At 42.7% G+C, this 288358-nt stretch overlaps 1 protein-coding gene across 1 annotated transcript; it reads right to left on the reverse strand.

The window, feature by feature from the left end:
- Positions 1–5395: 5395 nt before the first annotated feature.
- On the reverse strand, positions 5396–154052 carry LOC126188732 (lipase 3-like). Its single transcript, XM_049930340.1, has 8 exons — positions 153906–154052; positions 93197–93389; positions 68523–68637; positions 48066–48384; positions 29107–29265; positions 22131–22215; positions 14976–15121; positions 5396–5927 (listed from the first exon to the last, which is right to left on the reverse strand). Exons 1-8 carry the CDS (start codon positions 154050–154052, stop codon positions 5778–5780), a joined length of 1314 nt encoding a protein of 437 aa, XP_049786297.1. The 3' UTR covers positions 5396–5777.
- Between the last annotated feature and the right edge of the window lie 134306 nt (positions 154053–288358).

Here is a 288358-nt window from a genome sequence, read left to right on the forward strand (position 1 = left end):
GCCGTCGAATGGCGCTAGCTGCGCAGCATTTGTGCACCGCCGCCGTCAGTGTCAGCCAGTTTGCCGTGGCATACGGAGCTCCATCGCAGTCTTTAACACTGGTAGCATGCCGCGACAGCGTGGACGTGAACCGTATGTGCAGTTGACGGACTTTGAGCGAGGGCGTATAGTGGGCATGCGGGAGGCCGGGTGGACGTACCGCCGAATTGCTCAACACATGGGGCGTGAGGTCTCCACAGTACATCGATGTTGTCGCCAGTGGTCGGCGGAAGGTGCACGTGCCCGTCGACCTGGGACCGGACCGCAGCGACGCACGGATGCACGCCAAGACCGTAGGATCCTACGCAGTGCCGTAGGGGACCGCACCGCCACTTCCCAGCAAATTAGGGACACTGTTGCTCCTGGGGTATCGGCGAGGACCATTCGCAACCGTCTCCATGAAGCTGGGCTACGGTCCCGCACACCGTTAGGCCGTCTTCCGCTCACGCCCCAACATCGTGCAGCCCGCCTCCAGTGGTGTCGCGACAGGCGTGAATGGAGGGACGAATGGAGACGTGTCGTCTTCAGCGATGAGAGTCGCTTCTGCCTTGGTGCCAATGAAGGTCGTATGCGTGTTCGGCGCCGTGCAGGTGAGCGCCACAAACAGGACTGCATACGACCGAGGCACACAGGGCCAACACCCGGCATCAGGGTGTGGGGAGCAATCTCCTACACTGGCCGTACACCACTGGTGATCGTCGAGGGGACACTGAATAGTGCACGGTACATCCAAACCGTCATCGAACCCATCGTTCTACCATTCCTAGACCGGCAAGGGAACTTGCTGTTCCAACAGGACAATGCACGTCCGCATGTATCCCGTGCCACCCAACGTGCTCTAGAAGGTGTAAGTCAACTACCCTGGCCAGTAAGATCTCCGGATCTGTCCCCCATTGAGCATGTTTGGGACTGGATGAAGCGTCGTCTCACGCGGTCTGCACGTCCAGCACGAACGCTGGTCCAACTGAGGCGCCAGGTGGAAATGGCATGGCAAGCCGTTCCACAGGACTACATCCAGCATCTCTACGATCGTCTCCATGGGAGAATAGCAGCCCGCATTGCTGCGAAAGGTGGATATACACTGTACTAATGCCGACATTGTGCATGCTCTGTTGCCTGTGTCTATGTGCCTGTGGTTCTGTCAGTGTGATATTGTGATGTATCGGACCCCAGGAATGTGTCAATAAAGTTTCCCCTTCCTGGGACAATGAATTCACGGTGTTCTTATTTCAATTTCCAGGAGTGTATCATGGAGAACTTAGTATGTGACTCAGGCAGACATCCAAGATTGTGCAATAGTCTTACTTGTTCCACGGTATTGCAAGCACATCTGGAGTTTCTCCATTCACTCTGCAATGGATTAGTTCACTCAAAGATGTTTGAAGGGAAGACACAGAAATGGTCATTCAGAAAATCTCACAAAAAGTGACATGAGATCAGATGATCTTTTGCAGTGCACATTGGTTAATAACTAGCTGCATAAGATTGATTCCTACCAGCAACCATACGAACTGGCAACATACAACTGCCTCCAAGCTAAACTTTTAGTTTTGATCCATAAGCTAGAATTTTTCCCAATCATCTGTTTTATTTCTTGTAGGTGACACACTGTGTTATCTGAGTTTTAAGTTGTTGACAAAAACGTTACTGACTTTTAGGAAAAAGGACTGATGTGTAGTTCTGTAGATAAGGTCACAGTTCATGAAAGCAGAAAACATTTATCAGCTGGTGCAGTGCAACCAAGATAACCAAATATAGTAGAATTCCTCATTATGATAATTATCTATTTCTCTTTTACATTTTGCTGCAGTTTTCAGCAAGTAATCAAAATTGCATCACCCTTAAAAATTGAGTTGGCATTTTATCCTGAAAATGATGTTCCTCTGTATCTACAAGTTGAGCACAGTGATCAGAGCAATCATCAGTTTTTCTGTGGTGAATATTTCAGAGATTTTCGTGCATTTATCTAAGGACGTATTTTAAACATCCTTGAAACATGGAGTATGGTGAATGTGTTCAATTTCTAGTGTCTAACGAAAATGGAAATTAGAAAGGACAGTAGTATACAGGCAGTATTTCTGTTCATAAATAATATAAAATGTTTCTGTAAAACATTTGGAGCAAATTAAAAATGTATGAATACATACAGATAGCTCAATGGAGAAGCATTAGTGTTGTTCACTCAGAAGTACTGATTTTAAATAAATGAAAGTTTTTGTATAAAAAATGAGATCATTTTATTGAAATAAATTAATAACCAAACTGCTACAACACAGTTTTCAGGTCTGACAAGGATACATAATATTTCACTGCTGGCGATGACATTCAACAAAAGATACAACATATACACTGTTTACAATTTAGAAATATGATAACAATACAAACAAATAGTTTTTTCTGTATACATCACAATAAATAGGAGAGTGGGCTGACAATTACACAGTGTGGAGAGATTGACAGCTAGGCTATCTCAGGCTGATTTTTGTAGGTAATGGGGCTATAATGTGAACAGCAGCACACAAAAAAGTAATAATTTTTATATGTTTATTCCTTGTAATTTGAATAATAACCTTTTCTATTACTTCAGGGAATTTCTGCTATTGAGAGTAGACATTGTGTTGCTAATACTGTTTAGATATGCAGTACATTTTCTTTTGGGATTCTTAGTTCATAATGAGACATTATCTTACAGACATGAAAAACACATTAACCACCTACAAAAGGCAATGTTGACAATGACGTATATTGCTAACTATGTAGTAAGTGGTTACATTAAAAAGTCTACTTTTTACCTTTATTTGTGTAAGTGTAAACACACAGTCCAATATGTCTTCCCTTTCTGAAGCCTTGTTGAATTTGTGCATCAACAATAGCACTGATCTTTATTAATTACTTTTGCATCTATTTTACAATAGGATTTCAGGAGTGTCATTCTCTTTAATTTTTACACAGTGACTTATAACTTTTCTTACAGTGGATATATTAAGGCTCCATTCCATTCTTCTGGTACTTATCCTGTCTGCCTACGTATTCATGAAGTCTGGAAGCCTCTGTAACAGACTGTAATAAATGGAGTCCTTGAACTTACGAGTGAGTATAAATATCTAGAGAATCATCATGAGTATAAGAAAATCAAATACTGCTGAATACAAGCTTTCAAGATTTAGGAATTTCTGTGGTACAATGCTATAAACATTGAATCATGATGTTCAAAATGTATAGTTTCTCAAATTATGCAGAGTTATAGATCTCCTGTTACTGTTAACCAAGTAAGGTGAACTGAATCATCTAAAATGAGGTTTCTCTGCTGTGCAGGAGGATAGTCATTACTAGAAAATGGAGGAAGTACTCACATTAGATGGAAATTAAATGTGTGTATTAAAAATACACAATGAAATGAGGGAATCATGTTCAGCACATGGAAGGTAGTAGACTCACTAAACTCGCTTTGCAATACAGTCCCAGAGGAAAACAAAATATTAGCCATCCTTTAAAAAGCTTGCGTGAACAATTTAGAGGTAGTACAGGATAATAACTCCAACCTTTGACGTACATGAAACTATATAGGTGCTGAAACTTTCTTGCAGATTAAAACTGAGTGCTGGACCCAGATTCGAACTTTGAACCTTCGCCTTCCACGGGCAAGTTCCCCATAGGTGCTTTTCGTTTAATCTGTTTGGATGTGGGAGCTGGAAGCAGAATCTCTATGTTTAGTGCTTTGTAATGATGGGGTACGAAGATGGGCCACAGTTAAGGCAGAGAGTATCAAGTACTCAGAACGAGATGTAAGCATCTCCCTTGTCGCATGTATAACTATTTCCTAAATTTTCATTTTTCAAAGTACAGCACGAAAAAATGAAACACACCATTCATTGGTCACAGCAACTGGTAGATTTCTGCTGCATAGATTATTCTTTGACTGCTAATGTTGAGATGTCAGCCAACAAAAACACTAGTGAACTAGGCCTCCATAAAGTACTTCTTCCGATTCAGAAGTAGGGAGTGGCTGTACGTAGGGATGTCATAAAATAACTTACACATGCCATCCTGCTGATGCACAGCAAGAGTGGTACATTGTCAGAAGAGAGAACATGTTTCCAGTTTCCTGTAGACACAGTTCTACTGAGGTGTGGATAACAAGTGCATCACTGTGTGCGATTGGAATGGTGCGGTAACAAGAATCATACTCCAAAGTTAAATTATGTGGACAAAATGTTTAAATTGCATATAGATTCAGAATGAAGTTCTGGCAATATATGGACCATATGCATTTTGTGTCCAGCAGTAGTGAAATGGTGCCAACAATTTCACCAAGGCTGCACAGATGTGAGTGTTGGTGATTGGGAAGTCCGGATGTTCCGCCATGCGACGTCCGTTTTGCCATACCTGTTTCGTTGAGGAACTGAACGATTGATAGTGATTTACAGAGACTTGGTGACCTTGATGAAAGTATTGTCATGTATACGTGACACTTTGAAGTGTAATGCAGCATCCAGTAATAGTTACTTGCCATAGTAGTGTGTAATTCACTTTCCATAGTCATTCATACGAAGAAAAAGTGTTCGTATAATACTTGTACGAGGTGTAGTTAAAGTTTCAACTGTCACCTCGAAAAATTAAAATCACATAAATAATTTTCTGCTTGCTTGTAGATACATGTCTGCAGTCGTGGTACACATCAAAAACCCCACGTCACAGAACCGCAGCGTGATGCCAGAAGACGCAAAACGTAATGGTACAGCTAACGTGGACTATAATGGTGTACAATATTCCAGTGACTGTGTTGTCAGAAGTACAATAATATATTCCTTCGGACATGCATGCGTGTCTGAAGGAACACTCACAGTGACGATTACAGCCATTATAAAATACATGAAACATATTTTCAGTTGCGAATAGGGACAACCATCAGCTGTGTAACGGAATGACGACAGTCAAAATTTGTGTCGAATCCGGATTTCTTTCAATTGAAATGTGTCCCCTTTATGGGAATATGCATAATGGATGTTCTAGTGCAGGCTGTAGATACACGATTGATGACATGACGAAGTTTGAGACTGGCCGTGAATCGTATTCGGATAGCCTTATGGTAAGGTGGCCACTCGGGATAAATGAGAAATCCGGGTTCGGGTCCCCGTCCAGCACAAATTTGCATTGTTGTCATTTCATTATAAAGCTGATGGTTGTCCATATTGGCAACTGCGAACACATTTCATTTGTAATGGTATACGTCCTTATAGGCAGCATGGGAAATGTTTCAGTGTGTGTGTGTGTGTATGTGTGTGTTGGGGTTTACGGGCGCTCAACATCGAGGTCATCAGCGCCCTGACACACATTAAAAGGAACGAATGAAATGTTTCAGCTAAGTCAGACCAATCCAGGTGGAACTACCTCATGACACGCCACTTAGTCAATGGGTTCTTCTCAGGCATGCTACGCTGATGCTGGGATTTCAGTCCGTACAACGACATGGACATGTTCCTACAAACAAATAAAAAATGTTTTATGCTCTTTATGTTTCCGATGTGGTGATAAGAGCTTTATGGTTGTAAAAGCTTTATGACTATGGTAATATGAACGTTTACTTCACGATGTTGTCGGACAAAGCAGCGTACACGACGGCTGCACACAGATGGAATGAACTAATTGGTATACTTCCATAACTAGACGGCTGAATAGCCTGTTGGCAGCGAAACGACGAAGTGATCCAGCGAGGCCGGTACTGATCGGCAGTCGTGTCAGTAGCGCTTCAGAATGTCGACGACACGGTCGTTGAGGAGCCTGCGCTGGTCCCTGGCGATGAGGAAGTCGATGTGGGTGAAGTTGTCGTAGGGCACGCGGAACATCCCGATGCGCCGCGGCAGCAGCTCGTAGAAGCGCTGCACCTCCTGCAGACAAGCACACAGGAATGAGCATTTTACGCTACCAACAAAGACCTGATCACTTAACGCCCAGAGACACGCCAAGAAACGTCTACTGTACCGCTCGCTGACTTCTTCCCACGTATGTGGGCATGAACATCCGTAGAAGTTTATCCTAGAAGGAGTAATGCTAAAACTGACATTTTTTACATTGCTCATCCGATGAACTCGAAGACATCATGTGTCAAGAACTATAGGGTGTTTATAAAGTCACGTATTATTTTCCAACTAACCACATTATTATGGACTACAAACAACATGAACATACATTGATACACTACTGGCCATTAAAATTGTTACACCACGAAGATGACCTGCTACAGACGTGAAATTTAACCGACACGAAGAAGATGCTGTGATATGCAAAGGATTAGCTTTTCAGAGCATTCACACAAGGTTGGCACCGGTGGTGACACCTACAACGTTCTGACATAAGGAAAGTTTCCAACCGATTTGTCATACACAAACAGCAGTTGACCGGCGTTGCCTGGTGAAACGTTGTTGTGATGCCTCGTGTAAGGAGGAGAAATGGATACCATCACGTTCCCGACTTTGATAAACGTCGGATTGTAGCCTATCGCGAATGCGGTTTAACGTATCGCGACATTGCTGCTGGCGTTGGTCGAGATCCAATGACTGTTAGTAGAATGTGGAATCGGTGGGTTCAGGAGGGTAAAACGGAACGCCTTGCTGGATCCCAACGGCCTAGTATCACTAGCAATCGAGATTACAGGCATCTTACCCGCATGGATCTAACGGATCGTACAGCCACGTCTCGATCCCTGAGTAAACAGAAGGGGATGTTTGCAGAACAACAACCACTACACGAACAATTCGACGACGTTTGCAGCAGCATGGACTATCAGCTCGGAGACCATGGCTGCAGTTACCCTTGACGCTGCATCACAGACAGGAGCGCCTGCGATGGTGTACTCAACGACGAACCTGGGTGCACGAATGGCAAAACTCAGTTTTTTCGGATGAATCCAGGTTCTGTTTACAGCATCATGATAGTCGCATCCGTGTTTGGCGACATCGCGGCGAACGCACATTGGAAGCGTATATTCGTCATCGCCATACTGGCGTATCACCTGGCGTGATGGTATGGGGTGCTATTGGTTACACGTCTCGGTCATCTCTTGCTCACATTGACGGCACTTTGAACAGTGGACGTTACATTTCAGATGTGTTACGACCAGTGGGTCTACCCTTCAATCGATCTCTGCAAAACCCTACATTTCAGCAGGATAATGCACGACCGCGTGTTGCAGGTCCTGTACGGGCCTTTCTGGATACAGAAAATGTTCGACTGCTGTGCTGGTCAGCACATTCTCCAGATCTCTCACCAATTGAAAACGTCTGGTCAATGGTCGCCGAGCAACTGGCTTGTCACAATACGCCAGTCACTACTCTTGATGAACTGTGGTATCGTGTTGAAGCTGCATGGGCAACTGCGCCTGTACACGCCATCCAAGCTCTGTGTGACTCAATGCCCAGGCGTATCAAGGCCGTTATTACGGCCAGAGGTGGTTGTTCTAGGTACTGATTTCTCAGAATCTACACACCCAAATTGCCTGAAAATGTAATCACATGTCAGTTCTAGTATAATATATTTGTCCAATGAATACCCGTTTATCATCTGCATTTCTTCTTGGTGTAATAATTGTAATGGCCAGTAGCGTATATTTTAAATACATATTTAGTGCATTTGAGTCTGATGACCCTGCAAGTTCCATCGCTCGTGTATATCTGGAAAAATCCTTGCTAACATAGCTGGCGTTATTTGTTTCACAGCTGCAAAATGTGATTTTCCAATTGTTGAAGATTATTGATTTTACGTTTACGTCAATACCCCGCAAGCTAATTGACAGTGGGTGGCGGATGGTACTTCTGGTACATACATGTTTCGAGTAGCCATTCGCCTGGATGACGGTGTGTCGGGACTTTACTGTTGACCTAGCGTAATAAATAAACGTGGTTCAGCCGACCACGCATCACGTTTCCGTTGATCTACGGTCCAGTCTTGGTGCTTCAGAGCCCACTGCAATCGTAATTGTCGATGTTTAAGTCAACACGGAAGATTTAGGGTCGCCGATTGTGAAGCCATATGTTCAACAATGTGCACTAGACGGTGTGCTCCGATGCTTATAACAGTTTCCACAACGAAACTTTGTCTCTAAACCTGGCAGAAAAACCAAAGAGATTCTGGTCATATGTGAAGTATGTTAGCGGCAAGAAACAATCAATGCCTTCTCTACGCGATAGCACTGGAGATACTATCGAAGACAGTGCTGCCAAAGCAGAGTTACTAAACACAGCCTTCCGAAATGCCTTCACAAAAGAAGACGAAGTAAACATTCCAGAATTCGAATTGAGAACGGCTGCCAACATGAGTAACGTAGAATAAAAGCAAGTCTTCTGGTCCAGACTGTATACCAGTTAGGTTCCTTTCGGAGTATGCTGATGCATTAGCTCGATATTTAACAATCATATACAACCGTTCGCTCGACGAAAGATCCGTACCCAAAGACTGGAAAATTGCAGAGGTCACACCAATATTCAAGAAAGATAGCAGGAGTAATCCACTAAATTACAGGCCCATATCGTTAACGTCGATATGCAACAGGATTTTAGAACATATGTTGTGATCGAACATTATGTATTACCTCGAAGAAAACTGTCTATTGACACACAGTCAACATGGGTTTAGAAAACATCGTTCCTGTGAAACACAACTAGCTCTTTATTCACATGAAGTCTTGAGTGCTATTGACAAGGGATTTCAGATCGATTTCGTATTTCTGGACTTCAGGAGTGCTTTTGACACTGTACCACACAAGCGGCTTGTAGTGAAATTGAGTGCTTATGGAATATCGTCTCAGTTGTGTGACCGGTTTTGTGATTTCCTGTCTGAGAGGTCACAGTTCGTGGTAATTGACGGAAAGTCCTAGAGTAAAACGAAAGTGATTTCTGGCGTTCGCCAAGGTAGTTTCATAGGCCCTTTGCTGATACTTATCTATATAAACGATTTGGAAGACCATCTGAGCAGCCGTCTTAGGTTGTTTGCAGATGACACTGTCGTTTATCGACTAATAAAGTCATCAGAAGCTCAAAACAAATTTGGTTCAAATGGTTCAAATGGCTCTGGGCACTATGGGACTCAACATCTTAGGTCATAAGTCCCCTAGAACTTAGAACTACCTAAACCTAACTAACCTAAGGACATCACACACACCCATGCCCGAGGCAGGATTCGAACCTGCGACCGTAGCAGTCCCGCGGTTCCGGACTGCAGCGCCAGAACCGCTAGACCACCGCGGCCGGCTCAAAACAAATTTCAAAACGATTCAGAAAAGATATGTGAATGGTGCGAAAATTGGCAGTTGACACTACATCACGAAAAGTGTGAGGTCGTGTTTTTTGTTTTTTTGTTTTTGTTTTTTGTTTTTGGTTTTAGGGCGCAAAACTTCTATGGTAATTAGCGCCCAAAGTGTGAGGTCATCCATATGAGTGCTAAAAGGAATTCTCTTAAACTTCGGTTACACGATAAATCAGTCTAATCTAAAATCCGTAAATACAACTAAATATCTAGGTATTACAATTACGAATAACTTAAATTGGAAGGAACACATAGAAAATGTTGTAGGTTAGGCTAACCAAAGACTGCGTTTTATTAGCAGGACACTTAGAAAATGTAACAGACCTACTAAGGAGACTGCCTACACTACGCTTGTCCGTCCTCTTTTAGAATACTGCTGCGCGGTGTGGGATCCTTACCAGATAGGACTGACGGAGTACATCGAAAAAGTTCAAAGAAGGGCAGCACGTTTTGTATTATCGCAAAATATAGGAGAGAGTGTCACAGAAATGATACAGGACTTGATCTGGACATCATTAAAAGAAAGGCGTTTTTCGTTGCGACGGAATCTTTTCACGGAATTCCAATCACCAACTTTCTCCTCCGAATGCGAAAATATGTTGTTGACACCGACTTACATAGGGAGAAACTATCACCACGATAAAATACGGGAAATCAGAGCTCTTACGGAAAGATATAGGTTTTCGTTCTTTCCGAGCGCTATACGAGATTGGAATAATAGATAATTGTGAAGGTGTTTCAATGAACCCTCTGCCAGGCATTTAAATGTGATTTGCAGAGTATCCATGTAGAGGTAGATGTAGATGTAGAAATACTATGCCTGTTCCAGCATTGTCAGATTTCCTGCAGATCGGCGCCTATCCTCATTTACAGAGCGGGAAAGCCAACAACCTCAACGTTGCGTTATTACGGGTGGACGTCCAGCAACTTGTGGCCAACTCGTGGTTTCACCGTCCTTCGATTATTTTCAGCTCACGACAGTAGCACGCAAATAGTTGACCAGCTTCGCATTTTCCGAAATGATTGCTACAAGACGCTTGGCCATAAAATTTGACCTTTGTCAAAGTCGTGTTTGTCAGTGGATTTTCCCGTCTGGGATCCGTATCGTCAGTAGAATAATTCCCCATTCATCTCTGCTCTGTTCGATTCTTTTCTTACCACGCCAAGTGTTCGCTATACTACCAGGCGGCTTTAAGTATTGTGATAGTATTTTGGCTCCACGCCAAGTGTTCACTATACTACCAGGCGGCTTTCAGTATTGTGATAGTATTTTGGCTCATCAGTGTATTCCGGAAGTAAATTAATTTGATTTCTAAAAGATAAACATGTTTCATTAACGTATGAAAAGTACGAGGGCTGTTCAGAAAGTAAGCTCCAATTTATCGCGAAATGGGAACCACAGTGAAAATTAGAAATGTTTTATTTTTAACAGTTAGCTACACCATCCAGCTACTTCTCTACGTAGTTGCCGTTCTGACTAAGACATTTGTCGTAGCGTTGTACCAACTTTCCAATACCCTCATCATAAAAGACAGCCGTCAGTGCTTTCCGCCAATTCTCTACGCTGGCCTACAGCTCGTTTTCTGTGCCAAAATGTTGTATTCACAGCCAGCGGTTCATGTGAGCAGAAATGAAACGCAGGGGGAGTCAATTACGGGCTGTATTGTGGGTAGTCAAACATTTCCAATTGAAAACGATGCAGGAGCATCTTCATTGCCCCTTCAGAATGCGGCTGAGAATATTGCCTTGTAGAAGAAACTGCACGACAGTTATGTAATGTTGGCTGTACAGCTTCAGGCGAAATTTCTCACCAGGTCCTCGTACTTGGCGGGAGACACTATTCTCTAGACAACTTTACGCGATCACTGTGAGCTCAGAAATGAGTGGAGTGACGTGATGCTGTCTAGGGTCATACTAGAGACACTGCCCAACACATCTGTGCAAAGCTTTATCGGATTATCATAGTCGTTTCCATTTCGCGATCAATCGGAGCTTACTTTCTGAACAGCCCTCGTACATCTTTACGTTATTCTTATGGATGTGGTTTCCACCATTTTTGAGTTAAATGATCTGATATTGCATCCTCATACGATTAAACCAAACGTATCCAACAAGAAAAGGTAGAGAACATTCACAAAAAATACTTCGATTCATGTATCACTGAAAGTGAGTTAGACCGACAAAGATACAAAATCAAATCTGTTAATTAATACTCTTCGAAGTGAACAAAAGAGAAATAAACTTTAAAAGGCCACCTATACAGCTTCGATGCAATGTACAATCCATTGTTTGCTTCCAAAAAGTCACATCGGATCACGCTAACGGATATATTGGATTAATTTCATGCCTCGTCTTTCTTTATTTTGAGTGGCACAACTCAAGTTAAACAAAATGTTATATAAAAGCTGTATTCTTGGGTTGTTTGCGTGAAGTGAATCACAGAGCCGGCATTCAATTAACTGGATGCGAGAAACCTTCCAAGACGACTTTCATTTACTCATTAGAACTGTTTTTAGCAGCCTAGAGCTGAATCAAGATGGCCTTTGTCTCCCCAATCATTTTGAGAAGCTATTGCGCAACCCTCCCAAACAGGTTGCAAAATTCGTAACAGTGTGACTACATGTTCCGCTGTCTTGAACTTCAAAGAATTCCGGTTTATACTAGCTCCTGGAGTGGACCATCAAATTTTACACTTCTTTTTTCTAGCGAAGGAACTACTTTTTTTCTTTCTTACTTTTTGATCCACAAATGAAACACAGATGAGTACAATTACAGTATTAACACTAGAGCGCCAAATGCGCCAAATGTTATGTTGTTACTAAACCATCATAAATTTTACTACTTCATATTTTATTCGAAGGAAGTTGTGGTGTCACCGCCAGACACCACACTTGCTAGGTGGTAGCCTTTAAATCGGCCGCGGTCCGTTAGTATACGACGGACCCGCGTGTCGCCACTGTCAGTGATTGCAGACCGAGCGCCGCCACACGGCAGGTCTAGAGACACTTCCTAGCACTCGCCCCAGTTGTACAGCCGACTTTGCTAGAGATGGTTCACTGACAAATTACGCTCTCATTTGCCGAGACGATAGTTAGCATAGCCTTCAGCTACGTCATTTGCTACGACCTAGCAAGGCGCCATTATCATTTGCTATTTATCTTGTCATGCATGTACCATCAGACCGATGTTCGCCAATTATGGATTAAAGTTAAGTATTCCAGAAGCTCCGTACTTTTTTTACTAGACTTAACTCCTTTAACTGTTCCAGACCTCACGCCAGCCTGCGTGAGCTTAAACGTGTGCCTTTCGGCTTCCTCATAGTGGCTTGTCTGTCTTGCCAAGTCACAACAGAAGTCATAACTTCTAATTTATGCGCTCATTAATGACAACTATAATGTCCCCTGTGGTACGTCACATACAAAATAAGTACATAATTTCCGGTTTTACACCCTGAACAGACAATGCCCAGCTGGAGAGAACTTCGAATTGGTACCAGTGAGCCGTGTGCGGCTCGCTTTCAGGCCGTTTGTTCTTTGGCATTTTGTCACATCGAGTGGCGTCTTGTTTCTTCCTTACTTACTGGCATAACGAAGTTGCTGGTTTGCCTCCTTGAGTGGCAGTAGCAGCGTTTATCGATACTAGTACTGTCGTCCTATCTGAGTGGTGGTGGTGTGTGTGGTGGTCAGGCAGTTGGGATGGAGCAGCGAGGAAGTCTGTGCGCCGCGAAGCCAGGCTGCGACTGCTCGCGGCGTGCACGCGCCGTCGGGTCACGAGGCGCTAGCTGCGAGAGCGACGAAGTTCGTTGCCCACGAAACCTGGATGCTGAAGCTGAGTGATCAGTTAACCTGTTATGAAACCTCAACTGTTGTGAGATCTCTTCATTCATTTGCGTGTTGTTGCTCCCTAGGCTGTTTGGGCTAGCAGCAACATATGGCGTTTTGGAGTTGGTGAAATCTTCCAGTCGTCTTCCTATAATGCGATTAATTGTTAAATTGACTGTTAGTTGCCAGTGAAGTGCACCAGCGGTATTTTCTGCCCTGTGGCCGTTAATGCCCATTACCTGCGCTGGTCATTAGCATAGTTTTCCGGCAGTGTACCTTTCCTCGTCGTGTTGATGCTGTCCGGCTCAGCGTGTAGTTCGACAGCCTTTTTTAAGTTGTTTGGTTCATACTTTGCTTAGAGTGGTTATTGTTCCCTTGGCTGTTTTTAGACGCCAGTTTCTGAAAACGTAGTGCTGTTCATATCCTCGTCCTCGGCCCATATTTTCCACTGTTGTGCCATTGGTCGGACAGAAGGGAATTAGTTAAACTGTTGGTCTGTCCTTGGGCCGTCCCTAGTTTGGGTTGCCATCCGATTATTTAACTTCAACTCTTGTCTGCCTGTCTCACATCACCTTACATTAGAACTACCTCCTCAAGCCGACCCTTGGAACACTTATGAGCACCACTTGTTCTGTTGGTTTTAGATTGTGATTTTCATTTTAGTTTGAAGTATTGTACAAGGCCTTCGGCTGTTTATTAATTCAGTTCTTTTTAAATTTTACATACAAGCTTTCAGTGATGTTAAATTAAAATTTTGAAGATTGAGTTTATTTTTAAAAAATTCCTTAAAATTTTTGCTATCTGAAATTGTTTGTCATCCAGGCCCTAAGTCGTTGGTTCTTCGCTGTGTTATGTGTGGCTTCAGCCGAGGATTTACGTGAACTCCTTTTAATAAGGCCTTCAAATGGTTCAAATGGGTCTGGGCACTATGGGACTTAACTGCTGTGGTCATCAGTCCCCTAGAACTTAGAACTACTTAAACCTAACTAACCTAAAGACATCACGCAGATCCGTGCCCGAGGCAGGATTCGAACCTGCGACCGTAGCGGTCTCGCGGTTCCAGACTGTAGCGCCTAGAACCGCTCGGCCAATCCGGCCGGCAATAAGGCCTTCAGCTGTGTGTATTTGATAAAGGAAAATTTTTTATGAGAAGGAAGGGGTTTATTTTAAATTGTTTGTCTGACTTGTTCAGGCCTTCAGCCTTTGTTTCAAATTTGTTTGTGGCTTTCAGCCGTGCAATAAGTCAATATTTCTTTAATTAGGCTTTCAGTTGTTCTGTTGTAAGTTCAAAAGAAATTTCTTGATTAGAAAAATTGTTTATTAATGGTTTCAATTATAGTTGTCCTTCAGACGTGTGGTGCAGGCCTTCAGACGCAAATTGTTTTCAATTGCATGTTTTTTTATCTTCTGTTTTTAATTGCTTTTGATTTCTAAGCCTAGCCTTCTGCCGTTCTTGTCTTTGGTGTGGTTTTGGGCTTTCAGCCCAGAAAACATCTCAAGTTTTCTTTAACTAGGCGTTCAGCCGTATTGTCTAATTGTGATCTTTTGAAGCAATGTTTAAATAAGTGGTTCTTGGAAAAATAAAGTTGTGTGTTTGATTGTGCAACTCACAGTAACTGTTTACGGCCCCATCCACAATCGTAACCTTATCTCTGAGTACCTACCAACCAGGTTTCAACCAGCTGCAGTAGTAAATTTTACGTGGGTTAGCGTTAAATGTCAGTGTGCTTCAGGGTCTACAACAAGCGATCTGCCGTGTCAGCTGCTGTTGTCTCTAGGGTGTGCAGCAGGGAGAGGTTCGGTGCGCAGACTGACCTTGAAGGTGACAGCGTAGTCGTTGTCGGCGTAGAAGACGGCTACGGGCGTGGCGTCGTAGTGGCGTAGGTCGAAGCGGGGCGGTGTGCTCTGGTTGTAGAAGCGCACGTTGCCCTCTGGTCCGTGGTCGAACGCGCGGAATTCGTCTGCAAAGCGAAAGGCTGTCTGCAGGTTCTGCATAAACCAGGCTGCAGTTAAAAGAGCCAAAGCACGTAGAAGGGCGGGCGCAAGTTGTGAAGGGAGTGAAACAGGGTCGCATTCAGTCTGTACATTGAGCAAGCATTAAAGGAAATCGACAAATTAAAGTGCAGGTAGAAGCTTCGGAATAAAATATATAGGAAGTGCAGGGAAGTTAAGGTGAAATGGCTGCAAGAAAAATGTGAAGAAATCGAGAAAGAAATAGTTGTCGAAAGGCCTGCTAAGCATATAGAAAAGTAAAAACGACCTTCCGTCAAATTAAAAGCAAGGATGGTAACATAAAGACTGCAATGTCAACTCCTCTGTTAAATGCAGAGGAGAGAGCGGGTAGCTGGGAAGAGAAAAATTTAGGCCTCTGTGAGGGGGAAGACATGCCTGGTGAAATGATTGAAATAGCTCTGAGCACTAGACTTATCATCTGAGGTCATCAGTCCCCTAGAACTTAGAACTACTTAAACCCAACTAACGTAAGGACATCACACACATCCATGCCCGAGGCAGGATTCAAATCTGCGACCGTAGCGGTCGCGCGGTTCCAGGCTGAAGCGTCTAGAACAGCTCGGCCACAACGGCCGGCCCTTGTGTCTGATGGCGTGACAGAGAAGAAACAGCAGTCGGTATAAAAGAGATAGGGGAACCAGTATTAAAATCAGAATTTAAAAGAGCTTTGGAAGACTTACTATCAAATAAGGCTGAACGGATAGGTAACATTCCATCGCAATTTCTAAAATCACAGGGGGAAATGGCAACAAAACGGCTATTACGTTGGTGTCTAGAATGTATGAGTCTGGCTATAAACCATCTGACTTTCGAAAAATATCATCCACACAATTCCGAAAACTGTAAGAGCTGACAAGTACGAGAATTTTCGCACAATCAGTTTAAGAGCTCATGCATCCAAGACGCCGACAATAATAATACGCAGAAGAATTGAAAGGAAAACTGAGGTTATATTAGATGATGATCAGTTTGGGTTTAGGAAAGATAAAGGCACCAGAGAGGCAGTACTGACATTGCTGTTGATAATGGAAGCAAGACTTAAGAAAAATGAAGATACATTCACGAACCAGGTGTTTTTTCTTCAGGCCGCGGCTGGCAGTGATTGAAGGAACTCTGACGACAGAAAGGTATGTCACGTACATCACAGGTCCTCATGCGTTGACCCTCATGCGTCAGTATCGTGGTGCCATATTTCAACAGGACAATGCTCATCCACACACGGCACGCGTCTCTATGTATTGTCTGAATGATGATGAGGTATTCCCATGGCCAGCAGGATCCCCAGTTTTGTCGCCGATGGAACATGTGTGGAACCCCTTCGGACGTCAACTCCGTATCAGTTCCAGTGTGCATAACATCGAGGATTAGAGGCAATATTTGTGGGCCAGCTTCTAGGATACAGTGGAGCAGAGGGACTGCAACGTAATAGCGATTAGTGGTCCCATACTGCCAAGTTCTTTGAAAATCGGACTCGATTTCGTTATCACTGGAATAACGTCACATACCCTCCCAATCAGTTTCATTCATTTTCTCCTCCCATTCAGAGTGTTTGACATTTTTGTCGGATATTGTATTTTCACCGTAAAACTGTTTACATTTTTAGTGTAAATAAAAGCATCTATGAGGAGTGAGAGACATTTCAATTTCCGGGGGAAGTAGTAAATTCCGTCAATTTAGACAGTCAGAACTGATAGAGTTGGATACCGTCCTCCTAGAGAATAGCGGAATTAGGACAAGGCTTCGATGTCTACAACTCTGTGGAGATAGGTTAGTATGCGAGCTGGTTCCAACAGAGATCTACGATGACATCCAGTGGTAGGCGTCGCAAAGCCTGCTAATCGACAAAAGAGTGCACCTGCAAATCGTATGCTGAATCACAGCAATAAAAAGTCGCCACCTCAATCTACAATCCCACTCAGACTGATAACACGACTGAGAATGAGGTTCTTTTACGGTTTTGTGGCTCCTACGTTAAGTTGTAGTACAGAGAATATTGTGTATTATAGTTAGTTACATGTTCCATAGATTACTTGAGTGTTTCTTCTATGGAAATAATGTAAAACGAGTCAATTTACATGATATGTGTACGTGATTAATTTCAACATTAATGAACATATTTTTTTAGTCCTAGCCACGCAACTCCACTTGAAAACTAGGATGTTTTATACCTGGTGCCAGTCTGTAAATGAAAAGTCGTCCATGAAATAGAAGGAATGTCGAGAACAAATGATTTTAGGTTAGATTTAAAAGGTAGTAACGGCCATTTTTTTCTCTACCATAGTAGGCATGGACCTCATTATTCTTCTCAGATTGTGATGGATTATTTACGACGAATTTCATTACCGAATGTTGCTGTTGTGATGGTGCAGATAAAACGCCTGATTCCTTGAGGAGATGCCTACATGAAGATAGTGGATGAACACCACATATTGCTCTTACTGCTCACTTTTGTGTAAACAATACTTTCCTTCTAAGTGATAAGGTACCCAACAAAATTATTGCGTAAGACATTATTAAGTGAAAATCTGAAAAAACCTGAGGAGGGTAGATTCGTTGGTTTCCAATATTAGTAATTATACGAAGAGAAAAGTGGCTGATCTAATTGTTTCAGCAGCTCAAAAATATTCGTCTTTCAGTTCAGGTTTTCATCAATATGTACACACAAACAGTAGGAGCATTCTACCCGGTTTACTGATTCCTGCTCATCATCCTGCTCATCATCAACTTTTGGCAGTTGTTGTACAGAACTGAATATGGTATGTGTTCTCAAAATTAAGGAGAGTCCTTTTTCAGGGAGCTACTTAATAATTCTTTAAAAACATCGTTAACTATCTGTTCTGTTGTGTTTTCTCTAAAGGGATTTATTGTAACACTAGTATCATCTGCAAAAATTACCAGTTACGTGTGACGAATGTTAAGTGGAAGGTCGCTCACACATATATACTGATGAGCCAAAACATTATGACCACCTGCGTAATAGCTTGTTTGTCCATCTTTGGAACGAAATAGATCACTGATTTTGCGTACCAGGGATCCGACTGTTTGTTGCTACGTTTATGGATGTATGTGGCATTAAATGTCTAAGCACAGGTCGTGTAATTCGCGTAAGTAACGGGTCGCTCATTTGGGTAAGCGATGCGGCGCCCGATAGCGACCCAGATGAGTTGCATAGGATTTACATCAGAGGAATTTCGTCGCCGAGACATAAACTTGAGTTCACTATAATGCTCCTCAAACCAATACAGCACGGTTCTGGCTCCGAGACACGGGCAGTTATACTGCTGAAAGATGACATAGCCAGCCGGCCGCTGTGACCGAGCGGTTCTAGGGGCTTCAGTCCGGAATCGCGCTGCTGCTACGGTCGCAGGTTCGAATCCTGCGTCGGGCATGAATGTGTGTGATTCTTTAGGTTATTTAGGTTCTAAGTCTAGGGGACTGACGACCTCCGACGTTTTCAAGAAGGGACGTCGAACAGATGTGCAGAACTATAGACCTATATCTCTAACGTCGATCAGTTGTAGAATTTTGGAACACGTATTGTGTTCGAGTATAATGACTTTTCTGGAGACTAGAAATCTACTCTGTAGGAATCAGCATGGGTTTCGAAAAAGACGGTCATGTGAAACCCAGGTCGCGCTATTCGTCCACGAGACTCAGAACACGGGTTCCCAGGTAGATGCCGTGTTTCTTGACTTCCGCAAGGCGTTCGATACAGTTCCGCACAGTCGTTTAATGAACAAAGTAAGAGCATATGGACTATCAGACCAATGTGATTGGATTGAGGAGTTCCTAGATAACAGGACGCAGCATGTCATTCTCAATGGAGAGAAGTCCTCCGAAGTAAGAAGGGGAGTGTCAAAAAATGGTTCAAATGGCTCTGAGCACTATGGGACTTAACTGCTGAGGTCATCAGTCTCCTAGAACTTAGAAATATTTAAACCTAACTAACCTAAGGACATCACACACATCCATGCCTGAGGCAGGATTCGAACCTGCGACCGTAGAGGTCGCGCGGTTTCAGACTGTAGCGCCTAGAACCGCTCAGCCACTCCGGCCGGCAGGGGGAGTGTCATAGGACCGTTTCTATTCACAATATACATAAATGACCTGGTGGATGACATCGGAAGTTCACTGAGGCTTTTTGCAGATGATGCTGTGGTGTATCGAGAGCTTGTAACAATGGAAAATTGTACTGAAATGCAGGAGGATCTGCAGCGAATTGACGCATGGTGCAGGGAACGGCAACTGAATCTCAATGTAGACAAGTGTAATGTGCTGCGAATACTCAGAAAGATAGATCCTTTATCATTTAGCTACAAAATAGCAGGTCAGCAACTGGAAGCAGTTAATACCATAAATTATCTGGAGTACGCATTAGGAGTGATTTAAAATGGAATGATCATATAACGTTGATCGTCGGTAAAGCAGATGCCAGACTGAGATTCATTGGAAGAATCCTAAGGAAATGCAATCCGAAAACAAAGGAAGTAGGTTACAGTACGCTTGTTCGCCCACTGCTTGAATACTGCTCAGCAGTGTGGGATCCGTACCAGATACGGTTGATAGAATATATAGAGAAGATCCAACGGAGAGCAGCGCGCTTCGTTACAGGATCATTTAGTAATCGCGAAAGCGTTACGGAGATGATAGATAAACTCCAGTGGAAGACTCTGCAGGAGAGACGCTCAGTAGCTCGGTACGGGCTTTTGTCAAAATTTCGTGAACATACCTTCACCGAAGAGTCAAGCAGTATATTGCTCCCTCCTACGTATATCTCGCGAAGAGACCATGAGGATAAAATCAGAGAGATTAGAGCCCACACAGAGGCATACCGACAATCCTTCTTTCCACGAACAATACGAGACTGGAATAGAAGGGAGAACCTCCGCCACACACCGTCAGGTGGCTTGCGGAGTATGGATGTAGATGTAGATGTAGATGTAAGTCCCATAGTGCTCAGAGCCATTTGAGCCATTTTGATGACATAGCCGTCGGGGAAGACATCACGCATGAAGGGATGCAGATGGCTCGCAACTGTCAGCGCCTATCACAGATTCCACGCAAGTGCAGGAGAATGTCTCCTTCAGCGTAATAGTGCTCCCACTAGCCTGCTTCACTGGCGTGCTGCACGTCTCGAGCCGCCGTTCACCTCTATGACGGCGTTTGTGCAGACGACCATCGTCGTAGTGTTGAAAAAATGTGATTCACCCCAAGAGCCGATGCGTTTCCATTGATCGACGGCGAATCCCGATGGTCCCTTGCCCACTCCAATCGTAACTGATTCAACATAATGGTGGTCTGCTGTGGAGCTCCATGTTCAACAAAGTACAATGAACTGTGTGCTACTGCACACTTGTACGTGCACCAGTGCTGTGCTCTTTCGGGAGAGATGCCACAGATCATCATCTATCCTACTTTGCAGAGCAGACAAGCCTTCGAACACCACGTTCTGTGAAGAATCGTGGACGTCCAACCATTTAGCGCCTAGTGAGTTTCAGTGCCCTACCTCATTCTGTAGATGCTCACGACAGTGGCACGTCAACATTCGACCAGGTTCTCTGTTTTCAAGATACTCATTCAGAGGCTGTGCATAATAACAATCTGGCCTTTGTTAATGTCGCTTATCTCAATGAATTTCCCCATTTGCAGCCCATATCGTCGCTATAGTGATCTCCTGTATGCCTCTGTTCCGCTTGCATACTTCTGTTACGGCATCCAACGTCGTGGTAGGCAGTGGTCATAATGTCATGGCTCATCAATGTATGTGAATAGTAGTGAGCCAGAAATTCAGTTCCCTCCTTGATTTCTCTGTAGATATTAAAATTTTCTCCTCTTCCACTGCTTTCCAAGAAAAAAACTAATTATTCTTTACAGTTGATAATTCTGCTTCCCTTGATATGGCTTAAACGTTACGAACTGAAAATTTCTTGCTGAAGAGGCTGCAGCATGTTGTACGTGCTTGGAAAGTTGATAGATGTAGGAGTGACTTCAGGCCTGTCCCAGCGGAGTGTTACGGGACCCTTGATGTTTGTGTTATATTTTAATAACCCGGAGGGCATTATCAATAGTAATCTTATGCTTTCTGGAGATCATATAGGTATTTAAAATAAAGTAGTGTGTGAAAAAATCTGCACGAGGACACAGTGAAATTTTGATGAGATTTTCAAATGGTGCAAAGATTCACAAATCGCTATAAATGATCAGAAATATAAAAAATTTTCAGCAAAATCGTAGTATCCTATAGCCAAAATCTCAATGTGTCGCGCGAACCGTGGCAATGCGCCTATGACCGCACGACCCCTAGAGTATTGCCAGAGTATGTTCCAGCCATGCCAACTAGGTCCAACACGGCATATGGAACGTGTACAAAGAAAGGCAGCGCGAATGCTCACTTTTTTGACTGAATAATGGAAAGTGTCACGTAATGCTCAAAAATCTAAACAGGCAGATACTTGGACACCAGTACACAGCAAGAGGTACCTTTAAAGTCCCAGGAATCAGATGAAGTGAGGAATTTATAAAAATACTACAGCCTCCTTTTTTTTCGCTTGTATAGGGACCGCAGAGACGGCGTAACATCGGTTACCGCTCACACAAAGATGTTCAAGCGCTCTCTTTTCCTAAGATGTATACCCGAATGGTACAGGATGGAACTCTGAGACACGCTTCATTGAGAAGTACACTCCCCCATGCAGTTCCTAGTGGTTTGAAAATTTTTTATCCATCGACAAGGTCATTAAGTAACTGTTTCTGTTTGAAAACACATATCTTGAATAAGTGGTGCAACATTTAACATTTTATGTACTGAAGATGATCTGTAACAACATGAAATCACTCCGTGATTGTATTGGCGCATTTAATTTGTGTGGAGGGAGGGGGGGGTACTGGTGAGGGGTGTGATTTGATTTGAGTGTGACAGCTGTTGTATGAACTCTGCTTAGCAAGTACATAACTCACCGGCCTTGTGATTCTGCACGAAGTGGATGAGAGTACGAGTCGACGTGCCCGACAAGATGTGCGTCAGTATGGACGGCAGTCGATCCTGTAGGAACAGAGAAATTGTTAGGTAAAGCATCATATGAACTTCTTAACTACTCAACCATGTAACCCATTTACTTTCCTTTTGAACACATTTCAGTCTTACACGTTGTACACGAACTGTAATTCGGGTTGCCACAATTCTCTTCTACAAAACCGGGACAAACGCTTATTAGCAATTAAATATAGCGCACTCTCCATAAAATAAGTAACACAAATATATTTGGCATAGTTTTAATGCGAAATGCTTTACAATGCATTAAAATTATTTTTCTGTTTTGCCAGTAATAACTGTACTTTCGTGATAACTGTACAGAGTCAAGATATTAATATATGGAACATGCAGCATTCAGAACAACCCACAATTGACACACTATATAGGATGTCAAGAATAGCCCAAACTGAAGCCAAATGTAACTTATTTCTGTCTTCAGTCCAGTTAGTGAAAAGACTCTTTCTACGTTAGCATTGTCAACAGGACGGGAGAAATAAACGTGGACTGTTTTCAGCAGTGTTCTTTTGACATACAGCTTCTGAATAACAGTACCCACTTTTTGATTTCGATAATTATTAATCGTAGTTTGAAGAGATCTGGCGGGCCTTTAAATTGCGATTCCTTGAGAGCTATGTAAAGGGATTGCTTTATAAAAAACTGGGATGTTTACCCAGCCGGAAAGGATATTATTTATACCACTTAACAGTCAGGGAGAAATCCGGATTTCCGGGACGTATGGCCACCTTAATTGTAATAATTTAGCCTGCGTTGCAGAAACGTCACTGCCTACAGAAGCGATGTGATTTTTATATAAGAAATGAAACAAAACATCCGAAAAAATTACAGAGGAATCTTACTTTTTACAGTGATTTATAAAATTATCTATAAAGCTTTGTCGAACCGACTTGAGCCGCAAGCACTCCCTCAGACTGGTGAGCAACAGATGGAGTTCAGAAAAGGGAGATCGTGTATTGAACAAATGTGGCACATTGAAACAATACTACACGTCAGACGATGCCGGAACAATATAGTCACGTTTGTGGATTTCAGAAATGCTTACGATTCTACTGAGTGACAAAAGCTGTTCAATAGCCTAGAAGAATTAGAAGTTCCAAAGAAAGACCAAAGTCATCGTCAAGGAGACCTTATCTGGAAGTACTTAAAAAGTGAAATTCATTGGAGACATCTCAGACTCATTCGAAATTCACACGTGAGTTTGATAAGGAGACGGCTTATCGCCTTGTTCAACATGGTTCAAATGGCTCTGAGCACTATGGGACTTAACTTCTCTGGTCATCAGTCCCCTAGAACTTAGAACTACTTAAACCTAACTAAGCTAAGGACATCACACATATCCATGACCGAGGCAGGATTCGAACCTGCGACCGTAGCGGTCCCGCGGTTCCACACTGTAGCGCCTAGAACCGCTCGGCCACTCCGGCCGGCTGTTCAACATGGTACTGGAAAAATTAGAGAACGGAGAAAACATATCAAATGTGTCTAGATAGGAAAAGAGAAAGGAGAAAGTAATGGTGAAATGCTTGACCTCTGCAGATACCTGGCTATATTAATGAAGGACGGAGATGAAATCAAACCAGCACTAGATAAACTACATAAAAATCTGCAAATACCCTGTAAAACCGTGTTCCAAATTTCCTACGAAGAAACTCAGTTTGTTGAACCAAATCAGCCGGAAATCTCCGACTGAAAACACACTGTGGATAAACATAGCACGTCACTCGCTTCAGGTACTTAGGAGAAACCATCTAACCTACGCGACTGAATAAAATCCCCAAGACAGAAATAGTATTCAAACTGCCAAATGCGCAGAAACTAATAGGACACTCTACAACAAAAAACCAACATCATGTAATACTAAAGCACGAGACTGCAGCTCAGCCGTTTTACCACAAACGTTGTATACAGGAGATACCACAAAAACTAGAGGGATGACAAAAATTCATGACAACGGAAACAAGAGTGCAAAATTCTTAGAAAAATCTACAGTGCTGTCCTCCGAGATTTAACTTAAGAATTCTGTGGACACGTATACAACATCACATAAGAATTTAGGAAAAGAAGCCTACAGTTTTACGGAGATCTAAGTAGGCTGGATGAAAACGGACTTACTAACAAGCTTTTGAACAACGTTAATGCAAGAAAATTAAAGACCAGTTGGATAAAGAAACACAACAAGACCTGCAACAACTGAAAATCTCGGAAGAAGAAACTGAGGACAGAAAACAGTTGAGAAGCAAAACAAAAAACAAGGAAGTAGAAAAAGGCTCAGCGAAAGAAATAGAAGACGAAAGGAAGGAAAAACGCGGTGAATTAATGAAGAGGTTTTGGGAAGAAAGAAAAAGCAGAAAAAGAAATCAAGCTGTAATTGGTTCAAGATCACATGCTCTCCTAAAGGGGAATAACCAAGATGTATGGGATACAGAAAATCAAATTGTGTCTTAGATCTTTCTATTGTTTTCTCGATTTGTCTACATATGATGTCAATTGATATATCTGCTAAATCTCCATGAAAGAGGGGAAATTCTGGAATCACACGATTCAAGGAACACTGAATAGTGCAACGAGTAGTTATTGGTTCGCAGTCATCTGAGATAGTTAGTAGGACGTGTAGCGTTGAAAATAGAAGAACTATGTTTCGAGTTGCTTTGAATACTTGTAGCTGGAAGTTTAGACCGCTACGCACATGAGACTGGAACCGAAAACATCGTCTCTGGATAACCGAGAACACGTATTTGTTGCTCTGTATAGCAACACTTTCCAAATGCGTAAAAATGCAAGATAATGTCTGCAACAAAGAGAAATATCCAGATGTAACCCGATTATACCGTTAGTGCTAAGCTCCTACAGATTATCATGTCATATAACCATCTGCGGGTAATATTGGCAAAAGATGCGATACGTGATGAACTGGTAAAACAAATTTGTAGGTAAGGCTAATGGGAAACATAAATTTCTTCGAAAAGTTTTTGAAAACGATTCAATTTGCAAACAAGGCGTATTATCCCACAAAGTGCTGATGTGAGAAATTGTAGATTAGCTACCCTGCGTTTGGAATCCTTATCACGAAGATATGATAGCATCCATCGAACGAATTCAGAGACGCTTTGCTAGAGTCACAGCAGGACAGTAGACCTTAGATGGAGGTGTAGTGGAGAATTGCTAATTTAAATTGGAAATTATACAAGAAAACTGACGGTATACAAACTCTCTAGAGCAAATTTAGAGAAGAAACAGAATGTGTAACACCTGCATTGGGTCCATCGTATTCCTCGCTTATGACCCACGAGGATGACGTATGGAATACAGGCGCACGACGAGGAATGAAGGCAGTCTGTTGCAGCTCTCTATACATGCGAATGGAACAGGACAGTCATGTTAATGTTGGCGTGAAGTGGCTAGCAAAATACGTATGTGGAGGTAAATGTAAGCTCAGAACAGATAGTAAGAACAATTCGTTTTTAGGATTATATTTTTGAACATGCCCTCGCATGCACTACTGAAAGGTGCACATCAAACATCGTTTCAGTACTTCGTCGAGCTTATATGAAACACGAATTGTTCACTTAACAATAATAACAAGGAACTCTTTGCTTCGATTATGGTGAAGAACATTCTGTTGACTACTAAATATCAACAATAACTATATTGATTCTTTTATGTTTGTGCATGTAAACTGTACTTGCATCAAAAGTAATGACTTTGGTTGCATAAAAGCGAAGGAGTTATGCGATCAACAAAGCTCTATTACATATAAGTGCAATTTACTTTTTGTAAGGATATAAAATACACAACGGACTAACACTGAACGATGTGCGGTTCTAACTATGCAGAAAACAGACAAACAAAAAACAACTAGAAGTCGTTGGCTCCCAGTATCGTTCTCACACATGCGTTAATGTTTCTTTCCCTACCGATGCTACCTGTGCTAACGAATCGTTGTTTTGGTAGGGCGTAACTATGCTCGGGATATATGCCTGAACACCCCCAGAAATTTTGTCAGTGTAGTTCACGTCCATACTGAGTTACTGCTTGCGTGTGTAACTAAAGTGAAAAACGAAGATGTGCCAAATAACATCTTCAGAAGCAGCGAAACAATATCGTGCCTATTAGCGAAAACTGACGTTTAAATACATTTACATCTACATCTACATCCATACTCCGCAAGCCACCTGACGGTGTGTGGCGGAGTACCTCTATCGGTTCTCCCTTCTATTCCAGTCTCGTATTGTTCGTGGAAAGACGGATTGTCGGTATGCCTCTGTGTGGGCTCTAATCTCTCTGATTTTATCCTCATGGTCTCTTAGCGAGATATACGTAGGAGGGAGCAATATACTGCTTGACTCTTCGGTGAAGGTATGTTCACGAAATTTTGACAAAAGCCCGTACCGAGCTACTGAGCGTCTCTCCTGCAGAGTCTTCCACTGGAGTTTATCTATCATCTCCGTAACGCTTTCGCGATTACGAAATGATCCTGTAACGAAGCGCGCTGCTCTCCGCTGGATCCTCTCTATATCTTCTATCAACCCTATCTGGTACGGATCCCACACCGCTGAGCAGTATTCCAGCAGTGGTCGAACAAGCGTACTGTAACCTACTTCCTTTGTTTTCGGATTGCATTTCCTTAGGATTCTTCCAATTAATCTCAGTCTGGCATCTGCTTTACCGACGATCAACTTTATATGATCATTCCATTTTAAATCACTCCTAATGCGTACTCCCAGATAATTTATGGAATTAACTGCTTCCAGTCGCTGACGTGCTATTTTGTAGCTAAATGATAAGGGATCTATCTTTCTATGTATTCGCAGCACATTACACTTGTCTACATTGAGATTCAATTGCCATTCACTGCACCATGCGTCAATTCGCTGCAGATCCTCCTGCATTTCAGTACAATTTTCCATTGTTACAACCTCTCGATACACCACAGCATCATCTGCAAAAAGCCTCAGTGAACTTCCGATGCCATCCACAAGGTCATTTATGTATATTGTGAATAGCAACGGTCCTACGACACTCCCCTGCGGCACACCTGAAATCACTCTTACTTCGGAAGACTTCTCTCCATTGAGAATGACATGCTGCGTCCTGTTATCTAGGAACTCCTCAATCCAATCACACAATTGGTCTGATAGTCCATATGCTCTTACTTTGTTCATTAAACGACTGTGGGGAACTGTATCGAACGCCTTGCGGAAGTCAAGAAACGCGGCATCTACCAGTGAACCCGTGTCTATGGCCCTCTGAGTCTCGTGGACGAACAGCGCGAGCTGGGTTTCAAACGACCGTCTTTTTCGAAACCTACACTCCTGGAAATGGAAAAAAGAACACATTGACACCGGTGTGTCAGACCCACCATACTTGCTCCGGACACTGCGAGAGGGCTGTACAAGCAATGATCACACGCACGGCACAGCGGACACACCAGGAACCGCGGTGTTGGCCGTCGAATGGCGCTAGCTGCGCAGCATTTGTGCACCGCCGCCGTCAGTGTCAGCCAGTTTGCCGTGGCATACGGAGCTCCATCGCAGTCTTTAACACTGGTAGCATGCCGCGACAGCGTGGACGTGAACCGTATGTGCAGTTGACGGACTTTGAGCGAGGGCGTATAGTGGGCATGCAGGAGGCCGGGTGGACGTACCGCCGAATTGCTCAACACGTGGGGCGTGAGGTCTCCACAGTACATCGATGTTGTCGCCAGTGGTCGGCGGAAGGTGCACGTGCCCGTCGACCTGGGACCGGACCGCAGCGACGCACGGATGCACGCCAAGACCGTAGGATCCTACGCAGTGCCGTAGGGGACCGCACCGCCACTTCCCAGCAAATTAGGGACACTGTTGCTCCTGGGGTATCGGCGGGGACCATTCGCAACCGTCTCCATGAAGCTGGGCTACGGTCCCGCACACCGTTAGGCCGTCTTCCGCTCACGCCCCAACATCGTGCAGCCCGCCTCCAGTGGTGTCGCGGCAGGCGTGAATGGAGGGACGAATGGAGACGTGTCGTCTTCAGCGATGAGAGTCGCTTCTGCCTTGGTGCCAATGATGGTCGTATGCGTGTTTGGCGCCGTGCAGGTGAGCGCCACAATCAGGACTGCATACGACCGAGGCACACAGGGCCAACACCTGGCATCATGGTGTGGGGAGCGATCTCCTACACTGGCCGTACACCACTGGTGATCGTCGAGGGGACACTGAATAGTGCACGGTACATCCAAACCGTCATCGAACCCATCGTTTTACCATTCCTAGACCGGCAAGGGAACTTGCTGTTCCAACAGGACAATGCACGTCCGCATGTATCCCGTGCCACCCAACGTGCTCTAGAAAGTGTAAGTCAACTACCCTGGCCAGCAAGATCTCCGGATCTGTCCCCCATTGAGCATGTTTGGGACTGGATGAAGCGTCGTCTCACGCGGTCTGCACGTCCAGCACGAACGCTGGTCCAACTGAGGCGCCAGGTGGAAATGGCATGGCAAGCCGTTCCACAGGACTACATCCAGCATCTCTACGATCGTCTCCATGGGAGAATAGCAGCCTGCATTGCTGCGAAAGGTGGATATACACTGTACTAGTGCCGACATTGTGCATGATCTGTTGCCTGTATTTATGTGCCTGTGGTTCTGTCAGTGTGATCATGTGATGTATCTGACCCCAGGAATGTGTCAATAAAGTTTCCCCTTCCTGGGACAATGAATTCACGGTGTTCTTATTTCAATTTCCAGGAGTGTATGTTGATTCCTACAGAGTAGATTTCTAGTCTCCAGAAAAGTCATTATACTCGAACATAATACGTGTTCCAAAATTCTACAACTGATCGACGTCAGAGACAGTGTGAATACTATCGCTTATAGAGAACTTAGATACTGAGGGCGGCGGTCACCTGGTCCAGTTGCGGCAGGTCGTGTCCCATGATGTAGGAGAAGAGGGCGACGCAGTAGCTGTGCGTGGCGGCACGTGGCGAACAAAAAGACTCGAACAGGCGCCCCATGCTAGGCGTGCGGGGGAGCAGCTCGAACTTGTTCACTCTCTCCATCGCCATCTGGAACAGACACGACACAGGATAGCACACTCGCTAATACCGCAAATAGTACTCCAATTCTAAATGGACGAGCGAAATTTTGAGAAAAGGAAAAGTGAAGGAAGGAATTAAGTTTAGGGTTTAACGTCCCGCCAACTACGATATCGTTACGTTCGTAATTCAGGCTTACATATGGAGGACTATATCGGCTGTGTCCTTCAGCAAACAGTTTTTAATCGGTTAACAGTGTGCTTTCAGGTGTTTTGCCGAGCTATGGTTTCCATTGAACCCCAAGGAGCACACCTTTAATCGGTCACAAATAGAACACCAGAGAGATCACAACCTTTAATTCATTCATGCAAGGCATGGAAAACCGAGATCTGGGCGGAAGACGGTGCTTCGAACCCCAATACACCCGTTAGTCAAGGAGTGACTCACCGAAGTGTGATACGGCCTCTCCAATTCTCTGTACATATAAACTACCTGACGGATAGGATGACCAGCAACTTTTTGACAGTTAGCTGGTGACGCTGTAGTGTGAGAATAAGTGTCGTCGTTGAGAGACTGTAGGAGGATATATGATTTCTCTTTGCAGTAATGATTGGCAGCTTGCTCCAAATATAGAAAAATGTAAGTTGATTCGGTTTGTTAGGAAAAACAGTCGTGCAGTGTTCGAATATAGGATAAGTGGTATGCTGCTTAAGTATCTTGGCGCAACGATGTAAAGCGATATGAAATGGGACGAGCACGTAAGGTCCGTTGTAGAGAAGGCGAATGCTCGACCTCAGTTTAATGGGAGAATTTTAGGAAAGTGGACATCGTCTGTCAAGGTTACCGCGTGCAGCACACCTGTGCGATGCATTATTGAGTACTGCTTGAGTGTTTGTGATCCCCAGCAAGTCGGATTAAAGGAAGCCATCGAAGAAAATCAGAGGTATGCTACTACATTTATTACTGGTAGGTTCGATCAAAACACAAATAACACTTAATGAACACTTAATGAAACAATCAAGTGATAATTTGCAGTAGATTGCTGTTCCATCTAGAAACAAGTTATCTAAAATAATTATTGCGAAATCGCTCCGGAAACTCAAATGGGAATCCTTCCACACAAGAAGCCGATCTTTTCGCGAAACAGCTCAGTAGTGATTCTCCGACAGATAGAGGTTCCTACTCAATGGTCTGAAGATGACCACAGTAGTGGTCGAAACCGGTCACATTGATAAATAAATCGTGATCAAGACTGTTTTAAATAATAAATATTTGTAAGACATTGATCACTGCCTTTCCTGTAATGTATTCAAAAGTAACTTTTAAGGGAATTAACAGAAATTTTGGAAGAGCTTAGAAACGAACACTATTATTTATTGGATTGGTTATTAGCTTTCAAAAAGAAAGAGAATATAAAAAAGAATGTAATTCAATAGTAAACAACGATCATTCTGTTGGAAAAGACCGTTTAACTTGGATTAATTGTAATTCTAAAGTAAAAATATACACTAAATTTATTTGCCAATTATCGAGTTCTGGAGTTAACAAAAAACTTGCCACTTATCCAGTCCTGGAGTTCACAAACAATTTGGTAACCATATTACAAATTTCTCAAATTGTCCAGACAGTAGGTTGAAGAAAATATTTGCTTCAAAAATAGTGAAAGAAAATTGAATTACAAGGCTAGAAGCAACAATCTGTAACCATATTAAGCCATATTTCCAAAAAGAACATGAATTCGATCCATTAACAGATTGGCATTTAGAACCAATAACAAATAACTGCAAATATTTCGAGAAAGCTCCTTATTATTCTCTTCCATTATCTAAAATGTGGCAACAATTAACAGACACACTACAAAATAGTTATGGTCTTATTTACAATAAAGTCTTGCAATATGTCTATTGGGGTAGTAAAAATATGAAAAACTTAACAGGAGTCCAAATAAAAACTATAACAGACAACGAAAAAGAAGGAAAAATATTAGTTAAATTTGTTTGATCTGCTTTTGGTTTTAACTAGTTACCTATTAACTGTATAAAAAGCTCTTCCAAAATTTCTGGTAATTCTATTAAAAGTGTAGTTAATTTAATATCTCCTAATTCTGTTTTATAAGAAATAGCAACAGGTTTTTATATTTTTATTTTATAATTTTTATGTCCTTATTAATAATTTGTTTAGTATCTTTAACTGTTTGTGTATTGGACTTTAATAAATATGGAATTTTTGCTTTAACTCTAGGTCTTGCGAAATTAAATTTAGAAAATCTAGATATTTAAATACGGTTAAAACCACCTTATGTTTCCTTTTTTACAAGAAATTTTCCATTTTTAATTACTCCTTTACAATCTATAAAATCTGTTATCTTTATAACATCATTGCAAAATGGTTCTGTAATAGACTTAAATTCTTTTAATTTATTATCTCCCTTTGTATAGATAATATCTCCAATATTTGTAACAAAATTGTTATTATTCAAATTTTCTGTAAGTAACTATAATCTCTCATTGGTTTGTTTTGCTTTATTTCCAAACAGTTCTCTTACAGAATATTTTGTTTGTTTGTAGCACACAATTTAATTTCAGCTTCCATTTATGGAGGAAAAAATTTACTATATCTGTGCAAAAGTAGCTAGAATTTAAAAAGGAAAAAAGTAGACAAAATAAAAAGTACCCGAAACTCGGTAGCTGAAAGTAAAGTGAAGTGATTTTCTTACCTATAAGAGATTTCATGGGTCATACTGATAAACAGTAAAATTGATTAGATTTGTAAATTTTTTAATTAGAAAATGAGAATTTGTTTTTTCAGTATAGGCAGATGAGGTTTCATGATTCTTACTTAAAAAGAATATAATTTATTGAGTTTGTAAATTTTCTAATGAAAAAATTCGAATTTAGTTTTTTCAGTGTAGGCAGATGAGGTTTGGTTGGTGGATACTGCGAAATTAAAATCTTGGTTTGCATTCTGGAATTTTTAATCCAATATGCCCTTTGGTCCAGAACTCTCATCAATATACTACTAATGGGCGACTAGTTGTAAATCCTTTGGTAATAGGGAGACCATCATAACACTTTTTGAATTACAAGCCACATGTTGTGTGGACACACATCATGTGGTTGACCATTGCTGATTCCTTAGACTTTTAGGGGCAAGGCCATTGGGAGAATGAGGGTAACTTCGAATGCCGGAAGTCTTAGCCTGCTGTTGCTGATTTTCTGTATGCAAAATTTAAGCAGTGGCGGGTTTCTAACCCTTTCCACCCTGAACATCTTTCTTTTCTTTTCTTGAAAATTGTGAATAAAGTTGAATTCTCTGTACACTTGTGCATAGTAGACACTGGGGAAAATAATAAAAAACTCTTCCATAAAAAATGTTGTGGGGAAACAACTAGCACCATCGTGAGGTTCAAAATGGCTCTCAGCATTATGAGACTTAACATCTGAGGTCATCAGTCCCCTAGAACTTAGAACTAACTTAAACCTAACTAACCTAAGAACATCACACACAACCATGCCCGAGGCAGAATTCGAACCTGCGACCGTAGCAGTCGCGCGGTTCCCGACTGAAGCGCCTAGAACCGCTCGGTCACCGCGGCCGGCACAATCGTGAGGGTCACGTTTTATTTCACCAAAATTATTCTCTGACTTCATGCTATTTGTTTGATATTATAAGTTACCTGAGGAACACTTATGAATAAAAAATTATTCTTTCATTACTTTTATTTATTAGTTATTATAAAAAATGTTACATAGATTGCAAATCATATTCTGTGGCAAATAAATTAATAATAATTTTTTTACTTATTTTGTAACACGAAGTCATGGTTCAGACTGCTTCACTTTTCGTGCAATAATTTGAAACAATCCTTTCCTTTTGCAAGACATAAGTACTGATTGCATTTTATGCACTTTGTCTTTCTTCTGGAACTGCAGCGCTCATACTGACATGTTTGTGGTGACAAAATATAATCCACTGTCGGTTAGTAATCATACCCATCATATCGCTTGTCCAAACCTGGTTTCGGATGGGTTTTGTAAAATTTTGCCTTTGTGGAGGTACTTAACGTATTATCTAACGGTGTTTCAAACTCTTCAGCTCTCCTCTTTCTGTCTGGACATGACAGAAGAGCCTCAGCTAGAGACATTCTAAATTTCAACACATCCATAATGTTCTTTTTAGCAGTTTGGTTTTCACGACAGTGATCTCTGTAGAGAAACCAGCAGTTCACAACTGAGAGGTCTATGAAATGCAGCAAGCACTTTAGTGTCCATTTTCTGGTTCTGAACCACGTTCGGTAACATTCAACCTGCTGGTCATGAATATCTACGCCACCCATATTGGTATTGTACTGCTTACACCACCTTTGAACTTTACATTTTGGCTCAATGCCAGTACAAGTGGATGCTATCACGACCCTCTGACTGTCCTGCCACTCAGTAATTACTACAGCTTCATCTGCTCTAACATATGAATGACACTCTCCTCTTTTCATTCTTCCCTCTTTCAAATTAACATTCTTAATTCTGTTTACCATTATTGTGCCAGTAGCCTTAATTCCTTTCTCCTTAAGCTTTTGCTAAGAGAGGAATTGTGGAAAAGTACCTACCAAAATAAACAAAACTGTGTTAGTCGTAAAATAACAGAAGGGCCTAATCCTAATGACTTATCACCCAGAGGTGTAGTAGCCCCATGATAAATTTCAAAATCCAACACTATACCAGATGCTGTGGTCATGATAAAGCTTTTAAGACCAACAGGCCTTTTAACATATTGCTTCAGTTTGCAACGCCCAGTAAAAGGGATCATTTGCTCATCAATACTGTAGTAGTTAAAGCTACGAGGCAAACTGTGACATCTTCCTCTTACTGTGTCAATCAATGGCTGAACTTTACACAGTCTATTAGTTTTAGCCTCTTCAGGTGGTTTTATAGTATCAACAAAGTGCACATTATTCCTGAGTGCAAGGAACCGGTCTCTAGACATGGTGTCACTAATAGCTGATAAAGAAATAGATTTCTTCCAGTACATGGGTAGCCTAGGATACCTTATGCACCCTATCTTTAAATTTATCCCAAAAAACACCTTCAGTTCATGAGCTGCAGTCCGTGGGGATTTCCCTATCTTTGCAACACTATACATATTTGTATATTTCGCTGCCTCTTCAAAAAACTTTTCGCTGAAATATTCACCGAACTATTCATCAGGAGTTTCAGTTGGTGAAGGACTCTAGAATTAAAAACAAGATATTTTAGTAAGAAAATGGGAATGATACACGAAATAGGTATCTCAGATCGCACCTCTTTGTCAGTGACCTCAACAGCACTGTAATTAATGTTTGGTGGATGAAACTTCTGAACAAAATTTGATCTCCGAAAAAGCAGTGGCCTGACACCTTCTGTGACACTGTGTGAACTCCTGCGCTCTTCAGGAACTTCCTCGGCACTCAAATCATCATCAGACGAGTCGTCTGCCTGCGGAATATTTGAAGGAGAAGGAACAAACTCGTCGTCTTCATCTGACGAAATGCCACTCAAATCCGAATCCTCTAATAGAGAACGGATTTGATTGTCTGATAAACCTGCTTACAATAACAAGAATGCCCATAAAAACTTTTCCATTCAAAACTGTATGAAAAACAGAGATGTAGAGAGGCCAATGACACAATCAACAACACCCACTCGAGGATGAGTTACACAGTCAACACCTAACCCGCACAATCGTGCTAGCAAATCGGCGAAACAATTCAATTTAACTTAATCATGAGCTAATAACCAGGCGCCGACATAATGCTCACTTCTCGATCAACTTAAACAACATGTGCTGCAATCTGTTGGCGCCGAATGGCATGAGAAATGCGTAGCGCAAAACCTGCACGATCGTCGCAGATCGGTTGGAAGCAAGGCAAGAGTTTCAGTTTGTAATGAAAAAATAAAAACCGAACCTGCACGATCGTGTGGGTTCGGGTGGAAACGGCTAACCTGAGACCGTGGATGATTTGATTACTAGTCAAAGATGGGTAGCATCATTTTTCTCGTCATTTGGCCTGCACGGGCATCACAGGACACCCCTTCAAGCTCATCGTTGAATACTTCACTCAGTTTTTGTACTACAGGGGGCTGCCAGCCTTCTGACCAAATACGCTGAGCCACCATACTAGTGGTGTAGATCACACGTGATCCACAAAAAATTAATATTGGATTAATTGACTCTTCTTTGGTTCTTAATGGAATGTTTCATACATTATGAATGAAAAAACGCATGGTACTCATGTGATGATCAACAATATTTATTAAGAATTTTCTGCGCCGTTGTCCATGGAAAATTGTGATCGATAAAACTATAGTAAAATTATTTCAATAAAAACGTGTAAGTAGGCTGTCTATGTTTTCTTATTGGCAACGTTACGTAGCGCTCTGTATTAAAATCACTGTCTGTGCTGTGTGCAGTCTGTGGCTAGTTTGCATTGTTGTCTGCCATTGTAGTGTTGGGCAGCTGGATGTTAACAGCGCGTAGCGTTGCGCAGTTGGAGGTGAGCCGCCAGCAGTGGTGGATGTGGTGAGAGAGATGGCGGAATTTTGAAATTTGTAAGACTGGATGGCATGAACTGCTATGTATATTATGATTATTAAGGTAAATACATTGTTTGTTCTCTATTAAAATCTTTCATTTGCTAACTATGCCTATCAGTAGTTAGTGCCTTCCGTAGTTTGAATCTTTTATTTAGCTGGCAGTAGTGGCGCTCGCTGTATTGCAGTAGTTCGAGTAATGAAGATTTTTGTGAGGTAAGTGATTTGTGAAAGGTATAGGTTAATGTTAGTCTGGGCCATTCTTTTGTAGGGATTTTTGAAAGTCAGATTGCGTTGCGCTAAAAATATTGTGTGTTAGTTTAAGCTCAGTCCTGTACAATGTTCTAAGGGGACGTTTCATTTGTCAACCCTTAGCCGAGGATACCTCACTGGTAAGCTCAGTCCTGTACAATGTTCTAAGGGGACGTTTCATTTGTCAACCCTTAGCCGAGGATACCTCACTGGAATCTTCTGATTTTTTTCTTGTAGTTTGTGTAATTAGTGTAGCTATTGTTTATTGCTAGCGCGTTGTTGTAGAGAGAATTTCCTTTGTAGTTGTAGTTTTTCATTCTTGTACGGTAAAACAGTTGTGGCATGCATGTAGATTTGCACCAAGTATTTCGCAGCTGCGCTTGCAATTAACTAGATATTATTTTCAGTGCTATGTTAATGTGTTCCCCTATTTTTGCTCTTCAAATTGTGTTTTTCTGTGTTATCGTGTGAAATATTGTGACAATAATGGCGTGTGAAAAACGTAATACTAGGCTCCAAAGTAAACTGAGAAATAACAGTGAAGACGAAAGCAGTGTGTTAACGCCACCATGTAATGAATTAACAAATATTCAAAGTAGTAATTTGGTAATTGTACATAGGGAAATGGAGCAGGCTGCAAACAATGGTGTAGACAGTGAAACAATTAGTGAACAGGGAAGCATTATCGATCGATCGGTCGGCAACAGCTTGCCTCAGGAATCCGAAATGACAGGACACAATCTTGCAAATACTGTAGATTCAGGTTTTGCGTCCTCACCCTTTTCTCAAATAAGTCAAGACACATTTTCTGCTTTTCAAACTGCGAATATTGCCGGTTCAAATGCATTGCCGAATAGCACTGAGGAACATGTTTCAGACACCAGTGCATTGTTATTACAATTAATGCAACAAATGGGACAAAAGCTTCAAATGTTAGACACAATGGAACAAAATCAGAGACAAACACAGCAAAAGCTTCAAAAGTTAGACACAATGGAACAAAATCTTCAAAAGTTAGAGACAATGGAACAACACCAGAGACAAACACAGCAACAGTTAGAGACAATGGAACAAAATCTTCAAAAGTTAGACATAGTGGAACAAAATCTTAAAAAGTTAGACACAATGGAACAAAATCTTCAAAAGTTAGACACCACGCTTGAACAAACACGTGAAGATTTAACTACTGAGTTACATAACATCGAATTGAAATGTCAAAAAGTCTGTAATGACGTAAAAACACAAATTTGTGAGCATTTCCAACCTATTTTTTTGCGTCATGAAAATGCATTACAGAATCATGAAGCAGCCATAAAAGAACTGCAAACTATTGTTCATGAAAATCACGACACCTTGCAAGCTAAAATTGACTTAGTTGCATCTACCGATTCGGTTACGCAACTTGCAAAAACTCAAGAAAACTTAAAGGCCACAGTAGATACGATTTCAACACAAATGGACACTCTGAAACTTGGTTCAGAAAAACACACTGAGGAAATAAGTACACTATCGGAGAAAGTAGCCGAACTTTCGGATCAGTTCACTAACTTATCTGCAAAGGTAGATGATGATATGAATGACACAAGACCTGTAGCCATCACTGACACAGAAGAGTATGAACAAATTAAGAAATTTAAACAAAATCAGAATCAAATTAATACGTAATACAAAAGAGAAATCCGGGAAGTACAAGATCAGTTGGCACAAGTAATACAAAAATTTCATATTTCAGAGGACACTCGCGCTCCAACACGGGAAGAGGAACTTAGAAATACGGAAAAGCCACAAAATAATAACACAGGGCATTTCGGAAATTATGAAAGAAATTGGCAAGGTGCACCGAATTTTGAGATGGAACCGCCGACACGACGTAACAATGACCGATATGCTACTCGCCGACACTATGATTTTGACTATAAGCTGTTCATTACTACACGTAAATTGAAAACGTTTAAGAATTCTGCCAACGACATTCATCCACAAGCGTGGCTCCATCAATTCTCTCATTGTTTTCCTCCCAACTGGTCATTAGAACACAGATTAGAATTCATGTGTGGCTACTTAGAGAATGAACCAGCTGTAAGAATACGACCTGTCATTCACGATTACCACAGTGAAGGAGAATTTTACCATGCCTTCCTCTCAGCATATTGATCTCAAGCCACACAAGACCGAGTAAAACATAGCATCATAATGATGAAACATTTCGAACAATCTGAATTTTCCAGTCTTGTGAAATATTTTGAAGACATGTTGCACAAGAATCAGTACCTGTCAAACCCATACAGCCCCTCAGAACTCATCCGCATTTGCTTAATCAAATTACCTGAACATTTATGGCATATTATTTTGGCAGGACGTTGCAAAGACGACATTGAAGCTTTTCAGGGGCTCTTACAAGAACTGGAAATTGACACTGACAATCGCGGAACGCGAAAACAGGAACACAACAATTACAGGTCACATCCGTCGCAATTCCGCGATGAAAGAAACAATAACTGGACACGACAAGTCTATTCTTACAACAGAAATCGTGACCGAAACAGACACCACCCGTATGACAACCACTGCCAGAGTGATAGTTACAGAGAAAGATCACATTTCCGTAATAATGAATATGACAGAGACAATCACAGAAACAGACAATTTGGCAACCAGAACTATTATTATCACGGGAGACAGAATAACTTCAGACGCAACGGTCCACCGTGCAGTGATAATTCAGAGAGAAATTCTCCACCACTTAACCGACAAGAAAGAAACTACAGGAACTACCGACATGACGACAGACGACATGATCGTAATGACAGAGCTGAATTTCGCATCAGAACTGGCGGGATTTAAACAGGGCTGGGCCCTCTGGGCAAGGTGAATTTGTAGTAGTTAGACCTCCAAATCCCAATAACGACGTGTGCCAACAAAGAAACAGACAATGACTCGCACCTCAAGGCAGCCATGTGTGCCGGCTGGCTCAGAGAAAAATAACATAGACGCTAACATTGAGAAAAATTCCAGTATTCTTTACCGATGTATACCACATGATAATTGCGTTGAAGCTGAAACACTGCGTACTAGGAAGAGTAAAGGTTTACACCACATTTGACATGTAAAATCATTTATTGAGAGATAATCTGCTTTTTGAGTTAGTCTTTGCTATAAAATTTTTCACTTTACATTACTAGTATGCTTTGTCAGACTTAGAATCTGTTAACATGCAACAATGTCTGAAGTTAAATATCCAGTCAAGAACCAAGAGAACTTATTTAAACAGAAATTACCACTGCATTGTGATAGTGAACGGATGTCACAATGTTATTGTGTGTGTATATTCTTGCTTGTTAGTTGCATGATTACGTAACGACTATAAGGCTTACATTTAGAACATATACTGGTACTGCTAATGAGATTTTCATGCAACATTTTGGTTTGGTTCAGAGTGGATTCTGGATTTGAGGTGCTTTCTGTGAAATGCCAGATGACACAGTGGTTGGTTTGTGTGACAGCTACACGATTTTATCACGACGCTGCTAATGAGTGACAATTTACAATGTTGCTTTTGCGGTGTATCTGTTTTATATCTGCACAGTTTTTTCTGAATTCTTCTGTAAAGTAAAACATGTTTTGGAGTAACTTTTGTGCTATTGCTACAAGGAGACAGCCTTTTCCGTAGGACAACAATACGTTACAGCACAGTACTTTCCTCATCACGGCAATAAGCGTAATAACTAAGATATCTATACGCAAAGCATTTCACTTTTGTGTATCATGAGGTAAGTACATTGACTTCTGCAGAACTTAGCTTTCAGAGGACGATACCTACGACACTTCCACAGAGATTATCTTACAACAAGATGCACAGTTTAGCGCTACAGTACACGTATTTGAGTGATTAATTTTGTACTTAAATCATTTATTTTTAAAGATATTTGAAGTACAATGATACAAAGGTTTTCTGTGATACATTTCATTCCATTACTGTAATTTGTAACACCTGAGGGTATAATTACATTAATCCTCAGGGGGGTGCACGCTTACTTTGTGTACCATGTGTGTGGCAAGCACAAGGAGCCCTAGCTAATATGGTATTTGTTTATACAACTTTACACATCGGTACCATATTTGTCTAACACATAAATTACACAGCTAGCTGATCATTTAACTTAGAGAGACAAACATTTTTTTACTACATCAGTGACACATGTTTACGCAATTACACAGTTGGGTAACTTCACACTTACGAAATTGTATTTTGTCTGTACTTTGTGAACTGTTCATATTTTTTCGGACCCATTGTGATATTATGAGAGCTTTGAATGATATATTTGGTATGGGATCACGATTTTTAAAGTACGTTTGAGGCAGATGACACTTTTGACATGATCAGAGAATTTTTTTAGGTTTTGAAATTATTGGAGGAAGCTACAACGATTTTGAGAGTTGACTGAGGTGTTATGATGTTATTATTACGATGACTATGTGTATTACGTTGTTGCGGTATGTTTATGATCAATAAGCTGATGCTATATGAGTTATTTGAGTATGCTACGTATCTGTTATGATGAAATATTGAAGAAGTGTCGACGACTAAGGTAAGGAATAATGAGTAGTGGTTAGGGACTCTGGTTTGTGAAAAAGGTTGTTAGAAACCAAGAATCGTACTTTAAGAGTTACGAAATGTATGTAAATGCGTGAATGTATTACAATGCCAATGAAAATTTTTTGGACATTGTTATATCAATAGCATTTTGTTTCTACAGATTTGTAACGCAAATTATTGACCTGTGAAATATTTTTATATGAGACTATCGCTGTAGCGGAAAGTGGTGTCGTAAATATTTTGGCAAGAAAGTTAAGTGACCTTCACGTAATCCGTCGTGGGCACGACGCATTACGTGGGCAGCTGCGTGACAGTCGCCTGGAAAAAAGCCATTAGTGTGTGCCTTTCCAAGGCACAGGTAGAAAAAAAAAAGGGGGGCCATTATCCTCGCTATTGACATTCCTTTGTAGAAAGCATCGTAAATACGACACCCTCAAACTTGAAAACATGATAACACTGTGGAGCTCTTAATTTATGATATTTCCTAAAATGCCTAATGAAATGATGGGAGGCATTTTACATCTATTGTCTTTCTAGTTGAGAGATTGCGCATTTTGTTTGATATCTAGTTTCTAGCTGCACTGCAGCATTGGTTGAAATAAAATTTTATAGATGTACTAATATAAATATTTTATGCCTAGAGACCCAGTAAAGAATAACTTTGATGTACTTCAAAAAAAACGAAGGAGCACAAAAACACATTTCCCTTCACAGGAATTGCATACAGAATTTTCTTTACAACTACTTGGTAATTTGTTTTGTAGAATAACTTCTTGTGGCGCACCACTTTAATTACATAGACATTAATATGTGAATATACATTTCCCTTATCGGCATTGTTGTCTTTAGTGTAATATTTTTTTTTTTGCTTGAGCTTTGTCATGTTTAGATATAAGTTATTACATTTGCTGCGGCTGTGTGCCAGGCATAGTGCTACTAAATTTCACTTTGTATTACTCTGTTAAGCCAGTTTACTACTGATTTATTTTTCTTGTTTGCTGCACAGTGCCTTATATTAGTTGTAATATTGCAATTGCTTTGCCTATTTAAATTTTTTGTCATTGATGTTTGTGTTAATTGTTTTGTGCTGCTGCATTGCCTTGTCCCTTAGTTTAGCATCTGAGCTCAGTAGATTTCAGTTAGCTTAAGAGGGGGTAGCCTATAAGAGAATGAGTTGCGATGAATTTGAAGAAATGCACTGAGAGGTTATACGAGAAAAATACAGAAAGCATGCTTGGATAGGATTTTTTTTGGTGGAAGCAAAGGTTGAAATAAGACGAAAGATCTATGGAATGAAGTTTTGGGTTGGACTGCAGTACCAAATGTTACCCTGAAAACGAACCCTGTCTTTCCTTTCGTATTATTCCGCTATGTATCCTTGTGTATTTGTCTTTTTCCTGTCTTTATGTGTTTAGCTAATAAGAGTTATGTTGTAGAATTTTTCTGATAATATGTTATTTTCTTTGTAAAGATGGTTAGACATTATTTATTCTGTTTTATTTTAATGCTCATGTGTAAAGTTGATGTTTCAAAAGTTATTCTGATTTTATGTATTTACTTATGTCATAATTCCTGTAACACTGATGTATATGTTTATTTCTGTTCTGTTGTAAAGCTTGTACTACAAATGTTATCTGTATTGTTATGTTCTTTAATGATGTTTTCTGTATTTCTGTAATTCTCATGTTATAAAATTGTAATTGACACCAGTTTATCACATTAAGTAACTTGTAAGCATTCATTTCACTGCACACATTTCTGTTGGTCATAGTATATGGACAATATGTGAGAAGTAGGGAGTGATAGTGTTTTCACGTGTGTTAGTAATTCAGCAAGGGACTGGATAACAGCATTGCTGGTCCTAAGGACAATTCCAAAAACTTAGTGAGTGCACAAGTGGTGGTTCATGGACTTGCTATATTCTCCGCAAGACTCTTTGATGGTGAATGTGCACCTGCACAGTCGCAACAGATGGCTGCTGGCCGTCTCTACGTGGACTACAGTGGGTCTGCATCTTTGATGACTCACCAATATCATTATTTCTATAAGGACTGCAGTGGGTCTGCAGCTCTGGTGGCCCACCAATACCATAATCTCTACTAGGACTACAGTGGGTCTGCTCTGTGATGACCTACCTACCAATATTCTTCAAAACTTCGAATGACTCTGCTATGGGTTTGCTCAGTTGTGGCCCATTACCTGTCAGCATGTCAAGAGTCAGCACTGTCTTTCTGTTAGAAGGACAACACTACTTCTTCAAGACTGCATGGAAATCCACTACTTCCGTGTGGATTGTCTTTTACTGCTCAGACTTTGAGAAAAGAAACGGCAGTTTTACTGTGATGAATGGTCAGGACTGTCTTTATGGACTGTGATAAAATTTCAGCTTTTGACCAACATTGTATCAATAAGTGTGTGCATTTGATTTCTTTGTTATTGTAATGGTGAAAAAATTTTAACAAATATGTATTGACCAGTGCCCAAAACAGTTTGTAAAATTTTTTGTGGGGAGCATGGGGGCTATGTAAGTAGGCTGTTTATGTTTTCTTATTGGCAACGTTACGTAGCGTTCTGTATGAAAATCACTGGTTGTGCTGTGTGCAATCTGTGGCTAGTTTGCATTGTTGTCTGCCATTGTAGTGTTGGGCAGCTGGATGTTAACAGCGCGTAGCGTTGCGCAGTTGGAGGTGAGCCGCCAGCAGTGGTGGATGTGGGGAGAGAGATGGCGGAGTTTTGAAATTTGTAAGAATGGATGGCATGAACTGCTATATATATTATGATTATTAAGGTAAATACATTGTTTGTTCTCTATTAAAATCTTTCACTTGCTAACTATGTCTATCAGTAGTTAGTGCCTTCCGTAGTTTGAATCTTTTATTTAGCTGGCAGTAGTGGCGCTCGCTGTATTGCAGTAGTTCGAGTAATGAAGATTTTTGTGAGGTAAGTGATTTGTGAAAGGTATAGGTTAATGTTAGTCTGGGCCATTCTTTTGTAGGGATTTTTGAAAGTCAGATTGCGTTGCGCTAAAAATATTGTGTGTTAGTTTAAGCTCAGTCCTGTACAATTTTTCTAAGGGGACGTTTCAAACGGTCTTGATCACATGTAAGTTGTTTATTTGGTGACTGGTTTCAGTTTCTATATAAGACCACCATCAGATCCTTTTTTCTCTGCGAAAAAGAGTAATAAACATTATTATAGGTCAAAGGACTTGAATACAATACGAAGATTAAAATAATGTTAATGTGCCCTTGGTGACAGCAGAAGACTACTACTGCCGACACCAAGTGTATATCAGTCACACATTAGTATTATTTTAGTCTGGGTATTGTATTCAAGACCTTTGACCCCTAAGAATGTTTTACTCTTTTTTACCAAGAAAACTGATCCGATGATGGTCTTATAAAACTGGATTTGTTGGAATAATTTTATTACAGTATTTGTTATTTTACAAACAAGTTTTCCTTTCGGCTTTTATACCACCATCAGGTCAAAGATAAATACGTGTGACTGTAAGAGTTTTCTGGTACTGAAGATTTTAAACTAGTGAATGTAAGCAGTATTATTTTACAGAGATAATAGCTGTCAATATTTTATTTAGTGCTGATCTAGAGAAATTGTTTCACATGGTGACTATAAGGTGTGTTAATTACAGACTTTGATGAGTCTTTGGTATGCTGTAGAGGGACATGTCCTGAGTACCTGGCTAGTGGCTTTTCATGCGGAGCCCCGTGGTTTCCGAGAAAATCTGTGTTGAAGTTTTATGTGTACCTCCTCCACCTGTAACGTTGGTTACATTTTGGCCGAGCGAGAGCAGTGCAGAGCCTAAGGTTCATTGCTAACCTGCAGGCAATATGGATTCAAGCTCAGCCCATGTACTTTTTCCAATTTCATGCTACAGAATATATTAAATAATATATATCACGCAAAATTATTCCAAAATAGTCATTTTCATATTAGTAATTTCATTAATAAATCAATGATTATAGAACACTTCTTCAAATCTCTGTGTCATTTGTGTTTAGTAGTTAAAATACAAAATATTTGGACAGTTTCAGAATGTTCTCAATGACGGAAGAAGTATTTGCAACTGCTGAAGGATTCCAGATGCTGGCGAATGACTCATCCATAATTTTGATCTCGGCTATATAATTAATTCCGATCAAAGCAGCCGCCAATACTAAACGCCGGACAATAAATCCCTCGTGGAACGAGGAGCAGAAACCTATTTGAACGCGATTAATCATTCCTTCACAGCACATAATACTATAACTGCGTCAGGGAAGATATTCCCTTAAGTTTTCTTATGTATGCAAGAACCATTCGGGATATTTGACAGGATTGTTCAAAGAATGTTGATCAATTGAGTCATAAATTAAGAAAATGTAATTATGGCGTACATGAAGTCAGGAAAATTCATAAAACTGCTGCAAGAAGAGTTTTAAAAATTGTTCATTCTTCTGTACATGGGACAATGTCTTTACATTACTGATTCATGGGAAGATCAGACTTACCACATACTTTACAATCTACTCTTTGTAGGGAAAGGACAAGCATCCACCTGCAGCATAAAAATTATCCCATCCAATAGTACTCCGCGTTGCCAACCGTGTGATGTTTATTTTTACAGGGAGGTTACAACTTTCACAAATTAAATTCAAAATGCTCCCGATACGTTAAAGACTGACAGAGAAATCACTTCAACGGAAGATTCTATAAAAATACAATCTTTATTCCTGTATGGATTTAGTGCACCTGCTTTTACAGGATTGATCAGATATACGTGATTGGAATCGAAGCTAATCAAAGAAAGAACAATCTTTTTGAATTTAAACGAACTGTCTTTCCCGGCATCGCATCTAAAAAATCCGTGTGGCTGCAAGGCACTAGTTATCATTAAATGTGCTTGGTGCTCCACAGACTTGTGTTTCCGTGGTTTCTGCGACAAATACCATCCAGAGTTCTGTTGTAGCATGGCAAGCGATGCAAGTGTTAGCGAGTAAGACGATTCTGTAATCTATGTAACACACGGAACACACATTTGATGGGAGGGTGCTGTAATGACTGACATATTTTTTAATTAAGTTACTAAAGCGTAAATGACTATTTCTGATTAATTTTGCACAGCGTATACTTTTTTATGATATTCTATTTGGCCAAATTGGAAAAAGAGTACATGAGCGGAATTTAAATCCATTCATCCAGTAAACTATGACAGGTCGTTCTACAAAGTCCTAACACTCACCTGACGCTCATCCGTGTTTAAGAGGTCTGAAGGCAGTCTTCCTGTCAATAAAAATCAATGTAATCCCATTTGTTTAGATAAAATAGTTGACGCATTTGTACTATCAGAACGGTTGTAATTTGTCAAGTAATTTATTATTTAAAGTATCGCATAGTTTATCTAAGTTAAACAGAAGTATATCGCATTTTACTGAAATAATTTCTTCCCTTTTAGTCCTAAATCAAATATTAACGAATGTAATGTTCGAAAACCAATTGAGATAACTTTTACGTGTACCTAGATCAAAATTTCTGATTCGACAAAAATTTGAAGCCACGCGTCTTTAACTTTGTACCTGACAACGGAGTAACAACTGCAAAACAGTTTGTAAAATAATAACTATTGCAGAATATTACAACTATCGTCATCAATCAACTGTGGATGAAGGCCGTGCAACAGAGAATTACATGCACTGAGCGAAAATAATAGTGCATTGAGAACGGCTAGCTTCCAGCCGAAATCTAGATCTGCACAATAAAATTGAAAAAGGACGACTGATGGCTGCAATCTATAATTTACCAATATTACAACTATATCATGTGGTTTTTCATTCATAAAAACTTATATAATTGAACATTGTTTTACCGATGATAAGCTACGATTGTTGTAATACACTACTGGCCATTAAAATTTCTACACCACGAAGGTGACGTGCTGCAGACGCGAAATTTAACCAACAGGAAGAAGATGCTGTGATATGCAAATGATTAGCTTTTCAGAGCATTCACACAAGGTTGGCGCCGATGGCGACACCTACAACGTGCTGACATGAGGAAAGTTTCCAACCGATTTCTCATACACAAATAGCAGTTGACCGGCGTTGCCTGGTGAAACATTGTTGTGATGCCTCATATAATGATGAGAAATGCGTACCATCACGTTTCCGACTTTGATAAAGTCGGATTGAAGCCTATCGCGAATGCGGTTTATCGTACGCGACATTGCTGCTCGCGTTGGTCGAGATCCAATGACTGTTAGTAGAATGTGGAATCGGTGGGTTCAGGAGGGTAATACGGAACGCCTTGCTGGATCCCGATGGCCAGTCGAGATGACAGGCATTTTATCCGCATGGCTGTAACGGATCGTGCAGCCACGTATCTATCCCTGAGTCAACAGATGGGGACGTTTGCAAGACAACAACCATCTGCACGAACAGTTCGACGACGTTTGCAGCAGCATGGACTATCAGCTCGGAGACCATGGCTACGGTTACACTTGACGCTGCATGAGAGAAAGGAGCGTCTGTGATGGTGTACTCAACGACGAACCTGGGTGCACGAAAGGCAAAACGTCATTTTTTCGGATGAATCCAGGTTCTGTTTACAGCATCATGATGGTCGCATCTGTGTTTGGTGACATCGCGGTGAACGCACGTTGGAAGCGTGTATTCGTCATCGCCATACTGGCGTATCACCCGGCGTGAAGGTATGGGGTGCCATTGGTTACACGTCTCGGTCACCTCTTGTTCGCATTGACGGCACTTTGAACAGTGGACGTTACATTTTAGATGTGTTACGACCCATGGCTCTACCCTTCATTCGATCCCTGCGAAACCCTACATTTCAGCAGGATAATCATGACCGCATGTTGCAGGTCCTGTACGGGCCTTTCTGGATACAGAAAATGTTCGACTGCTGCCCTGGCCAGCACATTCTCCAGATCTATCGCCAATTGAGCGAGCAACTGGCTCGTTACAATATGACAGTCACTACTCCTGATGAACTGTGGTATCGTGTTGAAGCTACAGCAGAGGTGGTTGTTCTGGGTACTGATTTCTCAGGATCTATGCACCTAAATTGCGTTAAAAATGTAATCACATGTCAGTTCTAGTATAATATATTTGTCCAATGAATACCCATTTATCATCTGCATTTCTTCTTGGTGTAGCAATTTTAATGGCCAGTAGTGTATAAGAACCAAAATACTTTCTAATACGCCAGTATGTTCTGTCGGAACGGAAAGCTACCTGATTTTGCCACTGTACGTCAGTACAGCTTCAATCCGTGTAGAGAGGCAGAAATAAATTGTCGTGTTTCTTTGAGATTGCATCCAATATTTCTGAAACCCCCACTTGTTGATACACTGTTGGTGACGCTGCTGCTCAGCGGAGATGGCAGCTGCAGCTGCGACTCACCGCCACGCCCGGATAGTACTCTAGCAGCAGGTGGCCGAAGGGTCGGCGCGGCGGAGCCAGGAAGACGGCGGGCGCCAGGCAGACCGCGGCGCGTACCGCCGTCGGGGAGTCCCCTCGGGCGAGGCCGTGTCCCGGCGGGGGAGCCCCGCGGCTGTGGCCAGGGCCTGGCGGGGAAGCCCCGCGCGGGCCCGACATGAGCACGGAGAGCGCCGCCGCGCCCATCGAGTGCGACACCACTAGCGGCGCGCTGGACCAGCGCGACAGGCGGCGCGCCGCGTCCAGCATAGCGGGCAGGTCGTGCTCGCCCATCTCCTGCCAGCTGACGGCACAAGTGACAGCACTTCAGGATTAAGATATCGTGGGTTCTTGTTTAGCGAGAACAGGCTAAAGTCACTCAGGGGCAATAGAAAATAGAACTCTGCTTGGCTTAAGTGGCTTTATATCACTTCAGAAATTGTTCATCTAATGTGGCCATAGGTGATTCCAAGTAAGTTTTTTTTTCCTATATTGGATTTCGATTCTCCCCTAAGGTGGCGGGCTGGCAGCAGCTTAGTACGCCACTCTTCAGCCTACAGAATTGTTAAAACATAAGAAGATAAGAAATAATAAAAACAGGTGATAAAATGTAAAACGGCAGAAAATTGTGGAAAGTTAAAACATAGAACTAATGGTGGGCGATGATAATAAAATGCACAGTTAGCAGACAGGGAAAAAGGAGACAGATAATTAAAAAATTACGGCGACAGTCTGGATTCTGTTCGCAAGAGATATAAAAAAATCACACCCTGCGACAGCATGATGTCCATTAGCAACGCTTCAGAAAAGACGCACAACACTTGACAATCACTGGGAACACTGCACTAAAAGGTTGGCACGAAGATGATACACGACAGGGAAGGGCAGTTGGTAGGGGGGAACTGGACAGATGAGGGGAAAGAAAAAGGGTGGAGAGAGGAAAAATGAAAAGCGGGGGGGGGGGGCAATGAAGAAAGAGGACTCAGAAGGGGTGAGCAGGGCAGACGCGAGAGGGACTGGGAAGGACAGAGGAAGGAAAATGCAAAACGACTCAAGGGAGAGAAGGGAGGCAGAGAGAGAGGGTAGGCAGGGAAAAAACAGGATGGAGTGGGGGAGGGGGCAGGGGAAGAGGGAAAAGGGAGCCCAGGAAAAGGACAAAGGAAAGGAGGGGGTGAGGATCAGAGTTGATAGGAGGTATAAATGGAGGGAGAGAGGGCATCATCCAGGAGGGGGAGTTGACAGAAGCCACCTTGGGAAAGGAGATGAAGGGTGTAGAGATGGGGGGCAGGGGGGACACAACAGTAAAGGCGCAGCAAATGGCGGGGGTTGTAGACGAGAGGAGCTACCAGGGGCTTAAGGGGATCAAGGCGGCAGGAGGTGTAGAGTATGCGGATACGTTTGAGGAGTAGGAGCGGATGGGGGAAAGGAATGAGGTTGTAGAGGATCTGTGTGGGGGACGGTAGGTGTACATGGAAGGCGAGGCAGAGTGCATGGCGCTCAAAGTAAGTCCTCAAACTTCGTTTTTCTTTCTTAGTAAACACGATGATGTATGGTCTTGAAAATAATCAGGAGGTGATTATGGTACATACATATCAAATGCATGTTCTTTCAGACATGTCCAAAAGAGCAGACACCACATATACAGATTGAACATTAATAAGACAGACAAACTGCAGGGGGAGGATTCCTGACTAGAAATGGAGGAAAAAGGTCCTGTAAACATGCGTCCAGAAATGCATCGTTGCCACGGTAGATGGCATTGAGGAATGAAAGTTCCTCTGACCACGTGGCGTGTAAGTATCCCACAGGTGATGGACGATTATGAAGCATGATGATGCCAGGTCCCATAATGGTTGCTTCGTTGGTAAAGAGGTCTGATGACAGAAATATCATAATTATGATAATCTAGCGCAAAAACCATAGAAAAGACCTTCCCATTGAGAGAAACCCGCTGCTGACAGTCCTTGCACTCGTTGCAGGATGCACATAGCCGCACTTTGGCTTACACCACGTTGGCAGTCCACTTGCCTGGAGCTTCTACTAGGGGTCATCTCAGTATCCTGTAGAACCCGATCTTCCAAATCTGGTGTATGCACAGTCTGCCGCCTCCCTGGACGTTCATCTTTCTGAAAGAACCCATGATCACAAAAAGGCCCTAAAAGGTCTCGAAGTGTTATGTGATGTGGTTGGTGTCTGTGAGGGTTCTTGTTTTGATATAACTGTGCTGCCTCGCGACCGTTTCCATTTGCTTGGCCATACACAAACACTATTTCCGCTTGAATACTGGACGATTCTGCTGCTTACAGTACACTGCGTCAGTCACACAGCCAGCAACACAAGGAAAACGCGGCACGTGGTCGAGGAGCCTTCCTTCGTTGGCGCCATCTACCTTGGCAACGATGTATTTCTGGGCACATGTTCATGGGACCTTTTCCCCTCCATTTCCATTAAGGAATCTGTCCCTGTAGTTTGTCAGTTTTATTGGCGTTCATCCTGGCGACGGCCAATAATCTCTTCAGTGCAGATGAACACCAGCCTCCAACTCTTATGGAAATGGGTGACATGCCGCGAGTAATGAGGATAATGGACAAGGGTCACTAAATCAGCCTTGTGTGGATAAGTTGAGAATTTGCGTCTGACGGAAGGCGAACTAGGGTGGTCCGTGCAGTTGCAATAACCACTGTGTCCAGATGGTGGGCAGAGCATCTGCCTAGTAAGCAGGAGACCTTGGTTCGAATCCCGGTCCGGCAGAAATGTTCAACTTCCTCCTTGATTTCAATTAAAGCTCTCACGCAGCCAACGTCTGTAGTTGCTTTGTGTGTTGAGTATGGTAAATCCGAAAGTTGTTTTGAACACTAAGTACTTCGTAAGGTCCCAGGATAGTGGAGATGGCATGCTCTTACCTTCCTCCAATCTTTGGACTGCCTCACAGAGATGGTTTTAGGGAAGCCTACTTTAAAGTCTGGAGTACAGCATTGTATGGTAGTGAAACGTGGACTGTTGGAAAACCGGAACAGAAGAGAATCGAAGCATTTGAGATGGGGTGCTACGGGCGAATGTTGAAAATTAGGTGGACTGATAAGGAATCAGGAAGTTTTCCGCAGAATCAGAAAGAAAATGAATATGTAGGAAACACTGACAAGGAGAAAGGACAGGATGACAGGACATCTGTTAAGACATCACGGAAAAATTTTCATGGTACTAAAGAGAGCCGTAGAGGGCAAAAACTGAAGAGCAAGACAGATATTGGAACACATCCAGGACGTAGGTTGCAAGTGGTACTCTATGATGAAGGGGTTGGCACAGGAGAGGAATTTGGGGCGGACCGTATCAAACCAGTCAGAAGACTGACGACCCAAAAAAAAAGAAAAAGAAAAGGTGTACTCCGAAGCACGGCGCAAATCGACGAACAACCGTGCATACAGGCATGTTTCACTGTTTCACATTAACCAACTTTGCGAGATATGAAAGAAGTGATGAGTGGCTGCTAAAAATCCTAGGATTTACTGGGTATCGATCTCAGGATCTTCGGCTGTTCAGTCTGGCACCTGGTTATTGTGCCATAATTTGGAGTTCATCACTAATTCATGGAAGTCCTTGGGATAAAGACGACTTAGTTGTGGTGAATTCCTGTTAGCAAAATTTAGAGGAGATTTATTAGACGAAGACAATGTATTATTGTGCCATCAGCATGTATACTGATGTGACAAAAGCCTTGGCATACATCTTAATATCCTGTCGGACCTCCTTTCGCTTGGCATAGTGCAGCAGCTCGACGTGGAATGGATTCAACAAGTCGTTGCAAGGATCCTGTAGATATGTTGACCCATACTGCCTCTATAGCCATCCATAACTACGACAGTGTTACCGGTGCGGGATTTTGTGTACGAACTGACCTCTAGATTATGTCCCATAAACGTGCGGTGGGATTCATGTTGGGCAATCTGGGCGGTCAGACCATTCGCTCGAACTTTGCGGAACGTTCCTCAAACAAATCAAGAACAATTGTGGCTCGGTGACATTACATCGATGTTTGGGAACATGAAACCTATGAATGGTTCCCAAGTAGATGAATATAACCGCTGGCCTGTGTGGCCGTGCGGTTCTAGGCGGTTCAGTCTGGAACCCCATGACCGCTACGGTCGCAGGTTAGAATCCTGCCCCGGGCATGAATGTGTGTGATGTCCTTAGGTTAGTTAGGTTTAAATAGTTCTAAGTTCTAGGGGACTGATGACCACAGATGTTAAGTCCCATAGTGCTCAGAGCCATTTGAACCATTTTTGAATATAACCATTTTAAGTCAATGATGGTTCAGTTGGACCAGAGAACCCAGTCAGTTCCATGGAAACACAGCCTACATCATTATGAAGCCACCGCCGGTTTGCACAGTACCTTGTTGACAATTTGGGTCTAAAGCTTTGTGGGGTCTGCGTCACACTGGAATCCTACCGCCATCTCTTACTAACTGAAATCGGGACTCATCTGACCAGGCCACGGTTTTCCAGTCGTCTAATGTCCAACCGATATTGTCAAGAACCTAGGTGAGGCTCCACAGGCTACTTCGTAATTTTAGCAAAGGCACGCGCGTCTGTCGCTCGCTGCCATAGCCCATTAAAGCCGAATTTCGCCGCACTGTCCGAACAGATACGTTAGTCGTACGTCTCACATTGATTTCTGCGGTTATTTCAGGCAGTGTTGCTTGTCTATTAGCACTGACGACTCTACGCAAACGCCGCTGCACCTCGGTCCTTAAGTGAAGGCCGTCGGCCACTGCGTTGTCTGTCGTTAGAGATATAGGCCGAATTTTGGTATTCTCGGCACACTCTTGTCACTGTGGATTTTGGACTTTTGAATTTCTTAACGAATTCCGAAGTGGAATGTCCCATGCGTCTAGCTCCAACCACTAATCCCCGTTCAAAGTCTCTTAGTTCCCGTTGTGCGGCCATAATCACGTCAGAAACCTTTTCACATGAAAAGTTCCGCCAATGCACTGTTCTTTTATACCTTGAGCACGCGATACTACCGGCATCTGTTTATCTGAATACAGCTATGACTTTTACCACCTCATTGTATACCTCACGTAGTGATGATGAGAAACAGATGAGAGAAAAAAGAGCACCTACCGAGTCGTGCCAACAGTCAATTTTCACTCACTCAGTGCAGGAATGTAACAGCAACGGAAATCGGTGACATATTACGACATACTCTCCATCATACACTAATTTGCAGTGTATGTATGAAGGCGTGTTGAAAAATAATGCCACCGAATTTTTGATTCTCTTTTCAACATCAGTTATACATATCGTGTGTTTTTCCGCAAATAAATGCTGCTGAAGTTAAGCCGAACGGTAATTTGGAAAATTGATAACAATCACCAAAACAGAGAAATGCTGTGTATTTTCTGCAATTCGGATGGAGCTGAATTTGCCAAAATCCCGATTTTAAATCTAATGTGGAATAAATAGCAGTACCATGAAATTTTTGTAAAAGTTCTTCTAGTGTCTGTGGGCGATCTGTTTCATTAATAATAATGTCATTGACATGGCGCGAATCAAGTACGAGGCGAAGTGAGCCATCCTTTTTCTTAACAATATTGAGCGGGTTTATGTACGGACTAACTGCCGGTTCAATACTTCCTTGGTCAAGCATAGCTTGCAATTCTTTCTTACCTTGTTCTCTGTGGATATATGGAATGGGATAATGTTTAGCTTTAAATGTGTCATGCTGTTTAACTTGAAATTCATTCATGAAACCGGACATAGTTGTCAAAAACTGGAGCTTGCTGTAAAAGAATTTTGCATAGCTGAGTACGTTCGTCATCTGTACTTGCATTGCTCTGTTTTACCTTCTCAGAAATCATTTGCATAACGTCATAGTTGGCTTCGTCTGGAGTATTATAGTTGTGTACGTACGTATCTGTGAACAATGTGGAGTGACAGTTCATGTTACATGATGTAAAAATGACCTCTGTCCGATTAATTGCTTGTTCTTCTGCAGATAAAGTGTGCTGAAATTCTAATGCCAGTTGTACTTTTTCATCCTTTAACATTAAATAGGAATTTTGAAAGTCAATAATTGCATCATGTTGCACCAAAAGATTCGTACCTAAAATAACGTCTGTTGTAAATAAGGGAACATTCCAAAAAATTGAGTGGAACGTATGACCTGCAGTACAAAATAATAAGTGCGTCTGTAACTTTACATCTACTCATTTACCAGATACTGCTCCTTTTACTTTAGTTTTGCCTAATGGTAACGTAGGATAGGTATTCTCTTTGTTACATTCGTTGAAAGTTTCCTCATTTATAACTGACATAGGTGATTCAGAATTGATTACTGCTGAAAATGTGGATGATACAGTCTTTACTTCAGTAACAGGGTGGGAAATGGTTCTTTGTATAACTGGTTTTTCATGCAAAAGTGTGTCTCGGATGTCGTCAAAAGTAATAACATTTTCGTAAACAAGATTCTGTGTGTCAAAAGTATTGCTTATGTTGCTGGAAGATGCAACGTGTACTGTATCTAGTCAAATTCTTTCTGACGTGCGGATATTTGCAGGAGGATGCTGTGGCATTTGAAGTATTTCTACTGTTCTGTTACTTCGTCCTGACGTATTAGGTTCGGGATGCAAAGCTGAGATTATCAGCACCGTTATTACATGTCATGCATATTTCTCAGTCGACTTTTCTGCTTCGCTGGCGCAAGCTGCAGCCCTCTGCCGGTAGAGGGCTCCGGATTGTAGCATGTAACAAAGCGTTGTGTAACGTAACTGTAACGACGCATGATAGGCAGCTCAGAAAACTGAAAGTTCGAATTCGAAGAGTTCGTGTCCGCACGCGGAACACCCTCTCCTTCAAGATAACAATGCCAGACCGCAAAAGAACGCTGCCATATCTGCAACAATCCGACACCTTCGTTTCACTGTCATCGACCATCCAATGCAGTCCTGACTCGGCACCATCGGATTTTCATATGTTACAGGACTTCTTCAGGGATTTCAGTTTCATAGTGATGAAGCGGTGTAAGCAGAGATGAGGTTGTCGCTACGTCAATAAAGTAAAACATTCTATAGTGACGGTATTAACGACTGGTCTCTCGTTGGGAGAAATGTGTTCGTCGCCAGAGTGATTATGGCGCGAAATAAATATGTAAACACGAGGAATAAATATGTAGAATGTTAATAAAGTTTGTTTTATTCACAAAGTTTTGAGAATTTTCGCATAAAGAATTTAGCGGCATTACTTTTCAACACGATCTCGTATATGTAGGCACAGTATTTAACATACTTCATTAGGGTTTCTGGGACTACATCGTGTGTAGGTTAACTTCGGAATATGTTAGTATATGAAAACATCCCGATACTGAAGCGGTAGTGAATAGAGCCATATGTCTTAAGTTCTGTGCAGTCATCTAGTATGGAAAATGATAAGAGTTCATTTTCCAGTTCTTAGGGAAAACCCAGGTCTGAGCCGACAACGACCATATCTGGCTGTGTCCTCGACGATATGTTTTCTGAGGCATCCCACCATAGGGATAGGGTGACAGCGATAAGGCCGGCAGAAGCCATTGTACAGTAGATAACGCATGGACCAACACAATGGACCCTCAAGGGAATACTCTCGCCACGCAGCAACAATCCAGAAATTCGCATACAATCTGTCAGTAGAGAATGTACGACACTGAGAACATTTCCCCAAGTAGACTGAAAAATCTGATCCCAACGAGGTCATAATTTACATGATACAGACATTTAGTTGAAAAAAAAATAAAAACTTGGATATGCCGGCATTTCTGGTATTAGCGTACATAGCCAGTGTGTTGCGACACGGCTGTATCTGTCCAGTAGCATGTGTAGCACCAGCATAGGGTTAGGAGCAACTGCACAAAAAAGGAGCTCACATTCAAGGACTGCTTATTCGAACACTCAAAATATCATAAGAATAGAGTAAGAATAGAGTAAGAAGAAGGGATCGGTTGGTAGGACATGTTTTGAGGCATCAAGGGATCACAAATTTAGCATTGGAGGGCAGTGTGGAGGGTAAAAATCGTAGAGGGAGACCAAGAGATGAATACACTAAGCAGATTCAGAAGGATGTAGGTTGCAGTAGATACTGGGAGATGAAGAAGCTTGCACAGGATAGAGTAGCATGGAGAGCTGCATCAAACCAGTCTCAGGACTGAAGACCACAACAACAACAGAGTAACTTTCTGGAACAGGGCCCTTCCGGCATAAGTCCAACACTGACAGACTTAAACAGTCTGAATGGTCCCATGTCATGGCCGTAGCTACCACGCAGACTTCCCAGCAGACGTCCTGAAGTTGCTCGGCGGTGACTCTCGCTGTAACTACCGCCGCTGCCTCACTGAAGACCTCCGCATCGGCGTGCCGACTGGTTGCAGTATCACTCGTAACTGACTGTCGCCAGACGCGATGACGAGCTGCTCGCTAATTGGCTCGCCCAGCGAGATGATATCATCTAAGGTTTGACTGGCGCCTGAGAAGGACTTGACAAAAGGAGTTTCGCTCGCTTGGAATGCCCTCTTGACACGGTCGTCGATGTCTGCCTTGCTGAATGGCCGCGCCTGGGAGATAGGCTGCTGGTGGCACAGTAACGTGTGGAGGGATGTCGTCCGGCAGGGGTCGGGGAACGTAACGCCATGTAGTACCGTATTTAGCGCCTGACGCAGAAACTGCACAGTCTTAGAGCCTCGAAAAAGGTAAAAAAAATGGTTGACAGGCACCGTTGTTTTCCTATCGCCCTCTAATCGCTTGCTTAAATCAGTGATATCAACTACTCTTTTCATTTTCAGAGGAATGAGATAATTCTCATTAGATGTAGTACGTTTTCTGACAAAGATTATAAATCACATCGTCTGGCAGTCTGTGCACCATCCTTTGATCCGCTAAAAACTTTTCAGGTAACGCAGTACTTCTGTTATGACTGTCAAACAATGATATCATCCGTAAACACATTATAATTTACTTTATTTACTAATTAACGGGTGCACTATGGCCTCACACTCTGTTACAAACTGGAATCTTCCAGGTTTTCGATAAGTTACCTTCTAACGTATGTGGTTGTTGTTGTTGTGGTCTTCAGTCCTGAGACTGGATTGATGCAGCTCTCCATGCTACTCTATCCTGTGCAAGCTTCTTCATCTCCCAGTACCTACTGCAACCTACATCTTTCTGAATCTGCTTAGTGTATCCATATCTTGGTCTCCCCCTACGATTTTTACCCTCCACGCTGCCCTCCAATACTAAATTGGTGATCCCTTGACGCCTCAACTCATGTTCTACTAACCGATCCCTTCTTCTAGTCAAGTTGTGCCACAAACTTCTCTTCTCCCCAATCCTATTCAATACGTACTTCCTCATTAGTTACGTGATCTACCCCCTCCAATCTTCAGCATTCTTCTGTAGCACCACATTTCGAAAGCTTCTATTCTTGTCCAAACTATTTATTGTCTATGTTTCACTTCCATACATGGCTACACTCCATACAAATACTTTCAGAAACGACTTCCTGACACTCAAATCTATACTCGCTGTTAACGAAGTTCTCTTCTTCGGAAACGCTTTCCTTGCCATTGTCAGTCTACATTTTATATCCTCTCTACTTCGACCATCATCAGTTATTTTGCTCCCCAAATAGCAAAACTCCTTTAAGTGTCTCATTTCCTAATCTAATTCCCTCAGCATCACCCGACTTAATTCGACTACATTCCATTATCCTCGTTTTGCTTTTGTTGATGTTCATCTTATACCCGCCTTTCAAGACACTATCCACTCAATTCAACTGCTCTTCCAAGTCCTTTGCTGTCTCTGACAGAATTACAATGCCATCGGCGAACCTCAAAGTTTTTATTTCTTCTCCATGGATTTTAATACCTACTCCGAATTTTTCTTTTGTTTCCTTCACTGCTTGCTCAGTATACAGATTGAATAACATCGGGGAGAGACTACAACCCTGTCTCACTCCCTTCCCAACCACTGGTTCCCTTTCATGCCCCTTGACTCTTATAGCTGCCATCTGGTTTCTGTACAAATTGTAAATAGCCTTTCGCTCCCTGTATTTTACCCCTGCCACCTTCAGAATTTGAAAGAGCGTATTCCAGTCAACATTGTCAAAAGCTTTCTCTAAGTCTACAAATGCTAGAAACGTAGGTTTGCCTTTTCTTAATCTAGCTTCTAAGATAAGTCGTAGGGTCAGTATTGCCTCACGTCTTCCAACATTTCTACGGAATCCAAACTGATCTTCCCCTAGATCGGCTTCTACTAGTTTTTCCATTCGTCCGTAAATAATTCGTGTTAGTATTTTGCAGCCGTGACTTACTAAACTGATAGTTCGGTAATTTTCACATTTGTCAACACCTGCTTTCTTTGGAATTGGGATTATTATATTCTTCTTGAAGTCTGAGGGTATTTAGCCTGTTTCATACATCTTGCTCACCAGATGGTAGAGTTTCGTCAGGACATATCCATCCATACATATTATAAAGTCCAACGCGGCGTTTTTTTCTGTTTGTATGTGAAGGCTAATCTCAGGAACTACTGTAGAAATTTTGATACAGTTTCCACAAACAGAAACACTGAGTCACGAGAAAGGTTTGTGTGTATAACGTAAAAGCTTTTCGGTATATACTAACGGCTACCCAGGTCGTTAGGTTCAGCCTGAAGCGGAGTAATCATGGAGAGTTGATTTCAGCGCCTTAATGGCTCAAGAGGTAGGACTAATATTGCAAGTTTTATAGTAACGACTGCCTGTAGTGTATGAGTGGTCTCATCATGCCATTTATGACAGCAAGAATTACCGGTTTTACGTAAAATTAGATTCACGCTGCGGCTTGGTCAAAGGTTAATAACAGTATGCTAGAAAATAGGACGCTGATTACTTGGTTTTTGACTCAGTGACGATGGTCTTTATTCTGTTGGAACGCCGACTCGTTAATGCATAAAATGTCTGCCAGAACGGTTGCTGTACTATAGCTACTCCAAATGTCCTTATGACCCTAGAGGTTCATGAAACTCAACTGGAAAGATTTGTCTTCATACACACACTCACTGGGCACATTTCATTGCGAAATTCGTGTATTGTGCATTAAGTGTCAATATTTCAAGTGTACGACTGATGAGTGCATGTAGAGTATAGTGTCGTGATTAGCTTTTTGCAAACGATGATTCAGAAGAAGGGGGAGCGGGTAACCCGAATAACACCAACAGGCAATTGAGCAAAGTTGCACAGTGGCACAGAACTGGTCTCGTAATTGTTATCCTCTATGTTTTTCCCTAGAAGTTTTCGTTTTTCACGCAATGTTTTGTCCCGTATTGAATACAAATGCAGTAGCTTTTAATCCCTGTTATTAGAATGAGAAAGAAAACTTGCGCATGATACTAGAGAATTACTAGAATAAGTCTATGTAACTATAAGTAAACCTGCAGGTCACGAAAAATAGCACTATCATTCAACACGTTGAAAAAACAAACTCGGAGATCAATTTATGTTTTATCATGATGAATGCCTCTGTAAAAGACGTCACACACTCTCTATACGATGGTGTTCAACCTTTTGGCAACCGAGTATTGAAACAGAATTTCACCACTGCTTATCAGGCAAGGTGAGGAGGATTGTAATAGTTATTAGATTTTGGATGCGTGGCTGCACGGTATTCACACTCTTCGTTCGCTAATCAATGTAGTTCAACTGGAGAACCGAGTCTGTTAAAAATGCGGGATCGTCTAGAACACGGGTTTCCAGACTTTGCCACTGCGCACCTCTTCACAGTTTTAGAAATTTTGGGTACCATTATAGCTTGTCCATTTTTTTAACGGACCCGAAAAGGGGATGTGATGCTTTATTTCCTTTACAATTCCTAAACTAGCCAAGTTTGAGGCTTCTGTCAATTAAGCATTAGTGTTAGTAAAATTTGCCATGCATTTCCAATCCGTATTACGAAATGCAGATTTCCTTGGAAAAAAGTCAGTAGGTTTAACAACTAACTCAGAGTGCTTAGAACTTGGATGAGGTTTTAATAAAGAAGGCTTCATGCCTTTATTTGAAAGTGTTTATAGGCGTATAAAGCATTGGGGAATTGAGTTTTCACTGGTTTCTTTACTGGCCGTTACTGTAAAGCCAAACTGTAAGTACATTTCATCATACTCGCCGTTTTGTGTTTGTTTCGATTTTTTAACTTCATCTTTGGAGGTAGAAGGGGTTTCCTTGCTGAACAGTCGCTTCACGATTAACTTAAAACAGAATCACTTATAAGCCATACAATCAAGTTGAACTTCACATCGGAATTATATTAGTCAAGAATCAGGTCGTTGATCAGGTCGTTGTAACATGCAGACTTCTGTTCGAGACCCATCCTTTCTTCATATCACGATGCCATTTAATGTAATGCCTAACAAAGCAACAGTAATGACAATAAACCATTCACTGCATAATGAATTCAGAAGCGCTACACATTGGTACACCTCATACATTGGCAGCAGTTGCAAAGCGGCACGAAAACTTTCGAATAACCATCGTCAAGACCCAACCCAAATATCACCAACTACAAAACAAGATTAATCATTCCCAGTGAAGGCAGAGGAATGCAAAAAAACCACCTGGGGTAAATCGATTTCCTTTGACAATACATACATCGAGCAATTCGAGCGAATATAAACGTCAGATGAAGCCCTTCTCTGGAAGATACGGGACACAGCCTACATAGAATAGCGCTGAGTTGCCTACAAGCCAGGCGCAATATTCTTAAGGTTATAGACTCCAGATAGGGCGCCTAGGAGAAGGGTTATGTTACGCATCCGTCTTACGTCATACAAATAGTTCCCAAGTGGGCAACCTGAATATAAGCAGACACACGGATACACTCAACATATGTCTCAAGACTCATCTACAGCTGCCACCAAGAAGAACCAACCTGGTCATAAGTGATGTTAGCCTTCGTTCACTGGTTTTGGAGCTATAGCAGCGTTCGACGACAGATCAGTACAAGTGAACAGTGAAATATATTTCCACGCACAAGCTTTACATTCCACTTAAGCATTGTAAGACATCTATCAATAAATTATTGTGAATTATTGCACATCTGTGGTGTCATCTAGTGACCATCTATTTTTACCATAGTTTTCGGTTAATCTTATTTGGTCCTGTGACACCACGAACCTACTATGCTGTCATAGTAGGAGGAGAGGTGATACTCCTACGTGGCGCGTCCCAGGTGGCGGATACGGAAGTTCTCACCGGTTCACTGGCGGACTTGAGTGAAATAAAATAGCTCTCGCGGACCAAACACACCCTCTGCGGTTAACAACCGTAGTTGTAAATCGGAGCTTGCTCCAACTAAGGTTGACAACCTTCGAAAGTCAAAAATGGAAAGGTATTTTAGGAAAAAAATTCCACCGTCCTGCTCAAAAAGGCAGGAAAAGGCTACATCGGATTCGGTGGGTAGTCAACTAGAAGACAGCAACGAATCGGAGCGTTTGCCACCATCCAAATGCACACTAAAACACAAAAATAAGATTAAACATGAGCAAATAAATTATATAGCAACACACAGCATAAACTCACTACTTCAGACCGGAAAACTCAAGGAGCTCACTGATGAACTAAATAAACAAAAACAAAAAATTTTAATAAAAGGGATCCAAGAAATGAGAAACACCACAGAGGACCCATTCGAATCACAAGGATACAGAATTTATAATGGGAAACCAGGACCGAGGGCAATGAAACAATGTCTCCAGTTTGGAACAGGGTTTTTAGTAAACATAAAAATAACAGATTCAGTAACGGATTTCCAAGCAGTATCACCAAGAATTGCGACTCTAAGCTTTAAAACAATGAATAAAACCTATACAATAATAAATGCTCATGCCCCAACAAATGAAAAAAATTGTCTAACAAAAACAAAGGAAGAGATAGATAAATTTTGGGACCTTCTAGAACAAACTGTGAACAGAGTAAATAAAAAGAATGTAAAAATCTTATTGGGAGATTTCAATGCTCAGTTGGGAAAAGAAAGGAAATATAAAGATATAACTGGAAAATGGAGTCCACATAAATTTACAAAAAAAAAACGGTCAAAGACTTGTAGAACTGTGCAGAGAACACAACCTTATATCTAAATCAACATACTTTAAGAGGAAGCCAAGTAAACTTAAAACATGGAAACATCCAGACTGGAGGAAGGGCGAGTGGCAGCTAGACCATGTCTGTATGGCCAAAAATTTTCATAAGGAAATCCACAATGTTAAAGTACTGAGAGGAGTAGACACAGGCTCAGACCATTATATGGTTAAAATTAAAATCAAATTCACTCCGTTAAGGAAGAGGACCGGAAAAACTAATAAAATAAAAAGGGGGTTTGACCCACATCAGCTAATTAAAAATAATAAGTACCAACAAATAACACAAACCATCAAATTAACAGATGATCTAGAACAACTAGTGCCTAATCTTAAAAAAGAAGCAGAGTATCTAGCTCCCTTGAACCTACGAAAGAAACATGCATGGTGGACATCAGAATGTGACAAATTCCATGAAGATAGACACCGAGCATGGTTAAAGTTTCAAACACATAAAACTGAAGAAAATGCCATCAACCTAAAAAATGAAAGAAAAAAATTCACTCAAAATATTAGAAGAATCAAGAGAGGATTTCATAAAGATATTATAAACTCTATAGAAGGTAATTATCATAAAACCAACTCCAGGAACTACTACAAAATCTTTGGGAAACAACTACAACAGTATGAGGTCCCTACACTAACACTGAAAGATGAAGATGGAAGAATGACTCACAGTAACAAGGAAAATGCAGAAATCATGGCAAAAGCATTTAACAAACTTCTGAATTGCGAGGAACCCAAAGAACCCTTACAAATGAACATAAATACCCCAATAAAAACCAAACCTCCAACTTTCCAAGAAGTAGAAAAAATTCTTAAAGAACAAAAAAAATATAAGGCATGTGGAGAAGATCAGGTTTTTGTTGAAATGTGGAAATATGCAAGTGACACAGTCAAGACCTCCTTACACATGGCTCTAACAAAAACTTGGGTAACAGAACGATTCCCCAAACATTGGACCACAGCTATCATCCACCCACTACACAAAAATGGAGATAAGAGCAACCCAGACAACTACAGAGGAATCTCTCTCCTAGATTGCACATACAAAATTCTATCCAAGATCCTATATGAAAGAATCAAGGAGCAATTAGAACAGGAGTTAGGGGTATATCAGGGAGGTTTCAGGCCATGGAGAAGCTGTGCAGAGCAGATAATTAGTTAAAAAATTGATCATAGCGTACTACAAGGAACGGAACAAACCTCTGGCAATAACATTTGTAGATTTTAAGAAGGCATATGACTGTCTCCACAGACCTTCGGTATTAAAAATTTTAAGAAATCTAGGACTCCATCCAAAACTAATTAAAAAATACAACTCACTCTAACCAACACCAAATCAAAAGTGAAGTTTAGAGGAGAAATTTCGGAACCATTCCTCATAAAAACAGGCTTAAGACAAGGTGACTGCCTATCACCATTACTGTTCAACTGTACACTGGAATACATAATGAGAGAATGGTACAAGGACAATCCAAAGAGGATAAGAATTGGAAATGCAAAAGATGATATGAGCTTAAACTACTTGAGATTCGCTGATGATCTTGCTCTCCTAGCCAACACCGTTCAAGAAGCCAGGCAACAAGTGAAATCACTACAAGAAATAGCAGAGAAAGTAGGCCTTAAAATATCATTTGAAAAAAACGGAGATTATGCTAACTGATCCACCACTTGCAAACAAAATTACAATAGGAGAACAGGAAATCAAAATTGTTGATAAATTTAAATATTTAGGCGAAATAATAACATATAATCTAAATGAGAAGCCATCATGGCAGAATAGAATAAAAAAAGTGAACTATGCAAATTACATTACCAAAACTACATACAACAAAAAAAGCCTATCTATACATGGAAATTTAAAACACTATAAAACAGTTACACAACCAGAAATAACGTATGCAGCTGAAACTATCTTCAAAACAACTAATACAGCAAAAATTGACAGAATACTAAAAATAGAAAGAAGAATAATTAGGACATGTATAAATAAACAGTATAAAATAAATGGACATTGGAGAGTAGCATCAAATTAAACAGTATATAAGGAAATAGCACCAGTCATGAGCACAATCAGGAAGAAACGCATCTCATTCTTCGGACATCTGATGAGAACTCCAGAAAACAGAATTAGTAAACAAATGATACAAAAATTGTGGAATGGCAAGAGTGACATTAAATGGATTACAGAAATTAAGGAAGATATAAAAGAACTTCAAATTATAGTAGATGACCTAAAAAACAAGACAGAGAAAACCAGAATACTGCAAGACCCGCAAACCAGACTACAAATAAAATCAATAAAAGGGGTACAGGAAGAGTTGTCTCAGGTGAAGAAAGAAAGAAAATATCTGGAAGAATGAAGAAATATTGGGCAGACAGAAGAGCAAAACACCTTTCATATAAGAATAGACTCTAATAATTATATTACCTAAATATCATATTAAGTTATTGTTGAACCAAATTGTATCCCTGTGCAACAACTTGTTTAGAACTTCGTGTTTTTTACTAGAGTGGTCCAATGAAGGCCATAAAATAAATAATAATAATAATAATAATAATAATAATAAATGGTCCTGTGACAAATATGTACAGCTTATGTCCGAAGAGCATTCAGTAAGTAATACGAAAAACTTTTTTTATCAAAACAGATTGGTTTTAAGAATGAAATTTTCACTCTATAGTGGAATGTGCGCTGATTTGAAACTTCCTGGCACATTAAAACTGTGTGCCTGACCGAGACTCGAACTCGGGACCTTTGCCATTCGCGGGCAAGTGCTCTACCATCTGAGTTACCCAAGCACGACTCACGCCCCATCCTCACAACATTCTAGAAACATCCCCCAAGCTGTGGCTAAACCATGTCTCCGCAATATCCTTTCTTCCAGGAGTGCTAGTTCTGCAAGGTTCGCAGGAGAGCTTCTGTGAAGTTTGGAAGGTAGGAGACGAGTTACTGGCGGAATTAAAACTGTGAGGACTGGGCGTGAGTCGTGCTTGGGTACCTCAGTTGGTAGAGTACTTGCCCACGAAAGGTAAAAGTCCCGAGTTCGAGTCTCGATCCGGCACACAGTTTTAATCTGCCAGGAAGTTTCAGATTGGTTTTATTGAGAGTTCCAATACAGTACGCTATTCACACTGGACTCGCATTCGGGAGGACGACGGTTCAATCCCGCGTCCGGCCATCCTGATTTAGGTTTTACGTGATTTCCCTAAACCGCTCCAGGCAAATGCCGGGATGGTTCCTTTGAAAGGGCACGGCCGACATCCTTCCCCATCGTTCCCTAATCCGATGAGACCGATGTGCTCACTGTCTGGTCTTCTCCCCCAAACAACCCAACCCAACCCAACTACGCTCCTCCCGACTCTTTTGGCAACAACATCCAATTTTTAACATAATACCCGTTCAATATGACGCCTTACGCCCCGTTACTGTGAGGGCTGTGTGCTCACATGGTACCATTCTGCAGGTCGACGTTGGTGCCAACGTCTTGCAGTACCAATAGCCAACTCGTCACCCACTTACTGCTCCCAAGGAGTGCGTCCTTCATTGGTCCAAATATATGGAAGTGGGAACGTGCGATATTGGGGATTAGGGCGGATGAGGGAGAACAGTTCAGTAAAGTTTTGTGAGCTCTTCTCGAGAGCGCAGACTTGTCTCAGGCCTAGCGTTGCCACGAAGAAGTTCGTACGCATACTTGCGGCGACGAACGCTCTGAAGTCGTTTCTTTAATTTCCTGAGCGTAGCATAACGCACTTCAGATTTGATCGTTGCACCATGGAGGACATCAACAGAATAAAACCTTCAGAGTTCCAGAAGACTGTCATCATGCACTTGACGTCTGAGGCTGCGTCGTTGAACTTTTTCTTCGGAGGAGAGTTGGTGTGGCGCTACTCCTTGTGTTGCCGTTCGGTTTCCGGTTCGAGGTGATGAACCAGTGTTTCATCTTTTGTGACAATGTTCGACAAAAAATTGTGCTGATCAGCCCTGCAACGTGGAAGCAATTCTGCACAGGTGGTCCGTCGTTGCTGTTTATGGTATCCTGTTAGTCAGCGAGGAAACCAGCGTGGTCGGCCGCTGTAGCCGAGCGGTTCTTGGCGCTTCAGTTCGGAATCACTGCTACGGTCGCAGGTTCGAATCCTGCCTCGGGCATGGGGGTGTGTGTGATGTCCTTAGGTTTAAGTAGATCTAAGTCAAGGGGACAGATGACCTCAGATGTTAAGTCCCATAGTGCTTAGAGCCATTTGAACCATTTTGAACCCAGCAGGCACACACGTTTGATTACTGCATCTGGTGGACGAGTGTATTAGCGCTACCAACAGAAACGTCCAGTTGAGCAGCGAGGTGTTTGATTGTGATCCGTCGATCACCTCCAGTGAGAGTGTCTCCACAGTCCAACCTTGCAGGAGTCAGAGCTGTGTGCGGCCGGCCGGCACGCGGGAAGTCGGACAGGTTTGCGTGACGTTGTTCCTACGATGCCAGACGCGTCGCTCAACGACTCAGCCTGCTTTTGTTCACTGCCAGGCCTCCGTAGACATTCCGCAAGCGCCTATGAATAGCTGAAACGTTCTGATTTTCGCCAAAAGAAACGCAATGCCCATTCTTTGCTTGGAATCCACCTACATTACAAATGCCACTGTGAGTATCTATAAGACCGCGACCTATATGGGCTTCATGAAGATTGTAAGCGTATTGTCACGTCGCTGGCTTAGTTGTGGAGTATCTGTAGTGAGTCTGTAGTGAGTCGAGCGCGGGACACGGTACTGTTACGTTGTGTAGTGTGTAGCCCTGCGTTTGAGAGGTTTTTTTAGTATTCAGGTTGAAGTGTTTGCTACAAGTACTGTTACTGTAAAGTGATGAAATATGGAAGTGATTCAGAGGAAAGTGCGTCAAGAAGTAATGAAAAAATGAGCAGTGCCGTCGATAACGTATTTGTGTATCCTGTCGTTGCGTGTCGCACAGTATCGATCATCCGCGCCGTGTTCGGTCTTCCAGAATGAACTGATGTGAATCAGTAGAAATTAGTTACCATAAAAGAGTGCAGTCAAGTGCCAGTGTCTTGTAGCGAGCGTGAGGGCGTGCGTTCGATCATCGCGTTTCCGCGTTATCAACAATCAGCCGCGCCGCGACGGTTACGCGCACGCTCGTACGAGTGAGAACTGAGAACTGAAAACTTAACTTTACGAACAGTGTTATATCATTACAAGGAGGACTATTCCCAGGTATCTGTATGTGTGACGAGCGTAAGAACTTTCGTTCGATCATTCGGCTTCCGCATCATCGACAATCACCCGCGTCGTGTCGGTTACGCGTAGGCTCGTCTAAATGATATTTTGTGGGCTGTTAATCATCCATTAATTGGGAGAACACTTCTGAATTGGAATGTAAACAGTGCAACCTGCGATTTTCCTTTAATCGTCTCAGAATATAGTTGTTCATGGTTCAAAATGGCTCTGAGCACTATGGGACTCAACATCTTAGGTCATAAGTCCCCTAGAACTTAGAACTACTTAAACCTAACTAACCTAAGGACATCACACACACCCATGCCCGAGGCAGGATTCGAACCTGCGACCGTAGCAGTCCCGCGGTTCCGGACTGCAGCGCCAGAGCCGCTAGACCACCGCGGCCGGCATAGTTGTTCATACCAGACTTCGAACAGTGTTGTGTTTTAGCGTTGAGTGGCTCCCCTAAACCCGCTTGCATATTTCGATAGATAATTTCAGGCAAGCCAGCAGCAGTGTGGAGCAGAACAGTACGACCGCCGCGGGATTACCAGGTACGTGGTGTGGACAGGGCGCACGGTCAAGAAAAGCAACCGTCATAAAACGAGAAGTCAGCTTAAAAGGTACCACCCCACCCATTCGTACTCCCGGGCGTGTTACAAGATGTAGTGGCTGAAGCGGAAATAATGGAAATCAGCATTCTGTCAAGCGAAATTAGGAGAGATAAAAATGTGTTGTTGTAGTTACTGAATGACCCTCGTGGGCAGTAACAAAGCCATAACAGCAACCACTTTGGTGATAGGCGGTTCTCTTCCTGATGCATTTATATGTTTGACGCTAATGGCATTGGATGAATACAGCAAAAAACAATGAAACAATAAATGTGAGTTTGGTGCACCAAAACCAGAACACTTCATAATTGGAACAGCAACAGCAACCATCACCGCAACTACCTAGACCAGTGCAAAAATTCGTGATTTCTGTGTTACTTCAACACTCACTGCCTGACTGGTACTGACTTGAAGTTGTTTTCCACCACCGTAAGTATTCGTTATGTTCGTATTGGAGACAGTGGTCGTTACCTGAACCTCCAGAAGGCAGGCTCGTCGGGAGACAGCGATTCGTGTCTTCTTGAGTAGAAGTTCCCTCTGAAGTTTGCCATGAAGACGTCGAAGCCTTCGTCCGCCAGGAGGTATCCTGTGAAGCATAAACGACGGTATTTTATATTACTAGTCGTTGCAATAAAAAATTAAATTACATAACTATATTTGAATTATTCCCTATTTCGTATTACTCCTTCCTCCTCATTTTGAGTCTTCACAGAAATATCTTTCCCATTGTGTTTTATAATGTTCTCAACATGAATTCTTGAAGTCTGTAGGTATAATAGGCAACTAACCATTTACAATAAATGATTGTCTTCAAATATCCTTTGGCATGGTTTCGACGCATTTAAACCCGTCTTCCTCAGTAGGACAACAAACGTCACATTAGATATCAGTCAGTAAAGCTATTTCCACATGACCAGTGTCGGCAACGGTCTGTACGTCCATGTGTAAATGTTAAGGCCCCGAGAATCAATGGCTTGCCACATCAATAAGACAAATCTCTTAAAATAACAGACCATGTTAATAGCCACGTGCCGACTGAGAGAGAGTGGAGAGCGTGGATACCAGGAAATCCTGTGGTTAGCTTTTACGTATGGACATACAGACCGTTATCGACACATGTCATGTGGAGATAGATTCACTGACCGGTGGCTTACGTGAAGTTTGTTGTCATTCTGGGGAATATGGATTCAAATCCGTCGAAACCATGGTAAAGGTTAACCGAGCGAGGTGGCGCAGTGGTTAGCACACTGCACTCGCATTCGGGAGGACGACGGTTCAATCCCGTCTCCGGCCATCCTGATTTAGGTTTTCCGTTATTTCCCTAAATCGCTTCAGGCAAATGCCGGGATGGATCCTTTGAAAGGGCACGGCCGATTTCCTTCCCAATCCTTCCCTAACCCGAGCTTGCGCTCCGTCTCTAATGACCTCGTTGTCGACGGGACGTTAAACACTACCCACCACCACCATGGTAAAGGTTACTTGAAAACCACCAATTATTGCACCTGATTGGCTGTCTGTTACACCTGCTGTTCTGTAACAGTTGCTGTAGTGCAGCCATGTTCAAAATCTTAAAGACTGCTAAATTTCTTAGTCTGTGACTTTGGACGAGCTGTACATTTTACAGTAATCCGTGACGCTATGAATTCATCGATTGCAATTTTTCTATGTTTGTAGAGAATGCGGCTCTCCTTTATTATCTGCAACAAATTTCAGGACTAACAGTGATTTTAAATACGGACTACCATGCCCTATATTACACCTTTATGCCAGAGATGTGAAACTGCTGCTGTTGCTGATGACGTTAGGTGTTTTATAGCGATAAAAGACGTGGTCATCTACGAAACAACGAAAATAAAACAATAACATTTAAATCCAAGTGGTATCCTTACGCAAGTACTAAGAACACAACTCTGATATTGTCAGAAATAGAAAACAATGCAGAATAACCAGATAAAATTAAGGAAAAAATATCAGGGCAGACACAATTAAAAGGTGACAGCTGACTGCGGCTGGGTGACTCCTTAGAAATAATGGGTGACCGAGCCATTCTGTGACACATTAAAATCTAGCTGTTGTTGTTGCTGTCTCCATGCTGATCTACTCTGTACAATCCTCTTCATATACGAATAACTGTTGCGACTTATATCCTTCTAAATCTGCTTACCACATTCATCTCTTTATCTTCCTCTACGATTTTGACCCCCACACTTCCCTTCAATATAATGCCTCCTCTTAACCGATGCCCTCTTCTAGTCAGGCTGTGCCACAAATTTCGGTTCAGTACCTTCTCGTTAGTTATGTGAGCTACCCATCTAACCTTCCACATTTTTCTAAATCACCACATGTCAAAATCTTCTATTCTGTTCCTGTGTAAACTGTTTATCTTCCATGTTTCACTTCCATAAACGGCTACACTCAATACAAATACTTTCAAAAACGACTTCCTAACACTTCAATCTACATTTCTAAGGATTCGCCCAGCCACAGTCGGCTGACCCCTTTTAACTGTGTCGGTCCTGATAATTTTTCCTTGATTTTATCTGGTTATTCTGCACTGTTTTGTGTGACTTGGTATTTCTATTTCTCGTGCTTTCAGGGTTGTTTTCTGGCTGATCAGTAACGGTTCTGTAATCTTTCATTAGAAGCTGCACAGATAAGGATATCATGGCACTGTAGCTTCCCACAGTCCTAACCTCACAATTTTGTTAACTTAATTCTAGATTCAATTGATTTTATTTCACTGCTAAATTTTGTTTGATATATGCGTCAGCAGTCAGTAGTCGGCGGTCAGTAGTGAAAAAAGACATCAGGACCATAAGATACGCCTGTAAGATTCTACAGAGATTATGCGCAAGAATTTGCTAGCAGCTGTTTATCGTCGGTCTCCGAAGCAACGAAGATTACCTAGTGACTATAAAAAAGCGCAGGTCATCGCCATTTTCAAAATGGTTCGTGGGACTGATGCACATAATCTTACGCCTATATGCTGACGTAATCTGTTGTTTACGTTTATGGAGAAGGAAAAGCTCCTCCATAAAAATCAAGCTCGATCCCGCAGACAGAGAAAGTGCAGGGACTGGCAGTTGACCACGAACGTAAATACACTCCAGGAAATTGAAATAAGAACACCGTGAATGCATTGTCCCAGGAAGGGGAAACTTTATTGACACATTCCTGGGGTCAGATAAATCACATGATCACACTGACAGAACCACAGGCACATAGACACAGGCAACAGAGCATGCACAATGTCGGCACTAGTACAGTGTATATCCACCTTTCGCAGCAATGCAGGCTGCTATTCTCCCATGGAGACGATCGTAGAGATGCTGGATGTAGTCCTGTGGAACGGCTTGCCATGCCATTTCCACCTGGCGCCTCAGTTGGACCAGCGTTCGTGCTGGACGTGCAGACCGCGTGAGACGACGCTTCATCCAGTCCCAAACATGCTCAATGGGGGACAGATCCGGAGATCTTGCTGGCCAGGGTAGTTGACTTACACCTTCTAGAGCACGTTGGGTGGCACGGGATACATGCGGACGTGCATTGTCCTGTTGGAACAGCAAGTTCCCTTGCCGGTCTAGGAATGGTAGAACGATGGGTTCGATGACGGTTTGGATGTACCGTGCACTATTCAGTGTCACCTCGACGATCACCAGTGGTGTACGGCCAGTGTAGGAGATCGCTCCCCACACCATGATGCCGGGTGTTGGCCCTGTGTGCCTCGGTCGTATGCAGTCCTGATTGTGGCGCTCACCTGCACGGCGCCAAACACGCATACGACCATCATTGGCACCAAGGCAGAAGCGACTCTCATCGCTGAAGACGACACGTCTGCATTCGTCCCTCCATTCACGCCTGTCGCGACACCACTGGAGGCGGGCTGCACGATGTTGGGGCGTGAGCGGAAGACGGCCTAACGGTGTGCGGGACCGTAGCCCAGCTTCATGGAGACGGTTGCGAATGGTCCTCGCCGATACCCCAGGAGCAACAGTGTCCCTAATTTGCTGGGAAGTGGCGGTGCGGTCCCCTACGGCACTGCGTAGGATCCTACGGTCTTGGCGTGCATCCGTGCGTCGCTGCGGTCCGGTCCCAGGTCGACGGGCACGTGCACCTTCCGCCGACCACTGGCGACAACATCGATGTACTGTGGAGACCTCACGCCCCACGTGTTGAGCAATTCGGCGGTACGTCCACCCGGCCTCCCGCATGCCCACTATACGCCCTCGCTCAAAGTCCGTCAACTGCACATACGGTTCACGTCCACGCTGTCGCGGCATGCTACCAGTGTTAAAGACTGCGATGGAGCTCCGTATGCCACGGCAAACTGGCTGACACTGACGGCGACGGTGCACAAATGCTGCGCAGCTAGCGCCATTCGACGGCCAACACCGCGGTTCCTGGTGTGTCCGCTGTGCCGTGCGTGTGATCATTGCTTGTACAGCCCTCTCGCAGTGTCCGGAGCAAGTATGGTGGGTCTGACACACCGGTGTCAATGTGTTCTTTTTTCCATTTCCAGGAGTGTAAATGTAACATATTGCGAGTATGCGGCTGGTTCCGGCGGAGGTTCGAGTCCTCCCTTGTGCATGGGTGTGTGTGTTTGTCCTTAGGATAATTTAGGTTAAGTAGTGTGTAAGGTTAGGGACTGATGACCTTAGCAGTTCAGTCCCATAAGATTTCACACATTTTTGAACATTGCGAGTATACGGATGCCAAAACATTATAACCACCTGCTTAATAGCTTGTTTGTCTGTCTTTGGAACGAAATTCATCACTGATTCTGTGTATCTGGGATCCGACAGTTTGTTGGTTGGTATGTGGAGGTATGTAGTATTATATGTCCATGCACAGGTCATGTAATTCGTGTAAATAAAGGGCCGCTGATCTGCATAAGCGGTGATGGCGCCCGATAGAGACCCAGATGGGCTCCACAGAATTTACATCATCCGAATTTGGTCGTCGAAACGTCAGCGTGAGATCACTATAATGCTCTTCAAACTACTGTATCAGTGTTCTGGCTCCGAGACACGGACAGTTACACTGCTGAAAGGTGATATCGCTGTTTGGGAAGACATCAAGAACAAAGAGATGCCGGTGGTTCGCAGCTGGTAGCGCATCTTGGATTTCTACCACAGATCCCATGCTAGCACAGGAGAATGTTTCCTGTAGCATGTTACTGCTCTCACCAGCCCGCGCTGCTCGTTTCAAGCCGCCATTCACCTCGATGACGGCGTTTGTGGAGACGACCATCGTATTGATCGACAGACGAATCTTGATGCTCGTGCGCTAATTGCAATAGCAACTGACGATGTCGTTAGGTCAACATGTGAAGCGGAGCTCCATATCACAACAATGTACGATGAACGCTGTGTCCCGAAATTCTTGTGCGTGCACCGGGACTGTGCCCTTTCAGCAGAAATGCCACAGATCACCACCACTTATCCTTCTTTACAGGGCAGACAAGTCTCCGAAACCTCACATTCTGTGAAGAGTCGTGGACGTCCAACCATTTAGCGCCTAGTGGTAGTTGTACCTCTTTCCGTAGATGCTCACGACAGTAGCACGTGAACATTCGACCGGCCTCGGCGTTTTCGAGAGACTCGTTCAGAGGCTCTGCATTATAATAATCTGCCCTTTGTCACAGTTGCTAATTTCAATGGATTTCCCCATTTGCAGCCCATATTTTCGTTAGGGTGATTGCCAGTCCGTGTCTGCTCCACATACATACTTTTGTTACCACGTCACGTGCCGCAATGGCACCGTGTGACATCGAATGTTGCGATGGGTAGTAGTCATAATGTTTTGGCTTATCAGTGTATATTCGATGTTAACAAATTTCCCTTCTTCAGAAACGATTTTCCTGACGTTACCAGCCTACATTTTATGTTCTTTCTACTACGGCCAACATCAGTTATTTTACTGCTCAAATACCGAAACACATGTCCTACATTAAGTGTCTCGTTTACTAACCTAATTCCCTTGGCAATACCTGATTTAATTTGACTACATTCCATTATTCTTATATAGTTTTTGTCGATATTCATTTTGCATCCTTCTTTCAAGATACTGTCCTTTCCGTTCAGCTCCTCCTTTGTTGTCTCTGAGAGAATTACAATGTCATTGGCAAACCTCAGTTTTTATTTCTTCCCCCGGAACCGCAATTCCTTCCCAAGCTTTTCTTTGGTTTTCTTTAGCGTTTGCTCAATGTACAGATCGAATAACATCGGGGATAGACCATAACCCTGTCTCACTCCCTTTTCAACCACTGCTTACCTGTCATGCCCCTCTACTCTCATAACAGCTGTCTGGTTTCTGTACAACTTGTAAATAACCTTTAGCTCCCTGTATTTTACCTCTGCTACCATCAGAATCTCAAAGAGTGTACTCCAGTCAACATCGTCAAAAGCTTTCTGTCAGTCTACAAATGCTATAAACGTAGGTTTGCATGTCCTTAACCTATCGCCTAAGATAAGTCATACAGTCAGCATTGCCTCGTGTGTGCATACACTTCCCCGGAATCCAAGCCGATTAAAATATTACGCCCAGTATTTTGGGAAGAAGTCCAGACTTTACACAAAATCTTAAAACAGGAAAAACAGTCCGCATTACCAGTTAAAATAGAGAGGAGTCCTTTAGAAGACCAATAGCTGCCCTCAGGTCATCACATAAAGCATTCTCAGTTAATATACGTCGGATCGACTGCTGTATTTTACAGCTGTAACACACAGGGGGCTTCTCGTGACCTCAGAGAAAACCACGTGTCAATGGGGAACATCCCACTCTAAGCTATGGAAGGGCGATTTATTCAGCTTGTCGTGGTCGAAAGGAAGTAACCCACGGTAGCAGTAAATCTTTTGGGGAACGTAGCTTATCATTTCTCACATCCAGCCACTGAGACTCTCAGCAACACATGGTCTTCTGGGTCACAAAAGTTGTAACAGCCTGCAGAGGGACTAGACAGCGAACAGGAGGTGGAAGGAAGCAAACCTCCCTAGCGGCCGCATGAGTGAGTTCGTTTTCCCGTATGTCTATATGCCCTGGAACCCAGTAGAAAATTGCTTTCCTCTCCTGCCTTTGCAACAGATGGAGAGTGTCCTACACTTCTTGTACCATCCAATCTGCTGGGTACACCTGACCAATAGCGAGGATGGCTCTTTGAAAATCTAAGCAGATAGGGATTTTCTTGCCATGACTCCGACTCATCTGCGCCAGTGCCCTCAGGGTAACAAACACTTCAGAGTGATGTACTGAAAACTGCTCTGGGAGCCCTATCCTGAGGACAATGTAGAGGAACCCGACAGAGCAGCTGATAAAACCTAACTATTTACACTCATCACATCCGTATAAACACTAGCAATATCTGGATGGCGATGTAAAAATTCGATAAAGTTAATTTTAAAAATATAGTCTGGAGTATAATTCTTCCTGTAAGCAGTCAATTAGGAAAGTAACCTGGACCTCTTACGTATCCAGCGAGATCCCCTACTCCACCCCAGACTTTGGACCGTAATGCTCCTGACATATAGTAATTCAAGGCTCCCCGCGCACGGATCCCATTTGGCAATGTTGTCCATGGATGGTAACGGAACAGACTTAACAGTGGCGGCTGTGGAACAGAGATGACTGCTAGCGATTTAGGAACGGACAAAGCCCTATATGTTTGGTGTACCACGAGGAGAAAACGTCGAATAGACAGCCAAGGTTCATCAGCCCCTGCACACAGGCTAGCAACAGGACTCGTGCGACAGGCCCCTGTTGACAGGCGAATCCAGTCGTGGTGAACCGCATCCTGATATTTGAGGCAAGGAGGCCTTGCTGATCCATAGGTCTGGCATCCGTATTCAAGCTGGGGTCGCACAAAGGCTTTTAAAAGTTGGAACAGACGTGTCCTGTCGGCTCACAAAGATCTATGACTGACGCAAGGTTATTTAAAGCCTTGAGTCGTCTCAGTTTTATTTCTTTAAGGTGTGGCAGCCATTTTAGCCTCTCATCAAAAGAGAGGACCAGATATTTCACCCTTTCCTTAACAGTGAGAGCAGTATTCCCCGGTTTTAAACCAGGTAAATTAGAAAGAGGGCGATTAAAATCAGCACAAATATTTCTCTCCAAACAGAATTTAATCCTGAGGTGTTCGATCTTTCCTCCAACCACCTAACTGTCAAATGCAATTGCCGAGTGGTCGTTGCAAAGTTGGAGGAGGAGGAGGAGGAGATTAGTGTTTAACGTCCCGTCGACAACAAGGTCATTAGAGACGGAGCACAAGCTCGGATTAGGGAAGGATGGGGAAGGAAATCGGCTGTGCCCTTTCGAAGGAACCATCCCGGCATTTGCCTGAAGTGATCTAGGCAAATCACGGGAAACCTAAATCAGGATGGCCGGACGCGGGATTGAACCGTCGTCCTCCCGAATGCGAGTGCAGGGTGCTAACCACTGCGCCACCTCGCTCGGTGCAAAGTTGGAATATGCGGAGAAGATGAAGAAGTCGTCGACAAACAACGAACACAGTAGGGGACGCCGTACCGTGGACGTAATAATATCGATCGCATGCGCGAACGCTGCGACACTTAAAACACTCCCTAGAGATGAGAGCGTTACTTCACTGGTAGACGCTTTGCTTGCTATTTACAGTCGCATTCACGGTTTTGTCTTGGAAGCATCAACATCTACCACTCATCTCAGGGATTTTACTTCATGGGTGTTACAATCTGATTTACATTTGTAGCTGTGGCTACGCAAAGGGGAAAGAACTGTACGGTTGCTTGTGCCTAAGGTTTCTTCTCCGTCTTAAAGGATTTATAATAAGTGGATCTACCTACTTGTCTCACGAGAAGAGAAATATATCAACAGTTGAAACAACTTTGAGTAACGTAGTTAGAGGCACCTACCCGGTTGTGTAACGCCGACTTTCGTCCTGAAAAGAGCAACGATTAGCCGTTTTGACATTGCGAGATAACGAAATCGTTTGGGGAGGCATTATGATACATGATGCAACGTATCCGAGGTTTCCCAGTTATGAATCGGAATTTTGATTATGCTAACATCTTTAGTGTGATAAATAAACATGCTACAGAAAGTATCGACAATAAAACTGATACCACTGTATTTTATCTTAAGTAAAAAGCGGATTTATTACTGTACTAAAGGAAACATCCGACGTGATTTGAGAGGATGTATAATAAATCATATTCTTTAATTGATGCTGAGGGTGCCATACTACATTCATACGCGTGCATACTTCACTAACATTCCGCGTGCACTTAAAACAAAAAAAAAACAAGAAGTACAACAACAATAATAAAATTCAGAAGCACTATAATATAAAGATATAAGTGTGGTGGTTTTCTCACTAAAGTTAAATAAATAATCATTTATAACAAAATAATATAGAGCCTTGCTAAAAGTTATTTTTGTGCAAGAAGTTTAATTTTACCAAACGACGTAAGATTAGGGCCACGTAATTGCTAACAGAATACTTCATCATTCAGACTAAATTATTTCACAGATTATCAACAGTTATTTTTGCATAATGAACACACACCTGACAACCATATCATTTCAGGAAACTTCTCACGAAAAATTCTGTTAACCATCTGTAGCCAACTTTGCTTGAAGTGTATTTCATGGTAAAAACGCAGTTGTTCATGTGTCACGATTCCGCTGCAGTGACATGGAAAACATTGCTGATACTGGCAAAGTTATCTCTCAACCTCGAGCACAACATTGAGATAAAAGAACAGTTTATATTTAGCTGGTTGTATATCAGTCGCAATAATTGTTATGTTCCAGTGTATTATCAAATTATATCACAGCAAATAAGTGAAGAAATAACCTCTTTTTAGTTATGAAATTAACATTTTTCATTACGGAAGGGTAATGCTGCTGAAACAAGCTGTAGGTTCTTATAAGCAGTCGGGAAAACTACTATAAATTTTACGAGAAGTTTAATAGCCACAAAAGAATGAAGAGAGGTAACTTTACAATCTATGAAGAATTTAGCTGTGGTTCTGAATATGACTGTTGCCGGAGATTCTCAGTTTGAGGCAAATTAAGTATGAATTGACATACAGAGAGTTGCGCCTTTATATGTGTAGTAAAAATAAAAATAACAATACTTCGGATGAATAGTATTAAATTTTTCAGTCAATACTTCTTCTGATCTACAACGGACGCAGATGGACGCCAGCACAGAGCGGGAGTAGGGTGTGTGGTTGTGCCAAAGCATGTATCGGCTAAACTGGAACGAAAATAAACTTCATATAATCATCTATGTTGTTCATTACTTCCCAGACTGTCTGTTCCTACATATTCCCTTTTTGCTGTATCCATTAACTTCTTTTGTTTTATCGAAGTTGTCTGTGTATTCCATATAGACTGTAGTTTCAATTGTTAAGGCTTTCTTTTAACTGTTACTTGTATATCTGTCCGTGTTTAACACGTCTTGTAATTGTCTCATCAAGTATTGTTTATATTTTACTTGGTTCATTTATTTAATGCAAACTGATACATAGTAACAGTTTTTAATATGATGTTAATGTTAAAATTCGGTACCGCCACACTCTCAAAAATTGCATTTACTGTATGTTCCCTCAAATTCCTCCATTTTCCCGCATTTATTTATTTCTGTTGATCTTATTGATATTGCTTAAGTTCCTTGCATATTCTGTAGTTACATTGATAATTGTTTCTTCTTTTAATTGCTTTGTGTATCACTCTCCATGTTTTATACCTCCTGATGTAGCCTTGTCAAGTACTTATTTTACTAGTTTCGTTTATTAATAGAAACTGTTATGTAGGCATGCTGTTCCTATCTTTTGTGTTAGAGGTTTTCCTGTCTACTCCATTTTTATTTACTTACTGTTCAATTTTTTACTTTTTCATTGCATTACCACCACACTGTCAAAGATGTTACTTACTGCATGTGTCTGCTTCATTCTAAATATATTACTTCTCTTCCGATTGTAACTTCTTTGGTGACAGTACTAAGTAAATGTCTGAAGATGGCATTGTAAGTCGAAAACCAGTTAACACAATAAAAGTAATATTGTAGAACAAAAGCAAACTGATGCTTTTGATTTATTAAAATAAAATAATGCAGAAAGAGCATAAACTTTGCACAGGTTTCAGAAAAAAATGTAAAATAAAAGGTAATGGAACATGGAAAATGAAGCAGTCTAAATATGTAAGAATGAGTACAATTTCAGTAGAGATGACGACTATAGGCTTCCGTTTCCATGGCTACCCTCTATCAAGGAAGTAAACACACAGCCGCGGCAAGCGACAAAATGAACAACTACCAGGAAAAAACCAAAGTTGGACAATAGCAATTATATTTTATTGTCTCCTTCTGGCAGTATCTGCCTTCAGTATTTACCCAATGATGACGCCTAACCATAGAGGGTGAAGATTTTTACCCACTAACTTGACTTCTCCGAAAAAGTTCAGTAAATAGGCTTTTGTAAGTCAGTGTGACACTATCTTTCGACAGTATTCAGCCATCTAGGGCCAGCAATAGAACACTGAGGAAATTTCCAGCGAAGGAAACGAAACGTGGAGCGCTGACGAAGTTTGAAGAGTAATACACTACTGGCCATTAAAATTGCTGAACCACGAAGATGAGGTGCTACAAACGCGAAATTTAACCAACAGGAAGAAGATGCTGTGATGTGCAAATGATAAGCTTTTCAGAGCATTCACACAAGGTTGGCGCCGATTTCTCATACACAAATAGCAGATGACCGGCGTTGCCTGGTGAAACGTTGTTGTGATGCCTCGTGTAAGGAGGAGAAATGCGCACCATCACGTTTCCGACTTTGATAAAGTTCGGATTGTAGCATATCGCGATTGCGGTTTATCGTATCGCGAAATTTATGCTCGCGTTGGTCGAGATCCAATGACTGTTAGCAGAATATGGAATCGGTGGGTTCACTAGGGTAATACGGAACGCCCTGCTGGATCCCAACGGCCTCGTATCACTAGCAGTCGAGATGACAGGCATCTTATCCGCATGGCTGTAACGGATAGTGCATCCAGTCTCAATCCCTGAGTCAACAGGTGGGGACGTTTGCAAGACAACAACCATCTGCCCGAACAGTTAGACGACGTTTGCAGCAGCATGGACTATCAGCTCGGAGACCATGGCTGCGGTTACCCTTGACGCTGCATTACAGACAGGAGCGCCTGCGATGGTGTACTCAACGACGAACCTGGGTGCACGAATGGCAAAACGTCATTTTTTCGGATGAATGCGGGTTCTGTTTACAGCATCATGATGGTCTCATCCGTGTGTGGCGACATCGCGGTGAACGCACACTGGAAGCGTGTATTCGTCATCGCCATACTGGCGTATCACCCGGCGTGATGGTATGGAGTGCCATTGGTTACACGTCTCGGTCACCTCTTGTTCGCATTGACGGCACTTTGAACAGTGGATGTTACATTTCATGTGTGTTACAACCCTTGGCTCTAACCTTCATTCAGTCCCTGCGAAACCCTACATTTCAGCATGATAATGCACGACCGCATGTTGCAGGTCCTGTACGGGCCTTTCTGGATACAGAAAACGTTCAACTGCTGCCCTGGCCAGCACATTCTCTAGATCTCTCACCAATTGAAAACGTCTGGTCAATGGTGGCCGAGCAACTGGCTCGTCACAGTACGCCAGTCACTACTCTTGATGAACTGTGGTATCGTGTTGAAGCTGCATGGGCAGCTGCACCTATACGCGCCATTCAAGCTCTGTTTGACTCAATGCCCAGGTGTATCAAGGCCGTTATTACGGCCAGAGGTGGTTGTTCTGGGTACTGATTTTTCAGGATCTATGCACCCAAATTGCGTGAAAATGTAGTCACCTGTCAGTTCTAGTATAATACATTTGTCCAATGAATACCCGTTTATCATCTGCATTTCTTCTTGGTGTAGCAATTTTAATGGCCAGTAGTTTATAGCGGGGCCTTATGATTTTACAACAATCTGTTCTCTTACACGTGTGGTTGAAAATGTCGAGCACCTTGATTTCGGCAAAGTGTACAGTGACGAACCATCAACTGTCTTAAACGCTCAAGAACCCAAGGGGAATGGCGTACTACTGCCGCGGCTGGTATAATTCTAGCAACGAAGTCCAACCTAGTATCCATCAAAATTTCGTGAACTGGACTCTTTACGTGATCTCAGGAGAAGCAGTCCATTAACGTCAAGTGTGGTGACCAATATGGGCATAAACAGGACAACTGCGGCCAATCCATCGTTGTCCAAATCGTACACACGTCGAGTGCAAATTGCGTTGGCGCCCTGTTGTTTTGCAATCATATAAGCTGACGAATTCTTAGCGGCACATCTTCTACGACCTGAACCGCATTGTACAAGATTTCGTTCAGTTTATCCGGAAGTACGCAAGTCGAATTACATAATCATTGAAAATACCGCCCCAGACATTCACAGTAAAATGTTGTCGAACCAAGACACTACTGCGTGTACTTTTCGTCATCCCATACAACATTATTAACACTTTTCAACACGACCTCTCTTGAAAACGTGCCCTCGCCCGAAAAAAAACAGCACATCACCACCCTTCCAAGGACTAAGTTTTATAGTAGCGTGTTCCAGTCTCTGCCATCCTTCCATCTCTTACAAAGTTTTCCTAATTCTCTCTATACAGTCGGCCGATAATTGATTATTCTTTTGCCAATAAATCTTTTGTAATTTAATAAATATGACCCTTCTGTTTCATTCTGTTCTCTTCTATCGTGACATTAACTGAAAAGATTTTTAAATCTCATCTCATTGTTTCATTCAGTATAATATCCGTTTTATTACAGTTCCTTACATACCTCATGAACTTGATATCTGATGCTTTTATACGTAAATTTCCTTTTTTGTTACTTCCTATTCATCGGAACCATATGCAAGTGTAGCTACAGCCATAACTTTATAGAATTTCATCTGTGTCTCCCTTTTTTTTTTCTTCCCAAAGTTCTTCCAATTAAACATGGAGAGGTTAAGTTGCAGATAAAATTTTATTCGAACCCTCGACCTAATTTCTAAAATAATATTCTTCATAAGATGTAATGGCCGTTGATACATCATATGCTGATGAATAAACATTGAATAAAGCAAAACGGCTATTATCATATGAGACTTCCATCTTAAGAACAAAAAAATCACAAGCCATAGCTTAAGACTGTAGTAACAGTCTTCAGATGTGAAGATTAAATGCCAAGTGTAGTAGTCCATTGGCTTACGACTCTTGTCACCATAAAAGTTGACTTACAGACGATAAAGCACAGTGATTGCAGCAGTATGCATATGGCAAGTAGCAGAAGTAACTTTTCCATAGATAGCTTGGAATTCATGAACCTCCATCCCAATGTCTTTGTGACAGTCAAAACTAATATCACATCCTAGATAACTGAAGTGGGATATTTGTTCTAAAAGTTTCTAATTTATCTTTGTATTATTTGCAGATATAGTTAAATTGTGGTATACTGCGTTATGGCTTAATATATATAAAGCGCTTTCTAAATTATATTATGTTTCCTGTGTCATTATCAGGTCGTCAGCATATAACAGGGTATTTAATGGTATGCTAGATCCTATTTTAATTCCTAACTGTTTTTAACGTTTTCACTTCATAACTAGGTCGTTAACATATAAATTAAATAAATTTGGTGATAGACCCCAGCCTTGTTGAACACCTTGGTTTATTAAAACCAAACTTACAGAATCTATGATACTGGTATTAATGAGGGGTTTAGGAAAACATTTAATTTCTAATATTTTCCGCAAAAGGGGTTTATAAAAGGCCTGCTCGTTATCAATAAATGCTAAATCCCGCATTTTTTCAATAATTTGTTTTTTACGTAGTACCACATAAGCTTTTTATTTTAATTGTTGATTTTACTCTTTCCAAATCTTCCCCAGTATCGTGGGAAATAGGTAATGAGGTACCAGGGAAAAGGAAGCTACAGCTTCACTTTTGCCAGCACCTTGCTCCTAGTTTACAGACATCACGTATTTTACTGTACCACCAGTCCTGAGAGGCTGGATATTTCGGAGATGTGGTTTAGCCACAGCCTAGAGAATGGTTTCCAGAATGAACTTTTCTCCCATCTGTGGAGTGTGCACTGTTTTGAAACTTCCTTATAGATTACCACTGTATGCCGGAGCGGGACACCATAAGTATATCGTGCCTGGATTGTAAGGGCATTGCCATTGAAAGGCAAGGTTCTGGGTTTAAGCTGCACGAAATTTCAAGAGGTATTGGATATAGTAGGGAGAGAATAATTTTATACAACTTGACTAAAGGAACGGATAGGTGGATAGGTAAGATTCAGAGACATAAACAAATGCTAATATCAATAATTCAGGAGAGTACAGGAGATAAAAATTGTCCAGGGAATCCAAGACTAGAATTCAGTGAGCAAGTTCTAGTGGGCGTAAGTTGCAATAGTTACACAGAGATGAAGATACTGGTAATAATTAGTCAACATGGTGGACAAAGAATGACATGTAATTCGAAGGTTGAAAACTGTAGTAGTAGTAGTAGTAGTAGTAAACGAAGGTCCTACACTATGCCCGTCTTTGGAATGGACAGCAGTGGAGACTTTCAACATCACAGTTGGCATCTGATGTCGCCGGGCACAAGGTAACAGATGACGCCGAAAAAGACGACGGTGTTACATGCTTGAACTGCTAATATGATGCTTGCGATGATCTCAGCGACGAGGGAACAAATGTAGTGGGGATCCCGTGCGGCCAGTGTGCGTCGTCTCCCGTACTGCACAGACGAAACATGCCATTCTGAGGCACACTTTCCCTGCTGTCGAAATGCGGGCCAAGGCACGATGCGGCGACTAGCGTGTTTTCAAGGAAACGACACATTTCTTCCACTGTACTTCATACACAATTTTTCTCGCATAATATGGACGCTCCTAATAAATTATAACCGTTTAAGATGTAAAAGCACATTTTTCAACATACGGTAGTGCAACTGTGTGCTTAAAAATTCGATCGTTTACATGTTCAGATGTTGTTCATGTTCTTGTTGTCGGCTTTAGAACAAGGCCACCTGACCACTGGCGTGCATCCGATGACAGTTGACGCACTACAGTTGATCAAGTGACAAGGAAGCAATTACGTTTTCTTAATGAATCGAAATACAATCTTTGCAACATTTGGAAGCTACAGATAATGAGAGAGAAGTGATCAGAATGAGATTTTCACTCTGCAGCGGACTGTGCGCTGATATGAAACTTCCTGGCAGATTAAAACTGTGTGCAGGACCGAGACTCGAACTCGGGACCTTCGCCTTTCGCGGGCAAGTGCTCTACCATCTGAGCTACCCAAGCACGACTCACCCCCCGTCCTCACAGCTTTACTTCCGCCAGTACCTCGTCTCCTGCCTTCCAAACTTTACAGAAGCTCTCCTGCGAACCTTGCAGGACTAGCACTCCTGAAAGAAAGGATATTGCGGAGACATGGCTTAGCCACAGCTTGGGGAATGTTTCGTGAATGAGATATTCACTCTACAGCGGAGTGTGCGCTGATATGAAACTTTCTGGCAGATTAAAACTGTGCACACAGTTTTAATCTGCCAGGAAGTTTCAGAGAGAAGTGATATTTGAGACTGGGAATGTGTTTCATGTCAAGCTCAAAACTAGTACAAATTTATTTCATGACGTAACTAATTTCAGTACCATTTTTCTTATGACGCAAAATGGAAGAAAGCACAGAATGAGTTAAGCAGGGCCACAAACTATGCATGGAAATAATGACCATTGTTCTGGTACAGCAAAAATGGGCGCGAGTTTTAGTCTTCTCGTCACATTAGATTAGAAAAATCTACACAATTCACAAACAAACAAAAAATCATTAACAGACACTGGAGAGAACTTTCACGCTTTGCCAGCCTGGGTGGCCGAGCGGTTCTAGGCGCTACAGACTGGAACCGCGTGACCGCTACGGTCGCAGGTGCGAATCCTGCCTCGGGCATGGATGTGTGTGATGTCCATAGTTAGTTAGATTTAAGTAGTTCTAAGTTCTAGGGGACTGATGACCTCATAAATTAAGTTCCATAGTGCTCAGAGCCTTTTTTTTCACGCTTTACATCCTGATACAGAACTACATCTTTGCTGGCTCAATCTATGGGTATGTAACCCAGAAATAACTCCCGATTTACTACAGCTGAATGCTTCTCACGTGTTGATAGGACCCTTGTCCCTGCCAGGACAGTGTCCTGCTGAAGTTACTGTGCCTTTTGCCAGATTTTGCACAGTGAAAGCAGAGCAACGATGTGCTCCTCAGTTTGTTATCGAAGTCAGTTCTGTCATGTTCGTTCGTGCGCTTAAAAAAGGGGAAACATCGCCTGAAATTAAGATATAACTCAAAAGATCTAAGATAACACTTTTTTAATCTCTTCTTAAGAGGATCATGGAAAATTTGATTGCAATCTGTTTTACCTTCTTTCTTCTTTTTAAAATAAATGTATGCAGATATTTTCTCCAAACAAGAAAAATTATCATGAAAACGAGTTGAAATTCATGTACGATTTTGTAATACTTTTCATTTATACTAGGCGATTAATGGGTAGCGCTAAGAGAAAAAAAAATACCCATTCCATATAGCCATAAGTGACGGAATTCTTTAGGAAGGCAGTCATGACGTAAGCAGTGGATTAGGCGGAGTACACATTTCATCCAAGGAAAGACAGTGACAGTTTAATTTTGTAGCATCTGACGAACGAAACTTCCTGGCTCATTCTGGATCTGATTAACGATAAATTAATAGTGCCTTTTGCTTATGGTTTTGTCATATAGAAAAATTTTAGTATTTGACTAGCGTATGTAAGGGCTCTGATATTAAATTTTACCCTCTCTTTAACGAGATGTTGAATGTGTAAAGTCTGTAACTGAATTTTTTTCTTGTTTTATTTCCGAAAATATTTTCAGTAATTTTATCTTGTAACTATAAATACTCAGAAATTATTTAATGAAATAAGATTTTATTTTCGTAAAAAGAGGCGCACTTTCCTCATTAAACTGTTCCAATAAAGCTTAAATACCTGATATGTTTGTTAATACTGAGTTTTCTGTGTAGTTGTAATTCTGTGGAAAGTGCGTGAAAATTGTGTTACCAAGCAAGAGGAATTAATTATGACTACGATTTTGCTGTCATCTAGAAAATAATTTTGAATATATTACTGCTCTACAAACAATGGAATTTTATTTTAGGAGAATAGTTTTCAATCCTCCCATTTTCAAACTGTTTCAATTTTTAACCAACTATTCTCTGCGCTCATGTACAGAATTTAACTGTCGTAACTGGAAGTTGTGTAGCTCAAAAATGAAAATTTCCTGAGGAATCGATCTGAAAGCTCTCGTGCAACGAGTGTCGCACAACTACACTGCGCAAACATGGCTACGATCCAACGGTTTCCAATTACAAGATATAGTTTTTTTATTGTTCCAATGATAGCGTAATATCCTTCCACAGTTTCATACAAATGTACCTGTTTGGTGTTTCTTGCCACAACAGTAATTCCCACGCTTTCCTGATATGTGATTAGTAATAGAAATGCTCGGAGACGATGGAGGGAATGTCATTTGAATTTAATTGTCCATTCGAAGTCTGTGGCGGAAGAATTGTTTCTCGACTAAACCACCATTCTTCTCTAAAATGTGGCGACTGGAGAGGAAAAAACAAAAAATAAATAAAAATAAAAGCCACCTGCAATCAGACAAGCCAGAAGGGATATATAACACTCTTTCGAAATACCTCAAATCGCTGGGAGAAGTGCCTAGTTAGAGAGCAGAACATATGAATTTGGAGAAAGGCCACCGGACTTTCGGATGACTATTAATCACCCAAAAACTAAAATCAAGACACTCTCATAGGAGTTCGGAAAAATTTCAAGACCAATTGACGAGCACAGAATTTTGTTTTGAGAACAGCCAGAGAAAGAGAAATATCTTGAGGAGTAGATGAAATAAGATAAGCGATAAACATAACATCAAAATTAATATCAAAAATTGATAATTACTTAGCAGACGAAGTGAAAGATCGAGGAGAAAGAGGTTTGCACTGAATAGAAACTACAAACACATTAACGCAAAATTGACGAAGCAAGGTGTACGTAAGGACCATAGACAAAAGATGTGCGGTTGTATCAGAAATTGACCGTTTAAAAAGAATTCATGTCTGAGACTATACATCTGTAAGTGGATCATGGAGTGTGAGAAAATTAGGAAACAGTAGAATCGAAATCTTTCAAGTGCAGCGTGGTTTGAATGAACATTAAGCGGACGTTTCGCCATTATCATCGTTTCCCTTCCAGGTATTTGGCGTCTTGACATGTCACGGTTTCGTCGAGAAGTTCTCCTGCCGTCTTTTCATTGGTCGACACAGCGATCTAACACTTTTAGGGTGTTAGTGTAGCATGAGATTTGGGTTCCTCCTTGATCTCATTCGTTATGGACCTTTTCTGCAGTTGTTTTGGCAGTTTTGAATATAATGTGTGACGGGTTTCATTTGAAGTTCTTTTAACATATCTCCATTGCTTTTGTGATCACGTTTGTCGTAACCAGGTGTTCGTCTCAAGAATTTCCTTTCACAGGCTGATAGTCTTTTCGCGTCAGTTACCTTTATTGTCCAGGGTTCAATTCCATAGTACAGCACTGGTGTGTTTCTGTACCAGGGAAGGTTTCATTACATTATTAATGACTCCCATTGTTTTCGCATACCTGGTAGATTTTTCATCTAGTTCTGTTTCTTACAGATAGGATAGTTTATAGTTCAAATACACTCCTGGAAATTGAAATAAGAACACCGTGAATTCATTGTCCCAGGAAGGGGAAACTTTATTGACACATTCCTGGGGTCAGATACATCACATGATCACACTGACAGAACCACAGGCACATAGACACAGGCAACAGAGCATGCACAATGTCGGCAATAGTACAGTGTATATCCACCTTTCGCAGCAATGCAGGCTGCTACTCTCCCATGGAGACGATCGTAGAGATGCTGGATGTAGTCCTGTGGAACGGCTTGCCATGCCATTTCCACCTGGCGCCTCAGTTGGACCAGCGTTCGTGCTGGTCGTGCAGACCGCGTGAGACGACGCTTCATCCAGTCCCAAACATGCTCAATGGGGGACAGATCCGGAGATCTTGCTGGCCAGGGTAGTTGACTTACACCTTCTAGAGCACGTTGGGTGGCACGGGATACATGCGGACGTGCATTGTCCTGTTGGAACAGCAAGTTCCCTTGCCGGTCTAGGAATGGTAGAACGATGGGTTCGATGACGGTTTGGATGTACCGTGCACTATTCAGTGTCCCCTCGACGATCACCATTGGTGTACGGCCAGTGTAGGAGACCGCTCCCCACACCATGATGCCGGGTGTTGGCCCTGTGTGCCTCGGTCGTATGCAGTCCTGATTGTGGCGCTCACCTGCACGGCGCCAAACACGCATACGACCATCATTGGCACCAAGGCAGAAGCGACTCTCATCGCTGAAGACGACACGTCTCCATTCGTCCCTCCATTCACGCCTGTCGCGACACCACTAGAGGCGGGCTGCACGATGTTGGGGCGTGAGCGGAAGACGGCCTAACGGTGTGCGGGACCGTAGCCCAGCTTCATGGAGACGGTTGCGAATGGTCCTCGCCGATACCCCAGGAGCAACAGTGTCCCTAATTTGCTGGGAAGTGGCGGTGCGGTCCCCTACGGCCCTGCGTAGGATCCTACGGTCTTGGCGTGCATCCGTGCGTCGCTGCGGTCCGGTCCCAGGTCGACGGGCACGTGCACCTTCCGCCGACCACTGGCGACAACATCGATGTACTGTGGAGACCTCACGCCCCACGTGTTGAGCAATTCGGCGGTACGTCCACCCGGCCTCCCGCATGCCCACTATACGCCCTCGCTCAAAGTCCGTCAACTGCACATACGGTTCACGTCCACGCTGTCGCGGCATGCTACCAGTGTTAAAGACTGCGATGGAGCTCCGTATGCCACGGCAAACTGGCTGACACTGACGGCGGCGGTGCATAAATGCTGCGCAGCTAGCGCCATTCGACGGCCAACACCGCGGTTCCTGGTGTGTCCGCTGTGCCGTGCGTGTGATCATTGCTTGTACAGCCCTCTCGCAGTGTCCGGAGCAAGTATGGTGGGTCTGACACACCGGTGTCAATGTGTTCTTTTTTCCATTTCCAGGAGTGTATGTGAATGTGTTAACTCCTTCTAGAATTTTATATTTTAAACAGATCGTGCTTTGCACCGGGTAATTTCCGCATACAGCCATAACTTTAGTCCTTTCGGTGTTAGTTTCCATGCTGTATTTCTCGGATATTGTCTGTAAATCTTGTACAGAAAGCTCAAAGTCATCCTCTGAAGGTGCTACGAGAACTAAATCACCTACAAAAATTAAAATATCTAGCTTTGTGTTTCCACTGATTTTAATGAAGCCGTGTGGCATTTGTGTCCACTCTTGGATGATTTTATTCATATAAATAATAGACCAGAGTGGTGAAATTGTGCATCCTTGTCGTACTCCTCCATGTATTCTGCCTCGCTTTGATAAATTGATAAGACACGAAGAGTTTCTCGTCAGAATCGGTGAGGAAAAGTACGTATGGAAAACGCTATGGAGCAGTAGTGATAGGGTGATGGGACATCAGTGAAGACATCGGGGAAGAGCTTCCGTGATACTCCAGGGAGCCGTAGAGTGCAAATTTGAAAAAAAAAAATTGTGATGTATCCGACATACGACGTACAGGGTGTAACTAAATTCCCTTCACAGACATCGAGGACTTGAAGGGGAGGGGGCAAAACAATTATGTTTAACATAGGAACTAATAAGACTAAAAACAGCCGACCAGTTGCAATGGATAAAGTAATCTTTACCTAAGTTTCGACAGATTTAAATCTGTCTTCTTCATATTAATGTAATACTGCCGCCTTCTGAAGAAGAGAGATTTAAATCGGTCGAAACCTAGGTAAAGATTACTTTATCCATTGCAACTGGTCGGCTGTTTTTAGTCTTATTACGTGGAACCGTTGCTGTTGCGCAGCTATGTTTAAAATAGGAACTAATGTCAGAAAATGTACTGTTTTCCCGCTACACGCAAATGCCACAACAAATCTGACTCTCCGACGTCCATTCTTCGTCTGGGTCCACTCAGAGCTTGATATCATGACCACCGACATTATCCAAGGTACTGTACCTCCGTTTGTAATCATGAATCTTTGGTCCACCAGCATCCGCCGCAGCAATAACGCGCGACAGTACATCTTTCTCGGAAGCCACAGGGCTCTCGTACTTCAACGATTTCATGTGACTCCAAAGGCAATAGTCTAGCTGAGGAAACGTGCAGGCCGAACAATCGGGGCACCACTACCTGTCTACTGTTGCCAAAATCGTCCAAATAGTTTCGGACAGGCCGTGAAAAATGAGGTGGTGCTTGAACCGCATGCTTTGATGGAGATGTAGCGACACGTCTTCCAAGAGCCCTTGCAGTACGCGTTCAAAGAATCGCAATAACGTGGCACCCATGAGTTCTGGCCCAACCAAACGTCCATCTATGAATCCTGTCCAAACTTCCAGACCATATCTGTTCTGAAACCCATGGGTCGCGCAGCGTGCAGGTTTGGATTAGCCCGAAATGATTGTTGTGGAAATTGAGAATACCTTCCCTTATGAACTTGGATTCATTCGTGAAAAGATCCGCCTTGTGAAGCATCTTCAGAAGTGGGCACGTGACGCAAAATTCTGTGGTTGCATTGTCTGGACCTTGTGGGGGGGGGGGGGGGGGGGGTACAGCGTAGCTGCTGCTCGTACACAAAACGCTACAGTTTGGCGATCCACATTCGGTGTGTTTCTGGTACTCTTCGTCCCGTCCTGTTCCACTGGATGGAGTACAGTCTCTTCAAATTCGAGTTTGCTGTGCTGCCGTGGCGAATTTACATACTCGCCTCTCCGTGGCCTGCTGATACACCGTAGCAAAAAGGGAGTGCGAAGTAGTCCGGCGGTGTGGAAACCGGTCCGCATACAACTAACGAGCAGTAGTCCCACTGCACTGAGCTCCGGCGTACGAGTCCTCGACGTCTGTAAAGGGAATTCAGTTACTCGCTGTGTAAAGGATGGTGTTGTGTGTGTGTGTGTATGTACACTACTGGCCATTAAAATTGCTACACCAAGAAGAAATGCAGATGATAAACGGGTATTCATTGGACAAATGTATTATACTAGAACTGACAGGTGACTACATTTTCACGCAATTTGGGTGCATAGATCCTGAGAAATCAGTACCCAGAACAACCACCTCTGGCCGTAATAACGGCCTTGATACACCTGGGCATTGAGTCAAACAGAGCTTGGATGGCGCGTATAGGTGCAGCTGCCCTTGCAGCTTCAACACGATACCACAGTTCATCAAGAGTCGTGACTGGCGTACTGTGACGAGCCAGTTGCTCGGCCACCATTGACCAGACGTTTCCAATTGGTGAGAGATCTAGAGAATGTGCTGGCCAGGGCAGCAGTCGAACATTTTGTGTATCCAGAAATGCCCGTACAGGACCTGCAACATGCAATCGTGCATTATCCTGCTGAAATGTAGGGTTTCGCAGGGATCGAATGAAGGGTAGAGCCACGGGTCGTAACACATCTGAAATGTAACGTCCACTGTTCAGAGTGCCGTCAATGCGAACAAGAAGTGACCGAGACGTGTAACCAATGGCACGCCATACCATCACGCCGGGTGATACGCCAGTATGGCGATGACGAATACACGCTTCCAATGTGCGTTCACTGCGATGTCGCCAAACACGGATGCGACCATCATGATGCTGTAAACAGAACCCGGATACATCAGAAAAAATGACGTTTTGCCATTAGTACACCCATGGTCGTCGTTGAGTACACCATCGCAGGCGCTCCTGTCTGTGATGCAGCGTCAAGGGTAACCGCAGCCGTGGTCTCCGAGCTGATAGTCCATGCTGCTGCAAACGTCGTCGAACTGTTCGTGCAGATGATTGTCGCAAACGTCCCCATCTGTTGACTCAGGGATCGAGACGTGGCTGCACGATCCGTTACAGCCATGCGGATCAGATGCGTGTCATCTCGACTGCTAGTAATACGAGGCCGTTGGGATCCAGAACGGTGTTCCGTATTACCCTCCTGAACTCGCCGATTCCACATTCTGCTAACAGTTATTGGATCTCGAACAACGCGAGCAGCAATGTGGCGATACGATAAACCTCAATCGCGATAGGCTACAATCCGACCTTTATCTAAGTCGGAAACGTGATGGTACGCATTTCTCCTCCTTACACGATGCATCACAACATCGTTTCACCAGGCAACGCCGGTCCACTGCTGTTTGTGTTTGAGAAGTCGGTTGGAAACTTTCCTCATGTCAGCACGTTGTAGGTGTCGCCACCGGCGCCAACCTTGTGTGAATGCTCTGAAAAGCTAATCATTTGCATATCACAGAATCTTCATCTGTCGGTTAAATTTCGCGTCTGTAGCACGTCATCTTCGTGGTGTGGCAATTTTAATGGCCATTAGTGTATGTGTGTGTGTTGTGGACTGACAAGACAGCCAGTCCACAGTGACGGGTAACCGAAAGGCACGCGTTTACACACGCCGGCTGGCGTTAGGTCTGAAACAGGATACGTAATGAATCCTATAAAGAAAAGTACGTAGCTGCTGGAATACTTAACTTTAATCCATCAATTGTATACAGCATTCTGGATGATACAAGTGAGACTCTCTCTAGAAATGGTTAATGGCGCCTTGCTAGGTCGTAGCCATGGACTTAGCTGAAGGCTATTCTAACTGTCTCTCGGCAAATGAGAGAAAGGCTTTGTCAGTGTAGTAGCTAGCAAAGTCGTCCGTACAACTGGGCCGAGTCCTAGTACGTCTCTCTAGACCTGCCGTGTGGTGGCGCTCGGTCTGCGATCACTGACAGTGGCGACACGCGGGTCCGACATGTACTAATGGACCGCGGCCGATTTAAAGCTACCACCTAGCAAGTGTGGTGTCTGGCGGTGACACCACAGTGTGTATGTGTGTGTGTGTGTGTGTGTGTGTGTGTTACTGTGACGTGGGATGCAGGGACTGGGAGTCGCGGCGTGGCGGCAGTGACTGACCGAGCGCTTCGCCGCGTCCTGCTAGGATCCAGTTGTCGGAGGCGCCCAGGATGCCGTGCACCAGCAACACCGGCCCGCGGCGCGCGCCGGCCGACGCCTTGGGGGGCAGGCGGTGCAGCGCCAGCAGGTAGCCGTCACGCGTGCGCACCACGTGCTCCTCGCAGCGGTAGCCCGCCGTGGCCGCCAGTTCGCACTGCCAACACACCACCGCGCTTCACTCCTCTGCCACACTACATATGTTAATACATACGGTTTATTCCTTTATTGCACAGCGTCACTGTAGCAAAGTCAAGTCTTTACAATGCATGTAATTACATCACCAGATATGTTTTAATCCACTAGAAATGTTTTGTGAAAGCCTTTGACTGTGAAAACAGTAGGTTTATTGTCGCGTCCCGGCACAGCCTCACTATACCAGAATGAAGTAAGTGCGAACTGCGTAGCGGAATCGTGACGATAACGACAATGGGTTCGTTATAAATTGCTGTCAATCCTTATATCGGAGCTGAGAGGGAGAGAATCTCCTTGGTTTGAAGCAAATAAGTTTCCTGAAAATAGGTTACAGAATTGCAATAGGCAGAAAAGATTGGTTAGTTTCCGTCAAGTTTATTCTCACATATACCGAGTGATCAGAAAGTCAGTTGAAAACTGAATAAATCAAGGAATAATGTAGATAGAGAGGTACAAAATGACACACATGCTTGGAATGACATGGGGTTTTATTAGAACCAAAAATATACAAAAGTTCAAAAAATGTCCGACAGATGGCGCTTCATCTGATCAGAATAGCAATAATTAGAATAACAAAGTAAGACAAAGCAAAGATGATGTTCTTTACAGGAAATGCTCAACATGTCCACCATCATTCCTCAACAATAGCTGTAGTCGAGGAATAATGTTGTGAACAGCATTGTAAAGCATGTCCGGAGTTATGGTGAGGCATTGGCGACGGATGTTGTCTTTCAGCATCCCTCGAGACGTCGGTCGATCACGATAAACTTGCGACTTCGGGTAACCCTAAAGCCAATAATCGCACGGACTGAGGTCTGGGGACCTGGGAGGCCAAGCATGACGAAAGTGGCGGCTGAGCACACGATCATCACCAAACGACGCGCGAAAGAGATCCTTCACGCGTCTAGCAATATCGGGTGGACAGCCATCCTGCATAAACATCGTACGTTCCAGCAGGTGTTTATCAGCCAGGCTGGGGATGATGCGATTCTGTAACATATCGGCGTACCTCTCACCCATCTCAGTAGCTGTCACTGACGTTTTGCTGCCCAGCGCCATCTGTCGGACATTTTGTGAACTTTGTTTTTTTTCGTTCTAGTAAAACCCCATGTCATTCCAAGCATGTGTGTCAATTTTTACCTCTCTATCTACATTATTCTTTGGTGTATTAAGTTTTCAAATTTATACAGACTTTTCGATCACCCGGTACTTATGTGAGGTGTTGGACCATAAACCCCTTAGTAAGATTCAGTCTATTTATTCGGACTTGCTACTTCAAAGCTAATTGCCGGTACATATAAGAAACAAATACAAAGCAATCACTTGTTCTTGGTTAGCTCTGAAATCTCTCTAAGTAATTGAGACAAAGACTGACCTCCTCTGTTCAACACCATTCCAATGAAACTCTAAAAATCCTACTTGACCTGCAGTTCCTGAGTGTCCACCAGAGTCTATCACCGTCTTCTCGTAGTTTAAGTCTTTATCATCTGTATCGGCTACTATGGGCCTACTCGGCCCCGCTGGCGTCTCGCTGCGGTATCTCCAAACTGCCCGCACTGGCTCTGAGTCTGAATCTCTATTCCGGTGCCTGGCCTTTTATTTCGTTTCTCATGTAGTTGGGTCCACACAAGTTAATTTGTTTCACACGACCCTTTGATTTCTAAGTGATCGGATTGCATAAGAATGTCTACGGTTCCACACGACACTCTCGTTTCTAATTGGTCGGCTTGCGCAAGAATGCCTTCGGTTCCACACGACACTTTCGTTTCTAGCAGCACACAACTTAATTTGGTTCCACACGAGTCTTTTCCGCACGTGACACGTGATACTCTCTCTTGCTGTATTATCGCCCTGGTGTTTGCGTCTTCCATTGCGCAAGTTTGATTCACGCTGCTTCCTCTGGCAGGAAGTCAAACACTAAGTTATTTGATCAACAAGCCATACTTGGCAGCCTCCGCCGCTTATCTTGTCCCTACGTCCTGGTGGACTATTTCTTAATGTTGGCTGGCTGTTTGCCCATGGAGTCTGGACTCTTACTATGGTCACAAAAGCAAGAATAAAAATTAAAATTTTCTACGGTCACAACATTATTTATAAATAACTTTTCCCCTACCAGTCACGATTCTCTTTCATTTATAAACAGCCGGAAATGAAATTTAGTACCCTCCCAAAGGCGACGTTCATTTTAATCCGATGACGGCATATGTCAGCTGTGGACGTTCCAAAGTCGTCCGTCGACAGTGGCATGGACACCAGAGAGCCACGTGTGTCTAGCCTGTGTCACAGCCAGAAAGCTTAGTGTGGTGCAAATGTGTGAAGCATTTGCGCCACCATAACACAGAGACGCACTCATGCTGCCACCAGTGAACAGAGCGAATCTGAAAGGGGTCAGATTGTGGCCTTCCAAATGGCGGAATGGCCCTTTAGGAGGATTTCCGCACTTTTTGGATATGGCGAGTCAGTAGTGCAACGATGCTGGTATCAGTGGACACGTGAACATTCTCACAACCGTAGACGAGATTCAGGACAGCCATGGAGTAGAGATACCCAGCACAGACGTGTTTATACGAACTGTTGCGAACAGGTGATTAGCAGTGAGACTACGGGCACGCATTCCCCTAGCCCGTCTTCCACTAACACCACAGCATCGACGTCACGGATCGACTGCAGCCGTCAGCAGCATCTGGCCGAGAAACAAGCAGCTGCATGGAAGTAACCGATTTTGTGGCATTACACGAGTTCCTGTGCAGGAGCGAATCGTATAGTTTCATCTGTGTGCTTTAGTGGTTTAGTTCCCTGAGTTTCTGCGTGTTAAGTTAATATCTGATATACACAGTTCATGCATATTCGTTTGCGTAGGAAAGTAAACCGATTTTAATACACATTACAAGTTCCTAATCAGCAGCGAATTTTTTAGCCTCACCTGTGTGGTTTGGTAGCTCAAATTTTGAATTTCTGCGTTTTAATCTAATTTATTGAACTCAGTTTTCGCATTTTCTTCCATGTCTACAGTACAGTTCCGTAGTGCGTGTCAATCGTCCTTGTTTGTCTGTGTAGTGCAGTTTTCCACCGTCTTTAGTACGGATAGGGACTGTGATGGCTGTGTGGGGATGCGAGCTGAGTTGATCACACTTCACTCTCAGCTCCAGACTGTGATGGCTCCGGTTACACAGCTTTAAGCTGCAGTGGATGAGCGTCACTGTAGGGGGCCGGCCATACAGATCCAACGGACGTCCAGCACGTCTCAGTCAGCCGATTCGCTTGCACCAGTGACCAGTCCAGTTACTGCTCGCACTGAGGTTACCCACTCACCTGTGGTCGAGTGGAAGGTCGCCTTGGGGAGTGGATGCCGGCGAAAGACTTCCCAGGGGGCCACACGTAAGACCTCCCAAGTTAGTCTGACAAACAGGTTCCAGGTGCTGTCTGTGGCTGACACTGCCCCTCAGCCAGATTCAGTCGCTTGTCCTGTTTCAGAGGGAACCTCTCAGCCTGCAAAATCCAGGCAATCGCAGAGGGTGAGATAAGCTGGAAGCTCCATTATTAGGCACGTTATGGGGCCCCTTATGGACACAGCTGCCAAGAAGGGGAAGAAGGCCAATGTTTGAGTGCATACTTGGTGGAGCCATTCCAGACGTGGAAAGGGTCCTTCCGGATGCCATGTAGAGAACAGGGTACTGCCAACTGCAAGTGGTGGCTCACGTCGGTACCAATAATGTTTGTTGCTTTGGATCGAAAGAGATTATCTCTGGTTTCAAGCGGCTGACAGAAGTGGTAAAAGCTGCCAGTCTTGCTTGCGAGATGAAAGCAGTGCTCACCATTTGCAGCACAGTCGACATGACCGATTTTGGGGGTTTGGTACAGAGCCGACTGGATGGTCAGACTCAGAGGCTCAGACGGTTCTGCGATCGTGTATGCTGCAGGTTCCTGGACCTGCACCATAGGGTGAGGAGTTCACTACATGCAGGAGGCGGCTACACGGGAATTAGGGGCCGTGTGGCGTGAATTGGACGGGTTTTTAGGTTAGAGGGTCTCGGTGAAATACAAAAAGGCCTTCAGTCTCAAAGGGTGCAGGTAGTTCATAGGAAGAACGTAGACACAGAAACCATCGATATAACAATTGTAAATTGTCGTAACCGTCTTGGTAGAGTACCAGAGCTCCAAGTGCTAATAGAAAGCACTAATACTGAAATCGTTATAGGCACTGAAAGCTGGCTACAGCGGGAGACTAGTTCAGTAGAAAGCTTTTGCGAAGAACCTTACGATGTTCCGAAAAGATAGGCTAAACAAAGTTGGGGGTGGCGTGTTTGTTGTTATTAGAAGTAGCTTATCTTGTAGCGAATTTGAAGAAGGTAATTCCTTGGCAATCGGAATTAAATAATAATTAGATCGTTTCACCGACCTCCAACTCAGATGATATAATTCCTGACAGGTCTAAATAAAACTTGATTTTAATTTCAAACATGTACCCGACTCATACTACATATATAAAAAAAAATTCATCAACCCGGTTCCCAAAATTCTGAAAATAGACATTGACTGCGGATATTGTATCACAGACACAGCCCCTTTGACTGTTCAGAGGTGTCACTAACCCACCAAAAGATGTAAACGACCATGCATGAGCAGTGCCTATTAGACGGAAGGGGTCCTACAGCCGATCAGTTCCAGTCATTCCACCAGAAAGGAGGAACACGGCTCGTATTGTCTGTAGTTCAACCATGCGTATACGGTCAATACCGCGTCAGCATTGTTACTTTGTGCCAGGAAGGGCTCTCAACAAGGGATGTGACCAGGCGTCTCGGAGTGAACCGAAGCGATGTTGTTCGGACATGGAGGAGATACAGAGAGACAGGTACTGTCGACGAGATGCCTCGCTCAGACCGTCCAAGAGCTACTACTGCAGTGGATGATGGCTATCTACGGATTATGGCTCGGAGGAACCCTGACAGCAGCACCAGCATGTTGAATAATGCTTTTCGGTCAAGCTGAACGCCTTAGAAGCACCATCCAGCGAGTGCAGCAAAGTGGAGGTTCCCTGTTGTTTTGGGGTGGCATTATGTGGAGCCGACGTACAACGCTGATGGTCATGGAAGGCGCCGTAACGGCTGTACGATACGTGAATGCCATCCTCCGACCGATAGTGCAACCATATTGGCAGTATATTGGCGAGGCATTCGTCTTCATGGATGACAATTCGCGACCCCATCGTAGTCATCTTGTGAATTACTTCCTTCGGGATAATGACATCGCTAGACAAGAGTGGCCAGCATGTTCTCCAGACATGAACCCTATCGAACATGCCTAGGATAGATTGAAAAGGGCTGATTATGGCCGGCCGGTGTGGCCGTGCGGTTCTAAGCGCGTCAGTTTGAAACCGCGTGACCGCTACGGTCGCAGGTTCGAATCCTGCCTCGGGCATGGATGTGTGTGATGTCCTTAGGTTAGTTAGGTTTAAGTAGTTCTAAGTTCTAGGGGACTGATGACCTCAGTAGTTAAGTCCCATAGTGCTCAGAGCCATTTGAACCATTTTTTTGGCTGATTATGGACCACAGGCCCACCAACCACTGTGAGGGTCTACGCTGAATCGCCGTTGAGGAGTGGGACAATCTGGACCAACAGTGCCTTGATGATCTTGTGAATAGTATACCACAACGAATACAGGCACGCATCAATGCAAGAGGACATCCTACTGGGTATTAGAGGTACCGGTGTGTACAACAATCTGTACCACCACCTCTGAAGTTGTCGCTGCATGGTGGTGCAACATGCAATTTGTGGTTTTCATGAACAGTAAAAAGGGCGGAAATGATGTTTATGTTTATCTCTATTCCAATTTTCTGTACAGGTTCCGGAACTCTCGGAACCAAGGTGATGCAAAACTTTTTTTGATGTGTGTTTTATAGTGGGTGATGACTTTTATTTACCTTCGATGTGTTGGCGAAAATACATGTTTAAACCCAGAGGTACGCATAAAACATCATCCGAAATTGTGCTAAACGCATACTCTGGAAATTATTTCGAGCGGTTAGTTCATGAGCTCACGCGAATGGTACATGATTGTGAAAACACACTTGACCTCTTAGAGAAAAATAATCTTGAGCTAATAATGAGCATCAAAATGGATACAGGGACTAGCGTACACAGGGTTGCCGTAGCGAGATTGAATATTCTAACCCCCAAATTCTATATACACTCCTGGAAATTGAAATAAGAACACCGTGAATTCATTGTCCCAGGAAGGGGAAACTTTATTGACACATTCCTGGGGTCAGATACATCACGTGATCACACTGACAGAACCACAGGCACATAGACACAGGCAACAGAGCATGCACAATGTCGGCACTAGTACAGTGTATATCCACCTTTCGCAGCAATGCAGGCTGCTATTCTCCTATGGAGACGATCGTAGAGATGCTGGATGTAGTCCTGTGGAACGGCTTGCCATGCCATTTCGACCTGGCGCCTCAGTTGGACCAGCGTTCGTGCTGGACGTGCAGACCGTGTGAGACGACGCTTCATCCAGTCCCAAACATGCTCAATGGGGGACAGATCCGGAGATCTTGCTGGCCAGTGTAGTTGACTTACACCTTCTAGAGCACGTTGGGTGGCACGGGATACATGCGGACGTGCATTGTCCTGTTGGAACAGCAAGTTCCCTTGCCGGTCTAGGAATGGTAGAACGATGGGTTCGATGACGGTTTGGATGTACCGTGCACTATTCAGTGTCCCCTCCACGATCACCAGTGGTGTACGGCCAGTGTAGGAGATCGCTCCCCACACCATGATGCCGGGTGTTGGCCCTGTGTGCCTCGGTCGTATGCAGTCCTGATTGTGGCGCTCACCTGCACGGCGCCAAACACGCATACGACCATCATTGGCACCAAGGCAGAAGCGACTCTCATCGCTGAAGACGACACGTCTCCATTCGTCCCTCCATTCACGCCTGTCGCGACACCACTGGAGGCGGGCTGCACGATGTTGGGGCGTGAGCGGAAGACGGCCTAACGGTGTGCGGGACCGTAGCCCAGCTTCATGGAGACGGTTGCGAATGGTCCTCGCCGATACCCCAGGAGCAACAGTGTCCCTAATTTGCTGGGAAGTGGCGGTGCGGTCCCCTACGGCACTGCGTAGGATCCTACGGTCTTGGCGTGCATCCGTGCGTCGCTGCGGTCCGGTCCCAGGTCGACGGGCACGTGCACCTTCCGCCGACCACTGGCGACAACATCGAGGTACTGTGGAGACCTCACGCCCCACGTGTTGAGCAATTCGGCGGTACGTCCACCCGGCCTCCCGCATGCCCACTATACGCCCTCGCTCAAAGTCCGTCAACTGCACATACGGTTCACGTCCACGCTGTCGCGGCATGCTACCAGTGTTAAAGACTGCGATGGAGCTCCGTATGCCACGGCAAACTGGCTGACACTGACGGCGGCGGTGCACAAATGCTGCGCAGCTAGCGCCATTCGACGGCCAACACCGCGGTTCCTGGTGTGTCCGCTGTGCCGTGCGTGTGATCATTGCTTGTACAGCCCTCTCGCAGTGTCCGGAGCAAGTATGGTGGGTCTGACACACCGGTGTCAATGTGTTCTTTTTTCCATTTCCAGGAGTATATATATATATATATATATATATATATATATATATTTAAAAAAGCACATAAAAAATTCACTTGACGCCTTCGTGAGAGACAATCTCCACTCCTTCCAGATTAATAATGTAAGTGTAGACCAGATGTGGCTTGAATCCAAAGCAATAGTATCGACAGCAATCTAGAGATTTATACCAAATAGATTAACAAACAACGAAGCTGGTCCCCCTTGGTATACAAAACGGGTCAGAACACTGTTGCAGAACCAACGAAAAAAGCATGTCACTGGTGATCTTTTACAGAAGATAGAAATTTAGCGCTGACATCAAAGCGAGATGGTTATAATAGTTTCCACGTCGAAGCTTTATCTCGAAGCATGGCACAAAATCCGAAGAGATTCTGATCGTATGTAAAGTATCCTAGCGGCAAGACACACTCATTACGTTCTCCACGCGATAACAATGGAAATACTATCAACGACAGTGCTGTGAAAGCAGAGTTACTAAACACAGACTTTCGAAATTCCTTGACATATACAACAGCTCGTTCTACGAAAGAGCCTTACCCAAAGACTGGAAAGTTGCACAGATCACACCAATGTACAAAAAAGGTAGTAGGAGTAATCCGCTAAGTTACAGGCCCATATCATTAACGTCGATATGCAGCACGATTTTGGAACATACATTGTGTTCGAACATTATGAATTACATCGAAGAGAACGGTCTATTGACACAAAGTCAACATGGATTTAGAAACATCGTTCATTTGAAACGCAACTACCGCTTTACACACATGAAGTGTTGTGTGCTGTTGTCAAGGGAGTTCATATTGATTCCGTATTTTTAGATTTCCAAAAGGCTTTTGACACTGTACGACACAAGCGAAAATGGTTCAAATGGCTCTAAGCACTATGGGACTTAACTTCTGAGGTCATCAGCTCTCTAGACGTAGAGCTACTTAAACCTAACTAACCTAAGGATATGACACAAATCCATGCCCGAGGCAGGATTCGAACCTGCGACCTGTGCAGCCGCGTGGTTCCGGACTGAAGCGCCTAGAACCGTTCGGCTACACGGCCGGCTACGACACAAGCGGCTTGTAGTGAAATTGCGTGCTTACGGAATATCGTCTTAGTTCTGTGAGTGGATTCGTGATTTCCTGTCAGAGAGGTCACAGTTCGTAGTAACTGGTGGAAAGTCATCGAGTAAAACAGAAGTGATTTCTGGCGTTCCCCAAAGTAGTGTTATAATCCCTCTGCTGTCCCTTATCTACATAAACAATTTAGGAGACAATCTGAGCAGCCATCTTAGTTTGATTGCAGATGATCCTGTCATTTATCGTGTAGTAAACTCATCAGAAGATCAAAACAAATTGCAAAACGATTTCGAAAAGATATCAGAATGGTGCGAAATTTGGCAGTTGGCCCTAAATTATGAAACGTGTAAGGTCATCCACATGAGAGCTAAAAAGAATCCGTTAAACTTCGGTTACACAATAAATTAGGCTAATTTAGAAGCCGTAAATTCATCTTAACACCTATAAATTACAATGAAGAACAATTTAAATAGGAAGGAACACATAGAGAATGCTTTAGGGAAGGCAAACAATGAGACTGCGTTTTATTGACGGAATACTTAGAAGATGCAACAGATGTACCAGACTACCTACACTACGCTTGTCCGTCCTGTTTTGGAGTACTGCTGCGCGGTCTATGATCCTTACCAGATAGGAATAACGGAGAGAAAGTTCGACGAAGAGCAGCACGTTTTCTATTATCGCGAAATAGGGGAGACAGTGTCAAGTACGTGATACAGTATTTGGAATTGACACAATTAAAACAGAGGCGTTTATCGTTGCGGCGAAATCTTCTCACGAAATCACAATCAGCAGCTTTCTCCTCCAGAGCCAAAATATTTTGTTCACGCCGGCCTACATAGGGAGAAATGATCATCATAATAAAATAAGGGGAATCAGAGTACGCACGGAAGGATATATGTGTTCGTTTTTTCCGCGCGCTGTTCGAGAGTGGAGTAACAGAGAATTATTGTGAATTTGGTTCGATGAGGCCTCTGCCAGGCACTTAAGTGTGATTTGCAGAGTACCCATGTAGATTTAGATGTAGATGAAATGCGCGCCGTGGTTTTCAGCGATGAAAGCAGATTCTGCCCGTATGTAAGCGATGGTCGTTTACGCGTTCAACGTTGATCTGGAGAGCACTGACTCGTAGAGTGCCTTCGTCCAAGACACGCTGAGCCCACCCCAATCCTTACTGTCTGGGGTACGATAAGTTAAACTCTCTTTCACCTTTGGTGTTTCTGGAGGAGACGCAAACCAACTTTCGGGACGGGCAGAATGTTGTTAGACCCGTTCTTTTGCCGTTCTTGCAACAGGAAAGTGATGAGTTTTTCCAACAGGTTAACGCTCGCCCAACTCAACATGCTCTACAAGACGTGCAGTAACTTCCCTCGCCAGCACGATCTCCGTGATTGTCTCCAATGGAGCAAGTGTGGGGCATGGCGGCAGGAGAAGTGACTCGTGCTACTCGTCAACCAACAACGCTTACAGAACTCTGTGGCACTCTCTCCCCCGTTTCACGATAAACAAAACGAGCTGCCCTTCTTCGACCTTTTTCTGTGTCCTCCGTTAATCCTACCTAATGCGGATCACGCACCACACAGCAATATACCAGAAAAGAACGGACAAGCGTAGTGTAAAAAAATGGTTCAAATGGCTCTGAGCACTATGGGACTTAACATCTATGGTCATCAGTCCCCTAGAACTTAGAACTACTTAAACCTAACTAACCTAAGGACAGCACACAACACCCAGCCATCACGAGGCAGAGAAAATCCCTGACCCCGCCGGGAATCGAACCCGGGAACCCGGGCGTGGGAAGCGAGAACGCTACCGCACGACCACGAGATGCGGGCAAGCGTAGCGTAAGCAGTCTCTTTAGTACACCTGTTACATTTTCTAAGTGTTCTGCCAATAAGTCGCAGTCTTTGGTTCTCTTTCCCCACAACATTATCGATGAGATCGCACCAATTTAAGTTATTCGTAATTGTAATCCCTAAGGATTCAGTTGAGTTTACAGCCTTTAGATTTGTGTGATTCATCGTGTAACAGAATTTTAGCGGATTCCTTATAGTACTCATGGGGATGACTTCACACTTTTCATTGTTTAGAGTAAATTGCTATTTTTTTGCACCATGCAGATGTCTTGCCTAAATCATTTTACAATTAGTATTGCATCATCTGATGACTCTACAAGACCGTGAATGCCAGCGTCATCTGGATACAGTCACCTAAATCACCATGTAGATCAGGAACAGTAGAGGGCATATAATGCTTCCTTGGGGAACGCCAGATATTACTTCCGTTTTACTTTATGACTTTATGTCAGTTACTACGAACAGCGACCTTTCTGATAGGAAATCATGAATCCAGTCACACAACTTAGTCGATACTACACAGGCATGCAATTTGATTAGAAGTCGCTTGTGAGGAACGGTGACAAAAGCCTTCTGGAAATCTAAAAATATGGAATCAATTTAACGTTGCCTGTCTATAGCACCCATTACGTGGTGAAAATAAAGAGCTGAATCCATGTTGGCTACTTATCAATAAATATTTGCCTTCGAGGCGATTCATCAAGTTCGACCGCAGTTGTTGTTGTTGTGGTCTTCAGTCCTGAGACTGGTTTGATGCACCTCTCCATGCTACTCTATCCTGTGCAAGCTTCTTCATCTCCCAGTACCTACTGCAGCCTACATCCTTCTGAATCTGCTTAGTGTATTCTTCTCTTGGTCTCCCTCTACGATTTTTACCCTCCACGCTGCCCTCCAATACTAAATTGGTGTTCCCTTGATGCCTCAGAACGTGTCCTACCAACCGATCCCTTCTTCTAGTCAAGTTGTACCACAAACTCCTCTTCTCTCCAATCCTATTCAATACCTCCTCATTAGTTATGTGATCTACCCATTTAATCTTCAGCATTCTTCTGTAGCACCACATTTCAAAAGCTTCTATTCTCTTCTTGTCCAAACTGTTTCTCGTCCATGTTTCACTTCCATACATGGCTACACTCCATACGAAAACTTTCAGAAACGACTTCCTGACACTTAAATCTATACTCGATGTTAACAAATTTCTCTTCTTCAGAAACGCTTTCCTTGCCGTTGCCAGTCTAAATTTTATATCCTCTCTACTTCTACGATCATCAGTTATTTTGCTCCCCAAATAGCAAAACTCCTTTACTACTTTAAGTGTCTCATTTCCTAATCTAATTCCCTCAGAATCTCCGACTTAATTCGACTACATTCCGCTATCGACCGCAGTATATGTTCCAAAATCCTAGTGTTAATCGACGTTAGTGATACGAGTCTGTAGGTCAGCGGATTACTCCGATTTCCTTTCTTCGGTATTGGTGTGACCTGTGCAACTTCCCAGTCTTTGGGTACGGATCTTTCTACGAGTGAACGATTGTATATGATTCCTAAGTGTAGAGCTGCTGCAAAACAATCAATCATGTAAAGAGGTTCAGTCAAACTGCCTTAACACCTGTTTTAAATTTATCCGAATACGACTTTAACAAAACGCACTTTGTGTACAGTTGTTGCCATTCGTTTTCAGAGTCATAGACATCTCATTCACACAGCTCGTTTACTACTCGCTGAAAACATTTACCTCCATGAGTCAAAACAGAAAACGAAACTATTACTCAGTGTGGGTCCTATCATTCTTTAACGGTTGTCGGTGAATGATTTGCTTTTCATTAAGGAATATTTTATCGTAGTTGCATTGCTCCAAATTCTAATGCAGTGGTAAACAGAGTGAAAATATACAGAATAAGGCAAGAGCGGAGTTTTCAACTCAACCTAGTGAGACATAGTCCCAACTAAGAAGCATGTGAAACTGCGTTTCTTGTTTAGTTTACGTGTTCCTCGATTTTATCTTGTCATCTCGCCGGTTCCCAACGAACGTAACACAAAATATTTAATTTATTATGCGGTCATGAAGGTCTGTCTGGAACTGCGTAATAAGAGTCTTTGTGAGATGAAAATCTAAAATGTTTGATAGAGCTGTTCCCCTACTATGTAGGCTGTGTCAATGATTAGTATGCTCATCAGCGCAAATTCTGAGCAGTTCTTTCAAGTCACTGGCAGGTCATTTATGTAGGCAGAAACAAGAGTAGGCCCAATACCAAACCTGGTAGGACTCTCCATCTTATACCTCCCTATTGTGAGTTTTGTTTTATTACAGTAATGCAGTTCGACATTGAGACCTTCTATTAAGAAGGTAGATTCCAACCACTGATGAGGATGCTGTTAAATGCATAACATCGATCCACGTAGGGTATGAAACCGCTCACAGCGTGTAGTGGTGTCATTAGAGGTTGCGAGAAAGTCAGACCCAGAGGAGGAATTTATGAACTTACTTCTGTACTTAGGACATTTGCTGTTTTTATGTGTTCGTAATCTGTCCTGCGAATAACTGGCTACACAGTATTGAGTATTTTGTGAACTCTGTACCGAGCGACGTTGCTCGGTGGGTGAGACACTGAATTCACATTCGGGAGGAGTACGGCTCAAATCCCCGCCAGGTCATCTCGATTTAGATTTTCCCTGACATCCAAAAATCCTTTAAGACACTCTGTGACCAAAATGGTACTGAAACAGAGGATGACAGACTAAAGGCCGAAATACTAATGTCTTTTTCCAAAGCTGTTTCGCAGAGGAAGACTGCACTGAGGCTTTTTGCGGATGATGCTGTGGTATATCGAGAGGTTGTAACAATGGAAAATTGTACTGAAATGCAGGAGGATCTGCAGCGAATTGACGCATGGTGCAGGAAATGGCAATTGAATCTCAATGTAGACAAGTGTAATGTGCTGCGAATACATAGAAAGAAAGATCCCTTATCATTTAGCTACAATATAGCAGGTCAGCAACTGGAAGCAGTTAATTCCATGAATTATCTGGGAGTACGCATTAGGAGTGATTTAAAATGGAATGATCATATAAAGTTGATCATCGGTAAAGCAGATGCCAGACTGAGATTCAATGGAAGAATCCCAAGGAAATGCAATCCGAAAACAAAGGAAGTAGGTTACAGTACGCTTGTTCGCCCACTGCTTGAATACTGCTCAGCAGTGTGGGATCCGTACCAGATAGGGTAGATAGAAGACATAGAGAAGATCCAACGGAGAGCAGCGCGCTTCGTTACAGGATCATTTAGTAATCGCGAAAGCGTTACGGAGATGATAGATAAACTCCAGTGGAAGACTGCAAGAGAGACGCTCCGTAGCTAGGTACGGGCTTTTGTTGAAGTTTCGAAAACATACCTTCACCGAGGAGTCAAGCAGTATATTGCTCCCTCCTACGTATATCTCGCAAAGAGACCATGAGGATAAAATCAGAGAGATTAGAGCCCACGCAGAGTCATACCGACAATCCTTCTTTCCACGAACAATACGAGACTGGAGTAGATGGGAGAACCGATAGAGGTACTCATGGTACCCTCCGCCACACACCGTCAGGTGGCTTGCTGAGTACGGATGCAGATGTAGATGCTGGGATGGTCCCTTTTAAAGAGCATAGTTTATTTCTTTCCCCAATTCGAGCTTGTGCTAATAACCTAGTCTTCGACGGGGCGTTAAAACCTAATCTTCTTTCATCCGTTCCGAGCTCTGTCACAAATTGCACGCAGACGAAGAGCTGTTCAGTAAGTTTGCCACTACGAGGCTTTGTAGTAGATTGACTTTTACAGCGAAGCACAGCTTTGCGGCTGTTCAGTGGCTCTCGCTGCCACTGGCTGCGCGCTTGCAGCATCCGCTGGAGCCTACGCAAGCGGAGCCTCCAGGTAAATTGGCAGCTGCGGTAAGACTCTGGTGGAGGCCGCCGTCCGGCTGTAAGAGACACGAGGCGAGCGAGCCGGAGTAGCAGGTGCAGTATCGGCGCTGCGGTCAAGGCCGGCCGCTTTGCTGAACATTCCGGCGGGCTGCTTTCTGTAAACCTCGGAGAAAACGACAAGGGCAGGCGCGCGCCGAATCTCTCTGTCAGAGCCGTGTCCGCATCTCGTGGTCGTGCGGTAGCGTTCTCGTTTCCCACGCCCGGGTTCCCGGGTTCGATTCCCGGCGGGGTCAGGGATTTTCTCTGCCTCGTGATGACTGGGTGTTGTGTGATGTCCTTAGATTAGTTAGGTTTAAGTAGTTCTAAGTTCTGGGGGACTGATGACCATAGATGTTAAGTCCCATAGTGCTCAGAGCCATTTGTCAGAGCCGTGTGGTACAAGTTCAAACAAGGTGGCCGGTGCAGTGGACTCGCTTTCTGAACATCCACCTCAAAGCTCTCATTTAATTGCTGTGGATTTATGTTTCTATGGCAAACCGTATAAATACGAGGCGTGTTTTTTAAGTACCGTTGTGAAATTAAAAAAAGACGTGCTAAGATATCTCAATAATTTTATCTTTACATGAAAGCCTGTACCTTAATCTACGCACTGACACCATTACAGTGTGATTCTTCCTTGTTTACGTTGTGTGCTGAGTGTTTAAGTTGCCTCCGATAACCGTGAGTCCCGCCGACTGTGAAGTACGGGCTGTTATAAGATTTCTTAGTGCTAAAGGCCTAAAAGCGATCGATATTCATCGTCAGATCTGTGCAGTTTACGGAGAAAACATTATGAGTTATGGAATGGTAAGAATGTGGGTGAGAGCATTTAAAGATGACCGCACAAATATGCATGATTAACAACGGAGTGGGCGTCCTTCGGTCGTTAATGAAAGTTTGGTGCAGGAAGTGGACAATAAGGTGAGAGAAAACAGACGCTTTACGATTTCCTCCTTGCAGGATGACTTTCCTAATGTTTCTCGTGGTGTTTTCATGGCATTGTGACCGAGCACTTGAATTACCGAAAATTGTGCGCGCGTTGGGTACCGAATATGTTGACGGATGTGCACAAAACCAAACGTTTAGACAGTGCATTGACTTTCCTTGACCGGCACCACAACGACAGTGATGATTTATTAAGCCAAATTGTTACGGGCGATGAAACATGGGTGAGCCAACGTCACACCAGAATCAAAGCAACAGTCCATGGAAGTTGAGCAAGGGCATCGTTTTGCTGCAAGACAATGCCCGTCCGCATGTGGAGAATCAGACCAAAGATCTCATCACATCTTTTCGATGGGAAACTCTAGATCATCCCCCGTACAGCCCCGATCTTGCGCCCACTGACTACTATCTGTTCCTGCACTTGAAGAAACACCTGGGCGGTCAGCGTCCTCAAGACGATGACGAAGGCAAAACAGTGGTGATGCAGTGGTTAACAAGTCAGGCGGCAGACTTCTAGGAGGAGGGTATTCAAAAACTGGTATAACGTTATGATAAGTGCCTCAATACTGACGGAAATTATGTAGAAAAGTAGATTAAGGTAAAGGCTTTCATGTAAAAACAAAATTATTGAGATATCTTAGACGTCCTTTTTTATCAAAACGGTACTTACTTAAAAAACGCGCCTCGTATTCTAGGCGCATCTGTCTCCTGAAAAACCGGTATCAACACATGGCTGTCGCACTCGAAGCCATTCGAATATTCATTTAGCCATGATCTGCACAATTTTGGTTCTTGTCAGTAGTTGACCAATATGACGGGGGTGGGGGAGGGCATTTCTTTATTTTCCATCAATCCAAGATGCTGGCAAGAACAGTACAATAAGGAATGTAACAGAAGGTTGAGGGTATCTTAGGAGACGATCAGTTTGGCTTTAGCAAAGGTGATCAAATGTATCCGGACACTCCAAAAAATATGCGTTTTTCATATTAGGTGCTTCGTGCTGCCACCTGCTGTCAGGTACTCCACGTCAGCGACCTTAGTATTCATTAGACATCGTGAGAAACGAGAATGGGGCGCTCCACGAAACTCAGGGACCTCGAACGTGGTCAGTTGATTGGGTGTCACTTGTGTCATACATCTGTATGCGAAATTTCCGCATTCCTAAACATCCCTAGGTCCACTGTTGCCGATGTGATAGTGAAGTGGGAACGTTAAGGGTCTCGTACAGCACAAAAGCGTACAGGCCGACCTCGTCTGTTGACTGACAGAGACCACCGACAGTTGAAGAGGGCCGTAATGCGTAATAGGCAGACATCTATCCAGACCATCACACAGGAATTGCAAACTGCATCAGGATCCACTGCAAGTACTACGACAGTTAGGTGGGAGGTAAGAAAACTTGGATTTCATGATCGAGCGGCTACTCATAAACAACACATCACGCCCGTAAATGCCAAACGACGCCTCGCGTAAACATTGGACGATTGAACAGTGGAAAAACATAGTATGGAGTGACGAATCACGGTACACAATGTGGCGATCCGACGGCAGGGTGTGAGCATGACGAATGCCCGCTGAACGTCATCTGCCAACGTGTGTAGTGCCAATAGTAAAATTCAGAGACTATGGTGTTATGATGTGGTCGTGTTTTTCATGGAGGGGTCTTGCATCCCTTGTTGTTTCGCGTGGTACTATCGCAGCACTGGCTTACATTGATGTTTTAAGCATCTTCTTGCTTCCCACTGTTGAAGAGCAATTCGAGGATGGCGATTGTATCTTTCAACACGATCGAGCGCCTGTTCATAATGCACGGCCTGTGGTGGAGTGCTTAAACGACAATAACATCCCTGTAATGGACTGGCCTGCACAGAGTCCTGATCTGAATCCTATAGAACACTTTTGGACTTTTTGGAACGCCGACATCGTGCCAGGCCTCACTGACCGACATCGATACCTCTCCTCAGTGCAGCACTCTCTGAAGAATGGGCTGCCGTTCCCCAAGAAACCTTCTAGCATCTGATTGAACGTATGCCTGCGAGCGTGGAAGTTGTCATCAAGGCTAAGGGTGGGCCAACACCTTATCGAATTACGGCATTACCGATGGGTGGCGCGACGAAGTTGTAAGTCATTTTGAGCCAGGTGTCCGGGTACTTTTGATCACATAGTGTAGTTCTGATGTTGTGCCTGATAATATAAGCAATACTTAAGTAAAATCGAGACTCCTTCATAACAGAGAAACCTAACACAGGTGGTCACGGTACTGAAGTCGGCAGGGCTCCACATATCTGTCGGTACCTTTCAGGACCTCAGTGACTCTCTTCCTGCACGTCTCACAATAGTCCGCACTGCTAAAGGTAGTTAGTTATTCAGGCTTCTGACGGATATCCACATTAATCTCGCTGGACACTGTATGAGAACCAAGAAGGAACGATGAGAATGCAAGAGCAAGAGTGGAAAACTCTTATTCAAAAAGGTGTAAGATGGGGATTCAATGTTTCTCCCCCAATGATTTTTCTGACGTTCCGCCACCACGAGTGGCTGGCATTGTCATAAATCAGGATCTGTAAGAAGCAATGGAGAGTGAAACTTTGACAATGCCAGCCACTCGTGCTCGCGAAACGTCAGAAAAATCATCAGACGAACGTCGGCCGAAGAACACGAGACAGAAGCCAAGAGGCAGTTTGTCAACAAGTGGCCACGAAAGCCTTAACAAATTTGTATTTCTCCCCTAATGTTCAATCTGTACATCGAAGAAGGAATGGCGGTAGGAAATGGTAAGTTCAAGAGTGTGATATGGATTGAGAGTAAATCGAAGGAAGACAAAAGTAATAAGGAGTAGCAGAAATCAGATTATCTATCTAAAGTGGGAACCGCGAAGTAGACGAAAGAGTTCTGCTACCTAGGAAATAAAATAACCCATGACGGCCGAAGGAAGGACATAAAAAGCAGATTATCACTGGCAAAGAAAACGTTCCTGGCCTAAGGAAGTCTGATAGCATCAAACACCGGTCTTAGTCTGAGGAATAAATTTCTGGGAATGTTTCTTTGGAGCACAGCACTATATGGTAGTGACTCATTGACAATGGGAGCCCCGGAACAGAAGACAATCGAAGCCTTTGAGAAGTGATGTTACAGAAGAATATTGAAAATTAGGTGGAGTTATAAGATAAGGAATGAGAAGGTTCTGTACAGAATAGACGAGAAAGGGTGTATGTGGAAAACACTGACAAGAAGAAGGGATAGACTGATAAGATTGTGATAAGATGCGGGAGTAACTTCCATGGTACTAGAGGGAGCTATAGAGCGAACAACCTGCAGGGAAGAAGAAGACTGGGACACATCCAGCAAATAATTGAGGACGTAGAGTGAAATGCTATTCTGAGATGAATTAGTGGTGGACGTCATTGAATCAGTAGACTGATGACTCTACCAGTAAGATTAAAAAGCTATAGTATTCGCGTACATTATGGCGATCAGGAACTGTAGGCCACCATTTCTCCTTTCATTCACGTGCAAATTCTTCTGGTTTCATCCACCACCGAATCGACCAGCTTACGGCAAAGCTCCAAAATTTTAAGCTATTAGTGACCTCGAGGACGTTGAAGAAGATACAGCATACGGAAGAAATAGTTCTGGGAGATGTCACAGACTGTAATAAAAATCATTAAGATGGGATAGAAATACTGCGGCAAATGTGATCGCATAAAAGAACTGTAAAAAACATTCGGCACAAGTGAGAAACACAACAGAAATTTGATGAAGTCTGAAGAGCGGAAATAAACAGACTTCTAATAGCAAAGTAAAGCGCGACGATGGCAAAAAACACAAAACACGAGCAGCGACGGAAGAGAAAGGAAAAATGGGATATGCATCATTTTCTCTGTAGTTCCATGACTTGCATAGGCTCGTTTATGGATGAAAGGAACGAGCTCTACGGTGCTGATTCTTAATTTGAAGAAACCGACGGCGATTCCAACACACTATGATTCTTTTGTTTCTTCATCCACATGGCAGGTTTGACGCCTTCACTGGGAAGCTACGCCACTTAAGAATTTTACAGATTAGGAGGAGATGGTGACTCTCCTCACATTCGTCTCGGACACGAAATGGTCACGCTCACGCTCACGCTATAATACACAATGTTAAACATTACAGGCTGTTTACATTGGGAACTGTCTGAAAGGTAATTAAACTGGTGAATAATGCCCAATATACGAAGGGAGGAAACCGAAATTTTGTTTCTGTTTCAAAATTTTGTTGACAGCGAACCAGCACCTTTATTAAATTTCATAAAGCGATTATTAGTGAATCTGTCAACAGTTGCAATAGTTAAATTTGGCGACTAATTTCAAAACTTACAGGTTTGCAACAAATTGCAAAACAATATAGAAAAGACATCTGTATGGTACTAAAATTGGCAATTGACCCTAAATAATGAAAAGTTTGAGGTCACTCAAATGAGTGCTACATGTAATCCGCTAAACTTCAGTTACACGATAAATCAATCAAATCTAAAGGCTGTAAATTCCACTAAATACCTAGAAATTACAACTACGAACAACTGAATCTGGAAAGAACACACTGAAAATGTTGGGAAGGCGAACCAAAACTGTGATTTATTGGCAGAACACTTAGAAGATGCAACAGATCTACTAAAGAGACTGCCCACACTACGCTTTTCCGTCCTTTTTTTTGGAGTACTGCTGCCCGGTGTGGGATCCTTGCCAGATAGGATTAACGGAGTACATCGAGAAAGTTCACAAAAGAGTATTTTTTTTTTTAAGTTTAGAAACGGGAGAGAGAGTATCACGTACATGATACAGGATTTGAGGCAGACACCACTGAAACAAAGGCGTTGCTCCGGGATCCTCTCACGAAATTTCAATCACCAACTTTCTCTTCCGCATCCGAAAATATTTTTTTGACTTGAACCTACATAGGGAGAAAGGATCATCATTATAAAATAAGTGAAATCAGAGCTCGTACCGAAAAATATACGAGCGTTTTGACACATGAACTTCGAATGTGTACCCCTGTCTATAATTCTGTTAAAAAAATCTAACTCATAATTTCGCAGCTGCAAACATTGACAGTTCTTGCGTTCATCAGAGGATTCGCCAAATTGCTAGCGAGCAATGTAACTGAGCGAAAACCGCACATCGATTTACTCTATCTGAATATACCAATATTTACGCCCTTAGTTGGCTCAGCATGTATAGTTCACTTTTTTGGCGTACTGCCATATACAAGGCTGCCTAAATACAGATTTCGAAACAAAGCAATTACCGCAAGCTACCGTAACTAACTGGCTAGCCTTCCCGCGACATTAACTGGACGAGACAGGCCAGATACGCTAGAGCAGGCTGCTGCTGCGTTCGCCCACACGCGGAGCTCCGTGTTTCAGAATGCAGCTGCGGGTACCAGCTTGTCCCGCTTCTTCGGGTCAATGCCGGACGTTGGCGCGTAACTTATCCTGTAACTGGACGTCAACGCTCGCAGCTCGCATGTAAAACGTCTGCCGGCCGATATTACAAAACAAATAAAAGAGGATGGAAACAGAAACAGTACTATTGCATTCCGAAGCAACCATTGCTAGACACATTCTACATTTGGTGACGTTTATAAGGCCGCTGGAAACTGTTGGGTAAGAACTTCGTTCAGAAACAATCGAATCACAGGTCTCGGGTCGTCCGTTAAACTTTATGCAGGCGCATGTGTATTGCCATTATGATAGGCGCCGCGTGGATTGGCACATCACTATTTGCAATACATACACTACTGGCCATTAAAATTATCAAAATCTGTAAAGATTTGTTCTGTAAGAGTATAAGTACATGTGACTACCTTATTGGCGTCATTGATGTAACTTACCGTTTAAGATACACTTAATGATGAGTATACGTAGCTAGATATTTGTACCAAAGTAAAATAGCACTTTGAATAATCCAAAAAATGCCTATTATTTCCGTCACAATACAAGACACATGTCAGTCTCTTTTTGGTATTACTGGTCTAACTTACAGGTTGAGGTACTCTTAGTGAGGACTAACGTATGCTCTTGCACAGTGGAAACTACATGACACTTCAACGAAATACACTACTGGCCATTAAAATTGCTACACCAAGAAGAACTGCAGATGATAAACGCGTACCCATTGGACAAATATATTATACCAGAACTGACATGTGATTATATTTTCACGCAATTTGGGTACATGCATCCTGAGAAATCAGTACCCGCCAGGGTGGCCGAGAGCGCTAACGCGCTGCTTCCTCGACTCGGGTTGGCGCGCCGGTCCCGGATCGAATCCGCCCGGCGGATTAACGACGAGGGTCGGTGTGCCGGCCAGCCTGGATGTGGTTTTAGGCGGTTTTTCACATCCTGCTGGTCCCCACATTCCGCCTCAGTTACATGCGTCGCAGACATTTGAAACACATTCGCACTATATCACGATTTACACTAGATGCAGACAACTGGGGTACACTGAGTCCATCCCTGGGGATACGGGGTAGCGGCAGGAAGGTCATCCGGCCACCCCTAAAATTAACCTTGTCAAATCCGTGGTTGGGAAGGGAGTAAGACAGGGTTGTAGCCTCTCCCCGATGTTATTCAATCTGTATATCGAGCAAGCAGTAAAGGAAACAAAAGAAAAATTCGGAGTAGGTATTAAAATCCATGGAGAAGAAATAAAAACCTTGAGGTTTGCCGATGACATTGTAATTCTGTCAGAGACAGCAAAGGACCTGGAAGTACAGTTGAACGGAATGGACAGTGTCTTGAAAGGAGGATATAAGATGAACATCAACAAAAGCAAAACGAGGATAATGGAATGTAGTCGAATTAAGTCGGGTGATGCTGAGGGAATTACATTAGGAAAAGAGACACTTAAAGTAGTAAAGGAGTTTTGCTGTTTGGGGAGCAAAATAACTGATGATGGTCGAAGTAGAGAGGATATAAAATGTAGACTGGCAATGGCAAGGAAAGCGTTTCTGAAGAAGAGAAATTTGTTAACATCGAGTATAGATTTGTCAGGAAGTCATTTCTGAAAGTATTTGTATGGAGTGTAGCCATGTATGGAAGTGAAACATGGACGGTAAATAGTTTGGACAAGAAGAGAATACAAGCTTTCGAAATGTGGTGCTACAGAAGAATGCTGAAGATTAGATGGGTAGATCACATAACTAATGAGGAAGTATTGAATAGGATTGGGGAGAAGAGAAGTTTGTGGCACAACTTGACCAGAAGAAGGGATCGGTTAGTAGGACATGTTCTGAGGCATCAACGGATCACCAATTTAGTATTGGAGGGCAGCGTGGAGGGTAAAAATTGTAGGGGGAGACCAAGAGATGAATACACTAAGCAGATTCAGAAGGATGTAGGTTGCAGTAGGTATTGGGAGATGAAGAAGCTTGCACAGGATAGAGTAGCATGGAGAGCTGCATCAAACCAGTCTCAGGACTGAAGACCACAACAACAACAAATCCGTTCTAATCATGCTGACCCTGCGATCGCTGCGGCACGATGGCGTAAGCAAAAGAAAAAAAGAAAAGAAAGATTCTGAGAAATCAGTACCCAGAACAACCAACTCTAGTCGTAATAACGGCTTTGATACGCCTGGGCATTGAGTCAAACAGAGCTTGGACGGCGCGTACAGGTACAGTTGCCCATGCAGCTTCAACACGATACCACAGTTCATCAAGAGTAGTGGCTGGCATATTGTGACGAGCCAGTTGCTCCGCCACCATTGACTAGACGTTTTAGATTGGTGAGAGATCTGGAGAATGTGCTGGCCAGGGCAGCAGTCGAACATTTTCTGTATCCAGAAAAGCCCGTACAGGACCTGCAACATGCGGTCGTGCATTGTCCTGCTGAAATGTAGGGTTTCGCAGGGATCGAATGAAGAGTAGAACCACGGGTCGTAACACATCTGAAATGTGACGTCCACTGTTCAAAGTGTCGTCAATGCGAACAAGAGGTGACCCAGACGTGTAACCAATGGCACCCCATACCATCACGCCGGGTGATACGCCAGTATGGCGATGACGAATACACGTTTCCAATGTGCGTTCATCGCGATGTCGCCAAACACGGATGCGACCATCATGATCCTGTAAACAGAACCTGGATTCATCCAAAAAAATGACGTTTTGCCATTCGTGCACCCCGTTTCGTCGTTGAGTACACCATCGCAGGCGCTCCTGTCTGTGATGCAGTGTCAAGGGTAACCGAAGCCATGTTTTCCGAGCTGATAGTCCATGCTGCTGCAAACGTCGTCGAACTGTTCGTGCAGATGGTTGTTGTCTTGCAAACGTACCCATCTGTTGACTCAGGGATCGATACGTGGCTGCACGATCCGTTACAGCCATGCGGATAAGATGCCTGTTATCCCGACTGCTAGTGATACAAGGCCGTTGGGATCCAGCACGGCGTTCCGTATTACCCTCCTGAACTCACCGATTCCATATTCTGCTAACAGTCATCGGATGTCGACCAACGCGAGCAGCAATGTCGCGATACGATAAACCTCAATCGCGATAGGATACAATCCAACCTCTATCAAAGTCGGAAACATGATGGTACGCATTTCTCCTCCTTACACGAGGCATCACAACAACGTTTCACCAGGCAACGCCGGTCAATTGCTGTTTGTGTATGAGAAATCGGTTGGAAACTTTCCTCATGTCAGCACGTTGTAGGTGTCGCCACCTGCGCCAGCCTTGTGTGAATGCTCTGAAAATCTAATCATTTGCATATCACAGCATCTTCTTCCTGTCGGTTAGATCTCGCGTCTGTAGCATGTCATCTAAGTGGTGTAGCAATTTTAATGGCCAGTAGTGTATTAGGACCTGAAAAAAGTAATAGAATGGCTGACGCACATTAGCGGGATGAATGCAGCTACACTCCTGGAAATGGAAAAAAGAACACATTGACACCGGTGTGTCAGACCCACCATACTTGCTCCGGACACTGCGAGAGGGCTGTACAAGCAATGATCACACGCACGGCACAGCGGACACACCAGGAACCGCGGTGTTGGCCGTCGAATGGCGCTAGCTGCGCAGCATTTGTGCACCGCTGCCGTCAGTGTCAGCCAGTTTGCCGTGGCATACGGAGCTCCATCGCAGTCTTTAACACTGGTAGCATGCCGCGACAGCGTGGACGTAAACCGTATGTGCAGTTGACGGACTTTGAGCGAGGGCGTATAGTGGGCATGCGGGAGGCCGGGTGGACGTACCGCCGAATTGCTCAACACGTGGGGCGTGAGGTCTCCACAGTACTTCGATGTTCTCGCCAGTGGTCGGCGGAAGGTGCACGTGCCCGTCGACCTGGGACCGGACCGCAGCGACGCACGGATGCACGCCAAGACCGTAGGATCCTACGCAGTGCCGTAGGGGACCGCACCGCCACTTCCCAGCAAATTAGGGACACTGTTGCTCCTGGGGTATCGTCGAGGACCATTCGCAACCGTCTCCATGAAGCTGGGCTACGGTCCCGCACACCGTTAGGCCGTCTTCCGCTCACGCCCCAACATCGTGCAGCCCGCCTCCAGTGGTGTCGCGACAGGCGTGAATGGAGGGACGAATGGAGACGTGTCGTCTTCAGCGATGAGAGTCGCTTCTGCCTTGGTGCCAATGATGGTCGTATGCGTGTTTGGCGCCGTGCAGGTGAGCGCCACAATCAGGACTGCATACGACCGAGGCACACAGGGCCAACACCCGGCATCATGGTGTGGGGAGCGATCTCCTACACTGGCCGTACACCACTGGTGATCGTCGAGGGGACACTGAATAGTGCACGGTACATCCAAACCGTCATCGAACCCATCGTTCTACCATTCCTAGACCGGCAAGGGAACTTGCTGTTCCAACAGGACAATGCAAGTCCGCATGTATCCCGTGCCACCCAACGTGCTCTAGAAGGTGTAAGTCAACTACCCTGGCCGGCAAGATCTCCGGATCTGTCCCCCTTTGAGCATGTTTGGGACTGGATGAAGCGTCGTCTCACGCGGTCTGCACGTCCAGCACGAACGCTGGTCCAACTGAGGCGCCAGGTGGAAATGGCATGGCAAGCCGTTCCACAGGACTACATCCAGCATCTCTACGATCGTCTCCATGGGAGAATAGCAGCCTGCATTGCTGCGAAAGGTGGATATACACTGTACTAGTGCCGACATTGTGCATGCTCTGTTGCCTGTGTCTATGTGCCTGTGGTTCTGTCAGTGTGATCATGTGATGTATCTGCCCCCAGGAATGTGTCAATAAAGTTTCCCCTTCCTGGGACAATGAATTCACGGTGTTCTTATTTCAATTTCCAGGAGTGTATTACGATACAGATGGTTTACTGCTAAGGTCATCAGTCCCTAAGCTTACACACTACTTAACCTAAATTATCCTAAGGACGAACACACACATCCATGCCCGAGGGAGGACTCGAAACTCCGCCGGGAGCAGCCGCACAGTCCATAACTGCAGCGCCTAAGACCGCTCGGCTAATCCCGCGCGACAAAAGCGGTTATTGCGTTACGTATTTGACAGCTAGTAAATCGAAACAAATGAACGTTGTTTAATATTGAACACGTGTTTAGATACATCTTATGAGCATGATGTAGTACAACAGCTATAAAAGTGGTCTTACAAAACGGCTGTATAACATTGGATTCATGAGAATATTATAAACGGTGGATGTACAATGTCCAGTACTCTTTGCCTACTGAACATGCGTCAAATTATGTCTAATAGATCAGTGGCAGATGCTCCTCTTATAAAATGTCTCTAATTTGTGCCATAGACAATGTTCATACTGCTACTCAAATCCTCAGAGCTCAATTACATACGGTACGAATATCTATTAAATGAGCATTCAGATGTTCAAAAGAGAATTTTTGTCAACAGTGATCAATATCTCAAACGATCCGTAACTTCCGTGAGACGTAATATTCCCTCACAATCGCTTTGCAGATTTTTGAGTGATATTGCATCGTTAGTACAGTCAGGCCCCGTTAAAAAGTGCCGTGGATTTTATACAAGCGTTTCATGGGAATCTTAGCAATTTGCATTCGATTTCTATAATCAAAGTGACGTAATACTCTGAAGAAATAAACCAATTTTGAATGCCACAGATCAGATATCATTACTTTTCCTATTTATTATTTGCTAAGGGAAATAAGGGACTGCCACATATATTTTCCAGGTTTTGTACTGCGCTTGATCATATTCCAGCGTCTTTTAATAATATCTGCTGCGGCGACGTTGCGAAATGGCTGTCTGCACTGCACAACACAGTTAAAGAGTCACTTTTTCGAAACTGTAATAATCTCCCGTTACGACGTGTAAGTACGAAATTTAGGTGAAATGTGACTGTAGCCTTCCGCCGTAGTGATACAAAAGCGTGGCGCCCAGCGACATCAGCCTCGGGCACGGCGGCGCTTCAAACAGAAAGGTGTCGACAAATACGACAAAAACGCCAGAGCTCAGTTCATGTGAAGTGTAAGGTGGGTTAATGATGACGCGTTGGCATCAAATTTCGTCACAATTCTGCCCAACGCCACCATGGGAGTGTCACACGATGGGAAGGTCGCCACAGCCCCTATTACCAACATTTCGTATCTTCTTTTCATACCTCTGTGATGGAGATCAGAACCACCTCGCCCAACGTTGAAATCACTCTATCGTCTTATGGGTGGCCGAGTAAAGCATCTCAGACCTACCGCCGCTCAGAATCTGCATGAAAATGCCTTATGGGATGACACAAAGTGCATCAATGAAATAACCCCTTTCCTTGCGGCGTTCGGTCCCACCCATTTTAGGGTCGAAAAAGACAGACTAATGTTCTTGGTAACTTTGGACACAGCTAACAGCCACCCCCGCCCCCAATCTCTAAGGAAGTCGTGGACCAGCAACCCCAACGAACATGATCATATCTGTTTGGAGTGCAGTGCGACCAAAACTTTTTGCTCTGGTGTGCTAGGGACCGATCAAAACCATTCGACGAAATCTGAACGCTGTCTAATGCTGCAACGAATGCTTACAGTTTTTCAGCCTTCCAGTGATCCAGGACATTGAGAAACATGTGAATAAAATGCAAAATTGTCCCTATAAGACCACCCAGTTTGGCAACACTATTGCCGCCACCTGCCCACCTTTGTTGAACTTAAAAAGTGTGCCTGTACAATGACAACTGTGACAGAGTCCAATGCGCCTGGAGGCAGGCAACGCGTTGACACCCTGTGATTCCACATGCTTGCTGCAGGCGCCCATACACATCATGGATTGTCTCTGAGTAGGTACATTTTTAAAGTGCTCAGCAAAGGTGGGCAGTTAGCTCAGAGGGTGTTACCAAACAAGGTAGTCTTAGATGGGCACTTTGCCATTTAATTCACACATGTGTCATTGCTGCACCATCTCATTATCACGCCACATCAGAACGCAAAACTGGGTAGCTGAAAAAGCAGATCACGTTCAAATTTTGTCGAATGGTCTTGAGCGGTTCCTAGCGGTTACACCCTGTACGCTAGAACAAAAATTGTTGCCGCACTACACTCCAAAGCGGTCAGATCACTTTCAATGGGTTTGTAGGCCATGATGTTTGTAGAGAATGGTTGAATCATCCGGGAAGACGAGGGGGGGGGGGGGGGGTGTCGGCGGGGGAGACTGTCAAGAATGTCGTCCTGTTGCTCATTGTACTGTGAACTGTTGTTTTCGACCGTGAAATGTGTGGGAATCAACGCCCGAAGGAAAGGGGTAGTTTTACTGAAGCACTTTACGCCGTGCCCTGAGGCCTTTTCGTGTTGATTATGAGTGGCCGTGGGTCTGAACTGTGTTCCTCGGGCAGCTATAACAAAACCTGTGAGTTCAACGCTGGGCGTCGTGGTCCTGACTTCCATCGTAGAGGCTTCAAAAGAAAGAGTGAAATGTGGGTAGGAGCAGGTTCAAGGACCTTCGCATCGCATGGTACGTCCACCGTGGCGTTGGGAAGAATTGTTATGAAATCTGATGCCAATATACCTTCAATAACTTGTTTACACCTCACATGATCTTCTGAGTTATGGCCTTTATTTCGTATGTGTCGACACATAACTGAAGCGACATAGAGCCCAAGTGTGGGGTCACAGGGCACTACCTTTTGCACCATTACAGAGGAAGTTTATAGGCATCTTTGAGCCAAATTTAAAACTTCTACTTCACAATGGCACACAAATAAGGGGTTTCGCAAAAGTAACCCTCAGTTGTATTGCACAGTATAGTAAGCCAGTGTAAAAGTGTTCCAAAAATCATCGAATTTGGTTCACTAATTTATTATTGTTCATTATTTCTACCATTTTCATTCATTTCCTCTTTGTAATTGGCAGACCCACAACAATACTTTCCCTTCCAAGGCTTTACTTTGGCGTTACAGGAAAAAGTAGTGAGACTAAAATATTATTCGCATATAAGAAGTTTGTAGTTTTGCTGTTGTTTTTGGGGTGCACGGATGCTCAACGTCAAGGTTGCCAGCGCGTCGTCAGAGGTCACCGTGGGTGACTTGCTATTGTGGCTACTTTAAAATCGGTACAATGGTTCGAAAAACGTGCAATGCGCAGGAAATAATTCAGACCGTCACATCCGCAATGTGAGCAAAATAAATCTGCCCGGAAAATATTTGCGCTCTTAAGGAACACTGCAGAAGATGCTTAAACAGCTACCATTCACATTGTTGAGCAAACTATAAAACACGTGTAGCAGCTCTGCCTCAGGGATAGAAGCAACGCCATTTCCAGTGTCCTCTTTTTTTAGCTCTTACGGTGTGTGAGGATTTTTTCAGTACACCTGACCATTTAAGTTCCCACACAGGTAAAAATCGCAGTGAGAACAGGCGGTCAGTGTGGCCACAGTGTTGCACTCTCTCGGCTGCTTGTACTTTGCTCACTGAAAACCTCATGCATTCGTGACAAGACTGCCATGGAAGTGTATGCTATGGAAGTCTGCAGGCTTTCGTGGCAGTTGTCACTAAAGTTAAAATCATCTGGAATGTTAAGCCGCGTCATACACTCCTGGAAATTGAAATAAGAACACCGTGAATTCATTGCCCCAGGAAGGGGAAACTTTATTGACACATTCCTGGGGTCAGATACATCACATGATCACACTGACAGAACCACAGGCACATAGACACAGGCAACAGAGCATGCACAATGTCGGCACTAGTACAGTGTATATCCACCTTTCGCAGCAATGCAGGCTGCTATTCTCCCATGGAGACGATCGTAGAGATGCTGGATGTAGTCCTGTGGAACGGCTTGCCATGCCATTTCCACCTGGCGCCTCAGTTGGACCAGCGTTCGTGCTGGACGTGCAGACCGCGTGAGACGACGCTTCATCCAGTCCCAAACATGCTCAATGGGGGACAGATCCGGAGATCTTGCTGGCCAGGGTAGTTGACTTACACCTTCTAGAGCACGTTGGGTGGCACGGGATACATGCGGACGTGCATTGTCCTGTTGGAACAGCAAGTTCCCTTGCCGGTCTAGGAATGGTAGAACGATGGGTTCGATGACGGTTTGGATGTACCGTGCACTATTCAGTGTCCCCTCGACGATCACCAGTGCTGTACGGCCAGTGTAGGAGATCGCTCCCCACACCATGATGCCGGGTGTTGGCCCTGTGTGCCTCGGTCATACGCAGTCCTGATTGTGGCGCTCACCTGCACGGCGCCAAACACACATACGACCATCATTGGCACCAAGGCAGAAGCGACTCTCATCGCTGAAGACGACACGTCTCCATTCGTCCCTCCATTCACGCCTGTCGCGACACCACTGGAGGCGGGCTGCACGATGTTGGGGCGTGAGCGGAAGACGGCCTAACGGTGTGCGGGACCGTAGCCCAGCTTCATGGAGACGGTTGCGAATGGTCCTCGCCGATACCCCAGGAGCAACAGTGTCCCTAATTTGCTGGGAAGTGGCGGTGCGGTCCCCTACGGCACTGCGTAGGATCCTACGGTATTGGCGTGCATCCGTGCGTCGCTGCGGTCCGGTCCCAGGTCGACGGGCACGTGCACCTTCCGCCGACCACTGGCGACAACATCGATGTACTGTGGAGACCTCACGCCCCACGTGCTGAGCAATTCGGCGGTACGTCCACCCGGCCTCCCGCATGCCCACTATACGCCCTCGCTCAAAGTCCGTCAACTGCACATACGGTTCACGTCCACGCTGTCGCGGCATGCTACCAGTGTTAAAGACTGCGATGGAGCTCCGTATGCCACGGCAAACTGGCTGACACTGACGGCGGCGGTGCACAAATGCTGCGCAGCTAGCGCCATTCGACGGCCAACACCGCGGTTCCTGGTGTGTCCGCTGTGCCGTGCGTGTGATCATTGCTTGTACAGCCCTCTCGCAGTGTCCGGAGCAAGTATGGTTGGTCTGACACACCGGTGTCAATGTGTTCTTTTTTCCATTTCCAGGAGTGTATTTCCTTCTAAGATAATCGACGTTTCGACCCCTCTGCTGGGATCTTCTTCAGGGTGTTTCGGTGTCCATTGTTGCTAGAACACTGAATAAGATCCCAGCAGCGGGATCGAAACGTCGATTATTTCAGAAGGAAATATGACGCGGCCTAACAACACAGAAGATTTTAACAGAAGTGTATGCTGTTACCCCACCATGCTGAAAATATCCACACAGTCGTTTGTCTTCTGTGAGATGATCCACATACGTATTAAACGGTTTATGGACATGTTGCTGTAGTTGTTGCTGTTGTTGTCGTCGTCGTGGTCTTCAGCTGGAAGAGTCGTTTTACACAGCTCTCCATGCTAGACTCTCCTGAGCAAACCTCTTCATCTCTGCGTAACTACCCCAACTCACATTCATCTCGAACTGCTTGCTGTTTCAACTCTTTATACCCCCTCTATAATTTTTACCGCCCACACTCCCTTCCTTTACCAAATTGACGATTCCTTTATGTCTCATGGTGTGTCCTATCAACTGATCCCGTTTGTTATTTGAGTTGAGCCATTCATTTCATTTTTCCTCCGCAGTTCGATTAAACACCTCCTCGTCTATTATATTATTTGCTCTTCCCATCTTTCTTATACACCGGCACATTACAAGATGTTGTATTCGCTCCCTGTCTGATCTCTTATCATCCGCGTTTCACTTTTGCACAAGACTACTCTCCAGACAAATAACTTACCCTCAGAAAAGACTTCCTGAACCTTAGTTGTATATTAGAAGTTAACAAATTTCTTTTCTTCAGATATGCATTTCTTGCTATTACCAGTCTGCATTTTACATCTTCCCTAATTCGGCCATCATCAGTAATTCTGCTGCCCAAACAGCAAAACTCGTATACTATTTTTAGTGTCTCATTTCCTAATCTAATTCCCTCGGCAATGCCGATTTAATTTGACTAAATTCCTTTACCCTTGTTCTATATTTTTTTTTATTCGTCTCATAACCCCTTTTCAAGACACAGCTGCTCTTCCATTTCCCTTGTGGTCTCTGACAGAATTACTATTCATCGGTCAATCTCAAAGTTTTTATTTCTTCTACCTGAACTTTAATTCTTGTTTCGAATTTTTCCTTGCTTTCCATCAAAGCTTGGTCAGTGTAAAGAGTGACGAAATCAAATGATCGGTTGGCACTGATTGCCGGGAGTCCCTACTTGGGGAAGTCCTTCCAGTTGACGCGATCTCCCTGCCGATGATAATGAAATAATGACGACCACAATACATCACTCAGTCCCGAAGCGGAGAAAATCTCTAACCCGGTCGAGAATGGAACCGGTACCGCTGCATGGCAGTCAGACTCACTGTCTACTCAGCTAAGGTGGGTGACTACAGAATAATTAACATCTGAGATAGGTTACAGTCCTGTCGCATTCCTTTCCCAACTATGCCTTCCGTTTCGTTTCCATCGACTCTTTACAACTGCGCTCTGGTTTCTGTACACGTTGTAAATAACCTTTTGCTCCCTGTATTTTATCACTATTACCTTCAAAATTTCAAGCCAGTCGACATTATACAAAAGCTTTTTCTAGCTCTATAAACGCTATAAACTTATTTTTGCCTTTCCTCAACCCATGTTCTATGATAAGTCGTAGCGTCAGTATTGCATTGCGTGTTCCTATATATCTATTGAAAGCCAACTGATGCATGGTCGGACTCTATCAGTTTTATCCACAGTTTCTGTAAACAATTTACTTTCAACCATGACTTGTTAAAATGATGATCAGTACTAAAATACCTATCAGCGCCTGACGTTTTTGGAATTGGAATAATTACATTCTTCCTAAGGTCTCAGACTATTTCCCCTGTCTCGTACTTTTATCACATCAAGTTGGATAACTCTTTTTTTTATCTTATGGTACTTAACTGCTAAGGTCATCAGTCCCTAAGCTTACGCACTACTTAATCTAAATTATCCTAAGGACAAACACGCACACCCATGCCCGAGGGAGGACTCGAACATCCACCGGAACCAGCCGCACAGTCCATGACTACAGCGCCTCAGACCGCTCGGCTAATCCCGCGCGGCAGGATAACTCTGTCAATAACTCTGGGGCATTACCGCCTACTTCAGCGGCATAATTTCCACTTTAGTTCTTCAGTGCTCTGTGCTTTGTGAAGGAGGAATGTTGCTTTCAAACAAGCCTTGATGTCACAGCCTCCTTCGTAATTTTTTTCTAGGCTTTTATAGAGTTTCGTGTAGGTTATTTTCTTTTGTTTGCCTTCCATACACAACTCTGACCCCATTAATGCTCACGCTGAGTTCTCTGCTTCTGTCTTCATACATTCTTTAATTTTATAGTTCGCTTTTCCAAACACATTATTAATTTTGTTGTGCTAGCTTTCTACAGCGCTGGTGAAACAATGATATCGTCTGTAGCAGCTCCAAAGATTGATTGGAACTTCATTATTTTCCATCCATTTACAAAATAGAAAACTGAGAACGCTTGACAGTATCCGGTCCTTGTGAAAGTTTATTGAGTCAGCCGTCACAAACAGTTTCAGGTCGAGGAAACGTCAATGGGGCACACATGCGATTTGCAAAATTCCTTCATAATTTTCCCTGTCTTTGTGAGTATGTCTCCAATCTTGCGCATTCTTCCAGAGAAATTTCTTCACGTGAAATGGCAGTCATGCTCTTCAACAGATGAGAGTACAACTTTTACAACAAAAATCTCTGCTGATTCGACACCAACGTTGACATTTTTAGGGTCCATTTGTGCTATATTACTGATCGTACTGTGGAAGAGACGGTTATATACATGATATATTTTGTTTGGTAATAACACAAAGACCATCGAATAGATGTTTGTTTCATTTTTTGAACGTCTAAAATCTACATTAATATTATATATTTGCGAAAATTGCTTGTTACAACGTTTGAAGGTCCCATCCATAAGGTCTCTTTTACTGTTTAGAACCTTCTGTCCTGCTTCCCAGTAGTCACTAAAAATGAAACTGATGCTTCCATTCATATTTAGTACCCCCGCCCGAATAGCAACCTCTTGTCGTGGTTGTGGTACTTTCTGATTTCAGTACGCTTTGACACGGCGGTTGTGGAACGTCCTGTTCGTTGCTTGCTCTTCTGGCATTTCAGCGACATAGTAATATCCTCGATCGTACAGTTCACTTGATTTAAAGGAATACATTTTAGAAACCTCTCATCGTCTTGTGCCTCTCCTTCGCCTGATTCCGTCTTCTAGGCAAGCGTCATACGGAGGTGCTCATTATTGCTCGTTGGAACAAGCACCTTACGGCCTTTGGTCTTAAAAAATCTTCGCCAGAACGTTAATTTCAGTGTTCAACAATACAGTCTCGTCTACTTTACTTCTTTTCATAATATTCAGTATACCTGCACAATATACCTTCGTAGTGGCTAGATGGCTTACCGTGAACGATCGTCGACACTTCCATATCTAGCTTATAAGAACACACACAAGTCGCACGAACTGAAGACCACGAAAGTTACAGTCGAATTAATGGTGATTGTTCAAGTGGTCATTCACTGGGGTGGACGTGGGAGTGCAGTTACACCGTGACTCAGAGGCGACATTTCCGATGGACAATGACTCTCGGGGTACATGAAGGTCGTGACTTTGCGAGCATGTAGTTTCCTGGAATCCTGGACGCAGGTTTCACATATTTTTGAATGGGTGCTAATCTCAATGTAGGTAGTTTTATTTATCCTCAAGAGTCTAGTTCTTTTCAGTCACCAAGCGAGGTGGCGCTGTGGCTACCACACTAGACTTGCATTCTGCAGCAGATAGGTCCAAACCCCCCTCCGGCCACCCAGATTTCTTTCACCTGCCCAGCGGGAAATTAGTCTCCCAGCGGTGAAAAAGTCTAACGAAAACCCGTCTTTCCGTAGGATGCCCCACCACGAAACATTTCCGAAAAAATAGATAAACAGTTAAAAGCAAAAGACATTCCACATCATTTTATACTACGAGGTGTTTTGTATTCAAATTGATTCATAGAGAACAGTCCAATTTCAATAAATTTCATTCTGTGCGTATCTACTCCAATTTTTGTAATGACTGTCCAGTCCGCTACATTAAGCAAACGGGTCGTAGTTTCTTAATTCGGTTTAAGGGACATTTGAGCCTCAAGGGTTCTAAATCTGCGCTTACCACTCATCTGCGTGAAACTGGATATACTGTTCCCGATGCAGCCACTAATTTGAGGATCTTACGTAATTGTAACAAATCCAGTATCCTTAACGTTCTGGAGGAGGTCCATATTTTTCATTCCTTAAAACGATTTCCCGAACATATCCTGAATGGCCAGTTGGAACTGAAGACATCGTGGCATTCTCTCAAATTTCGATTGCCTGTGCCATTCCGTCTCCCCCCCCCCCCCCAACCTCCTTGGTATCGTTTTTCTCTTTTTTTTTTTTTTGCTTTCATACTGATCCTCGCAGTTTATGAACTCTTTGTCAGATCACCACTGTATGTATTTGCACTTCCTATGTCTAGTATTAATTTATGACTACGAAGCGGTTACGTGTTTCCATTTAATTGTTCCTTATTACAGTTTTACCCATTTTAGGGTCACTCTGCAATCTTTTTGTAGTACTACTGTTTTACAAAAGAAAGTTTTTGTACGATACTTTTTTAATTTTATCGTAGCGGCTTTTACAATGCGCCCTGCAATTCCCCTTTACGTATTTGTTTTGTTACTCAACGTTTCTGTCCTCTTTAATTTATTTTGTAGTGATTCCTAGCCTTCGGTTGGTTGGTAGTTGAGTTTCTTCCATCATTACACCATCTAGTGGTGTATTTCCATACTTTCTGTTCGACGCTTCTGTCGGCCAGTTCCAATAACACTACGTCAGCTGGGCTATTTGGTGGCCTTGGCTTCCTCCTTCAGGCGCAATCACGTCTCCACCACGTGAGTTTTGCAGTCACTAGTTGAGTTTTTATCACTGCGGTGTACCTCCTTCCTGGTGGAATGAGTGGAACTGATCGGCTGTCGGACCCCCTCCATCTAATAGGCGGTGCTCATGCATGGTTGTTTACATCTTTGGATGGGTTTAGTGACATCTCTGAATAGTCAAAGGGATTGTGTCTGTGATACAATATCCACAATCAACAGCTATCTTCAGTAGTTCTGGGAACCGGCGTGATGAAAACTTTTTTTGATGTGTGTATCTCGGAGTGGTTACCATACAGGAAAGTTCTGTCCCGTAGTACACCATCCCCACATCCTTAACTGTTTGCCAAATATATATCCCAATGTAATGGTAATGTCGCTTGGCTCCTATCCTCGCGCTTGGTTTTCAACTTAAAGCAACTTCAACGCCTTGCGCATTATTGTCACTTAGTTTCACAGCTGGGCTCACTCCCGACTGGAACTTTCCAAACTATTCTTACACAAAAAATTTGATTTGGCCACCTGATATCGAAATGCGCATAATAATTTACAGCAGTATACCTTTCTGTTCATCTCACTAGAAGCACGTAGCTTTTACTCTTAAATAGCCATTGTTTTACTATCGATTTCATATATTCTTCTTTCATTGTGTAATTTTGAACACGTGCTACTTAATGCATGCAACAGGGCGGAAAGATTAAAAGTCCCACTAATGAGTATGGCACAAAGAGTGACGCCATGGTAAATATCACGGACAATTTATATGCTTTTACTTAGTTCATCTTCTGACGACGACAAAACAGGCGACGTACACACATATAAAATCCTGTGTTATGCATCCTTGTACCAGACACGAACGTCACAAGAATAAATGAATACAGATCGTATCCCGTAAACAATGCGTATTCATTTATTTCCCGACTTGGGGTGCAATTAGGAAGATGTTGTGCGACTCAGTTATTTGGAAACATGGTAAAACCTTTTAACTCCTTCCTGGACGTTAAGTAGGTACTTGTTTGCTGGTCCCCGTTTAATGAATAAAAGAATCAAGTTGGAACATTTGTGAAAGAAAAGAACATGGAGACGTACTAGAGTCCCGGTGTTAACACCTGGCATTAAAGATAATTACACTACTGGCCATTCAAACTGCTACACCAAGACGAAATGCAGATGATAAACGGGTATTCATTGGGCAAATATATTATACTAAAACTGACATGTGATTACAGTTTCACGCAATTTGGGTGCATACATCCTGAGAAATCAATACGCAGAACAACCACCTCTGGCCGTAATAACGGCCTTGATACGCCTGGGCATTGAGTCAGAGTTTGGATGGCGTGTACAGGTACAGCTGCCCATGCAGCTTCAACACGATACCGCAGTTCATCAAGAGTAGTGACTGGCGTACTGTGACGAGCCAGTTGCTCGGCCACAATTGACCAGACGTTTTCAATTGGTGAGAGATCTGGAGAATGTGCTGGCCAGGGCAGCAGTCGAACATTTTCTGCATCCAGAAAGGCCCGTACAGGACCTGCAACATGCGGTCGTGCATTATCCTGCTGAAATGTAGGGTTTCACAGGGATCGAATGAAGGGTAGAGCCACGGGTCGTAACACATCTGGAATGTAACGTCCACTGTTCAAAGTGCCGTCAATGCGAACAAGAGGTGACCGAGACGTGTAACCAATGGAACCCCCATCACGCCAGGTGATACGCCAGTATGGCGATGACGAATATACGCTTCCAATGTGCATTCACTGCGATGTCGTCAAACACGGATGCGACCATCACGATGCTGTAAACAGAACATGGACTCATCCGAAAAAATGACGTTTTGCCATTCGTGCACCCAGGTTCGTCGTTGAGTTCACCATCGCAGGCGCCCCTGTCTGTCATGTAGCGTCAAGGGTAACCGCAGCCATGGTCTCCGAGCTGATAGTCCATGCTGCTGCAAACGTTGTCGAACTGTTCGTGCAGATGGTTGTCGTCTTGCAAACGTCCTCATCTGTTGACTCAGCGATCGAGGCGTGGCTGCACGATCCGTAGCAGCCATGCGGATCAGATGCGTGTCATCTCGACTACTAGTGATACGAGGCCGTTGGGATCCAGCACGGCGTTCCGTATTACCCTCCTGAACCCACCGATTCCACATTCTGCTAACAGTTATTGGATCTCGACCAACGCGAGCAGCAATGTCGCGATACGATAAACCTCAATCACGATAGGCTACAATCCGACCTTTAATAAAGTCGGTGTCACCACCTGCGCCAACCTTGTGTGAATGCTCTGAAAATCTAATCATTTGCATATCACAGCATCTTCTTCCTGTCGATTAGATTTTGCGTCTGTAGCATGTCATCTATGTGGTGTAGCTATTTTAATGGCCAGTAGTGTATTAGGACCTGAAAAAAGTAATAGAATGGCTGACGCACATTATCGAGATGAATGCAGCTATTACGATACAGATGCTCGTTTGGTGGAACTCATTTTGTAATACCAGAAGAGGATATGGAACATTAGTTTTGCTTGCATCGGAAAGGAAATGTACATTTTCCGTCTGCGTGAGATCAGTCTCAAGTACAACATTTAACAAACACAAGGAAAATGCTAAACTTACTGCAGGTATTTGAAATCAACAAGTAGCTGAGATACAATTCTGACTGACGTTACGAGGTCAAACACAACTCTCCTCTTTTCTGCTAAACGTGACCAAACTGTCGAAAGATCTCTCCACAATTTGCACACAATCTCGGTATCCTCATCCAGTATCTGTCTTCCTCTCTGTTTATATTTACTTGTTTTTTCGTGAAACTTCGGTTTTCAACGACTTATTGCATTATAGCACTTTTGTACAGAAGATCATAACTGAGACATATCTTCTGGCGACTGTAGTAACGTTTTCTGTGCTCACTTTTCACTCTTATGCCGTGAAGTAACTCACGTACATGCTGTGGCACTAACGATGCTTGCGATCGAAAAATGAGTCTGATCACACATTCTGCATAGCGCCGGTACTCGCAAATTCGACATACGGATTTCATCAACGCATGATGATGAGTTTAATAGTGGTAGTGGATCCCAGGGCCGGCCGGTGTGGCCGTGGGGTTCTAGGCACTTCAGTCTGGAACCGCGTGACCGCTACGGTCGCAGGTTCGAATCCTGCCTCGGGCATGGATGTGTGTGACGTCCTTAGGTTAGTTAGGTTTAAGTAGTTCTCAGTTTTAGGGGACTGATGACCATAGATGTTAAGTCCCGTAGTGCTCAGAGCCATTTGAACCATTTTTTTTTAATCCCAGGTCTCGGGTCCCAGAGCTCAAATAGTGCAGTTACTCATAGAGGTCCGGTATGAGCTGTAATTATCGTATGGCAGCGCAACATGGTAGACATTGAAGTGCGTCAATGTGGAACCGAACTAAGTTGGAAAAAAGTTAGTTCCAATTTTGGCCACCAGGTGCAAATCTGACGCTGTGAATGCACGAAAGACAAATGCAAATGTTTCCATATGAAATGGGTTAGGAATGGGACGTGGGCAGAGAAGGTCAAACAAGTGAGAAGCATAATGTTGATTATAATATTAACCGGAGTTTAGACAATTTGTTCAATATGAGCGCTGCAGACGTAGAAAAGTGCTGCATAGTGCCAGATTTGGACCCGGCGGCCAAAATTGTAACTAATGTTTTTCCAGCCGTAATCGGTTCCTCGATAACACATTAGCACACCAAGTTTCGCCGCCATACGATTATTGTAGCTCACAGTGGACCTCACCTGAATTACAACCACTCGGTATGTGCAACGTAAATACTGATAAACAAAACGTTTTCCTAGCTCAAAAACTATTTCGTAAACATTTGATAGAGGTCGTTTATGACTGTCATCAGACACTGTACCCAAGCTGCTTTTGGATATAATTCACAAAAATTAGAGAGTAGGGAACATTTTTTTTTTTTTTTTGGAATAGGAAGGCTATTTACGTTTTACGACTACTTGACGAATCGCATGAAGCACGTGATGATTGACACATTGCAGTAATGAAATCTGCCGAAACACCAACAGTTTCCGATAAGCCGCCACACCAGCTAGGGCCGCCTCCTCAACATGGGTCAAGAATCACCCCTCCATTAGTCCAATGCTGAAGGGCACAGATATACTCTTGAATAGAGGAATACCGTCATTAGAAGCAAGAAGCATGGGGGAAGGTAGCTTTGGGACAGAATGGAGGGGATGAAAAGTCGACGCCGGCACACAGCCTACTCGTCTCGAATAGCACCAACGGGGCCGAAGAGTTTAACGTCTGCATCCCACGGCCGGATCATCGTTAATAGTGTTATATACGGTGCGAGGGGATTTTATATGGGATCGAACGGTGTCCTTGATGTGTCTGGCATTATCTCCCACCAGTGAACGGTGCAGTGGGCTACTGTCAGGCAATTTGCATCCCTATATTGGCTTACATCACCACGGAAACACCTTACACTGGCCAATCGCTATGAACACTACGACAGTTATGTTTCACAAGCTGCGACATTGTTGCGAATAAAACAGTGACCCGTATATACAATAAATTTCCTTTAATTTACGTCTATGGTCACAAACGTTTTGTTAACAGATTACCGGTTTCGGTCTATAATGACCATCATCAGATCTGTAGCAAAAAATGGGAAAAACATAAATACACTCGCAGACTGTCTACAGCTTAAAAACAATACATAGACCATAATGAAAAGTACTACTGACAAATATATGCATTTTTGCGCTTTAAGTATGAAGAGGCATACCTGTTTTATAAAAAAAAAGTTTTAGTTGTTTTTATAAAACAGGTATGCCTCTTCATACTTAAAGCGCAAAAATGCTTATATTTGTCACTAGTACTTTTCACTATCGTCTATGTATTGTTTTTAAGCTGTAGACAGTCTGCGAGTGTATTTATCTCTCTCCCATTTTTTTGCTACAGATCTGATGATGGTCATTATAGACCGAAACCGGTAATCTGTTAACAAAAAGTTTGTGACCATAGACGTAAATTAAAGGAAACTTATCGACAGTCATGTGATGAACACTCCAGGGACATGAGATAGCTTGTGGTATGGTTTCATTATGTTATGGAATCCATGCCTTGGCTTATCGTTGCTGTTATCAGGCCGAAAGAGGGTGCTCATGGTGCTGCGTTAGTATCCCTGCATTACTTTCACCTTTGCCTTAAGTGTTTTACAAGGAAAGGTGGTCTATTACAATCACAACTGACGTCCTAGTAGGTGGAAAAAGTTGTTGCAAGGCGCATGAAGAAGGACCAAACACAGATACACTTACGGAAAAAGTCGCAGCACCAAAAAGCAGTTGTGCTACATTAACTGAAGTTGGTAGGCGTGTTTCTACATGTGAAAGATGATGTCGGTATAAGTAAGCTGTTTATATTTTCTTATTGGCAACGTTACGTAGCGCTCTGTATGAAAATCACTGGCTGTGCTGTGTGCAGTCTGTGGCTAGTTTGCATTGTTGTCTGCCATTGTAGTGTTGGGCAGCTGGATGTGAACAGCGCGTAGCGTTGCGCAGTTGGAGGTGAGCCGCCAGCAGTGGTGGATGTGGGGAGACAGATGGCGGAGTTTTGAAATTTTTAAGACTGGATGTCATGAACTGCTATATACATTATGACTTTTGAACACTATTGAGGTAAATACGTTGTTTGTTCTCTATTAAAATCTTTCATTTGCTAACTATGCCTATCAGTAGTTAGTGCCTTCAGTAGTTTGAATCTTTTATTTAGCTGGCAGTAGTGGCGCTCGCCGTATTGCAGTAGTTCGAGTAACGAAGATTTTTGTGAGGTAAGTGATTTGTGAAAGGTATAGGTTAATGTTAGTCAGGGCCATTCTTTTGTAGGGATTTTTGAAAGTCAGATTGCGTTACGCTAAAAATATTGTGTGTCAGTTTAAGCACATTCTTGTATAATTTTTCTAAGGGGACGTTTCATATGTCGACCCTTAGCCTAGGATACCTCACTGGAATCTTCTGATTTTTTTCTTGTAGTTTGTGTAATTAGTGTAGCTATTGCTTATTGCTAGCCCGTAATTATAGAGAGAATTTCCTTTGTAGTTGCAGTCTTTCATTGTTGTACAGTAAAACAGTTGTGGCATGCATGTAGATTTGCACCAAGTATTTCGCAGCTGCGCTTGCAATTAACTAGATATTATTTTCAGTGCTATGTTAATGTGTTCCCCTATTTTTGCTCTTCAAATTGTGTTTTTCTGTGTTGTCGTGTGAAATATTGTGACAATAATGGCGTGTGAAAAACGTAATACTAGGCTCCAAAGTAAACTGAGAAATGACAGTGAAGACGAAAGCAGTGTGTTAGCGCCACCGAGTAATGAATTAACTAATGTTGAAAGTAGTAATTTGGTAACTGTGCATAGGGAAATGGAGCGGGCGTCAAATAATGGTGTAGACAGTGAAACAGGTAGTAAACAGGGAAGCATTATCGATCGATCGGCCGGCAACAGCTCGCCTCAGGAATCGGGAATGACACAACACAATATCTTTAGCGCAACGCAATCTGACTTTCAAAAATCCTTACAAAAGAATGGCCCTGACTAACATTAACCTATACCTTTCACAAATCACTTACCTCACAAAAATCTTCGTTACTCGAACTACTGCAATACGGCGAGCGCCACTACTGCCAGCTAAATAAAAGATTCAAACTACTGAAGGCACTAACTACTGATAGACATACACTCCTGGAAATTGAAATAAGAACACCGTGAATTCGTTGTCCCAGGAAGGGGAAACTTTATTGACACATTCCTGGGGTCAGATACATCACATGATCACACTGACAGAACCACAGGCACATAGACACAGGCAACAGAGCATGCACAATGTCGGCACTAGTACAGTGTATATCCACCTTTCGCAGCAATGCAGGCTGCTATTCTCCCATGGAGACGATCGTAGAGATGCTGGATGTAGTCCTGTGGAACGGCTTGCCATGCCATTTCCACCTGGCGCCTCAGTTGGACCAGCGTTCGTGCTGGACGTGCAGACCGCGTGAGACGACGCTTCATCCAGTCCCAAACATGCTCAATGGGGGACAGATCCGGAGATCTTGCTGGCCAGGGTAGTTGACTTACACCTTCTAGAGCACGTTGGGTGGCACGGGATACATGCGGACGTGCATTGTCCTGTTGGAACAGCAAGTTCCCTTGCCGGTCTAGGAATGGTAGAACGATGGGTTCGATGACGGTTTGGATGTACCGTGCACTATTCAGTGTCCCCTCGACGATCACCAGTGCTGTACGGCCAGTGTAGGAGATCGCTCCCCACACCATGATGCCGGGTGTTGGCCCTGTGTGCCTCGGTCGTATGCAGTCCTGATTGTGGCGCTCACCTGCACGGCGCCAAACACGCATACGACCATCATTGGCACCAAGGCAGAAGCGACTCTCATCGCTGAAGACGACACGTCTCCATTCGTCCCGGTGTGCGGGACCGTAGCCCAGCTTCATGGAGACGGTTGCGAATGGTCCTCGCCGATACCCCAGGAGCAACAGTGTCCCTAATTTGCTGGGAAGTGGCGGTGCGGTCCCCTACGGCACTGCGTAGGATCCTACGGTCTTGGCGTGCGTCGCTGCGGTCCGGTCCCAGGTCGACGGGCACGTGCACCTTCCGCCGACCACTGGCGACAACATCGATGTACTGTGGAGACCTCACGCCCCACGTGTTGAGCAATTCGGCGGTACGTCCACCCGGCCTCCCGCATGCCCACTATACGCCCTCACTCAAAGTCCGTCAACTGCACATACGGTTCACGTCCACGCTGTCGCGGCATGCTACCAGTGTTAAAGACTGCGATGGAGCTCCGTACGCCACGGCAAACTGGCTGACACTGACGGCGGCGGTGCACAAATGCTGCGCAGCTAGCGCCATTCGACGGCCAACACCGCGGTTCCTGGTGTGTCCGCTGTGCCGTGCGTGTGATCGTTGCTTGTACAGCCCTCTCGCAGTGTCCGGAGCAAGTATGGTGGGTCTGACACACCGGTGTCAATGTGTTCTTTTTTCCATTTCCAGGAGTGTAGTTAGCAAATGAAAGATTTTAATAGAGAACAAACAATGTATTTACCTCAATAGTGTTCAAAAGTCATAATGTATATAGCAGTTCATGACATCCAGTCTTAAAAATTTCAAAACTCCGCCATCTCTCTCCCCACATCCACCACTGCTGGCGGCTCACCTCCAACTGCGCAACGCTACGCGCTGTTCACATCCAGCTGCCCAACACTACAATGGCAGACAACAATGCAAACTAGCCACAGACTGCACACAGCACAGCCAGTGATTTTCATACAGAGCGCTACGTAACGTTGCCAATAAGAAAACATAAACAGCTTACTTACATCGGTTCCAATTTCGCGTCAGGCGCACAAGAGTAACGCTATGAGAATGCAAATCAGGTTTACTTTAAACACGCGCAGTAACGGTCGTGCGTGTTATTTGACTTTGAAATTGGACTTGGAGTGTTGATGTTATTCATGAATGCCTTTAGGCGACAAAGATGCCATTATCAACACCTAACGGAGTTTGAACGACGTCGTGTGGCAGAGCTACGAGAAGCTGGATGTTCCTTCTGCGATACTGCAGAAAGACTTGGCAGAAATGCAGCCACTGTACATGACCGCTGGCAGCGGTACGGGCGCGAGAAGACCGGGTTCAGGACTGTCACACGGCGTTACCGAGAGGCCGTGGCGCATCTTACTGCATTAGCAGCAGCTATGTAATCAGCAGTTGGCACCACAGTGGCACAGCGAACTGCTACAAATCGGTTACTTCAAGGACAGTTCCGACCCAGACGCCCTGCAGCGCACATTCCACTGACCTCAAACGAACGCCAATTGCAACGTCAGTGGTGTCGAATGGCAGCTAGTTGGAGGGCGTGGTTGAGGCCTTTTATGATGAAGGCTGGTTCTGCCTCTATGCCAGTGAATGGCCATGTATTGGTTAGAAGGAGGCCAGCTGAGAGCCTCCAATCAGACTGCCTGCCTGCTAGACACGCTGGATCTATACCTGGAGTTACGGTCTGGGGTACGATTTCGTATGACACCAGGAGCACTCTCGGCGTTATCCGACGCACCCTGACTGCAAATTTTTGCGTGAATCTGGTGATTAGACCTGCCATTCGTGAACAGCATTATAGGTGGTGTTTTCCAACAGGACAACGCTCACCCACATACCGCTCTTCTAACCCAAACCGCTCTACAGGGTGTCGACATGTTGCGTCGGCCTGCTCGACCACCAGACAACTCCAGCGTCATCCACAAACAGCATTAACCGACTCTGTATTAACCAACCGAGTGCAACAGGCATGGCACTCCATCCCACAAGCTGACATCCGGCACATGCACGGTTGCATGGTTGCATTCAATATTCTGGCCGTTACACCGGTTATTAATGTACCGGCATTACATATTTGGAATGGCTTATCTCGCGCTTACATTAACCTGTGATCTCGCAATGTTAATCACTTAAATATGTTACCTAGATAAATGTATGCACGAAATTTCATTACTACGTATTAATTACTTTTTGGTACGGCGGTTGTTTTTCCGCCAGTATACTTGCAGGGAGTGGCGAATAACTCAGCCTCACGGCCGCACGCCTAGGTCGAGGCTCTCGGAGACCTTCAAGGGCAAGGCCGATGGCAACAAAAAATTCGAATTCGCGTAAGACCTTGGCGAGTAAGGAGAGGACGGTGGAATCAAGTGCTGCATTTGGAAGAGATCAAGTTAAATGTGCCCGTCTCCGACGGACGACCACGAGACCAAGCTAAACGTGTCGCCATCCGAAGGACGGTCGTACAAGGGAATGAAACGCTGTCAAACTGGTGATGAAACTTTTGTAGTTAGCATTGGTATATCGGTGTTCAAACACCAGAGATTGCGGCTAACTTCAGGTTTGTTGGAGAAATTAATTCTGAAAGCTTATCTCGACTTTATAACGCATCTGAAGGTGCGTTTAGATGTACCATATTTTACTGCAATATTTGACTGCAATATTGCAGCAATGTGGCTGGAATATACGGCAATTACACAGCAACCGTGTAAATATAAAACATCTATTGTATGAACTGTCAAAAAATTACAATAAATATTCACAGTATCATACGAAAATATTACGCCGTACTGTACGGCTCTGAGCACGATGGGACTTAACTTCTGAGGTCATCGGTCCCCTAGAACTTAGAACTACTTAAACCTAACTAACCTAAGGACAACACACACACACCCATGCCCGAGGCAGGATTCGAACCTGCGACCGTAGCGGTTGCGCGGTTCCAGACTGTAGCGCCTAGAACCGCTCGGACACCCCGGCCGGCGCCATACTGTATACAACAGCACAAAATCGATGGGAAATGGATGTTTTAGAATTTCGCTTGAAATATAACGAGAACAGTCACCAAATACAATAACACCAGATGTTATATATATGTCAGGACAATTCGCAGACGTAATTGAAAATGGAAATCTCTCGTAACAGCTGTTGTAATAATCAATAAATGTTTTAAACAATAATACAAGAACGTTACATACAAGGTGTTCCGTTTTCTTTACAGTCCCACACAGTGGAATTGTGTTTTGTTCTAGAAAATATTTAAAAATGAAAAAACAACTTCTGATATTCTACTGTATTTTTGATACTGTTAATCTGTTTTCGCTGAGCGAGGTCACCGCCACACAAACGACTATGGGCTATGGTTACCAAAGATAATATGACATTAGAAAACATGTACGGAATACGTGCAGGGAAGAAGCTATAGTTGTTTATGATAACAGTAACAAAGAACCACAAACTAACACAGAATTATACGTACGGAATTCTCAGGTGGCACAAATCATATTATACTTACAAGTCACAAACTAGTCACAGTGTAAAAATATAGTTCAGGTTACAAATATCACGAGTGTTTCATGAAGAGTGACACACACACAGCTATACTCGTAGAACCTTTAAACAGCACGGTATTTCGAAATTTAATACAGTTATAGCAGAAGCCTGAAGTGTTACGTGATGTTTAGTGAACTCAAGTTTGAACCCATGGCGGGAAGACGACTATCATTTCGCGGAACACTATTGAGAAAATTTAGAGAACCGACATTTGAAGCTGACTGCAGAACGATTCTATTGCCACCAACGTAAATTTCGCGTAAGGGTCACGAATAAAAGAGAAATTAGAGTTCGTACGGAGTCCTATAGTCAGTCGCTCTTCCCTCGCTCTGTTTGCGAGTGGAACAGCGAAGCAAATGATTATTAGTGGTAGAAGGTACGATCAGCCACGCACCGTACTATTGCAGATGCAGGCGTAAATTTAGATGTAGAAGGTAAATGCAAGGCTGTGGTTTGGGCAGTACATTGTGTTACTGAAGGTACAGGTTTCTAGCGTGCTGCTGTAGGCAGATATACGTATGCGAATGGTCGGACAATAGACACCTGTAGTTCGGCGGTGAGAGACGATGACAGACGCTTGAATGGGGAAAGATAGATGCGGCGCATGGGAAAATTAAAGAGACCTTTGGGGAAACAGAAGCATCTGTATCAATATTAAGAGCACATATGACAAGCCTGCACTAAGCAAAGAAAAGAAGTATGAAGGTTGCAAGGAATGTATAGAGGTGAAAGATTTCAAGAAAATGTTACAGAAATAGATGAAGAAATTGCTAACGACAGATGCAAGATATGATACTACGAAGGGCATTTGACAGAGCTGTGAAACAAGTCCCTCAAAGTAGATTAATTATTCCAATCTTTGGAAGAGCCAGTCATAACATCATAACAAAGCTATTTCACTTGGTATGCATGCCATGTCAGACTGGAGAAACCCGCTCAGGCTTCAAGCAGAATGGAAGAGTTCTTACTCCAAGGAAGGTAGGTGTGGACAGGTGTGAATACTACCGAACATTCAGTTTCATAAGTCATGCTTGCAAAATAGTGAAAGGAATTATTCGCAGGAGAATGGAAAAACTGGTGGAAGCCGATCTCGGGGAAAATCAGCTTGAATTATGGAGAAATGTGGGGCCGGCCGCTGTGGACGAGTGGTTTTAGGCGCTTCAGTTCGGAACCGCGCGACTGCTACGGTCGCAGGTTCGAATTCTGCCTCGGACATGGATGTATGTGATGTCCTTAGCTTAGTTAGCTTTAAGTAGTTCTAAGTCTAGGGAACTGATGACTTCAGATATTAAGTCCCATAGTGCTTAGAGCCATTTGAACCATTAGAAAATGCAGGAGAACGCGAAGCCGTACTGACACTACGACTCATCTTAGAAGATATACCGAACTAAAGTTGACTATAATTACAGAATTTTTTCACTTACAGGAGGCTTCTGACAATGCTGACTGGATTATACTAAATTCGTCAGGCAGCAGAGGTAAAATACAGGGAGCGAAAAGGTATCTACAACTTTTATAGAAACCAGACTGCAGTTATAAGAGTCGATGGATATGAAGATTAGCAGCTGTTGATAAGGGAGTGAGACAGGGCTGAAATCTATCTCTGATATTTAATCTGTAACTTGAGAAGGCAGTAAACGCAAACCAGGAAGACATTTGGAAACGGAATTAGAGTTCAAGGAGAAGAAATAAAAGTTTCTCTGTTTGCCAATAATATTGAAATTGCGCAGGAGACATGGAAGGACGTGGAAGAGTAGTTGAATTTAATAGATAGCGTCTTGAGGCTGTAAAATGAGTAGCAAAGAAAGCAAATGGTAATGAAATGCAACCGAATTAAATTAGTTGCTGACGGAATTAGATTAGGAAATGATAAACTAAAAGTAATGGATGAGTTTCGCTTTTTGGGTAGAAAAATACCTGATGATGGACGCAGAGGAAATGTATGAGGCATAAGTCTTCTGACAGGTTTGATACGGCCCGTGACGAATTCCTCTTCATTTCAGAGTAGCACTTGCTCCTTTCGTCCTCAGTTACGGATGTATTCCCATCTCTGTCTTCCCCTATGAGTTTTTAAACTCTACAGTTCCACTTAGTATCACAGAGGCTATACCCTGATGCGTTAATTCATGTCCTTTCATCATATCCCTTCTTCTTGTCACTGTTTTCCACAAGTTCCTTTCTTCTCCTCATTCCTTACCTTAACAGTCTACTTAATTTTCTACATTCTTCTGTAGCACCACATCTTAAAGGCTTCGATTCTGTTCTGCTTTTTGCTACAGAATAATGTTGAAAATTATCTGCGTCGAATAACTACACTACTGGCCATTAAAATTGCTACACCACGAAGATGACGTGCTACAGATGAGAAATTTAACCGACAGGATGAAGACGCTGTGATATGCAAATGATTAGCTTTTCAGAGCATTCACACAAGGTTGGCGCCGGTGGCGACACCTACAACGTGCTGACATAAGGAAAGTTTCCAACCGATTTCTCATACACAAACAGCAGTTGACCGGCGTTGCCTGGTGAAACGTTGTTGTAATGCCTCGTGTAAGGAAGAGAAATGCGTACCATCATGTTTCCGACTTTGATAAAGGTCGGATTGTATCCTATCGCGATTCCGGATTATCCTATCGCGACATTGCTGCTCGATTTGGTCGAGATCCAATGACTGTTAGCAGAATATGGAATCGGTAGGTTCAGGAGCATAATACGGAACGCCGTGCTGGATCCCAACGGCCTCGTATTACTAACAGTCGAGATGACAGGCTTCTTATCCGCATGGCTGTAACGGATCGTGCAGCTACGTCTCGATCCGTGAGTCATCAGATGGGGACGTTTGCAAGACAACAACCATCTGCACGAACAGTTCGACGACGTTTGCAACAGCATGGACTATCAGATCGGAGACCATGGCTGCGGTTACCCTTGACGCTGCTTCACAGACAGGAGCGCCTGGGTGCACGAATGGCAAAACGTAATTTTTCCGGATGAATCCAGGTTCTGTTTACAGCATCGCGATGGTCGCATCCGTGTTTGGCGACATTGCAGGAAAGCACATTGGGAGCGTGTATTCGTCATAGCCATACTGGCGTATCACCCAACGTGATGGTATGGGATGCAACTGGTTACACGTCTCGGTCACCTCTTTTCGCATCCACGGCACTTTGAACAGTGGACGTTACATTTCAGATGTGTTACGACCCGTGGTTCTACCCTTCATTCGACCCCTGCGAAACCCTACATTTCAGCAGGATAATGCACGACCGCATTTTGCAGGTCCTGTACGGGCATTTGTGGATACAGACAATATTCGACTGCTACCCTGGCCAGCACGTCTGGTCAATGGTGGCCGAGCAACTAGCTCGTCATAATACGCCAGTCACTACTCTTGAAGAACTATGGAATCTTGTTGAAGCTGCATGGGCAGCTGTACCTGTACACGCCAGCCAAGCTCTGACTCAATGCCGAGGCGCATCAAGGCCGTTATTACGGCCAGAGGTGGTTGTTCTGGGTAATGATTTCTCAGGATCTATGCACCTAAATTGCGAGAAAATGTAATCACATGTCAGTTCTAGTATAATATATTTGTCCAATGAATACCCGTTTATCATCTGCGTTTCTTCTTGGTGTAGTAATTTTAATGGCCAGTAGCGTAATAAGGACGTATTGAATCGATTGGTGAAAAAAGAAAGCTCAGTTTGACTAAAGGTAGGGGCAGATTGATAGAACAACCCCAAGGCATCTAGGAGTCGTTATTCCGGTAATGGAAGGAAGTGTTTGCGGCTGGATGGGGGGAGGTCCGGATTAAAACTATGTCGGGAATTTGTCCTGCATACAGTAATCCGATTCTATTTTACGTAGGTTGTTCTCGTTATACAAGATGAAAAGGCTTGCACAGGATAGGCTAGGATGGATATCACAGCGGTTTTCGGGTTGAAGACCACAGCAAGCAATAAATGAAACTGAGTAAGTGGATTTTACGGGTGTATGGGAATTGTGGAGAGATGGCTGAAGTGTCAGGTTACGTTTTTGCGATAAGAGGAGAGTTATATTTTATCTATAGTGTTAGCTCTTTATTAGTTTCACTTCATTCCTATACGTTCTGCTGTTTCCAGTTGTTTACCGGGTGTTGTAGATGAGGTTCATCAAGCAAATCCATCACGCACTTCGTGCCCTACTTATGTGAACATATTTTGCATTCGTTTTCAATAACATCTTTTTCAATTTCTCCTACACTGTGCGCCATTTTTCGCCTGGAGTAGCTCAATATAACTGTAATTACGTGCCAGTGTAATTCATGATAGAAGCCGGCGTAGTGCTCGTGTCAGCTCCGTGTCAACAGATTTTTTTTATCAAATAAATGTTTTTGATAATGATGTAGATATAAGTTGATGACGTCCTACGGAAAAGACCTTTACAATTCGCCTGCGATGCTCTTTAAATGCAAGGGAACGAGAAGACGATTTTAATGCGGCCCAGGTTTCTCCGGTGAAACATTTTCCACGATCTGTTATTTAAATCGCATACTTCTTTAGACGTCATATGCCAGACAACAGCAGACCGTTGCCTTCGCAACGGGGCTACTAAGAATGTCCCTCTTTTCTGTAAACGAGCCTCTAGTCTCAAAAGCGCGTGCGTTACTCGAACAGTTGACAACGGACATTCGAGTGTTTTATTGTACATATTAATTGTTGAAACCTAATGCCTGTCCACTTTATGCAACAGCAAAGCACCACAAAGCACCATACATTTTTCTAGCAATAGTTCTTTTTTTTCTCAACTTATGTAACAACAAAAAGCAGAAAGATCATTCGCTCCTTTAATTTAGCTCCGAAAGCTGTATATTTAAACGTATAATGCTCACAAGTTAACCTGCTTACTAGAGCAGGAGTTCATTCATAATGGTTTGAGTCTATGTGATGCAGTGGCTGTGGGAGAGACTTAAAATGTATTACTTGCAGAATGTTACATGCTGTATACAAGGGAGTATATAGAACAATTAAATATGTTTTTTATGAATAAAAGTTCGTCAACTGTGTGTATCGCGTTTCTTCTTTACTGTCATACATGTTTAGGAGTGAAAACTCCATTTTCTGAGATTTTAAGTTTCAGCTGAAGATTTTCGTTACTACCTGGTGAAGGACTCACAGACGTGGAACGTTATGTAGTTAAATAAAAGGGAAAAAAGAAATGGTTCCGCCGCGCGTGATTAGCCGAGCGTTCTAGGGGGTTTCGGTCATGGACTGTGCGGCTGGTGCCGGCGGAGGTTCGAGTCCTCCATTGGGGATGGGTGTGTGTGTGTGTGTGTGTGTTTGTCCTTAGAGTAGTTTAGGTTAAGTAGTGTGTAAGCGTATGGACTCATGACCTTAGCAGTGAAGTCCCATAAGATTTCACACACATTTGAACGTATTTTGAAATGGTTCCTGATGAACAATAAACTAGAACACTATCCGTAGGTTATAAATACATAGATTTTGCAAAAATCTTAGACTATGGCGAAACTCATCCATATCTCTAGAACTTCATTACAGTGTGCACAGTTCACCACATTTAGGCCAAAGAGACAGGAACACTGCGGTGAAATTTAGTAAACACATTTAGTCTTCAGGAATAGATTAAAATATCCGTAGATGCCAGTTTGCTTGTAACTAGACACACTGCTGACATTGTTAAAAATCTACACAAGGATATTACATAACACTACACTGAGTAGACGAAAGTCATGGGACAGCGATACGCACATGGCGGTAGTAACCTGCAAACAAGGTATAAAAGGACAGTGCAATGCCGGACCTGTCATTTGCTCTCAGGTGATTCAAATGAAAAGGTTATCGATCTGATTATGGTCGCACGACGGAAATTAACAGACTTTGAACATGAAATTGTATGGTTCAAATGGCTCTGAGCACTATGGGACTTAACATCTGAGGTCATCGGTCCTCTAGACATAGAACGACTTAAAACTAACTAACCTAAGGACATCACACACACCCATGCCCTAGGCAGGATTCGAACCTGCGATAGTAGCAACAGCGGGGTTCTGGACTGAAGCGCCTAGAACCGCTCGGCCACAACGGCCGGCCGTGAAATTGTAGTTTGAGCTAGAAGCATGAGACATTGCATTTCGGAAATCGTTAGGGAATTCAATATTCCAAGATTCACAGTGTCAAGAGTGTAACGAGAGGACCAAATTTCAACTATAACCTCTCACCATGGACAACGCAGTGGCCGACGGGCTTCGCTTAACGACCGCGAGCAGTGGCGTTTCCATTTAGTTGTCAGTGTTAACAGACAAGCAACAGTATGTGAAATAGCCGCCAAAGTCGATGCGGAACTTACGATGAACGTATCCGTTAGGACCGTGGGACTAAATTTGGCATTAATGGCCTATGGCACCAGAGGACTGACACGAGTGCCTTTACTAACAGCATGACATCGCATGCAGCGCCTTTCCTGGGCCCGTGACCATATCGGTTGGATCCTAGACGACTGGGAAACCTTGGTGTGGTTCGTGTGAGGTACAGACCCCAAGACGCCATGGACCCAAACTGGTTATATTTGGCTGCTGGGAGACCATTTGCAGCCGTTCATGGACATCGTATATCCGAACAACGATGGAATTTTTATGGATGAAAATGAGCCATGTCACCCGGCCAAAACGTTCTCGATTGGTTTGAAGAACATTGTGGACAATTCGAGTCAATGATTTGGCTACCCAAACCGCCCGACATGAACCCCACGGAACGTTTATGAGACTCAATCTAGAGGTCAATCTAGAGAGTCGTGCTTGGGTAGCTCAGTTGATAGAGCACTTGCCCGCGAAAGGCAAAGGTCCCGAGTTCGAGTCTCGGTCAGGCACACAGTTTTAATCTGCCAGGAAGTTTCATATCAGCGCACACTCTGCTGCAGAGTGAAAATCTCATTCTGGAAACATCCCCCAGGATGGGGCTAAGCCATGTCTCCGCAATATCCTTCCTTTCAGGAGTGCTAGTCCTGCAAGGTTAGCAGGAGAGCTTCTGTAAAGTTTGGACGGTAGGAGACGAGGTACTGGCAGAAGTAAAGCTGTGAGGACCGGGCCGTGAGTCGTGCCTGGGCAGCTCAGTTGGCAGAGCACTTGCCCGCGAAAGGCAAAGGTCCCGAGTTCGTGTCTCGGTCCGGCACACAGTTTTAATCTGCCAGGAAGTTTCATATCAGCGCACACTCCGCTGCAGAGTGAAAATCTCTCTCTGGAATGTAGAGGTCAGCTCGCGCACCGGCAACACTTCCGCAAGTATGGGCGACCTTAGAGGCAGCATGGCTCAGTACTACTGCAGGGCACTTCCAACGACTTGTCGAGTCAATGCCACTTCGAGTTGTTGCACTATGTCGGGAAAAAGGAGGTCCGACACGATATTAGAAGGCATCCCACGACTATTGTCACCTCAGTGGAAATCCACTGGATCGGTCATTCAGGAACACCTAGAATTTTTTTTTTCACAAAATTGCACAACCGCATCGCGTGCTGAATGAAAAGAGAGAAAACTGAAGCTCTCAATAGTTCTAAGAATTTTTGGCTTAAAGAATTCTACCTACAGAAGGCTCCTCTTCCATAATTTTCTTAACTTACTTCCAAAAATCAACTCTTTGCCATTTTTTGTAGACACTTTCGTAAGAAACCTTCATTACGTCGTTTCTTTATGATTACTCATAGCCATAAGAAAATTTTACGAGTTTGTTCAGAAATCGTGAATCCAGAGTTTGGTATATCTTTATACAATTACTTTGAGTTAATGTCTTTGAATTTAAAAAACCTATGTGGCCAATGTTTGGACATATCATTCTATTGTCGCGACAATGTCAAATAACACAATGAAATTTAATCGTGGTGTATCAGTGAAGCAGATTATCACCAAATCCTCGTATTTTACAGCGTTGTAGTTTGACTTCCATTTGGACTCACGCCCCATTTATTTAACAATATAACCAGATGGCAGTTATAAGAGTTGAGGGACAAGAAAGGGAAGCAATGGTTGGGAAGGGAGTGAGACAGGGTTGTAGCCTGTCCCCGATGTTATTCAATCTGTATATTGAGTAAGCAGTGAAGGAAACAAAAGAAAAATTTGTAGTAGGAATTAAAATCCATGGAGAAGAAATTAAAACTTTGAGGTTCGCCGATGACATTGTAATTCTGTCAGAGACAGCAAAGAACCTGGAAGACCAGCTGAACGGAATGGACTGTATCTTGAAAGGAGGATATAAGATGAGCACCAACAGAAGCAAAACGAGGATAATAGAATGTAGTCGAATTAAATCGGGTGATTCTGTGGGAATTAGATTAGGAAATGAGACACTTAAAGTACTAAATGAGTTTTTCTATTTGGGGAGAAAAATAACTAAAGTAGAGAGGATATAAAATGTAGACTGGCGATGGCAAGGAAGAGAAATTTGTTAACATCGAGTATGGATTTCAGTGTCAGGAAGACGTTTCTGAAAGTATTTGTATGGAGTGTAGCCATGTATGGAAGTGAAACGTGGACGATAAATAGTTTAGACAAGAAGAGAATAGAAGCTTTCGAAATGTGGTGCTACAGAAGAATGCTGAAGATTAGATGCATACATCACATAACTAATGAGGAGGTACTGAATAGGATTGGGGAGAAGAGGAGTTTGTGGCACAACTTGACTAGAAGAAGGGATCGGTTGGTAGGACATGTTCTGAGGCTTCAAGGGATCACCAATTTAGTATTGGAGGGCCACGTGGAGGGTAAAAATCGTAGAGGGAGACCAAGAGATGAATACACTAAGCAGATTCAGAAGGATGTAGGCTGCAGTACGTACTGGGAGATGAAGCAGCTTGCACAGGATAAGAGTAGCATGGAGAGCTGCATCAAACCAGTCTCAGGACTGAAGACCACAACAACAACAACATAACCTCCCTCATGTATGACTCATACCACGCCATGACGAAAACCCTGTAATGAAACTAGAATATTTATATAACTGACACAATTAGTTTTAGAACGTGTATTGGCTCGACAGCTAAATTTGAGACGAACTATATAGAAAGTATTGTACCTTAATCGATTAATAGATATCCATTCAGTGTCTTTTTGGATAGCATATGTCACTGGTGCAAGCTAAGTATATATTTCAAAATCATTAGTATGAATGTGAGAGTCACAATTTTAATTTAACAATGTGAAATTTCAGAAATTTTATAATTAATTCCAGGATATTCAACAAGTTATTCAGAAGAAGTATTTTTATTATTAATAATTCAACAATGGTGTTACGTTGACAATGAAAATGAAAATTCTGAAACAGGAAAAAAACGAATCAAAAGTAGGAAGAAAATCTTGAGTGCAACAGAATACCAAATTACTGCTTCTCAAAGTGGAGAAACGGAAATAAATTTCAAAAAGACCACGATATTCGCTTTCGCGAGAATGCTCAATCTGTTATTTAGTCTGATAACAGCCAGTCAATGCTAAAATTATACAACAATGCTGTTGTGGGGCTGAACAATTTCAGCAATGAAAACTGACGTACTTTAACAAGTAAATCAGCGAATAAGAAATACGATACAAAGTGAAGAAAAAATATTTAAATCTGTCGATATAATGATGTACCAAGACAGAAACGGTAGACTTCAGAACATAATTCCTATACAAGCTCAATTTCCCCATTACATCTTCGCAGAAAGCTTCTAGGCAACATAATAAAAGCGAATATATTAACCGGAAGAAAGGCAAGTCACTACTCATACCAAAAACTCCATTCGTATCAATTAGTTTACCATTTTAGGCTCCGATTTCCGTAAGATTTGTGTACAGTACGGCTATCAGTAAATCAGAACGGGAAACATTCCGAGGTGTAATATAAATTCTATATCCCAGAAGGGGCAACTGCTCCTTCTTGCCAACCTTGCGGACGTCTATATCCATGTCGATATCGAGTACTGTGTTTATGTTTCTCCTCATACGCTACCAGTATTACTGTCAATATGATGACGTGCTGCCAGCACTTTGATGGTAAAAAGGTCACTGAAGACCCTCCCTGAACCGAGAATATTTTGATCCTTTGGAAGGAAAACAGGAAGAACTTTTACCGAAATCACCTCGGATTGTTGCTTCTGTACTCTCCTATAATGACTAGGCAGACACAACAGTATGTGGTGTTGCAAAGCTTTAAAATATGGAAAGGACTTTTCGTACAGTTCTTTACTTAGCGTTAGGCGTTTCAAAATTTCATCAGACTGAAGGTATAGAATAAAGCGTACAAGGAGATTAACGATATCCAGTATGCACATAATAACATAAGTACCTATATTAATAATCCATACAGAGAATTTTCAGTATAACATCGAACTTACATTTAAATCAAACTTTAGTAAAAAGAAGCTCATCAAAGTAAGAACATTGGCTGAATTTAATACAGATCTCATCTCATATAGACGGGTTTGACAGTGGCGTTATCTATTCGAACAGAACCGGTGAGAAACTGACGGCAGCGATTGAGGTATCTGAGAAGTAAAGAAAGACTGGTAGGTGGCACTGTCATTGTCCATAGAAATGAAGAATAACTTTACAAAGAACTATAAATAGCAATGAGCTATACGTCAGAACACCGTTAACAGCTTGACAAAGAAACATTTATGCTACTTTTATGGAATAGAAACTCAGATATTGAAAGTAGGTGAAATTTACATAGCATGAAATATGCGTCGTTAGGTGGCATCGTGAACAACGTTACAATTATCAAAACTGGTTAGTTCAATGCAAAGAAACAAAATGTAAGCTGTGAAAGGGAAAGGTTACAGTCATCATAAAATAAAATTTTATTCAAATATCACCGAATGTACTCATATTACAAACGTAGAGCACGTAATAAAAGACATACATCATGATCATCTTGGTGAACCTAGATTAGTGGCAACAACTTGGTACAAAAGGAAGCCGATTCTACAGTTAAAACGATTTTTGTTTTTGAAAAGAACTTCTACATCTAAATCTACAACAATACTCTGCAAACCACATTTTAGTGCCTGGCAGAGGGTTCATCGAATCACTTTCACAATAATTCTCTATTATTCCAATCTCGTACAGAGCGCGGAAAAAACGAACTCTTATATCTTTCCGTGCGAGCTTTGATTTCCCATATTTTATTATGATGATCGTTTCTCTTGGTGTAGTATCGTTTCTTCATGGTACAGTATTAGATTGTAATAACAGGCCAACCGTTATCACTTTACAACTTTCATTAAGATAAATGTTGCTAGAGCATGACCAACAGTAGTCATACTACAACAGTCAAATATACAATGAATTGCATGCAAAAGAACTTTTTAAGCAAGCCTAAATAAGTGGTAACAATTTGAAATGAAATAATAGACAACGGAAGTATCAAATATGCTTACATGCGATGAAATCCGTATTATATTCCGCCTATGAGCTCAGTTTCGTGAGCATTTTACTAATGTTTGATGCAAATGCAAGTACGATATTAACTGAAAATTCTGGGTATGGATTACTAAGATGGGTACTTCCGTTATTTTGTACATATCGCTAATTTCATTACGCGCTTTATTCCACAGCTTCCGTCTGGTGATGATGATGTTTGGTATGCGGGGCGCTCAACTGCGCCGGCATCAGCGCCCGTACAATGTCCCAATTTTTACGCAGTCTAATTTTTTTACAATCCAATCTAGCCACTGTCACGAATGATAATGATGAAATGATGAGGACAACACAAACACCCAGTCCCCGGGTAGAGAAAATCCATAACCCTGCCGGGAATCTAACCCGGGACCACGTGATCTCGAGGCAGTAACGCTATCCACTAGACCACGAGCTGCGGACCTTCCATCCGGTGATGAAATTTTTAAACGAGTGAGTTTCTAAAGAATTGTCCTGTTAAGATCTTTCCATATTTCAAAGTTGTGCCAAATCTGAATGGTCGCCTTTAGATTAGATTAGATTAATTATTCATTCCATAGACCCATAAAAGAGGGAATCCTCCTGGGTGTGGAACATGTCAGATAAACATATTACAAAAATGTAATTAGAAAAACTTGAGTTTCATTAATTTTAATGATCGTCAGTCAATAAACAGTAAAATTATGTACATGAATTAAATTTAAACTTCTAATATTTACAGGTTTAATACTTACATCTGCTTTCGTTAAATCCATCATTCAGACATTTGCTAGTTTCTTGGCTATTACAACCAAGTATTGTTAAAAATTAAAGTAAATTATTCATTTCAGTGATCCTCAGTTAAGAACAGTCAGATTATGTACAAGATTTAAAATTAAACTTCCCCTATATACAGACTTGAGACTAACATCTGCCTTCCAAACATCCAATGTTCACACAGTAGGTAGTTACATGGCTGTTACAACCAAGTATTGTCAAAAATTAAAGTATAATAAATTTTCATTAAAATGGTCTACTGTACTTGTTGAGAAACTCATGGATGGAGTAGAAGGAGTTGACCACCAAAAATTCTTTTAATTTATGTTTAAATTGTGCCTTGTCTGAAACTAAACTCTTAATGGTTGCTGGTAACTTATTGAAAATATGCGTTGCGGAATACTGGACTCCTTTCTGGGCAAGATTAAGTGATTTTAAATCTTTATGTATAGTGTTCTTATTCCTAGTATTGATACTGTGTACTAAGCAGTTAGTTGGAAAAGAGATGTATTATTTAAAACAAACTTCATTAAGGAATAAATATACTGAGAAGCTGTGGTTAATAGGCCCAATTCTTTGAATAGGTTTCGACATGATATTCTTGGATTTACACTACTCATTACTCTCATTATGCGCTTCTGTACTCTAAACATTTTTTCTCTGTTTGTGGAGTTAGCCCAAAATATGATACTATATGACATAATGGAGTGAAAATAAGCAAAATATGTCAGTTTTTTTATATTTGTATCTCCTATATCTCACATCATTCGCATTGCAAACACAGACTTGTTTAGGCGCTTTAGCAGTTCGTTAGTATGTTGCTCCCAACTGAATTTATTATCAAGTTGTAATCCCAAGAATTTTACACTCTCGACTTCTCCTATTTCCATGTTATCATATTTTATACACACACCAGAAGGAAAGCTCTTGGAAGTTCTGAACTGCATATAGTGGGTCTTTTCAAAGTTTAATAAGAGTGAATTGGCTAGGAACCACTTATTAATGTCAGTAAAAATTTGATTACCTGCCCTTTCTAAATAAATATTTGATTTACTATTTATTGCAATGTTTGTATCATTTGCAAATAAGACAAACTTGGCATCTGGTAATGTAACAGATGACAGGTCATTAATATACACAAGAAACAGTAGTGGACCTAGTATGGAACCTTGGGGAACACCACATGTAATTTCTTTCCAGTCAGATGATGCCTACTGCTGAAGTGTTACGTAATGACACCCTATGTTTTCTATTAGTAAGATATGACTGAAACCACTTTGCAGATCTACCAGTGACGCCATAATATTTTAATTTACTTAAAAGAACGCTGTGATTCACACAGCCAAACGCCTTTGACAGGTCACAGAATGTGCCACTTGCCTCTAATTTGTTGTCCAATGAATGAAGGACATTTTCGCTGTAAGTGTAAATAGATTTCTCAATAACAGAACCCTTAAGGAACCCAAACTGCGACTTTGACAGTATGTTATTTTCACTGAGGTGTTTAAGTAGACGCTTGAACATAACCTTTCCCTACAATGGATGCATCTCCATCAAGTAATGGGGTACGGAGTGTGGCGTGCCTCACCGTCGTCATGAAGATGTCCGCGTCGTACGAGAAGACGTAGGCGCTGGCAGCCGCCGCTATCATGACCAGCGACAACGCGGCGCCGGCGGTCGCACTGCGCGGGCTTTCCATTGCTACTCGCGCCGCGCCGTCCGGCGGCCCACACATATAGCGGGCTGTCTCCTGGTCCAGTAGCGACTTAGTGGGGGGCGGGGGGGGGGGGGGGGCTGAAGGCCGCACGCAGCCGTGGCCCAGTGCTTCGGCCCGCAAGGTCGCGAGCGACGACCCGTCTGTGTGGGGAGGGAGGGGGGGGGGGCGCCCCGACAGTGCCACCCGCTCCAGTTATGACACAACACGTCGTTTATCCATGGAGTTCGCTGCTGCTGGGGGAAGAGGAACGGTTTGGCCGACCTCACACTGGACAAGTTAGCTGACGTCGACGTGGAGCTGTACGAGTTTTATGACGTCACTGCCTGTCATTTCACACTGAGGAGGCATTGCCTAGCATGAAACTGTAATATTATTGGATTTCAGTTACTTTGCATGTGAGATATTTGTCATTAAAGGAAAGGACAGCCAACGAGCTGTAGTTCGTAAAGATGCTAACAAGGGAATCTCCCCATCGCACCCTCTCAGATTTAGTTGTAAGTTGACACAGTGGATAGGCCTTGAAAAACTGAACACAGATCAATCGAGAAAACAGGAAGAAGTAGTGTGGAAGTATGAAAAAAATAAGCAAAATATACAAACTGAGTAGTCCATGTGCAAGATAGGCAACATCAAAGAGCGTCTGAGCTCAGGAGCGCTGTGGTTCCGTGGTTAGCGTGAGCAGCTGCGGGACGAGACGTCCTTGGTTCAAGTCTTCCCTCGAGTGACAAGTTTAATTTTTTATTTTCAGACAATATTATCAGTCCGTCCGTCCGTCCGATGCGAGGTAAAAACATGTTTTGACAGATCACAGGGAAAGCTGTTCGACTGTGAAACTGTTGCATTTGTTGCAGTTTGTGTGACAAACTCTTATGTTTTCATCACTTTTTTCGGAGTGATTATCACTTCCACAAGAAAACCTAAATCGGGCAATGTAGGAGGATCTTTTTAAAACCATTCGCCAAGTGTACAACATATTCCTGTCATGTGACGCACATGCCGTCACCAGTGTCGTATAGAATATATCAGACGTATTTTCCTGTGGAGGAATCGGTTGACCTATGACCTTGCGATCAAATTTTTTCGGTTCCCATTGGAGAGGCACGTCCTTTCGTCTACTAATCGCACGGTTTTGCGGTGAGGTCCCAAAAGACAGACACTAAATTTTTTACAGTGAACAGAGACGTCAATGAACGAACTGACAGATCATAACCTTACCTTGCGAAAATAGAGAAAGTAAACTTTCCAGTCCAGGGAAGACCTGAACTAAGGACCTCTCTTTCCGCAGCTGCTCACGCTAACCTCGGGACCAGGGCGTTCCTGAGCACAGACGCTCCTTGATGTTGCCTATCTTGCGCATGGACTACTCAGTTTGTATATTTTGTTTATTTTTTTCATACTTCCACACAACTTCTTCCTGTTTTCTCGATTGATCTGTGTTCAGTTTTTCAAGGCCTATCCACTGTGCCAACTTATAACTAAATCTGAGGGGGGTGCGATGGGGAAGTTCCCTTGTAAGCATCACATCGCGGGAGTAGAAAGATGAAATATTTTTGTTTAATTCGCGCATATACCAAAACGCGCGTCCAGCGTACAAATACTCTAAATAAACACTATGACCCACTGGGCCCAGATATTTAAAATCACTGCCGTAGCGCTTGACAGCAAGAAGCTGCGAAACAGAAGAAAGAACAATCTATCTTTTCTTAAGAAATATTCTAGAGACTTCATTGTCCCTTGTACTTTTGGTCGCCGACATGTTAAGACGTACTACATAGCATTGCTAAATGTTGTATTTTTATTTTGTGTAAAAACTACGTGAAACGACGAACAAATATTTCTGTAACTCGGGTGTGGATACAATGTACTTACGCACACGCAAGGACATTTAATTTTAAGAAGGAACGGACTGACAAAGCAGCGATTATTGAACTGCGCCATTTACAAAAGAAATATAAGATGTAAGTCATGCATTTATTGTGTATTTGTCAATGTGTAGAAGTTTAAAGCCATTTTATTCAAAATATATTAATATTTTACGTTGCAGTAATTTTCTTCTTATTCTTTTCTTTCACTAACCAAGAATGAAATTGTATATCAGCTTTGTTACAGGTTCGCTCTTGATCGCGTTGTCTCGATTGTATTTGGGAGACCACTAATGTGTTCAACTTCCGATCTGTTGATCTTTCTCTTACGAAATTCCACTAATTTGCTTTCATTTCCATTGTTATATTCAATTAGGTCCCTTAGATATTTTCATCGAAGATTCTGATTGCGTGAAAGCAATCCGCGTCAATAGGTCAAATATTCGCGTAATTAATCCGTACGTCTCCTGAACACAATCGAGAACCGACGCATCGGTGATCAATTAATAATCTCTCTCTCTCTTTTAAAGTCGTACTAAAAAACGGCCACACAGGATAGCCGTAAGTACACAATCTAGCATTAGGTTGCATTTTGTCAGTAAATATTACCAACCAACAGTTACAGCTACACTATAATTAATAAGCAAGTTCCTAACGCCAGGGTCTCAAAGAGAAATTTGGAGACTTCATACCGGATTTTATCATTTTCAACTAAATCCTGTCTGTCCACCTCAACTGCCTGCTCCCCAATCTCTCTCATTCTTCATCTTCCCTCCTTCTCTGTCCATATCCTCCACCCCTGTCTCTGACCATATCTTCCTCCCTGTCCCTCTGACCATATTCTACTTACCCTCTCTCTTTCCATCTGCACCTCCCCTCTTCCTCCACCTGCCCACCATCACTTTACACAATCCACCTGCCTCAGGCATGCCCCCTCCTCCCCTCTCTCTGTCCATTTCCCCCTCCCCCTTACTCTTCTTTTTCATCTCTTCCTCTATACATCTCAATCTGTCCACAGCCATGATCATTGGCATATGCAGCCCCTGCAGCACAATTCAATACAGCAAGCTACTACTACTCCCACAATATCTCTGTCATGCAGGGCAAGCTACCTTCGAGAGGCTTGAAAACCATTCATTTGTCCTTGATGTACAGGCTGCCATGCAAAACAGACCGATAAAGGAGGCTAATACTACTGCAACAAAACACCCCTGTCATGCAGAGCAGCCTACATGTCATGGTCTGGAAAAACGTTTTTTGCCCCTGACATGTAGGCCGTCCTGCAAAGTACATTGAGCTGGCAAGCCAATAACGTTTCTACACAACACACCTGCTGTGCATGGCAGCCTGCACCAAGGGCTGGGAAAAACCCATTTTAGCCCATATCTCTGCTCATATTGGAGTTGGGATGTTCAAACTCCGTCCACAGGTGGGTGACAAATGTTGAAGATGTGATGTCATCAGATGACATACCTCACTGCAGGTGCAGCTGTTGGGCTTGTTGATCCTATCCTCGCTGGTAGGGGACAGTTCTACACATTGCTCACCTAATCTAGTATTATTACTACCACAAGAACTACCATATCACATGCGATAATACAAGAATAAAAACTGAGTACCCTGGGCTGTACAATTACTAAACATGCAGTGAGGTAAGACGTCTGGTGAAATGACATATTCAACATTTGTCTTCCTCTTTTTAGGTATTTCCTGGTGTTTGCAGCTCCATGTGACTTATATTAAATTACTTGTCTCAGGGTCACCTATATTACTTTGGAAATTTTTAACCTTAATATGACTCACATTGTATAAAAACTTTAGAGACAGAACTGTCTGAGTGAGGTCCAGCTTCACACGAGGTCATAAACTGAAATCTCGAATTCATAATGCTCAAATTTTAAATTCTATTCCTTACAGATATTTTTGAATTACATCCATTTGTGTTTCTCAAACTTCACCCTGTAAAAGATATGTTCGTAATAACGCTTCGCACAATTTGTTAAATAAAATTAACCGATTTTCCTCAGTGATGTGCTATGTACGTATTTTGTGCCTGGCATCTAACTACTACCAGTTCCTCGCTTGCTAGCGAGTTCAAGTACTGCTAGTATCCGTAGTTTTATTAATCCACAATTTACTGGAGACTTCCGGCATAAGATGTCACCCTCATTCAGTCAACGGCCTTGTCAAAGAGGGCGGAGGAACAGATAGAGGTTCAGGACAGTCTCTTGCCCTTGAGGTGGGAAACTACGCCCAAAGAAGTAAGATTCAGCAACTATCAACAGCACGTGGTTGCAGAAGGCAATGGAAACCAGTGCATTAAAGACACGTAAAGTATATCGACAGGACATGTGTCCTTTAATTAAAAAAGTGTCTGATGATACCCCATTGGCAAAATGTTCTGGACTAGTTCCCCATTAGGATTTCTGGGAGGGGACTGCCAAGGGGCAGGTGACCGTGAGAAAAAGAATGAATAAGCAACGAAAGGATAAAGTTGTACGAGTCGGGACGAGCAATATCAGAAGTTTGAAAGTGGTAGGAATTCTAGAAAATCTGAAACTGGATATGCCAAGGCTCAATCTAGCTGTAGTGGGGTCAGTGGAGTGAAATGGAAAGAAGACCAGAATTTCAGGTGAGACGAGTGTAGGATAATATCAACAGCAGCAGAAAATGGTATAGCCAGAGTGAGATTCGTTATGAGTAAGAAGGTAGGGCAGAAAGTTAGTTACTGTAAAGAGTTCACTGATAGATTAGTTCCCATCAGATTCGACGGAAAACCAACACTGACAACGATAGTTCAGGTATACACGCTGAAGTCGCAACCAGAAGATGAAAAGATAGAAAAACTATAAGAGGATATTAAATGAATAATTGAGTACGTAAAGGGAGATGAAAATCTGATAGTCATTGGGGATTGGATAGCGGTTGAACGAGAAGGAGTAGAGAAAAGGGTTCTGGGAGGATATCGGCTTGGTAATAGAAACGAGAGAGGAGAAAGACTAAGTTCTGCAATGAAAATTAGTAAGTAATAACGAATATTAAGTTCAAGAATCACAAGATTGGAAGGCACACTTGGAAGTGGCCGGAAGATATGGGAAGATTTCAATTATATTACATCATGGTCAGGCAGTGATTCCTAAATAAGTTATTGGATTGTAAGACACACATAAGAGCAGATACAGAATTAGATCACATTTTGGTAATAGTGAAAAGTAGGCTGAAATTTAAGACACTAGCCAGAAAGAATCAGTGCGCAAAGAAGTGGGATACGAAAGTACCAAGAAATGAAGAGATATGTTTGCAGTTCTCTAAGGCTAGAGAAAGTGCGATAATAAATAGCTCAGTAAGCAGCATAGCAGAAAATGAATGGACATCTCTAAATAGGCAAATGGAAAAAGTTGTAAAGAAAACCGTAGGTACAAGGAAAACAACTGCGAATAAACCATGGATATCAGAATGAATATTTCAGCTGATCGACGAAAGAAGAAAGTAAAAAACTTCAGGGAAATTCAGGAACAGAGAAATACAAGTCGCTTAGGAACGAAATAAATACGAAGTGTAGGAAAGCTAAAAAGAAATCGAAAAAGAAATTATTGTCTCAAGGACGGCTTCAGCATACAGGGAAGTGAAAACAACACTCAGTGAAATTAAAAGCAAGAGCGGTAACATTAAGTTCAGTGACAATTGCACTGTTAAATGCAGAGGAGAGAGTGGATAGGCGGAAAAAATGCACTGAAGGCCTCTAACAGAGAGAAGACTTGTCTGATGACATGATAGAAGAAGAAACAGGAGTCGATATAGAAGAGGTAGGGGATCCAGTAATAGAATAAGAATTTAAAAGAGCTTTGGAAGACTTAAGATCGAATAAGGCAGAAGGAACAGATTATATACCATCGGAATTTCTAAATCATTGGGGGAAGCGGCGACGTAACGACTATTCGCGTTGGTGTGTAGAATAGATGATCTGGCGATATACCAGGTGACTTTCGGAAAAACATCATCCACACAATTGTAAAGATTTCAGGAGTACAAGTACGAGAATTATCGCACAATCGCAATCACAAATGAAAGAAAGGTTCAAGAGTGGAATTAAAATTGAAGGTGGAAGGATATCAATGATAAGATTCACTGATGGCATTGCTACTCTTAGTGGCAGTGAAGAATTACGGGACCTGCTGAATGGAATAAACAGTCTAGTGAGTACAGAGTACGGATTTAGAATAAATTGAAGAAAGACGAAAGTAATCAGAAGTAGCAGAAATGAGAACAGAGACAAACTGAACATCAGGACTGACGATCACGAACTGGACGAACTTTTGGAATTCTGCTATCTGGGCAGCAAAACCAACCATGAAGGACGGAACATGGAGGACATAAAAAGTAGACTAGCACTGGCAAAAGGGGCATTCCTGGAAAAGAGAAGTCTACTAGCATCAAACATGGGCCTTGATTTGAAAAACAAATTTCTGAGAATGTACGTTTGGAGCGCAGAGTTGTAAGGTAATGAGCCGGCCGCTGTGGCCGATCGGTTCTTGGTGCTTCAGTCCGGAACCACTCTGCTGCTACGGTCGCAGGTTCGAATCCTGCCTCGGGCATGGATGTGTGTGATGTCCTTAGGTTAGTTAGGTTTAAGTAGTTCTAAGTCTAGGGGTCTGATGACCTCAGATGTTACGTCTCATAGTGCTTGGAGCCATTTGAACCATTTGAATTTTTGTACGGTAATGAAACATGGACTGCGGGAAAATCGGAAAAGAATTTAATCGGAGCACTTGAGACATGGTGCTACAGAAGAATGTTGAAAATTAGGTGGAGTGATAAGGTAAGGAATGAGGAGGTTCTCCAAAGAATAAACGAGGAAAGGAATATATGGAAAACAGTGACAAGAAGAAGAGACTGTGAGGTAGCTTATCTGTTAAGACAACATGGAATAGCTTCCATGCTATTAGAGGATCTGTAGAGGGTAAAAATTGTAGAGGAAGACATACATTGGAATACATTCCAGTAACTAATTGAGGACGCATTTTGCAAGTGCTACTGTGGGGTGAAGAGATGGACACATGACAGGAATACACGATGGCCCGAATCAAACCTGTCAGAAGACTAATGAAAGAAAAAAAGAAAAAAGTTGAAAGAAATACGTAGTGAGACGAACAGAAATGACACTTTTATGCATCATCATCATTAGTATTCTGCCAAAAGGCGGATTTTCACATGCTAGTTCTCCAGGCTGTTCGTTCTTCTGCCATCCTCTTTAGCTCTGCATAATTTGCTCTTCTCTTTATGTTGTCTGTCATCTTGTATCTCCTTCTTCCTCTCAGTCTTCTCCCACAAACCAGTCCTTCCAAAGCATCTACTACAAGCACTCCCTTCTCAATGAATGTCCCAACTAGTTCTTTTTCCTTTCTCTTATAACCTCAGCAGACATCTTCTCTCACCAACCCTTTCCAAATCTCTTTCATTACTCACTCTATCCATCCAGCTTATCCTCTCCATTCTCCTCCACACCTCAAATGCTTCGAACCTTTTTTCATCCTCTCGTCTCAGCGTCCATGTTTCTGCCCCATATAGTGCCACACTCCAGACAAAACATTTACGAAGCCTTTTCCTTTGACCTTTATCTAATTTGCCACATGACAGTCTCCTCTTTTTGTTGAATGCCTCCTTCGCTATTGCAACTCGAGTTTTCACTTCCTGGTGACATCTCAAGTCTTCAGTTATTGTGCTTCCAAGATATTTAAATGCACTTACTTGGCTAATGGTAGCTTGTCCTATTTTAATATTGGACAGTCTGCGTCTAGTACTGATGACCATAGTCTTTGTTTTTGCTGTCTATATTTGCATCCCATATTCCACACAAGCTTCATTCAGATCTTTCAGCATTTTATTCACTGTCCGCTCAATTTCTGCCACTAATACCACGTCATCAGCAAATCTTCTACATTCTACTCTCTTTCCACAAATACATATTCCTCTTTTCCCATCTAAACCTTTCACAATAATCTCTTCAAGGTATGCATTAAACAACAGTGGGGAAGGCAACAACCTTGTCTAACAGCTTGTCCAACGCTGCTTCCTTCTGACATTTCATTTCCAATTCTTATCCTTACTTTCTGGTATAAATATAGATTCTGCATCAGTCGCCTCTTTTTCCAATCTACTCCTTTCCTCTTCAAAATAACCATCAGCTTTTTCAACTGAACTTTGTCAAAAGCCTTTTCTAAATCTATAAAAACAGCAAAGATTTCTCTACGTTATTCCATATATATTTCCCCTATAGTTCTTAACGGGCGAATAGCAGCTCTTGTCCCTTCTCCTCTTCTAAACAACTGCTCTGTTGCTATCCCTATATCCAACTTGCCATATAGCCTTCTATTCAAACTCTCAGCAACACTTTAGCTGCATCAGAAATTAGACTACTGGTCCTATGCTCTTCACATTTTTTAGTGTTTCTCTTTTTCTATATTGGTATCATAACTGTTGCAAGGAAGTCCTCAGGCCATTACCCTTTGTCATATCTCATTATAGAGGCAGACTATTTCTTTTCTTGCCTTGTTTCCCAGATTCTTCAACAGTTCTGCTGGCAAATCATCAATTCCACATGCCTTCCTATTCTTCATCTCCTTCAGCACCTTTTCTACTTCTGCTTCCAAGATATTGAATCCCTTTCCATCTTCCGGCACATTTGCTCCTCTTCAGCCTTAATTTCGCTTTGTATTTCGTTCCCCTTATACAGACATTCAATATATTCTTTCCATCTGTTCAAAACCTCCTCTGGTTCTACTGCTAGAGTACCATCTGCTCTTTTGTTTCCATGTTATTCCTCTTTCCTTTACATTCAAAAACTATCTCACTAGCCAGTCTGTACACCATTTCATACCTTCCTTCTTTCTCCATTTTCTCTATTTCGTCGCATTCCTGTTTCATCCCTTTTTCCCTTCCTTCTTCAGTTTCTCTTCTTAATTCATTATTCAGTTTCCTGTACCTCTTTTTGCCTTCTCCAGTTTCTACATTTTTTTCACTTTCTCCATCTTTTTCAACTTGTTTCTGATATACATTATTTCCTGGTACTTTGGGGTACTCTAATTTCTAGTACTCCTTTGGCAGAGTCCATGCGTCCTTCCCTCATTTTTATCAATTTGTCGCTAACACTTTCATCAACACTACCTCTTTCCCATTTTTCCATAAATCTGTTCTCAAAATCTGATGCCTTTCCTACCTCTTTGAGGTTTTCTATGTTTAGTCTTTCTTTTGCTTTACCTCTCGACACTGTTTTCAATTTCACTTGTATTTCTCCCATTACTATTTTATGGTCTGAATTTATATCCACTCCTGGATAAGCTCTGGCATTCTTCAAACAGTTCCTAAACCTTTTTTGAATCAGGATGTCCAACTATTCAAATTTGATATCTATGTGTAACGTCTCCTTTTATAGAGTTCAAATAATGTGTTACCCACTGCTAATGAATTTACTTTACAGAAACTAATTAATCATTCACCTCTTTCATTTCTTATTCCTAATCGAAATTTTCCTATTGTATCTGTGGTGTCACCGCCAGACACCGCACTTGCCAGGTGGTAGCCTTTAAATCGGCCGCGGTCCGTTAGTATACGTCGCCACTATCAGTGATTGCAGACCGAGCGCCGCCACACGGCAGGTCTAGAGAGACTTCCTAGCACTCGCCCAGTTGTACAACCGACTTTGCTAGCGATGGTCACTGACAAAATACGCTATCTGTTGCCGAGACGATAGTTAGCATAGTCTTCAGCTACGTCATTTGCTATGACCTAGCAAGGCGCCATTACCAGTTACTATTGAGATTATGAATAATGTACCGTCAAGAGCGATGTTCACCATTTATGGATTAAAGTTAAGTATTCCACCAGCTACGTCCGTTTTTCTAAAGTCTAAATTCCTTGTCCTGTTCCAGACCTCATGCCAGCCTGCGTGAGCTAAAATGCGTGCCTTTCGGCTTCCTCTAGTACCCGGTGTTGGCTCTCCTGCCAACCCACAACAGTATCTTCATCTCTTCCTTTACCCACAACTGCATTCCAGTCCCCCATGATGATAATGCAGGTATTTCTATCTTTTTTCTCGATGATCTGTTGTATTTTCTCATAATATTCTTCCACTTCCTCGTCTCTATGCTGGCTGGTTGGCATATATACCTGTATTAACATCAAATCTTTTGAACTACCCTTCAGTGGTATCATCATCAGTCTTCCATCAATATATTGTACCTTCATTACCTTATTTTTAAGCTTTTTCACTATCACTATTCCTACTCCCTTTCCACCACTCATGATTTCCCCTGAGTAAAAGAGCTTATAATCTCCACTTTCTATCCCCCCATTCTCTCCCCATCTCATTTCACACAAACCAAGGGCATCTGGTCTCTCCTTTTCATCTCCTGTTTAGCATTCTGTAGCTTTTCTGCTTGTAGCACATTCCATGTTCCAATCCTTATCTTTCCTTCCTTCGTTGTCCCTTTCTTCGTTTCAACTATATATCTACTCTCATCGTGTTACTGTTCCAGAGATCCGAATGAGGGGAGGTTTTAACTCTGGAATCTATCACATGGAAATATATTGTCTTTTATTTAAAGGCAATAATCACAACAACAATAATTCAAGACGGTCCCCGAGACATTACAAGACGCAGGCCATGGTTCCCCACGGACGGTAGTGCATGCTCTATAATGTGCTCTCATGCAGGCTGCGAGATTGGTAAGGAATTCTTCTGAGAGGGCGTTGGATTCATCCATCGGCACGGTTGAGAACAGATGGATGGTGTTTGGTGCATATGGGCGTGTTGCAGTGTATCTCCCCAACGCATCCACCACGTGGTCGATGGGATTTAAGTCGTTGGAACGAATAGGCGAGCCTAATATCGTCTCGTTCCAAGAGCTCATCATCATCATCATCATTTAAGACTGATTATGCCTTTCAGCGTTCAGTCTGGTGCATAGCCCCCCTTATACAGTTCCTCCATGATCCCCTATTCAGTGCTAACATTGGTGCCTCTTCTGATGTTAAACCTATTACTTCAAAATCATTCTTAACCGAATCCAAGTACCTTCTCCTCGGTCTGCCCCGACTCCTCCTACCCTCTACTGCTGAACCCATGAGTCTCTTGGGTAACCTTGCTTCTCTCATGCGTGTAACATGACCCCACCATCTAAGCCTGTTCGCCCTGACTGCTACATCTATAGAGTTCATTCCCAGTTTTTCTTTGAATTCCTCATTGTGGACACCCTCCTGCCATTGTTCCCATCTACTAGTACCTGCAATCATCCTAGCTACTTTCATATCCGTAACCTCAACCTTGTTGATAAGGTAACCTGAATCCACCCAGCTTTCGCTCCCATACGACAAAGTTGGTCGAAAGATTGAACGGTGCACAGATAACTTAGTCTTGGTACTGACTTCCTTCTTGCAGAAGAGAGTAGATCGTAGCTGAGCGCTCACTGCATTAGCTTTGCTACACCTCGCTTCCAGTTCTTTCACTATGTTGCCGTCCTGTGAGAATATGCATCCTAAGTACTTGAAACCGTCCACCTGTTCTAACTTTGTTCCTCCTATTTGGCATTCAATCCGTTTATATTTCTTTCCCACTGACATTACTTTCGTTTTGGAGATGCTAATCTTCATACCATAGTCCTTACATTTCTGATCTAGCTCTGAAATATTACTTTGCAAACTTTCAATCGAATCTGCCATCACAACTAAGTCATCCGCATATGCATGACTACTTATTTTGTGTTCACATATCTTAATCTCACCCAGCCAGTCTATTGTTTTCAACATATGATCCATAAATAATATGAGAGCTCCTGTCAATTATCATCCAAAAAAATGATGTCAGGGTCGAATGCACCACTGAAAAGATCCACATGTGAAGGAGTACAGTGTCATAATAACATTGACCAGTGAGAGCACCATATTCAAAGATTTGGAGTTCAGTGTGCCCATGAAACATTACGCCTCCACACACCATAGCAACTCGTCCACCAAAACGATCACGTTCGACAATGTTCCTGGGTGCATCAGGTGTTCCCACCTATCGCCGTATCAGTATACTTAGAGCACTGTCGAACACGACCGTTTTGGTGGTCCAGGTGTTACGGTGTACGGAGGCGAAAGGTTGCGTGACCTCCGGTACACTCACCGGTCAGCGTTATCGTACATCTTGCAAAGTTTGTCTTTTCAGTGGTGCATTCGGCCATGACTTCATTTTTCTGGATGGCAATTGATAGGAGCTCTTGGAACGAGAAGATATTCGGCGAATGAGCTGACCTGCACGTTCCCACGACTTACAAAATCCCATCGAGTACGTGTGGCGTGCTTTGGGGAGACGATTTCAGCACTTCCTCATGCTTTAACGACCACCGTGCTAGTGGAAGAACGGCACACACTACCACAATAACCCCTTATCACGCTTGTGGTCAGCACGGGAGGGTGTTGCTCAACATGCAATGCCGTCCGTGGTGATCACACACCCTATTAAGACCCACGTTCCACCTTTTATAATGTTCAGGTTACCATCATGAATCGCGTTGACTTCAGCGTAATTATTGTTTTTGACTAAGTCATTTCTTTTCGTCTCATAGCATAGTCCTTTCAGTTACTTTCTGTACTACACTGTACCAGTTTCCTAGAGCTGTGCTATTTGGCAGTGAAAATTACTTTCGTCTGTAAGTTTTGCGCACCAATGTATGTTAATGTGTTCACATCACTTCAGTTGACAATTACTCATTCCCTTAACTTTTGTGTTTGTTGCGCAGTGCATGGAGTTACCATATAAACTGTAGTCGAAAATTAAGGCAATAAACCGCTATTTCATCGTGTTGTGTCTAATTCACGGTAGAATCCTACAATATGTCAACAGATGTTCGTACAATCGTGTTCTGCACAGAAGATGCCATTCCGATCAATGGACAACCACGTCAGCGATCAAACGGGGTAATGTTGGTCAGGTAGAAACACATCCTGAAAACCAGGGCAGGACTGACCACGTCAAAAAGAGAGGCCCGTTATTTGGTGTAAGGGCACGACGGTGCCGCCTTGGTACTGGCATCTGAGAAGGAAACGTCTAGAGAGGAGTCGTTACCGTGCTACCTGGACGGTCGAACAATGGGACAATTCATTTCGCAGATGAGTCCCTATTTGGGCTGGAGAGTGATTGTCGAGGCAGTCGCATCGGGATGGAACGTGAACACGACTTCGGAATCCAAACATTGTGGAAAGAGAGCGATATCGAGGAGGATCCCTAATGGTGTTGGCAGGTATTACATGACCACTTGAACATCTCTTCATGAAATTGTACGAGTGAATCGGCAAGTTGGAGAAAACGAAGAACTTGTTCGTCTATCGTCATGCATGTTGCAGTTGTTTACGTTCGGTGTTCTTTACATAGTTTCTACTTTACTATCACCTGTTTACACTGTTTTGTGCCAAAATAAACGCAAATTTCCGTTTTCTGTTTTAATTTAGAACACCTGTGTACATATAACAGTGTCATTTACACTGCGCGGTGAAGAGACATTAGTGTTAGTATGCTGCAGGAAAGTATTAAATACATTGTACACTGTGTAGCTGTAGTTACTGCTTTTCTAGAAGAATGCATTTGCTGTATGTCGCCACAGCGCACCAAGCGTGTCTGTCACATTTCAAGATCATAATATTTTTTAAAGGTCACAAATTACGATTTACTTCGCGGAGACTCCCGTGTGGAGGACGTAGGAATAGACATTCGGGCTCTGAGAAGCAACTGAAAGAACTGAAAGCAAATAAATCACCAGGTCCGGATGGATCCAAATTCGGTTTTATACAGAATACTCTTCGGCATTGGACCCTTACTTAGTTTGCATTTCTCGCGACTCTCTATCAGCTATTGAGAAGAAAGCACACACGACTCCCGTATGTAAGGAGGGTAAAAGGACAGACCCGCAATATACGGAAAAATATCCTTAACACCAGTCTGCTGCAGAATTCTTAAAGATATCAAAAATTCTCGGGAATTTTAAAATTGTTTCTTTCGTAATTTTTTGGTGCAGTTTTCCAGTTTGTAGTTAATAGACTAAATTGTTTTATAAAGACGAAACGTAACTACACCTGGACTATCCTTGATTTGTGTCCAAAAGAAGAGCTACCAGGAAACCGCTAAGTATCTTACGCCAGTGGAAAGAGTGCACAAGAAATATCTAAATGGTGTCCGCAGCTCGTGGTCTAGCGGTAGCGTTCTCGTTTCCTACGCATGGGGTCCCGGGTTCGATTCCCGGCGGGGTTACGTTTTCTTTGCCTCGTGATGACTGGGTGTTGTGTGTCCGTCATCATTTCATCGTCACTGACTCGCAAGTCGCCGAAGTGGCGTCAACTAAAAAGGACTTGCAATACGGCGGGCGAACTTCCCTGTATGGGACCTCCCGGCCAACAATGCCATACGATCATTTCATTTCACCTAAATGGTAAACAAAAAAATCTGATTTGCAGGGTGGACAAAACGGTCAAAATGTGCGTAGAAGTCTCTGAGTCGATGTGGAGTGTTGTCAGCTGTGATTCAAGTGGACGGATATGACATTAATTGTTAACTATCGTTGTAAACGAAACGACCGTGACACTTTTTTCCAATGGAAATATGAAACTGTGTCAGGTGCGCATGATATTTTGCATGCGGGTGATGCGCTGTCAGTGATGGGGCGTACACATTCGCACTGAAAGTAAGACAGCACTAGAAACAGCATGTCTACACAGTGATGAACCAGTTACGACCACCAGCTTGATAGCGTGCCGCTCCAGCCCTGCGTGGCACAGATTTGACAAGTACTTGGTTGGTACCCGGATTTATGTGGCACCAGATGTCTCCGCTCGGGCCATTAATTCGCGCAAGTTACGGGCAGGTGGTTTGTGAGTGCGGAGCTGTTGATTAATAGCGGCCAAAAAGTCGTCAATCAGCTTTATATCAGGTGGACTTAGCGGTCAAGACGTCAACGTGAGATCACTATGTTCCTCCTGGAAGATGGCATCGCTACCGAGGGATTCATTAAACACGCATGTGATCCGCAGTACTGTTCGCGTAATTCACAGCCCACTGCTTGAATACTGCTCAGCAGTGTGGGATCCGTACCAGATAGGGTTGACAGAAGATATAGAGAAGATCCAACGGAGAGCAGCGCGCTTCGTTACAGGATCATTTAGTAATCGCGAAAGCGTTACGGAGATGATAGATAAATTCCAGTGGAAGACTCTTCAGGAGAGACGCTCAGTAGCTCGGTACGGGCTTTTGTCAAAGTTTCGAGAACATACCTTCACCGAAGAGTCAAGCAGTATATTGCTCCCTCCTACGTATATCTCGCGAAGAGACCATGAGGATAAAATCAGAGAGGTTAGAGCCCACACAGAGACATACCGACAATCCTTCTTTCCACGAACAATACGAGACTGGAATAGAAGGGAGAACCGATAGAGGTACTCAAGGTACCCTCCGCCACACACCGTCAGGTGGCTTGCGGAGTATGGATGTAGATGTAGATGTAGATGTGTCTTCGATTCCATTCGAAGGAAGCCGTGGAGGCGTATGTCAAACAATGTGCACTGAACACAGTGCTCAGAAGCACTTTTTCCCGTACCAGAAGTGTCCATCCTACTGTAATACTGCCTTCTCCGCCCTGCGGGTGTGGTGCGGTGCATGTTTTCAGGAGCCGTTGGCCTGGATGACAGGGTACCTGGACACGACATTCGACCTAGTGTAACAAGAAACTTGATCCATCCGACCAGGAGACACCTTTCCAATGATCCACCAATCTCGGTGATCCCGTGCCCACTGTCGTCGTAATTGACCATTTTGTTGGGTCAATACGGGAACATGAAGGGATCGTCTGCTACGGAGCCTCATGTTCAGCAGTGTGCGCTGCACAATGTTATTCGAAAAACTTGTACCTGTACCATCTCTGTCATCAAATATGCCAGATATAGACGTCTGTACTACCTTACAGAGCAGGCAAGCCTCTACGCCTTAGGATGTAGCATGGATCTCCAATACCTTGGCATTTACTTGTGCTATTACTTACTGTCCTTCAACCACTTTCCACTGACGCTCGTAAAAGCCATGTGTGAACAGTCAACCAACGTCGACGACTCGGGTTGCATTTCCTAGGCTAGGTGTTGGACCACAGCAATGTACCCTTTGTCAAAGTCGTTTATATCTGTGTATTTGCCCGTCTGCAGCACGTATTGCCGCTAGAATGACTATCCGTTACGTCTCTGCTCTGCTCTGCTTTCCTTGCCGCGTCACGTAGCCACCTCGCCACCAGGCTAAGGGTGGGCATCGGCCATGATGTTTTGGCTCCTCTGTTTATAAACATATCGGGCTGTACCAGATTAACTTGAAAAAGAGTGCAAATATATAAAACTTATCATAGAATACTATGTTGGCTCACTGTATTATACACTACTGGCCATTAAAACTGCTACACCACGAAGAAGACGTGCTACAGACGCGAAATTTAACCGACAGGAAGAAGATGCCGTGATATGCAAATGATGAGCTTTTCAGAGCAATCACACAAGGTTGGCACCGGTGGCGACACCTATAACGTGCTGACGTGAGGAAAGTTTCCAACCGATTTCTCATACACAAACAGCAGTTGACCGGCGTTGCCTGGTGAAACGTTGTTGTGATGCCTCGTGTAAGGAGGAGAAATGCGTACCATCACGTTTCCGACTTCGATAAAGGTCGGATTGTAGCCTATCGCGATTCCGGTTTATCGTATCGCGACATTGCTGCTCACGTTGGTCGAGATCCAATGACTATTAGCAGAAAATGGAATCAGTGGGTTCAGGAGGGTAATACGGGACGCCGTGCTGGATCCCAACGGTTTCGTATCACTAGCAGTCGAGATAGCAGGCATCCGCATGGCTGTAACGGATCGTGCAGCCACTTCTCGATCCCTGAGTCAACAGATGGGGACGTTTGCAAGACAACAACCATCTGCACGAATAGTTCGACGACGTTTGCAGCAGCATGGACCATCAGCTTGGAGACCATGGCTGCGGTTACCCTTGACGCTGCACCGCAGACAGGAGCGCCTGCGATGGTGAGCTCAACGACGAACCTGGGTGCACGAATGGCAAAACGTCATTTTTTCGGATGAATCCAGGTTCTGTTTACAGCATCATGATGGTTGCACCCGTGTTTGGCGACATCGCGATGAACGTACATTGGGAGCGTGTATTCGTCATCGTCATACTGGCGTTTCACCCGGCTGATTGTATGGGATGCCATTGGTTACACGTCTCGGTCACCTCTTGTTCGCATTGACGGCACTTTGAACAGTGGACGTTACATTTCAGATGTGTTATGACCCGTAGCTCTACCCTTCATTCGATCCCTGCGAAACCCTACATTTCAGCAGGATAATGCACGACCGCATGTTGCAAGTACTGTTTGGGCCTCTCTGGATACAGAAATTTTCGACTGCTGCCCTGGCCAGCACATTCTGCAGATCTCTCACCAGAAAACGTCTGGTCAATGGCGGCCGAGCAACTGGATCGTCACAATACACCAGTCACTACTCTTGATGAACTGTGGTATCGTGTTGAAGCTGCATGGGCAGCTGTACCTGTACACGCCAGCCAAGCTTTGTTTGACTCAACGCCCAGGCGTATCAAGGCCGTTATTACGGCCAGAGGTGGTTGCTCTGGGTACTGATTTCTCAGGATCTATGCACCCAAATTGCGTGAAAATGTAATCATATGTCAGTTCTAGTATAATATATTTGTCCAATAAATACCCGTTTATCACTGCATTTCTTGTTGGTGTAGCAATTTTAATGGCCAGTAGTGTATTATATTCTAATAAGTCCTACCTTCGAGTTAAAACATATGTTACTTTATTTTGTGTATTCTTACTGTCAAGACCATTCGTCCTCTGGCAAAATTGACTTGTTTTCCGGATCTTAAAACCTGGCTTTCAAAATCAGAGTTCTGCAAAACGGAAAGAATTTCCTTTTCATGTTGACCCAGATATGTTTCGATGACTATGTGTCATCTTCTGTGGATTTAAGTATATTGTACAGAGTCCGTAGTTGTTTTTCTGTCTCAAGCCTAAAAACCATAAAAATCCTTTTTATTTTGTTTTGGTTGCTCACCTGAAATTACATTAATGTGAAAGTGGATTTGACGGGCCTGCTTACACTTAGCCTTTTTGTGGTTTTAGGGTATATCATCTGCTGAGTAGTCAGGATAATTTGCTTAGAGAGTTATTAATTTCGAAAACTTTTTCTGAGCATTGTAGTGTTGTATGTCTTGTACTTACTTTTTCCATCCTGTGTTGCATCATTCGTGTGTGTCGCTGTTTGTAATCACCTACACATATTTTTTACACATTTCACGTGGTAAAACACATTTTAATACATGCAACGAGATTTATGAGTAAACTTCTGTCGATTTTTCACTGAGAGATACGATGTTATGGCAGCCACCTGTCCACCTCGCTAGCTAACTGGTCAGCGCGGCAGAGTCCCCTGCGAGCGGCCCGGGTTGCATTTCCCACCGGCTCTGAGATTTTCTCCGCTCGGGGACGGTATTTTGTGTTGTTTTTATCATCACTTCGTCTTCATCGGCACGCAAGTCGTGGCGTCAGCTGAAAAGGCTTCCATCTGGTGGCCGGACTCCCCGCAGGTGGAGCTTCTTCCGGCTTAGCAGCACGCACTATCTTTTTGTAGCCGCCCACTTGTTGCTTAGTTGTTTTTGTCCACTGTGACGCTGATTTTGCTTTTTCGTGCAAATTTTCGTGGTACGTCTGCTATGGCACAAAATTTATGATTTGTGTATGTATGTATGTGTGTGTGTGTGTGAGAGAGAGAGAGAGAGAGAGAGAGAGAGAGAGAGAGAGAGAGCGGGGAGGGGGGAGGGGGGGGGGAGGAATTGAGAACAGGTGTTCTACACTAACGAAAATGTGATATACTTGTTTGCTTTAAGGAAGTGTCTTTGTACAGTTCATTAGGAATTGCAAACTGTATTTCGTTGCGCAGTGCTTTGTATTCACTCAAAACTATCTTTCCTCGTGTTTTCATCTGAGATGATCTGCATAACGCTCCGAGGTTCTTAGTATTATATTTTATTTTTTTTAGTATTTTGACTGGTTTCTCTCCTGTGCCAACCTCTTTATTTCAGAATAGCACTTGCAACCAACGCCCCAATTATTTGTTCAATGATTTCCAATCTCAGTCTTCCTCTCCCGTTTTTACCTTGTACGGCTCTCTCTAGTAGCATGAAAGTTATTCCGTGATATCTTAACAGATGTTCTCCTTCTTAGTGTTTTCCATACATTCTTTTCCTCGCCGATTCTCCGGAGAAACTCCTCATTCCTCATCAGTCCACCTAAACTCTTCTGTAGCCCACATTCCAAACGTTTCGATTCTCTTGTTTTCCGGTATTCCCGCAGTCCATGTTTTATTACCACATAAACCTGCGCTCCAAACGTACTTTTCTTCCTAAAATTAAGGCCTGTGTTTGATATTTCGCTTTGCCAGAAATGTCGTTTTTGCCAGTGTTAGTCGGCTTCTTTTGTCCTCCTCGCTCCGTGTGTCATGGCTTATTATTTCACTGCCGCGGCACCAATTTTGATGTTAAGTTTCTCGCTGTTCCCATTTCTGCTACTTCTCATTACTCTCGTCTTTCCTCGATTTACTCTCAGTCCTTATTCTGTATTCATTAGACTGCTAATTCCATTCAACACGTCCTGTAATTTGAGCAGAAATTCCTAATCCTGAAGAAGATCCAATGTTGTTCGATATTGTGACGAAAAACGTGATGTATGTACCATGCGGAAATGTGTGTGAAATCTTATGGGACTGAACTGCTAAGGTCATCAGTCCCTAAGCTTACACACTACTTAACCTAAATTATCCTAAGGACAAACACACACACCCATGCCCGAGGGAGGACTCGCACCTCCGCCGGGACCAGCCGCACAGTCCATGACTGCAGCGCCTGAGACCGCTCGGCTAATCCCGCGCGGTGCACCATGCGGAGCGATAAATCCACTATGTCCTTGCATGGTAGGTAACAAATGCACAAAAAAGTATCCCAGAGTCTTAGCACATGAAACATGCACTGGTGATGACGGATGGCCGGAATGCAAAAGCCGAAATCCAGAAGACGGAGGCCAGACACGAATAATCAGAACGAAAAATGTTGATGTTGAAACAGACAACATATAAATTGTGCCATGTTCTCCTCCGTTATCGAAAACGTTTAAAGTTCATATCAACGTCGAATATTGCCATTCCATCAATCCGATCGAACAGACATGCAAATAAGTCAAGAAAGGCAACGATATAGCAGTCGTATCGATGGACATGATGCGCGCAACGATTAAGTGAGTCAGATTCAAACTGGTCGATATATTAGCAGCAACGAGGCTGTTTGACGTATTTTGAGTTTCCCAATTCACTGTTGCCATCCCAATATTGTTCCTCTTAGTATTCATATTGAAAATTGACGAAGAGTCTATTTCACGGCAGACACTGCACAAAATGTTGTTGCTAAACCAGCACGCACAACACTTTCAGCATTTTTTGTGCTTTTGCCAAGACATTATTGTAGGCAGAAGTTCCATAGCACTGTATATGGAAGGCTACATCTAAGAAATTCAAACGATGTAAGCAAGGCACACGCGTTGAAGGCTACCAAAATCCCTATTGGTCTGACGCATAGGTCCTCATTTATACATTACATCCAAATAATGTTGAGTGTTATTATTTGAGAAAGCTGTTGGTTAATGTCAAAGGACCTGTTTCATTTGCAAATTTGAGAACAATTGATGGCGTAGAACGCCAGACGTACAGAAAAGCTTGCCAGAATCTTCATTTGCTTGAAAATGAACGACACTGGGAAACAAAATTGATGGGCGCATGTAGTAGCTGTCATACGTGACAAATTATTCAGTATCACACACACATGTTCGCCATCCAACACGACAGATTTGCGAGAAAAATTCAGAGAGGATTTGAGTGAAGATATTCTGCACCATGTTCGTACCGTTAGGAATGACAATTACATCGATTTTTCAGACAATATCTTCAATCAAGCTCTGATCGAAAACTAGGACATCTGCTTAACCATGAACAACAAAGAACTGATTTATCTTGCAGTGAACCAGAACGTTCTGCACTTGATCTTTTATGATCGCGATTTAGTGGGAGAACGGCAGTACAATGCTAATGATTTGCGTGCATTTGTAGAAGAAAACGAACAACTTTTGTTTACGGAAGCAAAATTTTCCTACGATACAATTAAAAGTGCCTTGTCGAACGGCAGAGGTGATCTGTTCTTCCTTGATCCGCCTGACGGCGCTGGAAAAACGTTCCTCATAAGTGTACTGCTGCCTCACATTCGATTTCAAAATGTGTAAGTGGGCTCATCTGTGCTGGCAGCTTTGCATTGGATCTGACTCGCTTTCTCTCTAAGAGACTCTGTGGCTGGTCGGACTCATTGTTGAATGATAATCGCCAGTACTGTTGGGCAGCTGGAAGTTAGTCGCCATCAGTGATGGAAGTACTGTTGGGCAGTTGGGGGTGAACAGCCAGCAGTGATGGATGTTAGATGTGAGAAGCTAGCATTGATGGAGGGTAGAGGTCTGAAGCGTTAGCGTAGGCTAACGATCTGTAAATGTTCGACTTGGAGACTGAATATTATTCATGACTATACACCTTTTTACTATATGTCAATGACGATTTATATTCGTGTTTGAACTGGATGTCACACTATTAAGGTAAAAAATACATTATTTGGTTTGCAACAAAATCTTTCCTTTGATAACAACATGCCTATTAGGAGTTAGTGGCTTTAGTAGTTAGAATCTTTTATTTAGCTAGCAGTATTGACGCTCGCTGTATTGCAGTAGTTCTCGTAATGAAGATTTCTGTGAGGTAAGAGCTTAATGAAATGTATAGGTGATTGTTAAGATTTCTTTTTAGTCAGGGCCATTCTTTTGAATTAATTATTTGAAGTCAGGATGTAATTTTTTTGAGCAGTCATACTGCGTTGCGCTAGAATATTGTGGGTCAGTGTTGACATGATAAGAAAAAAAAAGAGAAAGTAGGCTCCGTACGTTCAGTTTTACTCAGCTGCTTCAGAATCAAATAACGTAGAAGCTTCATCTTCTCAGTCATTCTGCAAATTAAGTACAGACACACTCATTTAAATAAAGAAGTTTCAGTGCTCTTGCTTCATCAGGTATTGCGGCTACATTATTAGATGGTGGACGAACAGCGCATTCGGCTTTCAAATTGCCATTGGACATGCATTTCTCGGAATCTCTAACATGTAAAAAGGATCATTGCAAAAGAATATGGCACGGCTAAAGTTATGAAACTTTACAAGCTCGTTGTCTGGGACGAACGAACCACGGCTCATAAGAAATCTCTTGAAAAGCTTGATGGAACTCATAATGATTTACGATCAAATGCACAACCGTTCGGTGGTGCTCTCATACTTATTATCTGGTGACTTTATAAACACTCTCCCGGTGATAGCTACATCAACACCAGCTGATGAGCTCGATGCTTGCCTCAAACCATGGCATCTTTGGAGACATGTGCGAAAAAGTTACATTAAAGACCGATATGCGCGTGCATTTGCAGCTCTATGCGTCGGCAGCCGCATTTTCAAAACAGCTGTTGAACACTGGTGAAGGAAAAGTCCGAGTCGATGCTATCACAAAATGTATTTCATTTCCATTGAACTTTTGCGTCACTGTGCCATCCATCGAACAACTCATTCACAACGTTTCTCCGCAAACTGTCATCAATTACAAAAATCGTAAATGGCTTTGCGAATGTACTTTCTTGGCAGCAAAAAACACCGACGTCAATGTAATGAACCATGCCCTTTGAGAAAAAACTGCAGGCGATTCTGTTACCTACAAATCGATTGACAGCGTCGTTCATACTCCTGTCTTCAAGCTGCTGATACGAACGAGTCTTTATCCTTTCCATCAAACACCAAATATAAGCTATTGTCTTCTGCCCAGTTAACAATGGCATTTCCATCACTTTCCTTATACCTTCATTCAGTATGATGGCTGTTAAAATCTCCGAAGTATATGGCGAGATGTTGTGATACCGGGATGACCTGTGGAGGCGAAGAGATAGCTGGGGGATTGTATACTTTAATTACTGTTGGTTCTTCTATTTTTACTGTAACTTCGTGGACGTCATTGCGATCAGATGCAGAGCGTAGATGTGCGTTCTAGATCGACGATCGTACGTAAGCACGGTGGTACATCGCGCCCAGTAATTCAAAGCCAGGAATTTTTCCTCTCTGGTTCATTTGGTCTTCATTTTCCATATTAGTTTCCTGAACAACAACAACATCGATGTTGTATTTTGGTAAAATCTTCTGTAAGACTTGGCATTTTTATTTACTTATGCCTTCAGTGTTGATGTGATATGTCTTGATGATCGGTCCAAGGTTTACAGCTGGAGGGTCCTGAAAAGAACCATGTGAGTCCATGTCTTGTGACACATTCCTTTTAACCAGGAGATCATTGTTATCTGGCTACCTCTGCTTCTTGGTTTTAGATATCTGCCTTGGCGTGACTGTTGTTTAGCACCACCCAGAGGACATGTGTGACTTACGGTGTGTCACGGACGCGAACAGTCATTGTCCCCCAACGATGAATAATTTTTTTTATGATGAGATTCTGAAATAGTTTAAATAATTACTTTAAAGAATAAACAACGAAAGGATAGTTTGAACGTGGTGGGGAAGCCAGAAAATGTGAAAAGAGAAATGCTAAGGCTCAATCTCTACATAGCGGAGTTCAGTGAAGTGAAATAGAAATAACACAAGGATTTGTGGTCAAATGAGTATAAGGTAATATCAACAGAAGAAAATGGCGTAACGGAAGTAGAAACAGCTATGAGCACGAAGATAGGGCAGTGAGTGAGCTAGTGCGAACAGTTCAGTGATAGGGTTGCTCTCATCAGAAAACCAACACCGGTATACGTGCCAAAGTCGCAAGCCAAAGATGAAGAGATAGAGAAAGTATACGGTGATATTGAACGGGTAGTTCAGCACGTAAAGAGAGATGAAAATCTAATAATCTGGGGGACAGTAATGCAGTTGCAGAGCAAGGAGTAGAAGAAACGGTTACGGGAGAGTATAGGTTTGGTATTAGGAATGAGCCAAGAGAAAGACTAATTGACTTCCGCAATACATTTCAGCGAGTAACAGCGAATACTCTCTTCAAGAACCACAAGAGGTGGAAGTGTACTTGGAAACGGCCGTGAGATAAGGGAACATTTCAATTAGACCTCATCATGGTTCAGAAATCAGATACTGGATTGTAAGACGTACCCAGTAGCATATATAGCCTTAGATCACAGTGCAGTAGTGATGAAGAGTAGATTGAAATTTAAAATATTTGTCAGGAAGAATCAGTTAGCAAAGAAGTGAGATACGGATGTACTACGGAATGAAGAGATAAGCTTGAAGTTCTCTAAGGCTATAGATAGCGCACTAAGGAATAGCTCAGTAGCCAGTACGGTTGAAGAGGATTGAACATCTCTAAAAAGGTCAATCATGGAAGTCGGAATGAAAAACACAGATACAAAGAAGGTAACTGCGAAGAAACCATGCGTAGCAGAAGAAATAATTCATTCAATCGATGAAAGAAGGAAGTACAGAAATATTCAGAAAAATTCCGGAAATCAGAAGTACAAGACTGGTGATCACGAAGTAGATGAAGTTTAGGAATTCTGATACCTAGGCACAAAATAACCCACAAAGGACGGAGCAAGGAGAACATAAAAAGCAGGCAAACTCTGGAAAAAGAGGCATTCCTGGCCAATAGAAGTCTACTAGTCTCAAACAAAGGCCTTTATATGAGGAATAAATTTCTGAGAATGAACGTTTGGAGCACAGCATATTAAGGTAATGAAACATGGACTGGGGAGGGGGGGAACTGATAAAGAAGGGAATCGAAGCATCTGAAATGTGTTGCTACAGAAGAATGTTGAAAATTAGATGGAATTGATAAGGTCAGGAATCAGGACATTTTCCGGAGAGTCAGCGAGGGAAAGAATATATGGAAAACACTGACAAGAGGGAGGGACAGGATGGTTAGACATAGGACACCTAGGAATAACTTCCATGGTACTAAAGGGAGCTGTAGAGGGTAAAAACTCTAGATGAAGACATCCAGCAAATAATTGCGGATGTAGATTGCAAGTGTTACTATGAAATGATAAGGCTGACACAGGAGAGGAACTCGTGGCGGGTCGCATCAAATCAGTCAGAAGTCTGAAAAAGAGTTGAATATTTTCAGGATAACCAAAACACGAAACATCCTCCAAGTCGGTACTCTAATGGCAACTACAAGTCTCTGGTGCACTGTTCTACAACCTCCAGAAAAGCGGGTAATGGTGGATCCTATCCAGCCACGTGGTGTGCTCTTTGAGTGACACGCGAACTAGTGACAGTGTAATCCCCGAAAGGTCTTTGCGTGGTCACACAAAAACGGTCCAGTCAAATGAGCAAAAAAAAAAATTAAACCCTAACGTTTTAAAAACCATTCTGAAAATTGGCTCGAGATGTTTTCCAGATCAAAATCCCAAAAGTCCCCAAAATCCATTATGAGGAAAATCTGGCATCTTGGATTTTCGAGATTTAACCATAATAACTGATCAGACGTCCTGCTGGCTTCGTTTCTACGTCAAATTGATTGTTTTGCGTCTCGTATAACCGGAAACAAAGATGAAGAAATAAACGCTAAAATATTAGGTTGTCCTGTGTTCCCCCGTGCTGCGCCGCACACTCCCTTATCTGGTATTTTAGACTTGAGGAACCCGTCCGTTCGTGTATAACAGAATATTTTTATTATTACAGTTTACACCAGACGATGGAACTTTATGTGTTCTGAAACAGGTCGTGTACACAATAAAAGACTGTGTATTGAACAACTGTCCTGCCGTTTCTTCATTTTTCAAAATGGACTTGTGCATCTGCGGCTGCTCTTTGTACCTTAGCTGATTTTCTGTTAGATGCCAAGTAGTAATGTTAACTTTTTGTGATTAAATTATGAAATCATATTAGGTTAAACACGACATTAACGAATTAACACACTTGCACGTAACAGATATTCATACTTAACGTTACCGTATTCAATTCAGAAACTGAACGAAAAATGAAATAAAAAAATTATTGCAGATCATTACTGCAATATGTCCTCCATATTTTGAATGGATGAGCGTCTGCACTTGTGTGGGAGTGGTGTTCATGTAAAAGTCACAGACTTAACCTGCAGGAAGTTGATCTATGTATACAGTCGTCGATTAGCTTGTTTTGAGTAAAGTTGTAACTATTCTGATTGACACCAATTTCACTGACCGGAATGAGCATTGAAGTACTAAATATTTTTGAGAGCAGAGATAACAGCCCACTTAAGATGACAATAAAATCAGTGAAGCAGTAATTTAGCACGGAGATAAAACAGTACTTTTAATTATGTGATAAAACGATATTCGTCAATAGAGTCATCAGTTATAGCAAGTTTACACGGTTTCAGCACATGCAACTGTACCTATTAAGCAATGTACTGAGGCCAACTGGACGTGATTTACAACGACTTCCTTAGCTTATTGTAGGCTTCATACTATGTGATAAGACATTTTACTGGAGATGGGAGCCTGACTGTCATAGTGAAACGGAACGCGAATGTAGGTGAAGAACCGATAGAAGGGATTGTGGACAACGATGGACTTGGAAGAAGAAATGAAAGAGGAGGCCGACTAATTGAGTTTAGCTCCAGGCAACAATTGGTTGTTACAAACGAAGAAGGTACACCTGGAAGGCCTCATTTTAGGCAACATTTTAGTGAACCCATCTTCTAGAAGCCGCAGGAGCTATCTACACTCCTGGAAATTGAAATAAGAACACCGTGAATTCATTGTCCCAGGAAGGGGAAACTTTATTGACACATTCCTGGGGTCAGATACATCACATGATCACACTGACAGAACCACAGGCACATAGACACAGGCAACAGAGCATGCACAATGTCGGCACTAGTACAGTGTATATCCACCTTTCGCAGCAATGCAGGCTGCTATTCTCCCATGGAGACGATCGTAGAGATGCTGGATGTAGTCCTGTGGAACGGCTTGCCATGCCATTTCCACCTGGCGCCTCAGTTGGACCAGCGTTCGTGCTGGACGTGCAGACCGCGTGAGACGACGCTTCATCCAGTCCCAAACATGCTCAATGGGGGACAGATCCGGAGATCTTGCTGGCCAGGGTAGTTGACTTACACCTTCTAGAGCACGTTGGGTGGCACGGGATACATGCGGACGTGCATTGTCCTGTTGGAACAGCAAGTTCCCTTGCCGGTCTAGGAATGGTAGAACGATGGGTTCGATGACGGTTTGGATGTACCGTGCACTATTCAGTGTCCCCTCGACGATCACCAGTGGTGTACGGCCAGTGTAGGAGATCGCTCCCCACACCATGATGCCGGGTGTTGGCCCTGTGTGCCTCGGTCGTATGCAGTCCTGATTGTGGCGCTCACCTGCACGGCGCCAAACACGCATACGACCATCATTGGCACCAAGGCAGAAGCGACTCTCATCGCTGAAGACGACACGTCTCCATTCGTCCCTCCATTCACGCCTGTCGCGACACCACTGGAGGCGGGCTGCACGATGTTGGGACGTGAGCGGAAGACGGCCTAACGGTGTGCGGGACCGTAGCCCAGCTTCATGGAGACGGTTGCGAATGGTCCTCGCCGATACCCCAGGAGCAACAGTGTCCCTAATTTGCTGGGAAGTGGCGGTGCGGTCCCCTACGGCACTGCGTAGGATCCTACGGTCTTGGCGTGCATCCGTGCGTCGCTGCGGTCCGGTCCCAGGTCGACGGGCACGTGCACCTTCCGCCGACCACTGGCGACAACATCGATGTACTGTGGAGACCTCACGCCCCACGTGTTGAGCAATTCAGCGGTACGTCCACCCGGCCTCCCGCATGCCCACTATACGCCCTCGCTCAAAGTCCGTCAACTGCACATACGGTTCACGTCCACGCTGTCGCGGCATGCTACCAGTGTTAAAGACAGCGATGGAGCTCCGTATGCCACGGCAAACTGGCTGACACTGACGGCGGCGGTGCACAAATGCTGCGCAGCTAGCGCCATTCGACGGCCAACACCGCGGTTCCTGGTGTGTCCGCTGTGCCGTGCGTGTGATCATTGCTTGTACAGCCCTCTCGCAGTGCCCGGAGCAAGTATGGTGGGTCTGACACACCGGTGTCAATGTGTTCTTTTTTCCATTTCCAGGAGTGTATTTTAACAACGCGTTTCAAGAGACAATGCTCTCATCATCAGGTTGTAAAGCCTATGTCATGAAATTAAACGGACTAAAAAGACAAAATACCATCACAGTAAAAGCAGGCTGAAGGGAATTCATTAGCACACACCAGAGCACGACGCTTCCATGCATCGCCACGCTGCAGCACACCACGTAGCACCACGCGAAATGCTGCTACTAAATAAATTAATGCACAAGCGCGACCGCACGGGACTGGTAATAAGCTACCCACAGAAAATGCTTGAGCACAAAATTTTCAAGTACGCTCATGAGACGAGCCAAAAAGGGGAAGTTGGTTTGAATACTGTATCTCCTGTGATATACTGCATTTCACATCCTACCACCTTCCAGACGGAGCGTATCCACATTGCGTCCTTTCCTCAGCACGTCTCGACTACCTTCTCTCCGTCACGCTACCGATTGGCCACCCCCGCCGTTGCTCGAACTGCCACGTTCCTATTGGCTGAGGGCCAAGCTCCACACTATACACTCCTCAGAAAAGATCTTTCCGAAGTGCCTCAAGCAATCCCTGTGTTTAGCTTCCCTAGTTTCTCTTTTGAGAAGCCTGCCGCATTTACTGACAACACTTTTAATCAGCCCTTCAACTTTCTAACCCCTACACATTCACACAGCATGCCCTCATACAAACTGGAAAGGTACAGACAGGACAAGAAAAGGTGATACATAGAAAAGTAATCGAAATATAAAAAAAATAGTAGCCTTCTACACACATCAAAAAAAGTTTTACATCACCCCGGTTCCCAGAACTGCTGAAGATAGACGTGACTGTGGATATTGTATCACAGACACAGTCACTTTGACTGTTCAGAGATGTCACTAAACCCGCCCAAACATGTAAACAACCGCGCATGAGCAGCGCCTATTAGACGGAGGGGGTCCGACAGCCGATCACTCCCAGTCATTCCACCAGGAAAGAGGTACACGGCTCATGTCGTCTGTAGTTTAACCATACCTATACGGTCAATACCGTGGTCCGATCGCGTCCGCATTGTTACTTTGCGCCAGGAAGGGCTCTCAACAAGAGAAGTGTCCAGGCGTCTCGGAGTGAACCAAAGCGATGTTGTTCGGACATGGAGGAGATACAGAGAGACAGGAACTGTCGATGACATGCCTCGCTCAGGCCTCCCAAGGGCTACTACTGTTGTGGATGACCGCTGCCTACGGATTATGGCTCGGAGGAACCCTGACAGCAACGCCACCAGGTTCAATAATGCTTTTTGTGCAGCCACAGGAGGTCGTGTTAAGACTCAAACTGTGCTCAATAAGCTGCCTGATGGACAACTTCACTCCCGACGTCCATGGAAAAGTCCATCTTTGCAACCATGTCATCATGCAACGCGGTACAGATGCGCCCAACAACATGCCGAATGGACGGATCTGGATTGGCATCACGTTCTCTTCACCGATGACTGTCGCATATGCCTTCAACCAGATAATCGTCGGAGACGTGTTTGGAATTAATCCGGTCAGTCTGAACGCCTTAGACACACCATCCAGCGAGTGCACAAGGTGGAGATTCCCTGCTGTTTTGGGGTGTCCATATGTGGGGTCGATGTACGCGGCTGGTGGTCATGGAAGGTGCCGTGTCAGCTGTACGATACGTGAATGCCATCCTCCGATCGACAGTGCAACAATATCAGCAGCATACTGGCAAGGCATTCGTCTTCATGGAAGACAATTCGCGCCCCCCGTCGTGCACACCTTGTGAATGACTCCATTCAGGATAACGACATCGCTCGACTAGAGTGGCCAGCATGTTCTCTAGACATGAACCCTATCGAACATGCCTAGGACAGAATGAAAAGTGCTGTTTATGGACGACGTGACCCACCAATCACTCGGAGGGATCTACGCCAAGTCACCGTTGAGGAGTGGGACAATATGGACCAACAATGCCTTGATGAACTTGTAGATAGTATGCCACGACGAGTACAAGCATGTATCACTGCAAAGGAACGTACTACTGGGTATTAGAGGTACCGGTGTGTACAGTAATCTAGACCACCACCTCTGAAGGTCTCGCTGTATGGTGGTACAACATACAATGTGTGGCTTTCATGAACAATAAAAATGACGGAAATGATGTTTATGTTTATCTCTATTCCAATTTACCGTACAGGTTCCCGAACTCTCGGAACCGAGGTGATGCAAAACTTTTTTCGATATGTGTATATGTCCATTAGGTGGGCTATTGATGAAGCGTACTCACAGTACCGCTTCAATGTCTGAAGAAAAAGACACTAAGATAGAAATGTGAAATAGAAACCCTGGAAACTGAGGAATTGGTAAGGTGTTACGTACAGGAGCCAACCTAGTTAAAAATTTCCAACATGGTGTAGTACAAGAAGACAGGGAAAAATTAAATCTGGTACATATAAAGCAGCATAGAAGATAGTTGGGAAAATTAAACCCAAAAACAAGAAGAATGGATTACAGCAGTTGTTATTCAGGTTATCGAAAACTATACCAAAATGCAACGGACGCACAAGGAAAAGCTGAATACAGAAAACTAAGAAATTTAGTCAGTAGTTAAGCTAGGAAAGCAAAAGAAAGTTTTCTTTAGGAAATGTGCAGAAAATGGAAGATAATATGCGAAATTTAAGAACTCATATAGCCCACAGAACAGCAAATACTGTTTTCGACATACGTAAAACAACTAACGTGGAGGAAAAAGAGTAAAAATGCTGTTTGGTAAAGACGTGGTGAGGAGATGGAAAGAATAAATTGAGCAGTTGTATGACGGAACACCTTTAACGGAGGATGTAGTAGGAAAAGAAGAGGAAGTAAACGAATATGACAAAGGAAACAGAATTCTGCAAGAAAATTTTGAGAAAACTCTTAAACATCTGTGAGAGAACAAAGTAAAGGTTACTGATGATTTTTCTTCAAAAGTAACTAAGACTGTCGGTGGTAACATGAAAATGATGCTGCTGAAACTGATTATCTCCTTCTGTAACACAGGAGCGAGAGAGCAACCGACTTCCAGAAAAGCATCATGGTTCCTGTACCGAAGAAGGCGGCAGGTACAAAATGTGAACAGTACCGAATCCTAAGCCCAATACCGCATGCATCAAAAATGCCCATAAAGATACTTCTGAAAGGAAGTGAAGGTGGAGGATATGCTGAGTGAGTCTCCGTTTGGATTCGGGAGGGAATTAGGAAGAAGTGTAGTGATTGTGGCATTGAGGCTTCTTATCGAAAAACAAATATTGAAAAATAAACTAACTTAGGTTGCCTTTGTAGATCTGGAAAAGGCAAGAGATATTCAGAATGCTGAAGAAAGCAGGTCTAAACACAAAGACATGCGGGCGATACACAGCTTCTATAAGAACTAAGTGGCTTCGATTACGAATTTTCATAAGCAACACGAAGCAAACATTAGAAAAGGCGTGCGAGAAGGATGTGCATTTTCTTATCTTATATTCAGTACTGACATCCACGAAGATATAAACCAAGTTCATGAAACTGCTGCGAAGGGGATCAAAATTAATGGACAGAAGATAGACGTGTTGCGTTACGCAGATGATATTGTTGTGGTCACGGAGACGAAAAATGATCTGGAGAAGGTCCTTAGCACAATAGAAAGAATTTTCTACAATTGTTATGGTATGAGAATAAATAAGCGAAAGACGAAAGTAATGGTATTCAGTGCTGAAGAAGAGTATGAACCTTTAAGAATAAGAATTGGAAGATGGGAGCTAGAAATGATACAATATTTTACGTATTTGAGAAGCAGAATCACAAGGGATGGCCGGAAAGAAATTTTAAGCAGAAAACAGTCGACGAAAATTGCATTTAAGTTGAGAAAGCACTTACTCGCCAGCGAGAACAACAGTCTGGAAATAAGGAAACGGATCATGTAAGAGTGTGAAACTTGGACAATACGAAAGCAAGAGAGATGACGGCTGGAAACCCTGGAGATTTGGTTCTATAGAAAGATGATGAAGAGCAGCTGGAGAGAGGGAGAGAGAGAGAGAATTATCTATGGAGAGGTCCTGAGAAGAATGCAGGAAACCAAATCTCTTGGGAGACGCATCCAGAGAAGAAGAGGCAAACTCGTAGGATACATTTTGAGATACAATAACATTCCCGGGATTATAGCAGAAGGAGCTGTTAAAGGGAAGAAACTCTGGGAACAAACAGGGATGTTATATGCAGCAGGTTATGAATGATGTGGGATGCACTAGATACACTAAGGCAGACAGAAAGGGGGGGGGGGGGGGGAGGGGAATGGCGTACTGCTGCAAACCAACCTCAGTGTTGAATGCTGAAGAAAGAGAGTATTGCAACGTGTCTGTACAGTATGCACATAAACATTGTTCTTGTTGCAGACGTTCCATAAGATGTGCGAATACGGAATATGTCTTCGAAAGTTCGCACAATTCACCTCCGCATGCATGTTCGAATCACAAGTACACTATCGTCAGTTGCTAAAAAAGTTGGTCGTTCCACGACGTTAACACACTCGCCCTAGGGGCCTAAACCGTCCACCATCCAAAACAGCTTCCCACTGTCCGACGTTCTATCTACCTCGCTACGACGAAATCCGGCTGTTGGCTGTTCCATTTGCATTCTCGAACTGGCTTCCACACATCTTTATCAATTGGTAACGTTTTCGTAACTGCATCGTTTCTTACACACAGGTGGGATACATACTCCGATCAAAATTAGCTCTAGACCCTATGTAATGCGACATTGACTTCTAGATGGCAGGAGAGGCGGACCAGCCAATAAAAAAGGAGGAGGGACTATCGAATTGTCAGTAAAGAAGCAGTTCACAGGAGAATGGGTCGGTCAGGCGAGCTCAATGACTTCGAACGTGGACTAGGCACTGGATGTCACCTGAACAACAAATCCGTCAGGGATATTTCAGCACTTCTAAAGCTACCCAGGTCGACTGTTGGTGATGTGATTGTGAAGTGGAAACGCAAAGGAACAGCCACACCTAAATGAAGACCTCGCAGACGTCATGTACTAAAGGACAGGAAGCGTCGAGCATTCTGAAGGGTGGTTGTAAAAAATCGCATGAAATCAGCAGACGGAATCACTGTTGAGTAACAAAGAGCTACCAGCAGTCCAGCTAGCACAATGTACGTATGGTTTTAAAAAGAATAGGGGTACAGTTAACGTGCAGCTTCTCATAAGACACTCAATTCTGTAGCAGTGTTAAGCCATGCTTGAGATGACGTAAATCCATTATGCATGTTCCCATACATAGGAAACGTTTTACTTGAAAGTCGATTGATAGATGTGGGCGGATAAATGCGACACTGCAGTGTCTGTGTTATTCCGCATTACGATACGAGGATGAGTCAAATGAAAACCTTAAATTTGTAATAACAAATCGAAATCCGCGCCGTTATCCTATAAGTTGGTAAGCGTACTACAAACAGCGTGCAGAATAGCCTGTAGGTGGCACCATACTGCAGAAGCACACATTCCGTCGCAATGTCAGTATAAAGATGACTTGCACCAGGGAAGAACAACGTTCTGTTATTCGGTTTTTGCGTAGTGAAGGTGTGAAACCTATTGAAATTCATCGACGGATGAAGGTTCAGTGCGGTGATGCATGTTTGTCACAGCAGCAAGTCTACGAATGGAGTAGGAAGTTCGCAAATGGTGTCACTTCAGTGGAAGATGCTCCTCGTCCAGGTCAGGCATAACGAGTTGTGACTCCACAGAACATTGCAGCAGTTGAAGCCATAGAGAAGGAAAACCGGCGAGTGACACTGAGTGACATTTCAGCATGTTTACAGATTAGTCATGGGTCAGCACACCACATTGTGCATGATGTGCTCCTGTTTCACAAAGTGTCTGCTAGATGGCTGCCACGGCAGCTGACTCCTGAAATGAGAGAACGAGGTGTTGATGCTTCTGAAGAACTTCTTCGGCACTTTGAACGAGAAGGTGATGGCCTCCTTGCAAGACTCATTACTGGGGACGAAACCTGGGTTCGCTTCCACCAACCGGAAACGAAGAGAGCGAGGAAGGAATGGCGCCATTCCTCATCCCCAAAACCAAAGAAGTTTCGAACAGAACCATCAGCAGGAAAGGATATGCTGACTCTCTTTTGGGACGGAAAAGGCGTCATTTTGGAGCATTACATGCCTAGAGGGACCATTGTCACCAGTCCATCATACACAGATCTCCTAAAAAATCATCTGCGGCCTGCAATCAAATTAAAGCAACGTGGATTGCTGTCAGCAGGTGTCATTTTTCAACATGACAATGCAAGGCCCCACACTTCCCGTACAACAGTTGCAACAATCACAGACCTGCATTTTGAGTGTCTTCCTCATCCACCATACTCACCAGACCTTGCCCCAAGCGATTTCCATATGTTTGGACCACTCAAAGACGCAATGGGAGGAAAGAAGTTCCGTTCTGATGAAGAGGTACGCCACGCGGTGTATGAGTGGTTGCGCGGACTACCAAAAGAATTCTTTTCTAAAGGAATTTATGCACTTCGTAAGCGCTGGAGGACTAGCATTGAGCGTGGGGGAGATTATGTTGAAACGTGATGCAGCTTTGTACCACTTCTGCACAATAAATATATATTTAAGGTTTTCATTTGACTCACCCTCGTATTTATATGTCTCAGCTAATTAAAACCCAACACGAACTACAAGATTAATAAAAAAAATGCCTGTAACTGTTGTGTTGCACTATGCGTAGGTGAGCAATTGTAACAGGTGTTGAAAGCAACTACATGCTATCGTCAGTGGGACCTTCCAGGAGTTATTTACACTGTGAGACCACCCAAAGCAAATCAGTAGCCGAGTGAAGATCTCTGTCATTGATAAACGATAAATAGAAACAAACATTAGCTGTGACACGACTTTACGGCTAGTCATTATTGCAACGCCAGAATATAGCAGGGCATACCCGAAGTACTTTAACGGTACTGTGATAATAGCACTCAGGGACCGCTGGGTGAAAGGAAGCTGTGTACACAGCGAGTGATAATTATTTATGAGGTGTTGCCTTAACGTCCTCAAGAAACAAACTCAGCCATTAGCGAGATACGAATGCCGTAGGCATGGCAGCGACCAAGTGACCGTAACCTTACAAGGCCTTCAAAATAAAACATACGGTTTAGAGACCTCGAAAGCCGCTGTACTCAGGATACGAATATCCTTTCAGTATTCGTACTATGATGTTATAACGGGAGTTTCTGGCTTTAGTTGTTGATGGATGATTATTGTATATTGTATTACTCATAATTATACTACTGGCCATTAAAATTGCTACACCACGAAGATGACATGCTACAGACGCGAAATTTAACCGACAGGAAGATGATGCTGTGATATGCAAATGATTAGCTTTTCAGAGCATTCACACAAGGTTGGCACCGGTGGCGACACCTACAACGTGCTGAAATGAGGAAAGTTTCCAACCGATACACAAACAGCAGTTGACCGGCGTTGCCTGGTGAAACGTTGTTGTGCCTCGTGTAAGGAGGAGAAATGCGTACCATCACGTTTCCGACTTTGATAAAGCTCGGATTGTAGCCTATTGCGATTGCGGTTTATCGTATCGCGACATTGCTGCTCGCGTTGGTCGATACCCAATGACTGTTAGCACAATATGGAATCGGTGGGTTCAGGAGGGTAATACGGAACGCCGTGCTGGATCCCAACGGCCTCGCATCACTAGCAGTCGAGATGACAGGCACCTCATCCGCATGGCTGTCACGGATCGTGCAGCCACGTCTCGATCACAGTCAACAGATGGGGACGTTTGCAAGACAACAACCATCTGCACGAACAGCTCGACGACGTTTGCAGCAGCATGGACTATCAGCTCGGAGACCATGACTGCGGTTACCCTTGACGCTACATAACAGACAAGAGCGCCTGGGATGGTGAACTCAACGACGAACCTTGGTGCACGAATGGCAAAACGTCATTTTTTCGGATGAATCCAGGTTCTGTTTACAGCGTCATGATGATCGCATCCGTGTTTGGCGACATCGCGGTGAACGCACATTGGAAGCGTGTATTCGTCATCGCCATACTGGTGCATAACCCGGCATGATGGTATGGGGTGCCATTGGTTACGCGTCTCGGTCACCTCTTGTTCGCATTGACGGCACTTTGAACAGTGGACGTTATATTTCAGATGTGTTACAACCCGTGGCTTTACCGTTCATCCGATCCCTGCGAAACCCTACATCTCAGCAGGACAATGCACGGCCGCATGTTGCAGGTTCTGTACGGGCCTTTCTGGATACAGAAAATGTTCGACTGCTGTCCTGACCAGCACGGTCTCCAGATCTCTCACCAATTGAAAAGTCTGGTCAATGGTGGCCGAGCAACTGGCTCGTCACGATACGCCAGTCACTACTCTCGATGAACTGTGGTATCGTGTTGAAGCTGCACGGGTAGCTGTACCTGTTGAAAGGTGGCTACACTGAGTCACAGCGCCAGAGATTGCGCCAAAGAGTATTATTCAGCCGCCTCCACTAGCAGTAGTTGTTCAGAGAATGTCGAGGGCAGTAGTAGTTCAGAAGTTACCGTGGGCAGTAGTAGTTCTGAGGTTGCCGTGAACAGTGCTTGTTGAGAGGATGTTGACAGCAGTACTAGTTGAGGGTATGTCGTGTGCTTTTGTTCTGTTGGACGATACAGCAGATGCTGTTTGATTGGGGATGTTGCAATGGTCACAGTGTATTTTTCGTCAATATATATGAAGGTAGCAAAAAATTTTTTTATTTCAAATTTCCTAAATAACAATGCCTCTTGGTCACAGGAACAGTCAACAAAGCATCTGGCTTGTGTTCATGTATTAGACTGTAATTCGGGTTTCTATGTGCAATTATAGTATTTGTGTTTTTTTTAATTACTTCATTGTAAATGGTGTTTAAATTATCTTGTCGTATTGAGGAAGAACCGCGCCAGATGTGTACGTTGAATCACACTTCCACATACAGAACAGTTACACTTGTGCTTTGTTGTTTCGTAGCTTTTATAGTTTCTGGGGACTTAATTAATTAATTGTGTTAACGGAAATTTCCTTTCATTCTTTGTTGTTAGTCTATGCACTCAGATTGCGTACTAATACTACTCAGGGCCAACCAGTTACGAGACTTCGTAATCGGACAAACAGCGACTAAAACTAAAATTATTTGCATTATATTTAATTAAGCCCCCATGCACAGTACACGCCATCCAAGCTCTATTTGACTCAATGCCAAGGTGTATCAAGGCCGTTGAGTTGAGTTGACTTGAGTTGGGTTGAGTTGTTTGGGGGAAGAGACCAAACTGCGAGGTCATCGGTCTCATTGGATAAGGGAAGGATGGGAAAGAAAGTCGGCAGTGCCCTTTCAAAGGAACCATCCCGGCGTTTGCCTGGAGCGGTTTAGGGAAATCACGGGAAACCTAAATCAGGATGTCCCGACGCGGGATTGAACCGTCGTCCTCCCGAATGCGAGTCCAGTGTACTAACCACTGCGCCACCATCAAGGCCGTTATTACGGCTAGAGGTGGTTGTTCTGGGTACTGATTTCTCAGGATCTATGCACCCAAATTGCGTTAAAATGTAATCACATGTCACTTCTAGTATAATATATTTGTCCAATGAATACCCGTTTATCATCTGCATTTCTTCTTGGTGTAGCAATTTTAATCGCCAGTAGTGTACAATAGCATCACCGAGTACAACGGACCAGACAGAAGTCAATTAAACGAAGGCATTTCGTACCACATCAATTAAACAGCGTATAGGGATGTAAAAAGCATCATCAGTGGTTACGCATGCGAGCACGACACATCAAAAACCTGTACTGTCCCATGATGTTATGCCTACCACAAATGACATTACGCATCATATCTTGGTAATAAAGCAATTTCACACAAAACTTTATTGAACACTTTATTCTTATTTTGATGCACATTACACTCACGAAATGTGTGCAATTAATTTTGAATGACCTACTATACTTAAAATCAGAAAAGGAGGCGCCGGAAATCCGGTGAAATACTGGCGCGAATGAAATGCAAAGTGTATTTTTTCCGTATTACGTTAAGAAAACGCAGTAAAGGAATTGTTACTTCAGATATTACGCAAAAATAATCCGGCATGTGTTCTAGTCCTATGGCAAAAGACAGAAAATCTTTTCTGCAAATAACATACGCTATAATTAGCTACAGGTACCGTAAAGAGACCGTTAATAGGGAAACTTATCTATGGTTGTCACAGTAGCGGAAATGTCAGTTCTGTTTGAGACGTGGCACAATGAAGACGTTCGTAACCTCACGGAATCGATAGTAATTGTTTACGTTTTGTCCGTGCTGTTTGTGTGCTTGTATGATACTGTTCCTGCTTGTACTTGAATTATGTTGAAGTGGGGGTTATAAGCAGTTAGCCCACCCAGGTTTGTTAGCACCACAGCCCGTACATTTCCAACAAAAACACACTGGAGTTCGAGTTTGTCACAATACAAGATTCATCCAACGGATGCAAGTGCAAGACTGAATTGTGGAATCAGTTCGATTAATGACTGACCAATTCAAAGAGTCTATTATAATCTGGATCAATCATAGACGTCCGCAGGTGGGGTGGGGGTGGGGGAAGTGGGGCCACTTGCCTCATCCTGCAATCTATTTACAGACTTTATTGATTACAAGGTTTTAACAGATTTCTAGAAACGATCATCTGTGATTCTTCTAAAACTTTTAGCATCACCGAATGCAAAGAGAAACACTTTGGCCGTATCAAGCTCAACATAACTTGGGTTCGTTTGAGTGTCAGGCTGTCCATCGCAAATTATACCGATTTCTTGTCACTGTGACCGTTTCCATGGTGCCTTTCAGCGATGATGGATGTGAAGCTTTACAGAAAATTGCCGAATTAGGGTTCCCAGTGTTATGTCAGTCGATTCCTCAAACAACAGTAAGGGAGAACGCACACGACCAACTGTCGGTCACCGGCTATTTTGTTGACGGTAATAGACGTCATGTATTCTAATAGGGGCAAGCCACGACCTACAAAATAGTCGGGTCGACAAAAAAGATAAGACATGTTCTGTCTTCCCACCGACTCGAACCGATCCGATCCTCGGTGATGCCATTGAGACATGCGCATTTAAACAGTGTTAAGCACCCGATCGTCAGTTTAATAGTCTTGCCGTGTTGCTGCATTGTGTTAACAACGGAGATTGATAGTGCGTCAACAACGGATATTGATACAGAGAAACGCCGGCCGCTGTGGCCGAGCGATTCTTGGCGCTTCAGTCCGGAATCGCACTCCTGCTACGGTCGCAGGTTCGTATCCTGTCACAGACATGGGTGTGTGTGATGTCCTTAGGTTAGTTAGGTTTAAGTAGTTCTACGTTCTAGGGGACTGATGACCTCATATGTTAAGTCCCATAGTGCTTAGAGCAATTTGAACCATTTTTTTATACAGAGAGGCTTATTGTTGAAGCGCAGAAACGTCGTCCTTTGTATGATCCTTTTAGCGCAGAATATCATGACAAAAACGCAAAGGAAAAACAATGGGAGGAATTACATGTGGAGCTGATTGGTAATTGTTGACGGCGGGGTATATTCTAGCGCGAACGAAACTCTCCTGTTAAGAACAAGTGGACCACGACCTTATACCCCGAAAAGTTTACCAGCAGCAAGGTATGCTGAAAATTGAACAGATCCAGAAGCATCGATTTTGTATTCTACGTCGATATCTTAGAGAGGTTGATACGCATCCCTGTTGTTGTACATTCATTTTCATTCATAACTATCCTCAAACTGTCGGTCGTGTGCTCGTTCCCAAAAGTGGTCCGTCGTCTGTATTTGTTCGCCGACATTTCTGTCGGCCATTTATTGTCGGTCGTGTGCGCCCTCCCTTATCAAGTGTTAGGAAGGAACAGTTCAAATGGTTCAAATGGCTCTGAGCACTATGAGACTTAACATCTGAGGTCATCAGTCCCCTTGACTTACAACTACTTAAACCTAACTAACCTAAGGACACCACACACATCCATGCACGAGGCAAGATTCGAACCTGCGACCGTAGCAGCAGCGCGGTTCCGGACTGAAGCGCCTAGAACCGCTCGGTCACTACGGCCGGCTGATAGTCAAGAAGAGCTGTATTTCAGCTGAAGTACTATATAATGCCAGTTATATTTTCCCTAATGATATCGTCCCCCCAAATATTTCCTATCTGGAAATCAGAATATTAGACTACTTTACGTCCGGAATTTAAGTCAGCAGAAAGTCACTATCAGAAAATCATAGAGTAGGGCTGCATGTCACCAGGAGAGAGTAGGCTGACTGATCGCTTTAATTTGACGGGATGAACTGTAAAGGGAGTAGAATGCTGCAACTTTATCACGTTTGCACTCGCTGACAGTGTTGTGTTACAACTTAATACTTGCGTGTAATACCAGAACAGTATTAGATTACCGCAGTCGCTATATGAGTTCCTACCTCGCAACTGAGCTCGGGCTGCCGCGGTGGTCGTGCGGTTCGAGGCGCTCCAGTCCGGAGCCGGGCTGCTGCTACGGTCGCAGGTTCGAATCCTGCCTCGGGCATGGATGTGTGTGATGTCCTTAGGTTAGTTAGGTTTAATTAGTTCTAAGTTCTAGGGGACTGATGACCACAGCAGTTGAGTCCCATAGTGCTCAGAGCCATTTAAAGCATTTTTAAACTGAGCTCGGGTTACTACTTAAAATTCTGACAGACATCCAGAAATTAATATTTCATACTGAAAAGTTTCCCGTCCGATTGTATTACCTATAAATGTCCAGAAATAAATTAGAAATGTCATGGGTGGCGGCTTTCTATCCCGTTTGCTTGCAAACACCAGTAGGAAACTCAGGGCCATCTGCCAGCTGGCGTGTTCACGTGTCTTCGTCGGATGCTGACTAATTTCAAATAAACTCGAGGAATGTTCATATATGAAAGCAGTTGGTATGTAAATATCACTCATCTAGTAGTATAAACATGCTAATTAAATTGTAGGTGATGCATTTTTCTCACTTCAGCTCAAAATATCTTTACAAACACCTCATTATCCAACGACGGCGTCTGAATTTGCTGTCAAACAGTGTCAAGGCGCTCGCCTGCAAAGACACGGTAGTGTTTTTTTCTGTCAACTGCTGCCATTTTTGAACCTTGGAGTAATCGAATATGGTGTAAGAAGTATTTCAGCAACTGTAAATAATTATGCTAAAAATTTTGTACTGGCAGCTTTCGCTATGTTGTGTGACCGCTCAATGTCATTCAATACGATCACGACGACACCCCTCGATCGACGTTAGCACTCGTAGTGTCACTCGCCTTCATACATGGCAGTGGACGTTTGAAAATTCGTGACGCTAGCTCCATGGTCGTCAGTTGATTTAAATGTTATTCCCGGCTGACTCTTAATTCAATTACTGCCACGGGGGTGAGGAGAAAGAACACATCCTGGTGATACCAGCATTATGCGTATTTAGATCTGAATGGTTTGCAATGTTCCAGCGATTCTATTCGAACTCTATGCTGATGAACCGACAATGACCATTTTCGCAGATAAACATGCAAGCACGTAATGGATGTTCAGTTTCTCAATATAGTTCGTCGCACTCACACATTGTACATCCGCTGTAAGAACAATTTCACGCATTTACATTTTTGGTGTCCCACAGTATTGGTTGGCTAAATATTATGTCCATACGTTGTATACAACTTCCACAGATATTGTTTATCATGTAGGCAAGACTACGTAATGAAGCCAAATTGTGGATAAAGTTGAAATGTAGTTTGTTTATTAAGACTTTTCTTTTCACTAACTAAATATGAAATATGAATCGGAATTGGAGGTGATGATCCTATCCTTTTTTTCAATATTGGAATGGTCGATATCGTGTTCTGAATAACGCGTGTCATATAATGTCCAAATATCGGCACGTCCCAGACTCTCAATTCGGCACTTACATGTCTATTCTTCGCTCTCGAAATGTTCGATGTGATTGTCTTTCATATGCAGGGTTCACTGTAACGGTGTATGCACTGTTTTTAGTATTTTAGGTCCCCGTTAATTAATATCTGGTAGTTAATAAGCGAACTATTATTATGCTGGCGCGTTGTTTGTATCAGTTACCCCCGTAACCGTCCAAGCATAAGATTCTCTTAATGTTCCGCGCACACGCGTTTCCTCAATTTTATAAAATGCAGAATTACGTAAACTATAGCTTTCCGTGGGTTCCACAACCATAACAATTTCCCAAGAGTATTTTTCCCAGCTAACACGAAGTTCGAATTATGTTGTCGGAATCATTTTCACTTCACTCGACAATAAACGTCTCTGACCACTACGTAATGTATTTTAAACGTACTTGAAGAGTCTTTAAATAATCTCCTTAACGAATTTTACAGTCGCGTACCACTTTTTCGTCGAGTAGGCCGATCGCGATAACTGAAGGTAGAGAGCTCAATAATGTGTTACATGTTCTTTTATATGTACTAAAAAACAAACGCGCCCCTATATCTTTCTGTCCCTCTTGGTCTTTGCTACTTTGCTTTTTATTACTTTTCATTACATTGCTTCTTATTAGTACTGTGCAGTTATTAAAGTTTCGTATTACTTTCCCCTTTTTAATTCTTCCAAAATAAAGTCTATTTATCCCCGATTTTAATTAATATGATGCTAATTGACACGCCTGCCCGCAAAGTACCATTATAGTTGGATACAGAGTTCATGTACAGTTACCAACGTAGTATGGTACTGTGTACTTTGAATTACCAGTAAGACGCGGACATTGCGCAGCGATGATTAGGACCACTGTTGTAACGTGGGAGCGGATATCTATAGAGTCACAAGCTGTATTCTAGACGCCGTCAACGAAGTATCGTGCTGTGCCGAGCAATCGATTATTTCTACTAAGGACTGCAAATAACAATCAGGAAAACAGTAATAGTTAAGAAATACATGCGGTAACGTTAATGTTTGTGTCTAAAGGCGTGATGAAAAGAATCATAGTGTATAACGAACCGGTGGGTGATAACCGAACCTGAAATGTGCGACCATATTCTAAATAGCAATCAATTTTGCTGTAAATGATCAATCCCAATTCAAAATGAGCTGCAGGATGGTGATCAAAAACCGGAGTATCACCTATTTTCATTCATTCTCAACAGATAGGCATGTCGATACTGTTGTGTCATCTGAGGAAATGTTGTTGGTTAGTTACGCGTTTGAATTATCCATTTATCCGAAACTGTTGGAAGGAATTGAGGCATTTATGGCGTGAAAATGTGAAACTAGAGCGTGGGTAATTAAACTGATTGAGCCAGATTTACCTTATCTGGGATCTAAATTACGGAATCTTCACTCTTGCACCGCCATATTAAGAAATCATAAGCAAAAATGCCTGTGCTCTTTGATTACAGAAAAGGCGACTGCCTTAGTATGTGAAAAGAAGCTCCGGAAAGTAGCTTATCCGAACTCATAGAAAAATTATAGAAATGATTGAACTTCAACAGATTCTGCAGCATCATTGGACACCTCCAAGTTAGTTTTTGCTGTGCTTTCCAATTGCTTGCGAAATACACCAAGTAGGCTGGTAATAAGTAAAGTTCCTATAGACCATGAAGTGCTTCTTCAAACGAGGTAGGTGGCAGTATGTACACATTGAAATGAACAACTCAATTAACATTGAAGACATAAATAAAATTTCTCATAAATATAGTTAGTGTGCCTATTTGCTCCTGCATTTACTCGCCGTCTTCGTCAGATCTGTCTGCCAGCTGACAGAAACACCAAATACTTTTTTCATTTTTTCTATGTCATCGATCATCTGACTGGTTTGATGCGGCCCGCAACGAATGCCTCTCCTATGCCATCCCTTTCATCTCGCAGTACCAATTACAACCCGTGTCCACAATTGTTTGCTCAATGTATTCCAGTCTCTGACTTCCACTACAGTTTTAGCCCTCCACAACTCCCTATAGTACCATGGAAGTTATTCCCTGATGACTTAACAGACGACATATCATCCTTTTCCCTTCTTCGTGTCAGTATTTTCCCTATATTTCTTACCTCACCGATAATGCGGAGAACCACCTTATCTTATCAGTTCAGCCAATTTTCAACATTCGTCTGCAGCATCACGTCTCAAACGCTTCAATTCTCTTCCCTTCCCTTGCGGTTTTTACATAGTCATGATTCACTAACATACAATGTCGTGCTCCAAATGTATTTTCTTAGAAATTTCTTTCAGTTAAGTCCTATATTTGATACTAGCAGATTACTCTTAATCAGGACTGCCACTTTTTTTGCCTGTGCTGGTCTACTTTTCATGTCCTTCTTGCTTCGTCCGTCATAGGTTGTTTTGCTTCTAAGATAGCAGAATTCCTTATCTTCGTCTGCTTTGTGATCACTAATTTTGATGTTAAGCTTCTCGCTATTTTCGTTTCTGCTTCTTCTGACAACTTTCGGATTTCTTCGGTTTACACTCAGTTCATAATCTGTTTTCATTAGACTGTTCATTCCATTCAGTAGATTCTGTAATTCTTATTCACCTTCACTGAGGACAGCATCATAATCATCGAATCTTATCACTGTATCCGTTCATCCTCTATTTTAATACCACCACCCGACGTTTCTTTTATTACCGTCATGTATATATTGGAAAACAGGGGTGAAAGACTGAATCCCTATCTTACACCGTTTTTAATCCGAGCAGTTCGTTCTTAGTCCTTTATTCTTATTGTTCTCCCTTGGTTTCAGTGCATATTGTATATTACCTTTCTTCCCCCATAGCTTACTACCCTTTTTTCAGAATTTCGAATATCTTGCACAATTTTACATTGTCTAACGCTTTCTTCAGTTCTATCTTGATTGTGCTTGTCTTGCTTCCATTGCCAAGTGCAATGACAGAACTGCTTTTCTTGTGCCATTACCTTTCCATAATCGAAACTCATCGTCATCTAACTCATTAATTATTTTCTTTCTCATTGCGGCCTGATGGTATGACCGCATTGGCGGATTACCAGTTCTCCCTTTAGATGCCTGTAAACAGGTACCTCACGGGGACAGAATCTTGGTCTGTATCATTCATGTGCCTGATTGCACTGAGGAAATTGTGTCTCGCTACCACATCCAGTGTCTAATGTGCTGTGCTTGTCTACTCACCGAGGAAGCTCGGTGTGCTCGCTGAATATATTGATATTTTTGTGAGGAATTTGTGAAGTTCATACCATAGTCTGGTTCTGAAAGCTGTACGTTCCACCTCCTCACAGTATACCTTCCGCGATGATAGTTTTGCTTCCTCAGCAGCAAGACTCCATTTAGCAAGAGCCTCTAGATATTTCACCCTTTGTCCGTTTCTTCTTGCAAAGTTGAACAGTCTTCATACCTGGTTTCTTTGCAGCTCAAGATTATTGTTCCACCAAGACTCACGTGCTTGCTCAGTTTTATAAGCATGAGGCTGTGATGGTAGATGGCGTTCCATTTACTATTTCCTTTCATTCTAGTGGATTTCTTATCAAGGCTTAACTTAAGACAAGTGTGATTTTAGGTCATTCCTGTACGAGTCCCAGCCTGTTCGCGCAAGGACTGCTACAGCCTATAGTCTGTTTAACACCCAGTCCAACCCGAAACACAATAAAGATGTAGTTAGATAAGGATGAGTTCATTTTATGCCAGTATTGGCCATGAGTACCAATTAAAATGGCTCTAAAAGTTAAGTCAGTTACTTCTCACCTTCTTCTGTTTTGAAGGTAGATTGCTTACCCCACTTCAAGGTCTCTAGATTGCACTCCGATAGATATTCAAGTAGTTACTCTCCTCTTTTATCGGTTTCACTGCTTTCCCATTCTACGTTGAGGGCATTGGTATCACAGCCAACCAGCGGTTGTTCGCTCAGCTACCTACCCGTTTCCTCTTTCCTGGTAAGGAGGAGTAGCATCCTCGTAAGGAAGGTAAGCTGAACCACCTTGTGCACCTTCCTCATGCGGTTTCATTCTGATGGTCGCTAAGTCCCTGGAAAAGAAGGTCGCCATCGGCATGGGTGGAATTCCATTATCAATATAAACACATGTTTTAGGTTACACACCAGATTATCTCCAGTTCCTGGATGGTCTGTTAAATAGACCTCTTGCATTAAGACGAAGTCCACTTCCTGTCTCTCCAGAAGCAGCAGTTGCCCCCTAACTGTGCTACAGTTTTATCTGCGACACCTCCAGCAGGTAGGTGATATCCTTGATCACTCTGCCAGGAATCTGCATGAATCCCATGTAAAATTTTAGTTCCTCCTGTGGCATTACCCAGAGCCTGTGTTACATGCTTTGCCATGCTCAGCTGAAAATTCCTGGAGTGCGACGAATTTGGCCAAATTTGTTTGTGATATGCTCCCTCAGAATATCGGCATTAGGTACAGGAGTTGAATACACCAAGAATTTCAGTCTTCATAAGTAAAAATCGAAGAATGGGTAGTTTTGAGAGATGAAATAGTGAAGGAATCAGTGGATCAACTAGGTAAAAACACGAGGGCTAATAGAAACCCTTGGGTAACCGAAGAGATACTGAATTTAATTCATGAAATGAGAAAATACAAATATACAGTAAATGAAGCATGCGAAAAGGAATACAAACGTCTCAAAAATGACATCGAAAGTAAGTGCAAAATGGCTAAGCAGGGATGGCTAGAGGACAAATGTAAGGCTGTACAGGCATATATCAGTAGGGGTAAGATAGATACTGCCTACAGGAAAATTAAAGAGACTTTTGGAGAAAAGACAACCACTTGCATGAATGTCAAGAGCTCAGATGAATACCCAGTCCTAAGCAAAGACAGGAAAGCAGAGAGGTGGAAGGAGTATATAGAGGGTCTATACAAGGGCGATGTTCTTGAGGACAATATTATAGAAATGGAACAGAATGTAGACAAAGATGAAGATGAAATGGGCGATATGATACTGCGCGAAGAGTTTGACAGAGCACTGAAAGACCTAAGTCGAAACAAGGCCCTGGGAGTAGACAACATTCCATTAGAACTACTGATAGCCTTGGGAGAGCCAGCCCTGACAAAACTCTACCATCTGGTGAGCAAGATGTATGAAACAGGCGAAATACCCTCAGACTTCAAGAAGAATATAGTAATTACAATCCCAAAGAAATCAGGTGTTGACAGATGTAAAAATTACCGAACTATCAGTTTAATAAACCACGGCTCCAAAATACTAACACGAATTCTTTACAGACGAATGGAAAAACTGGTAGAAGCCGCCCTCAGGGAAGATCTGTTTGGATTCCGTAGAAATATTGGAACACGTGAGGCAATACTGCCCCACGACTTATCTTAGAAATAAGATTAGGGAAAGGCAAACCTACGTTTCTATCATTTGTAAACTTAGAGAAAGCTTTTGACAATGTTGACTGGAATACTCTCAAATTCTGAAGGTGGCAGGGGTAAAATACAGGGATCGAAAGGCTAATTTGTAGAGAAACCAGATGCCAGTTACAAGAGTTGAGGGGCATGAGAGGGAATCAGTGGTTAGGAAGGGAGTGAGGCAGGGTTGTAGCCTATGCCCGATGTTATTCAGTCTGTATATCGAGCAAGCAGTAAAGGAAACAAAAGAAAACTTCGGAGTAGGAATTCAAAAATGGTTCAAATGGCTCTGAGCACTACGCGACTTAACTTCTGAGGTCATCAGTCGCCTAGAACTTAGAACTAATTAAACCTAACTAACCTAAGGACATCACACACATCCATGCCCGAGGCAGTATTCGAACCTGCGACCGTAGCGGTCGCTCGGCTCCAGACTATAGCGCCCAGAACCGCACGGCCACTCCGGCCGGCGCAGTAGGAATTAAAATCCATGGAGAAGAAATAAAAACGTTGAGGTTTGCCGATGACATTGTAATTCTGTCAGAGACAGCAAAAGACCTGGAAGAGCAGCTGAACGGAATAGACAGTGTCTTGAAAGGAGCATATAAGATGAACATCAACAAAAGCATAACGAGGGTAATAGAATGTAGTCGAATTAAATCGGGTGATGCTAAGGGTATTAGATTAGGAAATGAGACACTTGAAGTAGTAAATGAGTTTTGCTATTTGGGGAGCAAATAAACTGATGTGGTCGAAGCAGAGAGGATATAAAATGTAGACTGGCAATGGCAAGGAAAGCGTTTCTGAAGAAGAGAAATTTGTTAACATCGAGTGTAGATTTAAGGGTCAGGAAGTCTTTTCTGAAAGTATTTGTATGGAGTGTAGCCATGTATGGAAATGAAACGTGGACGATAAATAGTTTAGACAGGAAGGGAATAGAAGCTTTCGAAATGTGGTGCTACAGAAGAATGCTGAAGATTAGATGGGTAGATCACATAACTAATGATGAGGTATTGACTAGAATTTTGTGGCACAACTTGACTAGAAGAAGGGATCGGTTGGTAAGACATATTTTGAGGCATCAAGGGTTCACCAATGTAGTATTGGAGGGAAGCGCGGAGGGTAAAAATCGTAGAGGGAGGCCAGGAGGTGAATACACTAAACAGATTCAGAAGGATGCAGGTTGCAGTAGGTACTGGGAGATGAAGAAACTTGCACAGGATAGAGTAGCACGGAGAGCTTGTTCAAACCAGTCTGTGGACTGAACAGCACAGCAACAACAAGTAAAACTCCGTAGGATTCATATCTGGCGATTGCGCAGGGGATGCATTATATCCCCCGCGTACAATCCATAGACTTTGAAACTGGCTATCGAGATAAGTCGAAAGCTTAGAGTAAATTGATATGGAACAACATCGTGCCTAATCCATACCCGTTGCATGACGTGTAGAGGTACAGTGTCAAGTAATGAAACACCTCATTTTTGATACCCTGTGTGTACGTTCGTCCATCAAGCTGCTGTGGGTAGTAGTAGGGATCAATGAGATGATCATGAATGATTTTGCCGCACAATTTATTGCTGAACTAAAGAGAATCAAACAAGGTAAAAAATAAATTAGAAGACTATCTGTAAATAAGAATGTAGTTAAAAATACACATGTAAGTTGCGTAGCATAGCCTACGATCGCTACTGGGAATTCTTTTCGTAGCTCATAAAACAGGGGTATTGAATTTTTGTAATGCTTCGGTGTTAGAAAAACATATTCACGTTTATGACTCCAATTAAGACAGTCTTTTCTTTTTCTGCAAAGAACTTGGTGATATTTCTGGGCTGTCATTTACACTGGACTAAACACACAACTGCTGTTTGCAAGAGGGTGTCGTTCTTACTTCATTCACTGCATAAATGTAACAAAGGTATTCCTTTGCAGATGGAAAGGAAGCTCGTAGACGTACTAACGTTCCCCATACTCGACTACGGGGATGCCATTCTCCCAGGCTGGAACTGCCGATGAATGCTTGTGCACTATACATTTGTGATGGACGCTTTTTCGGCCGTATCACACCAGCCTAAAAACGATTATCATAGCCACGTGGCGTTAAGCACAGAGACTGTCGTACTCTAAGTCCACTCTACCGTCTTCTCCATCATTGCACTCCCTCTTATTTGTCTTCATCTCTTGCTCCACTGTCTCAACATTACAACAGAAATACACATTCACAACGAAGCAAAGATCTCTCTGTACCAGCACATTGCGTTGCCATGTTTTCGAAATCATTTCCTGTATCAGGAACACTACTTGGTACAATCTTCCTCAATATATCAGAGAAATTATATTCCTTCTAAAATTCAAATGGCAGCTAATGGTTAGGTTCTATCACAACAGCCATCTCTGCTAAGTTCTGTGCAGCGCATTCTGACCAGTCCCCCTGCCAAAGAACTTTTCGCTCCCCCTTGTCGGCAGAGTACTTCGTTTGTATTCTGTTATTTCCTAACAGCCGCTGTAACTGGAAATTCAATCCTTTCCTCTTCTCGCTTCTGATAATACTAAACGTGGCTTCAAATGTGCTAGACTAATCTATATCATTCTCAATACTCTTTGCTGTTATTATTATCATTTTTATCAGTGTAATTTATTATAATTAGTTTTTATTACTATTGTTGTTATTACTCGAAAGGTATTGTAATATCTTTGAATGTGTTGCTCCTGTTCAGATGTAAAAGAGGACCTTAAGTCCATAACCTGATCAGCTAAATAAGCAAAGATCTAAACTTGACGTTCTTCACGAAAATGTGGAAAATCAAGTTGTTCGATAAGTATAAATAGTAATCGATCGTAATATAATAAAGAGAGACAACAACGAATTATAATAAAAAAAACTGACGATCACTTAATTCCAGTCTGAACTTGTTCTTATTCTCAAGTTAGCAAAAGTCTGCGTTCCTGCAATTCCGTCAGTGATGGAAAGTTTTGATATATTTCATTTAGATACATTGTGAATAGTCCGATAGTCCGACGACACTCTCATGGGATACGCCTCCAGTTAGCTTACGTCTGAAGATATTTCTTGGTTAAAATCATGTTTAATAAACATTTAAGTTCGAAACCAACATCTTAAGAATATCGTGCATGACGATGTGCGGTTCCCTATTCACTTTATTTTTCCAGACAGACATCTTTATACAAACGCCAGTACGATCACTAAACATTATGGCGTGACCTGCAGATAACGGCGATGCCGTCTTTTATTGATCCCAGGGAACGGTCACAACAATGCATTGTCGCCTGAAGTTGCGTGTGCCGTTGCTTAGCATTACTGTCGAGTTCGTATCGATACTTTCGTGTGCTGAATAATTCTGTGCTGTGATTTAGTGAGGAAAAAGGCCATCAATCGTATTTGTACTGGTTATCTGTACAGTTTCGACACACCAGAAGATCAGGTGTTAAAGACTCTTACCTAGCTTGGCAGCTTTGTAAAAAGCTAAGCCGCATCTTTGTGCGAGGCGAGGACTACCGTATAGCTGCACGAGGTATGGGCCTTATTTGATCTCGTAACGTGACATAATTATGTAATTACAATCTGCATAATGCAGATGCTATTATTTGACTTTAGACGTAAAGGAGAATTACTTTTATTTTGAAGCTACATTGCAGAATGAGGCGTGAGGTCGGGATACGTGGTTAGTAACAGGATTACCTCTCATAGACAAACGCGTAGCTTGCATTTCCAGTCCTGGACTTACTGTTAATTTGCACGTTATAAAAAAACTTAGTTTCTTTTTGGCTACGTGAAGATATGTATGTGTTGGTTCCGCAGTCTTAAATTAGGTAGGTAGTTTCATGAAATAAAATGGAGATTTGATCTGGCCCCTTTCAAAGATGGTATTTCATAATTGATTAGCGAGTACATGGCGTTGCCTAGGTATATATTTATTCCCGTCTTACATTAGTTGGCTCCTCCATCCCCCTCTCTCTCAGTAAACCTTCTCCACACCCCAGTCTCTTTGGATCTCCACCTGCCCCTCCCTCTGTCCATCTTTCTCCTACCCCTCTCTCTGTCCATCTACTTCTCCCCCTTCTGTCCATTTACTCCTTCCCAATCTGTCCCCTCCCTCCATCCAGTTCCATCTCCTCCTCCACCTCTCTTTGTCCATATCCTCTTCCCCCTCTCTCAGTATATCTCCTCCACACCCCACTCTCTTTCCATCCCCTCCTGTCCTTTCTGTGTCCATTTGCTCCTACCTCACATTCTGTTTATTTGTTTTCCCCTCTGTCCATCTGCTCCTCACCCTTCTGTCCATCTGCTATTCCTTTCTATTCATCTTCTGCTCTCCCCATTCAATTCCATTTCCTCCTACCCCTGCTCCCTCTAGCTGTCCATCTCTTCCTCCCTCTTCTCTCTGTCTATCTATTCATCTTTCTCACCTTTTGTTTCTCTGTCCAACTCTCTGTCCCCCTCCTCCAATTCTCTTTCTCTTTCTCTCATCCTCTCTCCCTGTCCATCTCCTTCTCACCCATTCTCTCTCCACATTATCAGCCCCATCCCAATAAGATGCTGGTGGTTCTTACACAACAGTATTTCTTTCCAGATCGTAACTAATGCGTGTACCAAACATGGGGCTTAGGATAGGCTTTTTACCCGTGTCTTTAAACGTGAGTAAACGTGTGAAATTTATTTAACATATATTCTTGTATATCACAATTCACACTTTTTGTATACATATTTGAGCTTTAACTCTAGGAAATTTCGTCCTGCACTTTCTTTTTCAGAAAGCTGAATGTCTATGGGGTCATATATCTACTACTGTGTGTTGTGCAATGGTCTAACCGTCCAGGTGCATCCAGTGTTATTCGTGACTTCTGTCTGCGAAATGTATTGCGAATAAAGTTAGTAGTAAATAAGTAATTAATTTCAATGTCAAGCACGATGCGTCAGCTTTCCACACATCTCAGCGTTTTCTTCCAAAACTATATACTGCACAATGTTACAATTTTGCTAATAAAGTCAGTGTTATATGTCAATACTGTCTCCAAAATGTGTCGCCAATATAGTTAATAGTAAAGAAGTAATAAGGTTAGGTTAGAGAATTCCCTCCCTAGGCCCGACAAGACGCCTCCTGAGACGCGGCAAGGTAGGAGTAGGCTAAATGCAACAGGGAATAACAATATTAATGTGCTAATAATAAACTGCAGGAGCGTCTATAGAAAGGTCCCAGAACTGCTCTCATTAATAAACGGTCATAACGCCCATATAGTACTAGGGACAGAACGTTCGCTGAAACCAGATGTAAACAGTAATGAAATCCTAAACTCTGATTGGAATGTATACCGCAGAGACAGGCTGGACAGTGAAGGGGGAGGCGTGTTTATAGCGATAAGAAGTGCAATAGTATCGAAGGAAATTGACGGAGATCCGAAATGTGAAATGATTTGGGTGAAGGTCACGGTTAAAGCAGGCTCAGACATGGTAATTGGATGTCTTTATAGGCCCTCTGGCTCTGCAGCTGTTGTGGCTGAGCACCTGAAGGATAATTTGGAAAATATTTCGAGTAGATTTCCCCACCATGTTATAGTTCTGGGTGGAGATTTTAATTTGCCGGATATAGACTGGGAGACTCAAACGTTCATAACGGGTGGCAGGGACAAAGAATCCAGCGAAATTTCTTTAAGTGCTTTATCTGAAAACTACCTTGAGCAGTTAAACGGAGAACCGACTCGTGGCGATAACATATTAGACCTTCTGGTGACAAACAGACCCGAGCTATTTGAAACAGTTAACGCAGAACAGGGAATCAGCGATCATAAAGCGGTTACGGCATCGATGATTTCAACCGTAAATAGAAATATTAAAAAAGGTAGGAAGATTTTTCTGTTTAGCAAAAGTGACAAAAAGCAGATTACAGAGTACCTGACGGCTCAACACAAAAATTTTGTCTCAAGTACAGATAGTGTTGAGGATCAGTGGACAAAGTTCAAAACCATCGTACAATATGCGTTAGATGACTATGTGCCAAGCAAGATCGTAAGAGATGGAAAAGAGCCACCGAGGTACAACAACCGAGTCAGAAAACTGCTGAGGGAACTTCACAGCAAACACAAACATAGCCAAAGCCTTGCAGACAAACAAAAATTACGCGAAGCGAAATGTAAGTGTGAGGAGGGCTATGCGAGAGGCGTTCAATGAATTCGAAAGTAAAGTTCTATGTAATGACTTGGCAGAAAATCCTAAGAAACTCTGGTCTTATGTCAAAGCGGTAGGTGGATCGAAACAAAATGTAAAGACAGTCTGTGACCAAAATGGTACAGAAACAGAGGATGGCAGACTAAAGGCCGAAATACTAAATGTCTTTTTCCAAAGCTGTTTCACAGAGGAAGACTGCACTGTAGTTCCTTCTCTAGATTGTCGCACAGATGACAAAATGGTAGATATCGAAATAGACGACAGAGGGATAGAGAAACAATTAAAATCGCTCAAAAGAGGGAAGGCCGCTGGACCTGATGGGATACCAGTTCTATTTTACACAGAGTACGCGAAGGAACTTGCCCCCCTTCTTGCAGCGGTGTACCGTAGGTCTCTAGAAGAGCGTAACGTTCCAAAGGATTGGAAAAGGGCACAGGTCATCCGCGTTTTCAAGAAGGGACGTCGAACATATATGCAGAACTATAGACCTATATCTCTAACGTCGATCAGTTGTAGAATTTTGGAACACGTACTATGTTCGAGTATAATGACTTTTCTGGAGACTAGAAATCTACTCTGTAGGAATCAGCATGGGTTTCGAAAAAGACGGTCGTGTGAAACCCAGCTCGCGCTATTCGTCCACGAGACTCAGAGGGCCATAGACACGGGTTCCCAGGTAGATGCCGTATTTCTTGACTTCCGCAAGGCGTTCGATACAGTTCCCCACAGTCGTTTAATGAACAAAGTAAGAGCATATGGACTATCAGACCAATTGTGTGATTGGATTGAGGAGTTCCTAGATAACAGAACGCAGCATGTCATTCTCAGTGGAGAGAAGTCTTCCGAAGTAAGTGTGATTTCAGGTGTGCCACAGGGGAGTGTCATGGGACCGTTGCTGTTCACAATATACATAAATAGCCTGGTGGATGACATCGGAAGTTCATTGAGGCTTTTTGCAGATGATGCTGTGGTGTATCGAGAGGTTGTAACAATGGAAAATTGTACTGAAATGCAGGAGGATCTGCAGCGAATTGACGCATGGTGCAGGGAATGGCAATTGAATCTCAATGTAGACAAGTGTAATGTGCTGCGAATACATAAAAAGATAGATCCCTTATCATTTAGCTACAAAATAGCAGGTCAGCAACTGGAAGTAGTTAATTCCATAAATTGTCTGGGAGTACGCATTAGGAGTGATTTAAAATGGAATGATCATATAAAGTTGATCGTCGGTAAAGCAGATGCCAGACTGAGATTCATTGGAAGAATCCTAAGGAAATGCAATCCGAAAACAAAGGATGTAGGTTACAGTACACTCGTTCGCCCACTGCTTGAATGCTGGTCAGCGGTGTGGGATCCGTGCCAGATAGGGTTGATAGAAGAGAGAAAGAAGATCCAATGGAGAGCAGCGCGCTTCGTTACAGGATCATTTAGTAATCGCGAAAGCGTTACGGAGATGATAGATAAACTCCAGTGGAAGACTCTGCAGGAGAGACGCCCAGTAGCTCGGTACGGGGTTTTGTTGAAGTTTCGAGAACATACCTTCACCGAAGAGTCCAGCAGTATATTGCTCCCTCCTACGTATATCTCGCGAAGAGACCATGAGGATAAAATCAGAGAGATTAGAGCCCACACAGAGGCATACAGACAATCCATCTTTCCACGAACAATACGAGACTGGAATAGAAGGAAGAACCGATGGAGGTACTCAGGGTACCGTCCGCCACACACCGCCAGGTGGCTTGCGGAGTATGGATGTAGATGTAGATGTAGAATAAATTAAAACGTTATGCTTCATGCAGCAGTTTTACTGCACGAACAACGAAAACGTAGTAAGCGATAAACTTTTTTTCCTCTCATTTCTTTGTGGAACTTGTCAGCGAGGAAAGGTTTCGTAAAAGGTTTAAAACTATGTGTAAAATTTGCTGTAAGTGAGTAGTGGCCTCATTCTCTAGTCCTGGATGACTGAAGTATGGATAATCGCGCCTGGTGGGCTACACTTCTACTTCACCCCCACCCCTTTGATAGTAGGTGGTTCTTACCGCGAGAGTGATTCTCTCCAGACAGCAACTGAGATATGTACTGAGTTTGGTTGAAATCTGTCCAGTTGTTTAGGAGGAGATGTGGAACACGCGTACATACATACATATGTATATACTTACATCCATTTTTGTAATAGTTATAAATTTTATTTACAATTAATCTGCTCTGTTTTAAATTGCATTTTATTGGCTGTTTTTTATGATTCTCCGTTTGTCAAAGTTTGTAGTATTTCAGATTGTTAAGTATTGTGCAGTGTTTGTCGCTACAGCTTGATTTTAGAACTACACTACAGCCAAACTCGTCTCTATTTCGTTCTAGGGCGCTGATGACATAGTAGTTTAGCGCCATACTACCTAAGTAAAGGTTGTGATACGACGTGTCTACTTTGACCGACGACGCAGTGACTAGGGCGACTATGCGTCAGTCTACGTAATCAAGATGGAGATTATGACGTCATATCTCCGGACTTATTCTGAAGCGTAAATGATGCAATTGTTTTCATTACAGATTTTGCTCGTCGGAAAAAAAGAGCTCTAGCTAATTTATCACAGATGGGACAGAGAATTAATGGAGTGTCAAAGAATAAGTTTCACAGCTATAGTGGAAAATTCTATGCGGAATACGAACAAAAAATATAAATCGAATGGAGTAAGTTTCATCCTAAAGCTCAAGTCGAACAACGATACATAGTTACGAATACGAATGTTAATAGCAACGTTAAACTTCTACAATAAGCTAACTGGAGTCGTCTCATTTCTTATCTCCTTAACCAGTAGCTGACAAGTGAAACGCACTTTCGTAACTGCATTATTAACACTCCCGCTAACTTCAAAGAATCAGGAGCAGCACTCAGACGTGTAAGACCCTCCATACACCGCAATGACACAGGCTGATAGTTCAACAAAGTCTTAGAATCATATCTGAAACTGGGAAGATCCCATTTATCTGATTTACTGTAAAGATTAAAACGATTTAGTTTAGACATCGGAGACAGTGTAAAAGTAAAAACGCTATGAGATTAACAATTAAAAATTTGCATCAATTAGTGACGTCACAGCAGTCTTTACCACTACTGCGTGAATCAAAACCGACTGCTAGTACTGCACATTCTTCTTGACCCGTTTCACGTTCCCAAAATGGCCAACACCTGTTTCCCTCTTCGATTACTTATGGATGCGTTTTGTGATCATCACTTCGTCGTGATGCTGTGAATTTCAGCTGTATAACATTGGAAACTGTTGCTAGCTGTTCAGATCAGTGTAGGGTAGAAATGGCGACATGACAAAAGGGTTTACTGCTCTTCTCGAATAACCAAAGCGCAGTTGTACAGCATCTTTAACTAGGATAACCATTTGTTGCTCAACGACAAGTTCAGTACATTTCATTCCTTTTCACATTAGGCCCACATATCAGTGCATCTGGAATTACGGTCGAATTTATTTGCTACGTAAGTCAGAGAGTAAGGGGGGAAGGAATGACGCCTGGCTTAGGTATGCTGAGTCCAGCACAGGCGTTGCCATCGATGGTGTCCCATGTACTGCGCAGGCATTCGTAGCTTCTCCCTAGAAATTACTGCACGTTTTACGGATCAGCAATTTCATATCAGTGCCAGCATAGCGTCACCGGCACTGTTAATTTATAGCACTGTTCAGTTGTTGCAGCGCGTCAAATGTCCCGAGAGTGGAAACACATAATCAAACACACACACACACACACACACACAATCATCACATCACATTACATCTACATCTACATCTATACACCTACGCCTGAACCCACTGTTCCGTGTATAGCGGAGGATACCGCGTACCGCTACCAGTCACTTCGTTTCCTGTTCCACTCGAAAACAGAGCAAGGGAAAAATGGTTGCCTGTAACACTCAGTAGGAATCTTAATTTTTCTCATCTTATAATCATGGTTCTTACTCGAAATGCATTTTGACGTCAGTAGAGTGGGTCTGCATTCGGCCTGAAATGACGCTTCTCTAAATTTCCACTATAGTGTCTAGCGAAAAGACCGTCGTCTTCGTCCAGGGATTCCCTTTGGAGTGCACAAAGCATCTTCGTAGTACATGGGCGCTGATAAAACCTACCAGTAACAAATCTAGCAGCGTTCCCCTCAAATGCTTTGATGTCTCTCTTTAAGCCAAACTGATGCGGATCCCACGCATCCGAGCAGTACTTAAGAGAGGTATATGTTCTATATACCGTTTCCTTTGTAGGTGAGCTGCACTTTCCCATAATTCTCCCAACACTAGCCTGACGTGCTCATTCCAATTCTTATGGCTTTGCAACGTGACGCATAGATAATTAATCGATGATAATGTGTCAAATAACACACTGCTAAAGCTGTATTTGAACGTTACAACATTCTTTTTCCTACTCTTCCTCATTGTCGGCCGCTGTGGCCGAGCGGTTCTAGGCGCTTTAGTTCGGTACCGCGCTGCTGCTACGGTCGCAGGTTCGAATCCTGCCTCGGGCGAGGATGTGTGTGATGTCCTTAAGTAGTTAGTTTTAAGTAGTTCTAAGTCTAGGGAACTGATGGCCTCGCTTGTTAAGTCCCATAGTGCTTAGAGCCATTTTAACCATATTTTAAACTCTTCTTCATTAAATTACACTTTTCTCCATTTATAACAAGCTGCCATTCATCATACGGACGAGAATTTCCGTCAAAGTCATCATGTATCCTCTTACATTCACTCAATGACGACACCCTTTTGTGTGCCACAGCGTCATCAGAAAACAGTAGTAAATTGCTGTTCAGCTTACCGTCAGATCATTTAAGTATTCAAAGAATAAGATCGGTACTGTCACACTTCCCTCTGACACTCCTGACAATATCCTTGACTCACATTAACACTCGCCGTCCAGGACAACGTACTGGATTCTACACTGAAGCGCCAAAGAAACTGGTATAGGCATGAGTATTCAAATACAGAGATATATTTAAACAGGCAGAATATAACGCTGCGGTCGGCAACGCCTATATAAGACAACATGTGTCTGGCGCAGTTCTTAGACCGTTACTACTACTACAATGGCAGGTTATCGAGATTTAAGTAAGTCTGAAAGCGGTGTTATAGTCGGCGCACGAGCGATGGGACACAGCACCTCCGAGGTAGCGATGAAGTGGACGTTTTCCCGTACGACAATTTTACGAGTGTACCTTGAATATCAGGAATCCGCTAAAACATCAAATCGCCGATATCGTTGCGGCCGGAAAAAGATCCTGCAAGAACGGAACCAACGACGACTGAAGAGAATCGTTGACGGTGACAGAAGTGCAACCCTTCCGCAAATTGCTGCAGATTTCAATGCTGGACCATCAACAAGTGTCAGCGTGCGAGCCATTCAACGAAACATCATCGATGTGGGCTTTCGGAGCCGAAGGCCCGTTCGTGTACCCTTGATGACTACAAGACACAAATCTTTACTCCTCGCCTGGGCCCGTCAACGCATATTGCCTGATCGGACAAGCCTCGTTTCAAATTGTATCGAGCAGATGAACGTGTACGGGTGTGGAGACAACTTCATGAATCCGCGGACACTGCAAGTCAGCAAGTGACTGTTCAAGCTGGGGAAGGCTCTGTAATGGTGTGGGGCGTGCGCCGTTGTTGTGATTGGGATCCCTGATACGTCTAGATGCGACTCTTACAGGTGACACGTATGTAAGCATCCTGTCTGATCACCTGCATTCATTCATGTCCATTGTGAATTGCGACGAACTTGGGTAATTTCAACAGGACAATGCGACACCCCACTCATCCTGAATAGCTACGGAGTGGTTCTAGGAACACTCTTCTGAGTTTAAACACTTCGGCTGGCCACCAAAGTACCCAGACATGAGCATTATTGAGCATATCTGGGTTGCCTTGCAATGTGCTGTTCACAACAGGTCTCCACCCCGTCGTACTCTTACGGATTTATGGACAGCCCTGTTCGATTCATGGATTCCCTCCAGCACTACTTCAGACATTAGTCGAGTCCATACCACGTCGTGTTGCGGCACTTCTGCAAACTCGCGGGGGGCTCTACACGACATTAGGCAAGTGTACCAGTTTCTTTGGCTCTTCAGTGCATTACTAAACGAGTTAGGGAGTCACTCATATCTGCGAACCTAATCCGTATGCTCGGACCTTCGGCAACAGTCTGCAGTGGGGCACAGTGTCAAATGCTTTTCTGAAATCTAGGAACTATGGAATCTGGCTGTTGCCATCTATCCTGTAGGCTGCAGGATATTATGCGAGAACAGTGGAAGCTGAGTTTCACGCGAGCCATACTTTTTAAGTCCGTGCTGATCTGTGACAGAATCTTTTCTGTGACAAAGAAATTTACTGTGTTCAAACTCAGAATGTGTTCAATAACTATGCAGCGAACTGAAGTTAATGATATTGGTCAGTAATGGTGCAGGTCGGTTCTTTCACCTTTCTTACGTACAATAGGGTAATTAGACGACTGTGTTATTAGGATAACTGTTACATTCATATACGCTCGGAGAGCCAGAAAAGAACATATAACAAAAGGAAACGGAAAGGCTTCATTCCAAACATTCAGAATCGGCCGCTAGATGCATGACTACGTTAGTTTCAAAATTCTCAACGTCATAAATATTAACGCTCTTGCAGAGTTAGAACCAAATTGTTACTGAATACAAATATCAGTATGTTAGTCGTGCTAACGAAAATCACGTAATGGAACGTGCATATCTACATGCACGTTCCTGTTGTTTCCTTAAGCTTAAATGACACTATAATACTTGGTAAATAAAACGTGAATTAACAGAAAAACACGTGCTAAAGTAATTCCTTGATGCAAGTGACATAAACATTCCTTTAAAGTTTGACGGTATTTAATTGTTAAAACATTCTCACCTAGCAAACTGCTTTAGTTTTCTATTTATAGCAAACGAATATAGAAACTGATGGCTGAACAAGCATAGAAGTTTTCGCGAACTACTTTATTGAATGATTTTTTTGCGATTTTTGTGAATATCTATTACAGCAACAGTGCTTCGAACCGTTTGTTTCAACTTTTTTTAATCAAGTAATTAAGCTCCTCTACGGGTTACTGTTCCCAACTTTTGCAGAATTTCGTCGTGGTCGTGCTTCCGTCAGAGATGAGTGGCGTGAAGGTTGACAAAAATCGGATAGTGTTCCAGAAACAAATCTATGTTCAACACAAAAAGACTGAAGTGTATTAGGATGTGACTTATATTGACATGGAGACATACATAAGTGCACAGGACATTCATTTTTGTCTCAATATTTAGCTAAAGAAAAGATCTGCTTCTGATCGATAGCACACAATTTGATCAAAGCTCATCAGCAGTCTCAACTGGTGTAAACATTTGCTCGAAAATTGGGACGATGACATGCAGAAACATTCAACATGCTAACAAGAGACAGAACTTAGATACACTCGTACGAACAGTAAACTAAGCTACAATCAACTGTCTGGAATTGCCAAGACGAACGGAAACCAACACGAGTGAATTGTTCGCGAAGGACTTCAAAGAACAAAGAGAATGAGGACATGTTTATTTGCCTACATTAGAAATGTTGTGACCACGGCTATATAGAACCGTAAAACAGATAATCCTGAATGGTACAAATCGGTTTGTTTGCCACAAGTAATTGATAATATCAGGAAACTTGGTTTCTTTGAGAAAGCCATGAGTTGCATATCACCGAATTGATGCTCCACTGCTCAGTTGATTTACAGCCAAAGGACTTCTTTTTGTCCACTTATAACAAGCAAATCATGCATCGAGACCTATTTTCCGCACCCCAAAAATCTGGTACACCGTCCCAAAAGCAAGCTTTTGAGGTTACAATATCAGAGTGGAAAAAATGTTTCTGCAGCTGGTTAGAACGCATTTGAATGTGTATGCATTTTAAAGGCTGGTGTGTTGAGAAATGGTGAAAAGATCTACATCTAAAAAAATTTCCTTTATTGTTTTTATACGAGGGTTGGAACTTAAATAGTGGCACGTATTTATGCACAACGGATACAAAAGAGTTACATGTCTGCATCTGTCACTGTCCTTCAAAGTAGCCACCAGCGTTGCGTAGAACCCGTTGCCATCAATGTGTAAGGCGTAGTATACCGTTAGCAGAGTCCGTTCTGTTGACGGTGCGAATAGAGCGGTCTATTCCCTGTCGAATCTCTGGAACAGTTCGGAAGCGAATGTCACGAAGTGTTTCCTTCATCTTCGGAATCAAATCAAAGTTATATGAACTTAAGTCCGAGGAGTAAGGTGGATGGTACAGTACTTCCCAGTCCCGTCGACCGAACAGAGCAGCCACAGCTTGCGCTGTATACGCCCGCGCATTGTCGTGCAAAATGATGGGTGGGTTGCGCAGAAAGAGACGCCACTTCTTTCGCAAAGCTGGTCGCAGGTGACGCTCCAAAAACTAATAGTAGTACTGTGCATTGGCGGTCTGCCGTGGAGGAACGTAATGCGGTAAGATAACACCATCACAGCCCTACACGAGAATCACGATAACTTTAGACCGCTCCATTCGCACCACAACAGAACAGTCTCTGCTATTGGTATACTACGTCTTACACATCGCTGGCAACGGGTTGTACACAACGCTGGTGACTACTTTGAAGGACAGTAACAGGTGCAAACATGTAACTCTTTTGTATCGGTTGTGAATAAATAGTTGCCACTATTTTAGTTCCAACCCTCGTAAAAACTTAAAATGCAGCCATTGTAGAAGGAATTCAACTACGTAATTCAGAAAAGCGTCGTCATCATTGGCGATTTGAATGAGCATTATACGCTATGTGGATGAAACAATATAAATTTGGTCATTTTCTCATAGAAATCTCACTGGAGGAACTTATTTTGTGTCCTACGACAAAAAGTCTATAAGAACAGCTGCTCCAAACCAAACATATTCTGCTATCGATATTCTTTCACTAACACCTGATATGGTTATGGACATCACTTGGATTGCCTTGGAAGAGGGTGTGTGATCTGACCACGAGCCAATACTGATGTCTATTGGAAGCCAATTTTTTCATCTAATATATCAGGGGACTAATGAAACCTGATTGCAATGTACAGGGCTATTACAAATGATTGAAGCGATTTCATAAATTCACTGTAGCTCCATTCATTGACATATGGTCACGGCACACTACAGATACGTAGAAAAACTCATAAAGTTTTGTTCGACTGAAGCCGCACTTCATGTTTCTGCCGCCAGAGCGCTCGAGAGCGCAGTGAGACAAAATGGCGACAAGAGCCGAGAAAGCGTATGTCGTCCTTGAAATGCACTCCATCAGTCAGTCATAACAGTGCACGACACTTCAGGACGAAGTTCAACAAAGATCCACCAACTGCTAACTCCATTAGGCGATGGTATGCGCAGTTTAAAGCTTCTGGATGCCTCTGTAAGGGGAAATCAACGGGTCGGCCTGCAGTGAGCGAAGAAACGGTTGAACGCGTGCGGGCAAGTTTCACGGGTAGCCCGCGGAAGTCGACGAATAAAGCAAGCAGGGAGCTAAACGTACCACAGCCGACGGTTTGGAAAATCTTACGGAAAAGGCTAAAGCAGAAGCCTTACCGTTTGCAATTGCTACAAGCCCTGACACCCGATGACAAAGTCAAACGCTTTGAATTTTCAGCGAGGTTGCAACAGCTCATGGAAGAGGACGCGTTCAGTGCGAAACTTGATTTCAGTGATGAAGCAACATTTTTTCTTAATGGTGAAGTGAACAGACACAATGTGCGAATCTGGGCGGTAGAGAATCCTCACGCATTCGTGCAGCAAATTCGCAATTCACCAAACGTTAACGTGTTTTGTGCAATCTCACAGTTTAAAGTTTACGGCCCCTTTTTTCTTCTGCGAAAAAAACGTTACAGGACACGTGTATCTGGACATGCTGGAAAATTGGCTCATGCCACAACTGGAGACCGACAGCGCCGACTTCATATTTCAACAGGATGGTGCTCCACCGCACTTCCATCATGATGTTCGGCATTTCTTAAACAGGAGATTGGAAAACCGATGGATCGGTCGTGGTGGAGATCATGATCAACAATTCATGTCATGGCCTCCACGCTCTCCCGACTTAACCCCATGCGATTTCTTTCTGTGGGGTTATGTGAAAGATTCAGTGTTTAAACCTCCTCTACCAAGAAACGTGCCAGAACTGCGAGCTCGCATCAACGATGCTTTCGAACTCATTGATGGGGACATGCTGCGCCGAGTGTGGGAGGAACTTGATTATCGGCTTGATGTCTGCCGAATCACTAAAGGGGCACATGTCGAACATTTGTGAACGCCTAAAAAAACTTTTTGAGTTTTTGTGTGTGTTTACAAAGCATTGTGAAAATATCTCAAATAATGAAGTTATTGTAGAGCTGTGAAATCGCTTCAATCATTTGTAATAACCCTGTATATACTAAAGAAAAGTTTAGGTCGATATACATAAATTTAAATAAAGTGAAGATATCAATGGTATACGGTAAAAGTAAACTTCATTAACAAGGCCACTAATCTATTCATCAAAATAAACCGTTAATCTCAGGAAAAATAAAATAAAAAGAGGAAGTGTTTTGGTGTAAGCGCTAAAAGGTAGGAAATAGAAGAAGACTTTCTGTACTATATGAAGCTGCTATGAATACTAGACCACAAAACAAAAAACTGGAAGAAAAATATAAGTACGTAAATATGTGAAGCAATCCGAGTAATTGGAATTATGAAGGTAACGGAGCCATTGGATTCGCCACCATAAGGACATATGAGGAGATACTTTATGAAATGATGCTATCTTGTGCCATCCAGGAAGAAGCAAAGGAAGAAGAAGATGCATTTTTGAAGACAATCATTCGCATCTGGTTTGATATATCGATGTATTTAGGTGTGAGCCGCACCTGTGACCCAAATGGTATTCGTTGCTGAATATTAGCACATAATTCTGACAGATGGCGGCATTTTCTATCTAGTGCGATGAGGAAAGTGTCGTTAACATTCCTCATCTGAAAATCGAATGCATTTTGGCCGTAAGGAAACCAAATAGTATTTATATGGTTGCGAAATCAAACTGTTCAATATCTCTCGCTCTTGTCGCTATAGGTCTAAACTAATGGAAACAACGGTCAGAGACTTGGCTCGAACATAATTCTGAACTTCCTAGGACACAGTTCGATTAGCCACAGTGAATGCACAGCTTAACTACAGATATATTTAAATGGTTTACCAAAGATTTAGTTCTCATCACTGCAAAGCAGTGATGGGACGACTGACCAAACATCATCGTTAACGACATCGAGGAATGAAGCATCTCTCATTTGTTCTGCCCTCAGATACATTAGTGTCTCAAATTTTTCCTGACGACCCAATGTTCCCTCTTCTTGTTTTGCCTGATCCGCAGTTACTCTGTTATTCTGCCGTCTTGTATTCTTGATATATACTCATTCTGTATGAATGTGAGTAGTAGGGAAATAGAGCACCGAGCACGGTTTTGATATCAAATTTATATGCAAATTAATGAAATTGATCATATAATTATCCCTAGGAAATCCCACCAATCATCCCGCTCCTCCCTGAGTGACATAACCTTTTTCCTCAGTCGGCACGTGGGTCACCGCCCCTTTCCCCAACCCCTCCCCGTTTCCAACCTACGCTGTTGTTGTTGTGTTCTTCAGTCCTGAGACTGGTTTGATGCAGCTCTCCATGCTACTCTATCCTGTGCAAGCTTCTTAATCTCCCAGTACCTACTGCAACCTACATCCTTCTGAATCTGCTTAGTGTATTCATCTCTTGGTCTCCCTCTACGATTTTTACCCTCCACGCTGCCCTGCAATACTAAATTGGTGATCCCTTGATGACTCAGAACATGTCCTACCAACCGATCCCTTCTTCTGGTCAAGTTGTGCCACAAACTTCTCTTCTCCCTAATTCTATTCATTACCTCCTCATTAGTTATGTGATCTACCCCCTCTAAACTTCAGCATTCTTCTGTAACACCACATTTCGAAAGCTTCTATTCGCTTATTGTCCAAACTATTTACCGTCCATGTTTCATTTCCATACATGGCTACACTCCATACAAATACTTTCAGAAATGACTTCCTGACACTTAAATCTATACTCGATGTTAACAAATTTCTCTTCTTCAGAAACGCTTTCCTTGCCATTGCCAGTCTACATTTTATATCCTCTCTACTTCGACCATCATCAGTTATTTTGCTCCCCAAATAGCAAAACTCCTTTACTACTTTAAGTGTCTCATTTCCTAATCTAATTCCCTCAGCATCACCCGACTTAGTTCGACTACATTCCATTATCCTCGTTTTGCATTTGTTGTTCATCTTACATCCTCCTTTCAAGACGCTATCCATTCCATTCAACTGCTCTTCCAAGTCCTTTGCTGTCTCCGACAGAATTACAATGCCATCGGCGAACCTCAAAGTTTTTATTTCTTCTCCATGGATTTTAATACCTACACCGAATTTTTATTTTGTTTCCTTCACTGCTTGCTGAATATACAGATTGAATAACATCGGGAAGAGGCTACAACCCTGTCTCACTCCCTTCCCAACCACTGCTTCCTTTTCATGTCCCTCGACTCTTATAACTGCCATCTGGTTTCTGTACAAATTCTAAATAGCCTTTCGCTCCCTGTATTTTACCCCTGACACCTTTAGAATTTGAAAGAGAGTATTCCAGTCAACATTGTCAAAAGCTTTCTCTAAGTCTACATATGCTAGAAACGTAGGTTTGCCTTTCCTTAATCTTTCTCCTAAGATAAGTCGTAAGGTCAGTATTGCCTCACGTGTTCCAGTATTTCTACGGAATCCAAACTGATCTTCCTCGAGGTCGGCTTCTAATAGTTTTTCCATTCGTCTGTAAAGAATTCGTGTTAGTATTTCGCAGCTGTGGCTTATTAAACTGATAGTTCGGTGATTTTCACATCTGTCAACACCTGATTTCTTTGGGATTGGAATTATTATATTCTTCTTGAAGTCTGAGGGTATTTCGCCTGTTTCATACATCTTGCTCACCAGATGGTAGAGTTTTGTCAGGACTGGCTCTCCCAAGGCCGTCAGTAGTTCCAATGGAATGTTGTCTACTCCGGGAGCCTTGTTTCGACTCAGGTCTTTCAGTGCTCTGTCAAACCCTTCACGGAGTATCCTATCTCCCATTTCATCTTCATCTACATCCTCATCCATTTCCATAATATTGTCCTCAAGTACATCGCCCTTGTATAGACCCTCTATATACTCCTTCCACCTTTCTGCTTTCCCTTCTTTGCTTAGAACTGGGTTTCCATCTGAGCTCTTGATGTTCATGCAAGTGGTTCTCTTATCTCCAAAGGTCTCTTTAATTTTCCCCTAGTGAGATAAGCCTCTACAGCCTTACATTTGTCCTCTAGCCATCCCTGCTTAGCCATTTTGCACTTCCTGTCGATCTCATTTTTGAGACGTTTGTATTCCTTTTTGCCTGCTTCATTTACTGCATTTTTATATTTTCTCCTTTCATCAATTAAATTCAATATTTCTTCTGCTACCCAAGGATTTCTTCTAGCCCTCGTCTTTTTCTCTACTTGATCCTCTGCTGCTTTCACTACTTCTTCCCTCAAAGCTACCCATTCTTCTTCTACTGTATTTCTTTCCCCCATTCCTGTCAGTTGTTCCCTTATGCTCTCCCTGAAACTCTGTACAACCTCTGGTTCTTTCAGTTTATCCAGGTCCCATCTCCTTAAATTCCAACCTTTTTGCAGTTTCCTCAGTTTTAATCTACAGGTCATAACTAATAGATTGTGGCCAGAGTCCACATCTGCCCCTGGAAATGTCTTACAATTTAAAGCATGGTTCCGAAATCTCTGTCTTACCATTATATAATCTATCTGATACCTTTTAGTATCTCCAGGGTTCTTCCATGTATACAACATTCTTTCATGATTCTTAAACCTACGCTGTTGGCGGGAATTTCGAACTTTGCTGGGAATTTCTTTGTCCTAGGGTTGTGATAAGGTCCAACCCCACCACCAACACCGGTATTAGTGGCAAATAAAATGGTAGTGCCCTTTCTGGGACATAAACCCCATACCTTCTGGATGGAGAGCGCAAGTGCACCAGCCAACACATGGGAACTGTCCAGATGCGGAGGAGGAAGGTTAGGTTAGTGTACTTTCATTTATTTTGATTGGGAAACTTAAGTCCTAATTACGGTCCTAATTACGTGTTTAATCAGAAATATTGGTCATAATTACACAACTATATGCGTAGTGCTACACAAGGAGGACCTAAAATCGCAAAACAGTTCAAAAATTGACAGTGCCATACAACTGGTTTTATACTGGTGCCAAACATTAGTGGTAGACGTACTCTAACTTTGCCTTTCAACTACAAGCTGTCAGGAAGAAAGGCTGGAGAAGAAGGCACAGCCTTTATTTTTTTCTGGCGGGAAGTGGGAATTGTGTTCAAGTGTTCAACTAACGAGATGCTCGTGCTGGGCAGAAAGGAATTTAATAAATGTATTACCTGCAAGCATACTGCTGAGGACTGTATCTATCGCTTTTTGATGTAAGAGTTCACTACAGACGCCTCCCAATGCATTGCTCGACAAACCCAGCCCAGGTAATCAAAGCCAATACACACTATCACAATTGATGGAAAATGCTTCACTGTTGAAATTACACACTGAACTCTAAGCCAGTGGCAGTTGTACAAACTCTGCCCTTCACCTACTAGTTGGCGGGAAAAGAGGCTGGAGTGGAAGGTTTTTTGGCAGGAATTGTGTTCAACTGATGAAATGCTGGTGTTGGACATAGAAGAGATTAATAAGTCTATTACCTGCAAGCCTACAGCTGAGGACTGTACCTGACACTGTTTGACATAGGAGTTTGCTACAAACACGTCCCCATGCATTGTTCGATAACCCCACCCCAGATAACCGAAGCCTATACAAGCTATCACAAAAATGCTTCACTGTTGTAATTACACACCAACACTGTCCTGAAGAAAACAGTTATCATAATCAATAGGTAATAATGCACACATGTACTGGGGAAAATCGTCATCCCAAAAGATTGCTGGTGGGCAGCAGTTGAACGTGCGTCCTCCTCGATGTATGGCAGGGCACTAGCGAAATTATTCGCACCCCTACACCTCCTCATACCTCCCCCTCTATCCCTCCCTCCTTCCCTCCACTTACGGTGGCGACACGACTTTTTCAAACAGTCAACTGCTACCGAGCAACTTTTCTGCGGCCCACAACCATCCGTGCATGGTCATTCCCCGCACCCGGTCTGCCTTGACGCGGCTGTCAAAGCACCAGCCTCTCGCCAACACAAAGGATGTGAAGCCAACTAAACAGTACAAGATAAATGAGGGCCACACCAAGCCCACCTTGTTTGTTCGTCTAAAACCTAGTGGCACCACTCCACCACACACGCCGCCCTGGTCGGGGCGCAGCTGTCCATCCACACACCGCACCCACAACTGCTTGCCGTTCTGAATGTGAAAACACTACACTGTAACAATTGTATTTAACATCGACGCACCCCTTATAATTTAGAATCTTTTAAGAAGGAAAATCGCGATGATAATCATGTCCTCTTTCCACGAAAATAGGTGCAGTCCATTTTTTTGAGTTTCATGAGCAAAATCTGCTTACGTTTTACATTCGACTGCAGGATACATCTCGTCCCCATTATTTTGTGACATCCAACGAAGTGAAAAAAAAACTGCAGCACCGCCGTCGATTAAATGTGACCAGACTGCAGAGTCCTACAATTGTCCACCACGCGTAAAATTGGGAAAAAAGCTTCCACATTTTGCTGCGAAAACTACCGATCACTCCAGAATATCCCTGTTATTTCAAAACCGTCATGGGAGTAAAGAAAAAACGATAATTTAATCTCCAAAGAAAAAACATCTATGTTAACCAATTCCTTTCAGCTTGATGGACAAATTACACAACCTGAAAGGGTCTCTAGCGTTCAGATCAGTACCTGCAAATAAACTGTCACGCAAGTGTGAATTAGAAACATTTCAGACACGTGAAATAACATTACAGAATACAGCCTTTCACGCAATTTGGTCACATGTCCGACAAAACACAATCATTTTACATTCGACAACAACAAGCTGCATATAATTCAAGAGGACGTTGCTGTTTTGTTCACTATAGTAGGTCCCTTTTTACCAGTGCGATGCTATAAACCGCTGGAGCTTACGAAACAAACCGTGAGAGCCTGTCTTGTAAAACAACCTCCTAGAACATTTTTCTGCGTCTCTCTCTTCCAATACATCGAATTCAAATACCGTCTGTGTGTTTACATTGACATTTTTGCTCCATCGCTCCCCTCTACTGTAAAGTTTCTATCATACAGCACATACTTGCGTTCTAGTTTTGTAAGCAGTTTGATCATCACAACCTGTTCCACGCAGTCTACTCACATGTTCGGAAAACAGTATCATCTCTAGGTTCCACAACGAGCTATAATTCAAGTGGCGTCTATTTTATAATGATACGTTATGAAGTATATTGAACAATAACACAGGACTTGCGTTTACATCTATTTTTAAACGTGCAATCATGATGAAAATAATAAAAACTGTCATGATAGCACGTGAACAGATACAACAGTTACCTACTAGTTTAGTGAGAAAAATTGGTGTAGTTTTCAGACGACTATCTGCATCCAAACTTTAACCAGTTATACCACTTCTTGTAAAAGAACCTCATACAAAATTTTACAACGTCCCCCTCTCTTTTGATATGTCGAAAGGCAAATACCGTCTGCTTGTTGATATCGAGCATATGGCATATACACATATCAATGAAGATGAAGAGATAGAGAAAGTATATGAGGATTATTGGAAGGTTAATACAGTACTTAAAGAGAGATGAAAACCTGAGCGTCATAGGGGACTGGAATGCAGTTGTAGGGGGTATAGAAGAAAAGGTTACAGGAGAATGTGGGCTTGGGGCAAAGAATGAGGGGGGGGGGGAACTAATTGAGTTCTGTATGAAATTCAGCAATTAACAGAGGATACTTTATTCACGAATCACATGAGGAGGTAAACTTGGAAAGAACCAGGTGATATGAATAGATGTCAGGAAGGCGTATCCAGGAGCAGATATAGACTCAGATCACAATGTAGTAGTGATGAGGAGTAGACTGATTTTTTAGAGATTAATTACGAAGAATCACTAGGCAAAGAAGTAGAATACGGAAGCATTATCCAATGATGAGATACGCTTAAAATTCTCTAAGACTATAGACGCAGCAATAAGGAATAGCTCAGTAGGCAATGCAGTTTAAGAGGATTGGACCTATGTAGAAAGGGCAATCACAGAAGTTAGAAAGAAAAACACAGGTACAAAGTAGGTAACTGCAAAGAAACCATGGGTAACAGAGGAAGTGTTTCAGTTGATCGATGAGAGAAGAAAGTACAAAAATGTAAGGGAAATGCAGGAATACAGAAATACACGTCGCTGAGGAATGAAATAAATAGGAAATTCAGGGGAGCTAAGACGAAATGGCTGCTTGAAAAATATGAAGAAATCGAAAAAGAAATCATTGTTGGAAGGACTGACTGAGCAGTAGGGAAGTCGGCATAACCTTCAGAAAAATTCAAAGCAAGTGTGCTAACATTAAGGTTACAATTGAAATTCCGCTGTTAGATGCAGACGAGAGAGCAGATAGGTGAAAGGAACACATTGAACGCCTCTATGGATGTCAAAATTTGTCTGATGTGATTGAAGAATAAACAGGAGTCGATTTAGAAGAACTATGAGATCCATATTAGAATTCAAGTGCCCTTTGGAGAACTTAAGCTCAAATAAGGCAGGAGGGATAGAAAACATTCCATCAAAATTTCTAAAATCATTGGACAAAGTGACAACAAAACTACTATACATGTTGACTATTAGAATGTATGAGTCTGACAACAGAAGCTGTGTGATTGCAGGTAACACACTTATTAAACTCATCTCTCTCCAACACCAGCATCTCGTCAGTTGAACACAATTCCTGCCGAAAGAAATGAAGATAGTACCTTCCACTCCAGCCCTCTCTCCCACCAGCTTGTTGGTGAAGGGTGAAGTTTGAGTACATCTGCCACTAGTCTCGAGTGGTATTGTGAAATTATTTCCCAGCAGAATAACACCAGTTGTATGGCATTGTCAATTTTTGACCTGTATTGCGATTTTAGGCACACCTTGTGTAACGCTATGTATATAGTTGTGTAATTATGACTGATGTTTATGATTAATTATATAATTAGGACCAATTTATTCTTTGCTTTCCCAACAAAAATAAATAAAATCTAACCTTCCTCTCCCGCATCTGGACCTGTTTCCATGTGTTGGGGGAAGGGGAGGGAGGGGGGTTGCGTTTGGTCATTCCATCCAAAAGCACTGGGGTTCGAGTCACAAAATGGGCACCGTAATGTTTTATTTTCCGCCAATTCCCGGGTGAGGGGTGGCGTGGGATGTCATCACAGCCCTGGGACATAAAAATTCCCACCAAATTTTAAAATTCCTGCCAAAATTCGAAATTCCCACCAACACTGCAGGTAAGAAAAAAATGGTTCAAATGGCTCTGAGCACTATGGGACTTAACATCTGAGGTCATCAGTCCCCTAGAACTTACAACTACTTAAACTTAAGTAACCTAAGGACATCACACACATCCAAGCCCGAGGCAGGATTCGAACCTGCGACCGTAGCGGTCGCGCGGTTCCAGACTGAAGCGCCGAGAACCGCTCGGCCACAGCGGCCGGCTGCAGGTAAGAGAGGGGAGGAGAGACTGGTATGGGTGGAGAGGGCAAAGGGGGTGGGGTCCCACATACCAGCTGAGGAAAACAGATTAGATCGTCCTGGGGTGGGCGGGGGGGAGGGGAGGGGGGCGGTAGAGATGTGTAATGGATCAATATAATTAATATGCATATCGATTTGATACCAAAATTCCGCTCGGAGCCCCATCTTCCTACTACTAATTTGTACTACATTACATCCAAACTGAGATTAAGTATCTTCATCTCGCATTAAGTAATGTGTAATCAGCTGCTTCTTATAAAAATCTCTTAACTGCAGCATCTGAACATTTAATTTGCTGTTTAATAAGTAACGAATGTTCATATCCACAAAAGTACGTTGGTACTGCCATTTTTGTGCTGGCTGTTCAAGGAGGAATGGTCAGTATTTAGGGAGATAACAGGAATGATTAATCAAAAAAAAAAGAGTCTAGTAAATATGGGCTCTAAAACGTATACCTCAAGGATTGCGAGTATTTTTTCAGTAGAAAAGATGGGTTTCACGTTAGCAGAGATGATCGAGTGTTCATAGTCTTTAAAGTAGGCGCTTTAAAACCCATGTTTACTCGACACTTTTTTTCTTGTTTTGGTCCATACAACCACTTCGCAAAATAGGGAAAGCGAAGAGCTTCCAGTAGAAGATGTTTGTTTCACAGTATTGAAGATGAAGTAGAGCCATAACTCTTAACATATGCATTTTAGGGCACATGTTTATTAGACTTCTTTGCTTCGATTGATCGTTCCTGTCATACCGCTGAACATTAACCGTTCCTCCAGAGACATCATAAACAGTTTATGCACTGTGTGTCTAACACACCTTGTAGAATGTCATTTTATTGTGCCGCATAGATACCGGAATTTTTATAGCTTTCTGCTCACGTCATTGTTTGTCATATAATTAGTCTCAGACATAAGATAGAAGAATTTGTTAAATTGCTCTATGTATTATTTTGAATCGAAATCAATCACATACTCTAAATGCCACTACTTTGGCTTCTCATGTGGAGTTATTTAAAATTAAATTCATTTGATACTTTTGATAAGCATGTGCAGACCACATTGTAAACTGATCTTCCGTTCAGCTAAAATTACTTGATTGACTAAAAGGACCTCGCTGATTGGAGAGCAATAATGAACTTAGTTTTGAAAACGTACCCATTTCACTAATTCTTTACGTTGTGTAAAACTAATCTTGGATCAAATGACCAAGTTTCACTGTTGAACTTAATGACCACAACCTGCTTGGCAACACTGCTTATAGGCATGTTGCATACAGAATGCTGCCCACTAGAGTGACCAAGTACGCCAGGAGAACATCAAATGGATCATTCAGACGGAATGTTTACAAAAACCCAGTTTTGTCATAATTTCCATTATCACCAATACCATGGAGTATAAATCTTTAGGCAGCTAATACGAGGATGGTTTGATCAGTCTCATAAATTAAAAAAAGTGTTTGTTTCATAAGCAACCCGCCTTACCTTCGACACTATCTTCAGTGAGGGACAAACCCTAGGTTCAGTAATACTCCAGCTTTTACATCCCATCGGAAAAATAGATTCCGTCAAACTGTGGATCTGGAACCAATTCTAAGTCCAGTTCATGCGCTTTCGCCACTGTTATCGCTAATGTGTGGGATGGTGCATTTCCCTGGTGAAAGAGTACTTTTTTGTGTGCCAGCCTTGGTCTTTTTTTCATACAACGCAACTTAAAGACGATCCACAATAGATTACAGTTGTGGTTCTGCCTATTTCCAAGTAATTATGAGAATTATTTATTTGGAATTTAAAAAAAACCGTGGTAATTATCTTACCAGCTGACAAAATGTCCTTTGCCTTCTTTGGTGCACTTTCACCAGCCTTTGTCCATTGTTTTTGATTACCGGTTTGACTCTGGTGTGTAATCATGGTTCCATGTTTCATGAACAGTCACACATCGGTGGAAAATTCTTCTGGACTGAGATTAAACATCGCCAGACACTGAATGAAATGTTGTGCTGGATGCGCTTTTGGTCATGAGAGAAATTCTGCACTCGTCCATTTGATTTGGCTACAGTCTCAGAAGGCTCAAAAACTTTTATTCTGCGGTCTCCCATTATCACATCACGGATTAGGCCAATAGTTTCTTTTGTGGTGACACTCAATTTGGATGACAAGAGCGTGCTTCGTATTCGGCGTTTGTTCGACCACGTTTAAATTCATTAATCCAAAAGTAAATAGTCCGCACTGACCGAGTAGAAGTCCGCTGAAATTAATCCAGTTCTGTTTTGATTTGGGGGCAGTCCGACCTTTCAAAATGTGGATATTTAGTAAAAGCACGAAACTCGGTTTTCTCCATTTCCAATCACTGTCCACACATTGACCAATACAGAAGGCTGTCATCAATGAACTGTACGCTGTACATTAACAAAACTCCTTAGACTATCATGGAGTAACCAAGCTTACCAACCATGAAGTTGCAACAAAAATGCGCTATTTCTTCATGGAAGTTTACCAGACTCATCAAACGACCCTCGTAGATTATAGCCACTTGCCGTTACTATGTCGGTTCACCACGCCGCACGTAATTATCACAGCAGCTTACGCGCGATAAAAGCGTTCAGTTGACAAACTGACGGCTTCCTCTGAACACTATCTTACGCACTACATAATACGAAGTATGCAGTTACTGTCATTCAAGTCTAGAGACCATTTAGCCAACGGACGTTCGGTTTTTATTCCCTGCTGTCAAACCGCAAATGCTTATTGTTCTCTGGAAGTAGACAGAATTTCCTTTCTTGCGTTACTGCTAAGTGTCTATGAAATACATTCAATTTATTTCACATTAATTACAAGTCGCCCCCTAATTTTTTTTCAGAAGCAGTTATTATATACACTCATTACTTACACCGCCGATACATATCTTAACCTAGACTTTCTTGTTGTGATCTGGTTTGATGCTCTTCTCGTTACTATTCCGTCATGTGCAAGCTTCTTCTCAGCACAACTACTACAAACTGTAAGGAGTGACGTATAAACTTCCGTTTGAGGGCGTTACAGCAGCGTACATGCAACGTAGCGCGACTCCGATGCGGTTATATACGCACCAACATGCAGACAAGGGATTAGTGTGGCATTTTCGTCTTTCTGTCAAGCTTTCGGTAAATGCGGAATCGTGAACAATGGCGACGTTATTCCCAAATGTGTCACAACAGGAACAACATGCTGTTATTCTCTTCTTGGCTACGGAAGGACAAACACTGGTAGACATCAGTCGGGGAACGAAGAATGTGTATCGCCGAAAACCACCGTTGTGGAATGGTGTGCCAAGTTCTGTGCTAGTCACGATTCGACACAAGACGGCGGTCGATCTGGGAGGTCAGCGTCATCCGTTATGGACAGCAACAAATAAAAAAACCCTCGTAGATTATAGCCACTTGCCGTTACTATGTCGGTTCACCACGCCGCACGTAATTATCACAGCAGCTTACGCGCGATAAAAGCGTTCAGTTGACAAACTGACGGCTTCCTCTGAACACTATCTTACGCACTACATAATACGAAGTATGCAGTTACTGTCATTCAAGTCTAGAGACCATTTAGCCAACGGACGTTCGGTTTTTATTCCCTGCTGTCAAACCGCAAATGCTTATTGTTCTCTGGAAGTAGACAGAATTTCCTTTCTTGCGTTACTGCTAAGTGTCTATGAAATACATTCAATTTATTTCACATTAATTACAAGTCGCCTCCTAATTTTTTTTCAGAAGCAGTTATTATATACACTCATTACTTACACCGCCGATACATATCTTAACCTAGACTTTCTTGTTGTGATCTGGTTTGATGCTCTTCTCGTTACTATTCCGTCATGTGCAAGCTTCTTCTCAGCACAACTACTACAAACTGTAAGGAGTGACGTATAAACTTCCGTTTGAGGGCGTTACAGCAGCGTACATGCAACGTAGCGCGACTCCGATGCGGTTATATACGCACCAACATGCAGACAAGGGATTAGTGTGGCATTTTCGTCTTTCTGTCAAGCTTTCGGTAAATGCGGAATCGTGAACAATGGCGACGTTATTCCCAAATGTGTCACAACAGGAACAACATGCTGTTATTCTCTTCTTGGCTACGGAAGGACAAACACTGGTAGACATCAGTCGGGGAACGAAGAATGTGTATCGCCGAAAACCACCGTTGTGGAATGGTGTGCCAAGTTCTGTGCTAGTCACGATTCGACACAAGACGGCGGTCGATCTGGGAGGTCAGCGTCATCCGTTATGGACAGCAACAAATAAAAGACATTCGGGCACCCGACACATTGTCCTGGTCTCTCACCATATAATTAGGACGGTTTCGATCGTTACAAAAAGTCGTTGAAGGGTCAAAGATTCCTGTTGAACGACGATGTGCAGCAGGCAGTTGCGAGCTTCTCCACGCAGCAGGACACGGTGTTTGACCAAATGGCTATCTTCAACCTTTCGATCGTTACAAAAAGTCGTTGAAGGGTCAAAGATTCCTGTTGAACGACGATGTGCAGCAGGCAGTTGCGAGCTTCTCCACGCAGCAGGACACGGTGTTTGACCAAATGGCTATCTTCAACCTGCTGCCTTGGTGGGATGATTGACTCAATACTTACGGCGATTTTGCATGATTGGCATACCGATTCTGTACTGTACAGCCTTCGAACTGATTCGTTTTGATCGCCCTTAATACATCACTTTGAACTTTCTTAATCTAGTCAAACCTTGTCTCCCTCTACAATTTCAACCCCCACCCCTCTCCTCTCCTCACTTGCCTCTACACCAAACCGACAATTCCTTCATATCTCAAGGTGTTTCCGTCAAACGATCGCTTTCAGTCTTACAGATGGAAAAAAAATTATTTTGATATTCAGCAGTGTAGGGACAACCTGTTCCCATATTTAGTCACAATTTTTCTCGTCATCAAGGATGTTTGTTTTGCACAAAACGAAACACGGTCTTCTGCAGCGTCGCTAGGTTTTAAAGTAGTGACTGCAACTGATCCTGACTTGACATGTCAAATTTTGTTTCTAATAGTTGATCACAGTTCAAGGCGACATATTGCACGATCAACGCCAGTAAAACGCAGATGTCCGACATCAGAGTCATACAAGTTCATTATTTGTGCTAATCAAAGATCGACTGCTTTATAAAATCTGGCCATAATGCTTACATGTGACATAATACCTCAAGTTTCATATATTTCGTAACGCTGTCGAGTGTGTATCGGCAAAGAAGGAAAATGCACGAACTACATGCAGACGTTTGGACAATACTAGTGAATGTTAAAGTTCCACACATGTGCCGTGCAGGATATTGCCGTTACGTTTATTTACGTCGAATTTACTGACGACAAGTAAAGCGACGTTTTTTTCTGCAGATGTTCCGGCGTCTTGTTAAGGTTTTCTGTTGCGGTGTTGGAGGAGAAGAACCTGAAGAGGAGAGACAGGTGCAGAACATCCTTAAACCTGTCCAGGTGGAGGTGAGTCACGTCCTGTTACACTGCTAATGGGTGGAGAAATAAAATAGCAAGGAACGATAAATATTAGTTCGATGTTTCTTTCGAGTCTCTTGAGTAATACCTAAGATATGACATCTAAAGTCACTTAACGAACTGAAGTGCCGAAAAGTAAAGTAAGGCTTTACCTATGAATATCCAGAGGACGAAACGCTGGGCTTGCAGACAGGAAGTGATGGAGTTACGCACCAGTGGCAGTTTGTAAGACAGGCAATGTCAGTAGCGAATCTTTGTTCCTGGCCTGCCGAAGGTAGGGAACAGTGAAGATTGTTACATTGTTTTGCGGCTTGTCAGCTACTCCAAGAATGCACTACAAGACCTGGGGAAGTGTATGATAAGCGACGAGGATGCATCGCATGTCATCGTATTTTGAAGACTTTCTGCTATTCTTGATCCTTATAAATAATTTACCATACCACTTACCAGTGTTTTTAGCAGACGATATTAAAATTTTTATTAAAGGACACAGTGAAACAGTTATATAACAGCAGGTCACAGTGACAAGAAAAGATGCGAAAATATGGTTTGGTGGCAACTGTGCGAGATATGGCTGTAAAATAACGGGAATGATATTCTTACAGAGTTGATACGCATGCGCCAAAAGCGAAAGGCCAACATCTCCAAAGCGTGAAGACTTCTCAGTCGAATGAGACATCTCTGGTATGTGTAGACAAAGCTGTTTGGCTGTAGCATTCGTGTCTGTAACAGTTGATTTTATGTTTTGCCGGAAAAGTGTTAAGTGTAATAACTTCTAATTGTAGTACGTTTCACATGAAACTCGGAGGAACTGGTACTGAAACGAATATTTTACTAAAATAAGAGTATGACGACGACTGTTTATCACGTACGCGAATTTTTGAGTGGTTCAAAATGGCCGAAAAGACTCACGCCCGGGGTGCCCTACAACATCAAAAACTGATGAAAATATGGAAAAAGTAAGTAATCTGAGTCGATCTGAGAGTCATTTGAGTATTCAATCGATTGTTGAAACGGTATATATTGAAAAGGAATGAGTAAGGCAACTTTAGATAACCACTTTAACATGAGAAAAGTGTGTGCGAAACTGGTGCCGAAAATACTCACGATCGATCAAAAAAAGTTCGCGGAACTGTTTGTACCGACGCTTTGAAAACCACTGGAAATGATCCTGATTTCTTGGAAAGAGTGATAACATGTGATGAATCATAGTTTTTCACTTACGCTCCAGAAACAAAGATTCAGATCATGCACTGGAAGGGCCCAACTTCACCGAGAGCGAAAAAAGTTCGAATGAGCAAATCAAGATTCAGCCAAAGAAGGTTCTTATTTTCGATATTCATGCAATATTTCCTTGGGAAAATATTAAAGCAACCCGTATTGTTGAAGAACAAGGCACGCGTTCTGCATCACGACAACATAGAGGCTCATACCGGATTTTCTTTTAAGAGGTTTCTAGCGAAGAAAAGAATCCCTGTGTTAGACCGCCCACCTTTATTCGCCTTACATAGCACCATGTGACTTTCATTTATTCTCCAAGGTTTGTTTTGGTTGACAACAAGTTCAGTCTACAATTTAGATCATAAGGCCGTAGTCGCGGTGATGGCGGCTGGTGGTGGTGGACGGAGTAGGATGCATAAAAGGACGGACGTCAACTGACCGCCATCATGGTGCCTACGACCGGAACATACTCGCCTTACGGGATTGCTGTCATAAGATACAAGTTATCAGTGATTCATGACGTGTACAGTTATATTTTTCTGTACATTTAAAGTAACTTGACAGTCTTTTCCAGACACTGAAACCTTATCAACGTCTGATTAGCTATTTGTGCAAGTTTTTCCAGACTTTACTTCATTGTAGACAACTGCACCATCTAAAATCTGTCTGAGGAGCTATTACTGTCAACTACCAGATTGTCAGTATACAAAACGAACTGTAACTGTCCGAACACACTTCCACGGGGGATATCCATTGCTACTTCTACAACTATCGCTGAATCTCCATCCAAGATAATATACTGCATCATCGCTATCTATATTACCTTTGCTCGCCGTATTACTTTTGATCTGTTTTGCTTGCTTGACGAATAATTTTGATATGTCTAGTGATTTTTTTCTTGCCAGATATATGAAGTCATGTCATTTACACTCCATTGCGTTATTAACACAAAGAAGAATTAGTAAAAATTAGATTAAAAACAATTAATAATGCATATAAATGTCTCTATAAATATTTAACGACACTCATGAATTATCACAAATGCTGATGATTTCATATTATAATCAAGTGCCGTAAGTAATCGTTCTATACATTTAATGCTACAGCAATAAGATTGTCCAGAACATTAAATATTTCTCGAATACTATAAGCAACTACGTAAGCTGTTCTGTGTTGTGTAGTTACTTTGGCGTTTACTGATGGTTTCTTTCTGTTCATGCAGCGGGATGGATTAGCTGATTTACGCAGTTTGCGTTTGCGTCTGCGCGAATTCTTACACGGATTGTGGAACATGCGCAGTCTTCCTGCAAGAGAAGAACACCCCACAGGAGCTAAGGTGAGTTACATTTGTATTTTTTTAATATAGTTTCTGGTCTCTTCTTTTCTTCCTTTATTGCCCCTCTTCTCCTAATTTGTACTCTCTCCCTCTCTTCCAACATTACCACTGCGAATGTCCAAAAGAGCATGAACATTGGCAATTTGGGCCGAAGGTGGCATCATTTCCGAAATAGCTAAGTCTGTAAACTATTATTGTGTTCCCGTGGTTGAAGTATACAGTACAAGGCAAAATGAACTGTCAAAAACTGGCGCCAAGGCAACTGTGTTGTCCCACGAGCCCTAGATGACAGGCATGAACGATGGACGTGGAGATGTGTACAGGCTAAGAGACGTGGAAATTTTGCTCAGCTAGCTGCTCAGACGAACCAAGGGTCTACCAATAGTGGCTCCTCAACGATCATTCGGTGAACATTGCTGCGTATGAGACTCCCAAGTCGCCTTGTCAATGCACCCATGCTGACTGTTGTTGATCGACGACGAAGGTTGCAATTCCCACGCCAATTCCGCAACTATATGTCCAGTGAGTGGCGACAGGTGGTCTTCTCAGATCACTCACGTTTTATTGCCTACGTTAGATGGTCATCGGCGTAAACCTTCTCAAAGAAAACAACCTGCTACCATGAGGGAGAATTACGATCTGGGGAATGTTCTTTGTGGCATTCCCTGGGCGATCTCGTCATTGCTGAAGGTCCAATGGATCAACACAAGTATGCATCTACCCTTGGGGACCATATTAACTCCTACTTACAGTTTGTATTTCATCGGCACGATGACATGTACCAGAAATATAATGGAAGGTGTCACACAGCACATAGTCTACGTGCGTGGTTCATAGAACACCAGGATGAGTTTACCATACTACCTTGACCATCAAACCTCCCGATTTAAGCCCAGTCGAGCATCTGTGGGACCACATCGATCGCACTGTTCGCGCTATGAATCTTCAACCGAGAAACCTATCGCAATGGAAATAGCACTGGAGTCGACATGGCTCTATGTCACCGTCGGTGTCTTCCAGAGCCTCACTGACGCTCTTCCTGCATGTCTCGCCCTGCGAAAGTTGTTTATCCAGGCTTTTGACAGGAGGTCGCATTATTGTCACTGGACAGTATATTTGGCACCAGTTCCACACAGTTAATCGCTATTGTAAGAAGAACCTCGTGTCTCCTAGCAATCTAAATTTATAAACAGTTTGCACCCTGTATTATCCTACCAATGATCTTTAGTACCCAACTGCTTTAACCTCAACTGAATCTATATGACCATTCCATTATATACCCATATAAGTGATTATTAAACCTTTTGTATAACGTATTAACTTTATATATATAGTTATGTGGTTTATTTCTGTTGAGACAGTTACTATCTTAAGGAGAAGGTACTCCTGTGTACAGCTCGTAATATGTTGACAGGTGGAACTGGACGAGCTGAAGAGGAACATATGGCTCTACAGTGTCACAGAGGAGGAAATACGTTACCATGAGACCTGTTACTTGGAAGGGCGTGAAGTATTACAGGGACAGTGGCAGGATTACTATCTGCCTGTAATACAAGAGGAATATAGTGATTTTGAGTCTGATGATGAAACCCCACAGTTTGAATTCCGACGCTCATCACTGTCAACTGCATATGTGTCAAAGGTGAGTTAGATCTATATTTTATGCACCTTGTTTCTGGATCCTGCATTAATTTCCTCATTCTTGCCTATCCTATGCTTCTTCCTTGATCCCTTGTTTTTCCATTACCCCTTCCTTTTGTTATTATTCCTCAAATCTTTTCTGTTAACTTGTATTTCTGTTCGGTCAATACTTGCGAACTTGATTTTATTGGCAATCAACAAATGAGTATGTAGTTATTCTCGATTGATGCATGTATTTACTGATGAAATACGTGGGAAGATGAAATTGCTACTTTAGATGATATTTCATGTTAAAGTGAATCGCTCTAAATAATCATTCTCATCCAAAACTGTAACTGTAAATATACTTCTGGTGTTCTGAATATAAGATATTTCTTGTTTAGTGGAAACTGTTTCACGCTGTGCAGTTAGTTTGTACTATAGTGATGATGTACTTCTACTTTTACAGTGGCAGTCAATGGCAGATCTGCGTTTGAGTGTACGCGAAAACATTCAAGGATTGTGGACTATGAGCAGTCTTCCTGTAAGAGAAGAAGGCGCTTCTGGAGCAGAGGTGAGTTACATCTGCATTTTTTGCATCTTGTTTCTGATGCCTCCTGTAATTCATTCCTTCTTGCTCTTTTCTACTTCTTCCTCGCTTCCATTTCTCCACCATTAACTCTTCTTTGTGTACTTCTTCCTTTTTGATTTTTGGTCTCTTAATTTTGATTTCTTTGTGTTCAGTACAACAGTACAGAAAGAGGTACATGATCTGAATGTATTCAACAAGAAACATGTTTGTCGTTATTGATTTATTGAAGTAATTGCTTTACTTCTGCTTTTATGCAATAACAATATGATATTATGACTTTATATCTGCTGCAGTTATAAGTTTGTATTTTTGGAAGTTGCCTCGCTACATTTGTCAAAGTCTTACTCTACAAGGTATAAACACTTAAAGGCATTCCTCGTAGAGCATTGGCTGTCCAGCCCATTCAAAGATCTTCAACACTGTGCCACTTCGTCTGCTGTCAACTGAGGCGCAATCATAGGGAGCGTCTTCTTAGACTCGTGGTTTGCTCTAGAGTCAAATATTCACATAGCTGACCACATACATGAGGAGACACTGCCTAAGATTGTATCTCGGTTGATAGCAGACCATGTGGCAGAGTATCGAATATCCTTGAATGTTATGAAATTGTTGCAGAAATGTTTCTCTGCAGTGAAGCCGAGCTGTTTGAGGTTATCGGAGATTCTTAAAGGAGTCGTTTCAGCATTTACTATCACTAACGAGCATAGAAAGTAACGAACATTTAGTGACGTTTCTTGCGAATCCCTTCACAGTACAGCTGTCAGGTGGTGCAATTCAGATCTTCTTAATCTGTCTTCAGGATGACGATGCCGATGCCGCCTCCCTGTCGGACTTCGAGGCTGCCCACCCTGAACTGCTCAGCGCCGGCGTTTGCCCGCCGACCCGTCGCCGTGTGTCTGAGAGCCGGCGTCTGCTTCGCCATCGACGGCGCCGCGACAAGCGTAGACGGTTTGGCCGTCGGGACGTACGACCCAGAACGCGACGTCGCTGTAATCTGTACCGTAGCGTTCAAGTGTAATAAATTTTGTTTTTTTCGATAACGTGTTGTTATCCTTATTTGAGAAAAGTAAACACTACATCCCAGGACGGGGCTGTCATGTAGGAAGGCACATAAGTGAGTCACTTTTCATTTTTTACAGTAGATGGTACTATTGAGATGTGATAGTACTCGTGTATTACTGAAAATGTCTCACCAAGAAACTGAATGACGTATGCTTAAGCATTAAAGCTGCCTGTAAGCTAATGGCACACTGCCCTGTACTGTGCAAGTTATACCGTAGTTACACAAATACACACACTGTAAAAATCTACTACAGCAACATCCCTTCTGGAACAGCATTTGAACTCACATTCCACAAACTGAAAATTGCTCATGCAATAGAGCGGGATTTTTAATAATGCCGACTGGTAGCTGCATATGGTTCATATATTTTACTCTCTGTACGACAGTATTCTTTGAAAATACAAATGATATGACAGCAACAGGTGTGCTTAAAGCAGTGTCACACAAAATGCGCATCAAAATTACATACGAAAAGTAAATAAATGACTTGGTGAACATACATGAATGGCAATAACTATGAATTGATAGTTTATATTAACGTCAAGTAACAAATCGAGTATATACACTACGTGCAGACCACAATTCACATGAACATTAATCGAATACCCAGAACCCACGAAAGAGCAAGCTTTCTACACATGCCTTACAGTAAGCCATTTGAATGAACTAAAATGCAGGAGAGAATGAGAAAACAGCGCATAATGGATAAGACTGAATAGCTACGGCACACTCCTGTAACTACCTTCCAAGTCACGAAACATAAACTACTTCTGTGCCTCTGCAATGCCTCGCACCTAAATACCAGACCACGTTCACGAGTCACCAGCAGTTCAGCTTGCAAAATAAGTTTACGAATACGAATATCAAAGGACTGTATTATATTAAACGTTGCCTACTGACAGCCACTGAAAATATTGGAAACGGTCTCACCAAAGGACTTAAGTAGTGTCCAAGTACGGATCCACTGCTGCTAAGTCTAGGGTAGCGTCCGAAGTTATGATCCACCCAGACCCTGGACGTATAGGGAGTGATGGGCAATCCTGCGAGATACGAACACACAAAATAGCATAACTGAGTTTTGTCTATGTTACAGGATAAAGTCAATATTCCAACTGCACCGATATCCATACATAATGTCTCTTTTTGTGTTGGATCTGGCAGTTAGTATTGTGTGGGATGACATTTAGAAGAAGTGAAATTTGTAGATACTTTGGCTGGGTTGGGACTGTTATCGCCTTTGATGGTAAAAATAGCCACCCACACCTGGTAATGTAAGCAATTAAAGAAAAGTATTATAAGGGAAATATGAAAAAACTAGAATAAATTTCAAGTGTTCTGCAAGCTCACTCTATATTTGGCGCGTTCTCTCCGTCATTTTAGGAGCAGATGGTGCTATAATTCTGATCCATGATTTCCTTCATAAAAAACTTGTAGCCTTCTAGGAAAGTGTCGAATACATCTTCATGAACGTATACCTAGTGCTTATGCCACAAATTTCGACAACTGCGTCTGTCCGAGTACACATAGCCATTGTCACCATTTTGTATCTGGATTTCAGTAGGTATTACAAAATTTTCCGTTTTAGCCATATTTATCCATTTTTTTGTTTTTCCATGTTTTTTCGTGTTTTCCACATACTTCCCAATTTTTCAACATTTTCCTTACTCCGTATGTAAACGTATAAATGTACATACAGGATGGTTCAGGAGGAGTATCACAGAATTTGGGAACTGATTCTACATGTGAAAGTAGCCTTAAAAAGTCCAATGAGCATGTCCCCAATATGGCTCGCCGTAGTGGCCAAGCGGTTCTAGGCGCTTCCGTCTGGAACCGCGCGACCACTACGGTCGCAGGTTCGAATCCTGCCTCGGGTGTGATGTCCTTAGGTTAGTTAGGTTTAAGTAGTTCTAAGTTCTAGGGGACTAATGACCTCAGATGTTGAATCCCATAGTGCTCAGAACCATTTGAACCATTTGAACAGCATACCAGAGACATTTTCCTTGTAGCAAACACCACATCACAGTATATTTCCCAAGGATTTTCAAACATTTTGTGAATCCAGAATACTACTCAGTGTACACGTAACATCAGAACAAGAGTCTGTTCAGTCACACGAGGAAGGGAAGACAAATCTCCAGTGGTACAACAGTGAACCACCACCACTACCCAGTGCGTTAGCCATCAGCTCGATATTCCACAAATGCAAGTGTGACGGCTTGTACTCATTCCGTATGCAGCCAGTGCAACATCTGTATCCAGGGGCACAGCAAGCAGTCATCAATTTTGTGAATGGTTGGCTTTACGCAGAGAGATGGTGTAATACATTTATTTGTAGATAAGGCTACATTTACACGCAGCAGTATGATGAACACCCGCAGTTCTCATATATGGACGAAGGAGAACCCAAATGACATTGCAGAAACAAGATTCCAAGTTAGGTTCACAGTGAACGTCTGGTGTGGTATGACTGATGGCCTGGTGATAGAGCCTGTGTTCCTGCCAAACTGCATGATATCCGCAGCTTATGCACATTTCGTTATAGATGACTTACCTGCAATTTTGGAAGACGTGACATTAGAGCAACGATGGCAAATGTACCTCCAACATGAGAGATCACCGATTCTCTGTCCCACACAAGTTCCCCAGTATCTGAATAACGAATCTCCTCAATGATGGATTGGCCATAGTGGACCCATTAACCAGCCTACCAGATCACCCAACCCTACCCCTTTAGACTTCTGTTAATGGGGGGGGGGGTGAATTAAAGGGGGACGTGTATGCTGTTAAGGTGCATGAACGTGAAGAACTTGTTGCTGCCTTCATCGACGCTGTTGCTCACACTAAAGCCCACCGAGATGATGTTCGATATGTAACACAACACAACCTCCAGCGCATTCATATATGCTGAGATGGCTGGGAGACTTCTTGAACGTCTCTTGTAATATGGATCAGACATCTGTCCCATCATTATTCTGTCCACCACAGCGCTAGATGGCATTTCAGTAAGTAATATCTACACTTGTCTTCATAATGATTCATGGATATGAATATTTTTCAGCCCACTCCAGTTTATTAACGATCAAAGATTAGACACAGGTTTATAGGACATTTTCGTTTTTTTCCGCTTATAAAATCACCTCACAAATAATATTACATTCCTCCAGAATCACCCAATATATGCTCTTATTGATTATATTACCAGGTGAAGATTGCTATTTTTACGATCCAACTGTGATACAAAGACCCAATTCCCCATAGCATCTACAGTCATCCAACTGCCAAAGCCAGTGATGAAACACAAATACACATGTATGGACTGCAGTACAGGTTGGCATGAAAATACCTGTAGCTCATTTACATTATTTTGTGTGTGTCTTTCCTCTATGGGATGTGGGGGATCGACTATTAGGAGTAGCTGAGGACAAAGTTCACAAGTCATACAAGTGCTGATCCAGAATCATTACGTCCGGAATATTGTTAGTGTTGTATCTATCGATGTTTACTCCTTGGTATTGTTACAAGGTTGATACACTAGCTTTAGACCTGGTATATTGTTTGGGGTGGATCCACCAATGTCTTTTCTGGGATAGAGTCTGCAGGTGGATCCAGGCACACTAAATCTGTGGTTAGTATCAGAATATGGATCCACCCCACGTTAGGTCTCAGTTGGTACCTGAATGTGTGTTAAGTCCCCTGGGAAGTGTCCGGAACAGATCCACCATGTATGTTTATAATAGGATGAAGTCAAAACTCCACTTTTAGCACTGGCTTTAGCAGCTAGTATTATGTGGGTTGAAATTTGGAAGAAGTATAGTTTGTAGAAAATGTGTTTCAAATGGGACTCTGTATCACAGTTGGAGTACATACAGGGTAAAGAAGAAAATGCCACACTTCGTGATCTGCATGCGATTCCTCATCTGATTGCACCACAAAATTGTATCTAGGAAAACCTAGTCCCAGCAATAGGTTGAATAGGAATGTAGTTTAACAGATGAGACTCTTATCAGTGCTGTAACTATATACAGACATAACTCAGGGTTCTGCTAGAGCCATCCCATGAGATGAGGAAATTCATTTTGCTCCTTTTCACTTAAAGCAACGAAATGTGTATAATTTACACCTCCTGTATGCGGTATCTAGCACATTCCTTTTTGTTATTTTTGGCTTTTATAGGTTTCTTGAAATTATTTCAACCAGTCGCCTTTTGTTGTGTTCATGGTGTAGATAATTGCATGAGATTCAGCTGTACCTTAGTATGTATACTTTCATATCCACCTCTAATGACTCATCACATGGGGATGGGGTTCCTAACACGAAAGAGACAACAGAGCAAAAAAATACGCCAAAAGGAGTCGAATAGACAGTTCACGAAACTGTATAGATTAGCAATACACAGATCCCACAAATATTAAACTCTATCATCCTTAAATAAGTGTGTATGCATGTATGTGCACTATGTAGGAATAAATCAGTAGCATCTTTTTCATAGACAGTGAGAACTTACCGCTAATCACTTAATACTAAAAGAAAAAACGAAAAACATGATATCATTGATGTAATGCTGGTAGAAACAATTAAAATTAAGAAACATAATATCTATATGTAAAAATTCATCTCAACCAGTGAGTTTAACCCCTACATGCTGTTTGGTTTTCCTTGGCACGACAGCAACTACCAGCAGGAGGACAATGCAAGGTGTCACACAACTCGCAGTGCATAGGCGTGGTTCGAAGAGCACCACGAAAAGTTTACCGTCTACCCAGGCCACCGAACTCCCCCGATTTAAACCCAGTCAAGAAAGTGTAGCATCATCTTGATCGGGCTGTACGCGCCATGAAACATCAACTGAGAAACCTAGCGCAGCTGGCCGCAGCATCCCACGAAGTCATGGACCCAGGTTGTCAACAAGGCATTGTGAAAGCTGGTGATGGCTTCATAATGGTTCAGATTGTTTCTGCGTGGAATGGACAGGGTCTTCTGGTCCAGTTGAGCCGATCATTGACTAGAAATGTTTATGTTCGGCTACTTGGAGACAATATGGAGCCATTCATTGACTTCATGTTCCGACATAACGATGGAATATTGTCACCGGGCCTCGGTTGTTCGCGATTGGTTTGAAGAAAATTCTTGACAATCCGAGCTAAGGGTCTGGCTACCCAGATCGCTCGACATGAAACCCATTGAACATTTATGGGACCTCAACGAAATGCAACACTTTCGTAATCATTGGACGACTATTGAGGTAGCATAGCTCAGCATTTCTGCAGTGGACTTCCATCACTGAGTCCATGTCACGTCGGGTTGTTGCACTACACCGAGAAAATGGAGGTCCGACACGATATTAGAAAGCATCCCTTGTCGTTTGTCGCCTCAGCGTAGCGTGGACGTAAAATGCGGGCTGTCAGTAGCAGTAAAAGTGTTTTGTAAAAGAGAAATTTCTTAGCCTCGAATATAAATTTAATTGCTAAGCAGACTTTTATGGTAGCGTTTGTCTGGAGTGAGGCTTGTACGGGAGTTAGATGTGAGCGATACATAGTTCACCCAAGAAGAGAATAGAAGCTTTCGAAAAGTACTGCTCCAGGGGTATAATAAAGATTAGATGGATAGCTATGATAAGTAACGAAGAGGTTGTTGTTGTTGTTGTGGTCTTCAGTCCTGAGACTGGTTTGATGCAGCTCTCCATGCTACTCTATCCTGCGCGAGCTTCTTCATCTCCCAGTACCTACTGCAACCTACATCCTTCTGAATCTGCTTAGTGTATTCATCTCTTGGCCTCCCTCTACGATTTTTGCCCTCCACGCTGCCCTCCAATACTAAATTGGTGATCCCTTGATGCCTCAGAACATGTCCTACCAACCAATCCCTTCTTCTGGTCAAGTTGTGCCACAAACTTCTCTTCTCCCCAATCCTATTCAATACTTCCTCATCACTTATGTGATCTACCCACCTAATCTTCAGCATTCTTCTGTAGCACCACATTTCGAAAGCTTCTATTCTCTTCTTGTCCAAACTATTTATCGTCCATGTTTCACTTCCATACATGGCTACGCTGAATACAAATACTTTCAGAAATGACTTCCTGACTCTTAAATCTATACTCGACGTTAACAAATTTCTCTTCTTCAGAAACGCTTTCCTTGCCATTGCCAGTCTACATTTTATATCCTCTCTACTTCGAACATCATCAGTTATTTTGCTTCCCAAATAGCGAAACTCCTTTACTACTTTAAGTGTCTCATTTCCTAATATAATTCCCTCAGCATCACCCGACTTAATTCGACTACATTCCATTATCCTCGTTTTGCTTTTGTTGATGTTCATCTTATATCCTCCTTTCAAGACACTGTCCATCCCATTCAACTGCTCTTCCAAGTCCTTTGCTGTCTCTGACAGAATTACAATGTCATCGGCGAACCTCAAAGTTTTTAATTCTTTTCCATGGATTTTAATACCTACTCCGAATTTTTCTTTTGTTTCCTTTACTGCTTGCTCAATATACAGATTGAATAACATCGGGGAGAGGCTACAGCCCTGTCTTACTCCCTTCCCAACCACTGCTTCCCTTTCATGTCCCTCGAGCCTTGTAACTGTCATCTGGTTTCTGTACAAATTGTAAATAGCCTTTCGCTCCCTGTCTTTTACCCCTGCCACCTTTAGAATTTGAAAGAGAGTATTCCAGTCAACATTGTCAAAAGCTTTCTCTAAGTCTACAAATGCTAGAAACGTAGGTTTGCCTTTCCTTAATCTTTCTTCTAAGATAAGTCGTAAGGTCAGTATTGCTTCACGTGTTCCAGTATTTCTACGGAATCCAAACTGATCCTCCCCGAGGTCGGCTTCTACTAGTTTTTCCATTCGTCTGTAAAGAATTTGTGTTAGTATTTTCCAGCTGTGGCTTATTAAACTGATTGTTCGATAATTTTCACATCTGTCGACACCTGCTTTCTTTGGGATTGGAATTATCATATTCTTCTTGAAGTCTGAGGGTATTTCGCCTGTTTCATACATCTTGCTCACCAAATGGTAGAGTTTTGTCATGACTGGCTCTCCCAAGGCCGTCAGTAGTTCCAATGGAATGTTGTCTACTCCGGGGGCCTTGTTTCGATTCAGATCTTTCAGTGCTCTGTCAAACTCTTCACGCAGTATTGTATCTCCCATTTCATCTTGATCTACATCCTCTTCCATCTCCATAATATTGTCCTCAAGTACAGCGCCCTTGTATATACCCTCTGTATACTCCTTCGACTTTTGTGCTTTCCCTTCTTTGCTTAGAACTGGGTTTCCATCTGAGCTCTTGATGTTCATACGTGTGGTACTCTTATCTCCAAAGGTCTCTTTAATTTTCCTGTAGGCAGTGTCTATCTTACCCCTAGTGAGATAAGCCTCTACATCCTTACATTTATCCTCTAGCCATCCCTGCTTAGCCATTTTGCACTTCATGTCGATCTCATTTTTGAGATATTTGTATTCCTTTTTGCCTGCTTCATTTACTGCATGTTTATATTTTCTCCTTTCATCAATTAAATTCAATATTTCTTCTGTTACCCAAGGATTTCTACTAGCCAAAGATTAGATGGATAGGTATGATAAGTAACGAAGAGGTACTCAATCGAATTGGAAAGGAAAGAAATTTATGCTACTAAAAAGAAAGAAGGTTGATGTGACAGGTCCTTGAACATTAGTGGATTGACTACGTGATAATAAGGGGAAGTGGGGAGGGAGGGTAAAAAATTTAGGGGAGGACCATGTCCTGTCGACAGAAAGCAAGTTGAAATGGATGTAGGCGGCAGCAGTTGCGGAGAGCTGAAGATAACCGTGCACAATTGATAGTCATGGTTCAAAGGGCTCCAAGCAGTATGCGATTTAACATCTGAGGTCATCAGTCCCCTTGACTTACAACTACCTAAACCTAACTAACCTAAGGACAGCACACACGTCCATGCTCAAGGCAGGAATCGAACCTGCGACCGTAGCAGCAGCGCGGTTCCGGACTGAAGCGCCTAGAGCCGCTCGGTCACAGAGACCGGCTGATAGTCAAGAAGAGCGTTCTTTCAGCTGAAGTACTACAGAATGCGAGTTTTGTTTTCCCTAATTATATCATACCCCCAAATATTTCCTACCTGGAAATCAGAATATTAGACTACTTTACGTCCGGAATTTTAAGTCACCATGATGCCACTATCAGAAAATTATAGAGAAGGGCTGCATGTCACCAGGAGAGAGTAGGCTGACTGATGGCTTTAATCTGACAGGATGAACTGTAAAGGAAGTAGAATGCTGAACTTTTATCACGTTTGCACTCGCTGACAGTGTTGTGTTACAACTAAATACTTGCATGTAATACCAGAACAGTATTAGATTAGCGCAGTCGCTATATGAGTTCCTACCACGCAACTGAGCTCGGATTACGACTTAAAATTCTGACAGACATCCAGAAATTAATATTTCATACTGAAAAGTTTCCCGTTCGATTGTATTACCTATAAATGTCCAGAAATAAATTAGAAATGTCATGGGTGGTGGCTTTCTATCCCGTTTGCTCGCAAACACCAGTAGGAAACTCAGGGCCATCTGCCAGCTCGCGTGTTCACGTGACTTCGCCTGATGCTGACTAATTCCAAATAAACTCAAGGAATGTTCATATATGAAAGCAATTGGTATGTAAATAACACGCACGTCGTAGTATAAACACGCTAATTAAATTGTAGGCGATGGGTTTTCTCACTTCAGCTGAAAATATCTTGCAAACATCTATTTATCCAACGACTGTGCTTCAATTTGTTGTCAAACAGTGTCAAGGCGTACGCTTGCTAAGACATGGTAGTATTTTTTTCTGTCAACTGTTGCCATTTTTGCTCCTTAAAGTAATCGAATATGATTTAAGAAGTATTTCGGCAGTTTCAAAAATTATGAAAGAAATTCGTAGTGGCAGCTTTCGCTATGTTGTATACAGAGAGTTCAAGTACAGTTACTAACGTAATATAATACTGTGTACTTTTAAATACCAGTAAGCCGCGGACATTGCACAGGGCTGATTAGGACCACTGTTGTAACTTGGCAGCGGCTGTCTATTGAGTCACAAGCTGTATTTTAGACGTCGTTAACGAAGTATCGTGCTGTGCCCAGCAATCAATTATTTCTAGTATGGACTGCGAATAACAGTCAGTAAAGGATTAATAGTTAAGAAATACATGCGGTAACGTTAATGTTTGTGTCGAAAAGTGTGATGAAAAGAATCATCGTGTATAACATAGCGAGGGGTGATAATCTAACCTGAAATGTGCGACCACATTCTAAATCACGATCAGTTTTGCTGTAAATCAACCACCCAAATTCAAGATGAGCTGCAAGGTGGTGATCAAAAACTGGAGTGTCACCTATTTTCATTCGTTCTCAACAGATAGGCATGCCGATACTGCTGTGTCATCTGACGAAATGCTGTAGCTTAGCTACGCGTTTGAATTATCCATTTATCCGAAACCGTTGCGAGGAATTGAGGCACTTATGGCGCGAAAACGTGAAACTAGAGCATGGGTAATTAAACTGATTGAGCCAGATTTACCTTATCTGGGATCTAAATTACGGAATCTTCACTCTTGCACCGCCATACTGAGAAATGATAAGCAGAAAGGTCTGCTCTGTGATTACAGAAAAGACGACTGCTTTAGTATGTGAAAAGGTGCTCCGAAAAGTAACTTATCGAAACTCATAGAAAAATTACAGAAATGCTTGGACTTTAACAGATTCTGCAGCATTATTGGACAAATCCAAGTTAGTGGTTGCTGTGCTTTCCAATTGCTTGCCAAATATACCAAGTAAACTGGTAGTAAGTGAAGTTCCTATAGACCATGAAGTGCTTCTTCGAAGGAGGTAGGTGGCAGTATGTACACATTGAAACGAACAACATTGAAGACATAAATAAAATTTCTCATAAATATAGCTAGTGTTGGAATTTGTTCCTGCATTTACTCGCTGTCTTCATCAGATCTGTCTGAGAGCTGATAAAAACACCAAACACTTTTTTCATTTTTTCTATGTCATCGATCATCTGACTGCTTTGATGCGACCCGCAACGAATGCCTCCCCTATGCTATCCCTTTCATCTCGCAGTACCAATTACAACCTGTTTCCACAGTTGTTTGCTGGATCTTTTTCAGTCTCTGACATCCACTACAGCTTTTGCCCTCCACAACTCCCTGTAGTACTATGGAAGTTATTCCCTGATGACTTAACAGGCGTCGTATCATCCTTGTCCCTTCTTCTTGTCAGTATTTTCCCTATATTCCTTACATCGCCGATAATGCGGAGAACCACATTACCTTATCAGTTCCTAATCCTATAAGTTGAGCCAATTTTCAACATCCGTCTGCAGCATCACTTCTCAAACGCTTCAATTCTTCTCTTGCGGTTTTTACGTAGTTCACACAATGACATGCTCCAAATGTATTTTCTCAGAAATTTCTTTCAGTTAAGTCCTATATTTGATACTAGCAGATTACTCCTTGTCAGGTCTGCCACGTTTTTGCCTGTGCTGGTCTGCTTTTCATGTCCTCCGTGCTTCGTCCGTCACGGGTTGTTTTGTTTCTAAGGTAGCAGAATTCCTTATCTTCCTCTGCTTCCTGATCACTAATTTTGATGTTAAGCTTCTCGCTATTTTCATTTCTGCTTCTTCTGACTACTTTCGAATTTCTTCAGTTTACACTCAGTTCATATTATGTTTTCATTAGACTGTTCATTCCATTCAGTAGATTCAGTAACTCTCATTCACCTTCACTGCGGACAGCAACGCCGTCAGCGAATCTTATCACTGATATCCGTTCATCCTCTGTTTTAATCCCACCTTCCAACGTTTCTTTTATTACCGTCATTTCTTCGATGTATATATTGGAAAGTAGGAGCGAAAGACTGCATCCCTATCTTACACCGTTTTTAATCTGAGCAGTTCGCTCTTAGTCTTTTATTCTTATTGTTCTCCCTTGGTTCCAGTGCATATTGTATATTACCTGTCTCCCCCATAGCTTACTGCCCTTTCTCTCACATCTTCCACAATTTTACGTTGTCGGACGCTTTTTTCAGGTCGACAATTCCAATGAAAATATCTTGATTGTGCTTGTCTTGCTTCCATTAGCAAGTGCAATGATAGAACCGCTTTTCTTGTGCCATTACCTTTCCATAATCGAAACTCGTCGTCATCTAACACATCAACTACTTTCTTTCTCACTGAGGCCTGATGGTATGACCGGATTGGTGGATTATCAGTTCTCCCTTTAGGTCCCTGTAAACCGGTACCTTATGGGGACAGAATCTTGGTCTGTATCACTCATGTGCCTGATTGCACTGAGGGAATTGTGTCTCAGTGACCACATCCAGTGTCTAATGTACTGTGCTTGTCTGCTCACCACCCTTCTTCCTCGGTGCGCTCGCTGAATATATTGATATTTTTGTGAGGAATTTGCGAAGTTCACACCATAGTCTGGCTCTGAAAGCTGTAACTTCCATCTCCTCACAGAACACCTTCCGGGATAACAGTTTTGCTTCCTCTACAGCAAGATCCTCTAGATATTTCACCCTTTGTCCTTTTCTTCTTGTAAAGTTGAACAGTCTTCTTACCTGGTTTCTTTGCAGTTCGAGATTATTGTTCCACCAAAACTCTAGTCTTGGTGCTTGCACAATTTTATAAGGATGAGGCTACATGGCATTCTATTTACTATTTCCTCTCAACCTAGTGGATTTCTTATCAAGTCTTAACATAAGACAAGTGTGATTTTAGGTCTTTCCTGTACGAGTCCCAGCCTTTTCGTGCAAGGACTGCTGCAGCCCATGGTCTGTTTAACACCCAGTTCAACCCGAAACACAATGAAGATGTAGTCAGAGAATGATGAGTCCACCATTTTATGTCAGTATTGGCCGTAAGTATCAATTAAAATAGATCCAAAAGTTAAGTCAGTTACTTCTCACCTTCTTCTGTTTTGAAGGTAGATTCCTTACCCGACTTCAAACTCTCTACATTGCTCTCCGATAGCTATTCAAGTAGTTACTCTCCTGTTGGTGTCGCTGCTTTCCCATGCCACGTTGAGGGCATTGGTATCACAGCCAACCAGCGGTTGTTCGCTCAGCTACCTACCCGTTTCCTCTTTCCTGGTAAGGAGGAGTAGCATCCTCGTAAGGAAGGTAAGCTGAAGCACCTTGTGCACCTTCCTCATGCGGTTTCATTCTGAGGGTCACTAAGTCTCTGGAAGAGAAGATCGCCATCGGCATGGATGGAATTCCATTCTCAACATAAATGCATGTTTTAGATTACAAACCAGATTATCTCCAGTTCCTCGGAGTCCTGATAAATAGAGTTCTTGCACTAAGACGAATTCCACTTCCTGTCTTTCCAGAAGCAGCAGTTGCCCCATAACAGCAGGTAGGTGATATCCTTGATCACTCTGCCGGGAACCTGCATGAATCCCACGTAAAATTTTAATTCCTGCTCTGGCATTACCCTGAGCTTGTGTTACATGCTTTGCCATACTCAGCTGAAAATTCCTGAGGTGCCACGAATTTGGTCAAATCTGTTTTTGATGTGCTTCCTCAGAATGTCGACATTATGTACATGAGTTGAATACATCAAGAATGCCACTGTCTTCATAAGTAAAAATCCTTAGGATTCAAATCTGGCGATCGCGCGGGCGATGCAATATATCCCCCGTGAACAATCCATAGACTTGGGAACTGGTTATCGAGATAATGTCAAACGTTTAGAGCAAAGTGAAATGGAACACAATCGTGCCTAATCCACGTCCGTTGCTTGACGTGTAGAGGTACAATGTCAAGTAATGAAACACCTCATTTTTGACACCCTGAGTGTACGTTCGTCCATCAAGCTGCTGTGGGTAGTAGTAGGGATCAATGAGATGATCATGAATGATTCCGCCGCACAAGTTAATGCTGAACTAAAGAGAATCAGACACAGGAAAAAACAACTGCCAAAGACCATCTGTAAATAAGAATGTAGTTATAAATGCACATTTAAGTTGCGTAGCAAATCCTACGATCGCTACTCGGAATTCTTTTCGTAGCTCACAAAGCAATGGTATTCAATTTTTGTAATGCTTCGCGTTTATTACTCCAATTAAGGAAGTCTTTTCATTTCCTGTAAAGAACATGGTGATATTTATGGACTATCATTTACACTGGACTGAAAACACAACTGCAGTTTGTAAGAGGGTGTCGGGCTTCCTTCATTCACTGCGTAAATGTAACAAAGGTTTTCCTTACGAGCTGAAAAGGAAGATCGTAGACATACTAACATTCCATACTCGACTACAGGGATGCCATTCAGCATGGAATATCGTATCAACACTCATGCAGGCTGGAACTGCCGATGAATGCTTGTGCACTATACATTTGTGATGGACGCTTTTTCGGCCGTATCACACCAGCCTAAGAACGATTATCATAGCCACGTGCCATTAAGCACAGAGACTGTCGTACTCTAAGTCCACTCTACCGTCTTCTCCATCATTGCACTCCCTTTTATTTGTCTTCATCTCTTGCTCCACTGTCTCAACATTACAACAGAAATACACGTCCACAACGAAGCAAAGATCTCTCTGTATCAGCACATAGCACTACCATGTTTTCGAAAGTTACTTCCTGTATCAGGAACCCTACTTGGTACAATCTTCCTCAAAAGAGTTGAATTCCTTCTAAACTTCAAAAAGGCAGCTAATGGTTAGGTTCTGTCACAACAGCCATCTCTCCTACGTTCTGCTCAGCACATTGTCGTCACTCCCCCTACCACAGAACTTTTCGCTATCTCTCGTCGGCAGAGTTCTTTGTTTGTTTTCTGTTATTTCCTAACGGCCACCGTCACTGGAAGTTCAATCTTCTCCTCTTCTGTTATCCATCCCGCTTCTGATAACACTAAACGTGGCTTCAAATGTGCTAGACTAATCTATATCATTCTCAATATTCCTTGCTGTTATTATTATCATTTTTATTAGTATCATTTATTATTATTAGATATTATTATTATTGTTGTTATTATTCGAAAGCTTTGTAATATCATTGGTATGTGTTGCTCCTCCTCAGATGTGAGAGAGCGCCTTAAATTCATAACCTGGTCAGCTAAATAAGCAAAGATAAACAAATTTATGAACACCTTCTGTGTCTAAACTTGCCATCTTTCACGGAAATCTGAAAATCAAGTCGTTTGATAAGTATAAATAGTAATCGATCGTAATATAATAGAGAGAGACGTCAACGAATTATAATAAAAAGACTGACGATCGTTTAATTACATTCTAAATTTGATCTTATTCTCAAGTTAGCAAAAGTCTGCGTTCCTGCGATTCTGTCAGTGATGGAAAGTTTCGATATATTTCATTTAGATACATTGTGAATAGTCCGACGACACTCTCATGGGGTACGCCTACAGTTATGTTACGTCTGAAGATATTTCCTGGTTAAAATGATGTTTAATTAACATCTAAGTTGCCGGCCGTAGTGGCCGAGCGATTCTAGGCGCTACAGTCTGAAACCGCGCGACCGTTACGTTCGCGGGTTCGAAACCTGCCTCGGGCGTGGGTGTGTGTGATGTCCTTAGGTTAATTAGGTTTACGTAGTTCTAAGTTCGAGGGGACTGATGACCTTAGAAGTTGAGCCCCATAGTGTTCAGAGCCATTTGAATCATTTCAACATCTAAGTTCGAAACCAGCAAGTTAAGAATATTGTGCATTATGTTGTGCGGTCCCCTACTTATTTTTCCAAACAGACATCTTTACACAAACGCCAGTACGATCACTAAACTTTGTGGCGTGACCTGCAGATAACAGCGATGCCGTCTTCCATTGATCCCAGGGAACGGTCTCAACAATGCATTGTCGCCTGAAGTTGCGTGTGCCGTTGCTTAGCATTACTGTCGAGTTCGTATCGATACTTTCGTGTGCTGAATAGTTCTGTGTTGTGATTTAGTGAGGAAAAAGTCTATCAATCGTATTTGTACTGGTTATCTGTACAGTTTTGACACACCAGAAGATCAGGTGTTAAAGACTCTTACCTAGCTTGGCAGCTTTGTAAAAAGCTAAGCCGCATATTTGTGCGAGGAGGGGACTACCTTATAGTTGCACGAGGTATGGGCCTTATTTGATCTCGTAACGTAACATAACTATATAATTACAATCTGCGTAATGCATATGCTATTATTTGACTTTAGACGTAAAGGAGAATTACTGTTAGACTGAAGCTACATTGCAGAATGAGACGTGAGGTCGGGATACGTGGTTAGTAACAGGATTGCCTCTGATAGACAAACGCGTAGCTTGCATTTACAGTGCTGGACTTACTGCTAATTTGCAAGTTATTAAGAAACTCAGTTGCTTATTGGCTATGTGAAGATGTCTATGTGTTGGTTTCGTGTAGCCTTAAATTAGATAGGTAGTTTCATGAAATAAAATGGAGATTTGATCTAGTCCCTTTCAAAGATATCGTCCTGGTATTTCATGATCGCTTAGCGAGTACATGGCGTTGCTAGGTATGTATTTATTCCCGTCTTACCTTAGTTGGCTCCTCCATCTCTCCTCTCTCAGTAAACCTCCTCCACACCCCAATCTCTTTGCATCGCTGCCTGCCGCTGCCTCTGTCCATCTTTCTCCAACCCCTCTCTCTGACTATCTGCTTCTCCCCCTCTGTCCATTGTCTCCTTCCCCCATCCAGTTCCATCTCCTTCCCCACCTCTCTTTGCTCATCTCCTCTTCCCCCTCTCTCTGTATATCTCCTCCACACCATATTCTCTTTCCAACCCCACCTGCCTTTTCTGTATCCATTTGCTCCTACCCCAACTCTATTTGTTTTTCCCCGACGTCCATCTGCTCCTCACCCTTCTGTCCATCTGTTCTTTCCACTCTGTTCATCTCCTGCTCTCCCCATTCAATTCCATCTCCTCCTACCCCTCTCTCTGTCCATCTCCTCCTCCCTCTCGCTGTCCATCGCTTCCTCTCTCCTCTCTCAGTCTGTCTACTCCTCTTTCTCCTCTTTCGTTTCTCTGTCCAACTCTCTGTCCCCCTTCTTTACTTCCCTTTATCTTTCTCTCATCCTCTCTCCCTGTCCATCTCTTCCTCACCCATTCTCTCTCCACATTATCAGCCCCACCCCAATAAGATGCTGGTGGTTCTTACACCCAAGTACTTCTTTCCAGATCGTAACTAATGTGTGTACCAAACATGGCTGAAATCGTTCCAGGGGCTTAGGATAGGCTTTTTACCCGTGTCTTTAAACGTGAGTAATCGTGTGAAATGTATTTAACATATACCCTTGTAAATCACAGTTCACACTTATTTGTACACATATTTGAGCTTTATCGCTAGAAAATTTCGTCCTGCGCTTTCTTTTTCAGGAAGCTGAATGTCTATAGCGTCATATAGCTAGTACTATGTCTTGTACAATGGTTTAATTGTCCAGGTGCATTCATTGTTATTCGTGGCTTCTCCCTGCGAAATGTATTGCGAATAAAGTTAGTAGTAAATAAGTAATTAATTTCAGTATCCAGCATGATGCGTTAATTTTTCACACTTCTCAGCGTTTTTCTCCTGAACTATATATTGCACAATGTTACAATTTTGCTGATAAAGTCAGTGTTATATGTAAATACTGCCTCCAAAGTGTGTCGCCAATATAGTTAATAGTAAATAAGTAATAAATTAAAACGTTATACTTCATGCAGCAGCTTTACTGCATGAACGAAGAAAACGTAGTAAGCGATAATTTTTTTTTCCTTTCACCTCTCTCTGGGACTTGTCAGCGAGGAAAGGTTTCCTAAAATGTTTAAAACTATGTGTAAAGTTTGTTGCAAGTGACTAGTGTCCTCATTCTCTAGTCCTGGATGACTGAAGTATGGATACTCGCGTGTCGTGGACTACATTTCTACTTCACCCCCACCCCTTTGATAGTAGGTAGATAATTAATGGAGTATCAAAGAAAAAGTTTCACAGCTGTAGTGGAAAATTCTATGCAGAATACGAACAAAATAAAATCGAAGGGAGTAACGCAAGTCGAGCAACGATACACAGTTACGAATACGAATGTTAATAGCAACATGATGTTAAACTTCTACAATAAACTAACTGGAGTCTATAACACTCCTGTCTGCTACTACTGTACCATAACCTCAATGCTAGAAACAGGTTGTGACATAAAACTATTTTGTAAAAGCAACTATGGCACAAAACAACAGAGCAGTGTTAGCCTCTGAGAGGAATTTTGTTATGTTGACCGTGTTGTTCCTAACGGAGGTGGCTTATCGGAAATGAAAGTCAGAATTACGTAAATATTTGAATAGTAACAAACAAAATTTTGCCTAGCTATACTGTTTATAGAATAAAGGAAACGGTCGCCAGCCTAATTAGGCAAGAGAAAGATTACCGTTCTCGTTTAAGAAAGTAGGTATAAGTAACTATAACGGACAAATACAACCTAGACTTAGCCATACGCGAGTGCAATGAACTCTGACACACATATGTTTTAAGATTGAAGCTAACAACTGGAGCAGCACAAACTATTTGCAAAAGTATAAGAGATACCGAAACACCCTATTACTTTCAGGCTTACATAAAGTGAATGGTCTTTATAACATTACTATTAACATGCACTTCTAATACACAAGATACACAAACACTTAGCAAACATGAATATATAATGTTTCACAACTGCAGCTTTTTCACTTTTACTACAGCGAAACACAATACTGACCAAATTGCAAGAAACTGACTCACCTTTTAGAATTTACTACAGACAATAATGTGATCATTTGCCTTACAAGCCTCAGTCTTAAGAACTTTTAATATTGAAGTTAGCAGCAGCACTTTAAATGGCAGTTTTAATAGGAAAATTATTTTGAGCAAATAACATTTACTTTAACTCACTCTATTGCCACATTAACTTTAACTTTCTTTTTACTAAGTTCAAGAGGCATTAATTAGCAAAACTCTAGGCTTTAATTTCTTTTAGTAAGGACACTCGGATATCACTTTAGCTCAAACGGAGAGGAACCTGAGAGGTGTTATGATGAGGAGATAAATCAAGGTAGGTACATAAATTCAGATACAAATTACCTTATATTTCAGCACATTAGCTTGTCCATTAATCTGATCCTTCAGTGTACATCATTATAGTATTACGTTGCAATGATTGCGCAATGTGGTGGCAACTGCATGTTGGTAGGTGGAATTGTAGGCAGAATTACTGGACTCTGTCATTTCTTGGTGGCGATGATAGATACAAACTCCAGAATAGTTCCAGCTATTTGTCCATCCATCCGAGGCCTTGGAAATAAGCAGGAAAAGCCTCTCTCGGAATCAGCACAATATGCATCTTTTACATGGCAGTGCACGGACTCGTAGCTCGTCCCCGACTGCTGGCTCGTCCCCGACTGACTATCAGTTCCACCTTTTCTACATAGGCCAACCACAATTTGCGCGCGCTACACAGTTCCGTTCCCGAGGGGAACCACTACACCGTTTACATACAAACTAACTAAGAACGGTAAGTGAAGATCAGCAATTTACATAACAGCAACCAAATGCATTAAATAAAACAAAACATTTACACATATTGACATCTCTACAAAAAATTATTCACACAAAATTACAATTATATACAGTAAGTTTTGTTCCCTCCAAATGGGACAAAGAGTTTAAATTACAGATACACTACATTGCATAGAATCAAATCATGACATCAAAGTTTTAACAAAGAAAGGAGTATACCATTTTATGTTATTGATTCAATCAAACAATATTTACAGACGCTCAATGATATAATATTAAATAAAACAAAATCAAAATAAATCGGTACAGTATTAGAGCTATGGTGTTACAAGTCGTCTGGTTTCTTACCTCCTTAACCAGTAGCTGACAAGTCCAAATGGCTCAAATGGCTCTGAGCACTATGGGACCTACCTGCTGATGTCATCAGTCCCCTAGAACTTAGAACTACTTAAACCTAACTAACCTAAGGACATCACACACATCCACGCTCGAGGCAGGATTCGAACCTGCGACCGTAGCGGTCTCCCGTTTCCTGACTGTAGCGCCTAGAACCGCCCGGCCACTCCGCCCGGCAGCCGACAAGTGAAACGCACTTCCGTAACTACATTATTAACACTCCGCTAACTTCGAAGAATCAGGTGCAGCACTCAGACATGTAAGCTTCTCCATACACCGCAAAGACATAGGCTGATAATTCAACAAAATCATAGAATCACTTGTGAGACGGAAGATTCTATTTATCTGATACACTGTAAAGATTAGAACGAATTACTTTCGACATCAGTGACAGTGCAAAAATGAAAAACGCTATGAGCATTACAACTGATATACGCAACAAAAAGTGACGTCACAGTAGCCATTACCATTAAGGCACGAACCAAAGCCGACTGCTAGTACTGCACATTCCTCTTGACCCGTTTCACGTTCCCAAAATGGTCAACACCTGTTTCCCTCTTCGATTACTTATAGATGAGTTTTGTGATCATTACTTCGTCGTGATGCTGTGATTTTCAACTGTCTAACATTTGAAACTGTTGCCAGCTGCTCACATCAGTATAGGGTAGATATGGCGACAGGTTAAAAGGGATTACTGATCTTCTCGAATAACCAAAGCGCAGTTGTACAGTATCGTTAACGAGGAAAACCATTTGTCGCTCAATGACAAGTTCAGTATATTTCGTTCTTTTCACATTACATGTCATCTTCACATTGCTAAAATTAATTAATTATGTCTTTCGTGCAATTCCTCCACGCAGTTGAAGTTGTCAGTGCATCTGTTATTACGGTCGAATTTTCTTGTTACAAGTATCTGGGCTCGACAGTAAAACGGAGGGGGGGGGGGAGGGGGACGCCTGGCATTGGTATGCTGAGTCTAACAGAGGCGTCGTCACTGATGTGTCACATGTACTGCGGAGGCATTCCCCTAGGAATTACCACACAGTTAACTGATCAGCAATTTCACAACACTGCCAGCACGTTGTCACAGGTACTGTTAATTTGAAGCAATTTTCTGTTGTTGCAGAGCTACAAATGTCCCAAGAGCGGAAACACATATTTGAACACACACACATGCCATCTACATCTACATCTATACACATACGCCTCAACCCACCATACGGTGCTTGGCGGAGAATACCGCCTACCACTACTAGTCATTTCGTTTCTTGTTCCACTAGAAAACAGAGTGAGGGAAAAATGTCTGCCTGCAATCCTCCGTACGAGTCTTAATTTTTCACATATTATAATCGTGGTTCTTACTCGAAATGTATGTTGGCGTCAATAGAGTGGATCTGCAATCGAACTCAAATGACGCTTCTCGAAATTTCCACTATGGTGTCTCGCGAAAAGAGCGTCGTCTTCCTCCAGGAATTCCCTTTTGAGTTCACGTAGCGTCTCGACAATACTTGAGCTCTGATAAAACCAACCAGTAACAAATGTAGCAGCGCGCCGCTCAGATGCTTTGATGTCTCTCTTTAAGCCAAAGTGATGCGGATCCCACACGCTCCAGCAGTACTCAAGAGTGGTATAAAAATGGTTCAAATAGCTATGAGCACTATGGGACATCTGAGGTCATCAGTCCCCTAGACTTAGAACTACTTAAACCTAACTAACCTAAGGACATCACACACGTCCATGCCCGAGGCAGGATTCAAACCTGCGACCGTAGCGGTCGCGCGGTTCCAGACTGAAGCGCCTAGAACCGCTCGGCCACGGAGACCGGCTGAGTGTTATATGTTCTCTATACCGTTCCCTTTACAAGTGAACTACACATTCCCAGAATTCTCCCAACAAAACGAACTCGAACATTTGTCTTCTCCGACACCAACTAGATGTGCTTATTCCATTTCATATGGCTTTGCAACATTAAACATAGATAATTAATCGATGTGGTTGTATCAAATAGCACACTACTAACGGTGTAGTCGAACGTTACAGTATTGTTTTTCCTACTCTTCCTCATTAAATTACACTTTTCTACATTTATGGCAAACTGCCATTCATCATACCAACTAGAATTTCCGTCAAAGTCATCTTGTATCCTCTTACATTCACTCAACGACGGCACGCTTCTTTGCTCCACAGCGTCATCAGAAAACAGTCGTAAATGGCTGATCACCTTGCCGTCAGATCTAAATTATCTACATCTACATTTATACTCCACAAACCACCCAACGGTGTGCGGCGGAGGGCACTTTACGTGCCACTGTCATTACCTCCCTTTCCTGTTCCAGCCGCGTATGGTTCGTGGGAAGAACGACTGTCTGAAAGCCTCCGTGCGCGCTCTAATCTCTCTAATTTTACATTCGTGATCTCCTCGGTAGTTATAAGTAGGGGGAAGCAATATAGTCGATACCTCATCCAGAAACGCACCCTCTCGAAACCTGGACAGCAAGCTACACCGCGATGCAGTGCGCCTCTCTTGCAGAGTCTGCCACTTGAGTTTGTTAAACATCTCCGTAACGCTATCACGGTTACCAAATAACCCTGTGACGAAACGCGCCGCTCTTCTTTGGATCTTCTCTATCTCCTCCGTCAACCCGATCTGGTACGGATTCGACACTGATGAGCAATACTCAAGTATAGGTCGAACGAGTGTTTTGTAAGCCACCTCCTTTGTTGACGGACTACATTTTCTAAGGACTCTCCCAGTGAATCTCAACCTGGTACCCGCCTTACCAACAATTAATTTTATATGATCATTCCACTTCAAATCGTTCCGCACGCATACTCCCAGATATTTTACAGAAGTAACTGCTACCAGTGTTTGTTCTGCTATCATATAATCATACAACAAAGGATCCTTCTTTCTATGTATTCGCAATACATTACATTTGTCTATGTTAAGGGTCAGTTGCCACTCCCTGCACCAAGTGCCTATCCGCTGCAGATCTTCCTGCATTTCGCTACAATTTTCTAATGCTGCAACTTCTCTGTTTATTACAGCATCATCCGCGAAAAGCCGCATGGAACTTCCGACACTATCTACTAGGTCATTTATATATATTGTGAAAAGCAATGGTCCCATAACACTCCCCTGTGGCACGCCAGAGCTTACTTTAACGTCTGTAGTTATCTCTCCATTGATAACAACATGCTGTGTTCTGTTTGCTAAAAACTCTTCAATCCAGCCACACAGCTGGTCTGATATTCCGTAGTCTCTTAATTTGTTTATCAGGCGACAATGCGGAACTGTATGAACGCCTTCCGGAGGTCAAGGAAAATGGCATCTACCTGGGAGCCTGTATCTAATATTTTCTGGGTCTCATGAACAAATAAAGCGAGTTGGGTCTCACACGATCGCTGTTTCCGGAATCCATGTTGATTCCTACATAGAAGATTCTGGGTTTCCAAAAACGACATGATACTAGAGCAAAAAACTTGTTCTAAAATTCTACAACGGATCGACGTCAGAGATATAGGTCTATAGTTTTGCGCATCTGCTCGACGACCCTTCTTGAACACTGGGACTACCTGTGCTCTTTTCCAATCATTTGGAACCTTCCGCTCCTCTAGAGACTTGCGGTACACGGCTGTTAGAAGGGGGGCAAGTTCTTTCGCGTACTCTGTGTAGAATCGAATTGGTATCCCGTCAGGTCCAGTGGACTTTCCTCTGTTGAGTGATTCCAGTTGCTTTTCTATTCCTTGGACACATGTTTCGATGTCAGTCATTTTTTCGTTTGTGCGAGGATTTAGAGAAGGAACTGCAGTGCGGTCTTCCTCTGTGAAACAGCTTTGGAAAAAGGTGTTTAGTATTTCAGCTTTACGCGTGTCATCCTCTGTTTCAATGCCTTCATCATCCCGGAGTGTCTGGATATGCTGTTTCGAGCCACTTACTGATTTAACGTAAGACCAAAACTTCCTAGGATTTTCTGTCAAGTCGGTACATAGAATTTTACTTTCGAATTCACTGAACGCTTCACGCATAGCCCTCCTTACGCTAACTTTGACATCGTTTACCTTCTGTTTGTCTGAGAGGTTTTGGCTGCGTTTAAACTTTGAGTGAAGCTCTCTTTGCTTTCGCAGTAGTTTCCTAACTTTGTTGTTGTACCACGGTGGGTTTTTCCCGTCCCTCACAGTTTTACTCGGCACGTACCTGTCTAAAACGCATTTTACGATTGAAGTTAACTTTTTCCATAAACACTCAACATTGTCACTGTCGGAACAGAAATTTTCGTTTTGATCTGTTAGGTAGTCTGAAATCTGCCTTCTAATACACTTGCTAAACAGATAAACCTTCCTCCCTTTTTTTATATTCCTATTTACTTCCATATTCAGGGATGCTGCAACGGCCTTATGATCACTGATTCCCTGTTCTGCGCTTACAGAGTCGAAAAGTTCGGGTCTGTTTGTTATCAGTAGGTCCAAGATGTTATCTCCACGAGTTGGTTCTCTGTTTAATTGCTCGAGGTAAGGTGAAGTACGACTATACAGAGACTAAGATCGGTCGTCTCACACTTCCCTCTGGCACTCCTGACGATGCCCTTGACTCAGATGAACACTCGCCGTCGAGGACAATGTACTGGATTCAATCCTGAAGCGCCAAAGAAACTGGTATGGGCATGCGTCTTCATATACAGGCAGAATATGAGGCTGCGCTCGGCAACGCCTCTGTAAGACATCAAGTGTCTGGCGCATTTGTTAGATCGGTTACTGCTGCTACAATGGCAGGTTATAAAGATTTAAGAGAGTTTGAACGTGGTCTTGTAGTCGGCGCACAAGGAATGGGACACAGTACCTTCGAGGTAGCGATGAAGTGGGGTTTTTCCCGTAAGACCATTTCACGAGTGTACCGTGAAAATCAGGAATCCCATAAAACATTAAAACTCGGATATTGTGGTGGCTGGAGAAAGACCTTGCACGAACTGGACAAAAGACGACTGAAGAGAATAAATCAAGGTGACAAGAGTGTTACCCTACGGGAAATTGATGCAGATTTCAATCCTGGGCCGTCAACAAGTGTAAGCGTTCGAGCTATTCAACGAAACTTAAACGCTATGAGCTTTCGGAGCCTACCCTTGATGACTGCACGACACAAAGCTGTACGCCTCGCTTGGGCCCGTCAGTACCGACGTTGAACTGTTGATGACTGGAAACACCTGGTCGGAGGAGTCTCGTTTCAAATTGTATCGAGCGGATGGACGTGAACGGGTATGGAGACAACCTCATGAATCCATGGACCAAGCATGTCAGCAGGGGACTGTTCAAGCTGTTGCAGGCTCTGTAATGTTGTGGGGCGTGTGCAGCTGGAATGATATGGGACCCCTGATACGTCTAGATGCGACTCTGACAATTGACACGTACGTAAGTATCCTGTCTGATTGCCTGCATCCATTCATGCCCATTGTGCATTCCGACGGACTCGAACAATTCCAGCAGGACAATGCGACACCCCAAACGTCGAGAATACTACAAACTGGCTCCAGGAGCACTCTTCTGAGTTTAAACATTCCGCTGGTCATCAAACTCCCCAGACATGAACATTATTGTGAATATCTGAGTTGCCTTGCAACGTACTGTGCAGAAGAGATCTCCACCCCATCGCACTCTTACGTATTTATAGACAGGCCTGTCGGATTCATGGTGTCAGTTCCCTCCAGCACTACTTCAGACATTCGTCGAGTCCATGCTACGTCGTGTTGCGGCACTTCTGCGTGCTCGCAGGGGCCCTACACGATATTAGGCAGGTGTACCAGTTTCTTTGGCTGCTCAGTGTATTACTGACCGAGTTAAGGAGTCAATCATATCTCCGAACGTAATCGTTACGGTCGGACCTTCGGTAACAGTCTGCAGTGGGGTACCGAGTGAAACGCTTTTCGGAAATCTATGAAATACGGAATCTGGCTGTTGCCTTCTATCCTTGGGTCGTAGGCTGTAGGATTTCATGAGAGAACATGGTAGGCTGAGTTTCACGCTAGCATTACTTCTTAAATCAGTGCTGATCTGTGACAGAGTCTTTGCTGTGACAAAAAAATGTACTATATTCAAACTCAGAATGTGTTCAATAATTGGGCTGCTACTTGCAGTTAATGACATTGGTCTGTAATAGTGCGGATCGGTTCTTTCACTTTCTTATGTACACTAGGGGACTTAGACGGCTCTGTTATTAGGATAACTGTTACACTCATATGCGCTTAGAGAGAATGAAAAGAACATGTAACGAAAAGAAACGGAAAGAGAGAGAAAAGGACATGTAACGAAAAGAATCGGAAGGGCTTCATCTCAAAACTTCAGAATCGGCCTCTAGATGGATGATTGTGTCGGTTTCAGAACGCTCAACGTCATAAATATCAGCGCTGTTGCAGAGAATCAACCAAACTGATAGTATATGATGTTTTATTGTTAAAACCGTCTCACATTGGAAACTGCTTTAGAAGTCTATTTATAGTAAACGTATACAGAAACGGACGGCTGAACAAGCATAAAAGTTTTCTCGAATGACGTTATTGAATGATTTTTTTGCAATTTTAATGAAGACCTAATTCAGCAATAGTGCTCCGACACATTTGTTTCAACTTCTGTTATTCAAGTAATCAACCTCCTCCATAGTTGACTGTTCCCAACCGGTTTGCAGAATTTCGTCGTGGTCGTGCTTCCGTCAGTGATAAGTGGCGTGAAGGTTCACAAAAATTCGATAGCGTTCCAGAAACACATCTATGTTCAACATAAAAAGACTGGAGAGTACTAGCATGTGATTTATAATGACATAGAGACCTACACAAGAGCACAGGACATTCGTTTTTGTCTCAACATTTATCTATAGAAAAGATCTGCTCCTGATGAATAGCATACAGGCTGATCGAAGGTCACCAACAGTCTCAACTGGTGTAAAGATCTTCTGGAAAAATTAAACCGATGACATGCAGAATTCACGTTCAAGACGCTAACAAGAGGCAGAACTTGGATATACTCGTACGGACAGGAAACTAAGCAAAATCAACTATTTGGGAGTGCCAAGATGAACTGAAACCAACACAAGTTGTTTGTTCGTGAAGGACTTCGAAGAACAAAGAAAATGAGGACACGTTTATTTGCCTACATTGGAAGCACGGCTACATAGGGCCGAAAAAAATATAATGCTGAATGGTTTGGAGAAAGCCATGAGGTCCATATCATCGAATTGATCTTCCACAGCTCGTATTCATTTGATTTACAGCCAAACGACTTCTTTTTGTCCACTTACAACAAACAAATCATGGATCGGCATCTATTTTCAACACCTCAAGAATCTGATACATCGTCCCAAAAGCAAGCTTTTGATGTTACAATATCAGAGCGGAAAAAATGCAGCATTTGAATGTGTATGCGTTTTAAAGGCAGGTATTTTGAGAAATAGTGAAGAGGTCTACACCTAACATTTTTCCCTTTATTGTTTTTATAAAAACTAGAAATTCAGCCCTTGTAGAAGGAATTCGGAAAAGCGTTCGTCATCTTTGGCGTCTTGAATGAGCATTTTACGCTATGTGGACGAAAGAATATAAATTTGCTCATTTTCTCGTTGAAATCTCAGTGGAGGAACTTATTTTGTGTTATACGACAAAAGGTCTATAAGAACAGCTACTAAAAACCAAACAGATCATACTATCGACATTCTCTTACGAACACCTGATATGGCAGCGAACATTCCTTGGAGTGCCTTGGAGGAGGGTGTGTTATCTGACCACGCGCCAGTTCAAAAATGGTTCAAATGGCTCTGAGCACTATGGGACTTAACATCTGAGGTCATCAGTCCCCTAGAACATAGAACCACTTAAACCTAACTAACCTAAATACGTCATACACATCCATGCCCGAGGCAGGATTCGAACCTGCGACCGTAGCAGCAGTGCGGTTCCGGACTGAAGCGCCTAGAACCGCATGGCCACCGCCACACGCCAGTACTGATGTCTATTGGAAGCCATTTATTTTTCATTTCATATATCGAGGGACTAATGAAAACTGATTGCAATGCATATACTAAAGAAAAGTTAAGGTCGATCCACGTAAATTTAAAGAAAGCGAAGAAGTCGTGGTATACGGTAAAACTAAACTTCGTTACCAAGCCATAGCCTAATCTATTCATCAAAATAAACCGTTAATCTCAGGAAAAATAAAAAAAGCGAAAGTGTTTTGGTGCGGCAACTACTGCGTTGACACTAAAAAAACGAATTTAAACGACAAACAGTAGGAAATAGAACAAGACTTTCTATACCATATAAAGCTTCTAGGAATGTTATACTATAATACAAGAAAACTGGAAGAGAAGTAGAAGTACGTATGTATGCGAAGCAAACCGAATAACTGGAATTATCAAAGCAATGGACCCACTGGATTCGCCACCTTGACGACAAATGCGGAGATACTTAGTGAAATGATACTAACTTGTGCCATCCAGGAAGAACCAAAAGAAGAAGAAGAAGATGCATTTTTTAAGACACTCATATGCATCTGGTTTAATAAATCGATGTCTTTAGGTGTGAGTCCCACCTGTGACCCAGATAATATTCGTTATTGAATTTTAGGAGCTAATGCTGATGGAGGAAGGCTTTTCTACCTAGTGTGATTAGCAAAGTATCGTTAACGTTCCTCATCTGAAAATCGAATGCGCTGCGGCCGTAAGGAAACCGAATAAGATTTATATGATTGTGAAATCACGCTTTTCAATATCTCTCGCTCTAGAAGCTATAGGTAAGCCAATGGAAACAAAGGTCAGAGGCTTGACTCGAAAATAATTCTAAGCTTCCTAAGACACAGTTCGATTTATTTACGGAGGAGCATAGCCAGTGTGAATAAGCAGCTTAACTACAGATATATTTAAATTGTTTGCTGATGATTTAGTTCACTAAATATTTTGCATCTCTACGAATGTGGATATTGTCCTCCACATGATAACGTTAACTGTGCATGTAGAAAAGATGCAGCGCCACGGGTTACCAAATAATCACTGCAAAGTAGTGATGGAACGACTGACCAAGAAAAACACCATCGTCAACAACATCGAGGACTGAACCATCACTGATTTGATCTGCACTCAGGTACATTAGTCTCTCAATTTTTTCCGGACCACCCGATGTTCCCTCTTCTTGTTTAGCCTGCTCTGCAGTTACTTTGTTATTCTGCCATCTTGTATTCTTGCTACATACTCCTTCTGTATGAATGTGTGCAGTAGGGAGATGGAGCACCGAGCGGAATTTTAATATCCAATTTATATGCAAATTACTTTAATTGATCTATTAGGTGTGACCAAATCCCACCAAACCTCTGTCACCGGGTGACATAAACTTTTTCCTCAGGCTGTTGGCGGGAATTTCGAATTGTTTTGGGAATTTCATCGTCCCAGGCTTGTGATAACATCCAGGCCCACCACCAACCCCGGTACTGGTGCCTTTCATCTGCAAGCTGTTGGGAAACAAAGCTGGAGTGGAAGGCACTGTCTTTATTTTTTCTGGCGGGAAACGGGTGTTGTGTTCAACAGACGAGATGCTGGTCTTGCAGAGAAAGAAGTTTAATAAGTGTATTAAATGCAAGCATATAGCTGAGGTCTGTATCTATCGCTTTCTGACATAAGGTATTACTACAGACACCTACCAATGCACTGTTCGACATTCCCACTGCAGGTAATCGAAGCCAATACACACTATCACAATTGATGGAAAATGCTTCACTGTTCATATTACACACTAAACTCAAAGCTAATGAAAGACGTATTCAAACTCTGCCATTCACTCTGTAAGCTGCAGGGAAAAGAGGCTGGAGTGGAAGGTTTCTTGGCGCGTATTGTGTTCAACTGAGGAGATGCTAATGTTGGACAGAAAGGAGTATAATTAACGTGTTACCTGTAATGAGTAAAGGACACAAAAGAAAAATTCGAAGTAGGTATTAAAATCTATGGAGAACAAATTAAAACTTTGAGGTTCGCCGATGGCATTGTAATTCTGTCAGAGACAGCAAAGGACTTGGAAGAGCAGTTGAACGGAATGGTCAGTGTCTTGAAAGGAGGATATAAGATGAACATCAACAAAAGCAAAACGAGGATAATGGAATGTAGTCCAATTTCGTCGGGTGATTCTCAGGGAATTAGATTAGGAAATGACACACTTAAAGTACTAAAGGAGTTTTGCTATTTGGGGAGCAAAATAACTGATGGTGGTTGAAGTAGAGAGGATATAAAATGTAGACTGGCAATGGCAAGGAAAGCGTTTCTGAAGAAGAGAAATTTGTTAACATCGAGTATAGATTTAAGTGTCAGGAAGTCGTTTCTGAAAGTATTTGTATGGAGTGTAGCCATGTATGGAAGTGAAACATGGACGATAAATAGTTTGGACAAGAAGAGAATAGAAGCTTTGGAATTGTGGTGCTACAGAAGAATGCTGAGGATTAGATGGGTAGATCACATAACTAATGAGGAAGTATTGAATAGAATTGGGGAGGAGAGGAGTTTGTGGCACAACTTGACTAAAAGAAGGGACCGGTTAGTAGGACATGTTCTGAGACATCAAGGGATCACAAATTTAGCATTGGAGGGCAGCGTGGAGGGCAAAAATCGTAGAGGGAGACCAAGAGATGAATACATTTAGCAGATTCAGAAGGATGTAGGTTGCAGTAAGTACTGGGAGATGAAGAGGCTTGCACAGGATATGGTAGCATGGAGAGCTGCATCAAACCAGTCTCAGGACTGAAGACGACAACAACAACAACCTGTAAGCCTACAGCTGAGGACTATATCTATCGTTTTTTGACGTAAGAGTTCACTACAGATGCCTTACGATGCACTGCAGGACAATCCCACCCCAGGTAACTGAAGCCTACATAAGCTATCACAAAAATGCTTCACTGTTCTCATTACACGTCGACATTATCGTGAAAAAATCAGTTCTCATAATCAACAGGTTTTAATGCACACATGTACGGGCGAAGATCGTCACCCCAAAAGATTGCTGGTAGGCAGCAGTTGAACGTGCGTCTTCCTCGACGTATGGCAGGGCACTAGCGAAATTATAGGTACTCCTACCCCGCCTTATCGCTCCCCCTCTATCCCTCCCTCCCTCCCCCCACCTATGGTGGGAACACGGCCTTTTCAAATAGTCAGCTTCTACCCTGCAAGTTTTCTGCAGCCTACCACCAACTGCGCGCGGTCACTGGACGCACCCGGTCTGCCTTGAGGCGACTGTCCAGGCATCAACCCTTCGCCAACACAAATGGATGTAAAGCCAAATTAATCAATACAAGATACACGAGGGCCACACCAAGCGCACCTTGTTTGTTCGTCTAAAATGTCGTAGCACCACACCACCACCCACACCGCCCCTGGTCGGAGCGGAACTGCGTCGGCGACTTCAGACACACTGTACCATCCACACACCGCACCCGCAATTGCGCGCCATTCTGGATGTGAAAACACTTCACTGTAACAGTTGTATTTAACGCCGACGCATCTCTTACAATCGAGCATCTTTTATATACGAAAATCGCCGATTGTAATAGATGCCCTTTTTCCACGAAAATAGGTGCAGTCCATTTTCTTTGACTCTGATGAGCAAAATCGGTATATGTTTTACATTCGACTGCAGGATACATATCGTTTCCATTATTTTGTGACATCCGACGAAGTTAAAAAAAACTACAGCACCGCCGTCGATGATGAAAGGTGACCAGACTGCAGAATCCTATAAATATCCACTGTGTGTAAAATTGGGAAAAAACTTCCACTATTTTTCTGCGAAAACTACCGAAAACCGCAGGATGTCCCTGTTATTTCGAAACCGTCAGCGGAGTACAGAAAAAGCGATAAATTAATCTCCAAAGAAAAAACGTCTATGCTAACCAATTTCTTTCAGGTTGATCGACAAATTACACAACCTGAAAGAGTCTCTAGCGTTCAGATCAGTGTCTGCAAAATGGCTCTGAGCGCTATGGGAATTAACATATAGAACTTAGAAATACTTAAACCTAACTAACCTAAGGATATGACACAGATCCATGCCCGAGGCAGGCTTCGAACCTGCGACCGTAGCGGTCACACGGTTCCAGACTGTAGCGCCTAGAACCGTTCGGCCACTCCGGCCGTCTCAGTGTCTGCAAATACGCTGTCATACAAGTGTATATTACGAACATTTCAGATACGTGAAATAGCATTACAGAATGTAGCCTTGTCGGAGAAAACAAAATCATTTTATACACTCATCAAACTCCTCTCTGTCCAACACCAGCATCTCGTCGGTTGAACACCATTACTGCCAAAAGAAATGAAGGTAGTACATTCCACTATAGCCCTCTTTTCCGCCAGCTTGTAGGTGAATGGTAGTGTTTGAGTACATCTGCCACTAGTTTCCAGTGGTATTGTGAAATTTTTTCCCAGCAGGATAACATCAGTCGTATGGAATTGTAAATTTTTGAGCTGTATTGCGATTTGAGGCACTCTTGTTTAGCGCTATGCATATAGTTGTGTAATTATGACCAATATTTATGATTAATTATGTAATTAGGACCAACTTATACTTCATTTTCCCAACCAAAATAAATAAAATCTAACCTTTCTCGCCCGCATGTGGACATGTCTCCATGTGTTGGGGGGTGCTTTGATCTTTCTGTCCAAAAGGACTGGAGCTTGAGTCCATGAATGGACACTGTCATTTATTATTTTCCGCCAATTCCCGGGACGGCGGTGGAGTGAGACGTCATCATAGCCCTGGGAGATAAAAATTCCCACCAAGATTCGAAATTTCCGCCAACACTGTAGATGAGAGAGGACGAGAGGGAGGGGTAGATTGGGGTGGGCGAGGGGGTGGGGTCCCACATGCCAGCTGAGGGAGACAGGTTAAATCGTCCGGGGGTGGGCGGCTGACGACTGGTGGGGGTGAGGGTAGAACGCATATCAATTTGATATCAAAACTGCGCTCAGAGCCCCATCTTCCTAATACTTGACTACATCCTAACTGAGATTAAGCATCTTCATCTCTCTTCCCGTCAAGTGACGTGTAATCAGTTACTTCTTATAGAAATCTCATATCCACAAAAGTATGTTGGTACTGCTATTTTTGTACTGGCTGTTCCAGGAAGAATGGTCAGTATGTAGCGATATAACAGGAACGATCATTCAAAACAAACAAGTCCAGTAAACATGGGCTCTAAAATGTATACCTTATGGGTACGAGCACTTGTTCAGTAGAGGAAATGGGTTTTTAGGCACTTTAAAACCAATGTTTACTCTACTTTTTTTCTTGTTTTGGTCCATACAATCATCTCTCAAAATAAGTAAAGGAAAGAGCTTGCATTAGAACAAATTTGTTCCACAATATCGAAGATGAAGTACAATCATACCTCTTAAGATATGCATTTTACAGCCTATGTTTATTACACTTCTTTGCTTCGAATGGTCGTCCCTTTCATAGCGCTGAGTATTAATTGTTCCTCCTGAAACATCATTAACAGCTTATGCGCTGTGTTTCTAACACATCTTGTAGAACGTCAGTTAATTGTGTCGCATAGTTACTGGAATTTTCAAGCTTTCTGCTCATATACGAGATAAACGAATTTGTTGAATTGCTATACGTTTCCGTACCAATGATTATTTTGAATCTAAATCAGTCACATACTCTAAATGCCAGTACTTTGGTTTCTGATGTGGAGATATTTACATGAAACTCAACTGATACTTCGATAAGCATGTGCAGATCACAGTGTAAGGCCGCGCGTGGTAGCCGCGCGTTCTGAGGCGTCTTGTCGCTGTCCGCGCGGCTCCCCCCGTCGGAGGTTCGAGTCCTCCCTCGGGCATGGGTGTGTGTGTTGTCCATAGCGTAGGTTAGTTTAAGTTACATTAAGTAGTGTGTAGGCTTAGTGACCGATGACCTAAGAAGTTTGGTCCCATAAGAACTTACCACAAATTTCCAATTTTCAGATTGTAAACTGGTTTTCCGTTCAGCTTAAATTATTTGGACGCCTAAAAGGACCTCGCTGATTGAAGAGCAATAACGAAGTTTTTAAAACGTACCCATTTCACTAATTCTTTATGTTTTATAACACTAAACTTGGATCAAATGACCAAATTTCACTGTTGAACTAAATGAGCACTAAGCATGCTTGGCAAAACTGCTTATAGGGATCTTGCATACAGAATGCTGCCCACTACAGTGACCAGGTACGCTAGGAGAACGGCAAATGGATCATTTAGGCGGAATGTTTACAAAAAACGCGGTTGTGATATAATTTTCATTATCACCAAAAACATGAAGAATACATCGTTAGACAGCTAATAAGAGGGTGGTTTGATCAGTCTCTTAAAAAAAGTGTTTGTTTCGTAAACATCTTCGATATTGTCTTCAATGAGGGATAAACCCTTGGTTCAGCGATACTCCAGCTTTTATACCCCATCGGAAAAATAGATTCTGTCACACTTTGGGTATGGAACCAATTCTAAGCCCAGTTTTTGCTGTTTCGCCACTGTTATCGCTGATGTGTGGCGTGGTGCATTTCCCAGCTGAAAGAGCACTTTTTTGCGTGCCAGCCTTGGTCTTTTTACAGCCAACGCAAGTTTTAGGCGATCCAACAAAGAAGCACAATAGAGTCTAGTTGTGGTTCTGCCTATTTCCAAGTAATTATGAGAATTATTTCTTTGGAATTCCAAAAAACCGTTACCATCATCTTACCAGCTGACAAAATGGCCTTTGCCTTCTTCGGGGCACTTTCACCAGCCTTTGTCCGTTGCTTTTATCTGCCGGTTTGAGTCTGCTGTGTAATTATGGATCCATGTTTCATGAAGCGTCACAAATCGGTGCAAAAGTCTTCCGAGCTGAGATTAAACAGCATCAGATACTGAAAGAAATGTTGTGCTGGATGCGCTTTTCATCGATCCATTTCTCCATGCGAGAAATTCTGCACTCGTCCATTTGAGGTGGCTACAGTGTCAACAGGCTCAGGAACTTTTATTTGGCGGCCTTCCATTACCGTATCATGGATTAGGCCAGTAGTTTCCTTTGTGGTGACACTTCAGTCGGACGGCTGGACAATGCTTCGTATTCGGTGTATGTTGGACCACGTTCAAATTCCTTAATCCAAAAGTAAATAGTCCAAACTGACCGAGAAAAGGCCGCCTGAACTTCATCCAGTTCTTTTTTGATGCTTCAACCCAACCCTTCAAAATGAGAATATTTAATAACAGCACGAAACTCTGTGTCCTCCATTTTCAATCGCTGCCGACATATTGAGCAATTCAGAAGGCTGTCAACGATGAGCTGTACGCTGCACATTAATAAAATGTCTTATACTATCGTGGAGTAATCAAGTTTACCAACCATGAAGTTGCAACGAAAGTCTGCAACTTCTTAGTGGAAATTTACCAGACTTACCAACCACCATTGTAGATTATAGCTACTTGAAGTTACTATTTCGGTTCTTCAACTCGCATGTAATTGTCACAGCAGTTTACGGACGATAAAGGTGTTCAGTTGCCAAACTGACGGCTTTCTCTGAACATTGTCTTACTCGCTACTTGATACGAAGTATGTAATTACTGTCATTCAAGTCTAGAGAGCAGTTAGGTAATAGACGTTTGATCTTTATTCGCTGAGTTAAGTGTCTTTGAAATTACAAGTCGTCTCCTAATTTTTTCTTCGAGAGCAGTTATTATCTACACTTATTACGAACATCGTCGATAAATACCTTAATCTAGGCTTTGTTTTTTTTTGCTATGTTGTTTAGTGCTCTTCTCTGCACTATTCCGTCATATGCAAGTTTCTTCTCTGCATAACTACTGCAAACTGAAAGGGGTGATCTGTAAAGTTCTGTTTGAGGGCATTACAGCAGCGCACATGCAACGTACCGAAACTCCGATGCGGTAGACACCAATCGGGGAACGAAGAATTTGTATCGCCTAAAACCACCTTTGTGGAATGGTGCGCCAAATTCTGTGCTAGTCACGATTCGACACAAGACGCAGAACGATCTGGGAGGTCAGCGTCATCCGTTACGGACAGCAACAAGTGAGAGACACTCGGGCACCCGACACATTGTCCTGATCTCTCACCACTTAATTACGACGATTTCGGTTGTTTCAAAAAGGCGCTGAAGGGTCGAATATTCCTGTTGGACGACGATATGTACCAGGCAGTTACGGGCTTCTCCACGCAGCAGGACACGGTGTCTTACCAAATGGCTATCTTCAACCTGGTGCCTTGGTAGGATGATTGACTCAATGCTTACTGTGATTTTGCGTCATTGCCATACCGATTCTGGACTGTACAGTCTTCCAGCGGGAACTTTATGATCGCCTTTAATACATCAATCATCACTTCGAACCTGCTTACCCTAGTCTCCCTCTACAATTTTCAATTTTAACCCCCACCCTCCCACCCCACCCCGCTCCACTCCTCACTTCACAATATTCCAAACCGACTGTTCCTTCATATCTCAAGGTGTTTTTCTCTAAACGATCGATCACAGATCGAAATAAATTATTTCCATTTTGAGCAGCGTAGGAACAGCTTGTTCCCACATTTAGTCACCATTTTTCGTGTCACCAAGGATATTTGTTTTGTACAAAACGAAACTCAGTCTTCTGCAGTGTCGTTAGGCTGCAAATTAGTGACTGCAACTGAGGCTGACTCGACCTGTGAAATTTTGTTCGTAAAAGTTGATCCCAGTTCAAGGCGTTAGTAAAACGCAGATATCAAGATCGACTGCTTTATAAAATTCGGCCATAATGCTTACATGTGACATAATACTTCAAGTTTCATATATTTCGTAACGCTGTGGAGTGTGTTTCAGCAAAGAAGGAAAATGCACGAACTACTTGTAGAAGTTTGGACAATACTAGTGAATGCTAAAAGTTCCACACATATGACGTACGGGATACTGCTGTGGCGTTTATTTACGTCGAAGTTACTGACGGCGATTAAAGCGACTTTTTTTTCTGCAGATGTTCCGGCGTCTTGTGAAGGTTTTCTGTTGCGGTGTTGGAGGAGAAGAACCTGAAGAGGAGAGACATGTGGAGGTGAGTCACGTCCTGTAACACTGCTCATGTGAAGAGAAATAAAATAGTAATGAACGATGAATATCAATTCTATGTTTCGAGTCTCTTGCGTAATGCGTAACGTATGACATCTGAAGTCACTTAAAGAACGGAAGTGTCGAAAAGTAAAGTAAGGCTTTACCTATGAATATCCAGAGGACGAAACGCTGGGCTTGCAGACAGGAAGTGATGGAGTTACGCACCAGTGGCAGTTTGTAAGACAGGCAATGTCAGTAGCGAATCTTCGTTCCTGGCCTGCCGATAGTAGAGAGCAGTGAAGATTGTCACGTTGTTTTGCGGCTTGTCAGCTACTCCAAGAAAGCACTACAAGACCTGGGGAAGTGTATGATAAGTGACGAGGATGCATCGCATGTTATCGTATTTTGAAGACTTCCTGATATTCTTGATCCTTATAAATAATTTACCATACCACTTACCAGTGTTTTTAGCAACGATATTAAAATTTTTACTAAAGGACACAGTGAAACAGATATATAACAGCAGGTCACAGTGACAAGAAAAGATGCGAAAATATGGTTTGGTGGTAACTGTGCGAGATATGGCTGTAAAATAACGGGAATGATATTCTCACAGAGTTGATACGCATGCGCCAAAAGTGAAAGCCCAACATCTGCAAAGCGTGAAGTCGAATGAGACGTCTCTGGTATGTGTAGACAAAGCAGTTTGGCTGTAGCATTGGTTTCTGTAACAGTTGATTTTATGTTTTGCCGGAAAACTGTTAAGTGTAATAACTACTAATTGTAGTACGTTTCACATGAAACTTGGAGGAACTGGTACTGAAACGAATATTTTACTGATATAAGTGTATGACGTAGACTTTTTATCACGTACGCGAATTTTTGAGTGGTTCAACACGGCCGAAAAGACTCACGCCAGGGGTTTCCTACAACATCAAAAACTGATGAAAATATGGAAAAAGTAAGTAATCTGATTCGATCTGAGAGTCATTTGAGTATTCAATCGATTGTTGAAACGGTAGATATTGAAAAGGAATGAGTAAGGCAACTTTAACATGAGAAAAGTGTGTGCGAAACTGGTGCCGAAAATACGATCGATCAAAAAAAGTTCGCGGAACTGTTTGTACCGACGCTTTGAAAACCACTGGAAATGATCCTGATTCCTTGGAAAGAGTGATAACATGTGATGAATCTTAGTTTTTCACTTACGCTCCAGAAACAAAGCGCCAAATCATGCACTGGAAGGACCCAACTTCACCGAGAGCGAAAAAAGTTCGAATGAGCAAATCAAGATTCAAGCAAAGAAGGTTCTTACTTTCGATATTCATGCAATATTTCCTTGGGAAAATATTAAAGCAACCCGAATTGTTGAAGAACAAGGCACGCGTTCTGCATCACGACAACATACAGGCTCATACCGGATTTTCTTTTTAAGAGGTTTCTAGCGAAGAAAAGAATCCCAGTGTTAGACTGCCCACCTTATTCGCCTTACATAGCACCATGTGACTTTCATTTATTCTCCAAGGTTTGTTTTGGTGGGCAACCAGTTCAGTCTACAATTTAGATCATAAGGCCATAGTCGCGATGATGGCGGCTGGTGATGGTGGACGGAGTAAGATGCATAAAAGGACGGACGTCCACTGACCGCCATCATGGTGCCTACGACCGGAACATTCTCGCCAGAACCGCTGCTGGAAATTATGTACAGTGGCTATATTCCTGCCAAGTCTGCGTGCAATGTTATTAACAAACGACATCGTTCACACTCAGCGAGCTGTTGATGACGGCGTCTTTGTCGACTTAAATGCAACCTTGATTAACTTTAATTCACCACATCCAATCTCATGACCGTTACAAGTGTTTATTTAAGGCAAAACTGATTTGCATCCTCATAGTAACGCCACTAGCGCCACTCTTAAGCGACTATCGTGAAATTTGAATAGCCTTCGTGTTTCAAATGTACAAACACGCCTAGCATATTTCGTTTATGTCCACAATTTCTTCTAGACGTAGTGAGTTTTTTTCTATCAGTCTATATAAATCTCTCTCTCTCTCTCTCTCTCTCTCTGCGTGTGTGTGTGTGTGTGTGTGTGTGTGTGTGTGTGCGCACGCGCAAGGGTGTATGTTGGTGACTGTACATACCCTATGTTGGTAAAATATAGTATTTAAACCTAAACTCATATTCAACGCATTGCTTGAAATGTAACTATTTTGGACATCATCTGATAAAACTGCCCTTGACAGCTTTTAAAGATGTTGATGTTGATGTTGAGAAAAACTGATTTCATATGTAAATAATCCAGCGAAGTTAATGTTGAAACTTATGTTATAGTTCAATAACGTTATGCACTCGGCTGTCTAGCGACTTACATAACAGTTACTTGCGACAGAGATAGGAAAAAGGTTAGAACCATAGGAGGGGTCTGATCGATCCGTAAGACGGGAATCGCACTTCTGTGTGGATATTTCATCGTAGTGGAAACAGTGTGGTGATGTGTGACGGAAAGGCGAAATGCAATTCTTTGGAAGTAACAGTTAGCCACATCATCACACAGATGACTAACATTAAACAGGGATGTCTTACGACGTTGTATGTGGTGGTTTCTCATCGCAAGTTTTTTTTTTCTTTTTTATAGTGATGACAATCTTCTTTGTAGATTGACTACATTTCCCACTATCCTACCAATAAATACAATTGTGTCACCTGGTATTTCATACGACTAAACCTAGGTGGTTATCATACCCTATGCTCACAAACTATTGCACCAAGATAGTTGCATGAGTTGACTGATTCAAGAAATGCCTTACGGGATTGCTGTCATAGGATACAACTTATCAGTGATTCATGACGTGTACAGTTATATTTTTCTGTACATTTAAAGTAACTTGCCAGTCTTTTCCAGACACTGAAACCTTATCACCGTCTGACTAGCTATTTGTGCAACTTTTTCCAAACTTTACTTCATTGTAGGCAACTGCACCATCTAGAATCAGTGTGAGGTGCTATTACTGTCAACTACCAGATTGTCAGTATACAACACGAACTGTAACTGTCCGAACACACTTTATAACTGCCCACGTCGTGTTGTGCCGACTCCACTGTAGCTTGAATGCATTTTTAATTTTGTTTTATATGCCCGACTTCTAACTTCACCACACAAGTCTCCAGGGTTGAGCAGTTATTGCCCGATGACGACACGCAATACAGTTTGTTAAAGCGGAGTTCGCCGATATTAATTATGTTTTTAGATTTAATTTTATTACTCGTACGGAGACTCAACGTTCCTTTGTTTAACAGCGCGTCGTCAAAATAAGTATGAAATGCTAATGTCTTTGCAATACATAATATCGACTATTGAGTTAAAGTTCGTACCTATTTTGTCATTTTAGAGAAGAGAAACTTTAAGCGCTTCTGCTTCTATAGTCTCAGTATCAAATGTTCACTAATTTCAATTTAACTCCTATCTTAGTTCAGTATTTAACACAAATTATATATCAATCTCATTTCAGAGATATTACGTCGGTTCCACACTAACGGAATAACACGTAATTGTCATTTAACAGCATTTTTATTAATAATCCTTTTCCTTATGACGCAAAAGTTAATGAATGATCACTATCTCCGAGAAAAGAGGTATTGATCCTAATTATGAGATAATAGCTTTTAATGAGCCCGCAATCGTTAATTAAATAAAAAGTCACGTTCAAAGATAATATGCGAACAACTTTCGTTACATCCGTTTTCACGCAACTGTCAAAACTAATCCTGTCGCCAACAATTCAAATTAACACTGACGTTAACCCCTTTTGTCGGAACATCGAATCGTAACTATTATGTCAAAATTTATTATAGTCCTCGAATTAATTCCTTTCAGATACACGCACGACCGAACAGTAGAACGGAACACAAACGACTTGTTTTAACAACCGAACCACGCAATGACGTCACATTACCACAATGTCCGCCCAATGAACATCTCTTTGACTTTATCTTCTCTACTCTGCTTAATTAAATTATTCCTAATTAGAATTTATTCAGCTATTGAACGAAAACCTCTAACAAAAAATAAAATAAATTTATCCCAACGTAAAAGATCCTCCACGGGACATACCCATTGCTACTTCTACAACTATCGCTGAATCTCCATCCAAGATAATATACTGCATCATCGCTATCTATATTACTTTTGCTCGCCGTATTACTTTTGATCTGTTTTGCTTGCTTGACGAATAATTTTGATATGTCTTGTGATTTTTTCTTGCCAGATATAGGAAGTCATGTCGTTTACACTCCATTGGGTTATTAATAGAAAGAAGATTTAGTAAAAATTAGATTAAAAACAATTAATAATGCATATAACTGTCCCTAGAATTATTTAACGACACTCATGAATTATCACAAATCCTGATGATTTCATATTATAATCAAGTGCCGTAAGTAATCGTTCTATACAATTAATGCTACAGCAATAAGATTGCCCAGAACAGTAAATATTTCTCGAATACTATAAGTATCTATGTAAGCTGTTCTGTGTTGTATAGTTACTTTGGCGTATACTGATGGTTTCTTTCCGTTCATGCAGCGGAATGGATTAGCTGATTTACGCAGTCTGCGTTTGCGTCTGCGCGAATTCTTACACGGATTGTGGAACATGCGCAGTCTTCCTGCAAGAGAAGAACACCCTACTGGAGCTAAGGTGAGTTACATTTGTATTTTTTAAATGTTGTTTCTGGTCTCTTCTTTTCTTCCTTTACTGCCTCTCTTCTCCTAATTTGGACTCTCTCCCTCCCTTCCAACATTACCACTGCGTTTTGTCCTGCGGCAGCGGAGCACGAAGCAGAATTTGACTTGGTCACGGCTTTTTACAACACCGGCAGGAGAGGATAATATACAGAGAAGGATGCAGACCGCTCTGGATTGTGTGGTTAGAGATACGTAGTATTGCGCCATATGTTAGAGTTCCGCCCCAGACAATCTGCGTATGCAGTGCAAGAAAAAAGAACCATTCAGTGCCAGAGTTCAATCGGTTTTTAGCCTCATGTTGTCTTCGTGCCCACTGTTAAAGAGTTACACAGGAGGCTGTCGTATATTCCTAGACTCATCACTGAATACTCGTTCATTAGAATTTGTAGGTAGATTTTCGCGGGGTGATCGGCGTCCGTCTTCAGGAGTGTGCCAGTCCAGCTCTCCCCTGAGTCAAACAGACCTATGACGACACGCCCTGACATCTTTGTATACCTGTGATATATCCTGTTAGTCGTACGCAGACAGTCACAGCAGCGTGACCACCGCCTATGTTCGACGTGACGTCAACGTGCAAAACCGCTCACAGACGGCACTAGCAGTGGAGGGTATATAAAGCGTGTCGGGGGGACACGGAAAACAATGCAGTCCTTCTCCAAATGTGGTAACTCAGCGATTGATCTGATGTCCCGAAGAGCATGATCCCTGGCTTTTGGGCCGAAGGTGGCAGCATTTCCGAGATGGCTAAGTCTATTCTTCCGTTGCCGTGGTTGAAGTATACAGTGCAAGGCAGAATGAACTGTCACGAACTGGCGCCAAGTAAATTGTGATGTGCCATGAGCAATAGATGACAGGGATGAACGATGGATGTGGAGATGTATACAAGCGAATAGACATGCAAATGTTGATCAACTAACTGCTCAGACGAACCAAGGGTCTACCAATAGTGGCTCCTCAACGATAATTCGGTGAACAACGCTGCGTATGAGACTCCAAGTCGCCTTGTCAATGCACCCATGCTGACTGCTGTTTGTCGACGACGAAGGTTGGAATTTCCGCGCCCGTTCGGCAATTATACGTCCGTTGACAGGCGACAGGTGGCCTTCACAGATCACTCACGTTTTATTGCCTACGTTAGATGGTCATCGGCGTAAACCTTCTCAAAGAAAACAACCTGCTATCATGAGGGAGAATTATGATCTGGGGAATGTTCTTTGTGGCATTCCCTGGGTGATCTCGCCATTGCGGAAGGTCCAATGGATCAACTCAAGTATGCATTTACCCTTGGGGACCATGTTAACCCCAACTTGCAATTTGTATTTCATCGGCACGATGATATGTACCGGCAATATAATGGAAGGTGTCACACAGCACATAGTCGGCGTGCGTGGTTCATAGAACACCAGGATGAGTTTACCGTACTACCCTGGCCACCAAACTTCCCGATTTAAGCCCTGTCGAGCATCTGTGGGTCCACATCAATCGTTCGTGCCATGAATCCTCAACCGAGAAACCTATCGCAATGGCCACGTCACTGCAGTCTGCATGGCTCCATGTCACCGTCGGTGTCTTCCAGAGCCTCACTGACGCTCTTCCTGCATGTCTCGCCCTGCGAAAGTTGTTTATCCAGGCTTTTGACAGGAGGTCGCATTATTGTCACTGGACAGTGTATTGGCCACCAGTTCCACACACTTCATCACTACTGTAAGAACCACCTCAAGAGTGTCTCCTAGCAATCTACTTTGCACCCTCGAGTATCCTAACAATGATCTATAGTCCTCAGCTGCTTTACCTTCGGCTGAATCTACATGACCATTCAACTTTATACCCGTATAAGTAATTATTATCCTTTTGTATAATGTATTAACTCTATAAATACAGCGATTTGGTTTATTTTTGTTCATACAGTTATGATCTTAAGGAGAAGATACTCCTGTGTACAGCTCGTAATATGTTAACAGGTGGAGCTGGATGAGCTGAAGAGGAACATATGGCTCTACAGTGTCACAGAGGAAGAAATACGTTACCATGAGACATGTTACTTGGAAGGGCGTGAAGTATTACAGGGACAGTGGCAGGATTACTATCTGCCTGTAATACAAGAGGAATATAGTGATTTTGAGTCTGATGATGAAACCCCACAGTTTGAATTCCGACACTCATCACTGTCAACTGCATATGTGTCAAAGGTGAGTTACATCTATATTTTATGCACCTTGTTTCTGGCTCCTGCATTAATTTCCTCGTTTTTGCCTCCCTTGTTTACCCATTACCCCTTCCTTTTGTTATTATTCCTCAAACCCTTTCTGTTAACTTGTATTTCTGTTCGGTCAATACTTACGTACTTGATTTTATTGCAAATCAACAACAAACGAGTATGTAGTTATTCCTCGATTGATGCATGTATTTACTGATGAAATACGTGGGAAGAAGAAATTGCTTTCAGTCTGCATTTATCCAACAATAGAATGTAATGAGCCGATTAGCAAGACAGTTAAAGAAGAATGTGATATTTACTTTCGATATTACAATCCCACATTTGACAGATTCCTACTTTAGATGATATTTCATGTTAAAGTGCAATGCTCGAAATAATCATTCTCATCCAAAACTGTAACACTATAGTTATCAATTAAATATACTTCTGGTGTTCATAATATAAGATATTTCTTGTCTAGTGTAAATAAATAATGAAACTGTTTCATCCTGCGCAGTTAGTTTGAACGTATAGTGATAGTTTACTTCTACTTTTACAGTGGCAGTCAATGGCAGATCTGCGTTTGAGTGTACGCGAAAACATTCAAGGATTGTGGACTATGAGCAGTCTTCCTGTAAGAGAAGTAGGCGCTTCTGGAGCAGAGGTGAGTTACATCTGCATTTTTGCATCTTGTTTCTGCTGCCTCCTGTAATTCATTCCTTCTTGCTCTTTTCTACTTCTTCCTCACTTCCATTTCTCCATCATTAAGTCTTCTTTTTGTACTTCTTCTTATTTTCTTTTTCGGTCTCTTAATTTTGATTTCTTTGTGTTCAGTACAACAGTACAGAAAGAGGTACATGATTAGACTGAAGTTCAACAAGAAACATTACGACTTTACATCTGCTGCAGTTATCAGTGTGCATTTCGGAATATTACAATGATACATTTCCCACAGTGTTACTCTTACAGGTACAAACACTTAAAGGCATTCCTCGTAGAGCATTGACTGTCCAGCACATTGACAGATCTTCAACACTGTGCCACTTCGTCTGCTGTCAACTGAGACGCAATCATAGGGAGTGTCTTCTCAGACTTGTGGTTTGCTCTGGAGTCAAATATTCACATAGCTGACCACATACATGAGGAGACACTCCCTAACATTGTATCTCGGTTGATAACAGACCATGTGGCGGAGTATCGAATATCCTTGAATGTTATGAACTTGTTGCAGAAATGTTTCTCTGCAGCGAAGCCGAGCTGTTTGAGGTTATCGGAGATTCTTAAAGGAGTCGTTTCAGCATTTCCTATCACTAACGAGCATAGAAAGTAACTAATATTTAGCGACGTTTCTTGCGAATCACTTCATAGTTCAGCTGTCAGGTGGTGCAATTCAGACCTTCTTAATCTGTCTTCAGGATGCCGATGCCGCCTCCCTGTCGGACTTCGAGGCTGCCCACCCTGAACTGCTCAGCGCCGGCGTTTGCCCGCCGACCCTTCGCCGTGTGTCTGAGAGCCGGCGTCTGCTTCGCCATCGACGGCGCCGCGACAAGCGTAGACGGTTTGGCCGTCGGGACGTACGACCCAGAACGCGACGTCGCTGTAATCTGTACCGTAGCGTTCAAGTGTAATAAATTTTGTTTTTTTTTCAATAACGTGTTGTTATTCTTATTTGAGAAAAGTAAACACTACATCACAGGACGGGGCTGTCATGTAGGAAGGCACATAAGTGAGTCACTTTTCATTTTTTACAGTAGATGGTACTATTGAGATGTGATAGTACTCGTGTATTACTGAAAATGTCTCACCAAGAAACTGAATGACGTATGCTTAAGCATTAAATCTGCCTGTAAGCTAATGGCACACTGCCCTGTCCTGTGCAAGTTATACCGTAGTTACACAAATACACACACTGTAAAAATCTACTACACCAACATCCCTTCTGGAACAGCATTTGAACTTACATTCCACAAACTGAAAATTGCTCATGCAATAGAGCGGGATATTTAATAATGCCGACTGGTAGCTGCATATGGTTTATATATTTTACTCTCTGTACGACAGTATTCTTTGAAAACACAAATGATATGACAGCAACAGGTGTGCTTAAAGCAGTGTCACACAAAATGCGCATCAAAATTACATACGAAAAGTAAATAAATGACTTGGTGAACATACATGAATGGCGATAACTATGAATTGATAGTTTATATTAACGTCAAAGTAACAAATCGAGTATATACACTACGTGCAGACCACAATTCACATGAACATTAATCGAATACCCAGAACCCACGAAAGAGCAAGCTTTCTACACATGCCTTACAGTAAGCCATTTAAATGAACTAAAATGCAGGAGAGAATTAGAAAACAGCGCATAATGGATAAGATTGAATAGCTACGGCACACTCCTGTAGCCAACTTCCAAGTCACGAAAAATAAACTACTTCTGTGCCTCTGCAATGCCTCGCACCTAAATACCAGACCACGTTCACGAGTCACCAGCAGTTCAGCTTGCAAAATAAGTTTTGCGAATACGAATATCAAACGACTGTAGTATATTAAACGTTGCCTACTGACAGCCACTGAAAATATTGGAAACGGTCTCACCAAAGGACTTAAGTAGTGTCCAAGTACGGATCCACTGCTGCTAAGTCTAGGGTACCGTCCGAAGTTGGGATCCACCCAGACCCTGGACGTATAGGGAGTGATGGGCAATCCTGCGAGATACGAACACACAAAATAGCATAACTGAGCTTTGTCTATGTTACAGGATAAAGTCAATATTCCAACTGCACAGATATCCATACATAATGTCTCTTTTTGTGATGGATCTGGCAGTTAGTATTGTGTGGGATGACATTTAGAAGAAGTGAAATTTGTAGATACTTTGGCTGGGTTGGGACTGTTATCGCCTTTGGATGGTAAAAATAGCCACCCACACCTGGTAATGTAAGCAATTAAAGAAAAGTATTATAAGGGAAATATGAAAAAACTTGAATAAATTTCAAGTGTTCTGCAAGCTCACTCAATCTTTGGCGCGTTCTCTCCGTCATTTTAGGAGCAGATGGTGCTGTAATTTTGATCCATGATTTAATTCATAAAAAACTTGTAGCCTTCTAGGAAAGTGTCGAATACATCTTCATGAACGTATACCTAGTGCTTATGCCACAAATTTCGACAACTGCATCTGTCCGAGTACATATAGCCATTGTCACCATTTTGTATCTGGATTTCAGTAGGTATTACAAAATTTTCCGTTTTAGCCATATTTATCCATTTTTTGTTTTTCCATGTTTTTTCGTGTTTTCCACATACTTCCCAATTTTTTCACATTTTCCTTACTCCGTATGTAAATGTATAAATGTACATACAGGATGGTTCAGGAGGAGTATCACAGAATTTGGGAACTGATTCTACATGTGAAAGTAACCTTAAAAAGTCCAATGAGCATGTCCCCAATATGGCTCGCCGTAGTGGCCAACCGGTTCTAGGCGCTTCCGTCTGGAACCGCGCGACCACTACGGTCGAAGGTTCGAATCCTGCCTCGGGTGTGATGTCCTTAGGTTAGTTAGGTTTAAGTAGTTCTAAGTTCTAGGGGACTAATGACCTCAGATGTTGAATCCCATAGTGCTCAGAACCATTTGAACCATTTGAACAGCATACCTGAGACATTTTCCTTGTAGCAAACACCACATCACAGTATATTTCCCAAGGATTTTCAAACATTTTCTGAATCCAGAATACTACTCAGTGTACACGTAACATCAGAACAAGAGTCTGTTCAGTCACACGAGGAAGGGAAGACAAATTTCCAGTGGTACAACAGTGAACCACCACCACTACCCAGTGCGTTAGCCATCAGCTCGATATTCCACAAATGCAAGTGTGACGGCTTGTACTCATTCCGTATGCAGCCAGCGCAACATCTGTATCCAGGGGCACAGCAAGCAGTCATCAATTTTGTGAATGGTTGGCTTTACGCAGAGAGATCATGTAATACATTTATTTGTAGATAAGGCTACATTTACACGCAGCAGTATGATGAACACCCGCAGTTCTCATATATGGACGAAGGAGAACCCAAATGACATTGCAGAAACAAGATTCCAAGTTAGGTTCACAGTGAACGTCTGGTGTGGTATGACTGATGGCCTGGTGATAGAGCCTGTGTTCCTGCCAAATTGCTTGATATCCGCAGATTATGCACATTTCGTTATAGATGACTTACCTGCAATTTTGGAAGACGTGACATTAGAGCAACGATGACAAATGTACCTCCAACATGAGAGATCACCGTTTCTATGTCCCACACAAGTTCCCCAGTATCTGAATAACGAATCTCCTCAATGATGGATTGGCCATAGTGGACCCATTAACCAGCCTACCAGATCACCCAACCCTACCCCTTTAGACTTCTGTTAATGGGGGGGGGGATTAAAGGGGGATGTGTATGCTGTTAAGGTGCATAAACGTGAAGAACTTGTTGCTGCCTTCATCGACGCTGTTGCTCACACTAAAGCCCGCCGAGATGATGTTCGATATGTAACACAACACAACCTCCAACGCATTCACATATATGCTGAGATGGTTGGGAGACTTCTTGAACGTCTCTTGTAATATGGATCAGACATCTGTCCCATCATTATTCTCTCCACCACAGCGCTAGATGGCATTTCAGTAAGTAATATCTACACTTGCCTTCATAATGATTCATGGATGTGAGTATTTTTCAGCCCACTCCAGTTTATTAACGATCAAAGATTAGACACAGGTTTATAGGACATTTTCGTTTTTTTTCCGCTTGTAAAATCACCTCACAAATAATATTACATTCCTCCCGAATCACACAATATATGCTCTTATTGATTATATTACCAGGTGAAGATTGCTATTTTACGATCCAACTGTGATACAAAGACCCAATTCCCCATAGCATCTACAGTCATCCAACTGCCAAAGCCAGTGATGAAACACAAATACACATGTATGGACTGCAGTAGAGGTTGGCATGAAAATACCTGTAGCTCATTTACATTATTTTGTGTGTGTCTTTCCTCTATGGGATGTGGGGGATAGACTGTTAGGAGTAGCTGAGGACAAAGTTCACAAGTCATACAAATGTTGATCCAGAATCATTACGTCTGTAATATTGTTAGTGTTGTATCTATCGATGTATACTCCTTGGCATTGTTACAAGGTTGATACACTAGCTTTAGACCTGGTATATTGTTTGGGGTGGATCCACCAGTGTCTTTTCTGGGATAGAGTCTGCAGGTGGATCCAGGCGCACTAAATCTGTGGTTAGTATCAGAATATGGATCCACCCCACGTTAGGTCTCAGTTGGTACCTGAATGTGTGTTAAGTCCCCTGGGAAGTGTCCGGAACAGATCCACCATGTATGTTTATAATAGGATGAAGTCAAAACTCCACTTTTAGCACTGGCTTTAGCAGCTAGTATTATGTGGGTTGAAATTTGGAAGAAGTATAGTTTGTAGAAAATGTGTTTCAAACGGGACTCTGTATCACAGTTGGAGTACATACAGGGTAAAGAAGAAAATGCCACACTTCGTGATCTGCTTGCGATTCCTCGTCTGATTGCACCACAAAATTGTATCTAGGAAAACCTAGTCCCAGCAATAGGTTGAATAGGAATGTAGTTTAAAAGATGAGACTCTGTCAGTGCTGTAACTATATACAGACATAACTCAGGGTTCTGCTAGAGCCATCCCATGAGATGAGGAAATTCATTTTGCTCCTTTTCACTTAAAGCAACGAAATGTGTAAAATTTACACCTCCTGTATGCGGTATCTAGCATATTCCTTTTTGTTATTTTTGGCTTTTATAGGTTTCTTGAAATTATTTCAACCAGTCGCCTTTTGTTGTGTTCATGGTGTAGATAATTGCATGAGATTCAGCTGTACCTTAGTATGTATACTTTCATATCCATCTCTAATGACTCATCACATGGGGATGGGGTTCCTAACACGAAAGAGACAACAGAGCAAAAAAATACGCCAAAAGGAGTCGAATAGACAGTTCACGAAACTGTATAGATTAGCAATACACAGATCCCACAAATATTAAACTCTATCATCCTTAAATAAGTGTGTATGCATGTATGTGCACTATGTAGGAATAAATCAGTAGCATCTTTTTCATAGTCAGTGAGAACTTACCGCTAATCACTTAATACTAAAAGAAATAACGAAAAACATGATATCATTGATGTAATGCTGGTAGAAACAAAATTAAGAAACATAATATCTATACGTAAAAATTCATCTCAACCAGTGAGTTTAACCCCTACATGCTGTTTGGTTTTCCTTGGCACGACAGCCACTACCAGCAGGAGGACAATGCAAGGTGTCACACAACTAGCAGTGCATAGGCGTGGTTCGAAGAGCACGACGAAAAGTTTACCGTCTACCCAGGCCACCGTACTCCCCCGATTTAAACCCAGTCAAGGATGTGTAGCATCATCTTGATCGGGCTGTTCGCGCCATCGAACATCAACTGAGAAACCTAGCGCAGCTGGCCGCAGCATCCCACGAAGACATGGACCCAAGCTGTCAACAAGGCATTGTGAAAGCTGGTGATGTCTTCATAATGGTTCAGATTGTTTCTGCGTGGAATGGACTGGGTCTTCTGGTCCAGTTGAGCCGATCATTGACTAGAAATGTTTATGTTCGGCTACTTGGAGACAATTTGGAGCCATTCATGGACTTCATGTTCCGACATAACGATGGAATATTGTCACCGGGCCTCGGTTGTTCGCGATTGGTTTGAAGAAAATTCTTGACAATCCGAGCTAAGGGTCTGGCTACCCAGATCGCCCGTCATGAAACACATTGAACATTTATGGGACCTCAACGAAATGCAACACTTTCGTAATCAATGGACGACTATAGAGGTAGCATAGCTCAGTATTTCTGCAGTGGACTTCCATCACTGAGTCCATGTCACGTCGGGTTGTTGCACTACACCGACAAAATGGAGGTCCGACACGATATTAGAAAGCATCCCTTGACGTTTGTCGCCTCAGCGTAGCGTGGACGTAAAATGCGGGCTGTCAGTAGCAGTAAAAGTGTTTTGTAAAAGAGAAATTTCTTAGCCTCGAATATAAATTTAATTGCTCAGCAGACTTTTATGGTGGCGTTTGTCTGGAGTGAGGCTTGTACGGGAGTTAGATGTGAGCGATACATAGTTCACCCAAGAAGAGAATAGAAGCTTTCGAAAAGTACTGCTCCAGGGGTATAATGAAGATTAGATGGATAGGTATGATAAGTAACGAAGAGGTTGTTGTTGTTGTTGTGGTCTTCAGTCGTGAGACTGGTTTGATGCAGCTCTCCATGCTACTCTATCCTGTGGAAGCTTCTTCATCTCCCAGTACCTACTGCAACCTACATCCTTCTGAATCTGCTTAGTGTATTCATCTCTTGGCCTTCCTCTACGATTTTTACCCTCCACGCTGCCCTCCAATAGTAAATTGGTGATC

Source organism: Schistocerca cancellata, chromosome 5 (assembly GCF_023864275.1).
Source record: "Schistocerca cancellata isolate TAMUIC-IGC-003103 chromosome 5, iqSchCanc2.1, whole genome shotgun sequence".
Classification (NCBI taxonomy): Eukaryota; Metazoa; Arthropoda; class Insecta; order Orthoptera; family Acrididae; genus Schistocerca; species Schistocerca cancellata.

Excerpts from the sequence above, each read along its gene's own strand:
- LOC126188732 (XM_049930340.1), bottom strand. The coding sequence starts at position 154,052 with ATGTGTGGGCCGCCGGACGGCGCGGCGCGAGTAGCAATGGAAAGCCCG. Across the intron at positions 48,385-68,522 it reads CCTGCCTTCTGGAGGTTCAG|CTGGCAGGAGATGGGCGAGC; the intron begins GTAACGACCACT and ends TTGTGCCGTCAG. Across the intron at positions 22,216-29,106 it reads ACCTGCCGCAACTGGACCAG|GATCGACTGCCGTCCATACT; the intron begins GTGACCGCCGCC and ends CTGTTCCTACAG.